The sequence below is a fragment of the Plecotus auritus genome (assembly GCF_963455305.1).
Source record: "Plecotus auritus genome assembly, chromosome: 5".
Classification (NCBI taxonomy): Eukaryota; Metazoa; Chordata; class Mammalia; order Chiroptera; family Vespertilionidae; genus Plecotus; species Plecotus auritus.
This window is the reverse complement of record NC_137776.1, coordinates 119,129,567-119,417,924: the sequence shown is the minus strand read 5'-3', so window position 1 is coordinate 119,417,924 and position 288,358 is coordinate 119,129,567. Positions and strand designations below refer to the sequence as shown.

General features: G+C 41.7%; 1 protein-coding gene across 32 annotated transcripts; it reads right to left on the bottom strand.

Annotated features, from left to right (window-relative positions):
* Nucleotides 1-103,437: 103,437 nt before the first annotated feature.
* Nucleotides 103,438-265,412, bottom strand: ELAVL2 (ELAV like RNA binding protein 2). Of its 32 annotated transcripts, none has more exons than XM_080667471.1 (9): nt 236,110-236,339; nt 233,282-233,355; nt 183,233-183,323; nt 180,190-180,433; nt 146,484-146,587; nt 117,303-117,456; nt 114,214-114,439; nt 106,801-106,839; nt 103,438-106,227 (listed from the first exon to the last, which is right to left on the bottom strand). In XM_080667471.1, exons 3-9 carry the CDS (start codon nt 183,302-183,304, stop codon nt 105,897-105,899), a joined length of 1,170 nt encoding a protein of 389 aa, XP_080523597.1. In that variant the 5' UTR covers nt 183,305-183,323; nt 233,282-233,355; nt 236,110-236,339; the 3' UTR covers nt 103,438-105,896. The 32 variants fall into 32 exon arrangements, with proteins under 32 accessions (XP_080523597.1, XP_080523606.1, XP_080523576.1 ...); XM_080667462.1 differs by lacking the exons at nt 233,282-233,355; nt 236,110-236,339 and adding exons at nt 264,550-264,648; nt 264,930-265,412 and having other exon boundaries at nt 103,444-106,224; nt 180,190-180,430; XM_080667453.1 differs by lacking the exons at nt 233,282-233,355; nt 236,110-236,339 and adding exons at nt 264,550-264,648; nt 264,930-265,124 and having other exon boundaries at nt 103,444-106,224.
* Between the last annotated feature and the right edge of the window lie 22,946 nt (nt 265,413-288,358).

The window sequence follows — 288,358 nt, the reverse complement described above, 5'->3', positions numbered from 1 at the left end:
TGGCCTGGTCTCCCCCAACTGCCCTCCCCTGCAGGCCTTGTCACCCCTAACTGGCTCCCTGCTGGCCTGATTGCCCACAACTGCCCTCCCCTGCAGGCCTGGTCCTCCCCAACTTCCCTCCCCTGCAGGCCTTGTCCCCCCCAACTGCCCTCCCCTGCAGGCCTGGGTTTCCCCCAACTGCTCTCCCTTGCTGGCCTGGTCTCCCCCAACTGCCCTCCCCTGCAGGCCTGGGTCCCCCCAACTGCCCTCCACTGCAGGCTTGGTCCCCCCCCACCCCAACTGCCCTCCTCTGCTGGCCTGGTCACCCATAACTTCCCACAACTGCCCTCCCCTGCAGCCATCTTGTGGCAGCCATCTTGTGTCTTGGTGTGATGGTCAATTTGCATATTACTCTTTTATTAGATAGGATAGTCTCTTGCTTATTTTCCTTTTTTTCAATAGTTGTTTCCCCTGCCTCATGCAATTTTATGTTAATCAATCAGTCAAGCACTCGATGGATATTGTATTTGTAGAGTTCTATTTCCACATAGCTATCTCCTCCATGGCATGTGTCCTATAGTGTTTAGCCTCTTTGTCCTCCATGAATTCTCATTTTTGTCTGAAGGTTCTTTTTGGTTCATATTTTCTGGGGGATATTTGGGTTCCCTTACCCTGAACCATAGTCCAGAATTGACTCTAATGTGAAAGCTGGGACTGTCATGGGGCTCACATCATTATTTTTCTTCCTCTCAATTGTCATAGCCCTGTGAGTGTTTTCCAGTGTCCATAGGCTTTGCTAAATTCAGCATATAAAAATACAGAACAAGTATCTAAATTTGTATTTTAGATGAACAACAAGTACTTATTTAGTCTCAGTAGGTCTCAAACATTGCATGAGACAGATCAACACTAAAACTATCTGAAATTCATATTTAACTTGCTTCCCACATTTTATCTGTCAATCCTGAGAAACAATTATTTCCTGTAATTTTTTTTTTACATTTTCTACTTTTTTACTGTGGGAGAACATTGTTGTAGCAGTTACTCCCTTCATGGGTATAAGCAGAAGTCCTGATATTATTTGTTTATAAGGATTGTATATTATGAATCTCACATTGTTGATTTTCTCAAATTTGTTGTCTTTTAAAGAGTATTGAAATTTATTTTTTTCTGGCATCTAATTAACAATGGCTAAGCTTTATCATTTTGAAGGTTTTGAATGCTTTCTTCTGTTGTTTGTACAGTGGCCTGTAATCTAGGGCTAGTTAGTTCACTATTAAGATGTGACCCCACTGGAATATCTATTGAATGTTTTAGTTTTCAACAATTTTCATTATATTGTCTAGTCAGAGCTCTAATATCTCCAGAACTCTGTGAGCTCTGGGACTTGTTCAGCTAAATCTCTGAAGTGATTGTTCCTTTCCTGCCTCATGGAGCTGTACCTTATATAAGCACAGCACAATATCCCGCCAAAGAGGATCCCTACGCAGCTATCTGGGGCTCTCCCTCTGCATAGCTCCCTCCTCTCTGGTACTTTGCCCTGCAAATTCCAGCCACCTCAGCTTCTCCAAACTCCAATCTGTGTCTCCTTAACTCAGCAAGGCCACAGTGCTCTGCTTGGAATCCCCGCCCTGCGCTGCAGTCAGTAAAGTGCCTCCAGGAATCAAGTCTGGCACAGGGTTCATTTTGTGCCCTTCCCTGCTTCACACTCCTGTGCTATTTCCAGAACCACTTAGTTTATGATGGTGGCCAGAAGTGGAAGTTTGCCTTTTAAATATTTTTATCTGTCAGGCACTTATGGTTCTTTGGTTTCTTTATAAACTCTGCATATGGGGGGAGTTTCTGTCTCATACCTATGTTGTTAACTTCATAGCTACTAGTATTTGGTTTCTCCATTAAAAGTGAAGCCAGGCAGGGGTATGGAAATGGAGTGGACTGACAATTCTCAGGGGAAGGGGGTATGTGGGGGGGTGCGGGAAGATATTGGACAAAGGTCTTATATGCATGTATGTAGTACCTATGGACGCAGACAGTGGGGTGGCGAGGGCCTGGGATCGGGTGAAAACCGGGTGGAGGGGAGCTATGGGGGGAATAAAGAGGGACATCTGTAATAATCTGAACAATAAAGATTTTTTTAAAAAAGTGAAGCCAGGAAGATCACTGGTTTAAAATACATGTTGGCCTCTGGGCTCCATGCCCTGGGCAGGCCAACATTATTTCTTGGTCTCAAGGATCCAGGAACAGAGTAGATGTACAATAAACATTTAATGAAGATAAGAATAAATTAATAAATGGCAAAGCATGGGGATCAGAGCTGGTGGTTGGTTCCTGATTTGCAGACCATGTAGTTTGGACATTGGCCGTAGGCAGTTGAAACCAGTGTAAATGGGCACGAGCTATGCCAATGTGGTACCCTTTAGAAAAGACTCCGAGAGCTACACTAGTGTGACATGTTCAATTTAAGAAAAACAGCATACAGACCAATAAAAGAGGCCCGAGTGGAAAATAATCAACAAATTACACATTTCAATGAAAGATGGGCTTAGGATAGACCAGCGTTCTCTAATCAGGTGAAGCGAATAACAGTCCTATGTGTCCTGTCACAGGCTAATGGGAGCCAAAGCAAGTCTGACAGACCATTTGTCAAGCTATGGAAAGTCTATTAAAATCAGTGAAGACTAGGGCTGTCTAATCTTCAAGATTCCTTCCTTTTCAAAGAGTCCATTCATTCATTCATTCATTCACTCACTCATTTATGATTGAATATGTCCTATGTTCTGCAACTGATTTTGCAATACAAAAAGAGTGAAACTTCCCCCTTGTCTAAAAGGAGAACAACACATTGTTATAGGAAAGTAGACATGTGAATGACTAAGTGCAATAGAAAGTTATTGATCGAAGTCTTTATTTTCCCTTTGAAGATCACTGCTGGGGGTGGCAGGAGAGAGAAGCAATAGCTTAAGTAGGGTTTATGTGATTCTGAATTAAAATTGCATTGTGGTATGTGGATTAGGCTTCCACTGCTGATGTACTGAAGAAACACTTTGAGTCACTCTTAGGAAATCAACAGAAAAAAAGGCAAAATGGAGCTGGAGAATAGTGACCATATATTCTTAACAATTGATATCTGTTCTGTACTTTTGCTACAAAAAAGACATGCCTAGGCCACATTATCATTTACTATTTGGCATTAATTTGTATGAGGATAATTGACATTAAAAAGCTGATTAGTTAATGCTATTATCATGATAATGACTGGAGTCACTTTAAAAATACCTTATTTTTATGTCAAAAAGCCCAAAGTCCCTGCTGTAGACAGTGTCTGAGTGTATATTCCATGGGCATCAGTGGGGTTTGTTCTGCTCATAGAATAGGCAGGACAACAGTTCAGGAAAATGAAAGAGCATTCCTATTTTGTGTGAAGATTATTTCACTGAATTACTAGTTAATCCAGTAAACTTTGCTTCCATTAATGAGAACATTTGAATTTCTTTTACTCTAGAAAGTTTCTTTTCTTTTTTCATTAGATTTATATTTTTCATTAGGAAAGTTAATATTGATTATACAGAGTTTGGGAAACAGAACAGTGAAAAGGATAAATATTAATTGTCTACCATCCCAAATAATTACTGTTAATAACAATACGTATTCTTGCATTTATTTTCTAGTCATATTTATGTATTTTTATTGTCTTATATTGCACAAATAGTTCTATATCTTTTTCCCCCTTATTGTTTTCACATCTATAATGGAACGTATGCATGCCTTTCATATCTCCTATTACTAAATCATTAGGCAGAAGAAGGGAGAGAGAAAACAACTACACTGAATTCTGTACTTTTATGTCATGTGACTCTTTAATTAATTCATTTAATTAACATAACAGCCATGTAAAGAAAATGTTCTACTTTAAGGAAATGAAATCTTAGAGAGGGACTTGCCTGAGTTTACAGAGTAATCTAATAAGGGTACCCTTGAGATATGACCCCAGCACTATAAGACGCCTAAAAATGTTCTCATACATCTCAACAGAAGCAAGAGAGAAGAAGAAGGAAGGAGCCACCCTGGGGGCTGCTCAGTGGCTGGCAGAGGGATTATGAAGTAATAGGTTCATTTCCAAAAAACAAATGTTTCCTCCATTTAACCTTCTTAATCTAAAATTAAGAAAATACACTTGAACAAGGGGAGGAATAGGAGAAAGAAGAAATAGTTCAAATTCTAGTCCCATTAATTTCTTTCTTTTTAGCTAAGCAATCCTATGACCACTTGAGTTATATTTTTACACTATCTTTGGAATCTGATGATTTTAACAAGTGCTGTCCAATTGCTGTGTTATTTAAAAGAAAAGCTTCTTCCATTTCTAATTAGGTTTTATTTTAAAAATATCTGTCATCTTACGGGCCTATGAAGATTTATGTCTCCTACCTGTGAAGATAAAAGGTTTTCTTTCTTTTGGCTGATTTCGCTTAGGTAAAGTCACTGAAGGCAATTTAAATTTTGTGTTTTATTGTTGGATGGTCTGGATGCAGGTTTGAGAATCTGAATTGGTAATAAGCTATTTTGCTCAAAATATAATTGAAAGATTAACCAGTCCACTTGTGTATATCTTAATTTCCAGGAGAATTGGCATGAAGACCATGCATCCTTTTTAGAGAAGTCCTTAGCTTGTATTTCCTTATACAAAAAAGCCTCGCATAGTCGGTCCATCCTTGAGTCAAACTTATCACAAAGAAATATCCAAAAACCCAACTCATGATCACTTTAGCCATAATCATCGGCCTAGCAGTGTTTGCTTTTTAAGAAAATCTCAACAATCCCCTATCTGCCAGTGATAGGGCAACCATAATAATGCCCTAGTAAGGAAACCGAAGAAGGCATTTATCTCTTTCTTTTTTTATTTCATCTATCCAACCACTTGTAAAATGAAATCAATTTTCTTCAAATTCATTCCCAGTTTTATTATTTCCTCTTCAATCCCAGGGGTCATGGTGAGATCATGAAATATATATATATATTTTAAATTTAATTATGGCAATTGCCTCCTAACTTGCCTTCCTGGCTCTCAATTTCCTTTGATTTTCAACATACATAGTGATGCCTAGGTAATAATCTTCTTTAGTCAACACTTTGATCATCTTGTCTATGTGCTGAACGCTCGGTGCTGTCTCTGTGTCACTGACCTGTGAGCTCCCAGAGGGTAGCGTCTAGTCCTTGTCAGTACCTATGACAGAGTCTGGTTCACAGTAGAACATGGATATTCATTTAGTGAATGAAGAGTGGGTGTCCACTAAACTAACGTAAGTAGGGGGTGGGGAACTAGTAGAACTACACAGACATTTTCTGTTGTCTCACATTTTCAGGTAAAACCTCAAAGCTAAGGATGCTGTGAACAAAAGCACCTTCACATTCTAAGGAGAGCACCCAGCTGCAGCTAGTGACCATCCTGCTGGGCAGTGGTTCTCAATGGGTGTGATTTGTCCCATGGGCTATTTGACAATATCTGGAGACATATTTGATTGTCATACCTCAAAGGGAAAAGAAGCTTCTGGCACCTAGTGAATGTAGAGAAGGACGCTGTTAAATATCCTACAATGTGGAGTCCTGTGTTCTCAGACAAACAAAATATATTATCTAGTGTTAATAATGCTGTGGTTGAGAAACCTCTGGGATTCAAGAAGGTCCATTGACTTATTCTCTCACGCACTATTTAATCTATACAGCCAGGGGAAAAATTTGTATGAGTAAGGAGTTACAGGTTTAGGGGTAAAAATATTCTTGTGTTTTTTTTCTCTCCTCTAATTTCAATTCAAGTAAAGTGTCTCTGAGATAATCCCTAAGGATTCAAAGGTGGCTACAAAATGAGAAGATGGCATCCCACCCTCACTGGGTGGCTGCTGAGCTGCAGAGACTAGGGCATGCCTTTATTCTGAGGGAGGAGAAAGGTGATGGGGTGTTCTTAGAAGTGCTTGTCATACATTCTGAGAGTGTATGTCAATGAAGGGACTGGTGCTTGGCTCCTGCCTGGAGATTTCTAAAGATGGGACTGAGTTTGTGGTTGCAGGCTAAGGGAGGAGGTCAGGAAGAAGCTGATGGAGCCTTCAACTTTTGGTTGACAAGAATTCATGAGTTTTCTGTGGGCTAATTGAGCACCTCAAAAGGTAACTGGACTCAAGATATTTTTGGTGGAACCATGCCCATGAAGGTAGCCTGACTTGGCAAGGAGCCCCTAGATGTCTGGACCTACAGGAACGTCTGCTGGTAGCAGGAGATGGTGGCAGTGTGGTGTAGTACCATGTTAGCTGGGTATGGCTTTGCCTGCTTGAAATCATTGGCTAGGCAGGTCACTGCACGGCCTGTGAAAGAGCTAGGAATGGGCTCCACAAGAAAGCCAGCATTTAGTCATTGCCCCCCCACTCCCCACCCGAGGAAACAAATGGTCAGATTGCAACAGCACTTCACCCTGTTTCCCACCCCCAGGCTGCCTCATGAGCACCAATATAATGGAGGAGAAAAGGACCAATAGAGAAAAAGAAGGAACAAATAAAAGGGGAGAGGAAGGAAAAGTGAATGAACAAGGCAGAGTAAAAGCCCATCTTCCCCATAGATGTTTCAAAGCCTGGGACATATGGAAATTGATGTGAGGACAGACTGAACTAGGTTTGAAATTGCGGCTTTGGCTTAGACTAGAAAAGGCTGTGTAATATCTAAAAGTGTATTATCAGTTACCAAAGTGTGATTTTTATTCTCATGAATGAAAGTGACCAGAAAGCTGAAGGAATCACTCAGGGGTTGTGTAGAACCAGAAAAGAGATCCAGTAGGACATCTTTGAAGGAACTGGTGGGAAGAAAAAGTGTTTCTGGCCTGTTTCCCATAGAGTTCAACCTGTTTAAAAAATCAGTTATGTTATTGCACACCTCATATGGATTGGTATCATATTTGCTAAATGTTAACATGCACTAAATCATCTAACCTAATACCCCCCAAATTTTATCTCCATTTAAAGATGAGGAGAAAAATGTTTGTAAAGGTCAGATGACGTTATCATGATGGAATTGGAGTAAATGCTTTCCATGTTCCTGTGTTTTGAATGTTTTCTTCAGTAGGTAATACTTTTGAGAACTAACATTTCTATTAATTTCTGGGACTTTTGCACAATGGAGAATGGGACTTCAGCATTCTTAATAAAAATTTCCTTCTATAAAGAATTAGCAGGGTAGTCTAAGCATAAGAACAATCATGTTTGTTCTGCTTTTGTCTCGTAGCCAGATGTTCCAGAGTGTGCTCCTCAGATTTTACTTTTTCTGGCAGATTTCAAAGTTCTTACTTTACATATTGATATTGCTGTCAGCTAACGCACTACCTTTTATTACTAGAGCTGTCTCCATTCTGAATTATTAAATATGCTGACATTGAGTTGAGTGAGAAATGGGTTTCTCTGAATTGCATTGAAGGCACCGTGTAAAGGTGCAAGAGCTCAGTCAGGCGATGATCCCATCCGTTAGCGTATGCTAGCTGGTGCCCACGTCTCCACCCCCAGGGACACCTGTGAGCAAAGAGGAGCTGAAATGTAGCAAGTTTAGAATAATTTTTATTAGATCCTGCTGTTTGTTTTCACTGTTTTGATCTTAAAACTCCCAGAGAGCTCTGATTCTAGGGGTAAAATGGAACAATTTTGCTACCTTATTTGTCTAACAAATCATACTAAACTGTTCATTAAATAAGCATGTATGCATCCAAAAAAGTAGTAAGCTAGAAGTCAGCACTCATTAGGACAGAGTCTGGAGTCTCAATTGGGCTTCTTTTAAAGCATTAAAGAGGATACTAGTATTTATAACTGTTTGTCTCCCTGGGAAAAAATCCATGCCTATAAAGTATGCAAACCTGTCTGCATTCCTAAATGAAGCTTCATCAGGCCTCAGTACAATTTCTGTTGCAGATTTTATTTTGCTCTGCATTTACCATCTTGAAACTGGGAGACTGACTCCATTTTGAGTGTAAATGTATCACCTTGCTGAAGAGGAAAAAACATCTTTTCACGTGTTCACTGTCTCCCTCGTTCCATGATTTTTCTCTCACCCACTTACCTACTCCTTCATTTAATCATTTATTTACTAATAATAAATGATTCAATGCTGTTTATTCCCTCACATCCATTCTGGAATTCAGTCATTCATTCAATAAACCTGTATTGAATTTATTTAATGAAGATATGTCTATATATGGAGAGACTCAGAAGACACGGGACTATTCAGTTAAGTTAACAACACTAGCTAAAGATTCTTACCTCTTGGTATCAAGAAGTTTGGCATTCCTATAACTTCTCAACTTGCAACTCTCTTTTTGATCCCTTCCCTCTAGATTAGTGCAAAGCAACACCATCTACCGAGCTGTACAGACTGACTTCAAGCTTAATCTCTCCAAATCTGTCAAACCCATTGATTCTTCAAGTTCTCACCTTGAGAATCCAGACACTTTTCTTTCCCATCACTGCTACTGTGCTGGTCCAGACCACCATCTTCTATCATATCTGTTCCTATAAGAACTTCTTACCTGAACTTCTTGACACACCAGTCTTTCCCACTTCTCTCCCACTTTCCAAAGAGTGATATTTAGAAAATAAAAATTTTGTAGTGTTCATCTCTACGAACAACTTTTCAGAAGCTTTTTATTGCCCTGATTACAAAGCTCTAAATCCATGGTACACATCTCAGTCCCTACACACCTTGGCTCTGCTTCCCCTAGGACAGTGGTCAGCAAACCGCGGGTCGCCGCTCTGTTGACTAATGAGTTTGCCGACCACTGGGATAGGGGCTTAATCACAAGGAACAACAACAGCCTGTAATTATTGGAATCGAGAGTCTAGGTCAGTGGTCAGCAAACTCATTAGTTTGTGGCTCGCGAGCCACGCAGTTTGCCGACCACTGCTCTAGAGCATTGAGTCAGACTCACTGTAAAGCAAAGAGGTCATTCTTTTGTTATTCCTTCTGTCTTGAACCTTTCATTTCTGTTTCCTTGCAACACCCCACCCTTCTTTCAGGTTTTATCTGGTTGATTTTCAATCATCTTTAAATTTTGAACTCACACATTACTTTCCACTTGAACTGAGTTGGTTCTCTGGACACATGCTTTTTTCCTAGCCCTGTACCTCCTCTGACACACCGTTTCCTACACACATCAGGGGCTGCACTCTCAGCTCTGAGAGGCACAGACTGTCTACATTTTTTTTGTCACTGAATTCTCAGTGTCTAAATAATATTTGCTAATTTAGAGAATTTCTTTGAACCTAGTATCTTTGTGCATTTCAAGTCTAGATGGAAGAATTGTAGATATTGATAGATAAACGTATACACACACCTTATCACTCCCCAGTTATTGCATTCTATGTAGCATGCTGAGGGAACTTGGGAAGATGTTACACAAGCGTAAGAATAGGGTGGGAGAATAATTCTTCACTTCATCAGGCTGCTAATCCCACATGCCTGTGGTGATAAACCCCAGAAAATCTGGATAATCCCACATAGTAATCATAGAGGGCTGGAAACAGCTATAACCACATATCAAATTGTCAAATACCATTATCATTTACACAACTCTGTGGCCCCTTCCAAATTGTATTAGGCTATGCTTGATTCACAAAATCGTTTTCTCTTTTTTTTTTCCTATTATTCCCCTCACTTTCTGTGTTGTTGTTCGGCCTACCCAACCCTCTCCCATTTCTCCCTTTTTAAAAAAATTTTACACTTTTCCCTTCTGCTGGGATTTTAACCCTAGGAATTGTCATCCTCTCTGACATTGCTCTTCCTTCCTTTTCTCTCATGTCCACCCCTCCTCTCATGGCATGGCATTTTCAGTGATTCTCCTGTCTCTTTCTTTTGCTTACCCTTTACATTCTTTTCTCTATCTTCCTTTTTTCCCCACCCCCTGCTGCTACTGAAGGACTGTGAATACTGAAGTGTGTGTGTGTGTGTGTGTGTGTGTGTGTGTGTGTGTGGCCATGGTAAGCCCCAGTGTTCCCCTGTGCAGCCCTGTTTAGTCTAGATTAGCATCTGTATGACTCACAGGCAGGGAAGTAGCTGAAATTCCATAGATAAGCAAATAATTCTTGGCACTTTCCAAATGAAAGCAACTGCACTGCCAAAAGGCTTCTGTTTACCACACAAAACAAATGTTGTTACTATTTCAATTCCAAGAAAGCATCTTAAAAGCATCCTTTCAGGAGAACATTGTTCTAGCCTTTATGTCTAATTAGATGTAAAGAATGTCTTTTGTTATATTTGTTACACAATTTAGGCTTGGCTAATAGCCAGAGATAAATAATAGTTTACCCCTGCTGGGTTCTGTAGCAACACCCTTCTGAATAAAATAAGTGCACATGTGCAGGACAGCTCCTGGGAAAGGCCTTCATTTTCTACTTTGTTTCTCTTTCATCCTCATCCTGATCCCTTCCACTTCACAGTAACTTAATTTCTTCAGGAGCTTTACAGCATGATTTCCATAAACATTTGAGGGGAAAGAGCCTAATTTTATTTCCCCATTTTATGTTTCCAACTGGAACATGCCCTGAGTCTATTGGCTTCTTTAGTTGTAACTGAGCTATTGCATTGAGACTGGATGAGATAGGGTAGGAAGTAAAGACATCAGAATACAGAGGGGATTGGCCCATGCTCTATTGGCAAGGTAAGTTACACTTGTGTGTTTTTTCTCCATATACACAATCTTTTCCTTTTTTTAAAAAAAAAAAGTTTTTATTGATTTCAGAGAGGAAGGGAGAGGGAGAGTGATAGAAACATCAATGATGAGAGAGAATCATTGATTGGCTGCCTCCTGCATGCCCCACACTGGGGATCAAGCCCACAACCTGGGTGATCTCCTGGTTCATAGGTTGAAGTTCCACCACTGAGCCACACTGGCCTGGCCCATCTTTTTCTTTTTGCTCTTCCTGAAACTAAGGTAAATTGCCCCTGTGTGATTCCTTTCCTCAGTATGCAGTTTGTTCTCTTTTACAGTTTTAATTTATTTTTACACAAGCAACACACTGTATCTGCTCTGAACACAGTGGATATTCTTTGATTTCCTACCTACTTGTCTTTCTTGTCTTTGCTACTGGTCTGATATTCAGATAGGAGGGCTAATTACAGCAAGCTCCCCCAACCAGCCCCCCCCCCCCCCCCGCCCCACAATAGATGCCACCTGGAGCTCAGATAAAGAGTACATCTTGGCACATAGCTCAAAGTCAGCAGACCTGGGCTTTTGTTCTGATTTGACCATAGACCTCCATTTGGCCTTGAGCAAATCTCTCAGCTAATCTAAATAAATTAGGCTTTCCCTAATTTGTGTTCTCATTATGGAGTCAAAGGAGATGTTGCGCCTGACATTTTCTTAATAAAAAATGTAAGTAGTATTTTAACATGACAAGGTTTGTGCTTCTGTAAATTGTTTTTATTATTTGACCAGCAGAATAAGCTGGTTTCCACTTTCTTTTGAGAAAGTGGTGACCTAACAAGGCATGGTATGCCCTGCTCCATGTTGGACCCCAGGCATTGTCTCCGCATTGTCTTGTCAGAGTCCCTCCTTGAAGTAGGATCTGTCCTGCCTATTCTCCGAGGAAGAATAGGGGCTCAGGTGAATGTAGGAATTGGTTCATGAATTCACAACAAGCGGCAGAGCTAGGATTGTACCCCAGGGTTGGGTTGTTCAACTCTAGTGTCAATACTTTGTCTATCACACCATCACCTATATACTCTTTTTTCACTATCTACTTTTTTTTATTTGTGCTGCTGCCCTTAATAAGATTAATCCAGCAACATAATTTTATTCAGCCATAGTCTTTATTTTTCCAATTTCTTCGTTTCCTTTCCTGAGTGCACCAGCAAGGTGTCCTTCAATTAGGGGAAACAGAAATGACATTGCTAGATCAATCATGTTAATTTCATATTTCATAATTATAATTATACCCTATAGTTATGCATTCAGGTAAATATTTATTTACAATATTTATCAACATTTATTCAAGTAAATATTGTCTGAATGTGCTTGGCAATATACTAGTATACCCAAAGAAGTGTAATAGCCATGGCAATTTAGTTGTTTAAGTGAATAATGATTTAAGTAAAGAATTTAATCAAAATTGGATAAATTAAATCTAATTTAGTCTCATTTTATAAGCAGGTACTTGCAACACTGTGCCACGTAGAGGCGGGAATGATGTGTATATGTAATGTTTAGAGTGCGCTGGGTAAAGGCAGAAATAATGTGCAAATTAGAAGGTGTAGCTAAGTCTCTGGCAGCTGTTTATCACTGTTATGCATCATTAGTTCAGGTTTTGTGAAGGATTCCTCAAAGTTAACCTCACTCTAAGTCTGTCATAGGATTATGTCTTTCTTAAACTCATAAGGTTAAATTCCTCCAAATAAATACCTTTGAATTTGATTTTTGTTATTTCCTTATTGTATCACAAGGGGCAGCAATGACAGTTTCCATCCTGGCATGATTTGTGGGGTGAGGATTTTGTTGTGTTTATGATCTGGTTTCTCACTGATTCTAGATGAAGTGCTAGAGTAGCTTGCTAATAGTTATAAAAGGGGATGTTGCAGTAACAGTAACAGCAGCAGCAGCAGCAGCAGGAGTTATAAGAGTAGCAGTCACTGTTGTAATAATAGATGCTAGCAGGCTGCCAGGGCACGGATCTCTCCTGGTGACATCTGTGGACTCCTACTGTTGGCTCATTGACCTAGGGGTGCTAAACAGCCTGAGCCACATTGGAGAAAGGATTTACACCCTCCCCGAATTTAAAACTTGGACTGAACACAACACATGTGGTGTGTGTGTGGGGGGGTGCTGTTATGGCTGATGGTGCTGGACCCCTATGGCTGTGGCCCGAGTGACCCTCATTGCTATGTATCCAAAGCACTGATTCTTCCACCATGAATCATGCTAACACTCTACCCTGCCCTCCCTTTTACTAGTAGATGTAGCTATTTTTCTGACATGCAACCAAAAACTACTACAATCCTATCTAATAAAAGAGTAATATGCAAATTGACCACACCTCTGCTACACCCACAAGCCACGCCCACAAGCCAATCAGGAGCGAGTATACAAAGTAACCCAAGCAAGATGGCTGCGGCCACAGAGTGAGCAGGAGTTTTGGGTTTCCCCGGTGATGGAGGAAGCCAAGCTTCCTGGCCTGCCTTGGCCTCCGCTCAAGGCTACAAAGTTTCAATTATAGAAGATAAATAAATCCCAACAAAAATGGCTGCAGCTACGAAGCAAACAGGAGGCTTGGGTTTCCCTGGCGATGGAGGAATCCAAGCTTCCTGCACACCCTGGCCAGCCCAGGCCTCTAGGCCTCTGCTCAAGGCTACAAAGTTTCAATTATAGAGGATAAATAAATCCCAGATACCAGGGCCTCTGCTTGGGTCGCGGGGGGGTGGGGAGGGTGGGCATGGCTGGTCTGCAAACCACCACAGGCCCCTCGCCCAGGCAGCTCCATGCCCCAAGGGAACCCCCACCCTGATCTAGGACACCCTTCAGGGCAAACCAGCTGGCCCCCACCTGTGCACCAGGCCTCTATCCTATCTAATAAAATAGTAATATGCAAATTGACCATCACTCCAACACACAGATGGCTGCCCCCATGTGAACACAAGATGGCCACCACAAGATGGCCAGCAGGGGAGGGCAGTTGGAAGGGACCAGGTCTGCAAGGGAGGGCAGTTGTGGGTGATCAGGCCAGAAGGGGAGGGCAGTTGGGAGGGAGCAGGCCTGCAAGGAAGATCAGTTGGGGGTGATCAAGCCTGCAGGGGAGGGCAGTTAGGGGTGACCAGGCTGGCAGAGGAGGGAAGTTGGGGACAACCAGGCCTGCAGGGAAGGGCGGTTGGGGGGGACCCAGGCCTGCAGGGAGAGTAGTTGGGGGGGGACCAGGTCTGCAGGGGAGGGCAGTTATGGGTGACCAGGCCTGCAGGGGAGGGAAGTTAGGGATGACCAGGCCTGTAGGGGAGGGCAGTTGGGGAGGACCCAGGCCTGCAGGGGAGAGCAGTTGGGGGTGACCAGGCCTGCAGGGGAGGGCAGTTAGGGGCAAACAGGCTGGCAGGGGAGCAGTTAGGCATCAATCAGGCTGACAGGGGAGTGGTTAGGGGGTCATCAGCTGGCAGGCAGAAGCGGTTAGGTGCAATCAGGAAGGCAGGCAGGCAAGCAGTTGGGAGCCAGCAGTCCTGGATTGAGGGGTCCCAAATTGGAGAGGGTGCAGTCTGGGATGAGGGACACAACCCCCCATGCATGAAGTTTGTGCACTGGGCCTCTAGTCTTATATAATGAAAGGATAATATGCAAATTGACCCTAAGGCGGAATGACCAGAATGACCACTCAACCAGTCACTATGAGGTGCACTGACCACCTCTTGGTTCCTTTCCCCGGCCAGCAGGCTCCAATCGCCTGATGGCAAACTGGAGAACTGGGGTGGATAGCAGCGGGGGACGGGGCTGGTGAGCAGGCGGAATGGCTGACCTCTCAGTCCCTTCCCCCGGCCAGCAGGCTCCGATCTCCCGATGGCGAACGGGGAACCAGAGGTGGGGGGCTGGGGGGGGCGGGGCAAGCTGCGGGCAGCCAGGGAAGATGGCTCTGACCCCAGGCCAGGCTTAGGGACCGTATGACGCATGAATTTCATGCACCGGGCCTCTAGTAATTATAACAGTATTGAGCTTTTAGTGCAAACAAGTAATGGCTTGCCCCATATTCTGTATCTGAATCCTCAGGATAACCTTATGGAGTAGATACTATTATTTGTATTTAGTAGATTAGGAAGTTCAGGGCAGACAGGGATTAAATAATTTAGTTGAGATTATACTGATAATAGACTGAATCAGCTTTCTTATCCTATATTGATGATGTTAGCATGTATGTTGTGCTCACTTAGGCAGGTCGTGCTGGTTAATGCTTGGCAACAGTTGGCATTAGAAATGGGATGGAGAAAAGAAAGGAATTGTGTGTGTTAGAGAAGAATGGCGGTAGGGGAGGGTGGAGAGGAGAGATCTAACAAATCTCTTAGAATGGTAGGAAATAAAAAGTAGAAAATTCATATTAGCTCTTGGGAAAAATTTCTTGACCATAAGGTTTGTAAGCAGGGGAGTAAGTTGCTGAGGGAACAGTAAAATTAAAAGCTCTAATAAAAGATTAAATAACTATTCATATGGAGCAGTTTGTGTAGGCTTTAATGTGAAGGCAGGGAGTTGGAATTGAATTCAGCCTTAAAAAACATTGTGGACTTTTACAAGTGTAAAAAATTTAGTAGCTAATAAAAAATATTTTTATCCCCATAAGGACATGCACAGCTTGTAATGTTGAAAAAAATTCAAAATATGTATTTCACTCTAAGCATGGATGATCAGGAGTAGCAACCAATTATAGAGTCTGGGATTAAATGAAATTTTAAATGCCTTTACATATGTAAATTGACATGGAATCATACTAATTATTACTATTTGGGAAATCATGGAATCCTCCCCAAACTGGAGAGGAATAAATTCTTATTTTTCAGATGAGGCACTATAGACACTTAAAGCTATAGACACATAATTTTGATATCAGTTTTCCTTAATATTTTAAGCTCTGTTGAGAAAATCTAGGAAAATTCTGAGGCAATCCCTAGGGACCAGCATGCATTCACTAAAACACACACACACACACACACACACACACACACACACACACACACACACATTCTCTTCATTCACATTTCCTCTTTGGAGACTTGATAAGTCTGTAGCAGGAGAAGCCTGATGATATGGAGTATCATGATCATAGCAATGAAAGAATCAAATGGGAAATGGGATAATGTGGCCAATATTCTTATAAATATTTGACATTGTGGCTGGAGTATAGTACTAGAGTTCTTCAATTTGGAGAGAAGCCTTCAGTGGGTTTCCACATTAAAGTCTTATTGTTATCATCTCCAGTCCCAAAATATCAAATGATTTGAAATGCTAGTTGTAACACATATTAAATATTCATATACACATGATTTTCTCTCTAAACTCTATTGTTTATTTTAACATAAACATAAACTTTGTAAGTTGCTGTATAACATACATGCAAATAAGCCCACCCATAAAAAGATCTCAATGATATTCATAAAATTAATTCACCTTGCCACCAGCACCCAGATTTAAAAAAAAAAAGAGAGAGAGAACAGAACTCTAGGAGGGGTATCATGTTGCACCTTTCTCATTATCACATTCCCTAAGAGGAATATTGACTTCTAATACATTAGATTAATTTTATCTATTTCTCAAGTTTATATTAGAACCATATAGTCCACATTCTTTTGTGCATGGCTTATTTTGCCCAGCCTTATATTTGTGAGATGCATCAATGTTGTTTCATGTAAAAACAGTTTGTTCTCCTTCATTGTTTTGTATAGAGATTCAATGCATGAACATTTCTACAGTGTTTTTAATCCATTCTACTATTGTTGGACATTTGTGTGGCTTCCATTTTGGAGACATCATGAATACTGCTGATATAAACGTCCTTGCGGCATACAGTATGTGAATCATGTGAACATGCTTACTTGTTTTATAGCATATATGCTGGGAGAATTGCAGGGTCATGGGGTATGCATGTTTTCAGCTTTAGTTGAAATAGCTAGAGAGTTTCCAGTGAGATTGTTTCCATTTATACTTCCACCAGAAGTGTGTGAGAGGGTCAGTCATTACATGTTGTGATCAACTTTTGATAATCAGTATTTTTCATTTTAGTTATTCTGATTGGTATGGCGTGGCATTGATTATGGTTTTATTTTATATTTTTTAAATTGAGATATTCAAATACCATAAAATTTACTCTTTACAACTCAGTACTTTTTAGTATATTCACAGTGTTGTACAACCATCATCCTCCTCTAAATCCAGAACATTTTCATCACCCCAGCAGGAAACCCCAAACCTCTTAGCAGTTACTCCCAATTTCCCTCTATCCCCAGGCCTTGAAAACGCGAATCTGCTTTCCTCTATGTATGGATTTGCCTATTCTAGACATTTTGTGTAAATAGAGTCATACAATTTGTGACCGTTTGTGTCTGGCTTCTTTTACTTAGTATAATATTTTCAAGGTTCTTCCAAGTTATAGTAGGAATCAAAACTTCATCCTTTTTATGAATGAATAATATTTCATTGTATGGATACACCACATTCATTATCCATTCATCAGTTGATGGAAATTTGGTTTGTTTCCTCTTTGGGTTACTATGAACAAACATTCATGTACAAGTTTTTGTGTAGACATGTTTTTAGTTCTCCTGAGTATTTACTTAGGAGTAGAATTGCTGGGTCGTATGGTAACTTTTAACTTTCTGAGAAACTACCAAATGATTTTCCAAAATGGCTGCACTATTTTACATTTTCCCCATCAATATATGAGGCTTCCAACTTCTTAAAACCTCAATAATACTTTTTATTTTCCATTTTTAAATCATAGGCATCCTAGTGGGTGTGAAGTGGGATTGTCTTGTGGTCTTGATTTAATTTTCCTAATGCCTAATGCCATTGAATATCTTTTCATGTAATTATTTCCCATTTGTGTATCTTCTTCAGAGAAATGTCTATATAAATCCTTGGCTCATTTATTAATTGAGTTGTCTTTTTTATTGCTGAGATGTGATTGTTCTTTTTATATTCTGGATATATGATTTGCAAATACGTTCTCCCTTTTTCTGAGTTGTCTTTTAACTTACTTCGTATGGAACCCTTTGATTTGCACGCATTTTTAGTTTTGATGAAGTGTAATTTATCAGACTTTAGTGTGGTTGCTTATGCTGTTGGTGTCACATATAAGAAACCATTGCCTAAACTAAGGTCATGAATATTTGCACCTGTATTTTTGTCTAAGAATTTCATGGTTTTTGCTCTTCCATTTAGGTCTTTGATCCATTTTGAGCTCATTTTTGTAGACAGTGTGAGTTCCAACTTTATTTTGTAGACAGTAGGATTCCAACTTTATTCTTTTACATGTGGATATCCAGTTGTTTCAGCACCATTTATCGAAAAGACCATTCTTTCCCAATGAATTGCTTTGACACCCTTGTGAGAAATCAATTGACCATGAATGTTTGAGCGTTTTGTAGTTTTGTTTTGATTTTCTCATAACAATAATCATATTTACCAGTGTTCATATGCTTGTTGCCATTTAGAGACACTCTGTGAAGTCTTTTGCACATTTCTGGCATGGTCTTAACTGAATAATAGGAACTCGATGCATTTTTGTATGCTAGTCCTTTTTCTGAATGTCTTACCAATATTATCTCCTATTTTGTGGGTGATTTTGATTCTCTTAATGCTGTATTAATAAACAAAACTTCAAAACTTGAATGTACTCCAATTTATCATCTTTCCCTTTATAGTCAGTGCTTTGTGTTCTTATTAACTAGAGGCCTGTTGCAGGGTCCCTCAGCCTGGCCTGTGGGGATGGGGCAGAAACTGGCTTTCCGACATCCCCCAAGGGGTCCTGAATTGCGAGAGGGTGGTTCTCAGTTGACACACCCTGGAAGTGAGCTCCCTCCTCTCTGGTTCCTGGTGCTTCATTTGAGAAACGCAGCTGCCAAGTAACCACAGCTCGGCAGCTCCTGTGTTGAGCACCTGCCCCCTGGTGGTCATTGTGCATCATAGCTATTGGTCAGATGGTTGAACCGTCAGACAGTTGCTTAGGCATATATATATATATATATATATATATATATATATATATATGTGTGTGTGTGTGTGTGTGTGTGTGTGTGTGTGTGTGTGTGTATACATATATATATATTAATCTATGCAAGTTCTTGAAAATATTTTATTTTTCTTTAAAATCTTTATTTTTGTACCTTTCACAGAGCTCCAATCCATCTGGAATTAATATTTGTGTATCATATGAGGGTAGATTTAGTTTTTAGCATATGGATAACCAAGTGATCTAGAACCATCTTTTCTCCACCACACTGTAGCATCACCTATGTTATAAACGATAAACAATAGTTTTATACACACACACACACACACACACAATTTTAACACTGCCTCTTCTAGCTCATGTGTGTTTGTTTCTCATCTCTTTGTTCTGTTCCCCTGGTCTATTTTTATCTCCAGTTATCTAAATTGTTATTGCTTTATAATAAGCCAGGCTATTTGGTTATGTTTCAAAATCATGTTAGCAAGTTTTGCCCCTACATTTTCCATGTAAGTTTTAGGATCAACTTGTCAATGTCTACAAAAAAAAAAAAAAAAAAAAAAATCAGGGATTCTGATTTGGATTGCATTGACTCTACAAATCAATTTGGGGAGAATGGTATCTTTATAATAATGAGCCTTAAAATCCATGGGCAGAATACATTCTTCTACTTATTTAGATTATATTTAATGCCTTTCAATAATATTTTAGATTTTTCACTGAAGAGGACTCCTGAAAATTTTGGATCTAGTGCTATTTATTTGATTTATTTTATGCTACTGAAGATATATTCCTGGTCTACCATTCCTCTTTACCATTGAAAAATGTCTTCTTTTATCTCATTTATTGACTCAACTCTGTTTGTTTGATACTACTATCACTACACAAGGTTATTATTGGTTAACTAGAGGCCCAGTGCACGCCTGCCTGCCTGCCTGCCTGATTGCCCCTAACCACTTCTCCCTGCCAGCCTGATCACCCGCTAATTACTCCCCTGCCAGCCTGATCAACGCCAAACTGCTCCCCTGCCAGTCCAATTGCCCCTAACTGCTCTCCCCTGCTGGCCTGGTTACCCCTAACTGCCCTCCCCTACTGGCCTGGTCCCTCCCAACAGCCCTCCCCTGCTGGCCTGATCACCCACAACTGCCCTCCCCTGCCAGCCATCTTGTGTCCACATGGGGGCAACCATCTTTGACCACATGGGGGCAGCCATCTTGTGTGTTGGAGTGATGGTAAATTTGCATATTACTCTTTTATTAGATAGGATGCTATATCCTTTTATTTTCTACTTTTTGGTATTGGTTTATGTAAGGTGGTTTTCTTATAAGTAGCATGTAATAAGGTTTTACTTTTTTATCCAATCTAATAATAATATACTTTTGCTTGTATTTAGTTTACTTAGTTATGTGTTTATTGTTCCTACCATCTTACTATTTATGTCTAGTTTGCCCACCTATTTTGTTTCCATTTTTGTCTTTTTCCCCTTTCTTTTTTAGTATTTAACTATTTTTTTTATCAATCTCTTTTTCTCTTTGACTGATTTCTAAACAATCCTTCTGGTTTTGCTTTTTTCCCTAATGTTTTTCTGGTTAAAAGCATCTTAGCTTTTTGCATGAAATAATGAAAATAATTACTTTGACTACTTCCTTGATAATATTAGAAACTTGAGCCACTTTAACTTCTTTTACCACCTGCTACCCACAACTTGCATTATGTATTTTAATTATTCATATTAAGTATATTGTGGAACTTGTTTTGAGCCGATATATTTTGATTTATCGCATGTGTTTACCATTTCCAAGGCTTGTTATTTCTTCCCGAATCTTCATGTGTCCCCTGGGGTTCATTTTTCCTCTTTCTGAAGAACTCCTTTTATTGCTTCTGTCCTGCATGTCTGGTGAGGACACATTTTCTCATTTTCTTTTTACTTTGCCCTCATTGTCACTTCAGTGTTAGGATCAGACAATATTACCAATATTCTTTCTCTCCTACTCTCACTTTGGCTTTAGAATCAGCCTACCCAAGGAGATACAGAGATGTAGTATCATTTCCTCATGGTCACAGATGGAGAGGGAATAAAAGAGACCAAAATATGGATGTTTTGGCCTTTCAGTAGATTAAATCCTAGGTACTTGGAAAGGTGGGCCCATCTCTATATTGCACCAAGCAGGTACCTTACTCCTCTGGTGTAAAAGATAAGAAAGAAGTTGGAAAGTGGTCAGATGTATTGTTTCAGTAAGGTGACTCCACATGGAAATTTGAGGAATAGGGACGTGGGTGGGGTGGGGGAACAAGTGACCCTTTCCTGAGTTATTCCTCACATTCTTAGCTCTTGATTCTCTTAACCTATTTGTCTGAAATATGAAGCCTGTGTAAATCCTGCTGCAAGAAGTGTCTCCCCTAATACTAACAATTGTTCCCGAGGATCCTCCTGTAACTGCTGGTTATTGGTGCAAATTTTGTCTCCAGAAATCTCAGAAAAGGCTTAGAACAACATATTGATTAAAGCATATCAAGACCTCACCATATTCAGGATTGAAAATTCACTCCCTCTTCACTTGTCATTGCAAAATTCCCAGACATGTAGTCCAGTATAGGTCAACATAAGTTTTACACTGACTTTAAGACAACATTACGTTAAAATAATAATTTAAGGCCAACAATATAGAGCAGCCTTGGGCAAACTACGGCCCGCGGGCCGGATCCGGCTGTTCTATCCGGTTCTCTTGCTCTCCCCTCCGCTCCTTTACTTTGAATTTATATTAGTTCACACAAACACTCCATCCATGCTTTTGTTCCGGCCCTCCGGTCCAGTTTAAGAACCCATGGTGGCCCTCGAGTCAAAAAGTTTGCCCACCCCTGATATAGAGCTGCCCACAATTTTAATATATATTTTTCCTATAAATTTCCAGAGAGAAATTGAAGCTCAAAAGTAAGTTGCATGTTTATGTCCTTAAAAGTTGCATTCCAAGTCTTTAAAGTTCCAAATCAAATCTTCTTAAAATTTTACATTAAGAGACCAAAGAGATGAAGCTATAAAAGTCATTCTTGCCAATTTACTATTCTACTTTGTCTCAGTAGGAAGGTGTTTGGTGAGTTGAGATGGTGTTCTATATCTGGGTGTGGAACTAACATTTGGAGCTAGGGGTTTATTAGTGCTCTGTGCTACTTATAAAACTCAGTTGCTTTTGCAGTCCTGGCCTCCTTGTCTGCAAATCACGAGACACAAGAAAGTAGTAAAAAGTTGTTCTTTCATTGCTTAAAAAAGCCTGTCTACAAAAAGATTGTTTTCCATATAATTAAACCTGCTCCAGCTATTCCTGCTTACATAAAATCTGTACCTGTGTATTTCAAGGTCAGTTGCTGAGGACCACACATTAATGCCTTATTAGCTTGACTTTTTCAAACAAACCACCCCATTAAAAATGACCTCAGCTTAAAAGTTCTAGCCACAATTAGCTGCTGCGTGGGCTGTCATTCTCAAAACCCCATTGGCCCAAGTGCACCGAAGTCGTCCTTAAGCACTCTCCAAATATAATTAGTTATCTTTTTTTTTCTGAGATACAGTACCAAATCAGAGGGCCAAGTATTAGGATTTTGGGGGTTAATAAATGATGCCCATTTGTTCTTGACTACTAAGTGAGAAAATTTGATGAAAGCCTTAGTTAATTCTGTATGGAGAAAGTGGCTTAGAAAAGGACTGTGAATATGTTACTTCCAGTTTCTCTCTTCTCTCTCTCCCCCACCCCCCTAGTATTTCTCCATTTCCTTCCTCATTGCCAGTCTACTTTTTGGGTAGGTTATCTTAGGAAAAATTTTGGTCTCCCCAAATCATTGTCTTTTCATGGTATTGGGCCGGGGCGGTGGCGGGGGCGGGTGGGGTGGGCAGGGGAGAGATTTAACCCCCATTACTTATAACCTGTTAATAGACTATTGTTATAAAAAGTGCAGTGATGGCTGTCACTTATGAACTTGGCAACTCACATCCTCTGGGGATGCACGAGTAAGGAATGGGCAGGAGGCCAAGAGCACTCATCACACTAGGAAGTCCCACACAGAAACATAAGAAAGATGAAATAGCATTAGCTCTCACAAGTCAGTCAAATCTAAAGATTCACCACTTTATCAAAAAGCTCATGTTTGGAAAGCATATCAATATTAATTATGAAAATGTCCATTATAGCTGATAGTTGTAGGACAAGTATTGTTCATACTTCTTAGGGAGGTGGAATGCTTCCTAACCTGGAGATATTTGTCTGAGGAAGTGGTGAACAGAATAAAGCACAATCAGCCCTAACCGGTTTGGCTCAGTGGATAGAGCATCGTCCTGCGGACTGATGGGTCCCAGGTTCGATTCCGGTCAAGGGCATGTACCTTGGTTGTGGGCACATCCACAGTAGGAGGTGTGCAGGAGGCAGCTGATCGATGTTTCTCTCTCACTGATGTTTCTAACTCTCTATCCCTCTCCCTTCCTCTCTGTAAAAAATCAATAAAATATATTTTTAAAAAAGAATAAAGCACAATCAGAGGAAACTGTGATGGTTTAATGTGAAGAATAGCAGGCTGGGGGGAAAAGTTATAATGATGGTTCTTTTCAAGAGCCCTAAGAACTATCATATGAAAGAGGCACTTAATTTATTGTGTATAACTAGAAAAGACAGAATTAGGGCAACATGATAGAAGATTTGGGAAGTAGATTGAAAGTCACTAAGGAATTTTTCTTTTCAAAATTAGAACTGATAAAAATGGAAAGGGCACACTTGAAAAATACTCATCTTGTATCATTTACTCAGCAGAGGCAGGGTAAATCAGAAAAGCTGGAGCAGTTTGCCAGTCAAGATGGGGGCGTAGGTAAATGCGGTACTGGCATCCTCCCACAACCACATCAAAATTACAACTAAACTACAGAACAGCCATCATTCAGAACCACCTGAAATCTAGCTGAACAGAGATCTTACAACTAAGAAATTAAAGAAGAAGCCACATCAAGACTGATGGGAGGGGGGGGGGCAGAAACATGGAATGGACTGGTCCCACACCCGTGTGTGGCAGATAAAAACTGAAAGGAATATCTTGACTGTATAAACTCCACTCCCTGTGAAGAGCAAGGGGTCACAGCTCCACACCAGGCCCCCACCCCAGGGTTCCAGAGCCAGAAAGAGAAGTCACTACAACTTCTGGCTGTAAAAACAACAACAGGTATTGAGGCTGAGGGAGACAGAGGCTGCTGGAGTCCCAGGAAGTTCCTCTTAAACAGCCGGCACATGGATTTACTCAGACTCACTCCCTCTGAGCTCAGTGCTGAAGCATCATTTCAAAAGGTACCATAAATATATGGGAAAGAACTGAGTTGTCTGGCTTTGGGGCAGGAAATGGAGGGGCAACTTTCTCCCAGACAAAAGTGCTGGCAGAAGCCATGGTCCTTTGGTGAGCCTTGCCCCCACAGAGCTGACAGGCAAGCATTAAATCTGAGTTTCCATCAACCTGGCTAGTACTCTTTGCTCAACCCTGGTGACGCCCTGAGACCCTACCCCACCAAACCTGCAGACCCACCCAATCTGTTTTCAGTGGTTTTTCCATATGAATGGCCTATATTAGCTCATGCTTAAGACTCTCCTAAAAACCTCTCAAACAGGCAGCATCTGGCCTCAGCATGCCCTGCACCTCTGGCTACGTGGCCCCAGGCCAGGCACTAGCAGCAGCCAGCCTTGGTTCCTAGATTGGCCTCCCCTGGGCACCTCTAAACCCTTCACAAGTAGCAGACATCTGGAAATGGCTTTGTAGCACATGCCAGGAAGGCCTGGTCAGAACACGTGTGGCTGCTCACCCTAGCCTGAACTTCCCAGGAGGCCCAAGAGCCAGCATACCCAGTGCGCAGCTTCAGATCACATCAAAGCACCACCCAACCACCTCCATAAGTTACACACTCAAGGGACAGACTCAGGAGGCACCAGAGCTCTGCTAAAGCAAGTCCTGCTCTGTGGGGTGGGCCCCTGCACAGCTGATCCTCCACAGTGATTCCATCCTGTCCTTGCAGTCTATCGGCCTGGGATAAATCCCTCTTAGTGATGTGCCTACAGCAATCAAGGCTCAACTACAACAGGAGGTATACACAGCCCACACAGAGCGAGGCTCAAGAGAATGGGGAGGCTGTGCCACTGGAGCCTACAGTACACCTACTACATTAGAACACTCTATCAAGCCTGAGAGAATAGCAGCTCTACCTAATATATAAAAACAAACACAGGGAAGCAGCCAAAATGAGGAAACAAAGAAACAGGTCCCAAGTGAAAGAACAGGAGAAATCTCCAGAAAAAGAACGAAATGAAATGGAGACAAGAAAATGAATGGATACAGAGTTCAAAACAATAGTTATAAGGATGCTCAAGGAATTTAGTGAGAAATTCAAATGCATAAAAAAGGACATGGAAACCATTAAAAAACAGTCAGAAATGAAGGATACACTAACTGAAATAAAGAATAATTTACAGGGAATCAATAGTAGAGAAGATGAAGCCAAGAATCACATCAGTGATTTGAAATATAAGGATGCAAAAACCACCCAATGAGAACAGCAAAAAGGAAACAGAATTCAAAAAGATGAGAACAGTGTAAGAGTGCTCTGGGACAACTTCAGGCACACCAACGTTTTCATCATGGGGGTGCCAGCAAGAGGAGCAAGACCAAAAAATTAAAAATGATTTGAAAAAATAATGTTGGAAAACTTCCTTAACCTGGTGAGGGAAATAAACATACAAGTCCAGGAAGTGTGGAGAGTCCCAAACAAGATGAACCCAAAGAAGCTCACAGCAAGACACATCATAATTAAAATGCAAAAGGTAAAAGACAAAGAGAGAATCTTAAAAGCGGCAAGGAAAAAGCAGTTACCTACAATGGAGTTGCCATAAGACTGTCAGTTTTTTTTCAACAGAAACTTTGCAGGCCAGAAGGGAGTGGCAAAAAATACTCAAAGTGACGAAAAGCAAGGATCTACAACCAAGATTACTCTAACCAGCAAAGCTATCTTTTAGAATTCAAGGGCAGATAAAGAGCTTCACAGACAAGAAAAAGCTAAAGGAGTTCATCACCACCAAAACAGTATTACATGAAATGTTAAAGGGTCTTCTTTAAGAAGAAAGAGAAAAGAAACATAAATATTAATAATAAAATGGCAATAAACACATATCTATCAACAATGAAATATAAAAAAAAAAAACACAACAAAAGAACAAGCAGAACAGAAACAGACTCATAGATACAGAAAACATTTTGATGCTTGCCACATGGGAGAAGGGTTGGGGGGATTGGTGAAAAAGGTGAGGAAATTAATTGGTAATTACAAAATAGTCATGGGGCTATAAAGTACAGCATAGAGAATATAGTCAATAACTTAATAACTACGTATATTGTAAGATTGGTATGAGATTTATCAGGATGATCACTTAGTAAGTTATATAATGTCTAATCACTAGGGTGTACACCTGAAACTAATATAAAAATGTATGTCAACTGTAATTGAAAAATTAAAAAATGATTTAAAATTAAAAAAAAAAACTAAATTAACTACTCAAACATACACACAAAAGCTAGAGCAGAAGATATGGCATGGGGTGGGCAGTGGGCTGGATCACTCTAGAGTCGTCTGACTTCTGATCATGTTAGGAGGTTGTCATGGTAACAGGAACATTGCACAAGCACTGCTCATGGGATACAATCATAAAGCAATTTATTTGGTCTTCCATAGTTCCTTTACATCTGCTCACTGGGGCAAATGTTGCTGCTGACCCCAAGATGAACATTTGGGCAGGCTTCTCTAATTCACCTTTAGGAAATACAAAGGTGTATAATAACTTTAAGTTGCAGAAAAAATTCCCAATTCCCTAATACAATGTTCTCTCCAATGTTGTAATATAAACCCAAAATGTGATATAAGATTGAGGCTTTCTCTCTTCTCTCCTCTCTTGGGCCTGTTGCAAATGGGACACCCACTACTGGGGAGAGATGCCCATCCTACCCCTATTTACCTATCTTATGAAACAAGATTTCTTTGGGGTGAAAACTGGGAGGGTAATGAGGTAAAGAGAGCTAAAATGTTATTTGACAGCTACAGTTGTGGTGATTTTGTTTTGACACTTTTTGGATTAGGTGTAGCCCACAGGCACATTCTTTATCTTGTGAGAATTCTTGTCGCATTGCCCTTTTGAGAGTGATAAAATCATTTTAGCTTCTTGCTTACTCCTTCTTCATTCTCTTGGAATCTGGGGATACCTTTAACATCCCTCTGTTGACATCTGTTTTTATCATTTACGTACCCTGTGGATAGTATGACAAACTCATCACCAGCTTTCTCTCTGCTATGTATATAGGCCATGTCTATCCCTGAGGAAACTCATGGATGCTTTGCTTCAACAAATTCTGGGAGTATAGTTACTTACACTCTTCTAGTCTGCTATGACTAGATTATTAGGTCAACCTATGAATTAATAGTTCATTGGTCTGAAAAACAGTAGGAGACATATATTAAACTCTCTACCCAAGTGGTAAATCAATACACCCCAACCCACTGGAGGTCAGTGGAGACCAGAGTCCATCCTCTCCAAAAAAGAGCATCTGAATAATTCTTTCATCATTTTCACCCTTGAAGCTTTTATAAAACTACTAGAGGCCCGATGCATGAGATTCGTGCAAGGGGCTCAGCCCTCGCAGCTGCAGCGGCTTGCCTCGGCCCTCACAGCCCAGCTTCGTCTGGGAGGTTGTTCGGCTGTCCGGTCTAATTAGCATATTATGCTTTTATTATTATAGGTCATGGAGGTAAGAAGTCTTTTAAACCAAGAGTTTCATATTTTTCACACACCTATTTTTGAAAGCCTTACAGGAAACTTTGTATTACAAATACCTTTGGTATCTAGTATCTATTGTCATAGGGTGATAGCCCAAACTTCAGTTTATTACTGTGTTATATAATTGACTGGAAAATACTTACTGAAATTGGCTATGGAGTGTTTAGGTTTAGAAGACAGGCAGTACCTACTGATAAAGTAACAGATCACCTAATATTACTGTGAATAAGTGACTTGCAAATGAATGGTTAGGATAATATAGACAATTCATGTCCCCAACCTAAGGGCAAAATTTCCAAATTCCTAATAGTCTTCTTATTGGTGTCCCAAAGATGTCTCACACACAACCTATTCAAAGAATGAGCTCATTTATTCTTACCTACAATACATATATTTCTTTTCTTAGAATCTCTATTTTGGCTAATAGCATCACCGATGACTCTATTTCCTAAGCAAAATAATTTAGTGTGATGGCTTTACATTCTTAGAGATGAGAGGCTATGGAAGAAAATGCATAGTCTCCTAGGAGGTAGCCCTGCGGATGCCCTGGTGGCAATTCCTTGTGTCAATCCTAGACTGAGGACATAGAATGGTACTGCTCCACTGTCTAGTTTCTAGTTGCCAGGTAACCAGTTGTTACATGATTTCAGCATTGTCTTTTTCACAGACCTAAGTCAGCTTCCAGTAGGGGGCAAAATGGTCTCCTTTGTACAAGTTATGGAAATTGTTTATCTCAACATTTCTTCTAAATGTATGACATGCAAATATATGTGTGTCCAATGTGCTGGAGCAAACTACACCAAAAAATTCTATGCAGCTACGTACACATATTCCATCCTATGGAAAATAAAGCAGGAGGACAATGTTATTTTCATTTTTATGAAGCCATGTGTAGGGTCAGTGGATTAATAAATGACTGAATTATTCATCAGTCTGTACGTCATTCAGATCTTTAAAAATCAATGCTGATGTAGTAGAAACATGTGAACTCTCATCAAACCAATAAAATTGTCTCCTTCCAACTCTTTCATTTTTAACCATTTACATTTATTTGAGATTTCAGGATCTGGCTAAATCTCCAGGCATTGCCTCTAACAACTATAACACACATTAATAATTTATGGGCCTAAAGTTAGAGGATGTTTGTGAGGGAGCATTTCACACACAGTATAATCTCACAGAAGTAACCGCAAATTTTCCATTCACTTCAGTTTAGGCAGAGACTAGTTTATGATCCTTGTATATTATTTAACAAAGAGTATCTGTGATTTCTCTGGGATCTATTGGGTAGGACTTTGTGTATACTTTTAGCAAACAGGTTATTTGCTCTCCCTTGATTTAATACAAATCTACATGGAGAAACCATTCTCTCTAAAGGGTGATTTGTTAATTTCTTTCGATTTTCTCCAATGTTTGCCTCTGCCTTCACCCCTATAGATACATTTTCTGTGATCTTCCCTGGACTTTTTGAAATTACCATAATAACTGATCAGTATTTGCTATGCAATTCTCTGTGTTGCATTAACCATACCATATTAAAAAGAATGTTCTTGTCATTGGAAACATTAATCCCTGAGCTAGTGAAGTGTTATTTTCCATGTTAACTCATTTTTTCAAAGCTTACTTTCAGAAATAGTTGTAAAAGACAGACTTCTAACTTAATGAATTATTGAGAATATAAATAGAATAGGGGGGAAATCCCTAATGTTCAAGCACCCACTAACTATATGTAGTGGACTTAGATTAACAATAACTTCTGACATTATGATGAGTACGTACAACATTTAATGAGTACGTACTATGTGTCTGAGTATATACTGCGTCAGGTAGTATTTCACATGTTTTATATCTGTTGTACTTAATTTTCACAACTAATGAGATAAGACCTATGCTTACTCTCATATATGAGGAGTCTGAGGCACCAAGAGGTTAAGTAACCTGCCCAAGTTCACACAGCCGTTAACTGGGGGAAGACAGATTTCAACCTAATCTGCCTGGCTGCAGAGCTTTCGCCAAAAGCTGCTGCCTCTTGACACCTGGGCGGGACAGTGCCCTACGTCACACAATCATGGGGTCATTTCTTTTCCAATTAAATAATGTTAATGTATAGTATATTCTTCAACATGTAAATTGTAATGATTTCCATTAAGCTGTGTTTTCTGTGACTGAGAATAGGTAATATGCACAGGAATGGCATTTGTGTGCAGTCTTCAAAGATTCAAGATCTGTATTCATTGGGAGGGAGCGGTGCCTAGGAATTTATATTTTCCTAAGTTCCCAGGATGTTCTGGTGCAGTAACTCTTCAGATAAGCCGGTGAGCAACTACTTTAAATCAAACCTCTGAAAGAATATGCCCACATCCACACAATAACATAAAAGATCCTGGCAAGGGACCAAATGGCACAGATGTGTGTAGGTGGTAATTAGTTCAACTAGAGCTCCCCTATAAAATGCTTCTTCACACTGTTGGTTCCAAAGCAGAGTGTCTTGTCCCTGGAGGGTAGAAGGGTTGACTGCCAATTTTCTAGTAGCTCAGCTCAGCCACAGGATGGTGTTCTGTTCACAATGGACACTCAATAAATAACATAATGATCATCATAATCACAAAATCAGCACTCACCACAAGCGTGCCAGGTGGTGTCCTAAGCGCTCTACTTGTATTAACTCTCTTAACCCTCTCACCCTTCCTATTCGATTCCTTTCCTTTTCATGCCCATTTTCATCAGGAAACTGAAAACAGACTTGTTAAGAGCCAGCAATAGTTAAATGGCAGAACTGAGATAAGACTGACTATGAGCCCCAAGAAAATGTCTTGGTGATAGTTTGAAGCAAATCACTGCTCATCGTTCCTCTGCCGATCCAAAGACGAGGGTGGAGATTTTGTAGTGTTGTGGTTTTACCACATGTCTGTCCAGATTTAAGAACAACTTCCTGGTAGGCTTCATTCCCCCTCCCTGTCTTCCCTCTCCCCATCTCTTTTCTCCTTACCTCTCTTCTTTCGTCCTTTTTTATAATTAAAATTGCTTATGGAAGCACACATTTAGAGAAATAGATAGGGAAAATAATTCTCATCCGAATACTTTAATTAATAAATATACTTGTAAATATTAATGTAAACATGCCTTAACTACTAGCAAGACATAGATCCATTTATTTGAGCAGCGACATCAGTTTTGCTTGGTGGGTGAGAAAGAAGCGTGATTTTCTGCATTTGGCTGTGTACCTTCTAGGAATATTCAAGATAGGAGCAAGTGTTAGGGCTTGGTAAATATTTCAGCTTGCCTGAAGGCTGTTGGAGGCTATCGCCTCTTGTATACTTAATATTATAAAGGAAATAGTGACTGGCAGGTAAACATTTTTCACTGATTTATAGGGAGAGATGAAAATATTCTCTTGAGGTTCTAATCACCTGGGATTTCTAAAGCAAGCTGGCGCCAAGATCCTGGAGCGATACTGGCTGAGTCCTACACCATGATCACCCCCAGTCTGAGTCCTACACCGTGATCACCCCCAGTCTGAGTCCTACACCGTGATCACCCCCAGTCTGAGTCCTACACCGTGATCACCCCCAGTCTGAGTCCTACACCGTGATCACCCCCAGTCTGAGTCCCACACTGTGATCACCCCCAGTCTGGTGTGTCCGTTCCTCCAGGACAGGGCCATGGCTTTTTCCCTATCCCTCATACTGAAGTCAGTGGCTAATACACACTGGGCAGACAATGACAGATGCTTTCACTGGAAATAAATCAATGAATTTATCCAACTTCCCAAATAATTCCCAACCATTTCCTAACACCTTTCAGTTTGCAGGCCAACGCTCTATCCACTGAGCCAAACCGGTTAGGGCTAAAATCTCTATTTCTAACGCAGGCCAGTGTTTAAATTTCAGTAGTATATATCTCCCCTTTAAGGAAATAAACCAAACAAAACACCTTGTTTGTTTAAAATTATTTTTATCACATGACATAACACTAGGCATAAACTCTTTATCCTTATAATTTGTAATTAAACCTCAAAACAAATTTGAAAGTAAATACAAACCAAACAGTAGCATGCGAGATAACACTTGTCAAAAATTTTTTTTTTCTACTGCTGAAATCAAGGTACCAAAGTTAAATGTACTATCAAGTTCCAAGTTTTATTTATTGGCCACTTAATACTTTTGATTCTAGATGTAATCAGCCATCATTTATATCATTGTCACTATCATTATGATCATTTTAGGAACTTTTTTAACAATGGTATTCTAACCACCAAATAATTATTTTGATGAATCTATCAACTTAATGATGTATAACAGAATTCACTACTATCAAAATGCAATCAAAATCTCTTGTGTATTTACTGATAAACTTCTAAAGGGTACATATGATAGGAATTGTATATTTAATGCTACAGTTCTCTCTCATTTGAGTTTATTATACTTTACCAAGTATTCTCATCACTTCTCATTTGAAAATTCATCATTTAAAAATCTGTCTATTCTTTTATTTGCCCTCAACAATTAAGATAGAATGTAGGTTCTCCCTATTGCCTCATTCTCATGGTACCAAATCTAAGTCTCATTTTATTAAATAACTTAAGAAATTGGAAATTCTATGAAAAAATGTTTTCAACTGAGAATTGGAGCAGCAAGAGAATTTTATGTTAACTGGTAAAAAACAGTATGAATGTCGCTTTGTTCATTTTGACCCTTGTTGCCATTTTGACATTAGAAATATAAATGCAACAAGTGTTCCAAGGCTATATTTGGTCATAATACTGTCCTTCATATGTTCAGAAAACTTTTTATAAAAAGTTTTATTTTCAGATCTCTTAAATCCTTAAGAATTTATCCACCCTTAAGAATTTATCCACTTTTAAATATAGTCAGGTTTGAGCCACTTCGTCTCCTGGCTATGATCCCATTACATCTACTTCTACACTAAGAATTAAATCATTTATATAAAATGTAATCATTCATTGCATTTTTAAAAAATTGTTTCAATTACAGTTGACATGCAATATTATATCAATATATTTTAGATGTGCAATATAATGACTAGACATTTATATACCTAATGAAGTGATCACCCCAGTAAATGTGTACCCATATGATAACATACAAACTATATTCCCTATGCTATACTTTACAATCTTATGACCATTTTTATAACTGGCAATTTGTACTTAATCACCTTTTTCACCCATCCCTGGAACCCACCTCCCATCAATGTTTTTCTCTGGATCTCTAAGTTTGTCTGTTTTATTTGCTCATTTACTTTGCTTTTCAGATTCCACATATAAGTGAAATCATATGGTATTTGTCTCTCTCTGTCTAACTTATTTCACATAGTGTAATACCTACTAGGTCCATCCATGTTGTCACAAAGGATAAGATTTCAGTCTTTCGTATGGCTGAGTAACATTCCATTGTATGTATATACCACCTCTCCCTTATCCATTCACCTATCGATGGAAACTTGGATTGCTTCCTTATCTTGGCCACTGTTAATAATGTTGCATTGAACATAGGGATGCAAATATCTTTCCAAATGACTGCTTTTTATTTCGTCAGCTAAGAAGTAGAACTATTGGGTCTTACAGTAGTTTTAATTTTAATTTTTTGAGAAACATTCATGCTGTTTTCTATAGTGGCTGCTTCGATTTACAATCCTACGAACAATGCACCAGGGTTCCCTTTTCTCCACATCCCCACCAACACCTGTTCGTTGATTTATTGATGATAGCCATTCTGACAGGTGTGAGGTGCTATCTCATTGTGGTTTTAATCATTTATTGCATTATTGCCCTTTTTAAAATTTGTCAATTACTTCATCTTGCCTAAAATGTAAATCCCAAGTTCTTTGCATGACATACATGACTGTGACTTGGCTCCTCCCGTCTTTTAAAACTCGTCATTCACTCCCTTTTGAGGAACCTTCATGCCATGCTTCTTAAATGCACCTTGTTTTTTCATACCTTCATTCCTTTGCATGTTCTGTTCTTTCTGCATTAAGTGTCTTCTGCCTTCTCAAACCTCCCTGTCGTCCTCCACATCTGTAGGAAATTGCCCCTTCAAAATTCTGTTCTGCATTGGCTTCCCCGCGGAAGTCCATCCTTCACTCCCCCAGGCAGCCTGGCCATCTGCCTGCTCCCTACATCACCTGAGCATGCTTTCCCCACTGCGCACAGCAGACTGCATTGCACTGACCCACTGCGCCTTCCTACATCCACAGGGTCACCTTGACTAACTGAAATTCAAATTGTTGTTACCAAATCTCTGGAGAGAAGAATGCCCTTTTCTAATAGCCTGGAACGATTATTAAGGCCAGGCTACTGTTGGAGTGGGTTTTTCTTTGTAGTGAGTAAGAAGTGCAATGCCTGGGTGCTAGATTCTGCAGCGTTCCTTTAAGATCACTAAGGGCTAACTAAATTCCATGCCAAATTAATTTTATTGACATGGCATCTGGTTGGAGATTTGACAGGTTAGGTTCCCCTAGAAGTAAATCTAGAGGTGGACATTAGAATGTAAGTCAGAGGTGGTTCAGGGAAACACCAGTAAACCTGTGAGAAGGAAAAGCGAAGAAAGCTAATAAAGGGTTCATTGTCAACAGGTTACCAGCCGGGGTAGCTGGAGCTTAATCCCACTGAGGAATTCCAGGAAGCAGCATAGAGCACAAGCTTCCCACTCTTCCCACCTGGGCCTGGAAGTGCTGTTTTCATGGGCTTCTGGGTGGAGGAAGTGGCCTGGGTGCCCAGTCCTCCCTGCCGTTGTACCTGCAGCGTGGCTGAGGAGGGCTCCGGCAGCCGGAGCAGGTGCTGACTGAAGTCAGGCCCGTGTCCAGTGACAGACATGGCAAGGCCGAGGGAGTGTGGGTAGGGCAGTAGTTGCAGCTGCTGCTACAAGAACAATAAAAAAGAAGGCAAGTGCGGCCCGAGGTGGACAGCAGCACACTGGAAAACATGGGCTGTGCATGTCCAACAGTAGATACGGACATTGGCTGGTGCTTTCCACCACAACTAGAAAGAAGTTACTTATCTCCTCTGAGCAGCTCCAGCACTGAGTGCCCAGAGGCTCAGGGGTAGGGCAAGCTGGACTGCTCTGCTTCATGCAGTGGAGTGGACCTTCCCTGAGAGAGACAGAGAGGAGATAAACCCAGCTGCCTGGGGCTTGTGTGAAGGTCAAGGGGGAGAAAAACCACAACCACCACCCTTCTGCTCTACACCCCAAGCAGAGCAGCTGTGTAGGAAAGATGGAAGCAAAGAAGTAATGTAATGGAGGATATTTAATACAGTGTGTCTTGTTTTTAATGAGTACATGTACATACAATAAACTCCCTGACCCTCGATTCTTCAAAACCTTTCGTGAAAATGACGCTGTTTGCCAGTGCTGTGAGAGGAGTCGATTCCAGGGACACTCAGAACGTTGATGAGTTCTGCTTCTCTTGGGCAGAGGCTGGCAAGAGGGCAGTTCATATCCATATGGCATCGATGCTCGTAGCACTTTCTCTTTCACCAAAGTTCTAAAGCAAGTGATCGGCAGGCTAATTCAGTCTCAGGTGTAGAAGGTACCCACTCCCAGATTTTTAAAAAATTGGTACCCATACTTTTCTTATGAAAGATTTCACATTAAAATTCCGACTTCTCCTAGAAAAAACAACAACAACAGATGTGATTATACACTGGGATAATCACCTAGCGATGATCAGCAGAATAGTACACATTCAAATGGTCACAATCCCACTACTTCCTATTATTCCCCAAATATCACAGTTGCACTGATTTTTCCTTTCCGAGCAAAAAAAAAAAAAAAAAAATGTGTCTATCAAAAATGGAAAAAGGAGAACTGTCCAGAGTACTGCGTGACTCTAGGAAGAAAAGGGGATGAATACGCCTCTGAGGAAGTGAGGAACAATCCTGTGTTTAATACAGAAGGTGTGCATTAAACATGAGGTTTTAGAGGCCTTAAGGGTGACCTTTGTACTCAGAAAAGGTTAGTCTGATGGTATTTTCATTTTAAATATTAATATTTGACTTATTCAAGTTACAAATGTAAAAGTCTCGTTTTTTCCTTAAGCTTCTCATTTCAGCTTACAAATTTAATTCTATTTATAAGCTAGTAAACTTTAGCAATTGCTTTTAATGAAACTTAGAGGACTATTTAGCTCCATTTATAAATAGTTAATTAAAGCTCTTCAAACATTTTAAAATTCATTTATAAATTTAATGTATTTGATTTCCTTTAAGTACTTCAATTGTCTGACTTAAAACCTTCCTGTGTAATTAAATAAATCTCTTAAATCAAATAAATTAAATTTATAAATATAGTGAATCAAGTTCTTTTAAATATTCCAACATTGTAGATCAATTTAGTAATATTTCAACCTAAAACCACAAGTCTAAATCAATTACTCAATTATGCTTTTTAAATTGAACTTAGGAGACTGATCATGCTACTCTACCAGACCAAATTCTCTTCAGCATTACAAAAACTTCAAATACCAAACAAACACGGATTCTTTTTAACACAAAAGTATTCTGTATTACTTTCATGTCTCTTAAATATTTCTATATTTAATTTAAAACATTGTCTAGATTTAAAAAAAAAAAAAAAGACAATTACTACTTTTCCAGGACACTTACTGTATTCTGTTAGGAAAACTGATGGAACACACGAGTCCTATTTCTAGTCTATGTGAGGGACTTCAAATTAAGGCAGGTGGTCATATAACCTGGGTCCTAAAATTTTAGTCACATCATTACTAAATTTCCAATCAGCGTAGGCATTTTAATTGCCATTCAAGTGGCTATGTCACTTTAATTGGATTATGTATTTGTTTGGGTCTTAGCTCCCCTTTTAACTCTAAAGATCTGTGTGCTAATGGCAGAAAAACTTATTCTTTCCCCATATTTCCTACTTCTGTTCTAATAGTCTTTAACAACATTACAATGATATCCAATGAGTATTGGATATTTCAGGTACGCTTTTATTTTCCCATGTTGTCCAAGACAGTTCCCTGACAGTGCTATGTGGAAGGACTACTCCGGGCCCCTGCTCATCTGTTACTGGTGGGAATTTGTTTTGGCCAATTGTGAGATAGGCCATACTCGAGATTAGAAAGCCAAAGGCTGTTAAAATGGAGTCCAGGCAAGCTGCTAGAGCACTGAAGTTAAAATGATGGAAGAGGAGGGGATGTATTGTTGAATTGTTTTTAACTTTTTAGGAGTCACCAGCCCTTTAGATAATCAGGTAAAAGTTATAGACCTTCTGCATAGATAAACACACAAACCCTTTAGTTTAGAATTTACAAGCTTTCATGTTTCCCCTGGTATTCACCAAGTTAAAAATAAACAAAAAACCTTTGGACTAGATGGATTTTTAAAGTTCTTTCCCAACACCTTCTTGAAAACATAATCTATCAAAGTGACATATTACAGATGAGATATCAGAAATTTGGTTCAGAGGATTGGTTTTCAAAATGAATAAGGAACTCATCAGAGTCAAAGCAGACTAGAGTTCATGGAAATTGGATAAATCTTCCTTTTTACACAAGAAAAAATTTTAGTTTGTCCCAATTTTCAAGATTTAGTACGTTTTTCTTGGTTATTTTTTGTTTATGTGTTTGTTTTGGATGAGTTACTAAAGACAAAATAGAAACAGCTTCTCTGTACGTCACAACCTCCACTGTTCTCATCTGTCTGGGATAATTAAGATACTGATCAGCAAGAGGAAGAGCCACATGTTGTGTGAATGAAGGAATCAAAGACATCTTGCATTCCTTCCAAACACATTCCTTCAGCAGCTGTTTCATCCGTACACACTACAACATGTTAACTAAACAGAAATAATTCTACATCGTATTATTGTATTTTAGATTCTACATTTTACATAGTTGAGATTCTACATTTTACAATTCTGTTGAGTTAAAATTTCGCATTGACAGCACAAGTTTAAAGGAATATTTACAGCTACATAAGACCCTCTTTGCGTCCTCTATGTGTGAAAAGCTCAAAACTTCTAACATGCTTTAACCTTCCAGAGTATTTTTAGAGGTGCAGCGGGTTTCTGAAACTATTTTTCTGTATAACCCCAAGAGCCAGGCTCCTGCGCAGAACACATTTAAGGCTTGGGTTTAGGCTGCCAGGCTTGTCGAGTAACAGGAAACAAAGCTCTGATGCATGAGGCTGTCAACAAGAGCGACATGCTTTCTTTAAGGTTTCAGTTCAATAAATGTTTTTCCTTTCGGAAAAGGTCTTTGCTTTCGGAGACATTTTCACTCAAAAGCTCTCATTTTAAATCATGTTTTCAAATAATATCTTTATTGTTATTGGTAGAGATGGGAATCGCCAAGGTGCCTACAAAATGATGGGGTTGGAGTGAAGTCAAAGGCAGGAGGCTCAAACTCTGCAATCTTGGGGCAAGTTCTTAAACCTCTATGGCAGAGGTAATAAGAATAAAATGTAAAATAGTGAGAGTAGAGGGAGTAGGTATCTTCAGAATTTGGACAGCTACTGTAAATGTCTGGCTCCTGAGGCTTCATGCCCCCTTCAAAATTGGAATTTGTTCATTAGATTCCACGTATGAGTGAGATTATGTGATACTCATCTTTCGCTGACTGACTTATTTCACTTAGCATAATGCTCTCCAGGTCCTTCCATGCTGTTGCAAATGGGAACAAAATAAACTGATGAACAAAATAGATCCAGAGACATAGACCCATGAACAGACTGATGGATTTCGGAGGGAAGGTTGGGGTAAGGATTAACCAGGGAACTTATATACATTTATGCATAGCCCATGGACACAGACAATGGAGGGCTGAATGTGGAGAGGAGAGGGTCAATGGGAAAAACAACAAAGCAGACACCTGTAATACTTTCAACAATAAAGATACACTTTTTAAAAAGCATTGGGATTTGACTTTTTTAAAAATGCAGTAAAAAGATGTCCACAATGGAGATTAAGCCCAGGGATTCGGAGTCTGAGGTGCTTTTGTCCCCTCCTACGGAGCCTCCTGATCTGGGAAGAAGCTGGCAGTTCTCTATGCATCTTCCAGCAGGAAAAGTGGCCTGGAGGTAAGAACAGGCTCCTCAGCACTGGGGTAGCCAAACCTGACAAATTTTAGTAAACACTTCCATTTCATACTCACTTCCTTCGGGGCCAAGTCCCTCTTTTCAACACTGCATGTTTTCCATGGAACACTCCAGTTAGCAATTAGAAAGATAAATGCTTCATGTTCACGTTAAAGTAAAATATACTGTATATTAGAAGCTAAATTTAGGATGTGCAAACCCATAAAATGAAAGTAAAATGAGTGAAGATATATTGTAAGATATATTTTAGTCCAATCATATATAAAATTCAGAAATGATGCTAACTCAGTGATTACTAGAAAATGAATTTATTCATCTATCCAGTCATCTGATTACCCACTTATTCTGTCATTATATACTGAGCTCCTGCTATGTGCTAGGCACGAAGGGTAAAAAGATGAAAGAAACAGACACCCTTTTAAGAAGACATTGCCAGGAATCTGGCAGAAACAAAACACTGGTCATAGACAGTGTATCAGAGGATTAAAGGTGATGTTCTGGGAGGGCATAGAAGCACTAAAAGCCTCTTGAATAAAGAATTTTAAAGGAGGCCCTGGCCGAGTAGCTCAGTTGGTTACAATGTTGTCCATACACCAAGGTTGCGAGTTTGATTTCCAGTCAGGGCGCATACAAGAAGCAACCAATATTAATGCATAAATAAGTGAAACAATAAATCGAAGTTTCTCCCTCCCTAATAACATTTTTAAAAAGAATTTTAAACGATAAGCAGGAGTTAGCTGGGTGAAAAAGAGAATAGCATTTCAAAGTTAACAGTGTTTTTCACAAATAGTAACAAAACTCATTTTCAGTAGGTAAAAGTTTTGCAAGTTTATGATATCCATGTAAATCCCAGATCTGATCTTATGATACCCAATCAATGTATTGCTGTGAGGTTCATGGGAAGTTGGCTTGATTTTCCCTAACACAGGCCCACTGATTCCTCTGATGGCAGTGGATACAGTGCAAACTCTATGGCATCTCAAAGAAATGCAGCGCGGAGAAGACAGCAATCAAAACCAGATCTCTCCAGGCAGGTCCAACGTGGCAGCTCAGGTGGGTGCTGAACTCGCCCCTCCCAAGAACACATGGAATGTACACCTATATTTAGAGCAGTTCCTCCTGAGAGAAAATTGTGAGCCAGTTTCTGAACAACAAGCAAGAGAGCGAGATCACATACAGAACGTTGGGGAACTGAATGAGCTGTCTGGGAGCTGAGGGAACCACCCAGGCCAGGTGAGCACAATTGGTTTCCATTCCTCTGCATGTAGGTAGTGGGCAGGCGGAAGCTCCATTCCTTTTCTCCAGGCTACCTCCAGGGCATTGGAGAGCAACCCCAGCCTCCACACTTCCTCCACAAGCTAGATCCAGCAGTAACTAGAACATCACACAAGGGGCCCCTCCATCTGAAGGCTGATCCAGCCAGTACAGCAGGGTGCTGCTTCGCACACCCACAGGACTGTGTGCACACACGTGGCTCCCATGCCTGGAGAGGGTGCAGAGCTAGAAAAATGCTGCTGTATCTGCCTGCAGGGCTGCCCTGTCCAGTGAAAGTATAGACAGTGGAGCACTACCTCGTGCTCATGTGGGGCTAGCATACGCTATGGTACACACAGGACTGCCCCATCCAGAGCAAGTACAGGGGTAGTGGGGCACTGCTGCATGCAGGGCTGCCTCATCTGAAGAAAGTGCAAAGCTAGCAAACTTTGTGGTACCCACATGCAGGACAATCCTGCGTAGATTGAGTGGGTTGCTGCTGTGCCTGCAGGCCAGGGGGCCCCACTCAGAGAAAGGGCAGAGCAAGTAGGGCACTGGACACAGAGCAGGGTTTGAATGGAGCCGCTCTGTGTGCCTAAGAGCTAACAATTAAAGAAACAGGGCACCCAGGCAGGGCTACACGAAGAGTGCCTGGGGCATGATGGTGCACACAATGCTGCTAATGACCGAGAGTGGGTGAGAATTAGGAAAGTATGGCTGTGTTGGTACACACGGCTGCCCCACCCGGAAAGGGGATGGACCCTCACGGGGTGTTGAGATACAAGCACACAAAGCAGCCTTGCTCAGACCCTACTCTGACAACAGACAATTAAAGCAACAGGGCACACCAAGAGTGCACCAGGCAACCACACCTGTACTAGAAGGGCAAGAAAGCATGCATACACTAGATGCCCCAATCTGGAACCCACTCCTTCAGCTCAGGCAATGCATCAGGAACCACATGCACTCACCTTGCCTACAACTGTCATACTAAAACTACTCTATACACAGTCTCCACAGAGACCACTTTTTCAAGATGGGGAGGGATAGCTATTCCGTCTAACTCATAAGAACAAACACAAAATCAAACAAATTATCGATACAGAAGACTATGCCCCAAATGGAGAGTAAGAAAAAACTCCGGACAAAAACCCTAATGAAACAGAGATAAGTAATTTGACTGATAAAGAATTCAAATAAATGGTGATAAGGATGCTAAACAAACTTGAGAGTAGAATAGAGGAAACAAAGAGATAGAAACAGACTTTCAGTCCAGGAAGCACAGAGTTCCAAACAGGATGAACCGAAAGATACCCACACCAAGACATATTATAATTAAAAATGGCAAAAGTTAAAAATAAAGAGACAATTTAGAAGGCATCAAAAATGAAACAAATCACATACAAGGGAAATCCCATAAGGCTATCAGTTAATTTCTCAAAAGCAACTTTACAGGTCAGAAGGGAGTGGCAGGAAATATTGAAGGTGCTGAAAGAAAGGAATCTACAACCTAGAATACTACATTTAGCAAGGTTATTATTCAGAATTGAGTGAGATGACAATGGCATGAAACTAGAAATCAACTAGAGGAAGAAAACTGGAAAAATACAAATACATAAAGATTAAACTACATGCAACTACATGCATCTAAACAACCAATGGATGAAGGGGGGGGGTGGAAACTACTTTGAGACAAATGAAAACACAACCTTACAAAATTTATGGGATGCAGCAAAGAGGTTATAGGAGGAAAGTTTATAGCTATCTAGGCCTACCTCAAAAAGGAAAAGTCACAAATAAACAATCTAAACTTACACTTAAAGAAATTAGAAAAAGAGGAAGAAACAGAACCCCAAATAAGTAGAAGGATGGAAATAGTAAAGAGTGGAAATACTAGTAAATGAAATAGAAAATAGAAAAAAACAATAGAAAAGATCAATGAAACTAAAAGCTGGTTGCTTGAAGGGATAAATAAAATTGACAAGCCTCTAGCAAGATTCATCAAGGAAAAAAAAGAACACACCAAATAAGTCAGAAATGAAAGAGAAGTGATTACAATGGACACCATAGAAATACAAATGATCATTAAAGATTATTATGAACAATTATATGCCAACAAATTGGACAATGTGGAATTTCTAGAAACATACAACCTTCCAAGACTAAACCAGGAAAAAAACAGCATCTAAACAGACCAACAAATAGCAATGAAATTGAATCAGTAATCAAAAAAATTCCCAACGAAGACTTCACAGGTGAGTTCTACCGAACATCTAAAGAAGAATCAGCACCTATCCCTCTCAAACTATTCCAAAAAATTGAAGCGGAGGGAATGCTTCCACATTCATTCTATGAGGCCAGCATTACGCAGATAGTGAAACCAGACGAAGACTCTCTGAGAAGAGAATTGCAGGCCAATATCCCTGATGGACATAGATGCCAAAACTCTCAACATAATACTAGCAAACCGAATTCAACAATACATTATCAGAATTATATGTCGAGATCAAGTGAAAGTTTTGCCAGTGATGCAAGGGTGGTTCAACACCAACAAAACCAAGGATAAAAACCATATGATCTTGACAGATGCAGGAAAAGCATGACAAAATTCACATTTCATTTGTAATAAAATCTCTCAATGAAGTGGGTAGAGAAGGAACTTACATCAACTTAACAAAGGCTATATATGTCAAGCCCACAGCTAACAACATACTAAATGGTGAAAAGCTGAAAGCTTTCCTCTAAGATCAGGAACAAGAAACGGATGCCCACTCATACCGCTATTATGCAGTACAGTATTGGAAGTCCTAACTGCAGGAACCAGATAAGAAATGAAAGACATCCAAATGGGAAAGGAAGAAGTAAAACTGTCACTACTTGCAGAAGACATGATATTACATATAGAAAACCCTAAAGAAACCATCATAAGTTAATAGAATAAAAGAATTCAGTAAAGTAACAAGATATAAAATTAAGGTACAGAAATCCATTACATTCCTGTACATTAATAATGAACAATCCGAAAGAAAAATAAAACAATTCCATTAACAGCTGCATCAAACAGAATAAAATACTTAGGAATAAATTTAATCAACGAGGTAAAAGACCTATATTCTGAAAACTATAACACATTGAAGAACAAAATGGAAGAGGACACAAATAAATGGAAGGGTAAACTGTACTTATGAATTAGAAGGATTAATGTTATTAAAATGACCAAACTACCCATAGCAATCTACAGATTTAATACAATTCCTATCAAAATACCAATGACATTCTTCTCAGAACTAGAACATATAATCCAAATAATCCTAAAACTTATATGAAACCACAAAGACTCCAATAGCTAAAGCAATTTTGAGAAAGAAGAACAAAGTCGGAGGTACTGCAATCCCTGGTTTAAGCTCTACTACAAAGCTATAGTAATCAAAACAGCCTGGTACTGGCACAAAGACAGACACATAGCTCAATGGACAGAATAGAGCCCAGAAATAAACCCTTGCTTATATGGTCAACGAATTTATGACAAAGGAGGCAAGAACTTACAATGGAGAAATGACAACCTCTTAAAACAGTTGTTTTGGGAAAACTGGACAGGCACATGCAAAGAATGAAACCATCACTCTCTTACAGCATATATAAAAATAAACTCAAAGTGGATTAACAACTTAACTGTAAGGCCTGAAACCATAAAACTCCTAGAAGAAAACATAGGTAGTAAATTATTTAACGTAAGTCTGAGTAATATCTTTCTGGATACGTCCCCTTGAACAAAGGAAACAAGCAAAAATAAAACTAAAAAGCTTTATAAAACGAAAAAGCTTCTGCACAGTAAAGAAAACCTTCAACAAAATAAAAAGACAACATACTGAATGGGAGAATATTTTTGTGAATGATATATCCGATAAGGGGTTGATATTCAAAATAGATAAGGAACTCACATAACTCAATAACAAAAATAGTTAAAAATCCGGTCAAAAATGGGCAGAGGACATGAAAAAACATTTCTCCAAAGAAGACAGAGGGCCAACAGAGAGATGAAAATATGTTTTAACATCACTAATCAGGGAAATGTAAATCAAAACCACAATGAGTACCACCTCACACCAGTCAGAATGGGTTCTATTAAAAATTCAACAAATAACATGTTGGCAAGAATGTGGAGAAAAGGCCTTGTGAACTATTGATGGTATTTGAGACATGATAGACCTAGAGGTTATATATGAAATAAGACAGAGAAAGACAAATAGTATATCGTTTCACTTATATGTGGAATCTGAACAAACAAAACAAGATAAAAATGGACTCATAGAAACAGAGATCAAAGGGATGATTGCCAGAGGGGAGGGAGGTGGCTGGAGGGGTGAGTGAAAAGGTGATGGGGAATCCAGTTGATAATATTGTGATAAGTTTGCACAGTAACAGATGATTATTAGTATTAATGGGGTGATCAAATTATAAGGCATAAAATTGTCAAACCACTATATTGTACACATAAGACTGATACAATATTGCATGAAATATTGTATAGAAAAAAATCCAATCTCTCTTGTGCAGAATGCATGCACAAAACCACACAAATATCTTTACAAAGGGACATGTGTGTCCCTTTCTACCAGCAAACTAAACGGAAAAGATATATGCACCCCTATGTTCACTGGATAACCAGGGAAACTACCAGTAAGTTACAACTACACCTAACAAGGAATACCACATGAGCCAGAGCAGCTGTACCTGCCTCTTTCCCACTTGCTGAAGTCACTTTTGTGTCACCTTACTGTGCTTTTATCAGTACTAATTGGAATGTCCTTCCTGCCAGGGTTTAGCATTTTCAGATTCTTTTGTAGGTGCAGATTGAATGGCACTGACATTAAGATTTCTGTCCACTGGGTCACATAAAAGACAACTAAAATGGGTCGCAAAAGGAGACGAGTGTTGAAAATCAAAAGGTGTGGGAGGGCATAGGAGGACTGTCAGTGTGCTTAGCTCACTGCACAGACATGATGGCCGGTGCTGGCTCTCGCGATTAGCACAGCGTGGTGAAGGCCCTCTGAGAGTTCCCCTGAGCCTCCTCCTGATGGGAAAATGCTCAGGAAGGAGGAGAAGGCTGCAGTCTCCTGTCTCTGATCTAATAGTCACTGAGTCAAATATTCCCATCTTAGAAGAGCCAGTCCCCAAGTCAACTCTGAGCTTTCCAAGGGCTTTGACCCATTTGTCCATCCTGGTGAAACGTGGGCATTTCTATAGAAGGTATATACCCACAGCACTTTGAGAGAACGAGAGCAAAGGTATCAGGTGATGGCCAACCAGGAGTTTCGTTTTTCTAGGCCAGTGGTCGGCAAACTGCGGCTCACGAGCCGCGGTTTGCCGCTCTGTTAACTAATGAGTTTGTCGACCACTGCCTTAGGGAAAAACACTTAAAAAACATTTTAATAATGTACTAATGTCTTTAACCTGAAGTCAAAACTTCTGAGTAAGGATAATGCCTTATAGCAGTGGTCGGCAAACTCATTAGTCAACAGAGCAGCAAACCGTGGCTCGCCAGCAGGATGTGGCTGGCGAGCCGCAGTTTGCCGACCACTGTCTACGCCCACCTTGAAGAAGTTACTGCCTAAATTCTGTGAAAACCAAACAATCAACCGAGGCAAGCAAGTGGGGGCACTCTGGAGAGTGGGGAAGACTGACAACGGAGAATCCAGGACCAGCCAAGGAGAAGCCACTCCTACACTTTAGCCCACTGTGTTGTCATAACAACATGTAGGACCAGGATGGTCAAATCTTCTGATATTTTAAGACAAGTGGAAATACGGTTTAACGTTAAACTCCCCAATTTTGAAATGTTGATGGCAAGTGCAAGATGCATCCAACGTCAAAGAAAAGAGAAACAGTGCCGATGGAGCTAGGACAGCAATGGTTTGCCTCATTGATCAAGCCCAAGGCAGAGCTTGGAGACCCTCTCAGCTGCCCAGAGGACAAAGGAGTGATCAGGCACCTGAACTCTGCCCTCTAACTGAGAAGGGCTAGAGGAGCACACCAGGTATCCTATCTAATAAAAGAGCAATATGCGAATTGATGGTACCTCTGCTACACCCACAAGCCACGCCCACCAGCCAATCAGGAGCGTGTATGCAAATTAACCTCAACCAAGATGGATGTGGCCACAGAGAGAGCAGGAGGGAGGCTTGGGTTTCCCTGGCAATGGAGGAAGCCAAGCTTTCCCTCCACTCAATGCTACAAAGTTTCAATTATAAAAGATAAATAAATCCCAACAAAAATGGCAGCAGCCACAGAGCTGAAGAGAGCAGGAGGCTAGGGTTGCCCCCAGCGATGGAGGAAGCCAAGCTTTCTGCAGCCCTGGCCTGCCTTGGCCTCCGCTTAAGGCTACAAAGTTTCAATTATAGAAGATACATAAATCCCAACAGAAATGGCTGTGGCCACGGAGCAAGCAGAAGGCTTGGCTCTGCTCCAGGCTACAAAGTTTCAATTGTAGAAGATAAATAAATCCCAGATACCAGGGCCTGGGCTTAGGTCGCCGGGGAGCATGGCCAGCCTGCAAACCACCACAGGCCCCTCACCCAGGCTGCCCCACACCCCAAGGGAACCCCCACCCTGATCCGGGACACCCTTCAGGGCAAACCAGCTGGCCCCCACCCATGCACCAGGCCTCTATCCTATATAATAAAAGAGTAATATGCAGATTGACCATCACTCCAACACACAAGATGGCTGCCCCCATGTGGTCAAAGATCCTGCCCCCATGTGGACACAAGATGGCCACCACAAGATGGCCAGCAGGGTAGGGCAGTTGGGAGGGACCAGGCCTACAAGGGAGGGCAGTTGGGGGCGATCAAGCCTGCAGGGGAGGGCAGTTGGGGGGGACCCAGGCCTGCAGGAGAGAGCAGTTAGGGGCAAACAGGCTGGCAGGGAGCAGTTAGGCATCAATCAGGCTGCTGTGGAGTGGTTAGGGTGTGATCAGGAAGGCAGGCAGGCAAGCGGTTGGGAGCCAGCAGTCCTGGATTGTGAGAGGGATGTCCAACTGCCTGTTTAGGCCTGATACTACTGGGATCACGCCTAAACGGGCAGTTGGACATCCCCGAGCGGTCCCAGATTGGAGAGGGTGCAGGCTGGGCTGAGGGACACTCCCCGTGCACGAATTTCGTGCACTGGGCCTCTAGTTAGCATATAAATGCCTTTAATGTTTTCTCTTCTATTCTCAAAAAAAAACTTAATGTTAGGTTCTAGATTGCCAAGGAAGAGTCCTGGCTGGTTTGGCTTGGTGGCTAGAGCGTCAAACTTTGGACTGAAGGGTCCTGGGTTCAATTCTGGCTGGGGGCACATGCCCAGGTTGTGGACCTGGTCCCCAGAGGGGGGCAGCCCGTCACTGATTCTCTCCCATCATTGATGTTTCTATCGCGCTTTCTCCCTCTCCCTCCTCTCTGAAATCAATAAATATATACATGATTTCCAAGGGAGAGACATAAGCAGATACCAAGTTTCGACATTTTGTTTTTCTTTTAAAGGGTCTGTGCAGCATGGGGCACAATCGAGTCTTGCCTTGCTCTCTCCCTCAGCCGTGTTTATGGAAATCAACATGCAGGTTCAGTTTTATGATTCTCAAGATGCCTTCCTTTCACAGATATTAGGACCGAATGATCTGAGTCTCCCGGTTGGTTTCACAGACAAAGCGAGGGGTTTTTATCCTGGCTTTCCTCAGCATTTCAGGGGCTGTGAGAACAATTTCCATAAACAAGGACATCCCAGCTGAATTTCACGGTGGTCAAAAGCAGTCCAGGGCTAGAAATCCTGTCACAGGCCTGACGAGGGCTCCACTGCCACTGACCTGTTTCTGTGAAGTGGGGGGATCAGAAGCACTCAGCCCCGACAGGCAGGGCGGCAGCTTCCATTCTTAGCTTCGCCAGCAATGCAGAGTGCAGGCCAGAGTGGCTTGAAGTCGTGGGTTCATATGTTCCTTCTGTAAGTATTTAACACCTACTGCAAGCCAGGTGTTGTTCTGGGGGCTGGGGATCAGCCAGCAATCCAACAAAATTTCTGCCACCATTTAAATGTATATTATAATGTGCGGCAGTGCCAGGTGCCATGGGAAAGGAATGAGTGAAGTCATAGGATAAAAGGCCGCTTCCCAGCATTTTTCTATGGTCAACAGTGCACTTCTCGGGTACGGAAAAAAGCAGAAAACACTGTCAAACTCCTACACTCACATCTCCCCTCAGGCAGCAACGAGAAAATGCAGTCTGAAACCTAGCCTAACAGTGAAAACTCTTAAACAGACTTAAGACCCCCATGCCTCAGTTTGCTCACCTGTAAAATGGGGATAGTATCAGCCACCCAGCTCAAAGGAGAAAATGTGGATGACACAGGACAAGGAGGCACCCGGGCTGTGCAGAGAGCTCAACTCTGCTCAGCCACGATCTAATCATCCCTGTGCCCAGCAGCGTCCACCCCCAAGCAGTTCCTCAGTTTCCCTTTCCATCTCCCTTAAGTGCGGATGTAAGGGCACATCTGTGTCCAAAGCAGGAATTATTTTGTAGGAGAATGTTTTACTGGAGCTATGCAGGGCTGAGCAGAGCTAGCGACTTTCAGAACCAAGTAAGCACAGTTCCCATTTAGCTCTTGTCTTCCTTTCCACACATATAGTCAAAAAAATGTATACGCTAATAATTAGGAAGCAACTTTTGAAGGCATTTGTTGGGCTGTCTGATTTCTTACAGAAAATTCTCTGTGGTCAAAATGAAAACTTCCTATTGCCATAAATAACACTAAGAAAAATTAACAGTTGTGTTAGATGGAGTCCTTTGAAATGCTTTTGCTATAACAGGACTTCACTTTGATTTATGTAGGTTGATGACTGCCAAAAAGTTGAATGACAAAATTTTCCAATGCAAAAATAACTCATGAAATGAATAAAATTCTTGAAACATACATTTGATGAATAAATTCTAACACTAGTTGAAAACTGACTGCCAGATTTCTCAGAGGTCGTTGAAAATGGGTCCCTTTAGCAATGCAGGTGAAAGAAAAGTTAAGAAATTGATTTCGAATTACATTTGCAACCCTAATCCCACAGCTGCTTACCTACATTTGGCCAAATATGAATTTAATAGATTTTTCCCACCCACCATTAAAAGCGAGTTGTTTGTTCCTTGAAAAATGCCCCTAGGAAATCTATTTGGGAAATAATAAAGAAACAAGCATTAATTTACAAAGAGCAATTAATCTGTAGATGTGCCATACCACGTAATAGCCACCATATTAGTAAATGTATTCCAAATTTTTCCAATTAAATCAGAAGCTGCATAAATCACAATAAATTACAAAAATTAATGATTATCCTAGATCTATCATATCTTCAGAGAAACCAGGCAGTGTCACAGACAGAACAAAAAGATTTTTATATTGGACTTGAAACAATGGCTGTTACCAGCTCTCACTCTCCCTGCCCAGAACTTACAGGTGACTATGCCTGGTAATAAATACATTCTGAAAACGCTTGGATCATACTCAACTTCACAATACCCATTGTAACTTCATGTAAATCTAATCCTTTTGGGCACATTGAGTACACTCCTTACCCAGACACCTATGACCCTTACCTTCGTCTCCTTTTTCATTCACAGCACTTGTCTTACTTCTTCTCTATGTACATTGGTATTTGCATAATATTTATGGCTTCTTCCCAGAGAAGACTGTACAATCCACACAGGTAGGAATCTGTAACTTGCTCAGTGATATGACCCCGGCACCTACACACTGCCTGGCACATAGTCAGCTTTCAATAAACTGTATTGTCCGGGTTAATTAAATGCAGTATGATAGCTTGTTATTTAAAGCAACACAATGTTGGATTTTCTTTTATAATACAACTAGAGGCCTGGTGCACGAAATTCATGCCTGGGGGCGGGGGTGTCCCTCAGCCCAGTCTGCACCCTCTCCAATCTGGGAACCCTCGAGGGATGTCCGACTGCCCATTTAGGCCCAATCCCAGTAGGAATGGGCCTAAACAGGCAGTCGGACATCCCTCTCACAATCCAGGACTGCTGGCTCCCAACTGCTCGCCTGCCTGCCTTCCTGATTGCCCATAACTGCTTCTGCCTGCCAGGCTGATCACCTCCTAACCACTCCCCTGGCAGCCTGATTGATGCCTAACTGCTCCCCTGCCAGCCTGTTTACCCCTAACTGCTCTCCCCTGCAGGCCTGGGTCCCCCCCAACTGCCCTTCCCTGTAGGCCCAGTCGCCCCCAACTTCCCTCCTCTGCCAGCCTGGTCACCCCTAACTGCCCTCTCCTGCAGGCTTGATCACCCCCAACTGCCCTCCCTTGTAGGCCTGGTCCCTCCCAACTGCCCTCCCCTGCTGGCCATCTTGTGGTGGCCATCTTGTGTCCACATGGGGGCAGGATCTTTGACCACATGGGGGCAGCCATCTTGTGTGTTGGAGTGACAGTCAATTTGCATATTACTCTTTTATTAGATAGGAAGTCTTCTCCCATTAAAAAAAAAATTAATTCAGCTGAAACCGGTTTGGCTCAGTGGATAGAGCGTCGGCCTGCGGACTGAAGGGTCCCGGGTTCAATTCCGGTCAAGGGCATGTACCTTGGTTGCGGGCACATCCCCAGTGGGAGGTGTGCAGGAGGCAGCTGATCGATGTTTCTCTCATCATCAATGTTTCTAGCTCTCTATCCCTCTCCCTTCCTCTCTGTGAAATATCAATAAAATATATTTTAAAAAAAATTCATTCATTTCCTAATTATGAGCCCATACTTTTCTGTGCCTGGTGCTCTTCAAGCAAGGATTAACTGCAGTTTATCAAAAGAAAAAAATAAATAAAAGGTCATTTAACTACCCCGTGAGTACAGGGGAAAAAGGGCTGTGGCAATGACAATTGCATCCTCATAAACCAGTGATTCCATATTTAGCAGCTCTAGAGCAACCACTTCAAAATGCCTGCAGCCCTGCACCGTGGCCCTGTCCCCAAATCAAGAGCACACCAGTGGGACCTGCGTGTGACCAGCAGGCTTCCTGCGGGAGACCCCTTCCATGTCAGCAGTCATTCAGCCAGCCACTCATTGCATTATGTTCACTGCACTTTTCTCTTTAAATGCAAAACACTCGAGCTGCATTCAAAGCATGAATATAATTCCAAGGTACAGAGTTCTCCTTCAAATGGCTAGTCAAACTCCTTCTCTCTCATTCTGAGTCAAGCATCAAAGCATCTCTGTGTTTTTTTCCAGTTTTCCTATAAAGAAACATGTACTAAGTCTCATATTAAAAATGACCCTCTAATCTGAGCTCTGTCATTTACCAGCCATATGTCCTCAGGCATTTTCCTCATTTGTTAGGGTCCAGGCTGCCCAGAATTGCCAGGGTTTGGAGGTGTTGGCTGGGAGGTCTTGAACGTGGAGTACTGCAGCACGATTCTGCCCAGATGTAAACAGGCCCTCTCCAGCGGGGCCACACAGGCAGCGGCCCCATCGAAATGGAAAACTCTTCAGGGCAGCCATCACCACGCCCACTTTGTAAGCATCATCTCATTGACTCCCACCACAACCCCTGATACTGACATCCCACTTCTTTCCAATGAACAAAATCAGACGTAAAGGGATTAAATAAGGCCCAGGGGTCCTCAAACTTTTTAAACTGGGGGCCAGTTCACTGTGCCTCAGACTGTTGGAGGGCCGGACTATAGTTTAAAAAAAAAAACTATGAACAAATTCCTATGCGCACTGCAGGCCCGGGACGAGTTGGCTGCTAAGCAGGACAGGCAGCAGCACCCGGCGGGCCGGATAAATGTCCTCGGCGGGCCGTAGTTTGAGGACCCCTGAAGCTGTGGAAGAAACAACTAGTAAATGGCAGAGCTCGGGTGCCCGGGCCCAGGTCCTCCATCTCAATATCACTAGTGTAGCACCCTGGTGTGAGGTATCTGGACTCCTGCTTCTCAGTCAGGCGCATCCAATCCCAGACACCAACCAGCCACCCTACCTTTTGCTTTGTACCACTGCACCCACTGACACTGGAATTACTAAGTCTTCCATCCTGTACCAGTCAGGATCTGGGAGGAAAATACTATAAAAAAAAATGCCCCAAATACCTCACCAGAGAGAATCTGATGCAGGAAATAGTTAAGTCGGTATGGTGGATTTGTGAAACTGAAAACGTGTGCCGGGAATGCTGAGGCAAGGTAGAATAAGAACCGCCAACCTGCAGAGGGATGGGAAGAGGTGGGGTGACTAGGACCTAGAGCAGCCGTGGGCAAACTACGGCCCGCGGGCCGGATCCGGCCCGTTCGGCTGTTCTATCCGGCCCGTGGAGCCAAAAGAGCGGAGGGTTCTCTTGCTCTCCCCTCTGCTCCTTTACTTTGAATTTATATTAGTTCACACAAACACTCCATCCATGCTTTTGTTCCGGCCCTCCGGTCCAGTTTAAGAACCCATTGTGGCCCTCGAGTCAAAAAGTTTGCCCACCCCTGACCTAGAGGCTTGGAGAAGGGCCTCCATGGGCACAGACTTCTGAGAAGTGGGTGCTGCCAGCTGGTACTGGCTGTGCCCAGACAGACACACTGGAGGTTGAAACTAAGGACCCCTGCCAGGTAAGAGCAGAAAAACAAACACACAGGAGGGGAGAACCCTGCTCCCTCGCCCAGCCTTCCTCCAGGGGCCCTGAGGGCAGAATCTAGCTGGGAGCCAGCCTGACGGTCCCCCAGTCCAAACCCCACATCAAGCATATATGGTGGGTCTAGAGCAGCCGTGGGCAAACTACGGCCCACAGGCCGGATCCGGCCCGTTCGGCTGTTCTATCTGGCCCGCGGAGCCGAAAGAGCGGAGGGTTCTCTTGCTCTCCCCTCCGCTCCTTTACTTTGAATTTATATTAGTTCACACAAACACCCTATCCATGCTTTTGTTCCGGCCCTCCGGTCCAGTTTAAGAACCCATTGTGGCCCTCGAGTCAAAAAGTTTGCCCACCCCTGGTCTAGAGTCTGAGACAGAGTTCTCCACCAGGTGCACAGGTACATGGAGGAGACGGGGCAGGCTGCAGGAGCTTGCCACTGCGGATCCCCTCCAGGGGCCTGATTGGGGTGTGACCCATAATGATGCCGATTGAAAAGACTCTTCCCATATGATCTGGCCACCGACTGGCCCATGAATAGAAAAACATCATTCTGCTTTGAAGCCCAAAATGCATAGATATTGTACCAAGACCTTCATCACATGCATCCTAACATTTAATCTTTTAAGATCAGTTCTACAATAACTCAGCAAAGGTGTTCTTAAAAATCACCATCCTATGCAAAACCACAAAACAAAAACCACAGGGCTCATAGGAAAATTGGGAACAACACTCACAACTTATTGTCAGTGAAACCGAGGAACCTAACAGAAACAGTAGCACGTCTGAATTTGTATTAAATGATTAAGAACTACAAAAACACTGTAATAACACTGTTTTACCTTGAAGAAGGCCCCATGTTGGGCTGCAGAAGTGGGCATCGGATGGGCTGCAGCTTGTATTATTAGAAAGTGGTGGAAGGAGGGTTATCTGAACTTGGAGGGACAGCTGTAATACAGGATGTGGTGGGTGTGGCTCCCCCTCCACACGGATGGGGCGGCCGGTAGATTGCTGAGGTGTGGGTCTGGGTTTCCTGTCTTCCTAGGCAGCTCCAGTCAGCTGGACTCGGTTTCACCTAATGTTTCCTGCAGACAAAAATCTTACGTAAATAAATACAAAACCCATGCTATTCAAACTGCTTCCTAATATATTGATCATATTAGAACAAATTCATGGTTTCAAAATAATTACAGCAGAACTGATCACATCCGGTAGGCCAGGTAGTTACCTCCTACTTTACAGATGAGAAAACGGACTCAGAAAGATCAAACTTCTCTCTCTAAAAAAAAAAAAAAAAAGAGGAAAGAAAAAGGCATACCAGCTTCCTTTTTTGGGCCAGCACCAAGGCACATGGGTTGACAGTATGAGGGCAGAGCAGTGGAACCTGAGGGCAGCTTCGGCGCAGTCTTGCCAGTGACCTTTTCCAGGTGGGTGTAAGTGCCCCAGGATGGGACAGCTGAGGATCTCAATCTTCTCCAGGTCAAAGTTTAAAGCAAAGCAGAGCTGCTGAGCAAAGGAATGCATGTCCCTCCCACTTTCCCATACATGCACTCCTAGGCCTGAATCACCATGACCCTCAAAAGATGTTGGGTCATAGTTGAAACCCCTGGGAATAAATGTCCCAGCTGCCAAGGTCAAGAAATAAGATGTGCCATGAGTTTCTGAGTCTGTTCTTCAGACTCTGCCACAGTGACCTTTGTAAAATGCAGAAATCCATAGTCGTTCTCAGAACTAGTCTCAGAACCTGACGATGGTGCTGGTCCCAACTCCTTAGCCTAGAGGACAGGGTCCTCTTAGATGTGGCACCTGCTTCCACACCCAGCTTCACCTCCAGCTAAGCCCCCACCCAGCCCAGGCTGCAGCCAGCAGGGGTATACACTTGCTTTTCCACACCAGGTCACTTTGGAGCCACATAAATCTGTCCACACTGACCCCCCCCCCCACCACTACACACACACACACACACACACACAATGAATGCAGCCCAGCCCATCTCTCCTCACAGCTCCTCTGATAAGACCCCTTCCCCCATGTCTTTACACAGAAGGAACCAGTCCTTTGGCTGGGCCCCCACTGTGCCCTATATTAACTCCTATCATAGCTCCCTGGGAGACTTTTCTTCTTTAACTGCAAGCATCCAGAGGGCATTGGTCCTGTCAGAAAAATCTCTGCATTCCCAGAACCCGACTCACTGCCTGGCAACCAAATGTGTCATAAATGTTTAAGTACTGAATGAATCCAAGGCCATTATTATTACCATGACAGGAAAAGTACAGTAAAGGAGATCAGCCTGAACCTTTTCTTTGCTCCGTCCAGAAAGGACTGGCTGCACTAAGTAAGTTTCTGTGTAGAGGAAAACCCACTGAATTGATTAAGACAGGTATCCTGGGCTGAATGTCTGTGTGCCCCCCAAATCCCTATGTTGAAGCCCTAAGCCCTAATATGATGGTATCTGGAGGTGGGGCCTGTGGGGGATGACATGGTTTAGATGATGAGATTAGTGCGCTTCTAAAGGAAGACAGAGCTCCCTTCTCCACATGCATGCACCAAGGAGAGCGCCTATGGGGAAGGTGGCTGTCCACAAACCAGGAAGCGGTTCTCACCTGCAACCTTGATCTGTGGGGCACCTTGATCTTGGACCTTGAGCCTTCAGAACGGTAATAAATAGTTCTGCTGTTTCAGCCACTCTGGTACTTTGTTACAGCGGCCCAAGCAGATGGAGATTGCAGGCGATTTTCAGATGTATCGAATGGTTTAACCAAAATGAAGATGGCTTGGGGGCACCATCTTCTGTCAAGATGTAAGATTCCTGAGAGCAGGAAGCTCACAGATGCCTCATACTGAAGGCAGACTGACGTAGAGAGAGTACTAAGGAAGTGGCAACCAGGCCACAGAGAGTGCTCACCAGGCTGAACTGCTAAGTGAGGCATCTGCACAAGAAGCTACGGAGGAAGCATATCATTTTGACTGCTGTGGGCAATCAATACTTCCTTACAGAATCTGAGGATTGAAAGAAAACTCCTCCGCTGTCATTTGAGGTTGACCAACTCCCTGTTTAAGTAAAAGCAGCTAGTTTCCAGTTCCACAGTGAGGGCAACGTAAGTCACAACACTGTAAAAACGTTACAGACACCAGATCTAGCGTGTTATAAGCAACATGGGTTGTGCGATGGCTCACCTGGGGTTTCCCTGGACCCGCTGACTTCAAGAGACCTCTTGTACTCAGGGTGGCTCATTCTCCCCGGCAGCAGTGGGGCACATACAAACCACATGATGGTTTACTAGGCATCAGCTGGAAAACGCATATTCTAGAAAACATATCCAAAAGCTCCCTACATTTTTACCTCTATTTTGGTTAGCCATTTCTTATCACTAAGGAAAGGTAAATCCTGAGAACCCATTTTTGACAGCTCAGTATCAAAGATGGATTCAGGCAAAATTAAAGGCAGGAATGTAATGTTTCCTCATATGGGGAAGATGGCCCACGGAAGCTCAGGTTCTGTGTGTCTAAGTGTCTAAGGGAGGCATCCATGTAGGTCTCTGTCTCAAACTCTTTTTGCCCCCAAGACCCTTCACTGGTCTTTTGCCCACAAATGTGCTGACCTGCCCCATCTCCTACAGTGATCACTGGTCTAACTAGTTAGACTCACTAGTTAAAATACTCAAACAGGTCTTTACTCATTATATTTATCTCCCCTGTCACCAAAATCTTGTCGCTTCTTTCTTTAAAATATTAGGGACAGACAAAAACATCTAAACCTTCTCTTGGCCAAGCCTTGGAATCAGAGCACAGATTAGAGTTGCCTGGCTGTTCTCCAAAATTCATACCGCCTGTCTGTGCTGGCATCTTGCTGGGAGGGGAACCGATCCAGTCACCTCTGCTCAGCCAGAGGCCCTGCTTCTCAGCTGGGAGGTGAGCCAGATCCAGTCACCTCTGCCCAGCCAGGGACCCTGCTTCTCAGCTGGGAGGAGAGCCAGATCCAGTCACCTTTGCTCAGTGAGAGGTCTGCTTCTCAGCTGGGAGGAGAGCCAGATCCAGTCACCTTTGCCCAGTGAGAGGTCTGCTTCTCAGCTGGGAGGTGAGCGAGATCTAGTCACCTCTGCCCAGCCAGGGACCCTGCTTCTCAGCTGGGAGGTGAGCCAGATCCAGTCACCTCTGCCCAGCCAGGGGCCCTGCTTCTCAGCTGGGAGGGGACCAGATCTAGTCACCTCTGCCCAGCCAGGGACCCTGCTTCTCAGATGGGAGGAGAGCCAGATCCAGTCACCTTTGCCCAGTGAGAGGTCTGCTTCTCAGCTGGGAGGTGAGCGAGATCCAGTCACCTCTGCCCAGCCAGAGGCCCTGCTGCTCAGCCCGCCTCTTGCATTATGGTGTGGCCACGTGAATTAGCACCAGACCACAGAATGTGAGGAGTGACATGTGCCACTGCCAGGCAGCCCATGGAAAACTCTCCCACAAGGAACCTCGTGCTTCTCCCTTCTCTGCTGGCAGCAATACAATTTGAGGATGGTGGTACCACCAAAGGGAAGAGGCCTGGATTCTCGATCACCACGTGAAGGAAAGTTACCCTCAGCCCGGCAACTGCCCATTTAACTGACACATTAAAACACGTTTTATGGTACTGAGCCACTGAAATACTGCAGTTTCCTTTTTTACAGCAAGAGCACTAGAACCATGTAAAGTTATAAAGTCATCTCTACATGAACAATAATAAGGGCTATGGATTTGCCTTTGATAATATGGCTTGAACCCCTGAAGCATACTATTGCCTTTTGAAAATAATAATTATACTATATATCGTGTTAAAAATAGCCACCATGTACTGGCCTCTATGTGCTAGGCAGGAACCACACTGTCTGTTTTATGTGTTTTGACTTATAAACATCCCATCAGATACTTCTACTCTGCTTCGTTTTATAAATAAGAACTTAGACCTGGGGAAGGTAACAGGTGTAAGCCTGGGTCACACAACCAGAAAACACCACAGCCACCTCCAGCCCACAATGATTTTCTCCAGAGCTCATGTGTTCACTATTTGCTACCCTGACTTTTTTTTTTTAATCCTCACCCAAGGATAGTTTATCCATTGCTTTTCAGAGAGTAGAAAGGAGGGAAGGAGGAGGAGAGAGACATAGCAGAGAGAGAAACATCAATGTGAGAGAGACACATCAATTGATTGCCTTCCACAGTCACAACCGGGGCCAGGGATCGAACCTGCAACCCAAATATGTGTCCTTGACCGGGAATCAAATGAGGTCAACACTCTAACCACTGAGCAATGCTCTCCAGGGCGCTACCCTGACTTACTTAAGAAAAAAGAAAAGCACATTGCCTCAGGACTCTGCATTGTACAATGTGAATGTAATTTTTTTTCTGCCCAAAACAGTAAGCAACCTGGCACATTAGCACACCGCACAGTCACTTAGGTCTAGTTGCAGGGGCCCCAGCCTGTGTAATGCAAAGGGCTTTCCTGCTGCTCATCTCAGCTGTCCCCACCCCAAGGACAGCGCTCCGCCCTCCACCCATGAGTGCCTCGCTCACCTCATTGGGGATACCTCCAGTTACACTTGCACTATCTCTGACCATGTCTTAACTCAACCACCAGCTTTCGAATCCAGATCTCGGACAGATTTCAAAATAGTTGGCCCTCCCTAGAATGCGGGCTGAAGAGCCCTTAAGTACCATTTCATCCGGCCCCCATGTCTGCCTCTTAAAGGAAATCCAGACCACAGGTCGCATGCATCACACCTCCCGACGGTCTTGAGAAATGAATCTGATCCCCAAATAAATCCACCGTGATGAGTTTTTTAAAAGCTAATGATCTTGACATAAACCACCTTGTTTGAGCACTGGATTTCCAAATTACAGGCCGAGGGGACACTCATCAGTCATGGAGTCTTCCTACACAGAGCAACTTCCACGACCCCCTGCGACTGCCAGCCTCTGCCAGCTGACAACAGGAGAGCCAATTTGTGAGGCAGGGAACCAGGGAGGGCAGAGGTCATCTCTCAGGGGGCACCGACCTCCTCACTGGAGAGATGCTGGACAGGTACTTCATGGGCCAACCTTGGCACAAAAATGTAACTTTCTGAGTTAAAATGAAGAGAAAGACAAATTAGGCACTTCCATGAGAATCCTGATTTTTTTCCTATTGCTATGGTAACCACTACTCCATTTTAGGAGAGGGAAAAGGAAGAGTGGGCCTTAAAACTAAGCTATAAAATTCGTCAGGGATGTATCAAAAAGGACTTTAAAAAGATATTCCTTTTAATTAGTTCACGGCTAGGAATCTGTCCAAGGGAAATAGCCTGATAGATGTGCAAACGTGTACATGGAAGAGACTTTCGACAGCGCTTTATTAAACAGTGGAATTGGAAAAACCTGAAGGTCCAACAACTGGAAATGAGTGATGGTGTATTCACAGGGAGGTATGCCAGAGGGTTGGTGTTAGGATGCAGGGGTCTATATACTGGCAGGAGTGCATACTCCCCATGTACCTGCAAGTCAGTATGTAAGTGACAGGAGAGCACCTACTATTTGGCTCCACTAAAAAAGGTTCCCAGAGAAAAATATCTGAAGATGTGTCTATCAAAATATTAACAGCACTAGTTATTTCCAGCGAGAGCAACTTGGAGTGACTGGAAATGTTGGCTGTGTGCTTTTTTCCTGTGATGATTTTTCATTATTTGTGTAATGAAAAATATAGGGGCAAACATACTAGGGCTGATAGTTTTATTTTATTCAAAACTGCTACTCACCTTCCTAGGGGCCCTTCCTGGTGTCTCTATGAGAGGGATACAATTCGTGCCTTCATAGACATCAGGGTCAACTCTCTGATCTTCCTTGGGTAACGAAATAAAGATGAAATAAAACGAGGAAGGGATGACGTGGGAGACTCCACGCACAGATTCTGAGAGCTATCGCGTGCTCACCGAGCTACGTTTCCCCTGGTCTGGATAAGCTGCTGCTTGTGCCTGAGTCAAACCACGGAGAAGACGGGAACAGATCTGGGCTGACGCGTTTAGGAGTGAGAAATGAATCTTGGGTGGCTATAACCACTGGGATTTTGGAGCTGTTCATTACCATGACAAATTCTAGCTAACTGATAGGTGAACCTTTACTACCACCACCCCCTGCAAGACCAAACTAAGAGCCTCCCAGCTAACAATCGGATTCGTTTTCATTGCAGTTAACACTTTAGCAAAAACCTCCGTTAACAGTATGTAAAACGTATACGTGGCAATTTATTGCACCTGCCTTCCGTTTTTCCTTTCTGCCTCTCCTTTAGAGTCATGCAGATTACTTCCCTGTCTCCTGTGACTGTTTCTTAGGTTCCACTATTCTCATTCATGTACAGGCCTTGTTCATTTCATACCTACACATGGTGACCATGATCAAGGACACCACCTTTCAATCCTTGTTATACATTTTGTGAAATGCACCTTCCTTAAACACTGCAACTTACCACCACTAGTTCAACACTCTCTGACCTTTTGCCTGAGAATGCAGGCCTCTGTTTAATGCTTCAAACTCACACCACCCTCCTAACACGAACCCTCCTCATGGGCCAAACTAGCGCATCCTTTATTTCCTGTGTCCACCTCACATATTCCTAGAATTACCTGCCCAAGGTTATAGTGAGGATGTCAGTAGCCGGAAACCTCTGGAGAAAAGTGACACTGGTGGTGGAATGTAGGAATAAATTCACGGGTGACTCTGATATACTGACATACAGGTTGCACGGACTTGAGGTACAGGTGGACAAAGTGGATAGGGCGACCAGACATGGCAATAATCTCCCCATATGGCCAACAATTCCTCCCATCCCTGCACACACAAGACCTATTTCCTTTCCCTTAGGTCCTGTGACGCTTTGACCAACAGAAATGGTAGAAGTGATGTTCTGTGACTTCCAAGACCTTAAGAGACCTGACAGCTCCCACCAGCTCCAGCAAAGTCTCAGCAGAATGCAGCCACTTGGGTGGCCCCAGCCAATAGCATGTGGAGCAGAATAACTGCCCAGTTGAGCCAAATCAATCCAAATACTTGTTGAAATACAACAAACTGGAATGTTCTAGTTTGGCTCAGAGCAACAGATAAGACAACAGGCAGTCTCCTTCCTTGTGCCTGAAAACAATACCACTCCAGCCTCTGAGGGGGCAGTAGTTTATGGAACCTGAGACTCAATATTCTTGGCACAGTGGCGCTAGGATGCCCTCAGGTGATCCACAGGCAGTGAATTTAGACAGTGGGATAAGGGTTGGGGTGCACAGGAAATGGAGAGGACAAGATAAAAGAGCATATGGGAAGTATTGCCAACAGACTGACCTATGAGGATATAACGAGATGAAAACCTAGAAGTGGTGGAAGGTCTCTGTTGAAGTTGGAGATGAGAGCCAGTACAACTGCAGTTAATACTTCTGTGGTTCTCTCCATTCCCAAGGGCTAGTAAGGACGTGAGGAAGGAGGGGTGGCATCAGTAACAACTAATACTCCATTGCTACTCCCACACTCTCCTTGCTCTGGTTATCAGGGGAGAACATGAATCCATCAGAGGCAGCAGCACAGACCTACCAGCACGTGGCAGATGGCCAGCTGGTCACCAAACGCATTTCTTCTTGTTTCTGGCATGCAGTCAGGCCCCGTTCCCCAGTAATGTGACCAAGTTCCAGCTGACAAAATGGAGATAAAAACGATACACCACATCCCAGCATGCCCATTAGCAACCTCCCTGCTCTTGCACTTACATGGTGACCTTGGACGTTGCACACTGACAATGGTGGAGCCTCAAGGACAGACCTTGTGTCTCTGGCCTACTGCTTGGAAGCGAGCCACACCCAAATGGGTGCATCAGTTGAATGACTAAAAAATGTGACACACTGCTAATATGACCTACTTGCACTGGAATGTCCTTCAGTGCAAAGATATCCAGCCAGGAGTCTGCAGATGCTCTGGAAAACTAAGGTAGTAATGAAAATCCTTGGCTATCTCCAATTGTGAAAACGCTTAATGGTTTAGGTTTACAAGCTAATTAAAACATCAAGTGTCTCTGCTTTCCCTAGGCTGATCTCCTGTCAACCAGGAGCTCTGCATGGCTAGTATGGCAAAATATCTATTCCTTTAAAATACAGATTCTTTAATCAACATCTTCCACCACACGAAATAATAAAAGTGATACCTGGTGATTCAAAGACCTGGAAGCACTGCTCTCATACACTTTATACACACAGTTGGTCCTGCATTTTCTTTTCCTTAAGAAAATGGGCATCCCAACAGTGCACTATAAAAGCCGATTCGAAGATTGCTAAGCTACCCGCGGATATTATTTTATCCTTCTGAAAGCATCAAGAATAAATCTCGGCCACACCAAGATTGGATGACTTTGGGCCCATTACTTAACCTTTCCGAACCTTTCTGCAGCAGGAGGCGCCTTCCATTTACCTGCAGTGAGTCTTGAGCTCAGAGGTCATGGGCGCCAGCTGGATGGCTTGTTCGGTCAGCCTGCTGAGTCCCACCCCCGCTGTTTCTCATTCAGCAGGCCTGGGGTGGGACCTGAGAATGTGCGTTTCCAACAAGTGCCCAGGTGTGCTAAAGTTCCCCAGAGAAACAGAATCCATAGTGTGTGTGGCCATAAACCCCACGGGTTTATTTTAAGGAACTGGCTCAGATGATTATGGGCCTGCAAAGTCTAAAGTCTGCGGGAAGGCCAGTGGGAGTCGACATGGCAGTCTTGAAAGGGAACGCAGCCTGGAACAGAGCCCTCCCTCCCCTGGGGAACTCAAACTTTTCTCTAAAGCTCTTCAAGTGATTGGATGAGGCCCACCAGATTATAGAGAGTAATTTATGTCACTCCAAGTCTATTGATTTAAATGGTAATCACATCTAAAAAACACCACCGTGGTGACATCTAGGCTGGTATTTGACCTAACAACTAGCCAACCAGGTCGACACTAACACTCACCATCACACCATGTGGTGCTAAGGTCCTGGGGCTCCTCTCAGCCACCGCCCTGGCAAGGACTGCACAGAAGGGAACTGGGCGGAAGCGACATCAGGTGGTTGCAATTACAATAACCTCTCCCTCCTTACAGGCCTTTCTATTTTTTTTTTTTTAAATACACTTTTACTGATTTCAGAGAGGAAGAGAGAGGGAGAGGTAGAAACATCAAGGATGAGAGAGAATCATTGATTGGCTGCCTCCTGCATGCCTCACACTAGGGATCAAGCTTGCAACCCAGGCATGTGCCCTGACCACCATTGAGCCATGTTGGTCAGGCAGGCCTTTCTATTTTTAATCAACCAGGGAAATCAGATTTTCACTCCCCAAATATTTAAGGGTGTGTCTGTGTAAAGAGAATATGTGTAAAAATGTGCATCAGTGGTTGCTTCTGAAATTCAAATAAGCAATTTCTGGATTAGCTCCTTGAGTATGCTACCCGAGCCCGTTCTCAATTCGTAAGTATAAAAGATGGAAGTTTAGCTCCGGTCCTGAGATTCCCCGCTCACATAGACAGACGTGGACACGAATGCAGGATTATTCCTCAAGCCTTTGTAGATCTAAATTTAGAAATACGAATTTCAAAATTAATGCTGGAATTCTGACCAGGCACTTAATGATTACATGTTACATGAACACATGAATAATTTTGTATGTTGAAAAGTTGTAAAGTGATAATAGAAACAAAATGCTAATTATTCTCTCTTAAGAGAGTTGTTTCCTACTAGGATTAAGTTCTTGCTTTTTTGACACATTTTAAAAATCTGCACTTCACAGCAGTTAGGAAACAGCAGAACTTGGTTCTGATTTAATCAGATGAGAACAAATTCAGCTGGAGGCCAAAATCACACTTGGTGGGAGAGGCTGGGGAGCTTCACACTCCATTTTTTGAAAAAAAAAACATATACATTGCTTTCACTCTTCCCTTGAACTTTCACTCTGCTTGATACTATTCCTAGATTTAATTCCTAATTCCCCAAAGGGTAGTATTATAATGTAAGACACATCTTTAGTAAAGAAGTTTCTACAATACTTGAATCAAATGAGCCACTTTTTAAAAAGTGACTTTGGCAAGGATGACAACAGTAACATTTATATACATAGACACAGATACAGACACACACATACATTAACCAACCAAAGTCCTATCACAGCAAAAATTTTGGCTATCCATTTCATCTAAATTCATTATTACTCTATTTCACAAATTATGCTCCATACAGTTCTCTGAAATAGGTGTTCAGAAAAAAAAAAAATCAAACAGCTGCTGGAGGGGGTGGGGGAGTCTAGGTTAAATAGGCTCTTTTATTTCTATAAAGTCTTTGGTTTTTGTTAAAACGTACATGTACGTGTATGCACACAAAGTACTCACTACTTCCCATATCTATTTGCTTGTGAACAACTTGTGTTCCCCCTTCAAAGCATCTCTCAGGACTGAGGTTCTGCTACAACACGCTAGAAAACAGCTTGATGATGCATTCAGGTTGGACTTATGCTAACCACTCCATTCAAGCAAATGCACACAGACACAGGCTCCCTCTGTCCCCAAATGGCACTCGGTGTCAGCAGACCAGTTCTCCCACCGAGGCAGGCAGGAAGAGGTCTAACTGACAGCTCTGCTTCTTTCATTTCCCGCCTTCCAGAAACACTATTCCCTCCAGTAATACCGATGGTGTTTCAAATCAGTGTGGACAAACAGTATAACAACTGCTAAAACTCCGAGGAGAGTCCTAATGTGATGTGATAAAAGAAACCAAAATATCAATAGTTGTCATTTCCAGGTTGTTAAATTTCAGGAGATTTTTTTCTTCTTCATGCTGTTCTGGGTTTTATAAGTTTCTTAAATAAGCTATCCTTTTCTAATCAGAAAATAAATCTATCATTTTAAAAGGTGGCCTAATGTATTTGCTTCTAGGAGACCTTTTGTAATGTAAATACTTACAATGTCATCATTTTCATCTTCATGCCACTAGAATAGAGACAACATGAAAAAGGACCAAAAAGTGCTAAACTTGCCCTTGTTTTCTCTGTCAAGGTATGTGAGCTGCACCTCATTTACAAAGGAGAACCTTTACTTTCACAAGAAATACACAGCATACCATCAGGAAGTTGTATTTCTGCCTAACTAGAACTCAGATTAAAAAAAAAAAGTCAGCACTATAGTCAGTAAGTCACTTCCAGAACAGTCACTTCTAGAATGGCTTATATGCCTGAGGTAGGCTGAACAATGCCCCCACCTCCAAAAAGGATATCCATGTCCTAATCTGTAGAGCCTGTAAATATCACCCTAGGACTCAGTGGTCGGCAAACTCATTAGTCCACAGAGCCAAATATCAACAGTACAACGATTGAAATTTCTTTTGAGATCCAAATTTTTTAAACTTAAACTTCTTCTAACACCTCTTCTTCAAAATAGACTCGCCCAGGCTGTGGTATTTTGTGGAAGATCCACACTCAAGGGGCCAAAGAACCGCAGTTTGCCGACCACGGCCCTATGTCATTAAAAAAACCACGGTTTTTCAGAAGTGAATCATTTAAGATCTTGAGATGGGAGGTTATCCTGAATTATCTGGGGGGGGGGGGGGGGGCTAAATGCAATGCCCTATGTCCTCATAAGGGGGAAGGAGAGGGAGGTGTGACACAGAAGAGGAGGCCTGTAGCCACAGAGACAGAGGGAACTTGTGATGCCACCACAAGCCAAGGATGCCAGGAGCCACCAATGCTGGGAAAGGCGAGGAATGGATGCTCCCCAAGAGCTCCCAGAAGTGCAGGTCTGCCATGCCTTGATTCTGGCCCTGATTACACACCTCTGCGAGAGAATACACTTCAGCTGTTTTAAACTATCAAGTTTGTGGTCATTTGTCACAGCAGTCCTAGCAAACTAATACAATGCTCTCAGTCTGAAGGAGGCAAGTGCTCTCGATTTACACTGGCTGAGCAATTCCTGAAGCCAATCCCCACTTTGGGTGACTGTCTCTCGGGCCTGGTGCAGGGGTAACCGGGACACTGGCTTGCAAGGTCTGAGCACACCTTTGAGTCACACACTGTTAAAGTGTGTGAAGTCTAGGAGACATGAGCCCAGTCATGTGAAAACTATCTGGGGTAATGGGCATTTAAACACATTATTTCTTGAGATTTTTGATGTATGTCTAAAATCACATCTCTGACCAGGAAAATCCTTGAAACGCGTACCTGACACAATTATATACACACCTATATTCCCAATGTCAACCAAAAAGCCCTGCAAAACTAGAACCAGAGAGTGTTTTAAATAGAAAACAGGTGAGAAAGAAACATTTCACTTACCTTAGTTATTGACTAAACTTTGAAAGAATAAAACACACACTGTGGGAAAATCAGCAATTGAAGAGAGAATTGTTGCACTTGTAAATCAAATTCCACCCACTTAGGAGCTCCATTATCTCCCAGTAGCACCAAAATTGAAAAGAGGTTATTGCTTCTAAAGGTTTAATTTAAATGTAGGCCCTTCAACACCACGTTCAATGATTTATCACGCTGACTGAATTTTAATTCTCTTCCTCTGTTGCATTCCAGAGAGCCTTTCCTCCCAACATCAGTACAACTGAGACACATCCCCACTTACAGGAACTCCTCATCCTCCCCAAACTAAAGTAATTCACAGGACATTTAATTGAATGGCACAGTGTTGCTGTCAGAGAGATGAAGGTAGTGGCACCATCCAAGCACAGGTATGAAGAGGCCTGGCACATTTTTTCCTCCTGGTCTTCTAGAATACCTGCCTTCACAAAATGACACAGTGTTGACAGCTCAATGAATCCTAAATATAGACTGATCTGTCACTACCAGAGCACAGAGATCACCACCTGAACTCACCTGCCTCCGGAGGGGCTTAATCTCCCTTCCTACTCCTCACCCCACACCCCTCTATTTAAAAGTGGCTGACTGCAGCTCAACGGAAAGTACAGCAGACCCACAGGTCTCAAACTTAATTCATTCCAGAAGGCTGTTTGAGAAGCAATTTGTTCAAAACCTGAAACATTTTTTCCCACTAGAAATAATGTAAATGGAATTAATCCCAAATGATTCCCTGCTTTAGCCTTTCTTATGTATAGTCCATGTCTAATGTAATGTTTATAAATAATCACTTTAAGAAAACAAAAAGAACATGAAATGTAAGTGAAAATTTAACCAAAATGAAATAAAATGTACAGTAAAAATGAAAATGTATGTATGCACGAGAACTTACCTTTACTGTTGAGAGCTAGAGAGGACTGAAGATGGAGGAGGGAGGGATGGATGGAAAGATGTTATTGTTGGGAAGGGGAGTCCGTTTCCATAAAAACGTCAGGTCGCTGGTTCCTGTCCCTTCCTTCCTTTCGTCTCTTTGCTCCACTAGAACTTGCTTCAGGCTGCCTGGGCCTCTGTCTCACTGAAAACCTACCCAGCGATGTTTGTTTTTGCCTGCATTTTAACACTTGCCTGGAGTGAAACACTGCATTGCCATTGAACAAGTTGATGGCACGGTTTGCTGCTTCTTTGTCAGGGTGATATTTCTCAAGAAAACTTTGCGGTTTCTCCCCATTTGCAAGCGTTCCCTTGATTAGTGAAGTAGGAATCACCTCCCTTCCCTCCTCCTCCTCTGAAGTGCACTCCTCAGCTGCCGTCTGTGGCTGCTCCCTCGGAAGGTCCTGGAGCCCCTCAGTGGTCAGTTTGTTCCCCAACAAGTGTTCAGTGGCGTTGAGACAGGCCTCTTCTGGAATAAAATGTACCTCTCCTCCTCCTCATCACCCACCTCCAAGCTCATGGACTTGCCCAGACACAATATCCTCCAGAACAGACACCGGCTCATCCTCACAGCCCTCAAAGTCTCCTTCAGCAACAGACTCCAGCCACAGGTTCCTCCAGGCTGATAGCCTGGTCTGGGAAGACACTTCCCCGCATGCTTCAACTACGAGCCTCAAGCCAGTGAGGGCATTAAAATGTTCCTTTCAGAACTCCCTGAGGGTTAAATTACTTTCACCTCTCAGTGCCTCTGTGTAGAGTTTTTTTAAAATTTTTAATTAGAAATGACCTGCTGTTCCCTGGGCTGGATGGGAGGCGTTGTGTTCCGGGGCAGGAACCTCACCGTGGTGAAGCTGTGCCCCTCCACCAGCCTGGCCTCTAAGCCTGCAGGGTGGGCAGGAGCCTTGGGCATTACAAGAAGTGCCCTGGGTGGGTGGGAACTGTTTCTCCCAGAGGTATTTCCTCACACTTGGGGCAAACACTTCATGAATCCACTCCCATCAAAGATTGCCTGATTACCCACGGGTTGCTATTAGCCCTCCACATCACGTTCAACTTTTCTTTTTTTCCCCCTAACTTGTTTTTCATGACATTATCTTCAAAACTCACAGGTTTTCAGCATGGTAGACAAATAGAGGCTTCCATTGAGAGCCCCCTCTCCCATTCCCACACAACAATAAGGTCAGGCTATCCTTCGTTGCCTTGCGTCCTGGCAATGACTTCTCCTCCTATGTGATGCAGGTGCTCTCTGGCATTTTCCTCCACAAGAGGCCTGTCTCACCACCACTGAACACTTGTTGGGGAACAAATCCCCCGCCTCTATGTATTTTGTCACGAAATTGTTAGCAGCTACTTTGTTAGAACTGGCAGCCTCGCCATACCTCGCTGCACTAGGAATACAATGTTTCTTAAATTCACCGAACCACCCCCTACCACCCTTAAGCGAATCACTCAGTACTCGTTCCAGGGGTCTCTTTCAGGAGGTCAGCACAAAGCATCTTCGCCTTTTCACGTATCATTGCCTCCGAAATGCTGTCATTGGCTAACTACTTTTAGTTTATCCACATCAACAATTTTCCTACCTCTTCAATTGCCTGTGATTGTTGTTTCCTGAGCACTTCCACACCCTTAGCAACATCAGCACTGCTGATGGCCTCTTTATGCTTTAAAACTGTGCTGATCGTCAATTTGGCCACGCCATACTCAGTAGCCAGATCAAACACGTGAACTCGGAGATTATTCCTTTTTAAAGCTCTCTTATTGTTCTCACTTTCCTTTTCACTTTGCTGCTATCACGAACCTACTTACTGTATTTAGTAATAATAACCAGCAACAAAAGCAAAAAAAAAAAAAAAAAAAAAAAAAAAACCGCACAAAAATATTCACAGCACAATTCCCTGAGATGTTAACAATGCAAGGTTTAGTGATAAACTGACTCATACTCCAGCATTCTCTTCTGAGAAGTGCGTGACTGATCATGCAGGTTATCAGCATGAAAAGGTTGTGCAAAAACCTAGTTTTGTTCTTCAACCGAGACATTTTTCCATGAACAACTTGGTCGAGACGGTTGAGAACTGAGGTTTGACTGTAATGAGAATTCAGATCTGAACGTGGATCTATTCTAAATAAATCTTATGGCAGAGATTTGCTAGCTATTCACAAATCCTGTCCATCCTCCTCATGGAAGTCCACCTGGAATAGATTTCCCAGCCTCTCTGGCAGTTAGGGTGGGACCAGGACATGGGTCTGGCCAGTCAAATGCAGGGACGGGGATGTGCATGACTTCCAGGCGTGGCCCATAAGTCCCCAAGGAGACCACCCCCCTATCCTTCTACACCAACCCTTAGAGCCACGTGCTGTTAAAAAAGCCCAGCAGAGCCGAGGGAAGGAGCCTGGAGGAATCAACTATGTCACTTCTTTCTTGAAGCAGTTACTATCAGCTTAACTAACAGGCTGCTATTGCTTGATTTGTTAATTTATATGTTGACTCAGTTAAAACAAAAATACACTGGCTGCTCCAGGAAATGAGGAAACAAATGACTCAACCCAGAAAACTCACCATTCAAGGAGACAACACAAGGAAGAGCTAAAAGTTCACACCCCATCCTCTGATCTGTATAATTCGTGTGACTGTTCATATTTTAATACACACAACACATTTGAATTAATCATAGAGCAGGTGCTGGCAAAGTCGAGTGTGCAGTGAAAATCTGGCTATTATTATTATAAAGTTTTATTGGAACACAAGCATGCCTTGTTGATGTACTGCCTGCGGCTGTGGCACTACAGCAGTGGAACTGGGTAGCTGTACCCGAGACCACATAGCTTGTAAAGTTTCAAGGGTTTACTACCTGGCTCTGTACAAAGACAAAGTTTGCTGACCCCGATCTAGAAAATAGGTTTAGTCATCCAACAGTCTTTTTGTTGTCTTTGGGAAATTTCAAGTTTTAAAGAACACTTCTACTATCTTTATTTAAAAGACTCTATCTGACCATTAATGTCAATATGCTCGTCCACCCAGAAACTGATAAAGGCACTTGCTTTGAGGAACACTTCACTGTATTCCTTCTGTGCATTTTAATTATTTGATCGAAAGCACACATTAACCTCAATTTCTATGTATACAATTAACTATGTATAGTAGTAAATTAAAAATGGTTCTAGCAACCAAATTTGTGGATTAGACGTTTTATTATGGTTCACTTTATTTAACTCTGCAATTATAACAGTAAAAAAGTCATCTTAAAAATTATGAACTGCATGTTGATAGAATGAAAAATAAAAGTGAAACACAGAAACCACTTACCTATCCAGTTTTCAAAGAAATGGCCATGAAAGAGGTGTGGGTTATAAAAATTGTGGTATATCCGCTCAATAGAATTCCACAGTGCCTTTACAACAGTGAATTAGATGTAAATTTCCATTTATGCACATGGAAATATGTTCACAACCTGGTATTGAGTGAGCAAAGCTAGAAAAAGTACAATATGAATCTTGTGATCCCATTTTAGTTTGACAAAAGCATTTATGTGCACATATAGGCACTGAAAGGACTGAAAGAAAATACATAAAAAAACATTAAGAGTATAATTTATTCCTTTTGCTTCTCTGTCCTTTTAGTAATACAAACATGATTCCTTTTCATTACTGAAAAGAAAGAAAATTTTTAAAGACTATTATAGAGTAGAAGGGAGCACAGGGGAACTTCTGGAATGCTGCTCTTGATTTGGTCCAAAGTGTGAACACCACCAAACTGTGTACTGACGTGTACTCATTAGGATTTTCAGGGGTGGACAAAAGTAGGTTTCTAATTGTGAGTAGGTGAGACATAGAGTTTATTCTTGCATAATTATTATGCTACTTCCCTATGAACAACTGAAAACCTACTTTTGCCCATGCCTGTATATATTAGATGTCAATAAAACATTTTTGAAATACATTATAGGGCTCAAAAAGGAAGAGAAAAGATGTATATACCATCCCTTATAGAATTTCATTCATTCGGTCAGCATTTATCAACTACCTCCCACAGACTGAACCCCATGCTAAGCACTAAAATCATACTAAAATATACGCAGCATGTACATTTAGAGCTTGGTGGAGTACCAGGCAATATAAAGTCACACAAATAACTACAAACTTAAATGTCCATCAGTTGTAGGATTCAATCACAAGTTCATAAACATTTAACTAAACTAGCTCAAGCAGAAGCCTACAGTGCACATGATAGCCCCTCTCCCCCAAACAAAGAATAATTTGGTCCAAAACGTCCATAGTGCCAAGGTAGAGAAACCCAGGCTTGTGTTACTGTGAGTGGTTTGTTGAGCCAAAGCAGGTGAGAGTTCAGAATCTTGATCCCAGCCCAGATTATTTAAATCAGAACCTACCCAAGGTCCCAGGTGTCTCAAGGTGTGAGCAGCACTATCCTCAGCTTTTGCAACACTGGAGCCAAGAACTGACTCTGTGGGCAAGTCTCTTCCCGCGACAGCAGTTCCACCTCACACAGGAGTCCTGGCGACTGTGGGTTCCTGAGGCTCACACCTCACACCTCAGTCCCTGGGAGAGGCCGACTCTCTTCGTCAGGTGCTGGGCTTACCAAGTAACAGACGGCCCTTCTAGCCACAAGGAAAACAATGAGTCACCAGACACCACTGAGACCTATCTGGATGTGGGAGCACCCACACTGAACATTTAACTGATTTCTGAAAAAATAAGGATGCTTAGGGAGACCAGGCACTTGTTCTGTTGCAGCTGCTGCCCTGGCCCTGGGAATGCACCCACGAAAAGGACAAAGTCCTGGCCCTGCCCCTGAGGAAGAAGAGCTTACATGCTCCTGTAGACCAACAGGGGAGCAGAGGGACACCAGAAGACAACTGCTGATTGTGATGAAAGCCAAGAGGCGGAGGGAAGGAAAGAATCTGAAAGTAAATGATGATGTGGCAATGCCTAGGACACAAGGTCAAGTATTTTAAGAAGGATTCTAACATCTTGAAGGAACTGAGACTTGAAGGATAAAGAGTCAGCCAAGCACCCAGGGCAGGACCTTTTATAAGGAGAGGTCAGCCCTTAGGAGGAAGATAGCCTGGTCGGTGAATGGTGAGGGCAGGGTTGAGGGAAGGAAGGGGGTGGAGGCCACAGGAAAGAGGGACGAAGCTGAGGGTGCAGAATGAGGGACACATGGGCCAGGTAGTTACATGAATTATACTGACTGACCTTCAAGGAGGGAAAGGGGGGTACACATCGAAGTAGGATCCAGGCTCTTGCTGACTCGGTGTGAGTCTGGGGTCCACCAAGGGTTGGCAGTGTGACCACCTCCAGGGTCGTGAAGATTACAAGGAATATGTAAAGGCTTCTTAGAATGGGCCCACTGCCTGTTTTCATATGGCCTAGGACCTAAGAATGTTTTCTTTGTACATTCTCAAATAGTTACATTTTAAGGGATAAGTCCCTAAATTATACCCTTGGTCCACAAAGCCTAAAAATATTCACTGTATGGCCCTTTGCAATACATGTTTGCCATTGAACCAGGTCTGCATGCGGTGGGCACTCAGGAGGTGAGAGCCATCAGTACCCTCTGCCACCACATGAAGCAGGGGGACCCCCGCGGCAGGACCTGAGGCCCTTCATGCAGCATCTCCCAAAATAACCACTCGCCTACTTTACAGGTAAAATGCAGGCAAGTAAATTTCCAAGAGCATACATTTACCTCTAATCCTTAAACCAAATCCAGAATCGCTGTCTTTAAAACCCATGGTCTTTCAGTCTATCACGCCACCTTCACACAATCACGTCTCCTATTAATCTGTTCTCCGAGCCAGATGTTTTGTTCCCTGTGTATGTGACACACAAAAACAGTTAAGATGGGACTAAGTGAACTTCTAGCATGGTGCTCCTGTACAACCAAAAGAAAAACAACAACAAACAAACAAACAAAACAAAAAACAGGTGGGGGAATAAGAAGAGGAGGTAGTTATTTTTAAGGATTATACTTAAACCACTTTATTGTCCCTCATTTTTACTTTTCTTCTTTCCCCAATTTTCTAAAATAAGTGTTACTTTTGTAAGAAGGGAAAAATATTTATTTTTTTAAATAAAGAAAGCAGATATAACCAGCCATACCCAGACTAACTCATTGTACTTTTTAAAGACAGCACTATTTTGACAGCCCCAAAAAAGGCATTTAGGAATACAATATTATAAATTCAAGATCATGTCTATGAACTTGGCTTGAAAAAAAAATCCTCCGCAAATATACAACCTACCATCTGTGCAATGTATTCAAAAGTGATTAGCACAGTATGAAAAAAATGCTGGGACAGATTTTTTTTTTTTTTTTTTAAGAATGCTTCCTGTTCAGTATTCTTTTCTGAGTTCTCCAAAGGTGTAAGCTAAGGCGAAATGGAACTTCAGGTCACGAAGAAAAGAAAGAGGAAGTCAACAGCGGTGGAAAGAAACATCCACTCCTCCTTACTGAAGTGCTGGCGCTGCTGGAGGAACACTGTCAGCGGGCACCCATGTGGCCAGCTGCCAGGGGAACCTCCCGTCCCACTTCAAAGGTGAAGCCTGAGCCCTGCGTGCACTAGCTCAGCCATCAGAGCTGTTCTGCCATTGCTCTGCCAGCAGGACTCTCTTCCCATGTCACTGAAAGTGACTCAGCAGAGCTTGCAGACACGAAGCCCTCTCCATGACTGCAGAGAGCAAAGGTCACTGCGAGCACACTGCTGTGTTTAGGGTGCGGCCTCCTCACCGACCAGGGGGCCGGGCTGCACAACTCCGTCCCCCCCTACCCGCCTCCCTGCACCACAAGCCTCCATACAGTGAAGGTGGTAGGCTGAGACCCTCCACCAGTAAGCCACTCTAGGCTTCTGTGACCTTGAATCATGATGTCGCATTCACATTTATGTGAATAAACACAATCTAATCAAGTGAATTTCAAACAACATCCGTTTTAGGAAATTGTGTCCAAACAATAAATGTTCAGATGTGTTCCCCAAACGAGCAAACTGTACAGGTGTCCAATTTGTTCCTATTGGAGGATATTTACCACACAGAAGCTGTCCCCCGGGGGCTCTGAGGCTCACTGTTGGGGTGACCAAGAGAAAGCCCCACGCCTGTGTGGAGGCAGGAGCTCCAGGCCCCACACAGAACCCCACCTCTCAGGGCCGGAACTGCTGAATGAAGGCAGGAGACCATCTCTGGAGCATTTAAACTTAAATAAGAAAAGAGCTTTGAGCTGCTGTCGCAGCGCCTTTGCCCCTCGCCTCTGACACTTTGCTCCTCTGTGCTTGGGGCAGCCTACAACCTCTAGCTGGGCTCCTGACACTGCCCAGCTGGCCCTCCCAGGACAAACCTGTGGAGGCCCACACAGAAGGCTTCTTTAACGCTGGCTTTCTTCAGGCTGGGCAGAGAAACCCACACCTGTGACAATAGGAAACAGGATTCTTCCATGGAGTCGCAAGGAACCCATTCAGGACCCACGCACGGGAGGACGGGGAATTCTGGTAAGGCTCATTGGAGCGGAAACGAAAGGACTGCCCAGGTGCCTGATGTCCCATCCAGGCGCTCCTTCTGGCTGCAGGACTAGTCCAGGCTCCGGGGCCACAGCTTGCACGTGTCCTCACAAAGCCCAGGAGGACCAGGGCCCAGAGATGCCGTGCCGTGACCTGGGCATCCAGAGCGAGCAGTGCAGCCCAATGCCACCAGCTGTGCTGTACGAGGCCTGCAAGGCTACCACAGAGAGAGCACCAACCAACAGAATGAACCCCCGGCTTTTGTTCGACTCGGACTGTATCTCCTTGGGGTTTGGGAAGCAGTAAGCTTTCTTCCAAGCTAACCAAACTCTTTCCTGGCTCTAAGTGGGCTTGTGCTGGGCCCTCCCCCTATCCAATCCCTTTCCTGGATCTCCTGGGGTTTCATGCCCTTATCCTATCCGATCCTTTCCCTAGATTAAGACTCCTCCCCTTTATGTCACCATTTTAGCCCCTATTGGGCATGCCTCAGCAGAGGAGTTTCCCCTACTGTTTTATTCCTCCACTCCCCACATCTCCCCCGACAGCCCCATAGTCCAGTCGAAGCGCAGTTTACCCAATCCCTGGGAGACTGGAAAGCCATCTTCCTGCCTGCTCAGGGATTCAGTCCCTTTGGCTGTCCCCTGGAGTGTCTGAAGCTGTAACTTCCAGGCTTAACCAGGCTTAGGCTTAGCCAGTTTTGTTGCCTTCTCTTTTGTTAATATCTCACTAGCTGACCGCCTACTCTAACAGCTCTGCCAAGAGGCACCTATGGGTTAGATGAGATGAACTATGACAGCCTACACGGTTTTGCAGAGACCGCGGAATAAACTAGCACAGATGCTGGCAAACTTTCTGTAACAGGCCAGATGATAAATACTTTAGGTTTTGCAGGCCACAGAGTCTCGGTTGCAACTAATAGACTCCACTGTTCTAGCACAAACGCATCTACAGACACAATGTAAACAAATGAGCCATGAGCGTGGCTGTATTCCCATAAAACTGTGGGCCCTGAAATCTGAACTTCGTATAATTTTTACAGGCCACAAAATACTGATTTTTTTGAACCATTAAAAACATAAAGAGCATTCTTACGGGATATGCTACACCAGGGGGCTACGGATTGCTGATTCCAAATGAGGGAATGAGACAATATCAAGTGCAGCAGCCTACCACAGAGGAGGCACAGCTCTGAGCCCCCTTCATAGGCTTAGTCATACCAGAGCCACGCTGTTCCCGCCCCCCCCCTCCCCCCCGCAAGCCTCCAAAATACTCCTGCAGAGTCTACTTGTCTCCACCTCCCTCGTCTGTTCTCCCATCACCCTTCACTGCTCTCTGGCCAGCACCAACAGCGATGGGCTTCCAGAGGAAGAGGGGTGCTAGGCAGCCAGAATGAGCTCCAAACACCTTACCAGGCCTCACAGGTCCTGCCTCTCTCCCCTACCTCATCTGTGCTCCTCTCTTATCTCTGACCTTATGTGATAATTAATTTTATATCAGCTTGACTGGGCCACAGGGTGCCCAGACATCTGGCCAAACATTCTTCTCTTGTGTCTGTGAGGATGTTTTTGGATGAGATTAACATTTGAATCAGTAGACTGAGTAAAGCAGATTGTTCTCTGTATAACTCAGGGTTCTCCAGAGAAACAGAATAAATTATATATGTCACTTTGTTACATATATAAAATGAGATTTATTATAAGGAATTGGCTAGTGGGAATATGAAGGCTGTGAAGTCACAAGATCTAAGTCCCAGTCCAAGGGCAGGAAAAGGCCGATGCATCAGTGAGGCAGAGAGAAAGAATTCGACCTTCCTCTACTTTTTTGTTCTATTTGAGCCCTCAGTGAGCTGTTGCCCACACTGGGAATAGCGAGTTACGTTATTCAAGCCACCAATCCAAATGCTCATCTCTTCTGGAAATGCCAACACTGACACACCCAGGAAGAATGTTTAGCCAGATATCTGAGCATCCTGTGGTCCAGTCAAGGTTCACACATAAAATGAACCATCACTCCCTCCCTAATGAGGGTGGGCCTCATCCAATCAGTCGAAAGCCTCGAGAGAACAAGAATGCTGACCCTCAGGTGAGTAGGAGGAAGCTTCTGTCTGCGTGGAGCTGAAACATAGACTCGTCAGGGTCTCAAGCCTGCCAGCCTTCAACTTAAACTACCCCGGCCACTCTTCCTGGGTTTCCAGCTTGCCAACTCATCCTGCAGACCCTGGGGTATGCCCACCTCCATCACTGCAGAACCAACTCTTTATAAAATAAACAAACACACACGTACTGGTTGTTTCTCTGGAGAACCCTAGTATAACAATAAATGGTCACACTTTTTCTCTCACTTTCACTTCAACAAACACAAGAATGCTTTGCTTGTTTCCTTTTTCTGGAATATTCTTTTTCACACTCTTTTACAACTTCCTTCTTACACGAGTCTCAGCTTAAATGTCTCCTTGTCTGATAACCTTTGAAAACGGCTTCCTCTCACCCTCTGCCAATGATTCTCCATCTCAGTCTCTTGTTCCCTTCAAAAATGTTACCACAACCAATAAGTGAGTGATTATTCTGATTATTTACTTATACATACCCTATTCATTAGGGGGACACCATATCTGTGCTCTTCAGTACCCTTGGACCCTAGGGTAGGTCTGGGCATAAGTTTTTCATCAAAATTGTGGAATAAATTAATAACGCAGAGTGTGTGTTCCTTTGCTCTCTTCCTTGGATCTTCTATCTGCTTTATTAGAAAACAATCGTGTATGAACTAAAGGATCTTGGTGATGATAAAGGTCACCCCATAAGATGGTGCTTGTTCCCCATCCCACGGTAAAATCCTCGGCCAGCTTTATGCTGTTCTTGTTCTCTGAGCCCATCACCAAAACGGAGACTTGCTCTCACAAGGGGCCATGTCTTCCTAGTTGACTGGTATTCACACTGATGATCTGTGTTAACAGGTAAGTCACCAACCCACGCAATCCATGGTAGGGACTGTCTACCATCAGGCTGCATGCACAGCTGGAGGTCCTGCGGACCTCCAGTTCCCAGCACACAGCAGGTACTTAAAGGTTTGCTGAATGAAATCAACTTATCTACCATCTTCCTCATTCAGCCTGTGGCTTCTCCTGAGTCAGCAAGACCCGGAGGTAATAGTGTGGACCCGCGGCAGGGGAGAGAATTAACGGGCACAAGCTTTAATGATAGTCTTTGCTTAGAAAAGCAGGATCTGAGAGCTCATCAGCTTGATGTCATCTTCTACTAGCAATTGTTTTTTGCCCTGTCACTTCCTGCTACCTTTGGCAGGTTCCCCACCCCCAGTCAGGGCTTGCTTTCTAGTCCTCACACTGGCCGCCAAGAGAGCCAGACCTCCCCAGGACAGAGTGCAAAGTGGAAGCAGGACGGACATTCACTGACTCGTCTGTGGTTGGTTAGTGTGGAGCAGACCAGCTTCTCGCTCCTGTGGTCCAACTCCTGCTTCACAAGCTGCAACAGAGAGAACATCTTTAATTTAGGCAGAACAATGTGATCGCAGGGTACACTACAACTTAATTGGAGATAAAATAACCTGTCAGGGCCAGTTAGTGAGTTATCTCCCTACACCCAAACAAGGCCAGACACAGCCTGAAACCTGCCAGCAAGTCCAGGAACTGGGCCTTGGGAAATCTTCCTTTGCTAGAACCGCTCTATCACCCGGAAAATCAGACCCTCCCAGATCTCGGCTCCTGCGTAGGCCTGGGAAAGAATCTGCTCACCTAGTTCTTTAACGCAGAATGTGTGCCTGGAGCATGAAATGTGTTCATCTCCTGCGCAATTTTTTTTTTCCAAGAAAGGAGAACACCCCTGCCTGCTCGGCTGAGAGGCTTAATCCTTTCACATTTCCAGTGTGAATTTCATGCCACAAGGGGCTGTGTTTTGGAAAAACAAGGCAGTTATTTTCATACCCGTCTCTCTAACTTCCTGCTCACAAACTATGGGAGTATCAGTGGCGATGCCTCCCCAGGATATCTGGAAAAGATCCTCGATTTAACCGTGACTGACATCTGGGCATTTCCCCATTTGAATTTAATTTTCTTCACAGAGCAGCACCTTGAGGTGCAAACTTCAGAACAGCAACCAGAGCGAAACTGCAGGCACAGTTCCTCCCTAGCTAGCTCCAGACCCCAAGACGCAGGCTGTTTTTCCTCTCTCTGAGGTACCACTGGGTGGGGTCACAGCACAGATCGGAAGCCAGGGATGTGGGTGACTCTCTAAGTGATGAAGTGCTGGCCACAAAGCGGGAGCTGCCTCTGATTCGCCAGAAGTGTGCTTTGCAGCCCTGCATTTTCACAGGGCGCTGCTGTGCAGTTTGCATTGTAATTCTTTAAATACAATAGTTTTTTCTTTGCCTAGCAATTGTTTTTGCCCTGTCACTTCCCCCTACCTTTGGCAGGTACCTACGACTTGTGAGCTACTGGTAAAAGTCACACAGGAAGGAGGGCAGTCATCGATCATTCATCTCCTAAAGCTTTATTTCCACAATCCACAGGAAGGGCTAGAGATGGAGACAGGTCTCAATTTGTAAACCTCCGACATGACTTTCTAATAATAGGGAAGACTACGGGGTCAAAGCACTCCTCAGCATCCGGCAGCAAAGCCTTCCCCAGCAGCTAAGATAAGGCTTCTAGCAGGACTTGCCCCTCTCTCGTCAAGCCTGCGCGAGAAACGCAGCCATGTCAGTTTTGATTCCAATGATACATCATTCCCTAACCTTACACTTTGTCTTAGGATAGGGAAGTTTAAAGCCGATGACAACAGTAACAGTAATGAGTGTCACGGATATTCTTACTGAGCACCTGCTGCATCTTGACCTTGCTTCCACAAAGAAGGTCCCACGGGTCTTTCCAAGAGTTCAAGGCCACGAAAGCCCCATCGATGTAACAAGAAATGTGTGTCCTAACAGTCAGAACAGGTCAGCACATCCAACAGTGTAATTCATGACATGGAGGGCTAGATGCTTTCTCTGATCAGGAGGTTCAGAGTGAAACAAGAGTTAAAAATGGACACTTTCCTGCAGAATTCCTCTGGGACTTTAATACTCTCACATGTGTTCTGAATCCCTTAAAACTTACCACTGAATTCTTTTTCATAAAGTGCAGCATGCTGTGTAGGGCCAGTGTTGCGTGGAATAAACTTTTGGAATCTCTGGGATAGGCCACTTGAAAGTGTCAGAGACATTTTCCTTCTTTCACTGTTTCCTACGTTTCCATCAGAAGCAGGCTTTGCATAGTACAGTGTACAACACAGTATTACAACACAGAAAGGACACAGGACAATGAACACATTTCAGAATGCTCGTGGCATTATGATGCATATTTCGTACTTGCTGGGACTTGGGGCAGTTTGGTAAGGGCCTTTTCTCAAAGCCCACGGCGATGTCGGGGGGAAGGGGGGCATGAATGAGCAAAGCGAGGGGTGCACAGAAGTGCGGCTGCCACATCTGTTAGCAGGACATTCAGTAAGCCTCCCCGTCACTATATACATTCAGGAATAATGACAAAGAAATGAAGTTCCTCCAGGCAAACGAAATGGAGGAGCAAATTAGAATCACACCTCCAGTCTCATTTTGGTATCACTTCTTGTCTGGATAAACAACACTAACTCTCACTTCCCTACTCATGGCAAGTGGCCACTGTTAACACTTGCATTAGGGATCAGTCACAACAGATTACAGTTAAGTTTCACAGGGCCCTGCAGGAGGCCGCCGGGCCCCAGGGGAGCACTGAGGTCCGCGAGGCCCGTTTCCAATTTTGAGATAATAACTAGCACTGGGGCGGGACGGCCCCTGTGCCTCAGCCACACGAAGTGGTTAAAATTCTAACAGTCTAAGTGGTATATTAATATTTCTGTGTATGGCAGTGTATTATTCTCTGCAGAGAGCACCAGTGGGTAACTGCTTGCAGAAAGGGTGATTTTAATCACCAATCATTTTCAAGAACACAAGAGATCAGTAGTACTCAACTGTGAAAGCTCTATTAGCATGGGAAACTGCCTGTGTGGATTAAGAACACAAACAGATTCCGCTTCAAGTTAATTGTGTTAGATGTTAAACTTTTGGGGTGCATGAGGCACACACACACAACCACAGGGAAGATGAGGAAAATACAGGCTAAAGACTCTGCTCCATGAATCTGCCCCATCTGATGAGGGGAGAGAAAAAAAGGAGGGGGGTGGGTTGTAACCTGGATCCTACAAGGACCAGTTTGTTAGTTACCCAAGTAGGGCAGAGTCCACTTCTTCTAGTGAAACATGTATGTGAATCCTGAGAAAAAGGGCGATAGAATCCAAAGTCTTAAGAAACCTTTAAGCATTAGCACAGCCATGTGTAAGTATGAGGAATAAGGACTGTGAAACAACCTTTCAACAGATTCGAATGGACTCAGGCACCATCAGATTTGCTACGTTTTAAGGCGTATCACTGATCCAGGGCACCTCTAAGACGTTTCCTGTGTGATCCTGACATGGCGAGACGCGAGATGCACTGAGATGCTTTGTAATCTGGAACCTGATTATTTTCCCACATCTGGGGACAGGGTTCATTCTGTAATTCAGTAGATTAAAAAGGGGGTTCATATGCTTCAGTCCCGAGGAAAACATGGGTGGGTTTACGATGGCTGCAGGTCTCCTCTCCATCAGGCTCCTACGGTCAGTTTCAGGCGTCTGCCAGCTCTCCTCCAAGTGGAGGGAAATCGTTAGAATCCACCATTCAGACGTCCCCTCATGCAAACACCTTGCACATCCATGACTGCAGGTGTCCTCCCTTATTCACAGGAAATCCCTGTGAAAAGCACCCACATAACCAATATTCCCAAACTACCAGTAGTAGCGCCCCTGATGTCACGCACCAAATGCGGTGCTGAGTTCTGGGTATGCGTGATCCAACTCACCCCTCGCAGAAACCTAGATTTTATTGTGCTTATTTTCCAAATGAGGAAGGGGAGTTTCAAAGGGGCGAAATGAGTTGCTCCAGGGAACAGAGCTAGTAAGTGACAGTGTACAAACTCAGTCCTGCCTGTTGACGCCAATAAGCCGGTGCAGATCTTTCCCAAAAAACTACTGAGTATAGTGGAGGGAAAGAAAACATGACTACGTCAAGACGTGCCATCAATGCTGTAACCATTAGGCTCACCACAGATTTCAGGCCAAGGGGGCAGGATGCCGAGGGTGAGGCTTGGGAAGGGAGGAAAGCCCCCTTTTCTTGTTGAATCCTCCTCTCCTTTCCAGACTCATCAGGGTTTGATAAGAGAAACAAGAGCATGTAAGACAAAGGGGAAATGTAGGGGAAAACACAAAACACTGAAGCTCACATGTTCCTAAAACAACAAACTATCCAGGTTGGCTGAGATATAATACGAGATGGGAAGTGTAAGTAAGGCTGGGAAGGTAGGATTGGGCTGTTGTACAAAAGAGAGATGCTTTGGCATAGTACTGGATTCTTCCACATCACCGCCAATACCTCTTCCATCGATAGCCCTCCCTGCACTTTCTTGCAAATCTCTTCCTTCCATTTCCACAGGCAGTTTCTCTTCCTCTCGCCTGGCCTAAGGCAAAAGCCACTTTCAGTCTTCTAGTCCCTGTCCATCTCTTGAGTTCTCCTTCAAATAGGGCCCAGATGCTGTCACCAGTCCTCATCTGCAAACCTGGCCTCGCGCAGAGCATTCACAGACCACCCTAACTGGGTCCCTTGCTCCACCTCTGGACACACTTTCTGCATCTGTCAATTTAGGCCTCTTCCCAGATAGCTGTGACGGCTGTGATAACATACAATTAACTCATCTCCTCCCTGCAACCCTATGTCTCCCCACTGCTCCCCATCTCTGGATATGAGCAATTGAATGTATGTCAAAACCAAGTTCAAAATCTCACACTCATCCAAACTCCTACCTTTCCTTTGCTCTGATTTTGAATATAAGTTTTAAAAAGTTTCTACAGCCACTAATTTCTAATTATACAGATTTCAGAATTGAATCCCATCATCTCTCTTTGCTTTATAGCAAGATCTAGCGGATCTCCTTGCTTCCCATCTTTACTGCCTCCCAATCCTTCATCCCTATTTTCTAAACTGATCAAATTTAACTGTATCACTCCCCTGCTTAACACTCTTCAAGGGATCCCACTGGCTCTGGATAAAACACCCACTCTTTTTAACATAGTGTTTTAAAATGAGGCCCATGTTCACACCTGCAAGACTTTGCTTCTCACTTCTCTCCCCCTTGTCCCAATGCTCTAGTTAAAAAGAGCTCCCGGGAAGTTCTCAAACTCACATCCATTTGTTCTCATGTCTGGAGAGGCAGGCCAGGCTCTGCACATGGCATGCCTCTCCCCACTTCACACTCATGCCCAGCTAGTTCCCCCGCATCTCGGCTTCTCTGTGACTTCTGCCAGGAAGACATCGGTCTCTTCCGGGCTAAGTTAGAAGCCCCTCCTGCGCCTCCACAGCACCTGGTACACCTCCCTCACTATTCCGTATTACGATGGCCTTTTGGTCTTTCCATCGTCTTAAGCTGTGGAGGATCTCATCATTAAATCCCTGCAATCTCAGGCAACTATTTTCCATGATAAGCCGATCCCACTGTACTTACTCATATTTGCTCATTTTCCACAACTCTTACCCCGACACTGAAGAAAATACTAAAGAAAATAAACAGTATTTACATAATTTCCTCCACTCTCCTCCTCCTACCTACTCTCAGATAGCAACCTCAGCTGGTCCTCTGAGAGCTGGACAGACATCTGTCAGCGTGCGAATGCAACACTGCGTTTACACAGCACACAGAGGAGAGTACAACAGCGATGACACCGTGTACCATTTTTCATGAGAGCACTGTATAAACTCTATTAACATCAATGAATGGTGCCTGAAAGCTGGAAATAAGATGGGAGAAAATACGCCAATATTCATCCCTCTACTCACTACAGTTCCTTCCTTTCTTCATTTCTCACCCATTCTTCCCTGTTATGTGACAGTGAACTCTCCCAGTAAAAACAAGCTATGTGCACTTAAGGTGTCCATGTATCTCTAACAATGAGATGTGTATTTTACGTGGGACACAAGCAGTTGCCCAATTGTTTGACTCATCCGATCAAAGAAAAGTACATCTTAAAAGCAATGCATAAATATGTATGCTGCCTTTCAGTCACTTAGCAAAAAGGTAACTCTCCATACCACATATTCCTGATCACAAATAAACAGGCCAACACTTGCAACATGTCTAATAAATCACTGTCTCTTTAAATCGGGCAGTAAAAGGAGACGACTTTCAGATGGACACAATTATAACCCCTCCCCAGAGAGAAGGAAGAGAGGGGAAATGATGCAAAATAATGCTGATATATTTCACTGGTATTCACATTCTAGCTTGTAAACAATTTCTAATTCACTTGCCTAGACAGTTAGCCATCAGTCTGGATGTGAAACATTTAAGCCCAAACCAGGAAACAGGAAGTGTTAGTTCTGTCACAAATATGTTTATTTTGGTGGCTCACATCTGCAGCCTTTTTCTTCAATGTATCCTTTCAGAGCCAAGAGGGGGAAGGGAACCAAGTTACTGGACCTAAATCCATCACAGTGATTGCAATAAGCTGAACCACCCACAGCATCCTTAGAAGGAAGTCATTAGTTTCGTGATGAAGAACTCCAACTCCTGTGGAGGCAAAGTTGAGAAGTAATTGTCTGTTCCACATACCTGACTTCAGTCAGCACTCCAAGGATGTCCAGACTAAGCTAGACACTCAGTTTAGAAGCAGAACATCTAAGTGGATGTGCTGAGACTGACTTCAAAGACTTCTGGTATTCTTCTGGAGTTTTGTGTTAATGATGAAATTACTTCCAAATAACCAGAATGGTGTATAACAGTGAACATCATGAAGGTGGAGGGCAAAACTACCGTTAAAAATGTAAGAATCCAAGAGTATAAACTTCACAACATCAGCCTTGACAACCGCACCGCATGAATCCAAATTCTTTGAAGAATTATCTCCTACACTGAATTCTTGTGGTCTAGAATAGGGTCAACACACCATAACCTGCAGCCCAAATCTTGCCAGCCACCTCTTTTAGTCAATAAAATTTTGTTGGGACATAGTCATGACCACTCATTTACATATTATCCTTGGCTGCTTTTGTGTTACAATGGAAGACTTGAATAGTTGTGACAGAGATCACATGGCCTGCAGTTGTGATAGAGATCACATGGCCTGCAAGGACATTGTTATCTGGCTCTTTATAGAAAAAGTTTGCTGATCCCTGATCTGGGGTGATGATTCATTCACCAATCTTTGCTCTACAAAACCAGGCTCTGGATCAAAATTATTATGTCTTGATTCTATAATTCTTCACTGAAGACCCAGTATTTAAGGCTTTGGGTTGGCCCAAAGACAGCACAACCCTCCACTTGGCAACTCTATAGGAACGGGTCCAGGTGGCAACCCTGCAGATCTGAACAGATGCCTATTTTTCTTCTGCCCATGAGACAGATGGTCCTGAGAGAGGGGAGAAGAATTAGTCCGTGAGAGAGAATTCTCTGTGCAGCACTAATTTTGGAAATGTAGCCCTGCTCCATCTGGCCAAAAAGGATTCCTTAGGAGAACCTTTGCCATTTGAATTTGCTCAACATTCAGGAGGGGAATCCTAAGTACCAAGGCACGAACCTCAGGTATTCACTCTCTGTCCACATGTCAGTCAAGCATTCCGATTCTTCCTAGAGACAAGAAATCTCAAATAATTAAAAGGACAGAAGATAATTATAAGGATGAAGACCAGAATAGCTAACTACTCCGTTAGAGACTCCATTTCAAAGAACTTACTCACTGCTCTGACAGTCAGCCTCTCAGGTGAGAAAAGCAACACCCCGACCTTTGTGCCACATGCAGAAGGCAGGAGGAGCAATGGTTACCACCTCACCTGCTAGCAGCAGCCTCCGCTGGACACAGGGATGCTTCGCCAGCTCTTTAACCACTCTCACTCAGCTTTGGTATTCTCACCTTGTTGTCCTAAAGCGTTTTTCTCCCTGAGAACAAACCATGTATCTGCCAACTTAATGAACTTAGATCTGATGATTCCCCCCATTTCATTCCTAATTTAGCTCCACAGAGTGTAAGGTGCACACTAGGTCTGTTCAGTCAATAGATAAAGAGTAGGCAAAATTAAGAACTGACAAAGAAGAAAATTTAGTAAACTTAGAAACAGGGGCATGAAGGACTCTTTTCATTCAGCCTCAGCTGGCAGCTTTGAAGTCCAATGGACTTGGGTTCAAGTCCCAGTTCTATGATATATATTATCTGAATAATCTCACAGTCTTCATCTGTTAAACTATATCATAACCAAGTTACCTGTGGAGTTATTGTAAGAATTGAATGAAAATACACCTAGATCACTCAACAGCCCCTAAGTCACAGTAGGTCCTTAAGGTGTACTTATCAGCCATTCCTGAGCCACATTCCTCCAAAGAACACAGTTGCTGTTAGAATAAGAAACACAGGGGGGCTGGAAGCAGTCATGAGGGAAAGATTTCTTCCTTGACTTTCTTCTCAGTCATCTACTTGGAGACAAGGAAAATTCTTAGTGGAAAAATGTTATTAAATTCTATATCCATTGTTCCTATCATTAAGAATACTACAACACTCCCACTCGCAGAATACCTTTGGTCCCAAACAAGCTGTGGGGTAACCTTCAGGGCCATCCAACACTGCCTCGCCCAAGCTGTAGCATCCAGGGAGGAGATGCTGCCTCAAATAACAGAGGTCTCTGCACATGATGCTCTGCCACATCAATTAATCAAGAGATAACTTCCAGCCAGCATTATTTAGGCACCAAGTAGGTTGTTCAGAATTCAAGGTGAGACCAACAATAAGAGTTCAAGTAGCTTAGCTGAGGAAAGCAAAGAAAAGCCTTATATGATTTCATGTCACTGTTGAAAGGCCCAACACAATCACACCAGAGGTCAGAAGGAAAGGACTTTCTTCTACAGGGAAGGTAAAAGTGCTGCAACGTTAGGAAGTGGTGTCACTGACCCGTTGTCATCAAGCGCTTACCTTCAATTCAGCCTTACAATATGTTCTTATGAACACACTAGTTCTTAGTTTATAAAATCTAACTCAATGTTTTTCCCAAATTGGAACACCTTCCACATGTGATCCCCAGATACATGTACAAAACACAGGGACAGAGACAATGAACTAAAAATAAACCAAGGAGTGAGAGCCAATGTTCAAGAAAACTAGGCTCGGGACAAAAATGACAAAGGGTTTTGTAAGTGAACTCAATACTCAAAGTGTATCTGGCCGTGCCCGGGTAGCCAGGACAGACTACAGAATACACTGCAGGGGTCGAAGTGGCTGGGAGCCGCTGCTAATCTCTGAGCTCACCCCCGAGGCAGCTCCCTAAAGCACAGCAAGGTCATCCCACACCCTCAGCAGATGCCTCTCCTCCAAGCCCCAAGGCACTCCCTTACATCTGATCTGTTTTATCCTGTTGTGAGCTAATTACAAAGGATCCAGAAGTGTGGGAATGAACTGGGAATACTGTGGGCTGCTTGCACAAACCTTAGCACCATCTGCTGAAATAGTAAGATGCTTGTTTAAAAAGTTGGCTGCCAGAGAAGGAGGTCACAGCACTAACAGTGGGAAGTTCTCCTCAATAATTATTTTACTTCTCTTTCCTGCACACAAGCAGGGCACTTAGCCAAACGTGAACAGTCCAGAGATAAACAACCTGTCTGTTCACCTTCTTGACCTGGTCCACACACCAGCAGGAGAGAACCTAGAGCCTGCTCACCAACGGAAACGAGATATGGTCAGTTTGCATACTTCAGTGATCAACCATGGTTATCTGGGAAAATATTGAAGAACATTATTAAAATACCTTTCTTTTTTATAATTGGTTGCAGAGAGACATTTAAAGTGCCTATGTACTTAAGGAAGACAACTCCCTCAGTAGTCTGAAGCTCATGGGATGTGGGGGCTCCCTTTGTATGCTGTTTCTCAAAGAGGAGCAGTCGAAAACAGCCTCAGGTTTATAGACAAAGATCAGGCCAACAGTCAGAGTTCAAGGGGTTTAGCTAAGGAAAGAAAAACCTTGTATGATTTAATGTCACTGGTTAAAGGCCCAACACAATCGTAGTAGAGGTCAAGATCTGAACAATGATGGCCCTGGGACTTCCTACTTTCTCAGCATAGGGGGAAAGTATATTCATTAGTTTCCTTTGAGTGATGATAATAAAAATAGTAATAGCAATAGCAGCATCTAATTCTTTTTTGAGCATATACTATGTACCAGGCACTATGCAAAGGGCCTCATCTGTTATGTATTAACACTCTGAGGCAGGTATTGTTATCATTTTATAGGGGAAGAAAACTGATGCTTACAGAGGGCAAGGACCCCACCCCAAAACTCATCAACTAGGAAAGGGCAGATGGCTTTAAAGCCAAGCCTTCAGACTCACGCACATTGGCTGTGCTCCAGTACCATGGACAGCACCTCGAGTGGGCCAGCTTAAACAAGTGTCATCATAGCATGTGAATAATAATGAGGAAGATAGGGGTCATACAGGGGTTAGGCAGCCCAAGTTCAAGAGTCTTCATTCATATGCCATGACAGCTGGGACTCAGCTACTCTGCCCACCTGCTTTTCTACCCTCTACCAACTTGCTTCCATGCTGTAGCTTTCCCTGACTAGCCCACTGACAGACCATCTGAATCGGGTACCAATGGTGCAAAAGCCTGGGCCACAAGGGTTGCAGACGCCACGGCCTCAGCATGAGTCATGGGAGGCAGACAACCTTGAAGGGCTGTGAGCAGGGAGGGCCTCATGCTGCTCATACAGTACAGAATGCGACTCTGCATCTGTATTGGGTGATCCAGCCTCACAGTCTCAGCTTTTAGAGAGGTTATTTATATCCAAAGGGCACAGAGGATTAGTGCTCAGTCCCAACAGTCCATGCGTATTGTCTATACAGATGAACCAGTATGTACATGAGGAATTTTGCTACTAGTAAGTACAGAAAGTACCAAAAAAGACAGGTTGGTAACTTATGAAAGGATTTCCTCTCCTTCTTCACTCCGTGTTTGTTTCAATGCCCTGTTTCTCAGACTTTAAAAGTGCATGGCCTCTGATTTCCACTTACCGAAGGCTGGTCATTTTTCATCGTGATGTAGAGAGGTGGCTCTGAGTTTAGCTCAACCATCTGTCGTCCCTCCCCCAGCCTGAGGAACTCACGGCAGGACCGGAGAGTCTGCCAGCCCTTTCCAGCAGGCTCTCGGGGCAGGGTCACAAGTCACTCCCCGAGCCTGGGGGACCAGACAGGAAGCACACACCCACACACATGACTAGGCAGAGCCAGACACTCGGGTCTGATGGGTCATGATGAAAGCAAAGTCACCCTCCAGGGAGAAAACCCCCACCCCTGAGAGATTCACCATCAAAGACAGTGTTCACACTGGACTCTACCTTCAAACTCTCAAGGTCTCTCCAGCAAAGAGGCTAAAATGTTCTATGGTAAGTAAGGGCTCTTTTTTATGTACACACAAAAAAAATTAAAGATTTAGCAAACATTAACTGCAACATAAGAGAAAAGATCAACAAACTTTTACAGTAATCATGATCAATCCACTGGAAAGAAAACTTAACTTTAAAAAGGGGAGGGCAACTCCACCAGTGTTGCTCAGTGGTTGAGCATCAACCTATGAACCAGGAGGTCACAGCTGGATTCCCAGTTGGGGCATGGGTTGCGGGCTCTGTCTCTGGGGGTGAGGCGGGGCGGGGGGGTGGCATGCAGGAGGCAGCCAATCAATGATTCTCTCTCATCACTGATGTTTCTACCTCTCTCTCCCTCTCTGAAATCAATAAAAATATATATTAAAAATAATAAATATCAAAAGGGGAGCACATTTAAAAACCTTTTCCCAGAAAAATTAAGCTCTGAAGACAATGGCATTAAATAGTATTAGATCAGGCCCCAAGTCTTTACACATATCACCAGGTGGTCCTCCCCAGCACACAGCTTCCTGCCAGAGATGGTTTATAAAGGATGGGGGTTTGGGGGAGTAAAGGTATATTTCACAAGCCTTTTTATAAACTGCCACAAAATCCTGAGATATTTTGCTTAACAATGTGTCCAGCCTCTTTTATATACACTTCTAGCAAACAGGTAGGGCAGGCCTGAGAAAGCATGCCAGGTTCGGAGTCCACAGGAGTGCTTGGCCTAACCTTGTTAAATTCAGCAAGTCCTGGCATCTCCAAGTTTCAGATTCTTACCTACCCACCTACTCCACCTGCAAATCAGTATGTTAGCACTTGCCCTGTCCACTTCACAAGATTATGTGGATCCAATTAAATTACACATTTAAAAATTTAAAATCCTGAGGTAGGCATTAGGCATTTTCACTTTTCATGGCTGCCACAGATTCAAATCTCTTTTATGTAGCTCTCAACAAAATAAGGCTCAATATTCAGTATGTTGGCAGTGTTGAGAATGGGTTCTGGGCTCTACGTTCAAACCCAAATTTCAATCTCTGCTCTGCAAAGAAATCTCGGGAACTGATATAAGCCTATTTCCTCAGCTGTCAGAGTGGAAGGGACAACTCGTCACAGAACTGTCAGATGCCCGCAAGTGCTAGGCTAACCCTGGGTGCTCCATGAAACACTGGATTTCTTCCTCAAAACCTATGGTCTCTTCCAAATAAAACGTCTGCAATTATCTGACAGCTCTATGATACCATAACATCTTGTCAAATAGTAAGTAATACACATGCCATGCCCAAAATGAACAATAAAATGAACAACTTTTTTCCTAGGACATATTTTCCAGAAAATATCCTTACAAAATGTTTTAACCTTTATTTTGTTCCAAAAGCAAAACAAACAAAAATTGGAACAAAAAAAATTTACAGAAAGTGCAGCTTTTAAACTTCTGACATCATAAGGAATTTCCTCCCTTAATGGTTAATACACACACACACACACACACACACACACACACACACACACACACACTCTAGAGGCCCAGTGCACGAAATTTGTGCACGAGGAGGGGGGTGTCCCCTCAGCCCGGCCTGCACCCTCTCCAATCTGGGACCCCTTGGGGGATGTCCGACTGCCAGTTTAGGTCCGATCCCAGGGATCAGGCCTAAACTGGCAGTCGGACATCCCTCTCACAATCCTGGGCCTCTGGCTCCTAATCGCTCACCTGCCATCCTGCCTGGTCACCACCCAGGGATCACAGGACACTTCCTGTGATTTAGCAGTCTAACTGCCCCCCCCCCCCCCGCCAGCCTAATCGTCCCAACTGTCCCCCCCGCCCCCTGCCATCCTGGTTGCCCCTAACTGCCCCCCTGCCGGCCTGGTCACCCCACGCAGCCTGCTGCTCAGTCATTTGGTCGTCCCTCACTAATCCCCTGTTGGCCTGGTCATAGGCAGCCATCTTGTGAGGGCGTGAGGATTAAATTGCATATTGCCTCATTATTATATAGGATATGTGTATATGAATAAGTTTGTGTAAACAAGTTAGTTGAAAACTAAGGGCAAATGAGTAATAACGCCACTTACACAAGCTTCATTTGCAAACTTCAAAAAGCAATTTGCTGAGTATCACACCCACCAAATTTGTTGTTTTTTTATTAGGGCATCAAATACTTAAACTTTATAGGGGTAAAATCCTCTGGGAAAAATTACTTTGGGCATGTGTGCATTTTCCAGTGCCACTGCTGTTTTTAAATTTCATGATACAAACCAGAATACGCTTAAACTCAAATAGTTTTCCTTTTGACACAAAGGCACACATACTTACTGAAACCCATCCATATCCACAACCCTGCAGATTTAGCAGTCTTACCCAGTGGGTTCAGTACTTCCTGACCACACACATCAGCAGGATTGTTTGCAAGCCTCAAAGGCACACTATCCACTCAATAGATAAACACAAAAATACACCTTGAGGCTAAATAGTATGTGCTCCCCCACCTTTTTTTTATGGATAAAAAGTGCAATGCTTCACCTGGTCAACCTGTTAAATGGTGCATTGGAAACTGCGTTGGACGTGGCTCTCCTGTTCTATTTATCTAGTAGTATACACAGTTCATCCCTTCTCCTAGTGACCACAGAACAGTTTTCCATCCACCTTTGTCCTTTCCAGAGTAACTTTGCAATAGATAAAAGTGGAACACTTGTGGACTCCCTCTCGAGCCCTTAGTTAAAGGCCCCAGAGGTGGTTGCACAGGACTTTAACCTCATTGAGTTCAACCATTCAAATGATGCCCAGAGTATCCCAGCACCAGCGGCCATCCAACCAATGCTACAGGGGGGGTCCAGCGACAGGGAAACTCCCAACCCACGTACCCCAGACCCATCAAGTCAATCTCTGGGCCATCACTCTGTGCTTAACAAGCTCTTCACGTCACTCTCCAGCACGTTCAAGTTTGAGAAACATGCCTTAAGAGTCCTTCTCTCCAGTGTGGGCGTGCATATGGATCAGTCGGGGAATTCTGCTAAAATACAGAGTGTGGTTCAGTAGGTTGGCGGTGGGAGACAGTCTGCATTTCTAATAAGTTCCCAGGTGCATCAATGCTGCTGAGCCACAGACCACACCTAGAATAGCAAGACCCTCGAGAACAGAGTCCTACACTCCCATTCTGTGCACTGTAATAACTTATTAGCAATCTAATTAGGAAGCCAAGATTATGTAAGACTGAAGGGAAGAGGTTGTGATGGTGTAAATGGACCCCTGCCTGAAACACTGTGCATTTTGTTTTAGAAAAACCCATACCTCCCAGTTTTATGCACTTCAATTTAGACTGTGACTGCTGCTGCGAAATGTAATTCCAGGTATCATTGCACACGATACCGCTCAGTTTCTAAATCACAGCCTGGCACCTGGAGGTCTGCGGTTCTAATCACATAGTAAGTACTCACCACTGGTCAATTCAATTGCTTCTCCCTTCCCTGATTTCTTCACCTGCCATACAAAAGCATTTCTACCAACTAATCCACAGGCTTATATCCTCTGTACAGGCACAATAACATGCACAACCAATAGGAAACAGTAAACACAGAAATAGCCACAACTGCTACAGAGTAAGAATTTTCTATCCACAAAAAGCAGTAAGATAATGGAGCATCTTACCACCAAAAGAACACACGCCCTCCTGTCTATGAAGGCAGAAACATTAAGATACTAATTTGAACACGGTTCCATTAAAGTTTGCAAGACTTCTGATCTCGTGGAGGTGCATGTACTACAAGACACAAGGAATCATCTGAGTTCCGGTCCCAAAGATAGTTACCGAATACAGTAGTACCCTCCCCCTTATCCACAAGGGATACGTCCAAGATCCCCAGTGGATCTATGTATATACCTATAATAAAGTTTAATTTGTAAGTTAGGCACAATAAGAGATTAACAACAGCAATAATAAAATAAAGCAATTGTGACAATATTTTTAATTAAAGTTATGCAAAATATGGTCTCTCTTACTTTCAAAATATCTTATTGCTCACCTAAGGGAGGCACTTTATAGTTTCCAAATTGCCAGCATCACCACTCTTGTGCTTTAGGGTCCTTAGTAAGTAAAATAAGGGTGACTTACACAAGCATTGTCATACCATGACAGCTAATCTGATGGATGACCACGATACTACTAAGTGACGAGTGGGTGAGGAGTGTCTAGTGTGGAGAGGCTACCAGGCGTCCTCAAACTACGGCCCGCAGGCCACATGAGGCCCGCCGAGGACATTTATCTGGCCCGCCGGGTGCTGCTGCCTGTCCTGCTTAGCAGCTGACTCGTCCCGGGCCCGCAGTGCGCATAAGAATTTGTTCATAGTTTTTTTTTAAACTATAGTCCGGCCCTCCAACGGTCTGAGGGACAGTGAACTGGCCCCCTGTTTAAAAAGTTTGAGGACCCCTGGCAAAGGGACGATTCACATCCTGGGTGGGATAGCATGGGATGGCATCACGCTCCCCAGAACGGCAGGTGATTTAAAAGTTATGAATTGTTTACTTCTGGAATTTTTCCTTTAATATTTTTTTAACCTCAACTCACCATGGATAACTAACTAAAATTATGGAAAGTGAAACTATGCACATCCTTATCGCTTACCTACCTGGAGATGGAGAACTCTCCTTTATGTGTTAGTTAGCAGTGACGAAAGAAGCTAAGGCATTTTTATTCCATCAGGTTTCATGGTCTCCCCAAACCTCAGGTTTTCTCATCTGTAAAACAGGGGTAATAGCATGACCTTTCAGAATTACCATGAAACCTGCAATAACCCAGGTGAAATGCCCCGCCTTGTGATGGAGTCATGGTTGACATTCAACGGAAGAAAGCCGTTAAGACAAGACAGTTTTATGGGATGATTCTGATAGTGAGTTAAAGATATCTGTCCAAATACACCCTACACTTCCACACTGTATGTCACTGACTGAATGTTTCTGCCCCCCAAAAATATTCACAGGTTGAAATCTAATCCCCAGTGTGATGGTATTGGGAGGCGGAGCCACTGGGAGGTGGTTAGGTCATGAGGGTAGACTCTCATGAATGGGGTGTGACTTTATCCAAAGAAGCCAGAGAGAGCAGGCTGCTACTTTTCACGATGTGAGGTCATAAGGTGAAGCCTACAGCCGGCAGCCTGGAGAGGGGCCTCACCAGAACCCCGCCTGCTGGACCCTGACCTCGGAACTCAGCCCCCACACTAGGAGATAAATTTCTACTGTTTATAAGCCTACCAATCTACGGTACTCTGTTCTAGCAGCCTGAACTAAGAAACTATACTTAACATCCTGATATTCTTATATGACTCCCATAGGACTTGGATTTGGTCAAGAAATCCCATTAGTCAAGCTATAAATTCTAAGCAGGAACTATTCTGTTACACAGAGCAAATTCAAAGAGGCCAGGTTTGTTTTCAGGCTATTAACACCATAATACACACATAAAAATGGGAAAAGCTGTGAAATCTTATATGGATAAATGTACACCAAATACCAGGTCACCTGGGATCCCGGAGACACAGAACCAAAGATTTCAATTTCTCTTTACAGTTCTGCCTCACACACCATTCAGACATGGGACCAGCTCACACACTGTCCAAGAGAAAAAAAAAATCAACTGTTCATGTCCCTATAGTCACACTTTGCAGACCTTCTTATCCAGGGGGAATAAAAGCAGAACATGTGGCAAAAAGGCCCTGGAGTATCGATTGGCACTTTCTCCTGGAGCACAGTAATTCCTTTTCCACACTTTTCTTCGCATCATCCTTTTACAATTTAGGTATGATTTCCAACCCTGACTCACCCTCAAAACAAAGCAAGCGAACCGGAAATTTCTGCGAAACACCGATATTAGAAACACTAATTTCCGGACAGAGAACATAAATGTAAGAATAAACTATGTCTCACAACAACCCTAATGTTGAGCAAGCAGCAGCTCCTCGAACTTCCTGCTTCCCTTTTATGTGAACAAGGATTCTGAGCACTTACGATATGTATAAGGCACCATGGTGGGCACAGAGGGAAAGAAAACTGAGCTCAGCCACAGAAAGACCCTACCCTAAGGGATTTCCCAGTCTAGAATGCGAGCTAACACATTAAATGGCGTATCTACATATTGTAGACGTCACAAAAACAAACAGAAAGTACCAGCTGGACTCTTTCCCAAAAGGAGATGTATCTGCAGCAATAAAACCAAACTGCCTCATTTTGGGGTAAAATCTACTATTTCCAACATGGCAGCCCGCTGGTAACCATTCCGGTTGTTGGTCAGGAGGATGGCAGGCCCTAAAGTCAGATGGTGCACAGCAGTCTGGCCGCTCAACCATTTGCTGCCTGTAGTCCTTGGACAAGCTTCTTAACCTCTTTAAGTCTCATTTACTCCTTGGTAAAATAGAGATCATTAGGGTACCTCTCTTTGATGTTAAATCTGACATGCTCCATATAAACTTTTTAACATGTTCAAAATATGCAAACAAATGTAAGTTTTTTAGGTGAAAACTAAGGTAGGAATAGACAACCACAGGCTTCTCAGGACCTGAAGAGAACAAGAGAGAATAAAGGGAAAATAGACGGAGTAGGAACACCTTGCATTCCTATATTCTCAACAGCTCATTCCAACCGCTAGACCAGGAGGAGCCTATTCCGGAGCCCGTCTGGGACTCGCTCTAGCGGCAGTGAACCAGAATCTAGGGGTGAGCCTCAAGCATCTATATCAGTAAGATTCAAAAGGGAGTATCATGCACACCTACATTGGAGAACCTTTGTGGAGAGCAGCACATTCGATAAGTAATGCAAGATCTACTTTAGACATGATTCTGCTCAGATATGATGCTTTACTTTGAGGCTAATATCACTGCCCAGTCTTCAAAACCTCAGGATCTCTGTTAAAATTCCATCCAGAAGTCTCCTTAACGGGGTGCTCCCCTCAGCTGCCGTCTGCAGCGATGAAAAGGATAGCGTCACATGGAGGTGCCCTAGCTCCTCTGTTCCAATATTCTGGCCAATCTACGTGAACTACTTTACCTCAGAGTACACTGCCACATTGCTTTCAAAGGTATTTATAATCAAATCTGAGTATTAAAAACTTTGTCTAATAGACACACTTCAATTCTAGTATATGTGGTACCCTAGTGCAGTGGTCGGCAAACTCATTAGTCAACAGAGCCAAATATCAACAGTGCAAAGATTGAAATTTTTTTGAGAGCCGAAAACCAACTTCTGCGCATGGGCCACGAAGTTTCAATCGCACTGTATGTGCGCACCCGCACGTGGTATTTTGTGGAAGAGCCACACTCAAGGGGCCAAAGAGCCGCATGTGGCTCGCGAGCCACAGTTTGCCGACCACTGCCCTAGTGTATACTGGTTAGGTTTCCAAAAGGTTTAAAAACGTAAGACGTTGTCTCACAGAGTTTGAAAAATCAAGAAAGCCATCCACCAGTCATATTATTACACATATTTAACCTTCAGAAGGGAGGAAGGAACAAATTCTTGCACTCTGCTGAATTTTTTGTGTGTTCAATTCAAGTTATGATACTTTTAGAAGACTATGCTATTGCTTAAAAATAAAGTCACCAAAAAGAGAAAGATTTCACAGAAAATTTTCATTCCAATTACTAAATTAACATTTATTTAACTCACCGGTGTTCTCCTCCATTTATACGAACATTTTATTGGAAGGGGGTGTGACTAAAGAACTGCTCCACTTGACTAAGCAATAGATCTAAGCTGGCTGAACAAGCAGGTTGCCATCTAGTCAACCAACTGCCATGTGAAAGACTGCTTTAAATATATATTCATAGAAGTGTCTAAATCTAATCAAAACATAATGACTTCTAATAACTTATGCTAGCTAGCAGGAAACAACTTGCACTGTACATTCCGGATCCCAAAACTCTCTAAGATTCCCAAGTTATTCCTTCAAATATAGACAGAGTTCACTCTACTGAGCGAGCCAGACCCCACTCTACCGAGGACCCACGATAAACGGGTCTTGTGCCTTAGAGCTAGTTCCGGCAGCCTTTAAAACCAAGCCAAGTTCATCAGCCTGTTTCAGCTCAATACGCCAGCAGTAAAATACACCAAATACGTACTGTCTTATTTACCAAAGTAACTGGCTACAGCACAGAAAAGTTAAGCAGGTGGCTGGCTACTTGCCAACTCTGAGACTATCTATTCTTCTGTAATATAAGGACAAGTCCCTGCCTCACAAGGTTACTGTGACATCCAAACAAGAAAATATACAAAAAAAGCATATTGTGAATTCCGAGCAGTATGATTTTTAAATATGTGCACACCCATTCTTTTCTTTTCTATCAAACCTATTTCCAAAGGCAAAAGTGCAGACCTACAAAAACAGCGAAACAATCCCTTGATTTCATCGCTCTTTCTGGAGTGGCAGGCATCGTACTGGAGCCACTGTAGGAAGACCCTCTCTCCTAAACATGTACTAGTAAGTCAGCAGGAACAGCCTGTGTCTGTGGGTCTCCTTCTCACACTTACACATGCAGATGAGCCCACAAAAGCCCCAAGAAGTCAAGAGCCATACACACAAAAAGGACAAATTGCAGAGAGAAAAAAGGGGTAGTGTTTCGGGATGAGCCATATCCAGGTTAGCATGGGGAGGATTCAGAGAGACAGGGCTGGTACATGTTCTATCTGCACTAAGTGGCCACAGCCATGGGCTTCTACAAAGCAAGGTGTGTGAGCACCTCTGATGGAGGCAAGCATGCTGACGATCCCATCGAGCACTTGATCTGGCTCCGGACCACCCAAATGAACTGGCTAACACAGAAGATTCCAGAAGCAGCACATGAAGAACCATCCCCATACAGATTCTAAATGCGCGGGAGGCCTTTTGCAATCTCCGCTGGAGCGTACAGTATCTAACAGCTGCAACTGTGACTGTTCTAGCTAATTGCTCTCAGCAACCAAAATAAACAATCGCTCCAGGAAGGAGACTGTACCCGCCAAATATTAATAAATTTTTCAACAGTCGGATAGCTCAAATCTTGGTTGGAAAGCCTTGCTTCTGGTAAAGAAGTCTGAGAGAACAAACAGGGTTGAGGAAGCCAGAAGGAAAGTCCTCATTTTACCATTAATGCCCTCATCCCATTCTGCTACCCACACCCTCACCTCCAAAAAGAATAAAAGGAAAAAGGAAAGTGCCTTGTGTCTGGGAGAATTTAAGCAATCTGAGATATTTTAACTCATGTATAACTTTTTAACATATGGGGAAAAAGAGTTGCATTGATTGGAGCTATTTTTAAAGTGCAGCTCTACCGTAAAAATAGACATTTACTCATACGGATGCCTACATAGAGAACAGGCCCAATCTACGTCTCATTGTTAAGAAAGGGGCGAAAGGCTGTCTGCTTCCCGGAGCGCTGTTTATGGGCCGCCTGTGATGTCATGGCAGGATCCAGGTGCACTCTAACGAGCATCTTTCAGCTCCCTCAATCCTTTTTAAAATGCTCATCTACCATCAACGACTTCTCTGAGCCCATGCACTAAGGAGCCAGCATTTACCCAGACCCCGTCAAGACACATCACTGCAATCAGAGACCCGTGGAAAAGAGGGAAAATTACTCACCCACAATTGGGCTGGTCATCCTCCCCTCCTTGTCTCTGTCCAGGAAGGGAGCCTTTCCTTTTGCTAAAGAGAGGAAGGAGAGAAGTTGACTTATCAGTACTCTGGGTATCTATGTGTCCTCTGTCTCCAAGGAGGACTCAGAGCTTCCTACTTCTCCTCCCCCCAGCCAGGCTCCTGCTCCTTAGTTGAAACTTGCAAACCAAATTGCCCACCTTGAGAGTGGCCAGTAAGCATGTAGGCACCTCCCCAAACTGCGATTTGAAGACATCACCCCTAGGTTCTGGACATCCATCTGTCTTCAGCCTTTATAAAAGCCTGGAGGATGGAGTGGTAATGGAAAACCAATCAGGGTTTCTGATTTTGATGCCTCCCTGACAAAATGTCAGCAGCAATCCATGCAATAAAAACCAGACAATAGCTTGCTTGGACCATGTCTTAAACCAAAATTAGAAATGCATTATTTTATGTCTGTTTAAAAAAATCTTTCCCATACACTCATGTAAATAAATCAAAAAGAGGGAAAACATCCTTCTCGAGGGGAAAAAAACCCCCACAAATTTGAATGTCTTATCTTTATGAAAAAACGATTAGATATGTAACCACAAACTTAAAACAGAAAGCATCAGAGAAAATAGGTATCTTTTTCAGGGGAGGACTGGATAACTTTCCACTTGTACTTGTTGTACTTAATAAATTTTCTCCAGTGACTACATTATTATTGACTGAAATTATCCACAAGGATGTAAATTATATAGAATGTGTCAAATAAAAGGCTACATGTACTTACCTCTAGTCAATTTCTAGATGCCTTACATATCCTGCAAGATTCAAGAATTCTGATCCCACAAAAGGGCACAGTTAATGTACATTAATTCAGCGTTTATTTTAGTACTTTAATGACAACAAAGAACAGCGTTCCAAGAGTTGCGAGAGCTGGGGTCAAGCGCCAGGTCTCAAGTTAGCAAAAGAACCTTGGAGAACCTTAACTTCTCCGGGCCTGACACCTCTGGAAAACAAGGTGCTGAACAAGACCCTTGGGGTGTCTTCCAACTCAAAGCCTGAGTAAAAACAGAAACGAAGTCTTCAGCCCTGAAAGACAGCACAGCAACTGGCATAGAGCAGGTGCTCAATGTACAGTCAGAGAATTACCAAAAGGGACGTTTTTAAAAAGACCAAGTACTGGAAACAGAGCTTCCCAACCTGAGTGCCACGGTGTGCCGCACCTTTGTCCCATCTGCAGTGCAATCCAAGGATGGAGCTACCTTGCCAACTGTGTGCTTCAATCCAGAGGGTGGGTTCCCCCTGAAGTGGCTGCCGCTTCCATCCTGTGTCCCAGGAGGTGCACGGAGAGGCTGGTTGCTTCTGAAACTGGGCAGGGAGGCTTCTCGGAAGGAGTGCACAGCGACAATCAAGGTTACCCCTCAGAGTAAAAAAAACAAAGCAGCCAGCCCTTTCCCTAAAGAGCTATCTAAACCGGCTGCTTTCTTTCCTGCATTTCTCCTAACCTGTGTTGCTTCTAAACCAAAGATAAAAAGCTATGAAACCGAAACCTCATCTTAGAAATATCCCAGAAACATTTGGATTTTATAATTTTCTCCTTACCTTCTATGAAGGTGACACTTGAGTGATATGGGTAAGAAAAAATATAAAATATATATCAAAACTTAAGAGTAAACCAGGCATTACGGCACTAGAAATACTATAAATACTAAAAAAGGCTTTTATCATCTCAAATCATTGCATTTAAAAGGTATATACTCTAGGAAATACACTGGTCCAGTACGGTATTATTGGGAGATTTTGTTTTTGTTTGGCCTTTTTGAGTACTCTGAACCACGTGCTCTAAATAAATGTCTCCACTCCAAAAATCACATATAGCTTGCCCTGGCAGATATTTTTAGATGTTTAGATATTTTGTAATTAATTATGGACTTAAATGTATGACTACTCTGAGATTTAACTAGTCCTGGACACAACATTTAATGAACTCAGGTCTATATTAAATGTTGACCTGGGCTGACGAAGGCTTACCCTAGGTAACATGTCTTTGACCAGTGTTCTCTTCTTGAATTCTCTCTCTCAATCTCTTCAATCCCACCTATTCTTAATGGCCCAGTCCAACTGCTCTCATTCCTGTGCCATCTCCCACTCCCACCCAAGAAATTACTCTCCCCACCGACACACACACACACACACACACACACACACACACACACTCACTCACACACTTTGTACACAGCACCCTTGACTTTGACTTGTACGGTTAACTGTGGGTGTGGCCAGAGGAGGAGCACAAGAGCAGCTGAGCGAGAACAGAGTTACTCTCCCCACCGACACACACACACACACACACACACACACACACACACACACACTCACACACTTTGTACACAGCACCCTTGACTTTGACTTGTATGGTTAACTGTGGGCGTGGCCAGAGGAGGAGCACAAGAGCAGCTGAGCGAGAACAGAGGCACATGCCTTCCACGCACTTATGTCTGCTCTTTTTAAGACACCGTACACGGCAGGGGTTCATGCCTGGTGGCTATCAGGTATTTGTAAACATAGGAGCCATGAGTATTTCTGGGGGTTAGTATCAACCTCTACATCTTTAACCTACATGAGTATCAACCTCTGCATCTTTAACCTACATGGTTAGTTAAACTCAAAGGAATGTTAATATTGAATGTGAGACCCAACACTGTGACATGTGTTAATTCAAAGCAGAATAAAGTCAGTCAGCATACTTTTAATATTTCAGGGTACTGTACCATATTAGTACTTTGCAAATTATTACTCCATATATTATATGTTTAGAGAAAGCAAGAACATCCAAATGCCTCCATCAACCCAACTATCCAGGTAGTGTCTTAAGGTATGTAACTTTTGTCTCAGAAAGGATTTAGACAACTGAATGAATATAAGAGCATCTTTAGATTTGCCAAGCTGAAGGATACTGATGTCAGACTGAAACGTATACAAATGAGCTAATCATCAATCCAAATAAGGAAAAGCAGCTTCTGTAAGAAGGGCAGAGCAGGCTCAGTTTTGCAAGTTGTAACTGGGTTTATTTCTAAAAAAAAAAAAAACCAACAAACTACAGCACGTTAGCCTGATGCCTGCTCCTGGGCTTTCCCAGCACAAGGACAGTACAGCCTGGCCTGGTGGCTTGTCTATCCTCCCTCCAGGGTGACCGTTTCCAAGAAGATTAAGAGCCACATTTTGCTCATCTTCCTAGACCTAGGGCACAGCACAGTACAAGAATAACCAGTAGGCCTGTGCTGCACAACCAAAAAATACCTTTTTCCAGAATTCTGGCTTATTTCTATGAATTCTATTTCCAGAATTCTGGAAAGCTTAATACAGGCTTCCTGTGTTAATGATGTAGATGTTTTAATCCTTCCAATTTGAAGGGCATTGAGCCAACTTTGGTGAATTTTCAGAGAAACAGTACAAAGAATAGTAAAAAATAAACCATTTGTTGCAATAACTGAAGCTATAAATGTTCTTTAAACAATAATAAATTCTGTCACAATTTTAGTGATATTTCTGTCTTCTTCACTGTTTGAGGTTCTGAAATGGAGGCACGGGCATAAAGAATCAAAACCACTGCCTCTTTTTTTTGTATCTTCTACACAATAAAAGATATATGCATGTTGTTCTACAAGGCTATTAAAATTTCAACATACTTAAAATACATGCATTTTCTTATTTCTGGGTAATGCTTTGAACAGAAAATTACAAGTTTCCACTACATTTTTTGATCCTCATTATAAAATAATGGTAGGATTCTTGCAATCTGTTTATCTAAAAAACAAAAACGCACAAAAAACACAGGAATGTTAAATTGCTAACACTTTTTCTAAAATAATATTAAAATAATATCAAATGATGTTAAGATTAAAATACTTACACTGGCTATTCCAACACTGAATGATGATACTCTAGATGATTTATTTCCAAGCATTAGGTGAGAAAGGATTCTAAGGAAAACACATTTCTCAAGTCAAGCAGTTTCACCAACCACCTTTCTTTGGGATGTTTCCACTATCTGCTCAAATACGAGCACTGCTGGCATGCAAGCGAGTCAAAATACTGATAAGCATGTCAGAGGAGAGAGGTGAGGGAGGACGTTCTAACACCCCAAAGTTAGAGTACAGATTCATATAATAAAAAAGGGAGTGTGGAGATCTGTGATTAATTGCACGTTGGAAGAAAAGGAATCGTCTTGTCACTCAGATACGCTCTTGACTACTAAGTTGTGAATTCAGGACAATTACTTTTAGAATGGCTTTTTACCAAAAAAGCTGACAGATACAAGTAAATGAAAGGAAGCTATTTAGTATACTTCGTAAAAAAAAAAAAAAAAAAGAAAAAGAAAAAAGAACATCAATATTTTATATTAAATTTTCTGAAGTTCTATACAAGTAGAATCTTTGCATAAAAGATCGGCAAGAAATATTATTCTCCCTCCACAGATGTGCTAGGGATGTTACAAGAATGAAATATGTATGTGAAACACAGGATGGGTACAGCTCATGCTTTGTACCCATGCACTACTCACATCGACCCTAACTTAATGAAAACCAGGTTTCTGATTTTAGAGAAGAGGCTCCTGGACAACAAATACAAACTTCATACACCAACCGTTAGTTCTACGGATGAGTCAAATCTCGCCAGGGAAAGCAGAATAAGTTACCTTCCTTCCATTTGGTTTTTCTTTTGCTCAAAGAAATGTGTGAGAACCACTCCCATTTGTAACAAAAAAAAACACAAAGGTGATGGTTATTAATCAAAGCTATAGAATGATGTCAGCATCCAATTACCCAAACTTTGCAACTAGCCGATGAAAGCACGTATTCCTATAAAAATTATTCACCAAGTGATATGTGAAAGCTACCAAATCAGAAGGTGTCATTCAAAAAAATTTTTTGCACATTCTACTTTAATTAACATGCCTTTAGGAATTCTTACCTTCGACAACTCCGCTTTCAACTAACGCTTGGAGGGAACCTCTTTTAATTCGATAGAGCAAGTGGATTAGACAGAGCACAGAGCCCCCAAAATGTGTTTAAAGACCTACTCACCACACTGTTCTTTCCCTTCAACTTTGTTTATTGATGTACTGAACATGAAAAAGTACAAAGAATCCAAACACAAAAGAAAACATGTACAGCCTCTTAAATACTCAACAGAATATATTTTCTATTCCAACAGATGTGAATTAAGTCATACTGTACAACTTCAAATAAATACCAGCCTTACATTTTATTAAGTGCTCTGATAAACACTGTAAAGTGAAGCACAATTTGCATGCCCTCTCATCAATGCCTCTGTTTGCTACAGTAGTATAGGAAAGAAGCATGTAGATGCTGTTTTCCCGCCAGGGAAACCTTATTTTTTTTTTAAGTATATACATGTATTTTGTTTTTTAGTTTTTTAGCTTTTTTTTTTTAAACGCAGAAGGTTAACTCTGACAATCTAAATGCACCTAAGGATATGAGAAAGTGCTAAGCCAATTGATCTCGGAATAGCATTGAGTGGGTCAGCATGAAAACTCGCTTATTCACTTTAGCACGCGCCTCACAGTATATGTACTGTACTATACTGAAAATTTTTATAACTACAATTTTAAATAATAAAAAATTAAACTCAACGCAACCGCAAAGATAATGTACAACTATGTTATGCATAGCACATTGCCTGTTCTAAGGGGAAGCATGTGAGCATCTCAGTTTATACAAAAAGCAGGACGTAACTATATAGTTCTCAGTGCATCCTGATGAAGGCAATTTCTGCCTTCAGCTTTTTTGAAAATTTATTATAAGCTAGATGCTAATCAGAAAATATTTTGTATTTGTTAAAATTTCTTTCATACATGGTAAAGACTTATTTTATTATTTTCCCCAAATAGTGGTTTAAGCATCATACAAAGTTAAATTTCAATAGCATACAGATATTTATGATTTTTGTATGAAAAATGTAAGGAAATTTGTTCAAAACCTATGGTTATACTCATTTTCTTTTTACCACAAACATATTTATAAATGAAAAGGTAGCATCACCATAAACAGCTGAAGCTAGACTATCTACAGACAAAATTAGCAACAAATCTGATGCACTGTAAATTCAAGTCCTCAGGACAACAAAAGTGATTAAGCAAGACCTCAAGTAACAATGTTAATGCCATTTACAAAGGAAAAAACGGATACAAAAACATTCAAAACCTGAACATCACTTGGCATGTAAGGGGAAAAAGAAAATCAAATTAGCTGAAAGGGTCATAAACACAAGGTCTTATTTACATTACACAAAGCTCAGGTGTTAGCCTTGAACAGAACTTTCAAAATACCTTCAAATATATCCAACTCAGATCACTTTTGCCGATTTGCTGCAGTACAAATCATGTGCAACATCTTTTTCCTTAAGACAAAACAATTCTTCAAACAATACTGCAAGTACATCACTAAACACCATGAGCTCTATCTGAAGGGATTTCTTTAGGAAGAACAGATTTTTTCCCCCATCTCTTGGTAATTTAAATTTCTTGCCTGCTCTTATATATTCTTTTGTAAATTTTTTTTTATTTGTTTCAAAATCACAAATCAATGTGAGCCACCTATCACATAATAACCAGGATGACCAGACACTCCACTGGTGATTACAAAAACGAAACCAGCAGCCTTTGTTTCCCCCCATTGATTCTACTCCTTTCATACAAAGATCTCAAAAGTATTTTTCTACATCATAAATCTTTCTAAATTTTCCAACCACTGCAAATTTCCTGGTAAATTTTAAAAGCTCACTAGGTGTCATATGAAGAGATTTCTCAAAGTATTCAAGTCAAAATATTTGTTCCAGGACCAGTAAAAAGTTTCTCCAAATTTTCTTTTTTATAAAAATAGATGCTTTTTTTAAACCCACATCAAAGAGGCTCTTATCTCTTTGGCAAGGTACTGCTTTACGAAAAGTTCTCCAGTATTCTTACAATAAGCGTTTATAATGTAGCCCCCCCTGCCCCAACCCAAATCATAATTATAAAATAAATACTGTTTGTAACTTCATAAATAAAAATGTAAACTTCAAAATACTTTTCTTAGACATAACAGCGATGCTTCAAATGTAAACAAAACACAAAGCTAATCAGAAAAAGAAAAAAAGGGGGGTGGGGGGGAAGACACAACCAACTGAGGAATTACAACACAAAGCCTCAAGGTTTACTCACAGGTTCAAGGCAGTTATGTAAAAAGAAAAGAAATGTCATCCCTTAGCTGAAACACTTTAAAAGGTCCACCTTCTTCAAAGAAGGCAATAGAATGCAATGTGACAGGTAAAAACCCTGTACCTCTTGTCCATATTCAAACATAAAAGATATTTAAGAAGTTTTAATTCAAATACTAGCAATAAAAAATCTCACATATTTCTTAGGATGCTAAGTAGTCGTTTTTATCCCCATCTCAACACTGACTTACAAAGACATTTACTAATGTAGAAAGTTTCTCTTAACTTGCCTTTGTTGGGTAGTTTTCATATAGAAATGGACTGCGGACAAGAGCGCATTAGGCTTTGTGCGTTTTGTTGGTCTTAAAGGAGACCTGCAGTACTCTGTCCCCCAGACGGTATCCATTGAGGCTCGCTATGGCCATGGCGGCCTCGTCATAGTTTGTCATAGTCACAAATCCAAAACCTTTGCATTTATTGGTGTTAAAGTCACGGATGACCTTCACGTTGGTGACAGCTCCGAAAGGCCCAAACATTTGCCACAGGATACTCTCATCTGCGTCAGGAGCCAGGTTGTACACAAAAATACACCACCCTGTTCCTGGGTGCCCAGGGATATTAATTCCAGCCAAACTGGTCATTCCGTCAATGGTCATTGGAGAAAACCTACTAAACAAAATAGGAAACACGAACACACACACACACACAAACACACACACAACAGAAACAGGCTGTTACAGCAATGGACTTCCTTCCTTCCCCTTTCCCATCCCAGAGCTTTAGTAACTCCCCTCTCCCCACAGAAGCATACAACTATTTGATGTTTCAACCAAAGTCTGTGTGTGGCTTGCAACGACATGCTATACTATCAAGGTATGAATAAGTTATGAAATGGCCATTATATGCTGTATTGAATAGTATTGTCCACAATAGCAAAAAAATATATATTGAGAACAGGCTTCAGGAATTTAAGCAGGGTTGGGGGAGGGGCGCAACACATATGTAAACATGCTATAACGTCGCAATGCAATATAAAATGAATAATGGGTTTTTAAAGACCGGGTGGCATCCAGTGATACAAAGATATCCCTTGAGTCAACCGTGCTTCAAAAGGCAGCTTTTCATTAGGTACTTACATGCAAAAGAAAACCCAACACAAACTTATAAGAGAGTCACTCCCCAAATCAAAGAAACTAATCACTCAGGGAAGGGATTATGAGCGTCATGAACCTCTATCATTACCTCTTCACTCCATAAGCCATATTGAGCAGATTGTCCAACCTGCAAAACACACATTTAGCAAATTTCAGTTTTTAATTGTTCCCCTTGATGTCCAAGAAAGCTGGGCTTGTTACTGCCATCTTCCAAGGGGATATTTACATACTAATTAGATGGGACATCAAAAATTGGGGCTTTTCCCAGAGAATGGGTTCCCACTGCCACAAGACACTAGCTCTTCTGATGGATATAGTGTATCTCTACGAGGGCCAGTGCGACACAGAGAAAACACTGGTGGTCACTGAGGATGCCCTTCAGAGAGGAAGTGTGAAGGTCCTGGAGTAGTTAACACTTGGGTTCTCATCTTCTGCCAGGAGGTTCTAAGTACTCCACATACACCTACATGTACTTAATACTGCTTTCAATTCTCACAATTCTATTGTGCATGCTGAGACGCACATACAAGCTTAAGTGACTTGCCCAGGAGCACAGGACTAGTCAGGGGCGGCACCGATAGTCAAACTCTGCAGTTTGCAGGTGTCCATAAACTTCCCTGCAACCTCCCAACTTTGAAGGACTTTCATTTCTTAGAATCAAAGTGTGTTATAACAGGCAGAAAGAACCTTCCTTATACACAACCTCCGCTAAACCTCCCATTTCTCCCTGTGCTCAGCGAAGAACCAGAGAAAGAAAGACGAGAGACTCCCCACTCCAGGGAGCTGTGCAGGCAGGAGTTCAGGCCTCGAGCCTGAGGCTTATTTTGCTACAAGAAGTGTAACCCTGCTCAAGGTGTAAGAAGCCAGGTACAAACCAACCAATCATCCTGAACTTCTCTTAAATGTTTTAAAAAGCAAGTATTTGGGGTGAGTTGGTACTCTAATTTAAAACTCTCCACATCCGTTTCCTACTTCAGAAGTTAAATGGATTGTAGAGAACTTGACTTAGCAGTTGCAAATAGTTCCAAATGTCCACAATGCATACCAATTAATTACATGTGTTTAGGGGACATGGGCACAACTTATTGCACTGCCCATATAACCACCCTTAACGGCTACAATGCTGGACACTCTCCACATAAGACCTGGGTCCGGGGAATCATTTGACACTCTTTTAATCCCTATGTGAAAGGTAAGTTTGAAATTAAATGTTTCACCCTTATGGTCTAACAACCTTCAGCCTCAAGTGAAGCTCAAACTCACTTGAGAAAACTCCTTCTAGTGTTATAAAAGCCAAAAAAAAAACAAACAAAAAAAAAACACCTCTCTTTCTGGTCTTTCAGAATTAGAAAAAGAATCTCACACATTCCTCTTCCCTATCACCCCTGGGCAATTGTGTGCTTTGTTAAAATGCAAATAAAGAAATGGAATGATGTAATGCCAAGTGTAAGGAGACAGAACAAATCAGAGAGACCAAGGATCCTCATCTATGTGTGTGTGTCTTGTCCCACCACCCTCTCAGGACCAGGGACAGTTCATCCTCACTGTATCACTGATCCGGGAGCATGGAGCAGGATCCTGCAGGTTTAACTGAATAAAAACGATGAGGTTACCAACATTATCCTTAATACTTAATCCAGAATAAAAGCAATCCGGAGAGCTGGCTGGGGAGCCTGTGTGACACGCACGGGAAAAAGCACGTGTGTAGAGAGACTGCACAGGCCGGAGGGCTTTGTTTCTGCAGAGGTGATGACTATAGTCAAAGACGCCATGTCTTTATACTCCAAAATAAAGGCCACAAATACCAGAAATAAAGATGCACACAAATCCCATCACCAGCCATAAAGTAATAAGATACAGCTAATTTCATAAAATTGCTGGAATGACCAACAGAGAATGCAGCTGGCGTGTGATACCTGTAGAACAGAATGGCATACTGAGATACCGAGGTCTCCTTCCAAAGTGTGAAAGGTCCAGAGGCAGAAGTAACCTTATTAATTCACTCAAACTAGTTATAGCATCTGTTCCCATTAACTGGGCCCAGGCAGGAACTGTTACACTCTGCCACCAGCAGCTTAGACACCAACCAAAGTACAGGGATAGATTCTCCTAAGCAAGCTTCCACTATTTTTAAGCCAGGGTGGAAACCGAAGTGAATTATATGGGTCAAGGGAAAGAGAATTCATTCCCCACTCTCCACCCCAGGAATCTCCAGGGAGGAGGGAGGCCTAGGGCTTTTAGCCTATGATCTCTGAGGACCCTCTCAATGGGTCTCACAATTGTCTGACCTGTGAAATCCTTTGTGATACCAGGACCCTCACTGATTTTTCTTTTTTTATCCTCACCCGAGGATATTTTTCCATTGATTTTTAGAGAGAGTGGAATAAAGGGAGGGAGACAGAGAGACAAACATGGATGTAAGAGAGATCCATCAATTGGTTGCCTCCAGCACATGCCCTGACCAGGGCCGGGGATGGAGCCTGCAATCCAGGTACATTGCCCTTGACTGGAATCGAACCCAGGACCCTTCAATCTGTGGGCTGATGCTCTATCCACTGAGCCAAACTGGCTAGGGCTCTCACTGATTTCTTTACTCAGTGCTCATTTTAGGAGAAATTTAGTTCTTTGATACTTAAACCAATTTATCTGCCTCTACCTCTCCTTCTCCCCTCCCCTCTCCCACATCAACAAGGTGTGCAGGGAGGAGCACTGGACTTAAGAAACAAGACCTAGGTGATGCTGAGAACTCCCACCTGGGAGCAGGTGGGCCTAGCAGGTCTCTCTTCTCTTCTCTCTCAGTAACAAACACCCAGGTTTCTCATGAGAACTGGGAGAAGGCACGAGGGTTCCACATGGGTACCACACACCCCAAGTCCTGCAGCAGCCAGCAAACTATAAACTAGACAGTTATAAGTGATCATGGCACTCGCCACATCATGTTCTCTTGTAATGGCCTTGTTTACAGTTAGCTGAGACACAAGGACCACCCCCCCCCCCTCACTCTCCAGATTATACATCTTCTCTGGGAGGTCATTTAAAAATGGAAGCCAATGTTTAGTGGAGACCAAGTTAGTAAGTAGCCTCTAGAATGATCCAGGGGGTCTGTGGGATGATGTAGTACAGTGTGGCAAGCGTCTATCAAGTATGTATTTTTAAACTTTAAAAATGTATTCTTCACTCATATTTAATCAGTGCAGTACACCCAGTACCCTCACTTACTGCCCGTGCATCACAGATTCTCCTGAGGGAAGATGGAGCAGTCCACAGAGGGACAGGGCCACTCTCTCTCACCTAGCCTTCAGACTGGATACAGTTCACTTTACAAATAACTCACTAAGTGGATTTGGAGGATTAGGTAAGTAAACCTAGCTTTAATGAAACTAATCCTCAAAGAATAGGTAGCTTCAAAAAGATTCCTGCGAAAACCACCACCATCATCATGATCCGAGTGAGGGTGACAACAGTAAGGGTCACCCATGTCATAAGGAAGGAAAGGGAGGACTGGCTATGTCTTCTACTCTGAGTGCCAACTGCATCAGGGGGTCAGACACAAGACAATCCATGTCGCACCTGAAGTCAGACCAGAAGTTCCAAATTATGAAGATAATTTTGTGACTCTTGCTTTAAAAAGGTATATATTATCCATTAAGATATTGGTAAATGAAACATAAAGCCAGTCAGCATAATTAGCAAGACCTCTGATATGTTTATTTCAGCTTCAGCCTATCTTAATATTCTATGTCTGATCAGGGTTTCTAAGTGATTGAATGGCAATAGCACAAGACCAGGTGCCTATAGTTTATGGAAAAATATATACTGTGGATACAAGTACAAACACTTTTCTATTAGTAAGAATACAACTCAGCCTATAACTAGGTAATACTTTGAATAGAACCAAATATTAGGGAGAGCATTCCCATTTCCAAGCTAGGTGTTGATAAGTAAAGAATAAAATGAAGGAACCTGCCTAGTTTCCAATACATTTAGCTAACACACTATGGGAGTAAACACTAGGGCACACTATGACCCAAAGACAAGTAAAAGAAAATTCAAAGTTGACTCAAGTCAAATAAAAATATAAAGAGAGATTACTTCCAAAGGAGAAGAAAATAAAACTCTGGACCCTAAAAGTATCAGTTCTCAAAAATGCTCCAAAGCACTGACCAAGATCTGCTTTGAGGTTAAACCATAAGATCACCAACTTACCCCCTTATCCAATTAGGTAGTATCATCTGTTCTCTAAGAGAGAAAATAATCGTTCAGGACAATTGATACTAGTTTCTCCCAAAAGGAAATTCTGATAGTGCTACCAGCAAATGCCTTAAATGCAACTCCAGGGCTGATTTGAAAGGCTCCCTGAAAAATGCATAAAGGCTTATCGAAGCCGGCGCACAGGCCATTAGACTAGATCACATTCAATAAAATTAAAGCTGCTCCACATGGAGAGAGAGGAAAAAAAAAACCTGGCTGAAAGTTTAATTTAGACACCATGTCCCAAGAATATACTTAAGGGGCTTAAATTACACTACCCATCCAAATAAATAAGAATGGTTTTATTTTGAAAACTGTAGTCAATTAAATAAGCAATTTATATCAGCAGTACTCATGTTAATTCTCTTTCTAATGATTCACGTGGGTTGAGTGAGTCATAAACTTCACAAGCCCACTTTTTTAAAAAAATATTTTTTATTGATTTTTTTAGAGAGAGAGGAAGGGAAAGGAATAGAGAGAAACATTGATGACAGCGAAACTTCATCAATCGTCTGCCTCCTGCACGCCCCCTACTGGGGATCAAACCGCAACCCAGGCATGTGTCCTGACCAGGAATCAATGGAAAAAATATCCTCTGGTGATAATTAACAACAACAACAAAACAATCAAACACACATCAGGTTAAACCTGAACTCTAGGAATAAAGGCTCCCATTTCTCCTAAAACTCCATCTAGACACATACTTTCGTTGAGTTCAAAGACTAGTTCAGAACTTACCATCTGGACAGAGGTTTGGGGAGGAATGGGAAGTGGAGTGATGGGAGACAAGAGTTAGGAATATGAAATGACAATAAGATTCTGCCCTATTTTCTGAAACCAAATTTCCCTTACAGCAGACAACTCATTCCCTCACCAACTCACCCCTGCAACAAATGTTTATAGGAGTTAAGGAAAGAAAGAATTTCCAAGTTAATAACATATGGAGCTAAAAGAGCATAATGGGCACAAGGTATTTTAGAAGGTATTAAATTTGACCATGGGAACATCCTGTAAAATGTTACCCAACTGCAAATAAAAAGCAGAGAGCTTGCAGGCACAGGGACTTGATCAAGGTGAGAGCAGATACAGTGGTTATCAACAGCCTCATATTTGAGTCACCAACATGCCTTGCCATTTCAATAATCAGGGACTCTCCTGAAGATCCTGTCACTTCAGTCCTTTTGCCCAGTCTTCCTCAGGATTCAATCTTGATTCTAAAAACTCAGTTTTACTAAGTAATGACCGTAAAACAAAAACCAGAGTTTAAATTGGAAACACCAAAAATAACAATTTAAACGAATACAATTTCCTACTAACGTCAAACATTTTATACTCTCACAGCTTTTAAATCAACAAGTTCCAAAGAACTTTCCTCTCCCTGTCTAAGCCCCAAGGAGCTCTGACGTTAACTAGTTGGCCTGCCTAGGAAACACCTTCAGAATTCCTGCAAGCTCGTCTGTGCTAAATTTACAGAAAGCTATTCTTCACTTAAGATGCCACAGAGGAATCCTACAGGCATAGCTAAAAAAAGAAAGAAAGAACGGAAGGCTTTGTAGGATCTCTTTCTCCCCAAGGGCAGCATCAAGCAGCACCATGCAGCCTCCCTCCAGCCCATCACCATACCACCCACCTCAGCCAGAGGGGGCAGTGTTTCCTTTCTACCAACGTTTTTTTTTTTTTTGTTTTTGTTTTTTTTTTAACCTCACAAAGTTAAAGTGCAAAGTGAACACAAGGCTCAATCTACTGGTACCCATTCATCAGGTTCCTAACAGAGCCTTTTCAATGTATCACCTCTTCTCCCGAGCAAAGCCACCCTCAGTAGGAAATGAACATAGTGTTTATAGCAATTTCTTTCTCAGACCTCAGATGACATAACTGTTATTTTTAAAGGGAGATATTTGACTGATTTTTATCCCCACTTTCTTTACAGCACTTTAAATACCTCAGTGAAAAAATGCATGTGATTAAGCTTAAAAATACATAACTCCTTATTAAGTTACATTTGTGACTATATCTTTGATAATTAACTATTCTACCCCAGCAAGGAAAGGAAGAAAATTGATTTAAAATTGCACTTGTGATTAAAAAAAAAAAAAAAAAATAGCACGGGGTTAGATGGCATTGTGGCTGCAGTACACGATATGGCCACAAAGGAATTTAAAAAATGTTCTGGAAAATAAAAACCGAGTGATTGTGCCTTGTGCGCTCTGTTTAACATCTTAAAGTTACTGTTCTTCGCACATGCAAACTTAGGGAGGTTTTTTTAAATGACTCATGGTTTGGTTGTTACCTCAGGATTAGAACAGAACTTCAAAAATTGTAATATTTCTACTTATCTATAAGACAGAGTATCTTCTCTGCGAAAGATGCATGAGCATTCGATGGACTTATACAGGGGTCTATAAAGTACCACCCACAGACCAAGTCCAGACTCAGTCTGTTTCAGGGGAGTCCAGGAGGCAAATACAGCTTTTACATTTTTAAAGAGTTGTGTTTTGTTTTGTTGTTTGAAGACATACATGAAACAGAGACCCTGACCCACATAGTCTAAAATATTTACTACGTGGCCCTTTACAGTGAAGGTTCGCCAACCCCTATACAAATTTAGAGGGGAGAGGGACCCATTTGTAGAAACTTAATGTAGTCAAATAGGTTATATATCCTTAGAGGTAGACCTATTATAAACCAAGGTAACTGAAATATCTTGACCTAAAAACAGAAACAGGGGAAAAATATGTTATCAAGAAGAAGAAGAAAAAAAACTAAAAAAGGGAAATCAAAAGCACTGGAAACAGTTAAGAAGAACCCAGTATGGTGTAGGTCAGGGTTCCTCAATGATGGCACTGCTGATATCGGCAGCTGGGATAATCTGTGGTGTTGGGGGCTGTGTGTACATTATGAGATGTTCAGCTACATCCCTGGTCTCTACCCACTAGATGCCAGTAGCACCCTCCACCCAAGTTTCGCCAACCCTGCCAAGTGTCCCCCGATAGGCAAAGTTACACCACCCACCCTCCTGTCCCCTGACACGCTGAGGTTTGCTGCTGTAGGTTACTGTCCCTTTGTCCCCGCTTGCAATACTAGCAAAAGACACTATTCCCCAAGTAGGTTTTCTCTGTGCCCTAAGGGAAAGAAGGAAAGTAGCAATAACAATAGTAGCAAACCAGAGATCCTGTTAATACAAGTATTGGACAGTGAACCTGAGCGTTCGGAGTTGAGTAGTCTGGCATAAGAACCAGACCAGACTTACCTAAAACGCTGTGCCTGCTGAGCTAACGGTCCCGGGTACCTTCTGTTTGGAGACTGGTACAGCTGGGAAAGGATGGCCTGATTGGTTTTTTGGCTTGGATTATTAGCAAACTTTACAGTGATTGGCTCTGTGGCACCAGGAGGTTTCTGGCCGTTTAGGCCTTTGATAGCTTCTTCTGCCTCAATCCGCTTGTCAAATCGGATAAACCCTACACCCCTTGATATGCCTATGGTAGATTTGGGTAAGGATTTGGGAAAGAGAGTGGAAAGAGAGAGGAGGAAAAGAAAAAAGGATAAATTAATTTTTCCTTTTCAAGAATATGTTTTCACCCCCACGTTACATCTGCCACAAAATCACAGGAGGAGACTTTTACCTTAACTTAGTAGTAATTGAGTCTAGAATCACAAATTTGTGTATTTTAATGCATGAAGCTACCTATACAATTTGAATACCCATCATCACAGACCTCCCGATACACTAACAAGAAGAGGGAACACACTGTACGTCCCCATGTTTTCTCTCCCTCCAATACACTCTCTTTAATAATGTCAGCTGCATGCCTGAGTTTCATTTTCCCAAATATGCTGCTGGACACACAGTAATGACAGGCACAGTGGCTCCATTTCTTGTAACAAGGAGAACAGAACCAGGCATTCGCTGAAAATGCTTAAAAGCTATGCTAAAAATACATGTACAGTACTTCGGCTAAATTTTTAAATGTAATTCAACTTAATAATATAATACAAGGATACCGGTCCTTTAAGGAAAATGTCTGAAGAGGTTTTCCGGGTTCCCTGAGGCTTCTCCACTGCTTTAGCCAAGCTGTGCTTTATATTAAAGAGGTGAAAGAGGTTTTAAAAATAAATAAAACAGAAGGGAAGCCTCAAAGCGCCTGGCTTTAGCAGCATTACTCCCGAGCACGGAACGCCGTTCCCTGCCTCCTGCTGTTCCCACGTGGAGAGATGAGAATGGGAAAGCGGAAGGATGACCTAATACCTGCCCAGCTTCTGAGAAATGGTAGGGGGAAGCCCAACTCATTCCATTTAATTAGCTAAACAGGCCAGTGGGGGTAGCCGTGGCTGGCCGTCCTGAGATGAGCAGTTGCAGGGAAAGGAAACACTTTCTTGGCGAGCGAATCGGTACCAGCAGTACCAGCTTGGGACTAGTAGCTAGAAATGTCTGATTCAGAGAATGTCATCAAAGAAAAGAATGAGAGGTTACTGAGAAAGATGGGCTGAGAAAATTCAATAGATCATCCTGATTTATGGAAACTTTGAAAACGCATGCAGGTCTCCTTGCTTTATGGTCAATGGCTTAGAATTTTATTCTAAGGTAAAGAAGGGTTTTTTCCCAATATGCTTACCTCAGACAGCCCCTGTCACTTTACCTTCCCTATTTTAGGTATATCTGTTGCACGTTATTACCACCTGATGGGTGAGTAACAAAACTACAGGGTTTTTCCTGTCAGGTAAAATGAATAGTTTTTGCCTTGAAAGCCATATGTATAAAGATGAAATGGTGAAATGACAGGGAATATATTCTTTTAGTTATCTACTTGTTCCTATTAGGAATTAGTAACCCCTAGGGCTTAACCATTCCATGAAGAAAACATCAGATTAGCATTGAAATGGCCTCTACACAGCCTGTCATCTAACCAAGGAGTCCTCACACCTGAGCAGGCACCAAGCCTACCCTCACAGTTTTATGCATTAGGTTTTGGGTGGGGCTGCCAGGACTTCGTGTTCCTAACAATATCCCAGGAGGATGCGGATGCTGCAGGTGCAGGACCACGCGTGAGAATCACCGCCTAAACCAGGTGGCAGGGTAGGTCCACCTGTGAGCCTGAGTACTCAGGACGGACTTGCAGGTCAGACAAGGCCCTTCTGTAACACAGGTGACACCTCCTCACAATTCACTGCAAAACCTATGGGTCATCCTCCCAAGCATGTATGTGATGGGAGCGACTGCTCTACACACAGAGCTCTTACGTGTGGTGCTTAGCCTCCTGTGAGTCTAATGAACAGCACAGGGGAGCATAACATGGGTGGCTCCTGATCAAATTCAGATCAACTAATTGGTCTTCCCTTGGAGAATTAAACACTTGGCCTGATTTAATTCTGTGGTTAATTCGCTTCTTTTAAAAAACAAAATATGATACTCTGGTACACAATGCATCTCTAGTGGTACTGTCATTATAAGAAAAGGAGAGAGAGAGAGATAAGGAAAAGGGGAGAAAAAAAGAAGAGGGAGAATGAAAGAGGGGAGAGAGAACAAAGAAACACAAAGAAAAGAGGAAAGCCTACTGTTTTCATTTTAAAAACCCACAAAATCTTAATGTGAGTGCTTGAGTCTATGGCACTAAATGTGATCCCCCCCCCCCTTTTCTCTATTTTCAATATGTTTTAAATAAAGTACTGCGCTTGTAATAGGAAAGCATACCTGTACTTTATTTTTAAAATCCATAATCAAATCTATATTGCTAGGTTTCAACTAAAAGCTTTCCAGAAGAACTCCCTGGCATACAAAAGTTTTAATAAACATACTAGTCTTCTCATTTCAATCTGGTTAAAAGTTAACATCAGGCATAAAATAAATGCTTAACATTCAAAAATTCAAAGTCTTACACTTGCCTACACAACACAGCACGGGCCTGGAAATCAGCCTGAACAGCAATTGCCAGCGTTGCTGTAGTATGACCTGCCCTTGGAGAACTGGCTGCATGTTGCTGCACTGAACTACGTGTTTCACAAAAATAAAATTGCTTATTAGTACTTTATAAGGAGGATGGGGGCTTCTCTCACGCAGCAGCGTGGAAATGAAGATTACAGCATCTGTAAATTTATTACGGGCCATGAAACAGGCTTCAAACCTGCTTCAGGGTGGCAATGACTCAAGCTCACTCACTCCATTCCACAACCTATTTTTATCCATGCATATTTATGAACAATTCCAGCAGAAAATTGCATTTTCTGGCCCACATATACCTTTGATGTGTTCCAGAGGCAAGATTGCTGTATGGGAAGGCAGCACATTTCACAATCTGCCAGGCAGGAAGTGTGAAAGATTCCCCGGGGCGGCTGCCTACTTACCAGTGACCTGGTCAACTAGGATGCGAGAAGTAATAATGCGTCCGTATTGTGAAAAAAGCTGTTCCAACTCCTTCTGAGTCATCGTCTTCGGGAGTCCACTGACATACAAATTTGCATCTCTGATAGAAGCTGAACTTGGGCGAGCATAGGAAACCTGGAAAGGGGAACAAAATCAGACATACATGCAAACTCAAGTACCTCCCTGCAGAACCTCAAAGGCAGCCTCAAGTGAGTGGTTTGTCTGTAAGGATCGTACAACAAACACTGACATTAAAGCAAGCCCAGCATTGACTGTTTTACTCAGTGCTGGAGAAATTCTAAACAAATGGGAAATGCCATCCCCCTGGGTGGAGAGACTATTTTCCCCTAGATTTGTAAGTGTGAAAACAGACCAGTGATGCACACAGCACATGGCTACTTGTGCTTAACAGATTGTCCTCAACTAGGGATTTAGGCTCAATCCAATGATTAAGCTTAAGGGCTTTATAGGGTCATCTGATATTATTGTAACCCGTTTTCAATTCTCCCATCTCCGGGGGAGATGGTGCCACATTTCTAAAAAAATTTACCCTGTTATCATTAAATATGCCCTTTGATTACTCCAAAATAACTATTTATCACCTCTAAATTCCCAGATTTAAATATGTGATTGAGCTGTATCACCTATCATCCTGTCTATTGTTATCTTGCCCACAAGTCTTTTTAATCCTGATTTCAAAAGATCTTAAATCTGTTTATTGACTTTACCTGCAATTTTATGTAACCTGTCATAAAGCTTCCCATCTTTGACATATAGTACCCCAAATCCTACTAGGATAGAAGAGAAAATAAGTCCAAGTTATTTATAATCAACATTCTTAAGTTCATGCAGGGATGAACTACAGCTAACTCTCTTATCTCTTATCATTGTATCCTCAATCTCTTGGCACTTGGTAGATGCTAAAATATTTGCTGAGTAAAGTCGATGTAATACCCCATTGATCCGATGGGTCCACAGCAGCTTACTGGACCACAGCATTTAAGGGACAGTTCATCAAGTTATCTAGACCTTGCCCAAATTATAATTGATTGTTCTCTGCCTGTAAGCTATCCCTGCCAAGTTTTAGATAGCTAAGTCTATCTAACTGATAAAAACTTCACATTATATCTCCTCTTCCAGATTATTCATGACAAAGGCAAATGGGTCTAATTCTAGGACTGACTTATGGGGTACTGTGTTATGGTAACTTCTGCCTGCTTTCATCCATTAGTAGCCACTTTTAATCTACTTTATTGCTTATTTAAAAAAAATTTTTTTTCACCCTAACTGGTTTGGCTCAGTGAATAGAGCGTCGGCCTGCGGACTGAAGGGTCCCAGGTTCGATTCTGGTCAAGGGCATGTACCTTGGTTGCGGCCACATCCCCAGTAGGGGCTGTGCAGGAGGCAGCTGATAGATGTTTCTCTCTCATAGATGTTTCTAACTCTCTATCCCTCTCCCTTCCTCTCTGTAAAAAATCAATAAAATACATTTTTTAAAAAAACTTTTTGATTTAAACAGTCTTTGATATGAAATATTTTCTCCATGGTTATTATGCTCATAGCTCTTTGTTACTTTTTTTTTTTTAATTTCCCAGGGGGTTTCAAAAGCAGGACAGGTTTAATACTACTTTATAAAAGGTCTTGCTATATTTTATACCTGCCCTAATAGTGTGAATACTTTATCCTTCATTCAAAGTTTGCTTATTAACAAACGAAAATACATCCGTTGTCCCAAAGGCTATATTAGCACTGTCCTGACCTACAGGCAAAAGGAGAAGATAAATAACTACTCATATGCTACTCTTTTTTCTGCCTACACCCTTAAGAATGATGAACTTAAGGAACATGGATTTGGAGAACTATAATCTAAGTGAAAAATAAGAAATGAAGGAAAATTCCAAGTGATCAACAAAGCAACGGAAATGGACTCTAGTCTTGGAACAGTGATAAACAGATATAAACATAAAGCCAATGTATTCTTATGCAGTCAGTGAGGAAAGAACAATTCCCAATTCTCTGGGTTAAGCTAAAATCCCACTGCTTGGACTCCCCTGGTATCTAACGGTCTCCAGGGCTTTATTTCAGGGGCAGGGAGCTCTCAGCAAGTCAGCTGTCAGTCTGCTCCAGATCACGTGAAAGAAGTGTTCCTTTTAGGAAGAGCCACTTCCCATGGGCAACAGTGTCAAGCATCTTCTCAAAGTCAGGCGGCTAACGTGCAATGGCTGATGAAGCAGGCAGCAGAGGCAGGCAGGCTCTCCATGAGCTCAAACATGGCATGAAAAGTGTAACATAGTGGGTGTCAAGGTAACAGCTCTCTAAGCATTGTGCCTGGCCTCAAAACTAGGCTCCCTTCATGATGGACAAATTCTTTAAGTCCATTACCACATAATTGTACTGGCTTTATATGGTTATTAGGAATAATTAAATAAATAATCTCTAAAGCACATAAAATGCTGAGCACAGAGCCTAAAACAATTCCCAATCCTCTGGGTAAGTTAGGTGACTATATTATAAGTATTATTTACCTCTACATGCACCTGAAAATGAAGGTAAGGACCCAGACTACTAGACTTGGGAGTAACCTGAGCCCATTACTGTGCTCCAGAAAATTTACTCACGCAGTGACATTTACTGCTTTGTGCATTTCAGAGGAGTGTGGGTGGAGTGTTTTAAAAGTTATCCTAAAATATATTTAGGAAAACGGGTTTATATTTAGTGCTTATATAAAAGCTTTGAAAACATACTTGGGTCAGTTATGTTATCTGCTTTTATTTTTCCTTCAGTTCACATTGCTTCTTTAATTCCCAGCCTGTGTTGACTATATTGTCTTATTTTCTGTATTCTTGATACATGGAGGGCCTTGATCCTGAAGGGCCTGCCCCTTCCTAGAGATAGTAGATGACTCCCCTGGTGAGCACAACTTTGATATACAAACCAACCAATCCAGAGCCCACACTATCTCCTTGATCTAACTCACCAAACCAGTATTTCCCCTGCTCTAAATCACTGCAGGGCCAGGTACTAGACAACTAGGAACCAGCCTGTAGCCCAGAGCGCTCCGAAATTATTCCAACTATCGAATGCTAACTTTACTCAGCTTACTCTACCCTGCCTCACCCTTTCCTTCCACAAGAACCCCAATGAAGGCTCAGGGAGGCTCTGCCCTCTCCCCTCTGACACCTGACTGACCCTGGTGCTTCCCCACATGGCCCTACACAGCATGTTGTGTCGGTTTCTAGACATTTGTAAGTATAAACTTCTTCCTTTATAACAATCATTTCTGCATCTGCAGGTCTTAGCATACCTGATTAACACAAATCCTGGGTAAACTTTTAGCACACAACCATATTGTAAAGGCCCCAGGAACTAATAACCAATCTCAAAACAGTATTTTTTAGTAACTTTGTCAATGAACTGGTTCCAATCACCACAGGCAGGACAGGGGTACAAAATTGTATGTAAACTCGTGGAGGACACAAACACTAATCCCATTTCCCTTACACTTAGGGGCTTCTGAGGCTTCATTTGCAAAGCATTTTCAAATACAGTGTTTTATTTGTGCCTCACAACAACCCTGTGAGGTAGGTAGGGCATACATTAGTATTTTAATCCTGGGGAAATAGGTATCGACAAGGTAAATAACATGCCTAAGGTTACACATACGAGTTGAACTCTTGATTCAAATTCCGATCTTCTGACCCCATGTTCTTGTCTACTTGTCTGGTTTCTCTGCCACAATACCACACGATAGTAACTAGCTTGGTACACTTGTTCTGAGAGTTGAGAAAAATTAAATGCCTCTTAGTTATTTCTTAAATACTTACAGAGTGAAAGTGAGCAGAGCAGAAAATAAGATGGTACAGAAATTATAATTAAGTCAAAAGTTATTTTATTTCATTTTCCATTAATATTTTTTAAAAGTCATTTTTTCCAAGAAAAGGATGAGTGGCCACCAATTGCAATGAACTAGAGAAACTGCACATCGTTATCAGAATTTTGGAATTCGTTTTATTACTTTCTTATTTTTAGGATGTAATTAAATGAGTACTGCACCACCCCCACTCCACTCCTGCCCACTTCCCGAAATTTTGTAAGGGCAACTGTCCCCCTCCCATGCCACTATGCTGTGTCTCATGCCTGAAACTTTATTGTTTCTGGGATCAAAGCCGCTCCTTTTCCCTCCCTCTAGCAAGGACAGCACTATAACCCACACCCTCCCTTCCAGGAAAATATGTCTTCTTCTCTTTCTTCCACCGTGAAGGATTATAAACAGAAACTATACTGAGACCAAAGGAGAAAGAAGGCTGGCAGTAGGATAAAAACTTGCACCTTTGAAGATCCAAATAAGTTTCCAGATCAAATTTTGCATCTGGCAATTGTCAGCTACCTTCCTTATTCTGACATTTTCTGTGGATCTGGAGTATGTACTGGTGCCTTGCTTTAATACCCATTGAGAGAACCACTCTTGGGCTATCTTAAACCTCAAAATGTTGTCTATCTTTGTGGTTCTTCAAGACTAAAATCCCTTGGAGAAGACCCAAGAGATGGTTTTGTTTTGTGGCGAGTTCTGTATGAGAAATACGTTAGTAGGATGAACCTCCAGCTTCTGTCCCAGCGGGGTCAAAAAAGCTACTCCTTCACCAAGTGCAAGCTGTTCTCCAAACAACATTCTCTGGATTAATAGATGGGTTTGGGCTTTAAATTTTCACTGCTATTTAAACAGGTGAATATTTAATGCCTGAGAAGCAAGGTTACAAAATGTCAAAACTACTAAGTGAAGGATCTAATTTAAGAGGCAGCTAGAGAGTCTGCAATTTAAATATTTAAAGATAACACAGGGAGTAGTACACTGAACAGCAATCTACTCCAATGACAGCAATTTAAAACTCAGGTTGATCCAGGAATTTCCCACAACCTTCCAAGTGATATAATAAACAAAGACAAGCAATACTGAGATTACTTGAGGGAAGAGAGAAGGAGGCAGTTGCAAGTACCAGGCAAATAAATACTCTGGCCAATTGTTTCTCCATTTGTTCTTCACAAATGAGGTCAGATTGGACAAAATAGAGATAAAAATAGATGTATCAAAGTAATTAGGTCTCAAAAATGGAATAGTTTAAAACACAGTATATTTCTTATAATTAAAAACTCATTTCTTCATCAGCAACTGAAACTAATTATACATTAAACATTCAAGGAAGCATATGAAGAATGAGCTATCAAAACCAAGATCACCTTGGCTGGGTGGTTCAGTTGGTTGGAGCGTCATTACATACGCCAAAAGGTTGCAGGTACGATCCCAGTCGAGGTGGGTACAGGAGGCAACAGATTGATGTTTCTCTATCTCCCTTCCTTCCCCTCTCTCTAAAAACCAGTAAAAACATATCATCAAGGTGAGGATTAAAAAAAAAGGACACAATTACAATATACAGAATTAAAAGGAATGGAAATATGGATAATAACTGTGCATAGTAAAGTTTAAAATCCCTGAACATTACTTTCAATACAAGTCCATTTAAATGCTTTTGTCCAAAAACACAACTGCCTCCGGTTCTCTGATTCATCAAGGAAAAGATCAGTGACAATGGACATTAATGCAAGAGATTAAGATGATAAGGTCTATAAATGAACAAAGCAATTCCTTCTTCATTAAACGAAGGGCATTTGAAAAATCTCCCACTGGTGAGATCACCATTGAACAACTTCTATCACTTGTCAATTACTGACCTAGGACTACAAACATCCTGAAAATTAGACACCTGTCACTTCTGAAGCTCCATTCAATCTCTCCCGCGGAAGGGAGTGCACACGGTTGGTCATCGCTGTGCCTATTTAAATGGAGAGTTAATTGCTATTCTTATAAAAAATGGAGTCTCGATGGGACTGTCTGAAAAAATGACACTATCACTAAATGAAAGTCAGCTGTGACTCTGGTGCACAGTAACAAAGGTCTTGTGGCAACAGCAAGGCTTTACAGACAAGTGACTACACTGGACCCTCCAAAAGAGCTCAGAAGTAAAATACACAGAAGAATGTGATCTCTAACCTCAATTCAGGCCACAGACCTCAAAATTCACCCAAAAGAAGGACGTGTACTTAGATCTTCTAAATGCAAAATCCTAGCAGGAACAGGATTCAAACACACATTGAGGCATATACAGGTATCTTAGGCCAAGATTAGGTTTTACATAAAACAGACATGTTTCACAAAGGGTCGCGAATGAGTAAGCCTGAGAGAATAGAGCATCAGAAATAGATCCATCAGAAACTAAAGAATAGCTCTAGCAAAGGTGTTAGAGCTAAAAGGAATAATCATACCTAGCAGGAAGGCTTAGTGAAGGTATTATACATTGGGGTAGTCACCTTTAATAGGTATTTCAAGACACAGAATTTAGAAAAACTACATCAATGGAAAATACAGATGGAACCTCAAATGTTATTGAGACTGGATTTGTTGAATTCTTTAAGTCTACACAAAGATTGTGTTCATTCAAGCAAGTAGCTCAGAGGTACTGAGGAATACATCTGATCATGTTATGCTCTGCTTCAATTCCCTCAGGGGCTCCCTAATGCTCTAAGATTAATTTCAAGTGTCTCAGTCCTTTATGCTCAGGACACTAAGTACGTCTTCTATATAAAAACACACAACGGTCAATGTTTCCCCAAGCTTTCTGCTCTCTCACTTCCCTGATTGTGTCCAAAGACACCAAACAAAACCTTGGATGGGGGAGTCAAGGACCTTAACCCTTTGTCAAGGGGTTTTCCTTTAAACCATTGGCTGCAACAGTCTGAAACCACACAAGTTTCTGGCAAAGTGAGTTACTGGGAAGATGACCAGACATTTATAAGGAAATACCAGAAGAGATATTCAAGAAGGTAACAACCTTAGCTTTGCTAAATATCTTCTTATATACATCTGAAATAAATCAAAATGAGTCATCCCATTACGACAGTTACTGTATTTCTTCTAGTAATTCCTGAGAATTATTTACATATTTGAGAAAATCTAATATTGGTGGGATGTGGGGAGGAGGATTGAAGAGAGAAAAATCAAACTACAAATCCTAAAACTAGTGTTTTACACCAATTAAATTAAAAAGTACCTAGAATAGTCAGAATCTCTTAGGTATCAAACATGCCTGCTTTTTTTAAACTGGATGCCATTTAATGGCAAGTGAAAACAGCAAGTGGTTGTTTACAGAAGAGAGACTGTCCAACTTCACATCATGTTAGAGCTTTAGTGCAACATATGAAACTTCCACGCAGCTGATTCTTACATCCAAGTTACAGACAAAGCTAAAACTAAATAATGTCATAAGTGATTATAGATGGCATTGTTAAAAGCAACACAAAGCCTACTGAATAGCCACAGAAAAACAAAAGTATTCTGGTTGAAAGATCTGTACTAAGCAACGAATCATAAACTGAAGACTTGGCAAATTAGATTTCCTTTTTCACACACCTTCAACTCAGCCTCTGAAAACCTAGGCTGAGCAGAATTTATTAAATGCTACCAAACACCGTTTCATCCATGTGTATCAACTAAATGAGGGTCCAAAGAGGCTGTCTTTGACAGACATCTTCATTTTTTGGCAGATCCTATCTGTCCTTTTATTGTTGCTTCTGCTTGGCTGCTGTACTCACTTGGTTCAAAAAGGGGTTCTCATGCTGATAAAGGCCAACAGGGAGTCCACGGTAGAGATATTCTTGAAATGCAACTCAGGGAAGCCACAAATGCCTTCCAAATTCCTAAAGACCTCTGCATGTAAGAATTCAACAAAGAATAAAACACAAGCAGAGCAATGGTATGAATATGGCATCTGAGGAAGGAGTGGTGGCAGTTAAATGAAATTCACTACCGCAGTGGTGGTGGATTAGTCATGCCAAGGTCTAAGCAGGAATCTATCAATCAAAATATTCCATATTCCATTTCCAAACCCAAAGCCATCACTTAGCCCATTAAAATTTGAGGAAGCGATTACATGAAAATGGCATACACACAAAATAGATGGGAGTTCCAGCTGTAACCAGCAAAGTCCATTCCTACCCGCTCTGCCTTAGGAAGTGTCAGTAGTGGTTAAGAAAGCAGACTCCTTTACTTTTAAAAATGAGACATGAGCCCAGCCAGTGTAGCTCAGTGGGTGAGCATTGACCCATGAACCAAGAGGTCACCAGTTCAATTCCGATCAGGACACATGCCTGGGTTGCAGGTTCCAGCAAGAGGCAGCTGATAGAGAGTTTCTAACTCTCTATCCCTCTCCCGTCCTCTCTCTCTCTAAAACCATTAAAAAACCCCACAACTATTAAAAATAAGTAAAAATGAGATTTATATGGGCACATAATCTTTAAAAATTTTAAACATGAATAGGAGGTGGAAGAAAATGCATTATTACTGGTGAGGCTCTGGCTACAACAGAGTGTAATATGAAGTAGTGGCCAGAAATTAATGCTTGCACCACAGCAAAGTCAAGGAGTAAAAGCATACAGCATGGAGTCGCACAGAGCTAGGTCCAGATCTGGACTCTGTTGCTTGCTTGCCAGTTACATAACTCTGGAATAATTCCCTTGGGTACTTTGAAACCTTCATTTCTTTATTTGTAATTTGATGTTTAATACTCCTTACCTCACAGGGACCTCATAAGGATTAAATAGAGTAATAGAACTATTAACACAGAGCTAAAGAACCATAGTAATGTTTTAATTATAATGTAATGATTTCACGTGTATAATCTCGTAACAACATAGCTAATGACAGCCCCTGACATGTATTAAGTTTTTCCCATGTGCCAGGCACTAGTCTGAGTATGATACATATACTAACTCAACTGATCCTCACAAGTGTATGAACTAAGTATTATTTTCAGCATCCCAGTTTATGAAAGAAAAAACTCAAATATACCACCGTCTCACAGAGAGGGAGAACTTGACACAAGGAAGAGGCATCACTTTAACAGAAAAGCAGTTCAAAGATGAAATAACTAAGGTGTTTTCCAAATCCATGGAGTTAAAAAAATGAATGTATATTAATTATTACATTACAATACAACTTGTAATACAAATTTGTAATTATGACTTATAATTATGATATTATAAAATATTGCTTGTATTTTGTAAGGCAATGGCAGATGGGAGTGTGTGAGAGCCTGAAGCCTGGATGAAGCATGAGGCTGGTACAAAAGGCCAACTTAATTTTATTTCTCTAATCAAAACCCTCCCACTCCCTCCTTCTCTCTTGTAGAGATCTGCTAGATCCTCAAGAGGTGCAGGATGAAACACAGAGGATACTGCTTGGGGAGACAGTGGTAGAAACAATGAAGGGATTTCAAGCTGCGCCTGATTTCAGGCTAGGGCTACACGTATGTTTCTGCATGTGGAATGGGCTACAAGGCTCTGCGATCAGTGCCTAAAGCAACATGACTGCACAGAGAATAAACCAACACTAAGAAGGCTACACTAGTAGGTAGCACTCACTCCAGACACTTCCATTAAATACCCTCTGAGAACATAAGAGACCGGAGGAAGAAAGGAAGGCTCAGGACTCAGTATCCCAGGTGTTCGGGCTTCTACGCGGCCAGACAGCAGGCTGCCTCAGTGCCTCCTCCCGGGGTAGCAATGCTGTTATAATATCAGGCGTTGAGCTCCTACAGGGTTGTAACTAACTCTTATATATATGTCTCACATACCCCACGTAGGCACTCCAATACCTGCCGAGTAAATATTTTCCAGGGCATCCTGCAGGGGCTACTTCTGAAGTACCTCTCAGGCAAGATGATTAGAAGGTGCGGTACTTGCCCAAACAACCTGGCTTTTTATGCCTCTTGGAAACAATACAAAAGTTAAATTGGCTTATACTGGGAGAAAAACAGACATACTCATCCACTTCTTCGAAAGCCGTTCTCCAGTAACAGCTTCTTAAGGGTCCTTTCAACACACTACCTGGTGAAAGTAGAGTGGAGCTATTTAAGAAAAACCACCATGGCCTGGTGGCTCGGTTGGAGCATCATCCCATACACCAAAAGGTTGTGGGTTTGATTCCTGGTCAGGGCACGTACAGGAAGTGACCAATCGATGATTCTCACATTGATATCTGTCTGTCTGTCTCTCTCTCTCTCTCCTTTCCTCTCTTTCTAAAAGTCACCAAAAACATATCCTCATGGAAGGATTAAAATAAAGAATAAAAGCCAACTAGTACTGGTTAGCAATGTATGAGGAAAACGGTTTTCAACAAGCCAATGTCGGTGGGTACACATCCTAGGGGCTTTCACAAACTCCTTCATCTACGGTTTGACAGAGAGAAAATATATGAGAGAGAGAGAGACTGATAGACAAAGACAAGGGCAGAAGACATTACATAGAAAATCTTCCATAAAGGGATAACAATAGTTAAATCTTCATTTATTGCAGAAAAAAGGAAAAAAGAGCAGGCAAGTCCTTCACACATCCTTCATTTGACTGTATCTTCAATGAGTAGTAATGCCTACCAAGAAGTGAGAGGTGCACTTTTAATTTCACTGAAATTGTGAATATTTCTCTCTTTGAGAATTCAGAGCAGGTCTCTACTATTTCTTATAAACAATACAGAGGAATTTCCTCATTCAGGATTTATTACTAGGAGCCTAAGTTTTCTGTGAGGTGCTCTGAAGACAAAGATGCCTGCCCTCAGAGAGCAAACCACAATCAGGAGAGAAAAGTCATGTGCAGTGAAAACTAAGTCCTTTTAAGCGCCAAATAAAACTTGGTAAACAATGACAATGGTATAGGCCGAGGGAAGACTCAGATTCTGCATATTTAAGGATGAAGAGCCCAGCTGAGATAAAAATTCTGTAGGACAATGAAAGCACACTGAATAGGGAGAGTTGGGGCAGATTCTGGAGCTCTTCAATGTCAGGTGAAGCTTTTCTGAGTAAGGCAGTGACAGTCTACAGAAATGTGCATGTCATATACCTGTACAATATGCACACAGGTTTGCCATCAGAAGCCAGGTGAGGAGAATAGTCAAAACCAGTGTGGCAATAAAAAGCTAATTTAAATACCATCTGCAATAAGTCTTCTTTTGTCCTATAGCTAGAAGAAAAACTGCTTGGCTACAAAGTTCATTCAGCTATCCAAGTCTTCTTTGACCGACTTACACACACAGTAATGAAAATATAATGATCCTTTCTCTGTGTGGACACTAAATACTCCATAAAAATGTCCACTGTGTTGCCATTTGTAAATACCGAGACTCGCAGGTCACCAGGGATCTTTGCAGAACGAGGCAGATGTGCCCACAAACAAATGAATTCATCTGCCCAAAATTCATCCCTGTAGCTCTTATAAATTAGGCCGCCACTTAAGAAGTATACATGTAAAACATGGGGCCAGTTTTAATCAAATTTTGCTACCAACCATTTTTTGGTAGTAGGTTATTACTTGGTAAAATAAGCACACTTTATCGTTTTCAGGTGGAAGTTTTTTCCAAAAAGAACATGTTACTTAAAGGCCTGTCTGCGCCTTTGGATGAGACATTCCTTCATGTGTTACCTTTCTTCTTCCTCTGTGACTTATCCATCCACTGCGCTCTCATTCACTTACACATTCAGATGATGGCCACATGAGTCAGGACTGTGCCCCCTGCTGCACAATGACATCAAGGAACAGGCCACATCTTGTCATATTTTAGCACCGCTGCCTGGTGCATCCTAGGCACTTAAAATGCTTGATGAATCAAGTACTTACTTAATTACTCACAGATATCCCCCACCCAAGATGGTATAACCATGATTGTACAGACTTAGAAAACAATTTGCAATTAAATGTTTTGAACATTATCTTTAATTTTTTTGTCCTTAATTTGGAGAGAGGGGGAGAGAAGGGGATGAACATTAATAACTTTTAGAGCACATGACATTCCCCGAAAACTTAGCGACTAACCATTGCTCTTGTTATGGTTCCATATACAGGCAGTCCTCAGGTTACGTTGGACTCGATGTACGTCATTTCGTGGTTACGTTGCCATCTCCCATTTATTTATTTAAAAAAAAAGTTCCATATTTTGACATATGTACATATGTGCTTTATGTTTATTATTATTTATTTACCACAAGTAAAGGTCAGGAATTATCTTTCTTTTAAACTTTTCTTACTGTGTCACTTCATTACTGCTGTGCATGTGCTCCATGTGAGTGACGTAGGTGCTTATGTAGGTGGGTTCCGACTTACGGTGAGAATCGCATTACGTTGCGCCGTAGGTACACATCTCCAACATAACCTGAGGACTGCCTCTAATATAATAAGGCCCTAATGGGATGGGACTCTTTATTTTAATATATTTTTATTGATTTCAGAGAGGAAGGGAGAGGGAGAGAGCGATAGAAACATCAATGATGAGAGAGAATCATTGATCGGCTGCCTCCTGCATGTCCCCTACTGGGGATTGAGCCTGCAACCCAGGCATGTGCCCTTGACCAGAATCGAACCCGGGACCTTTCAGTCCTCAGGCTGATGCTCTATCCACTGAGCCAAACGGACTAGGGCTGGGATGGGACTCTTGAAGATGATAATGAATTTCACTAAACATTTAATGTATAAGTAAAATAGTATTCAAACTTTCAAAGGAAAACCTCTAACAATCTTTCTCTTAAAACAAAGGACGTTTTATTTGTATAATCCCCCTCTAAACACCTGTTGTAAATGTTAAACAGTCTTCAACCCATGCTTATACAAGCAGACCTCATACTTGTACAGGCAGACCTCATTCTTACTAGTACACAGGCAGACCTCATGCTTATACAGGCAGACCTCGTGCTTGTACAACAGGCAGACCTCGTGCTTGTACAACAGGCAGACCTCCTGCTTGCACAACAGGCAGACCTCGTGCTTGTACAACAGGCAGACCTTCTGCTTGTATAACGGGCAGACCTCCTGCTTGTACAACGGGCAGACCTCCTGCTTGTACAACAGGCAGACCTCCTGCTTGCACAATGGGCAGACCTCCTGCTTGCACAATGGGCAGACCTCCTGCTTGTACAACGGGCAGACCTCCTGCTTGTACAACAGGCAGACCTCCTGCTTGTACAACAGGTAGACCTCCTGCTTGTACAATGGGCAGACCTCCTGCTTGTACAACAAGTAGACCTCCTGCTTGTACAACAGGCAGACCTCCTGCTTGTACAACAGGCAGACCTCCTGCTTGTACAACAGGCAGACCTCCTGCTTGTACAATGGGCAGACCTCCTGCTTGTACAACAAGTAGACCTCCTGCTTGTACAACAGGCAGACCTCCTGCTTGTACAATGGGCAGACCTCCTGCTTGTACAACGGGTAGACCTCCTGCTTGTACAACGGGCAGACCTCCTGCTTGTACAACAGGTAGACCTCCTGCTTGTACAACGGGCAGACCTCCTGCTTGTACAACGGGCAGACCTCCTGCTTGTACAACGGGTAGACCTCCTGCTTGTACAACGGGCAGACCTCCTGCTTGTACAACAGGTAGACCTCCTGCTTGTACAACAGGTAGACCTCCTGCTTGTACAATGGGCAGACCTCCTGCTTGTACAACAAGTAGACCTCCTGCTTGTACAACAGGCAGACCTCCTGCTTGTACAATGGGCAGACCTCCTGCTTGTACAACGGGCAGACCTCCTGCTTGTACAACAGGCAGACCTCCTGCTTGTACAACAGGCAGACTTCAGGTTTTAGTGTGCTTCACAGATGTTGTGTTTTTTTTTACAAATTGAAGGCAAGACCCTCCACTAGCAAAAAGATTACTACCAATTATTTTGTGGTAGTCTGGACTCAAACCCACATCTCTGGGGTATGCTGGCATCACAAGTAAACTGTTATAACCAAGACTTAGAGTTTTGACCCAACTGTCAAGTATCTAGTGTGTGCATATGTGTATGTGTACACACACACAAGCACAAAAAAATTTTAGGAAACCAACTCACTTTCTTTCAAGGGTAGCCTGTCCTTAGTAAGCCTGACTGGTATAAACCATATACCATTAAAAAGAAACAGGGCAGCCTGGCCACAGTGGCTCAGTGGTTGAGTGTCGACCTATGAACCAGGAGGTCACAGTTTGATTCCTGGTCAGGGCACATGCCTGGGTTGCAGGCTCGATCCCCAGTGGGGGCCGTGCAGGAGGCAGCCAATCAATGATTCTCTCTCATCATTGATGTTTCTATCTCTCTCTCCTTTCCCCTTCCTCTCTGAAATCAATTAAAAATATTTTTTAAAAAAACAGGGCAGTTACAGGAAATACTTTGGATTGTCGATGGCATGTCCCATCTCTCAAATAGGCCTGCATGAAAATTTGTGAGAGATATGAGATGTATATATGTGTGTGTAATGTATGAAAAGAAATGTATATTATATGATAAAAAAATAGAAAAAAGGATAATGAAAATGTTATCACAAGCCTTCCCAGAGCCAAAGAACGTTTTACCTATACATATTTTATAAATATGGCATAAGTTATAAAACTATAAAAAGTTTATTCAATAGATAATTTAAAAGGAATAGCCCCTGAAATATTACTAGTACATTACTGGCCCCTACAACATTACTAAACGTTTGTAACTTCAAACCTCCAAGATATTTTTCTCTCAACATGATTAGACATTAGAGGATAATCACAGGGAACACTTTTCTAAATGAACTGATTTGCAGGACTAATAGTCTCATTTGAGACAATCCCTCATCCTCCAAATACCTCTTAGACACCTGAGCTGTATATTCCCCCAAACAGTTTTAACATAAAGTAATTAGTGTATTCCTAAAGCCTTCTATATGGCAGTTGTCACAATTTTACAAAAACGAGTGTTTTTAAGGAAAGCGCTTACCAACAACCTTCACTGGACATAATCAGGAGATGGTATCATTCACTCATTGTCATTCATAGAACTCCTCCAGAAACTTAAAGAGGCAGTACCTTGGCTGCTCCCCTGCTCCAGGCATGTGGGAGCACCTCGCTTTACCTTCAGAAGGCGGTCCTGCGGTATATTTAATTGCACTGCTGGGAGCGCCAAATGGTCAGGCACCATGTCCTTTCCCTGGGTTGCTGAGTGACAGCATCAATAACATTCACTGGCTGTAATTAAACAGCCAAAGAGAAGACCCGTTGCCACTTGGTAAATCAATGTTCTTTAAAACTCAGAGAACAAAGCACAGAGGTGAGAGGGGGTGTTTTCAGCCCTCACCTTCACAGTTCATTTGACTTTGTGCGCCAGAGTAGTTTGCAGACAATGCATATTTCACAATTCCCCCAAGACACTGGTTAATGAAGAAGAACCAAGAAAATCCTGCAAGTTGGTGACGATGACTTATTAACCCATTTTTGCAAATCTGAGCAGAACAGAGGCATGCTAAGCCACCTGGCAATACTATACACGGCTTTCATATAAATCTGGGACTAAATTCAGCTTATAAGTCAAAAGGTTTATAAATTAAGGCAGCATACACTAATTTTTCCCTTTAAATACTTATAATATGTTCTGCAGGGATGGTCTTATGATAATAGAGCAAATTCTGATTTGTTCAAACCTGACTAGAAAGTTCAAATGGGGAGGACTGGGAGAAGAGTGCAGTTAGGAGCCTATAAATGAGTCAAATTTTAATTGCATTGTAAAAGCAACTTCCATGATCTAAGGATTCACAACCACCCTGGATCATATAACTCAACTCCCCATCTTTATACTACAAAACACACATTTTAAATAAATGGGTGCCAGAAGAACTATACTGTAATTCCCCAATGTCAGAATCAAATACTAAATGATGTTTATGTACTTGTAATGCTGAAAGTATTTAACGTCATTCAAATGCTCCGAAAATGAGCAAATTGTGTGTGTGTGTGTGTGTGTGTGTGATGAGAGAGGAGAGAGAGAGAGAGAGAGAGAGAGAGAGAGAGAGAGAGAGAGAGAGAGAAAATAAGTGTATATTTTTAAAGTAATTCCAGTATTATATTTATTAAAAGTATATGTTAATCCTAAATAACCCAGATAGTTTATGATAGAATCCACAAGCAAACATCTTATTTACATACAGATTTCTTTTGAAACCCAGACCTATGCAAGCACAAATCATTAAGGTCCACTATGGTTCTCCCATCAGACCACCACCTGGTAAGACTCACCTGTGGTGGCATCAAAATAAAACTCCCTTGGCCTCATTCTGCAGATAAACAGATACAACTATTGTTGATTGGGGTCCAGAAACTTGAACTTTATCAACTGCCCTACTTCAGTGATCCTCAGGAACACTCATGTTTTGGCAGTCCCTTATGTAGAGGAACTTAATATAGGTAATCCTCAAACTCTGGGGTGAATCCGGGTTCCCTGGAGAACTCTCCTCCTCACCACCCACCAATGTTAAGTTCCTGGTTTCTGAATAAGGCAATTTCCCAGGTATCTTGAAAGTAAAGTACATATGAACATAAATTACCCACAAATACAGAAATGTAAAAGTAAAACAAAGCCCATAAAAATCAATCCAAAGGTATTTCCAGAAAACAGACTGGTTGGGTGTGGCTCAGCTGGATTAGGCAGCCCATCAGCTTGTCCAATCTCTGCAAAGGGCTGCTGTGCTTGATTGATTTTGAGGTCAGAGCTTTCTAGGCATAAGAACAGGGTCGTCTGGGTAAAGCAAGTGGCAACCTTTGGGTTCCTAGAGTCATTTATAACAAAATTTGTGGAAACTGAAGCTTTTTCTGAATTGTCTGTTTCCAGGACCAGGCAGGTGCTCTGCTTTTCCTTGCCCTCCCTGCTGCTCACCTGAAGGTCGCTTCAAGACTCATTAGCAACCCTGGGAACCTAAGCAGGAAGGATTGAACTTCTCATTCCTGTGGGAGAAGGTAACCTTCCACTAATGACCACAAAACAGATCGCATTACCACGATGTATTGATTTTTTCAAAATCCATCTCTCTGTAACACCACATAACTACTGTAATTTTTAAAATATCCAACTAAATAGTGTGACTTTCTTCAGAGTAAAAGTAGTTTTTCATTCCTCCCCAACAAGGTTTCTAAAATATGACTTACTGAGAGAAACCAAGATAGCGGCATAGGTAAACACCTAAACTGCTGCCTCACACAACAATATCAAAACTACAACTAAAAGACAAAACGGACATCATCCAGAACCACAGGAAAGCTGGCTGAGGGGAAATTCTACAACTAGAAGGAAAGAGGAAAGCACATTGAGACTCAGAGGAGCTGCAAAAGGGTGAGGTACGGAGACGCGCGCATGCGTGGAGAGGACAGGCGCTGTGTGCGTGGCTGGCTTTCCCAAGCGGGAGGGAGACGGAAGCTCCCGACTGCACTGAACTCCAGTCCCGGGCGAGACTCTGGGAATCCAGACTCATTCGGGGGGAATCTGGACTGTCAGGAAAAGAGAAAGTACACTGAGACTCAGGAGAGCTGCGAAGGCAGAGGTCCAGAGGTGCGCATGAGCAGAGAGGACTGACTGCTGAGTGCACAGGCGGCTGAGTACGCGCTGGCTTTCTAAAGCGGGAGGGAGACGAAAGCTCCCGACTGCGCTGAACTCCAGTTCCAGGTGAGTTTCTGGGAACCCAGTCTCATTCGGGGAAAAACTGTCTGGCAGCAGGCAAAACTCGAGGGCGGCTTTCTCTCAGAGGTGCCTGCAGCGATTGCCAAGGGACACTGAGACCCAGGGGCCTCATAGGGCAGGGCTGACGGGAAGCCAAGGCTGTCTGCTCCACTCTGAGACTCTGCCCCATCCAAGCTGAGCACAGAGGCTTATGCAATTTTGCAAGTCTTGTCTCATAAGGGTGTCTCCAGCACAGAAGTTCTCCTGGCGTAGACACAGCTGATCCTCACAGCCAATTGGCATGGAGGCCAATTCCTCCCAATGATACCAACAACAATCAAGACTTAACTACAACAAGGCTGTGCACACAGTTCACAAAGGGGTGCACCAAAAGTGTCCACCTCAGGCAACTGGGGGAGGCTGAGCTACTGGGCCCTATAGGACACGTACCACACAAAGCAACTCTACCAACTCAGGGAAGCAGCAAAAATGTGGAGACAAAGAAACAGATCACAAGTGAAAGAAGTGGAGGAAAGCAAACGACTGGATATAGAGTTCAAAACCATGGTTACAAGGTTTTTCAAGAATTTCCTAGAAAAAGCCGATAAATTTAGCGAGACCCATGAGGATATAAAAAAGGACCAACTAGAAATTAAACATACACTGACTGAAATAAAAATTATACAGAGACCTAACAGCAGACTAGAAGACCACAAGAATCAAGTCAAAGATTTGAAATACAAAGAAGCAAAAAACACTCAACCGAAAAAGCAAAAAGAATCCAAAAACTTGAAGATAGTGTAAGGAGCCTCTGGGACAACCTCAAGCGTACCAACATTCAAATTATGGGGGTGCCAGAAGAAGAGAGAGAGCAAGATACTAAAAACCTATTTGAAGAAATAATGACCAAAAACTTCCCCCACCTGGTGAAAGAAATAGACTTACAAGTCCAGGAAGTGCACAGAACCCCAAACAAAAGGAATCCAAAGAGGACCACACCAAGACACATCATAATTAAAATGCCAAGAGCAAAAGACAAAGAGAGAACATTAAAAGCAGCAAGAGAAAAACAGTTAATTACCTACAAGGAAGCATCCATACGATTGTCAGCTGATTTCTCAACAGAAACTATGCAGGCCAGATGGGAATGGCAAGAAATATTCAAAGTGATGAATAGCAAGAACCTGCAACCAAGATTACTCTACCCAGCAAAGCTATTATTCAGAATTGAAGGTCAGATAAAGAGCTTCACAGATAAGAAGAAGCTAAAGGAGTTCATCACCGCCAAACCAGTATTATATGAAATGCTGAAAGGTATTCTTTAAGAAGAGGAAGAAGAAGAAAAAGGTAAAGATAAAAATTATGAACAACAAATACATATCTATCAACAAGTGAATCTAAAAATCAAGTGAATAAAAAAATCTGATGAACAGAATAAACTGGTGAATATAAAAGAATCAGGGGCATAGAAAGGGAGTGGACTGACAATTCTCGGGGGGAAAGGAGTGTGGGGGGTGCGGGAAGAGACTGGACAAAAATTGTACACCTATGGATGAAGACAGTGAGGGGTTGGTAAGGGCAGAGGGTGGGGTGGGAACTGGGTGGAGGGGAGCTATGGGGGGAAAAGAGGAACAATTGTAATAATCTGAACAATAAAGATTTATTAAATTAAAAAAATAATAATAATAAAAATAAAATACGACTTACTATGGAAAAGGAAGATGGGAAAACCACGCAATAATCTCTGTCTTCTCTCTCTGAAAGTAAGAGGTCAGCACAAGTACTTCCTACCTCCAGATGTCTAGCAAAATGTTTCACAATAACTGTGTAGCCTGGTACCACTGCCCTCATTTCATAAATGAGAAAACTACACTGACAGAACAAAAGCAGAGCTCAAATCCAGGACTTGCGACTCCAAGTCCTGAGGATTCAAAGGATTCTTCACAGGAGGGGTCGGGAGGGTGCCCAGACCAGTAGAAGATTCCTGCATTGTTTTAAAAAAATGTAAAGCCCCCTCTCTCGCTTGCCCATAAACAGTGTGTCCAGAAACTTCCCGAAGTAAAAACTCCACAAATAATTCTGCTGCAGCACTTGGGGCTGAGAGCTCATGCTCAAGGTGATGACTGGAAAATCTGGCAGGGGCGGGAGGGTAAGAGAAAATGGACACAGGTGCTTTTTTACAGAGACCACACTAATTAGAGACAGACACACTTTGCTGCATTTTTTAAACTAGCATCTATGACCTGCAAGAACCTACCAGAAAAAAAATGGTTAAAGAATGGGTAGCATCCTATAAAACAGAGATTCAGAAAGTCACTCTAATAACTCCTTTACTGTCCAATACCAGTGAAATATTGAAATCGATGTTAACTCACCGAGCTGCTTAATATGAACCCCAAATATGTTTTCTTCTCAAACTGGAGGTCTGGCTGTCTGAGTGCTCAGCCTGGAAGACAGCAGCGGTTTCCCGCCACTAGGCACAGCCCCACATCCTCGCACCTACAGAGATCTGATTCGGAAAATCTCGGGACACTAAATGCCCCAAATTCAGGTCCCCAAGAAAACATCCACTTTGTTTACAGCGGAATCTACAACCTGGTTCTAAGGAAAACACTTGAATATCAATAATGTGAGATGGAAACTAACAATAAAAGCTACAGGTATCAGCCATCATTATATTCTGGTCGCAGTAACAAGTACTGTTAGCCATATTGTTTTTTTGAACAAGTCTCTTAACTTGAGCTTCATTTCACTGATCAAAGGGAGTATTTGCCTATCTACAAGAGATGGTTGTTTTTGAATCCAGACAAGTAAAAGGTTAAAAGCCCTAAGAAAACACTACAAAAAGCAGGTGCAACAATGAATTAAGGGACCCTTCTTCAGAAGTTAGCACGCCTACTTAACCTCTCAAACTAGCGTGGTAAGACAGACTACAGCCACCAAACTGACTACTCCTGGGCCATAAATGAAAGGCAAGCCCTAGCCTGTCCTACCCTTAAAGGGCAAGAGGAAAACCAAGCAGACAGGCGGTAACAGCGCTGGCAGAAATGTCTCTGCTGAAGCACTTTTATGAAACAGGCAGGAATGGCGAAGGCATGCTCAGGTAAGAAAAGGATCTATAAACCCCCTCCTGAAAAGAAGATGATTCAGTCAACGGCAGAGACCCTCTCCACCACCACCCTCCATGGCTTCCCAGCAGGCATGGGCAGGAAACAGGCTTGGAGGGGAACCCTCCACCTCAGCCTTCTCTCTGTAGGGGCGCAGGCTCTGCCCCAACAACTGTGGGAAAATATCTACAGAAGAGCCACTCAGGGAATGCCCAGTCACTGCCCTCTGGGAAATTTCAAATGTCTAATTCCTACTTTGGTGAGAGCATGGAAGGAGCAGGAGTAAGACAACAGGCCTGACGTCAACACCACCACGTTGTGGACCTGCGAGGCCACCCACCCACACTCTCTAGATCAGCGGTCGCCACCTTTCAGACCTCACGGACCACCGGGGTTGGTGACGGCTGCTCTAGATCACCCTGTACAAGTAACAACCTCAGCGGCTATTGTGTTTTAAAAAAATCACAGAAGAGATCAACCAATGAACTTGTATGCATATATGCATAAGCCATGGACACAGACAATAGTGTGGTGAAGGCCTGGGGTGGGGGACGGGGACGGGTTAGAAGAGGTCATTGGGGGGGGAGGAAGGAGGGCATATGTAATACTTTCAACAATAAAGAATTAAAATTACTTTTCATGGATTAAAAAATAACATTTCCTTTCTAAATAAATATAAATAAAAAGGAAGTGTGTAAAAAAATTACAGCTGACAATGGAGCAGCCTACAGACACATGCTGGGCATTACACAGATAGCACACTCAACTACCTGTTATTCCTCATTTCAAACAGGACTGTGTAAACTGGACTCAAAACCGGTAAGAATTTGTTTAAATGCACTGAAGAGTTTCTGATAATCAGATGTAGGTATATACTGTTAAAACCTGGCACTTGGCTCTAGAAAGTTCCAGACCCTGGGCTAAAACTAAGTTAGAAAAATATGCCCTCAGTCTGTATTTTTAAAAAGGCAAATAAATTGCTTACTCAGTTTCTACTTTTGCCTCCACTCCCGATATGTACCTTTTATCCCTTTTTTGTCCCTCCACAAACAGAACTCTGACCAGCTAAACAATTTAGGCTACCATTTCAAAAGCTGTCGTTAATTTAAGGCCTATCCTTCAGACTATTACTTCCAAATTTTCCAGCTCTGGTCAAGGTAAAAGGGTCATTAATGACCTATACATGCCAGTTTTGAAATAAGGGGTACTTTATAGGAGATGCCTTATAAGCATGCAAAGCCCACACTTTTTCAACAAGTCTTTGTACCTTCACGGAAAATCACATCAACTACATAAGCCAAAGGAACACAAGGGTGGCTTGAGATGCTCCAAGAGATAGGGAACTCAAATCCAAAGCAGACCTTCCCCTCCTAATAAATACTCAAGTCCAATACCATCACTGCTCTGCTCGAACTCTGGTGGTTCTCTCTCACCTACCATACAAAACTATGACTCCTGGGCATGGTACTCCTACCTTCTATGATCCCTATCTGCTCTGTGGCTCATGGCCACCTTACTCCCCAATCCTTGCTCTCTGCTCTAGCACATGTGGTTTCCTTAACATCTGTTTTCAAACTTCCCTAGAAAAGCATGAACTCTCGGCATCAGTGCTACTTTATAAGCCCATTTATAGCAAACGCCCCAGAATAGTGAGTGCTGCAGGAATTTGGCAGAGCATCTACCAGGTGGCAAGGTCGGAGTCTGGCCTCACTTGCATTCCCCGTCATGCCCTTCCTTTCCTTCTCCACAGTGGGCAGTCGAATTAGGCAGCATCTACAGGCTAGTTACCAATAAGTAAATACCAACCCTATCCCTGATGAGCCTGTACCAAAAAGAAGGTGGAGCTAGAAAAGTGTTTTCCAGCACTCATTTTACTGTGGCTGCTGTCAACAATGGAAGGAAACAGTTAAAATTATGTCCTCAGTGCTGTATTTCATCACTAAGTCACTCTATATGATAAGCAAGAGCTCATCAAAAATAGTTACTTAATATGCACTTTGGCAGACCATGAAAACTTTTAAAAGAAGAGGTAAGAACTATTTTAAACGATAAACAAACTCATTCATTTTATAGATGTAAATGGAAACTTTAAAAGACCAAGATTTTGTCCAAGATCACAGAACCAGTTACATTATGTTAGCACTGTCCAGGAGGGGAAGATTTCAAAACAGTAGTTCTATATTCCTCCCATATTAAAGATAAAGTCCAAGCGAAAGACAAAAGAAAAAAAAAAAAGTCTGTGAATATGACATTTACTAACTGAGAAAAGGAGAGACTAATTAGGAAAAAGTATAAATTTAACAAAAAAATAAATAAAAGCAATACAGTAGCTTAGAATAAATGTTTATTAGCTTTCTTTACTCTCTAATAAACCAAACACATTAAGGAATAGATATTATTATTTGTAATTAATATCCCAAATTTCTTACAACAGAATTTCTCCTTATGTGCTTAAATAGTGGTTTAATTCTTTTTAAGAAATTTCACATTATTGTACACCAATTTTTATTACATTTATTGGGGTAACACTGGTTAATAATATTCTATAATATTCAGGTGGACAAGATTATAATGGGGTATCTGTGCACTCTATTGGGTGCTCACCACCTGAAGTCTAGTTTCCTTCTGTTACTATATATTTGACCCCTTTACTCACTTGGCCCTCCCACCACCTTCTTCCCACGCTGGTAATCACCCTTCTGTTGTCTGTATCTATGAGTTTGTTTCTGTTCATTTTATTAGTTTGTTACTTTCTGTTCCATATTCCACATATGAGTAGAATCATACAATTTTCTCCTTTCCTATCTGACTTACTTCACTTAATGTGATAATCTCAAGAGTATCAATTAATTTTTAAGCAAAGGTAAAATTTAGCCTGGTCTATGTCTGAATGATTAAGAAAAAGACTCATTTAATTAAAACCAAACTGAGGTACTTTTCCTATTCTGGGAGTACTTTCAGACAGGATTTTTTTCTTTGGGGGTAGGGAATAGATGGATTACTGGAGGTAGTAGCTATCAATAATAATGAAAAGTTCTATTCCTTGAGATCACGGCTATTTTCCAGATAAAATAAGCTCATTTCAGGAATAATTACACTTCTAGGCCTGTAGCAGAAGAGGGAGGAATCAGGAGAGAAGCCTCAGAGTCCAGGCATCCACTTCACTGTGTGCGTGATCATCACCGAGTCACAGTACTTGATGGAGAAAAAGCCTCTTAAGTGTTTTTAGAAATGCATGACTTTAATCATGCATTTACATTGATACTATGAACCCAGGCAAAAGGTTAAAAGTATTGGCTTTAAGCCATAAATGTTTCACGAGTCTTTAGATTTTATCAATGCTGTCCTTAACCCCCTTTAAAACCAAAATGAGTAGAGAAATCACACAAAGACTGAACAAAGCAGTCACAACCACTGGTGCCAGAATAGTCCACAAAATGACGGGTTCCTACAGGGGACAGAGGACTCAGAGGAGAACCCTGGCCCCTCACCCAACCCCAGCATACGATATTTAACATGGCCCTAAGATTTTTCTTGCCCCCTGCACATCTGATTTGTACATGTGCTACCTTTTCACTGCCCTCTCTAATAGCAGAAGTTAAAAATATTGTAATATTACATGTCAGTTACCATCTCAATGTCAGGGACAGGCTTTACTTGTCTTGCCTGCCTCCCAGACAATTCAGAGATGGTGTCATGTCACCAGCAAGGTAAACTGCTGGGACATCATCCCAACCTGAGAAAGAAGTGATCTTAGGAGAAGGAAATAACCATCTTGAGACTTTAACTTATGAATGCTATTACTTAAAATGAATACCTTTCTAAATTAGATGGATAATTAAGGTTTTCTCATTTCTAAGCCTCACTTTTTAAAAAGTGGAAACAGTATGGACTACTTTCTGCTCTGAATGCTAAGCTATCATTCAGCATGCTCAAGAGAAAGCATGGGCAATACTGCGGTTAAAAGAATTATCTACAAGAGGATTACAAAGGTAAAAGCTAAAGACAGACTGAACTTTGCATGCAAAATTATTGAATATTTAGGAAATCTATTCAAAAAAGGGTATGTTTTGGAGGTTCAAGTGCTAGGTCTTAGACCTGCCTTCACGCGTTACCTGGGAAGCACTTGAAGAGAGCCCGCGTTTCACCTCTGAACACTGACCTAATCGGTCTGAAGTGGCTCCCGGAACCTGTATTACTAACTCCCTCACCTTGTGATTCTGATGCAACCAGGTTTGGAAGTGCCTGAGGGGCTCCACTTCATGCACTGCAGAAATACTGAATAGTTGTCATTTGTTCAACACAAGATCCATCTGCACAAAACCCTACTGGGCTAATGCTGTTAGGAAGCCCAGAGAGAAACTGCTAAATAAACCACCGTTCACATCACTTGATGCACTGTTTCAATATTCCAATAACCAGGCATTTTACCAAATGCATACTCTACATGCTAGGTGGCTTGGAAAACAATAGAAACCTGCACTCAAGGAGTACACAAACTCGTGTATACCTGTATATACCATGTATGTTCATTAATCTGCTGCAGCACTCTACAGCAAGCATGTCAAACTCGCAGCCCACAATGAATATTTTTGCGGCCCAGCCAATATAACGGTATGTAAGAGATGTTTTAATAAAAATTTCATAACTTAATTTTTACAATATCCTGTTATACATCATTATTAATAACTACAATGTTCGCTAATGACTGATTACTATAATCATGTTGCATTCATTTCCCTTGTGCGCCTTACATACAGGCACACCATTTCTCGCCACTAATACTAGCAGCAAATATTTTAGCAGCCGATTGCCACATCATTAGTCTTGGACTGACTTGTTTGTTGTGCGCAGTAGGAAATATTTCACTTTCGGAGAACAAGAAAAATAGGTTTATTTGCGTTACACTTATTAATCTGTGCAGTTATTCAGTGTCTGGTAAGTTAATGTTCAAGAAAAGATAAATTTTTATTAAAATGTTCTATTATTTTATGTTAACAATTACTCATTTATTTCAGCCCTTTGTATTCAGCATGTCTCTATTGAAATAAACCTACGCTTCCATGAAAATTGAAGCTTTTGTTTTTTTGCAGCCCACATAAACTTAAACCTTGTTTATTTGGCCCGTGTTAGCCTTTGAGTTTGACATGCCTGCTCTACAGGAAAGAGGTATCAGAAGACAAGGATTTGAGTCCCAGCTCTATCTTTTAACTCCCTGATCTTAGCTAAACTACTAGTCTCAACTTTTTCATTGGGGGGCAGAGGGTAATGCTTAAGTCTAAATTATATATGGGTGCTTTCAACCCCAAAGATTCCGTGGTTTCTCAAGGGTAAACAGATTTCAAAGAAGGGGAAACCCAATCCAGGCTGCAACAACCCAGCAAGGCATCAACTGAAGGGAAGGCATCAACTGAAGGGAAGGCTTCAGATGGGCTCCGAAAGATGGGGATGGCCACTATTAAGCTAAAATGCGTGGGAAAGGGGATGCCAGGAAGTGGGAGCTACATGAGATAGGTGCAGAGGCGAGGAATAAGATCAGCTTGCAAGCGAAGAGCCCGTCTGACTACCGTGGAGGATGGTAATAACATAATATCAATGGAGGCTCCCAAGTTACGCCACCGTGCCCTCCCTGGGGCACACCCACTGCAATCTCCTTTCCAGGGAATTTTCTTTCTCCTGAACTCTAAGGGTCCCCACCAGACTTGCAAGCAGGGGAGGGCAGTGGGCAGTGGCAGCTTGTCCTGGGCTAGCAACACCCTGAACCTGTCTCCAAGGCCCCATTTTCTCTGACTTCCCAGTGAGCTAACGGCAGCCCCACCTCGGCTCACTTCTTTCCCATAACCTTCCTAAGGAGCCAAAGCCTGGGCTCTCCCTGTTGCTTCTTGCTTCCTAGGCCCTCCTTGCTAAGCCAGATGAAATGGTGAAACAGCAGGGAAATACTCGAGAATTCTGAAAAGTAACATGAGGAAACTGTGTTTTTCTAAGATTATCCTGACACCTTCCTCCAGGGTGGACTGAAGGAAGGAAAAAGAAAGTAATTTATAGAACAGTATCCAGGGAACGAAAGGGGCTTAAACGCAGCTTCCAAAAGGTAACTTTGAACACCAGAAAAGAACTGGCTCAAGATGTTGGATAAGAACACAAAACACATCTAATTGAAAAAAAAAATACACAGAAAGAACAAACAGACCAAAAAATGGTACTATGTATGTAGTTTTGGAAAATGGTCTGCTTTGCCTCTCGAGAAATCTGGGCCAAACTGAGGAGACCAGCTGTTACCTGATATTTCTGAAGGAACCGAATGGGGGTGGGGAAGGAAGGCGCCTGCTGCTTACCCACCACCCCCACCCCCATTTCAGAAAATCAGAAGAGAAGTAGCAGATGTCACAGAGGAAAAGCCACAAGGCATGACTGTCCTATCTCCCATGTACTCCGCCCAGGCCAGCTGGGCCCTGCAGAGAAGGCCAGCGATGGACAGTGAGGAAGCAGCTGCTGTCAAAGGGTTTTCTTGCAGGCGATTGGAATCTATTCTATGGCGACCTGTTTCCCCTGCATTTCTGCTTTCTTGTGGACAATGTGACAAAGAACTGACTTGGAGCAAAATAACTAACTCACTAGAATAAAATAAGGGTGGTTATTTCTGGAGCAGAGAAAAAGGTATATCCTGAAATGAGCCATCCCAACCATCTATCCCAATTTCTTAACCACAACCCAGAACTTCAAAATTATGATCACTTAGCAGCAATCCTGGCAATAAATTAAGTTTGGAGGCCCGTGAAAATGTGCAACAGGATAAAGAACACACAAACCAATCCAAAGATAATCAGATATCCAATATCTTTTTTAATAAGAGCATTTGCTTAATTAATAGTGCTTTTAAAAGGATCATCTCTGTCATACAAACCAAAAGTATGCAGAGTAGGAAGAACAATTAGAAAAAGCAGTCCAGACTGGAAAACCAAGGTCAAAGCAAACTTAAATCTTGGTGAGCAGAGACTGTATTAGAGATCTAATTTCCCCCCTCAAATTCTGATAATAGTAACCAAATTCATTTTCTGACTCAAGGGTGAACCTTTTCATACATAGGACATTTTCTTGATCAAGAAACATGTAGAACTATTGAACATCTTACATCCAAGTACATTTGGGGGCCAACACATGTACTTCTCCTTTGGATGAGTCAGGAGCTGGGAGGCATTTTTTCTATGGGCCAATAAATATAAAGAATGAGGTGACAAAACCACCCAGGGCTAATGAAGTACTTTAACTGACAATTCTAAGAGAAGCCACTTATAAGCACAAAGATGACACTGCGTTTTCCAGATGCCTGAAGAAATGAGCAGAAATCTCCTAGACAAGTCTCTAAGCAAGATGAATGCCACAGTCAGCCTTGACTAACTTCCCCTCACCACTTCAGGCTATAATCTGAGCACACTTCTTAAATCAAGGGTGGAAAACAGGTTCCAACTCGAGTCAATTGATTGAGGTTGTCTGGAACACTATTTTGAAAAATATTTGGGAGCCACATCCAAACTCAGGGAGAAAGACTGCAGTGATTGATTGGCAATGTCTGCACCAAGCAGGAGAGGGAAAATCGATGGCTCCTGTACTAAGAGTTTGCCAGAGGCAACATCCCTTTTATTTTCTAAAGGGAAAAAAATCTATACCGCCAATTGGATTAACTTCTTATCAGAGAGAATCCACATAAGAACTTCAAAAATACACACACACACACACACACACACACACACACACAGAGAGAGAGAGAGAAAAAAAAAAACAACACAGAAAAATAGTCACAAAATTATTTACCATGTGTCTTAAAAAGAAAAATATAACAGGAGGAATAACCTGTGTGGCATGTGAGCGCTCAATCTCCTCAAAGCCAAGTTGAACCTGCTAGATAAGACCAAACCTCCAGTCTAAGGACTGCAGCCGGTGTGCACCGTCTTTCTATAGACCATGGACTATAGAAGAAAGGTTTTATTTTTAAATGATTGCGGTAAAATAAAAAGACTATTTTGCAACACACGAACATTACACGAAATTTACCTGTTGGGGTCCCTAAATAAAGTTTTACAGGATCACAGACACACCTATGAGTTCATGTAGTAGCCACAAGAGCAGAGCTGAGAAGCTGTGACAGACGCTGTGGCCCATAAACCTTACCATATTTGCCTCTTGGCCCTTTACAGAACAAGTATGCCATTACTATAAGAACTGGCCTAAGGATTCCTCGAATTACATGGCAGGGAATTAGCTATCAAGAAAGGAGATTTCATTCACTAGGCTTCATAAGGTACTTGTTTTAAAAAGTTGCTGCTGTCCCTTTGTTAATACAGGAGTGATTACATGAAGTACTCCCAAATAAACTTTCCCCATCATGTAACAAAACAAAAAATTCCACTAAACCCCCAGAGAAGTATGTATGTGGACACAAAAATGAATAAAGGAAAGAACTACAGGTAGACCTTAATCTTTTTAAATCTCTGTTCTGCAAATAGATATTTTTAAAAAATCAACATACTTTTATTGTTTTGGTTTGAAGTCTCAATCCATTGAGGGTGTTGATCGCTTTCTCTGCATCCTTAGGGTCAATGTAGTTCACAAAGCCATATCCCAAGCTCTGTCCTAATGAAAAGAAAGGAAAAAGGCATACATCAGTTCTACATGCTGATGACAGAGATCCCTTTTCATTCCAGCATATGGTCTTGCCATTAACACCAGCATATTTTCTCCATAGTAAAAAGAAGTCCCCCCCTTTAATTCCTTTAGAAAGAAAGACGGGATCTTTTTCATCTCCTTTCCACTACGTTTGCACGTTTAAACATCAGTAAAAACTCAGCAAGTTGTGCCACTTAAAAAAACACCTATCCCCAGAGCTGCAGCACACAGGCCGCGCACAGCAAGGCAACACTCAGCTTTGGAAACCAGATTTTTCTTTTGTATCTACATGGAGTGGGCTCCACAGGCACGACTTTCTCGCTTCAGTTTCCTACCCATAAAATGGGAAGGCAGGAAGCACCACCCAAAAACCTGTCGGTGTTCTGTACATTGCACCCTGACAAACAGCCTTTACCAAGTATAATTATTTCACAGTCTAAAATGGTGAAAAATCCAATGTATGTGTGTGTGTGTGTGTGTTATGTATGTGTAGGCATTGGCAAGAGAAGGTTTACAGTTGTAATACAAACAAATAATTAGTAAATAATACAAGAATCAACTCTGTTTTGTGTACTCACAACTGTAAACCTACTTTTGCCCACTGCTGTATGTATGCAGACATTTATTTCAGAGGAAAGCTTCTTCAGATAAACTGAGCCAAATTTTCTAAAAGGGGTTTGATGGTCTAGGTGAGGAATACAGGGAAATACGAACACAAAGATTTGCACTAAGGATGCCCAAGCGCATGAGAACATGTGGGAAGGAAAAAAAAATAGCACAAAGATAACAAAACAGGATGTTTGGAGTAAGAGTTGCTTCAAATAAGTATTTTTTTTAAATATAGTTTATTGATTTTTTACAGAGAGGAAGAGAGAGGGATAGAAAGTTAGAAACATCGATGAAAGAGAGACATCGATCAGCTGCCTCCTGCACGCCCCCCACTGGGGATGTGCCCGCAACCCAGGTACATGCCCTTGACCGGAATCGAACCTAGGACCCTTCAGTCCACAGGCCGACGCTCTATCCACTGAGCCAAACCAGTTAGGGCTCAAATAAGTATTTTGATGGCTGCTTTTCCCTGTCATATGAGCCCTCTCACCCCTGGCTCAATCATGCCCCAACTCTAAAACAACAGGAAATAACAAGGGGTTGGAATCAATGAAATGCACCTTTAGGGAAGCCAATCCTAAAGGCCTCGATTTTTCAACAAGGGGAAGGTTTCTCGGTCTGAAAAGGTGAGAAGGACTACAAAACCGACATAAATAGAGGTATGGTCCACGGAAAGGAAAGCCAACCTTAATGTAGGTTTTCCTGGAAGATGCCTAGTAAGGTTCAAATGCTTTGCATTAAATACCATCTTTGGCCCTGGCCAGTGTGGCTTGGCTGAGCATCATTTTGTGCACCAGAAGGTCAATGTGTGTCTCTCTCTCTCCCGCTCCCTTCCTCTCTCTCTAGAATCAATAAAAACTTATTTTAAAAATAAACACCATCTTTGTATCAATTTCATAAAGAGATGAGGGATTTTTTTTCTTTCTTTTAAGGCAGGGGTGGGGAACATCCAGCCCTCTAAGGCCCACAAAATCATCTGGTCTGGCCCTGCCAAGGCATTAGGGGTGACTTAATTAAATGCTTGACCAAATACAGCAGGCTAATTTTTAAGTTGATAATTTCGTATGGCCTGGGAATGATGTTATAAATACCCAAATGGTCCTTGGGAGAGAAAGATTCCCCACTCCTGTTTTAAGGGATACCTTAGTGGTTATGAATACTGGAATTTCGGATAGCCACTCTGGTTACCCTAATGTGGTTCTACACAGAAAACAAGACAGACAAGGAGGGGGAGGGGAGAGGAGGAAAGGAGGGAGTGGGGGATGGAGGTGGAGGTGGGGGAAGGTATGGAGACAGGCTAAACACAGTACCTAATAATCATGAAAACTTGGATAATACTTTGGAGACCACTATCCTTATTTGGCCTAATCATTGCTAATGTATGCCCTCTTATCAAATTGTATTTTTTTCTTGTTTTGTTTTTTTAAAGGGGGGGGACAGCTAAAGTTAACTCAGTTCACCCTTTTCTCTCATACTAATCATAGAGACTGTGTTTTACTCACGGTTCTATTTTTCTAAACGTTGCAGGTGAAACCACTGTAATTTTAAGCACTCAGTTTTATACTAATTCGATAAACACTACGTGTGCACTGCATGTGTAGTGAGTGCCTTCTTAGGAAATGTACCTCAGCTCTACTGTTGCTGAGAAGGATTCAAATTGGCTGAACATAAAAATATCTGCTCAAGGAAGCAGTTTATGATGAAAAGAATACGGGCTTTGGAGAAAGACACAAGGGCTTGCAATCCTGGCTGTGCCACTTACCAGCTGTGTGACTCCGGAGAAGCTACTTCGCCTCCCTGAGTCACCACTTCCTTATTTCTAAAACGAGAAGGAAAATCCCTACCCAATGAGGTTGCTGCAACAGTGATGCGAACATCTGCTGTGATGGAAGATTATTCTGGCTGAAAGATAAAGGGAGGAGCCCTGGCCGGTATGCTCAATGGTTAGAGAGTATCAGCCCATGCACTGAATCCGGTTCGATTCCCAGACAAGGGTGCATACCTGGGTTGCAGGTTTAATTCCCTGGCCCCATTTGGGGCACATGCGGGAGGCAACCAATTGATGTGTCTATCTCACACTGATGTCCCCCACCCTCCTTCTCTCCCCCACTTCCCTCCCATGCTCTCTACAAATCAATGGAAAAAATACCCTGGGGTGAGGACTGACCAAAAAAAAAAAAAAAAGGAAGAAAGAAAGAAAAACATAAAGTGAGGATAAAGTACGTATTTCTACTATAGGCTAAGGTGTTTAATACAACTTATATGCGTACATGCGTAATGCATGGACACAGAAAATACTCTGGTGAAAGCCTGGAGGGCTGCAGGGTGGAGGGGGTCCATGGGGAGAAAACGGAATATCTGTATGACTTTCAACAATAAAGACAAATTCACAAATAAATTAATAATTACATTAAATCAGAAAGATGGGAAATAGAAAGGCAAGCCAAACATTGTGTCCTCTGGTCACACTGCTATTCTATGACAAAATCAAATCATCAATTGTACCAGCATTAGGAATCCATTTCTCCTAGCTTCTGGCACTACCCTCACACCTGCATTTCAGCAGCTTCTAATCACAGTGCTTTCTCAATCTTGGTTGCACAATAAAATAATCCTCAAAGCTTTAAAAAAATACCAAAAAAAAACCCAAACTGATGTCTGAGACCCAGTCCCAAAGATTTTTATTTTAATGGTCTATTACAAAGCACTGGTACTAGATTTTATATATCCTGGTGACCAACGCTGAGAGTCACAGTGTTCATGGTGAAAGATAATTAAGGGCTACAAATGAGGCTTCTGGGAGCCTGAGGAGGGCCGGGTGCTGTGGTCTGGACATGTGAAGTGACTCTGCAGGGAAGGGTGCCTTTCACAGATGCGTTTTTAATAAATAAGTGGATGTCCTTCTTCTAAAATCATCAGGTTATGCATCACTTCAGAGAAACAGTTCATTGGCCGGCTGAGGTCACTCTGAGCACAGCAGTGCCTGCGGCGCTGGATCACTGGGTGAAGTGAAAAGCCTGTCCTGCCAGTCCCTGCTTAGCTGTCCCCCCAGGCTGGCCTCTGAGCTCTCACGCCCAGCACAATGGGCACTCGAAAGCTTGCTAAGTGAATAAACGAGAAGCATTATGGTGTTGTGTATTTAACCAAAGGTATTATCAACATCACCATCACATGGCCCATCCATTTAATGGATCTTTGACCTGACCCGCTGGAGCAATCATGGCTAGCTATAATAACGATGAGTCAGCCCAGTTGCTATTACTATTAGCACAAGCAAAATAATCTGAAAGGGTCTATCTGCTGCTAAAAGGCTGCATTCCTAAATACACTCTCCTAGATGCATTAAAATGTTGGCAATGGAACACAAAGGAGTTAGGAACCTCACAGATTTTCTTTTTAAAGTGAGTTAGCCAAGTCAGCCAATATTTATTAGATGTTTAAAATAAATAAAAGTATCACAGATGACACCAAGATAGGCAAGACTCTCCCATTCTCACCTTTCAGCTATATACACTGAGTGGCCAGATTATTATGATCTCTGAATGCATAACAATCTGGCCACTCAGTGTCTATCCTATATAATAAAAGGCTAATATGCAAATTGTCCCCTCCACCAGGAGTTTGACCAGCAGGCAGGCCGGCCAACCGCCTATGTCCCCTCCCCCTGGCCAGGCTGGCCGGACCCCACCCATGCACAAATTCATGCACCGGGCCTCTAATATATATATCTCTCTCTCCACACACACACACACAAACACATACACTCACTGAGTGGCCAGATTATTATGCGTTCAGAGATCATAATAATCTGGCCACTCAGTGTAATGTTTTACTATTTAAATTTAGCCTCACATTAATCATGTCAGATATTCATTCTTCCCCTGCAGGGAGAAATGATATCTGAAGGTAGGAAAGGTCAATCAAGCTTCTTCAGACTAAAAAAACAGGTAGGAAGCTGTGTCAGGACTTGAATCCATGACCCTCAAATGCTATATTCTTACTCAATTCAAACTAGTTTATATCTGAGCCCAGAACATCTTTAATATGCCTGAAGTATCATGTAACAGGCAGGCATTTTCTAACAGGGCTGGTAGCAAAAGGAAAAAAAATTGTTTTGCGACAGTGGCCCACTGTTTTTCAAGTTCCTGTATTTCTTATACAAATATCAGTATCCCTATATATGAATTACTCTGCTGTTATTAATTCCTATGACAAAGTAGATTGTATCTTATATAGTGCCTATTTCAGGTTATTGTGAGTGCAGGTTTTTTAAAAATAAAACTATGTCAAGTCAAACATCAATAAAAAATATATAGCCTGGATCTACTTTTCTCCGCTCTTATAGTCATCAGCTAGTAACAGTCATAAACCACCAGGGAAGGCTTGCAAGCCAAGCCTCGTTTATCCATATCACCCAAATCTACTTTTCAAATCATTCTGAATTTAGAATGTGCATATTGACAATCCCAAAACCAAGAATCATTTCTTTAAAAAATTTATGAAGCTCTACATTTAAATTCCAAATATAGCCATTATGGAAATCAATATGATTAAAAGAAAATTTTGAACAAAATGACAAAACTAAGGCATTCTCTCTCTCTCTCTCTCTCTCTCTCTCTCTCTCTCTCTCTCTCTCTCTCTCTCTGTCTCTCACACACACACACACACACACGTAAAAAAAAATATATATCCTGGCTTTAGAAACCAAAAAACAATGCCTTCTGGAAACTGAACATCAAGAATGAGGTCAGCACTACTTGTCCCCACAAACTACTTATAGTCGCAGACTATTAGGAATTTTGGAACCATTAAACCAAGCCTTGGCCCTGACAGCCATGGCAGGGACTTCGCTATGGAGCAAGCTATGTGAAGAGTCATACAGCCTACAACCTTCACACAGTACTGAGAACTCCAGGTCAACATGCACTTCAGCACATGTTTTACGTACACTGTGTGCGTGAGTGCCTTTGTTTTGCATCCTCTTTTTTAATCTAACACATTTGCCACAATAAAGGATCTCTTCTTCCCAAGAGACGAAACTCGCTTATAAACTATGCTTGGCAAAAAGAAAATGGTTACAGACAGGCTGCTTAGAACCAAGGTCAAGTAATCTAAAGCACAGAGCAGAGACTCTCACAGGCCTCTGAATGGGACCAAGGCCTGGTGAGAGCCACGTGGGGGTCAGAGCAGGAAGGGCAAAACAGGAAGAGGATCCATGTAGTGACAAAGTGCTAGTGGCAGACACAGTAAACTCCAATTTATGCCAAACTGCATAATTCAAACCAGCAGCATTCCCTTGCCACCCACACTGCTTTTAATGGCACACTTTAATTAAAATTTTAATTGCATATTTTAATTAAAAATACACAATCTTCTGGACCCATTTAATTCAAAGGTCACTTTATTTAGTCTTTTCTACTTCAAATTACTACCAATGTACAGAATTGTCCCCTCAGGTTTAAAGGTAAAGGCAATAGACCGCCATAATTCTTGATTATAAACCTGGCACATTAATTTAATTTTATCCAACCAATACTAAGCGAGAACCTTCTCAACATGGAATTGTAAAAAGTAAAATTCTATATTTAAAAAAAGGTCGTACTACATTATTTCTCAGCAACATTTAGTATTCATTTGCTCAACAATTATAGAAAGTCTACATTTTGGTAGTCCCTGAGTTTACAGCAAAGAAACAAAAAATTTCTCTTCATAAAACTTATATCCTGGTAGAAGGGACAAAAGAAATACCTACCATGAAGAAAATAAGAGCTAATGAAGGAAAAGGAATCGGAGAGGTGAGAGTGTGGGGAGTGGGGGTTGAGGGGTCAGGGCTGCTATTTAAACACAGTGGTCAGAGTGGGTCTCATCCTAACGGTTTCATTTAATCTAAGACTTGAAGGAAATAGATTCAAGTCTAATAGGGAAGCTGTATAAGCAGACTTATTTCAGGGCCAGTTCTACCACACAGGTATCACCTCCTGCCCGGTCTACCAGCTCCATCTGCCCCTCCTCCCTCCCCTCTGCCTCAGCACAGGTCCTCATGTCTTATTTGGATTACTGCTACAATGCCCTATCCCCTGCATGCCTTCCCCAGATTCCTGTTAACTTCAAAACCAGTCATCCTCCATCGAGATGTTGTCTGGTGATCTCTCTAAAAGAGGAATCTGACTGTGCTCCAGTCTCCAAGGTCATCATCGACTTCTTGCTTATGTTCACCACTCTGACACATATTCCCTAAAGTGCACATTCCATTGTCCTGTGCCTGGAACAGGACCTCTCAAACTGCCAACTCCCGTACATCCTTTGAGACTTTCTCTGAGACCATTACCTACTCCGATTTGTCCCACTCTAATACACAGTGTTCCATGTTCCTTCTCGTCCTTCCACAGTCCTTATATTATCCTTTCATCTTAGTGCATATATGGGTATTGGGTCCATCTGGATGCCTCCCCTTCAGACTACTGAGCAACGGCTCAGAAGACCCTATACAGATTATTAACTACATGGTCACTGAATGGAAAAAAATGAACGAATGAACAAGCGAGCTAATGAACAAGGAACAAACGAAGAAACAGCCATCTGCCTTCCAGGAGCTTATGGTGAAGAAGAGAGATGCCCTTATAAACATGCTCCCCATGTCCCTACATTGTACCAGATGGATGACAGAACAAAGGAAGACAAGATGCTCAAATGTTACCGTATTCTGACTTTGTAAGGGAGTGATGTGAGAGATATTTTTAAATAGTTCCTGTAAAATTTTTCATATGAAAAATTTCTACAAATACCATTTAAATCAAGTCCCAGTTTAAAAAAATAATGTCACCTCAAGTAATTTGATAGATTTACATAAATCTGTTTCACAAATCTGTAAGTATGAATTATGGCATGTCAGCATATAATTTTGTTGAAAGTGCTTTCTCGCTAATATAATTAAGTCTGCCGAGACTATTCAAGTACAAGTCAAATAAAATGCAGAGTGAATTCTGTAAAAACTGGGTAGTTGAATCAACATTTAAAGGTGACTACACTGATTGATGTGTATCTATTATTTCATTTAGAGCAGTAGTAATGTATTATGAAATAAAAAAGAACAAAGAGCAGCATGAATCTTTTTTAAATCCCACAGTTAGCAGGAACAGGTCACTATGGTATGGTCCTCTCTGACAAGCAAGAGTATTTGCAACTGAAGGACTAATAATGTAACACTTGGGGGGCCGGGGTCGGGGGGAGGCTGGAAAGACAAATTTAAACTATCTTGAGAAACAGCCCTATATAAAACTACATCCCTTAACATTAATTTTTTTTTAAGTAAGCAAATAACTTGATATGGAAAAGCAACTTTTCCCTCCAAGGTGTGTGTGTGGGGGGGGAGGGGCAATATTGGTTTTTAAGGACACACCCACTGCTTTTCCTCATTTTAATACTCTTCCTTCTTCCTCCTCAAACATACAACAAAGCTGCAAATGTGCTGTATTTTTTCAGATGGACTTTCCGTTCTTGGGCACTCATTACGTGTGTCTGTTCAGACAGGCTGTGCACTGCAACTCTGGCACCAAAGCAACGTACACCAGACTTGACAAAGGAGCTTTTAAATATCTTATATCTGATATGTAACAAAACCATGCAGGTACCGCATAGTAGGGGAAAGGTTTGAGAGAATCTTAGAACAACAGAGAGGCGCAGTCTTCTCTAGTCACATTCCTCTCCGAATGTTAATTCCTGACTCAGCCCGAGTCCCCTCCCATGCAGCAGGTCCTCCCAGTTAAACAGTCATGCACGCAGGTCAAACGAAAGGAGTCCTCCTGGCCACCCTCTAATGAGAGAGGTCAAATGGTGAGGTGGGAGACCAGAGGGATGGCTGTTACTGCAGACCAAGCCAGCCTCCCTGAAAGCTTGGAGCACTTCGACCAGCTCCCCAAAGAGCATCACCAGGGATTAGCACAAGGCTGGAGAATTCAACCTAGACACTGGCAAATACAGAACAGATGGCTCCCTCCAAAGCCTTTTCCACCCAAATGCTGATCAAGCTGGCCCCTGACTAAACTGCCCCAAGATTTTAAAGCGGTTTTCAGGACTTCACAGAGCAGTGGTCGGCAAACTCATTAGTCAACAGAGTGGCAAACCGCGGCTCGCGAGCCGCAGTTTGCTGACCACTGTCACAGAGACTTGGAGATGTAACCTAGAAATGTTTCGATTGGAACTTGTCTGCTAAAATCAAAGTTGTAAATAGTGATCATTTGGTAAATATTCCCTAAATGGACTAATTCTAGAGGGAGCAGGTAATGACCTGGACACCAAGGCATTTTCTTTTCTAGTTCATTTTAATGGCCATATCGCTCCTCAGATTATGTAACTGGTAGAGGTCTATTTTCCTATAGCTCCAGTCCCAGTAATTATGAATCTGCTGGCAATGCGGCGTGACCTTGCTTAAGCTGGTGAAACTGTGGGCTCTTAATACATCACAATTTCAGGAAACATTAAGAACTCCCACACAATTCAGTCTTAGGCTGTGGAGCACAGCAACAGCATATTCAACCCTCTAAGTCCTCCATCCTGCACCTGGGTGCTAAGACCTCTTGTATCCAAGACCAAGAAGATTGGGGGAAATGCTCTTTATCTAAAGTGGGAAAATAAACCAATTCACCTGGAATGCACATCCTGGGATAAGACTTAAACTTAGCAGGCTCTCTAGCTTGAGAGACAAGTGAGTGACTTATTGTAGCATCTTAACACCACTGTTAAGACAAAAGCCAGTTCTCATTACTTAGTGATTTAGGTAGTTGCTCTAAAAGAAAAATCAGCACTTCTACCTTCAAACACTGGAGCTGCCCCCGTGATAAGAGCAAAAGCCAAAAAACTGTCAGTTTGGCCAGAAAGTCAGACTCTACAGTTCAAAAAAAGTTACAACATTAACAACTCTGAGCTAAGGCAAAATGTACTCTCAGTGAGAGATCTAAGTCTGCTGCAATATTCTCATTCCTTTTTAATTATAATTAACTCTGCCAGTATACAGATTCCACACCACACACTCCCTCCCCTCACCACAAAGGGAGGAGGAGTTTGCATGACTTGCTTTATCTTGTGCTTACTTAAAAGGCGATGGAGTTGTTCAAGTAAATATCATCTGAGATGAGGGCAAACGAACTATATCCCGCAAAGATTATTGTGGTAAAGAAGGAAACCAGTTAAAAAGTGCAGTAGTAAAAAGGGCATCTGCTGTTGCTTACCCTGCCAGCTGGTGCCAATCTAGACACACACACACACACACACACACACACACGCAAACACACACACGGAAACCAGTAAGCCGTCCATCAAAAAGCAGTATGGCTTCTTAATGTGTTTTTCTCTCTGTGTAACAGATCATTTTTCCTCAGATATTGCAAGAAAAAAACACTAAAGACCCTCGGCTCTATAATGAGCTCAGTGCCCTTTCTGAAACCCTGTCAGTCCTGCAACCACTATGGATGGGGAACTCCCTGTTTTGACCAGACAATGGGGAAACATTGGTCAGACTACAAAAATCCCACCAGGTCCACATGATAAAAAAAATTCTTGTTAGACATGATTACTTTTCTTCTTGAATACAGAATGTTGTGGTGTTCTTTAAAAATGATATCTCTCTCATTCAAAAGTTAAAAGGTTCACCAGCCAAAACCTTCCAATCTGAAAAGCCCCCTATGTCTGGGAAAAGTCTGTTCCTATAAATGCTTATATCTAGCTTTCTGGAAGCATACATTATTGCTGCTTAGTTATAAACCACTACTAAGCAACTTAAGAGCTTTATATGACATACAGTTATCACATTTAATTCTCACAACACTTTGTGTAGATAACATCTCTACCCATTTTACAGATATAAATATGGAGGTCTAGATACTGATTAACTTGCTCAAAGGCACAGAACTAGCTGGTAAGAGGTAGGTAGGTTTTAAAATCACAATTAACCTTTCCCACTTTGGTCTTTCTGGCATACACTTCACTGCCTTTGGCCAAGTTTGGGAGATTATGTTGAGGCAGACACCCGTGCACCCAAAATTCATAACTTTGCAACCAGTATATTCATCATAAATTCCAACGACACCTGCATTTTTTCTGGTTACTTGTCATGTGATCTATTGACTAGAAATTCAACATTCTTTCTCAATCCATCAAGATACTATGTATAAAAGAAAAAGAGTAGCATCCTGCAGGTACACAATAAACCCTCAAAACAACTCTATCATTACAAAACAGATAGATTAGAGATTTCCACATTATAAAAAGATTCATTTAAAATAGGATTTGATTTACATACTCCTTTTCCAGAAACTCAGAAAGCAATTCTTATGGCTAAAGCCAAACATGTCTGCCACTGCCAAAATCGTCTCCCACACAAGACACTTCTCTCGTCAGCAGATTGCACTAAAATGCTTTCCTAGGCAGAGGGTGGCTCCATAGCTGTAGAAAAGCAGGTGGGATCGGTACCACATGGTTTCTGCCCTCTAAGATCTGAAGCTCAGAAATTTAAAGCATGACAGTAAATAAGGAAGATGTGGGCCATCTAATGAACATGAAAGACCTATGATTAAGCAGTGGGCGTCACACGTAACCAGAACAAACTTGAAAAGAGAAGTCTTCAGTTGGTTGAAACAGGGATAAAATGCAGGGGTTTCTTGACAGCCTAATTAAGGAAGTAGGTTTCTGGAGAAGAGCTAATCTGTAGGGAAGTATAGAGATGGTCACTCCAAAGACTCACTTTCTCTTTGTAAGTGGTCTGAGCAGACGTGAAGGAGCAGATGCTCACCCTGAAAACGGGGTGTCCTCCGGGAAGGTAAGTGGTGGTCATACCACAGGATGCATCACGCAGGGAGACGCAATGAGGAAAGACCTAGGGAAGATGCTGTGGTGGCCTGGGCCACTGAGGAAATGTAGGTCTAGGATCAAGGAGGCCATTCAGCAAGAAGCTGTGCTGGCCCAGGAAGAAGACTTGACCCAAATCCTTCCAATCAAGTCCCCAGGAGCTCTGCAAACAAAACTTAAGGATGAAATCCACAATCTCTTTCACAAATCCCTACAACTGCCCCAATCCTAAATGGCTAACCTCTCATCTGGCAAATCCCAGCCCAAATCTTCTATCCAAGGCACACAAAACCTTTTTGCTCATGCTGTTCTCTGAGCCTGTGCCAAATTCACTCTTAGCTTAGAATAAGAATTAACTCAATCCAAGTTCCCTTTCCCCCAAAAATGAACTTCTGGGACCAGTACTTTTTCCCCTTCAGTGAGCCTTCCAGAATCAGAGCCAGGATTGGCATCAAAGGCAACCCTCAATGCCCCAGAATCTGCGGTTTCTTGGCGTGATAACCTCTCACCTTTGTAAGAGAAATAAGAGGGCAAGGAACCTTTTGAACCTTAGGTTAATACCCAGAGATTAATAGAGCACCAACCCAACAGTCTCTCAAATATGTATTCACTATGCATCTAACAGGTATGGATGATAACCCCAGCCACCAAGAAGGTAAAACCCAAGACAACTGCCCGGGAAAAGCTTTTATATAGCTGCAAAAACATGTGTACCAGAATCCTTTTATTCCCATGGTTAAGCTGCTATTATGAGTGGACAGAAAATGTTAATAATTACCATAAGTTGGCCCAAATGTTAACAAACCTTATTTTGACATTTTGTGCAGCAATCACAAGATTACATAGGACTTCTGGGTGTACACACATACCTAAGTCCTTCACATATAATATGCAATACCAAGTCAAAACAGAAAAAGAGAGAGTGAGAGAGGAAGACTAGGTCATTCACAAAAGGGCAAGTGGAGAGCATCGTATCATCAGAACAAAGAAAAAAAGTTTCAAATAAAGTAAAAGCAGATGGATATTTTCACCTTCCTATCTGTATCACTGATAAAGCATCCTTCATATACGTTATAAGGCTCCCATCTGGCACAACTCTCCACTGTAGTTCATTTTATTTCAAAAAGAAAGACCATAATTAACATTAGTGATATTTTTAGCAAAGACAAAGGTGGTAAAATTCCAGAGGACATCCATTGTCCCCAGCCGACACAAAGAATCAGGTATAAATAACATGTGATTTTCCTTCTTTGTACAGAACATTGTGTTTGGTTTATATTTAATAAAGAAAGGCAGTTACATTTTCAAGAGAGTATAAGGAACATGTTTTTCCCTCTACCCTCTCAATTTAAAATAGGCACACAAAAGCAGTGATTTTTATTCTTAGGAGAAATCCCCAAACAGACCCATTGTGTTTGGGCAGGTTAGGGTATAAATGCTGACTATAAAAGAAACCTATTTAAATATTGCAGACACAGCTTCCAGGGCCTCAAGGAAGCCTTCTCTGAAGCAGTAAAAGGGAAAGGATCCCAAAGGGACACCATCTATAGAGGAAGCGGAGCTGCACACGGTAAAAGTTTAAAGGCTGTGGGTCAGATGGGAACCATGGTTACAAATTAAGTCAAAGAGGTACCCTGACAGAAATAAACATCCGTTCTGTTTTTATAAAGGGACAGCTATGTGACAGCAAGCCACTCTGAGACCACAGGGCAATTTGCCCACCAATTAACAGATGGCTTCGAAAGAGAAATGCAAAATGGTCTAGCTCTTATGATTGCCACATTCATATCACACAGGAGCATTTCGTGCAAAGTCACCTAGTTTAAAAGTTGGAAAGAGTAGCTTTTGAAATCCTCCCAATTTGAAATCCACATAAACACTTTGATTAAGAAGCAGCAAATGCTTAAAAAATTCTGCCTAGACAATGACTCATGAGCATACAAAAGTGATGAGACACCATCCACATCAGCATCACGGTAAATGCACCATCACATCCACCCAGAGAAGTGCTGGGACTTCTCTCTCACTGACTGAAGAGTATGTTATTAAAAATGAAATGTTCAAATCATGTACTCCACAACCTAGTGCAGCGGACCACTAATGTGACCTCTAGACACATTTACCCCCATGAAACGGGAAAAATCTAAACATAAAAACAATCTTTTTAATTTATTACCATTTTATCACCTCAAGTACCCATGAGCTTATAACAACAACAGGGTGGAACAAAAAGAATCATAGTTGAGAAAGAGCTCCACATCTTAAGAACCTTTTTAAAGATGCTCTTTTGTGACTGAAGTTACTTGATTACTTACTTGCTTAGTCACATATCTGAGGCTCACTACTCTTGGGGAAGCGTCTGTGTTTTCACAGCATCAGATTAAATAATTAATTATAAGTAGTATCTGATGTGGGAAGTAACTTCTATAGACAGAGCTTCTCAGCTCTTGGGCCCATATTACATGGCAACTCTGCAAAGACATTTCAGGATCTGGGGAAAGAGAGGTGGCAAAAGGTGTTTCATTTGGAAGAATCTATCTTTTGGCCACAAAGTGTCTCCTAAAGAAAAGGAGATGACTATGTGTTTAAGGCTTCTGCTAGCCAGCCTTATGTACGATCTGTTAAATGATGTTATAAAAAGAGGTGGGCTAAAGGTGCTCTGTCTCCGCCCACCTCTCCACCATCTCCCTTGTTTCATAAATAAAGTCAGAACTAGAGCTTGCTATGCTGTAAAAAGCTATACAAAATGCTAGGCACTCAATTACCAGTACACCACACAAATGAAGATCTCACTAAACATTAGTCTTTCAGCTCATTCCAATATCCAACAGCCTTTAGTGTCAAGGAGTGTTCCTATTTTATTGCTGACAATTTCTTCCTTGCTATTTATAAAGTAGCAGGGAACTAAAGAGTTATATACTGCAAACTAATCTGCTTTATTTGGGGAAAACTTGAAAAATCTTATGCTTTAGGTCACTCACTAGCTAAGCCCTATTCCCAAATATAACAACTACAACCTATGAAGTTGGTGCTAATTCTAGTTCTCCTAATATACACCATCATCATTAAGGTATTCCATTTATACCTAGATCACCAATCTAGTTTTCCTCAAGCAAGGTATTTCCTAGCAAGAAAACACACACACATATATATCCTATATAATAAAACCCTAACATGCAAATACTGAGCAGTGGAACCGGTCATGCCATGCGCGGACCACCAGGGGGCAGACGCTCAACCCAGGAGCTGGCTCCTTGTGGTCAGTGCGCTCCCACAGGGAGAGCACCACTCAGCCAGAGGCCAGGCTCACGACTGGCAAGCCCAGCAGTGGTGGCGGGAGCCTCTCCTACCTCCGCTGCAGGTGGGCGGTAAGGAGCAAGGGGTCCTAGACTGTGAGAGGGTGCCGGCCGGGCTGAGGGGACCCCCCCCCCCCACCAGTGCACAAATGTTGTGTACCGGGTCCCCCCCTCTATACACACACATACACACACAAACACACACACGCCCACACATATACACACACACACTGTGACCAGGAGCTAAATTAGATTAATTAGATTTTTACAATCTCCATAGGAATGTTGTTCTCCCAATGCAGAATCTGCAGTCTAATTAAGATGTTGTTCCAAGATTTTCTGTATCATCTCCTAAAACCTGGTGATATCCTTGCCAGGCCATCCCTCTCCCCACCCCTATGCCATGTTTTTACTTGAAGCTACTTGACCAGATAGCCCATTCTAATCCTTTAAGCTTACCTAAGTAGCTAAACAGGGTGCAAGGTAAGCACATAAAATTGACTGGATATTCTTACAATTACAGTTATGATTCTGCCTCAATGACTAGTTAGAAACAAAAAGACTATCAAGATAAAATCAGAATTTGATCTTTACAAAGAGAACTAAAGACTACCCCTCCCCCCGCCCTAGCCAGTTTTGCTCAGTGGATAGAGCGTCGGCCTGCGGACTCAAGGTTCCCAGGTTCGATTCCGGTCAAGGGCATGTACCTTGGTTGCGGGCACATCCCCGGTGGGGGGTGTGCAGGAGGCAGCTGATTGATGTTTCTCTCTCATCGATGTTTCTAACTCTCTCTCCCTCTCCCTTCCTCTCTGTAAAAAATCTATAAAATATTAAAAAAAAAGACTGCCCCCACAAAAAAAAATAAACTGATGCTAATGATGTATTCACTGACTCCATAAGACACAGAAATTTAACGCCTCCAAGCATACCTATGACCCCATGTGACTAGACACCTTAATTAAATGATGACTAAGTAGCAGAAGAAATAAATGTGGGTCATTCACAGGAAGCCTGTCTTTCTGCAAGATATATATGGCTCTCATACGCTGCTACACATGCAGGAGTCACAATATTACTGACCTCTGAAGATTAAACACCCAGAAGGGTATCACAGAAGATGCCACTGCTGCTAGTCTTCTCAGACATTCTCCAGGCTGTTCTTGGTCATACTCAATGGAAGTGGCGACAGTAAAACATAATTAAATGGGGGAGCTGTCATAAGATGTTGCTTGGGAGGGAAAATCAATATTCCTCACTGTTCCTCATTTTTTTTGCATAATTATATCAGAACTTTTATTACCCCTAATACCTACAATGTGAATCAAATGAATCAACTATTTGAAAGACAAGTGACTTTAGTTTCAAAATACACACCTCTCAAAGCATAGACAAACGCCTTTACCAATAGCTTTTGTTTTCCTCAAAGTTAAAACTCTGGGGGTACCAGAGGGAAAGGGAGTGAGCGGAGGTACAAGAGGGTACAGGGGAGATAAATGGTGATGGAAGGAGGCTTGATTTTGGGTGGTAAACACACAATACAACCTACAGATTATGTATTATAGAATTGTACACCTGAAACCTATATAATTTTGTCATCCAACTAGAGGCCTGGTGCACGGATTCCTGCACTGGTGAGGTCCCTCAGGGATCGGGCTGAAACCAGCATCCTACATCCCCGAGGAATATAGTTGTAGTGCACAAAGCAGCAGGTGGCTGGGGAGGAGCCGCTCCTGCTCATCGCAGCCCTGCTCATCCAGGTCAGCTGAGTGTCTGCCCCCCTCTTCCACCACCGTCTCTCGCATCTCCTGTTCTGCTGCACCCAGCTATGGAGAAGTGGGTTCCTAGGGCAAAGCTCACGTGGCCTCGCTAGGGGTGCAAACTTAGGCTTGGAGAAGTGGGGTGAGTGCCCAAGGGCCCCCCCTGGGTCAGACTGGGAAGTCGTGGTAGCTGTATGGTGAGGCTGCCCACTTCACGCATCATCCTGCAAGTCCTGGGGTGGCTCCGATCTGGCAGGAGGAGATGGGCACTAGGGAAGGAGTTCCTGGTCTCTTTTTTCCCTCCCTCCATCCCTTGGTCCTAGCTACCCGGAAGGACATGGCCGGAGGGGTTGTGGGGTCAGGGGCACCATGCCTCTGGACCAGTGCCTGGGGAGTGGTGGATTTGGGCCAATGGCCCAGCCTCCCAATGCAAACTGCAGCTCAGCCCCATATGCTTGAGATCTTTCATAGATTAAATCACCTGTTTCTCTTTTTGTCTGTCCAAGTTGACTTCCCCCTGGTGGTCAGTGCATGTCATAGCAACTGGTTGCTTAGGCTTTTATATGTATACTAGAGGCCTGGTGCACAAGATTCGTGTACTGGAGGGGGGGCGTCCCTCAGCCCGGCCTGCGCCCTCTCGCAGACTGGGAGCCCTCGGGGGATGTCCAACTGATGGCTTAGGACTGCTCCCCACGGGGAGGGGCCCTAAGCCAGCAGTTGGACATCCTTAGTGGTGCTACAGAGGCAAGAGAGGCTCCCGCCACCACTGCTACACTCGCCAGCCATGAGCCCAGCTCAGGGCTTCTGGCTGAGCGGCTTTCCCCCTGTGGGAGGGCACGGACCACCAGGGGTCAGCTCCTGCATTGAGTGTCTGCCCCTGGTGGTCAGTGCATGTCATAGTGACCGGTCGTTCCATTTGCATATTAGCCTTTTATTATATAGGACTAGTAGAAGATGTCACCCCAATAAATTCAATGAAAAAGAAAAAAAGAACTATAATCCAACTCAATAAAGAAAACATAGTCCCACAAAGAAAAAGGTCTGGGGGCAAGTAGGTAGTGTGCTTCGGCAGTTCATCCATCACAGCTATGACAAATAGGTTCAAAGGGAGAAAACTGGGACCCTGCAGACGTTGGGGAAAAGGTCAGGATGCCAACTTTAGAGGGCTCTGGCAATGAAGGATACTCTACAAAAGGTGTGACTATTTTGTTAGAAGTGAAAGATAGTTTGTAAACAACAGCCCTCAAACTCTGTCAGCAGAGGTAAAAACCATTCCAGACAAAAGAATAAAAACTAGGCCTTTTTTCCCTATTCAACAATACATCTAAATAGCTGACTCTGGAAAGCAATCCAAGTTCTTCCACATCATAGCTGCTTTAGAGAACCTAGTTGAGCGTGCAAGGTACTTTAAAGACTAAAAGTTCAGGTTAGGATGATGCAGGTGTGAAAGGTATTCAACTAACTGGGCATGTCTTATGACCTGAACCAGAAAAGGACTCAGTCTCCCACTTGGATTCAAAGAACTTCCTAATGGAAAACTCTGTTTTAATCAAGATGTGGGCGGCTCCACTGCTGACTTTCTTAGGCATCCAGAAGATGATGCCTGAAACCCCACTTCCTTTGACAAGCCTGTATGGCAAGGTGGCAAGTCCAAAGCAGGGACTTCAGAGCAATTATAAAAGTTACCCTCTAAAGGCTCGAAAATATCAACAACAAAAATCAATAAGCTTACTTTTGGATGTGTTGAAAAGTGAATTCTGACATAAAGAGATAAAAATGTGAATAACACATATTGTTTCTGTGGACTTCTAAATTATAATACAAATAGATTCTAGCTAACTAGCTGAAGGGGATTATGGTAGAGGCACAGAGGTTTTCAGAATTAATTGGGGCTGGGAAGCACCTGGCTCCACAGAGCTAAGAAGTACAAAGAACCACCACCATCTCAGAACCAGAACACAGACAGACTCTGATGAGATGGCTCACTGTCACTATCTCATCCCTCTGTCACTTCCAGAGTCCAGATCCTGGCAGAAAATACCTAATTGACTTAACTTGGGTCCCATACTGGCCTCTTGCCTACACTAAGGCAGGGACAGAGAGGACCTTCCTCATTGGCTTCTGGAATTATCCTCCCACAAGCCATCTACTAGCAAAGAGAATTCCCCAATATGGAATAGTCCTAATTAAAGAGGGAGACAATCTTCCCTTAGATCCATAAAGGGCCTTACAAATTTCTCCATACCAAAAAAAAAAAAAAAAAAAAAATGCATCTCCCACTTGTGTTTAAATAAAAGACTGCATCAAAGATGAACCAGCAAAGAGGATAATCAACAAATCATTCACAGACCATCTATGCATATATGAAACACTGCTTCTAAATTTGGTTCAAAAATAAAGTCTTTTTAGCACGTTCTGCATCTCCTTCCCAAGTGTGGCCAGGGAGGAGGTCCCTCCACCTCTGTTTCACCTCAATAATGAAGTGCCACCATAAGAAGTTAATATCAGTGTTTTAGAACTCAGGATCTCATCAACAGACAGAACCTACCTTGAAACCAAGTGTCCCAACACGGGCTGACATTCTTTAGCATGCCCACGATTCTTAGACAAGCTTGCCAAACGAAGGGCTGAGCTTGCATCACCTTCACCACTGTTCCCAGGCAAGACCACACCCCCCGAGGCAGATCTTCCTTATTCCCAGTAAGAGGCCTAGGGAAGCTCCCCGCTAATCAGGCAATGGAGAGAAGAAAAGTCTAGATGAAGTTTGAATTAAGACTTTAAACCATAATAAGTATTATCTTTATTATGTTAAACTCACACAACCTGGGGGAGGCTTTCTGCTAAGTCTCAATTCATGGAATTGCTCTTCAGTTGTCAATAGCCAACGTTTGAAAATAAATACAGTCACTAAGTGTGAAATGATGTTCCTGCAGCCAGCAGGCATTTGGCTGATGCCAACAGAGAAGGCAGGAGGCCAAGCTATGAGACCTGAAATTTTAAAGGAAGACTGCTCTACTCAGTAACACGGAATCTGAAATAATGTAAAGGCAGAAATAGGCCACAGGCCACCTGCCTCTAAATTCAACCCACATCAGCATCTGTCTCCCAACGTTGCTTCAGGAAAACGCTGAAGGCTTCCTCCACTACAGTGGCTGGTCCTATGGGCTAAAAAAGGAATGCCTCTGCTCTGTAAGGCTTGGTTTGTTTGGTTGGCTAGTTAGTTGGGGGGCGGGGGGAGGCTGTGTGTGTGTGTGTGTGTGTGTGTGTGTGTGTGTGTGTGTGTGTGTGTGTGTGTGTGTGTGTGTGTGTTGTTTTGGGAGGCGGTTGGGGAGGGGAAAATGAAAGGAAAAGCTAAAACTATTGAAGAGAATGTCTACTTCTCCCTCTTTGGCACCTTCTACTGAGGAATTGTTTTCTGCCAAGATTTCCATCGGGTTCTCAACAGAAGACAAGGATGCGAGGTAGGGAAGGAAATCAGAGCTGCTGCTCTGTGTCCCAGGACCCCCCTCAGATGTTCTTCCCTGGCTGCTGTTAACTCTGAGAGAAGAAAAAGCAGGAAAGCATGAAGGCAGGGACTACTGGGGAGCAAGCCTGCTTGGTTCTCTCCTTTCTGAATCTACCATATGCCACTGCCTCTTCCTCCAGGTGGCCTGCCATCTCGCTGAAGGAAATTGGAGGCAACTTCCAGGAAGAAGAAAACAAGGTTGAACCAGGCTGAGCAACTGCGGAGGGGCAAGCAATCAGCAATGTGGTGGAGGCTACACAAATTCCCGATTTCACAACTGGATATTCCTTTTATGGGGAAAGTGGCAAGAACTAAGTTTGAAGATAAATAAGCTATTTCAGGGTGGAGAGTGGTTGGCTTACAGCCCAAGAAAGAAACCCAGCATCTCCTGAAACAATCACTATAATTTACTTTTTAAATGCTTTGGTATGACATATAGCTTTCACTTTTTATTTACATGAGGTACCCAGAACAGGCAAATTCAGAGAGACAGAAAGTAGAATGGTGGTTTCCAGGGGCTGAGGGTGGAAGTTACTGTTTATTGGGTACCGAGTTTCTGTTTGGGATGAGAAACAATTCTAGAAAAGGATGGTGGCAATGGTTGCACAGCACTATGAATGTACTTAATGTCACTTAGCTGCACACTTAAAATGGTCAACTTTATGTTATGTATATTTTATCACACACTAAAGTTATTCTTTTAATTTGGTTTGAATCAGTGTAAATTTACCTGTACACCCAGCGTTTCAGCCTTAATTCTAGGGCTGGTCATCTAACACACTATCATGAATGTAGTCCAGGAGTCATTAAGTAGCAAAATACAAAGGCGACTACTACATGCCTATCTACTCTCTATAGCTAAATCAACAACCAATTCTCTGCTCATGAGCATAATGGACTTTTGTTCCTCAAGCTAGTTACTTGTTAATAAGTGTAATGGGAGTTAGAAACGGGGTCTCGTTTGTAAAATTAAAGGTATTCAAGGGTATGTAGATGGGCTGAATTAGAGACACTAGCCACTATTGTATAAACAGGACACTTGTATCCTTATGGACAGAACCCCTAAATGTGAAATGGTCCAGCCTCTGTTTAGAAGGGTTTCTTTTTGCATGATGCAAACAGGGGCACAGATCCCTGCCTCTGGAATGGTGTCAGCTCAAAGTGAATAATTCCTGTAGGTGTTATCCAAGCACCTTCACAAGAACAGGGAACTGGGACTTCCTCAAGCAAAGCAGTTCTGTCAATCACTTGGGCTTCCTTGCTAAATGTCTGCACACGTGGCAGAATTGGGTCTTGAAAAGAGGTTGTTTCACTCCTCCCTCTTTGGTGCCCACTTGTACCTACCCAAAATGACCTACGAGCTGTATACACTAAACTAGCATAGGTCCATTTGCAATAATCTCACCCCTAAAATAAAGGGGGGGGACTCTTAAAAAGTCCACCATCCTGCTCTAGAAGCCAGCAAAGAATATCAGATGCCCTCTCTACATTGATGCCTATGCCCACATGTGTTGCTTTCCATAAACACTCAAGAGAACTAAAATGTCAAATAAGAGCAAGAAAGCAAAGCCCCAAAGATTCCACACAGCACTTCTATATAGCATATTAGGTCCTATTTTTAATGTTCTAGATTATGGAATTTGGGGATATAATACATCCAGTGGTATGGTATTGAGCCTTTTTGCAAAGGCTTCTAATTTTCAAAACTTACAATAATAAATGTATTGATATAAAACACAGTCACAAATCATTACTGACAATTCTGTATTTTAATCCTATTATAACAGGAATGATGGTACTTACCCCTGAAATAAAGGGCCAGAAATACTCAGAATATAAGGGTCTTTAAAAAAACTGGTTTAATTAATATCTTGAGGTTAAAATGTTAGATCCCAAACTAATGTGCTGTTGGCACCTTACATCAAATCCTTTGGCACTATGTTTAAGAAGAGATAACTTAGCAGTTATGGTCACAAAAGAGAAAAAAAATCACAGAATTCTAGAGCTAGATAATGATAAGAGAAAACTATAATTTATTTCAAAGCTCTCAGGACTAGAATCAGAGTCGCAGAAGGATTCAGAAAACACTGCCTTGGTGTTACTGATGCAGTGACTCCTTAAGCCTGAATTTAAAGATGAGGAAAGCAAGTTGTTCCCTCAGGCTCCAGTGACCTTGAATCCAATGAAATGATTCTGGTTTACCTGTTTACATGCATCTATAACTCCTTCAAACCTCACTTTAAAATGAGAATTTGAGCCCAGCTGGCATGGCTCAGAGGTTGAGCCATCGACCTATGAACCAGGAGGTCATGGTTTGATTCCCGGTCAAGGCACATGCCAGGTTGGGGGCTTGATCAGGAGGCAGCCAATCAATGATTCTCTCATCATTGATGTTTGTATCTTTCTCTCTCTTTCCCTTCCTCTTTGAAATCAATAAAAATATGTAAAAAAAATTAAATTAAAAGGAGAATTGGACGTTCTCAGGATAAAGCCTGAAAGTCAGACAGGTGGTGAAGAATCAGGGCATTTACACATCTACTCTACAAGGAAATAAGTAACCAGATCTATCACCTCAAATGCAAAAATGCAAATTTTAGTTGAGCTGGAGGGTGGGATTACAAGACTTGCAAGCCATATACACTCCCCCTTCAAAATCAAAGCATCATGCAGAAAACAGTGTTCCAACAAAAAGTACAATGATGAGAAAAGAACTCATTAACAGCTAAAAATAAACTCTAATTCACAATATGCATAAGGATTTAACAAAAAATAAAAAAGGAAAACAAGATGTAAAACTGCATCTGCTAAGTTAACCATGGCCTCATGGAACTCACCAGCCCCCTTCCACAAACTGAAATCTGTAAAGTCTTGATGACTGAAGAAAGCAAGGCTTTAAATGTTTTCAATGAATATTTCAACAGAAAGAAAACAAAGGGAAAGCAATCTTTTTTCTATGTGCTCTGATCTGCTAACACAACAGGAATATCGGGCTTCTCAACAACCAAATACGCAGGCCCCTGCATTCCCCTAGTTCAGTGTTCAGCAAACTTATTAGTCAACAGAGCCAAATATCAACAGTACAACGATTGAAATTTCTTTTGAGAGCCAAATTTTTTAAACTTAAACTTCTTCTAACGCCACTTCTTCAAAATAGACTCGCCCAGGCCGTGGTATTTTGTGAAAGAGCCACACTCAAGGGGCCAAAGAGCCGCATGGGGCTCACGAGCCGCAGTTTGCTGACCATGGCCCTAGTTGAACATCTTATTTTATGAAATCAGAATATTTAGTAATAGGATTTACAATTTATGTTAAAGGGGTATTAATCTTAAGGGAAAAGATGTCGTAAAAGTGAAAGCAAGCCCTCCAAGTTAGTTTTTATAAGCAATACCTCATGGCTCAATTTAACAACTTGCTGACCTTCCTGGACAATGACAGTCCCATGGGGAAGCTGGGCTGAGAGTACCTTCATATTTTAAGTCAAGCTCGTTCATTCTGAATAACATTCGCACAACACCACACAGAGCAATATCTCCACACTCCAGAGCTCTAATTCATAGGGGTTAGTGTAATAGCATTAATCATCCTCTGGGCTCCCAAATCCTGACGTGTACTTACTTCCTATTCCCACTTTGCAATCGCCCCTAGAAAAAAAAATTGCATTGGTCTAATCACCTAGATAGCAAAGGATAGAAAATTAACTTTGCATTCTTCCCACTTTATGAGAAACTGTAAGAATGCTAAGACAACAGATCTATAGTGTTCCCCCGAAAAAGTATACACACACTTTGAATAATTACAAAGTCTGTGTTTATTAAAATACATTTCATTTTCAAAACTGAGCTATCAGCTATTAAAGCATATGTATACATTTTTGGGGACACCCTATCCTTGGAGATTTTATCAAAAATGAGTTTTCCCACGCTGGCTGGTGGCTCAGATGGTTAGAGCATCATTCCATAGGCCAACAAGTTGCCAGTTTAAATTCCCAGTCAGGGCACATACCTAGGTTGCAGGTTCGAGCCCCTGTCGGCGCATGTACAGGAGGCAACCAACCAATGTTTCTCTCTCCCTCTCTCAAATCAATAAGCATATCCTCAGACGAGGATGGGTGGGGGGGGGAACACAGTTTAACCGAAGAAAATGGTCTGAAATTGTCAAGTAGCTGATTATTAACAGGTAAGAAGGGAATAGCAGAGAGACAGCACCGCTGTGTGCCAGGCACTTCGGGGAAGAAACTCAAGCTCAGAGTCAAATAACTCATACAAGGCTACATTACAAGTAGCTAGGCTAGGATTTGAACCCAAGTGTAACATGTTCTTTCTGGGCTAAAACCTCTAAAATTAGTACAATTGTAAGCCACCTCCCTAGCAGGAGAGAAGGTAGCAGGTGTTTTGTTTCAATGTTAATCCCGAGAACTGGATCCCAAGCTAAGCAAATAATAATACAGGGCTTTGGAAAATCCTATTACCACTGCATTCAGGTCCATTGCACATGGGAAGATGTAAAAGAATGCTTATAAACAGTTTAAAAATTAAACACTGCCATCTTGCATTTTTTTTTCCTTGAAGGAGGCATGCAGAGTGAGAATTTTTGTACTAATTTAGAACAATGCAGAATGATTGTTGGGAGAGATTACTGAATAGTTAGAACACAAAAAGGTAGTTTTCACTGAGGATCTGTATATGCACCGAAACTTGGAAGAGCTGCAATACGGCTTTACAGCTGAGCTGAGAGCTCCTCAAAAAATATCTGATGACAGGTACCGTTACCAATAGAAAAGACATCCAATGGTGTCAAAACACTGGACCTAAAGCTTTAATAAGCTGAACCAAACATGCTAAATGAGCCACCACATAGGCCTGACAAATCAAATGACACAACTTAAATGCCAAAAATAAATTTTTTAAGTTGACCTTTTTAGCTGGAAAGGCACACTTTCCACAGCTCTCAAAATTCAGTAGCAGCAGTGTACTCCACTGAAAGGCAATTAACTTAGAACATGTGCAAAAGAAATTCCAAGTTCTGATAGTATTTTGTTCAGGAGATATTTAAATGGAAATGTTCCAATAGGTGCAAAATAAAAATGCTTTGCTCTAGTCATAATTTAGAAAGTTACAAAACTAAGGCTGGTGTGCTCAGGTAATATAATACTAGATAAGGGAGTAAGAGAGAATAAAAATCACCCAAAGAAAAGCAGGTTTAATTGGGGGGAGGGTTAGGAGGGGGTGGGAGAGGCAGGCAGGGCGGATTAAGTCAATTTCATACCTGAGGAGAAACAGGATTTTAACATTCTACAGATTACAAAAGGAAGAAGAAATCCTGTATCAGAATTTAGTTGCTCTTTTTCTTCTCCCATTAATTCCCGATTTTTTTCTCATCCACATTTTTCCACCGTTACCAAGACAGCCAATAACTAATAAATTGAACATGGTTTCTATATAGTACCAGCAATCTCCCAATGCAAAGGTAAACAGAAACTAGAAAAAAAAAAAACACTAGAGAAAAAAAAAAAACCAGCGTGGAAGGTCTGGAATAGCAAATAGCACACAAGCGGTCCTACTTTGCTAAATTTTAAGGGGGAAATCCTTAGAGAGGAACTTCAACTGTATTTTATTTTCTATGGATTATGCATTACTGAAGTTTGTGTTTCGTATCAAACTAATAAAGGAAAGTCAAAGATGCTCAACAGTTGTTCCTAGTCAACTGGCAAGACAGGCACGGTCATTCTAAAAATCCTACTAACAAGGCCAAGAATGCACAGAATCCAAACTCTTAAACCTCACTTACCCAATAGGTTCAACCTGTATTTCCCAGCAAATAGTCTTAAAAAAAAACTCTTGGCATATGAGTATCTAGTTCTTGGGAGTTGTGATACTTATTTCCTCTGGTAGAATAAAATATAAAGTAACACAGACATAAGCATCAAGAAATCAGAGAAACAAAAAATCCAAATGATTTACAAATTAACCAGAAATGGTTGTTTCAAACATGTCTACATTCTCACAATAGATGTTTTTTCTTCCCAGCAACTAGCCATTTAAGGTTTCATTACCATAGGATATGCAAAAAAGAAACTTTTCTGTTTAGTTTTGCTTACTGAGAGACAATTTGTTTCATGGTAAAGGGCTCCAGAATGTACCACCCCAAATATGCCACTCTGGCATAAGGATTATTTTTAGCTGAAGGCAATTAAGAAGCAACAGAGGCAGGAAGGAAGGGTGCTCTGCCCTCTCTTTTCCCACCTAAAAGCAGGTCATAAATTTCCAGTGAATGAAGGAATCCCCTTTCCTGTACCAGGGAGAGCAGCTCTCACCACCCACGGTGGAGAGCCAATACCAAGACCCATACACAATCCTTGCTAAAATAGCCTGATATCCTCCATGACTTTCCACCATATATGTCCTGATCACTTCCCCACAATTTACTGAGCTTCGGAGTCCAGACCCTCACTCCCTCATAAAAATGGAATATAAGCCACTCTGAATTTCAACTATTTTCTGTGAACTCCAGTACACTTAAAATATTAATGAAAATTATGTGCCTCTTCTCCTTTTAAACTATTCCCCTTAGATTTACTGAAATAAAACCAACATATAACATTGTATTATCTGTCTTGTTAGGTTCAGTGACTGAGGGCCTGTGAATAAAGAGGGTAGAAAAAAAGTTTTTCAGCCTTAACAATGGTAAAAAACAACACCAAAAACAAAACCAAAAAAAAAACTGTATTTGATTTCTTAAATTTTATAAATTTCAAATTTCATTGTCCTGAAATTTTTTTGTCTAAGTTAATCAACACTGACACTGAAAATTGTTCTCTAAAACACCCCAGTTCAAGGTTTGAGTAACAATTTTTAAAGTTTATGAAATGTTTCTATAGTGATAACATCAAATTTTTTAAATGACTGATTAGTAATTACCTTTGAAAAAGACAAAGGTACAATGTAAAAATTAATAAGTTTTTAAAAAAATACAAATTTCATTATTTACAAATGTAGTCACTAAACTCTAAAGATAGCCGAACTCAAATGTACTCATCCCACAGTTAACACACCAGGGCCCTCCGAAGCATTTATCCACGGAGCCATTATCTTATTTCCTGAAAACCTGGCCACACACCACCCTTTCTGGCAAATTTCTGACTAAATAGCACCCCAGGTCTGCAAAGTGAGGTGTTTATTAGGCTACCACTGCCCCCAACCCACTCACCCTACTTTTTTCAACTACTGTTCTTCAAGAATCAAGATTCTTGACCTCTTGATACCATCTATGGACGTCTAACAGTTGACATTAAGACTGTAACTGACACACACAACCACCTTTTCAAATTGATGTTCATCAGAACACCCAAGCTCAGTATGATTGACTGATTGCATCATAGTAAATAAATGCTACTGAATTTGAAGTTATGTATTAGTCTGATAAAATACCACTTATCTGTTTCAATCCCAAGGAGCTATGATTGTATGTTAAAGAGAAAGGGAGGATACCATGCCATTAAAATGAAGTTTAAAACCACATTATTCTGATAAAATAAACCAGGATCAAAAAAAGTAACTTTAAAGTTGTCAAGAAGCAATACAGATATAACTTAAACCTAGCTGGGAACATATTATATATATACACACACACACACACACACACACACACACACACACACACACATATATACACATATACACACACACACACACACACTGAGTAGCCAGATTATTATGATCTCTGAACGCATAATAATCTGGCCACTGAGAGAGAGAGAGAGAGAGAGAGAGAGAGAGAGAGAGAGAGAGAGAGAGAGAGAGAGAATTAGAGGCCTGGTGCATGAATTCGTGCATGGGTAGGGTCCAATCAGCCTGGCCAGGGGGAGGGGACATGGGCAGTTGGCTGGCCTGCCTGCTGGTCGAACTCCTGGTCGAGGGGACAATTTGCATATTAGCCTTTTATTAATAGGATATACACTGAGTGGCCAGATTATTATGCGTTCAGAGATCATAATAATCTGTCCGCTCAGTGTATACTAGAGGCCCGATGCACAAAGATTCGTGCAAGAATGTGCCTTCCTTCCCCTGGCTGCCAGCACCACCGTGGCTCCGGCCGGAGCCGCCTTTTCGCTCCAGCCCAGAGCTGCCTTTCCGCCTTCCCACACCTTCCATCTTTGTTGGGTTAATTTGCATACTCACTCCTGATTGGCTGGTGGGTGTTACGAATGTATGGTCAATTTGCATCTTCCTCTTTTATTAGTGTAGATACGATTTTCTAAGGGGGAAAAAAGGGAGGCCAGTATAACATCCATGGTACTGCCAGTTCAGACATAATCCACCTTGGCAAGGTGCCTCCTCGGGCCTCTTGTACTTCGTAGTTGGTTGGTTGTTTTGGTCTTTGTTTTTTCCTTTGGTGTGAAAGCTTCTAGTTGGCAGCTGATGGGGTCAGCATAGGACCCACCTCAAACAATTCCTAGAGTAAGAGTGAAGCCATCACACCAAGATTTAAAAGAAAAGAGCCACACTCATTCCCTGGGGTCTTCAACAGACCATATTTCTCTAGCTCTTCTTTTAGAAGAAAGGGAAAGTAACAACAGAATAAGCTATCCTGGAGTTTTGAAAACTAATTACACAAACACACATGCACACATACACAAACAAACGCTTTCAGTGAAAGGTATGAGGTTCAATAAAGACACAGCCTCATGACTTTTAAATGCAGATCTCTAGTCCTGAACCCCAGGAATGAACTCATCGGTGACCACTGATGTGGAGGGGCAGCACCTGAAACGTAGTTTGCCATAGAATGAGGCACTGCAGTTATAACACCTGTCTCCCACCTCCAGGCAGAATTCAGGTAAATCTGGAAGTCCATCTATGGTTGTATCTCTCTGAAAAATGGTTAGGAAAAAAAGTGGCTAACTCCCAGGTACCTGGAACATTCTAGGCTCTACCTACAGAGATTCTGATTCAGTAGGTTGGGGCAAGGCCCAGGAACATGAATTTCTGGCAGTCATCCCATTGATTCTAATACAGGTACAACCCACAGACCATACTTGAAAAAACTAAGTCCCCAAAGGGTTTGCTTGCCCATCATAATCACCTGGGGAGCTTTCTGACAAGATTCCCAAAGCCTCCGGAATCTTTATTTTTAAAGGTCAGAATGCAGCCAGATTTGGAACAACTGGACTAGAATATCCAAATTTACAACCATAGATTATAAAGTTTCTAGAGAGGCAAGGGTAATCCTCATTTTATGGATCCCTCAGTCCTCAACTCTCAAAAATCTCCCATATGCCTTCCAAAGGAGCCACACTCCCCACAAGGTGCTCCCCTCCTGTACAAGTTCTGTGTCTCATTATACATTCATCAGTTGCTCTTGCACTTCATTATTCAAGACTCTGGCCTCCAAAGAGGCAAGGAGGAAACATTCCAGGAAAGAACAAGAAAACCAGAATTCTGGTTCCTGCTCTACCACTTCATTGCCACGTGGCCTTGGACTAGTCATTTCAACAAGCCTGAGCCTTTCATCACCTGTCAAGTGAGAGAGTTGGCTACGGTCACCTCAAGGGCTTTTCTGACTCAAAGGCTCTATTATTCATTCCTTGCATCATAAAATCCATTTCACTCCTCTAGAATGCAGCATCAGCAGGTGTCAAGGACTCTGAAGTGCATTTAACAACTCAAAGGGATGAACCCACATCAGCTAAGCTGCACAAGCGGCAGCAGCTTCTCGTGATGAATGCCTATAGATGGGAAACAGAAGCAAGCATAAGGCTGGGGACGAACCCAAAGAGAGGGCCTGGAGAACAACATAATAGAATGTAGGCTGGAGAGAAGACTGTTGTATTTGCTACTGAAGACGTGTCTTAATGTATTTCCCTAATCCTCGTTCTATCAAAATAGTGACATTAATTTGCTAACACCAACACAATTTGAAAATTACATACTTTCTTTTAGGACTCAAGAAAGAGGCCTACACTTTCCTAAGTAGTTATTTTTATGCCTGAGGTTGTTTCCTAATTCAGCATTCTTTAAGAAAAGATTTAAGAAAAGTGAAAAGGAGGGATTTAAATTTTCTTTCCAAAGAGTTATCTCAGAGTTTTCTGATGACCCAGACAATTAATGCTCACCTCCTACAAAATCAGAATACCAAGAGCTGGCCCAACAGCTCCCCAGGAAGAAGGGTAAATTGGATAATTACAGCGAGATCAAGGAACTCTGACCTGTCCCTAAACGTGTAAACTGAGGGACTGCACCAGCTGGCTAATGCCAAACACTACAGGGCAGGGTCCAAATCCCCACAAATTCGTTCAAACACTTCTAGAGAAATGGTAATAATAGCTTCTTAGGAAGATATGCCCACTTTGCAAAGTGCAACCATTAAAACCAGGTTTTAGAAATCTATAATTTCATAGACTATTTTGTTCAATACACATAATTTACAGAAACTCAGAATTAAAAAAACTAAGGTAATTTATGCTCGAAACTAAGTAAGTCAGACCATTCTGAACACTATTTTAACCTATCCAAAGGATAAGATGTCAATGGGCCTAATCAAAACAGGATTACTAGAAGAAGAGATCCTTTGTATTCAGATTTACTACCCAACTTTAACTTATAGTTCATTATCATGGACTTGCATTTTATGAAACATGCTCATATTTTATTGATGTGAAAAGGTCACAGAATAATTGTCTGATAACCAGTTAATAAATGACTCCAAAAGCTTTTATAGCAACATGTCCAATGGGAATATAGTGTGTGGGGGGATCCACAGAATGAGTTCCATGGTCAAATAAGGCTGGGAAACTGTAAGTCACACCAGTTTCTCTTTACAGCAGGGTTTTAACAGTTTTAATGTGCTAATGATCTGCAGTGTGGATCTTCAATAGGAAACTGTGGGAGAGCAGAATTTCTCAAATTTGTCTGTCAATGTAAGACTTATTCCAAGAAATATGGGAAGAAATATTAGAAAACATCCTTTGACCCTCATGCTCACTGTCAGTTTCCTTGGGTATTCCACTTGTTTACCAGAGATGTTAAACAGAAATGTTACCATGGAGGGAAACGCTATTAGCTCCCTTTCAGTGAAAAGACAAGGGCAGTGGTGGGAGTCGCGTGGGGGTGGGGTGAAAGAAATGGACAACAAATATTAATGTAGTCTGCCAGTATTAATTCAAGTATCAATTTTTTTTTAATGGTAGGGATAGTTACCAAGCCGTCAAACCAGAAAACACACATTTATAACACAGCTTTCACACCATTTACCGCACAGCCATTTATGTCAAAGAGGTTGCAAAATTCATATATAAAGGATATTGTTTTGCTAAAAATAATAAAATAATAGTATCATAAAAGACACAGCTATAATAATAAAAGCATAATATGCAAAGTGACCAAACGACTGAACAGCAGAATGACCGTCCGGACAACCTTCCGGATGACCACGCTATGACACGCACTGGCGCCAGGCCAGCCAAGTCGGGTGCGATGCCATTGGTCAGGGGGCCCCGCTATCACCCCATGATCACCCCACAGAGGGAGGCCTGAGCCACCCTCTGTGGGGCTATCGATGGGGGGCACTCCTTGATCAATCACCCCAAAGAGGGAGGCCCAGGCCACACTCTGTACAGCGATCAATCATGGAGCCCCATCGGGGAGGCAGGGCCTCCCTCTACACTGTGATCAATCACAGAGCCCCACGATTGATCACCTCAAAGAGGGAGGGCCAGGCTACCCAGCAGGCAGCCCTGCAGTGGGTGGGCGGGGCCTCCCTCTGCAGATCCATCGATCTCGGAGCCCTGCGATCGATCGCCCCATAGAGGGAGCCCCAGGCCACCCTGCCAGTGGCCACAGAGGGAGGCCCAGGCCATCTGGCCAGTGGCCACAGAGGGAAGCCCACGCCATCGCCATCCGGCTGGTGGCGCTGAGGTGGGTGAGCAAGTGTGTGGGGGCAGCCAGTGATCACCCCGCAGAGCCAAGCAATTAAGAAAAGATCGCCAGGCCAGCCAAGCAATTGCACCCCATGCCTGTCGCCCGCAGAGGGATGCAACAGGTGGGGGGGGTGGGAAACAGTGCTGCACAGATGGCAAGCAGTGGCAACAGCGGGGGCTGGGCCAGCTGCCGGCAGCAGGGGGAAGGAAAGCCCAATAGGCCCTGTTTGCCAGCCAGGCCTAGGGACCCTACCTGAGGAGTCCTGAATTGCGAGAGGGCGCAGGCCGGGCTGAGCAACAGCCCTCTCTCCCCGCAGGTGATAGCTCTAAGAACTCACTTATCTTAGAGAGAATAAGTCCTATCTTTTTAAATATATATATATATTTATTGATTTCAGAGACGAAGGGAGAGCGGGAGAGAAAGAAACATGAGTGATGAGAGAGAATCATCTATTGGCTGCCTCCTGCACACTCCCCCCAACTGGGGATCGAGCCCGCAACCTGGGCATGTGCCCCGACTGGGAATCGAAGGTTAACCTCCTGGTTCATAGGTCGATGCTCACCCACCCACACCGGCTGGGCAAGCCCTGCTATCTTGATAGAAGAACAGTTAAAGCCATTTCAGGTCACAACTGACCTCAGAAATTACCTAGTATGACCTTGTCCCCTGCCTCTACCTCATTTTACCAGGGGAAACCTGAAGCCAAGAGTTGACATGTCCAGGGTAATTGAGTAAAGTTCAGACTCCAGGTCTGACTTGTCACGCTGTCTTTAAGTATCTTTTAATCACTTGTAATATTTAGTTTTATTTTTTTATAAGCCAGGTAAACCAATTTGACAGACATCATTACTCACATTTAACACCACCATGAAAAAGCTACAGAGTCTGTCTACACTTAACTTCATATAGCCTCAGTGTTTGAAAAGAACTCCTGCAGGAACACTAACCCTTCTATCCCAAGAGCATGCTCTGAATTGGATTCTGGCTTATTCTAAAAATTTAGTCAAATCTTACAAAATACCAACGAGATTTTCTACTACCTAATATTCAAAATGTAGCATCCATCATTAAAGGCCAAATTACCCATCCTTTCATTCTTATCTTTATAAGAGGAGCAATCCTTTCCTTGTCAAGGAACAAAATTTAAGATCTTGCTACACTCAAATGGTATCAGTGCAAATATTTATACACTGACAATGTGAATATTACCACTTACTCTGTTCATATATGTTATACGCAGAAGGACTATACAGACTTAAGGGAAAGGACATTTAAAGAGGGTTTTTTCCCCCCTTTCCCAACACACTACTATCCTTAATTATCTCACTGCTGAAATGCTAAGTCATGTAAGCTCAGGAAGCTAAAAACCAACGATTAACGTGATATTTGCTGTCCCAGACACATGCACGTTTAAAACATTTTTCAAAGATGTTATTATACAGTTCAGAGTATATGAAAGTCTAGTTATAATAGATACTGCCCATAAAACAATTTTATGCTTTAAAAAAGGGAAATAAAATTCTTAAAACTAAGTTTCACACAGGAAATAACTAGATGTGTAAAATGCAGGACAAGTAGTAAACTTATTTTCTCACACCTTGGAACACAGACCTTTAAAGATGAATAAATATATAAAACTGCATACCTGTTATTTTGTCTCTTACAAGCTTACAAGACTCTATCTCTCCAATGCTTCCAAAAAGACTCTTGAGCTCCTCCTGTGTCATGTTCTGAGGAAGGTAGTTGACTATTAGGTTGGTCTTGCTGTCCTCCGTGTTCCCAGAGTCCACTGGTGACGAGCAGTTGTTGTTTATGGTGGTTGGACCATTGGCTGTGTTATTACAAGTTGGCCCATTAGACAGTTGTGTTTCCATGGCAGCAATCACCTGCTAAATACAGAGACAATAAGAAATGTCAAAATTCTGTCAGAATTCATATTTCACAAACTATTAAAAATTCCACCCAAAAATTTAAACACAGTCGTTCTGCTGAAATAACAATAAAGTTTCAACAAAAAGTGCAACGCCTATGCTGATTTTTACTTCATATTAAGCTATTCAATTAAGATCACAGTGATACTTACACATACATATTCCATACATGCACATAAGCACAATTTAAATCTTAAACATTCTCTAGAACCACCTTCTGAGTCTACTCACATACCCTTACTCACCTGCAGTGTCCACAGACTTCAGAAAATTTAGCACCAAAAGGCAAAGAATTGAACCCTGACTAAAAAACAAACTAAAAAATAAAAGGCTTAACATGCTACCAAAAACAAACCAAAAAAAAAAATGTTCTACCTAACTTTGAAGAGATTTTCAGTTAGCCTAGGAATTTCAATCTTCTAAAAACTGACAGACATCCATTGATTAAAACGAAGAAGCAAAAGTACTTAAAAAATATAAATTTGTCAACATGTACTGTTTTGGTTACATATTGAAAATGGTTTTGATTGACAGTATCTTAGACCCCTTCTGTTGGTAAGAAATAAGAAAATATCAGATATTATATGCTAGGGTGTGAAAAGGATTTGTAGGATATCTTGGGAAAGAAGCTATGAGTACTTATAGTGTACCTTATAGAATCTAACTAGCCATTTTTGTCAACCTTGACAGCTAAAGATCACCAACAAGGCAACTGATCTAAAGCATCAAAATGAAATCCCCAAACAATTCAACATGGATATTGTGCCTTAAGTCTGACATTTAAAAAAAATAAAACTATCCAGTCCACTAAAACAGCAGTGTAATAAATACATCAACTTTTGCAAACAGACCAGCCCAAGGAATTTTCAATTGAGCACATAGCCTGTTGAAAATGCATCTATAAACTCCAAATGCAGCATCAACAGCAGAGTTAGGGAAATAGCCTCAAATTTTTCAGGCTACTCTAAAAATCACTTAAGGAAATTTGGATCTAATTCCCTAAAAATCAATCATATGCTCCTTGAGCATCAGAGTCATTCATAACCACAGCCCCAAGTTTTCTAAAACCATCTTTCAACAGCTATCTACCCAGGATAGCCAAGATTGTGGGGGAATCCAAAAACCAAAGCATCGCTGAAAGGATCACCATTCCTCGTACATCCAATACACCACTCATCTTACCAAAAAACCACTTCTCAAAAGTGACAATTCTGAATGGATTGGATACTAGTTTTGGGGAAGTTTTAACATATAAAAAAGCAAAGAATCTGAGACAAAATTTAAAAAGCAAAGTAGAGGAAAAGGGTGTTACAGGAAAAGAGGGAAAAAAGTATTTTAAAAAACCATATTGCCTAGGAAAAACAAAAGGACATAACAGTGCATAAGCAAACAGGAAGAAATCTCTGCTGCAAGAGATGTTTAAAAAAGAAGGCAGCAGAGAACAGATTGAGACTGACCAGAATGAGGCCTGCCGCACGGGACAAGAATCAGTGCTATCATGATAAAAAAAATAGGAGACAAAGCCAGAGAACCTAGGAAACTTCGAACAGCCCATAGCCCCTCCAGGACTTCATTTCCTTTTCAAAGAAATGGGTCTTTATTCTACAAGCTGCAAGCTACATCTATAGGACAAGTATTCTCAGGGAGTTGCTTAAAGGAATAAAGAAACCTTTGGGAACCTGACTGGAAACAAAAAAGTCTGACACAATTCAAGATGTGCATTTTATTGTAATTAACAAATTTACCTGAAATTGAGAAAGGAGGTTTCAGATCTCCTAATAAAGCATAACTGTTCCAATTTGTAGAATACTAGCTGTGGGTCACTTCCCACAGCAAAATTTTTGTGGGATTAACTTTTGCCCAGCAGTTATGAAAACAATGAGCTGCAAGATGAGAGAGGCCAAGGCCAATTAAAACAACTCGCTATTCAAAAGTTAGGGTTATGCACGTGTAGAAACTGGATGAGCCTCAACTATGAGATTTGGACTGAAGCTCACTGGGATGGCATCTGAAACATGAAAGTGTTCACTGACTGAAATTAGCAGGATTTAGTAAGGACAACAAACACTCCTCACTTAATTGCACATTTATTTCTATGTTCAGGTGGCAAGAATGAGCTCCTAAGCCAACATTCAAGTGAACAGCTGCAGTAGGCTGTGTGCACTGAAAATTACAGCATCTCTCAGCTATAGGACCATCTGCTCAGAATAAAATGATACTAATGTGCTATATTTTACAAATAATGCATATTTCATTGATAGGCTCAACACAACTGTTCACAGAATGCAAACTCTTTCAACAGTTACTGGGCAAATAATTTCCAGCCAGATTTACCATTTCAACAACTTTTGGGGAGCGTCAGGAATTGTGAATAACTTCTAAAATTTAGTAACCAAAAAAATACATAGTAAACAGAATGTAAAGAATTACGGTAACTTAGTATTCAGACCATACCAAAACTTTTTTGTATTTGTATTTTTTTTTTAAAGAAAGCTTGTCACTCTTTTGAGTCTGCACTAAATCCTAATTTAGAATAGAAAAAGTCAGAGACAAGAGCATGGTTCTGATGCTGCATATACCACCGTGGTTAAAATTGCCATGGGCTTTAAGTCCTAATGATGGCCATACCGTCATCGGCTGAATGTAAGAGTAATTCGTATGCCAAATGAAAAGTTCAAGTGTTTGGTATGGCCTCAGCACTTCCTGCAACATGCTTGAAAAAAGCAGCCTACAGAATTTAAGAAAAATCCCACAGACCCCAGTCCAAGGCTCTGCTGCCCACGAACCACTTCTAAGCAGAGAAGCCACATCACACAGTCTGACTGCCATGTTAGTTTGGAGTTGCCGTCTGCAATATGGACACAAAAAGTACCGTATGTTAGATGAGCAAGATAATGCAACAGATCAGTTTGTACAAAATTTACAGTGATTGCATTAATATTCCCAGCACGTCCATGCAGTGTGGCGTAATTGAATTTGAGGCAATTCCAATCTAATCTTTCCAAATTCATTTTAACATGTCGTTTTCTTGCACAAATTAAGCATTTTAAATTAAGAGCCTGATTTCAAAACAGTATTAACTAGTTACCTTGGCATCTATCCTAAAGAACTATCTTAAAAAATATATTTTAAATTGTAAAATGAAGAAAAACACGGCATGCTGTCCTAACTCTTATGGATGTGGGAGAAGGGAGGAAATGTGAATGAAATTTTATAGTGAGAAAGGCAGTCATGCAATTCATAAGTGAATGCTTTGCATAAAAGCACTCTTTCCTCAAAATATCAGAAGGGCATTAAGAGAAGCTATATTTGCCCACAATGTTACATTATACTTTAAATGATCCTTAATCCTGGGACTGAAAATTAAAAGTGAATCGGAACCCTGTGAGGTTATTCTGCCACAGTTTCACTGAGAATTGTTCACATATACTAAGAGGCAGTAAACCAGCATCCTTCAATTGAAATAATTGGACCAATAAATAGGATTGTTTGGAGTAATGCTTATATAGGATGTCAACTTTGTCCCTGAACGAAATCAAGTGAACATTTTTAATATGTAAATTGTAAACCCAGCACGATTTGAAATTAGTGCTGCTATGAGGCCTCCAATATAGTTAATGGGCCATTCACGACTTATTACAACTTGCCCGAATACTAAACAAAGCCACCAGTATTGGCAGGAAAGCCAAAGTTTACATTTAGCCATATATGCAGATGATTTACAAGGTCAACGTAATATTCAGAAAACAAACAAAAACAAAAAACTTGGTCTCTAAAATGAACAATGAGCAACAAAGGGGGGCCAAAAACAGCTTTCACTTGCATATTTATGATGATAAAAACTTTATCCTCAGAGTTAAATCTGGCTGTGATTTACTCTTCATGCAAGTGATGACATTAATAACATGTAACAATGGATTCCATGTTCTGGCATCTACCATCTTTACAGGATGCCATGAAAATGTTTCATCTTCTTCCCTTCTCCCACTGTTATCAGAGAATTCAGTCTGATTTCTATGTTCTTTATTTAAAAAAAAAACACACAACAACTTATAGTTGAACTGAACCTGTGAAAAAATAAAGTGCTTTTAAACCCATGAAATATTTTTACAATAACCTAATTATGGTTAGCCTACATGGGTAAAATAGGTGGAGGATCTCACCCAACAGGTCAAACCAAGCTTGTTATATCCTGAGTGCCCTTGGGAGTTCATATCTAAACATTTTCACTACATAAAACCATAGATTCCAACTTAATGGCCTCAGTCCCTTTTATTCCATAGCAGGGGACACTAATGAACTAATCTATTGACACCCCCGTTTCTGAAAGCCCCAGAGATGCCAACAATCACTTTACTGCACCAACTAGCTGTGTATGGAAAATGATTCTGCTGCACTTTTACATTTCAAGCACCCCAGACAGTTTCTCTGCTTGAGGCAGACACATACCTTTATGGGAAGTTATAAATAAGTTGCTCACATGGCCCTTACCTTTATGCTGGCCAACAATTCAGTTACTAAAAATGTAAAGCTACTTCCCCTTCACTTAAGGACAGGCGAGTCTGCTCTACTCAATCTACCACAGACAACCAGGCTGGCACTATTTATAGATTCTACTGGCTCTGAAACTCTTCGGGAAGAGGAAAAAAGGCCGTATTTTAATGACACAAAACCATTAATTTTAAGGCTTAAAAAAATGTTTCAATGTATGTTCACGTCTCAATTTTGACATCAATTGTGCCAACTGAGACTGCTTTTCCTCCTGTTGTTCGCCAAGCAGTAATTTATGAAAAGGCACTTTCGCATAGATCAGTCTAGAATATTCTAAAGGTTCCCTGGATTCCAAGAGAAAATGATGAGGTGTTAGTTTTGGTGTGGCATGATTTTATTGGAGGGGGGAGTGACGTCTATGTTATCCCACTCACAGTTTACTTCCCATATATCTATACAAACGTTTAAAATTGAATTGTTTTCCCTTTTACTTCAATGGCCCTCTGTGTACTTTAATTTCAAAAGTTAATCACAATAGTACATTTTTTAATATATTTTATTGATATTTCACAGAGAGGAAGGGAGAGGGATAGAGAGCTAGAAACATCGATGAGAGAGAAACATCGATCAGCTGCCTCCTGCACACCTTCCACTGAGGATGTGCCCACAACCAAGGTACATGCCCTTGACCGGAATCGAACCCGGGACCTTTCAGTCCGCAGGCCGACGCTCTATCCACTGAGCCAAACCGGTTTCGGCACAATAGTACATTTTAGGAAACCAATGCTATTGCTTGATTTCTCATATCTGGGATCAACAGTTTTCTGGTCACGTGAGAGAAAAGGAAAAGTTCCTATTTTCCAATCTTCCCAATAAAAAAAAAATCTGAAAACCTCTTTGCTATTTCAAACCTCTGGGAGACAGCCACCAAACAAAACAGATTGCTAATCAAAAGCATCCTAAATATACTCTGAGAATTCTCTTTGAGTACCTTATCTGCAGTGGAGGTTTCTAAGTCCTAAATCCACATGACTTGGGGACCAGACCTGTGCAGGTGAATGTCATCGCAGGACTGCTGCAAGGGCCGCTGCACACGCCCTGTCTGTTTGCACCGTCTCTTCAATGCTATGGTTACCGTTCTGATCTGGGCCCTCACCTCTCATCTGGACCACTGCATTCCAGCCTCCCAAAAGGTCCCCTCATCATTCTGATCCACACTAACACTGTTCCCAGACGGACTTTCCTAAACCCTCAATAGCCACCCCCCACTCCTGCCTATCAAATGAAGTACAAAGTACTCTGTACAAACATTATAAATATCGGAGAGCCTCTACAAGCCCACTTATTCAAGTGACGAAAAATCTGAAACACTTGGTGTTGCTTAAACAGTTGCAGTACAAAGACATACATTCTCTGGCTTTGCTCATGAGGTTCCATCTCTGTGAAAGGCCTCCAGCCAAACCCACCCCACATCCATGTCAGGGGGTGTAGAGACTAAGCATTCGAAAACATAAGGACGAGAACAGTTCCTGTAAAAAACAAAAACAAAAAACTGGAGCAGGAATGGGCAATCACCTCCCTAACTGCATGCAAACTTGGTAGCTTGTTTTCCTATTCCATCTCAAGTATTTCAAACCAGAGAGATTTATGAAAACCTGTTTTCAATTTTTGGCACACTTCATCAGTCATCCTTACTAACTAAAATCCAAATTCTTAAATGGCCTAACAAAGGAAATTACTTTTGACCACTTGTGTACTTTAAAAAAAAAATTCTTTTTTCACTGATTTTAGAGAAAGGGAGGAAGGAAGGAAGGGGGAGAGAGAACTATGTATGTGAGAGAGATACATTGATCGGTTGCCTCCCGCACAATCCATGACTGGGGATCAAACCCAAAACCTAGGAATATGCCCTGACCAGGAATTGAACCCAAGACCTTCCGGTTTTCGGGAGGACTACAATCAACTGAGCCATACCAGCCAGGAGCCACCTAAGTACTTTTTCCCCAAGAACTTAACATGCCAACTTGCCAACTACAAAAAAGCTAGAAGCCAAGACAAATCCAAAAACATGACACAAATGTGCTCCAAACCTCTGGCCAGCAGGGCTTATGGAGCAGTGGCATCTGGAATCTGCATCTCACTTGAGAAAAATGGCAGAAGCAAAGGTATGTGTGAAAAAAATGAACAGATTTTAACACAAAGGTGTTTAAAAACACATCATAATTAAGTTACGAATTTCAAACAGGTTTAATTCAACACAAACTAGAAAGTTTAACCAAACATACAAGACAACAGCTCTAAAAAGAATTAGGGCTAAGGTCAAGGGCAAGCATCTCTCACACTAGAAAGGTCCAGCTTGGGTCAAATGACCTTGGTCTGTACACTTATTTGCAGCAAGAGGGTTCTTTGAGTAGCAAGATACCAGGGCAGAATCAGTACCAGGGCATACCTTTCCTCTGACCACATAGAAACCATTTGTCTCTCAAGTTTAAGAGCAGAACCTGCGTAAAGACAGCAACATTGGCCAAAACACATCTAAGCACCTCGAAATAATCAGTGAAGAGATGCGAGCTTACAGGTGAAAACTGGATAAGCAGCAAATGGGGTCATCTGTCTAGCAGACACCATCCCTACAGAACAATGTTTTATCTTTCCCACCAAAATGGCATTTTGGGGATACATTTCAGCTTCACAGAATTAAGCAATAGAAGAGTCAACCAAGCCCCGAATCCATGGGGCTGATGTGTCAGCTACAGGAATGAGCCATTCGTTTGTTTTCTTTAACGCTCTTCAATTTGTGCTTCCTAAAATTATAAAGGTTTGTGGCTTGACACTTCACGGGATTTCCTCAATCCCAGAATCCCTGTCAAGTCCCCGCCCCATCCCCACACCATTTTAGCTGCCTCGCCTGCTCTATGGATTGCTCAGCCCTATCAAACTAGCTTTTGGGCTTTGGGGCTAGCTAACAAGGGCAACAGCTGCATGAGACAGAGGGGAATGTTCTTCGGCTGTGAATGCTGGCATTTCTCTGTCTCTTGGTCCATTGTGGCTCCTCCAGAGAAACTAGTCTTTCCAAGAGCAGTCCTTCTGAGGCCAGACCACACGTGGTCTTGGAGGCATAGTGGGGAGGAACACGTTTTCTTCAAAAATCCTAAGGCCTCTGGCTGGGTCTGAAAACTAAACTGACAAAGACAGACTAACAAGAGAAAAGCATACAATCTTTATTGAATTTTTACATCTACATGGGAGCCTTCACAAGAAAACTGAAGACCCAAAGATGTGACCTGAGTAGAAAGCTTTTAATGTTTGTATGCTTAGACAAACACTAAATTTCTGAAGAATTGACACATTAAAAGGGTCCAGGCTAGGGATAGTTAAGTGATTAAGAACTAGCAAGTTTAATGAAGTTTGTACAGAATTCTTGGCCCTGAATCCCCTTCTCTGGTGATAAGAATGTCTTCCTTCCTCCTGGTACAAGGAGGGAACCTTTCACCTGCGAGTTTTGGGACCTGTTTCAGGGAGGAAGGGGGAGGGCGGGGGAGGTCAAAGTGGACTTTCTGCTCCTGCTGCTTTCTCAATCTCCTTCAGCTCAAGACAGTCAATATGCCAAGGTGCCATATTTTGGGGTAGTGTCCTAAACTCCATCAGAGGCCAGTGTCAGAAAGGAAATCACAGGGAGGTTTTAAGCCAAAGAGTCACTATTGTGAAAGTAAATCACTGTGTGATTGTGTGGGAGGACTCAGCTACTTTGGAAGCAGGAAGACCAGTGAAAAAAACAACTGTGGTAATCAAGGTGTCTGATGAGGGTGATTCCAACCAGGAATGGATCAGAGGGGAGGGAAGAGGGTATACCCAGAAGGAAACCTGTTACTAACATGCTACTTTAATTACCTCAGGGAGCTGTTTAAATCCATTATCAAGATATCAGTTTAGATTTCAATTGCTCACATTCAAACAAACCACCAATGCATTTATTAATTTCCAGGCACTAAAAATACAAGGTAAGTAAGCAAAGAAATAGCTTGCCTGTCAAAGAAAAAAAAAAAAAAGGTCTTTTGAAAGAAACCCAACATATGAAAACCTGAATTTATATTAAACCAAGAAGTCAGCAAGTGATTCATTTAATAGCAAATGTAAATTTTTAAAAAAAACCAGAGTAATTTAAAAGATGCAACTACTAAACAGAGTACTATTCAGAAACTGATTTGTAACTTATGAAACCCCGTTAAAGCTGTCAAAAATGCAAAATAAGAAAATATCTCCCAGTTCCCCCCCCCCCCGCCCCCTAAACGTTTGAAACAAATCAGATGAGAATAAGTTACATTTTGTGAAATGGAAGCAAACTTTAAAATCTGTATTCTTCAACTGGGCTATTTATACACCTCCACAGTAGTTAGTGACGGTTAAGCCAGGAGTTAACTCAGTCTTGGTTACAGGCCTGCATACACTTGCTACCTTCTAGAGATGAATCATTCCAACCTCAGTGGGCCTAATTAACGTCCGTCCATGTCATTATTTGGCTACAGAACCTAAAGAGGGATATGAGTATAACATGAAAATGTGAAGACATTCTTCTACAAAAGTCACAGCTAAAGGGAACCACCTCAGGGTAGTACAACTTTGTGAAAGACTGATTGGAAATCCTCTAATCCATGGAGTTGGGCGTTTTCATTCGGTAGGTGAAAAACATAGCTCCTAAGTACTGTCATACTCAAGTTCCAAAACAGAAAGTATGCCCAGTCTTTTTTCTTTTTTAAAAATATATTTATTAATTTCAGAGAGAGGCAGGGAGAGGGAAAGAGAGACTGAAACATCAATGATGAGAGAGAATCATTAATTAGCTGCCTCCTGCATGCCCCACATGGGGATTAAGCCCGTAACCCAGGTACATGCCCTTGACCGGAATCAAACCTGGGACCCTTCAGTCTGCAGGCCGACACTCCATCCATCGAGCCAAACCGGCAGTTTTCCCAGTCTTGCCAGGAATAGAAAACACAAGGAAGTTTTATGGTCACCAGTATCATTTTTAACTCACCAATGTAATAAAGGACCACAGTACTCCGTGTGGCCCTTAAGAGTTATTTCACTTGTCAGTCACTGTCATTTGCAGGCCTCACAGACAGAAAACCAAGAGTATAGTTAACTTCTATTAGCTTACACCAAAATAAAGTCAATAAAGTAAAATGTAAGAAAAACAAGGTCTATTTCCTTTATAATGTTGGGAGGCTACAAACATTTCTGCTGAACTTCAGAAAAACTGAAAATGATGAGAGGCAGCCCTGGGACATATAAAATCTTATAATTAATTGATACACCGGGGAGAGGGGAAAAGGTCTCCCCCGGACACCGCAGGAGTGTAAACCTGATCAACACAGGTGCCAGCTCCTTCCTCTTGCAATGTCAGTGTCTCCAATAGATACTTCACCTACTTCCACTAGGAAATGTATTTTTCTTTTCAGTTGATACTTAAAGTCCTGCGAGTCCCAAGAGAAACATCCTTTTGATTTAGAAACATGACTAGGAATTATTTAGAATGGAAAGCTGGAACATTTTAAAAAACAAGGATCACACTAAGAAAGAGACTTTATTTCCTTTGGTCTTGCTCTTTTCCTTCTTCCTCCAAAGACAACTTTCTTTAAACTTCATCCCAGCTAGGAAAAAACACCTGAAGTACCACTGTGTCTTCCTATGGTAATTAAGCTCCTGGTTATTTACTACAATTTCAAGAGGGAAGAGGGCAGGGAGAATTGGAATTCAATTAAAGTGTTATTTTTAGTCACAGTGATTCCAACTAGGGGAGGTGGATGAGGGAGAGGATGAAGAAGAAATTTCTGGGTAATCTGCAGCCTAAGAATGTGAAGAGTTAAAGCTGGAAAGGAGAAAGGGAGTTCATTCTTTAGACTACAGATCAGGAAAAGTCTTCGTCAGCCTCCAACCTTTGCTTGTTATATCCATAGCAGGCACACACACCCCTAGCGTCAGATCTTGGCTACCTAATAGAGAAAGGAGTCAAAATGTTTAGGTTCCCCGACAAGGAATGTCACTGCAACTTCTGTCCGACTTCTCTCTTCGAATATTATCTTAATATCGCTGAGGTAAAGCACATTTTAACTAAATGCTTAAGAAATCTCAAAGTATATTGGGGCAAGGCCTACTCTGCATATGAACAATAAAGCAAGGGTTTGATTGAATGAACATATATATCTCTTATTTATGTATGTACACACATTAATTTCTAAGAGTTGATAAGAAGCAATATCCATTTCCTGTAGTTGAAGTTAGGAAAAAGGGCACATATTCATAAGAGGATGCATCTTAACATGGGAAAAATTTTCTTAAGACTCAAACGGCAGAAGCATCTAGGTTTTGAAATATTTCCACGTTGATAAGAGGGAGAGGGGATAGAGGAGTCTGTGTTCTTCAAAAAGCTTTGATTAAATATGTACAATTTAGTCAACTAATATGTGAAAGCACTTTACACACTGTGAAGTGCCAAGTGAATATTAGAAGCTATTATAATTATTGTTGGACAAAGGAAGATGCCCCTTTTAGAATGTTACCATAGAGAATCTGCTTATCTGGCTTTGAGGTCATGGATTAGCCTTTTTTTTTTCCTTCCATGTCTAAATGGACAACAAGGTTGCAGAGCTGTGCTGGGAGCTTCTTGACGTGAAGGAGAACACCGTGGATGGAAAGTGCAGTAGGCAGACTTCTCCATCATGACCGCCAGCTCCTGTGTTGGGCTCTGAAGCAGATGCTACGCTAACCTACATTTAGCACAGTCACAAATGGTGATGAAGGAGGATAAGAATTTTTACTTAAAGTGCTGCAATTTTTAATCCCAGACCTCCAAGGACTATTGAAATATATAGGATACCAATAGCCTAAGTGTTTCACATCACAATTTCAACCTTGTCTATTTTAGTATACCTTACTTTAAAAAGTACACCACTGCTGCCCCCCACACCCGCCCCCCGCACACACACACACACACACAAGTGCACATGTGTTCCATCCTCTCCAACTCAGTCTGCTCATGCTCAGCTGCTCAGCCACTTGGGATTCTAACATTTAAGATTAGAAATTGCTACCTCTCTGTTCCTTTTGCTAAGAATGCCAAGGATGATATAAGCATCTTCCACTTATATTTAGATTTATTATTTACAACAGAGAGAGTGTAGAAGTCTCATCCATGATTGTCCTCTAAAATCTAGGTTGATAACATGCAGATTGAGACGTATCATGTGGTGTCACAGCTTCTACAATTCACACATAAGGGAAATGACCTCACAGACAACTAAACAGTCTCCTCCCATTTTTCTCCTACTGCAATTTTCAAAATGATCTGAATTTAAACATATTTCTTCTAAGCATGCACTTCAGTTTTAAGATCATGTTTAATTAAAAGAAAATAAAAATAAATATGGCATCCTCCTGAATTCTCTGAACCAAATCATAGGATTTGGCTATCTTTTGCTGCAGAAAAGAGATTCAGATTATTTGACTGCCTCTTGTAGAATTTAATGAATCCTAACTACTGAAAGAGGGTAGGGAACAGCCTTTATTGATTCCTCATTCCAGACAAGTTCTCAAGTTAGATATTTTACAAACAAAATCCCACTTAATCCTCTCATGTACTAGGAGCTCTGTACAGTAGCTTCAATTTACAAATGAGAATCTCAGAACTTCAAGAGTCCATAGAGCTATTAAGTAGAGAAACGAGGATTTTTAAACCAGTGCTAAAACTTGATCTAAAGCCTCCTATCTGCTTCCAGTCTTGTTCCTCCAACCATTCTTCGTTCCAGTGCTACAGTGATCTACCTAACAAGGGGTCAGCAGCCCACAACCATTCCTCTTTTTAAGGCCTTCACTGACTCCACACTGCCTACAGAGCAACAGCTCCGCAGTGAGGAACCCAACCTGACCTTGTTCCCACCCACCTCCCAGGCTCATGTCCACCACTCCCGGCTGCACAGAGGCCCTAACCAACACCAGTGGTTCCTCCCAGGCCCGGAATGCTTCTACACTGTTACTCATGCTCTTTTCTGGGCCTGCAGCTGCCTCATTACCATTCTTCTTTTGGCAATGGAAACACCCTAAGCTCTCAAAAGGAGGCACAATGCCTCCAGGAAGCCTTCTGTGACTGCTTAGTCTCCCTGCTCCTGTTAGCTCAGACCAGTGGTCGGCAAACTCATTAGTCAACAGAGCCAAATATCAACAGTACAACGATTGACATTTTAAACTTAAACTTCTTCTAACGCTACTTCTTCAAAATAGACTCGCACAGGCTGTGGTATTTTGTGGAAGAGCCACACTCAAGGGGCCAAAGAGCCGCATGTGGCTCACGAGCCGCAGTTTGCCGACCACGGGCCCAGACACTCACCTTTGTCACTTCAGCAAGAAATGTGCAGAGATCCATAGAGAGAAAGAGCATCATTGCCATGAGATGCACACAGCAAGTAAAAATAATTCCCACTTGCTTGTGGGATTTTTCATGGGGTTTACATTCCATGCCAAGTGGGAAACCTTCCATTGCAACTCTCTGTACCTGGAGGAGCCAACATCTCCACAGATTATTAATAAAGGGGAAGGTAGCCTTGTCGTAGGCTGTCATTCCCCCACCACTGACACACACACACACATTCCCTTCCAGATACACCTACTAATGCTTATATTATCTGCTCAAGCTTCAAGTTGAATCAGCATGCCAAAAAAAAAAAAGAAAAAATCCTAACTAGAAGCCTTTGTTAAAACAACAAAAGCCTCAGGAAGGAAGGGTGAGGAAAAGACAGGAGTGGTCCATCGCCATCAAATCATAGTTAAAAATAAGCAAAACTCACTACCAATGTGAAAAACCAACACCGCCCCAGATGTTCACCCCACTGTCTCTGCCAGCCCAGCCAAGATCTCCAGAAGCTGGGAAGAAACTGCCTGGGGCCAGGAAAGCAACATCTCTGACTCCGTGGACATGACAGGAGCACCGTGCTAGACGCGAGGAAAACAAGGATACCCCCAACACACTCGTATTCCACCCCTCAAGGAGCGCCTCCAGAACACACCTGCACCCCGAGAAGTCAAAGGCTTGCTAGGCAGTCTTTAAGAACCTACAGTCAGAAATAACATTCTCTCTGGGTGACCTATGCTAAAAATTGTACTATCTAAGAAAAATATAAAAGGGCAAAGTCATTGCTGCTATGGAAACTACCACATCTAACTTACACATCTGAGCCTGGGCATATATTTAAGAAGACATGAAGCACTTTGCTTCTGAATGTTTAAAGTGCCAGAGAATAATAGGAGCTTGTGCAGAGCCTTCGCATTTAAACATTAAACTGGATTTCTGCCTCATTATAAAAATTTGAAACTACAAAGGAGCAAAGGTTGAAGTTTTTCTGATTTTGGACTGCTAAGAGTTGCTTGGTATCCATGTCCTGCTATGCCATAAAAAGAACAAGCTTCTTTAGAAGAACTCCTCAATAGAGTAGATTTAACACATCAATTGTTTGGCAGTAGGAACACAGTATTTTACCACTGGCAGGACTTTCAGAAAGTACCTACTATGTAACAGGCAATATATACTAGTCTACAGCAGGAATGACTGCAATCTCTTTCGGATCAGCCTAAAATAAACTTTTACCACCATGTACTACTTTTATCTCAAATGCATTTGGGCAAAAAAATAAAGGATCCTCAAGCCATTTTTGAGGCTACCAAACCCAAATTTTTCACTCTTTTTCCTATAAAGAGAGCAGAGATCTACAAAAGTATAGTTTCTTAGACATATTTTACAGAGTTCCTTGACATGATCTTCATTCTCTGGTTGAGAAACATCGCATAACAAATGCAGAATGGTAACCTGAGCCTCCCTCTCTCCCTCCCCCCAACCCCCCAACCAACCATGCTTTTGTGAAATGTATCTTTTGTCAGGAAGAGAACCCAGGATTCACAACAAAGATCTAGGGAGTGCAGGACTCAGAACTGAGTTGAGGAAATGGGATACTATTTTTCATTCTCTAATTGGAGGAGAGCAAGAGCCCGATGGGGGAAGGGAATCATCAAGGTAGAAGCAGGAATAGTAAAATCAGACCAGAGAACACTTCTGCTGCATTGGAACACTCCCTAGAGTGAGTTTCACAGCTACTGCTATCAGATCAAGAAGGAACAATCACTATGCATCACTGGCCAAGACACAGCAGTATTTCGCCAAAGTAACTTCTGTTCTAACTGCAAATGCCCCATCTTCTTGACTTGCTGAGACTAAAGACAGCTGACCTCCCATACTGAGAACTGACCAAAATGCAAACAAATGAATCCTCTTATTTATCTGTCCAGGTTGGCTACACATTAACAAATACCTAAAAGGACCACAGCCATGTGGCCACTTGCAGCATTCTTCCTGGTACAAAGTTCATCACATACCTAATGGCATGGTGAACAGAGCAGTGGCTCTGACCAGCAGGAAGAAAAGTTCGGGAGAGAGGGAGCATAAGGTGGGAGGAAGTCAAAAGTCTTCCTAAGTTATTACACATTCAAATCAATGGCTGAGTCTGATAACCACAGTTAGTACAACCAAAAATAAAAGTAAAAGGTGGCAATGGACTCTGCTTAAATCCATGCATGAAGTCAAAAAGAGGCTACAGGATCACATTTGAAAGGAGGAAGAAGGAAAGGTCCCAAAACAAAGTCATCAGTAACAACCTATGATCATGCCCATGGCTCTTGGAGGAAAAGCAAGAGATAGAAGCAAGCAGCCTGGCAATGAACGGCCAGGATCTCTGCCCAGAGCCATACTGGAAGCCAGGAGGTGGAGTTAGTCAACATCTGGGTTATCTGGTCTAGCCAATGTCTTTTTATAAAACTAGTAGTGCTCAACCTTTAAAACTTTACCAATTTAGCAATTTCACATTTATTAAAAAACATGATTAGCTTCTCTTTAAAAAAGTAAAATAAATCAGTAAAAAGCAGATAAGACTGGCAACAAAGGCCACATTCCCACAGAGCTGGTAGCCAGCAGGCTGCCCTTTAAATGGAGCACTTTCTCTGCAGTTCTCCGAAGACCAGCTTTACGCCTTTGCCTGAACGCCCTGGTTCCTGCCAGGGCTGGATCTCACATCGAACATCAGAGCCTAAAGGTCAAACGTGCTGAAGGGTGTATGGCTTTTCTATCACGATGGTTAAGGATTTCGGAAGATGGGAGTACTGACGTGTGAGTGGAGGGGTAGAAACGAGAACTCCTAGTGCAAAATGCTTGAAAATGTCACTGTTGAGACAGCACAGAGGTACAACTAATGACAGGCTGGGGTGGGGTGAATTAATCTTAACTCCTTTTGACATATCATATTCATCTAAACTCGGGATCTTTAATTTTAGACCTAATAATCTATTAAATGTTCCAAAGGGTAACCATAACAAAGAATGAAGCAAAATAGCATACATTCTGTGTTCCATACGTCTTAATATGATGGCCACATACGTTCAATGCACTATGAAATGAGAACCATTTTGGCATCCTGTGCTCCCCGATTGGGACTAGAAAGCCATCTTGTCCACAAAGAATTAAGTAGACCCTGCCCCTTCTTGAGTTAACTCAGTCCTAAGTAAATATTTTCATACCAGAAAGAAGGGGAGGGGTCTATTAAGTGCTTATATCCAGGATTGCAAGGATGGGGGGCGGGAAAGGGGACAAGCACACACAAAAGATAAAGATCACCTTGCATTATACCAGAAGCCCTGATTGAATATAAACAACCTTTAAGTTCAAAGTCTGTAAAAACTGTCTCTCATGGCCAACAGAAATTACATTTGAGGTAGGACAGAGTGTAAGTAGGGACAAAAGTGTATAAAAAAGAGGTCTTACTCCACACTCTTCCAGCTGCTTCAGCTTCACCAAAAAGATCCCCATCAAACCCTGCTTGGGACCAACAGAGCGGGCAGGCGGTGGTGGACAAAGGCGACCAGTCCCTGGGCCTGAGGGAAACCGGCCTGACCACTGGCTGCTTCACCAGCCTGTGGGAGCTCCAGTTGGGAGGTGGCTGGATGAAATGAGTCCTGAAGCTGCTATTTTGTTTCAGGTGTAAGTTTTCCAAGTACTGCCAAACTGCCCATGGGTCCATTTGGCAATATCAGGGCAATTACAACTTGGTTAAAATCCTGAGGCAATTAACTCACCATTCTTTGCAAATCTCTGGAAACAAGAGGTCTGTCTGAGCCAAGAGCAGGCAACACCACCAACCCATGCCTAACAAGGGTCTCCCCAGAATCTTAGTCTACTGGAAGTTGCAGTGATTTCAGGCAGAGACTAAGAGAAAATGATACTAGTCACCTCTTCTCATTAAGCCAAAAGCCACAGCTAAAAATAAAAAGCCGGAAGAACTTCAAAATTGAGGGTTTTATAGAACCTGTTAAATTATTTCTCTGTCAGCTACAAATCTTTAAAGCTGCCAAGAATTGATTTTTGTGTTTTTTTTTTTGTTTTTCAGAACTCCTGATAATTTTCCTTTAAAAACTTCATGAACTTCCAATCCCTATTATGAGGAAGGAGGTAAGGGGTCCTAAACATGGGGAACATACTGCCCATCCTGCAAAACCTCAGATGTAATTTAGGGAGATCCTCTCTTCTTCCAGGGCTGTATTATAATATGTGAACCGGGAACAGACCAACATTTGGCATTACATAGCAGTACGTTATGACAATAATTTCGTATTTTACTAATCTAGTGTATGAGATTCCAAAACTAAGTAGTCAAACAGAATTTACTAAAAAGAATCTGACATCTTACATTTTATTTAAATACTAGAGGCCCGATGCATGAAATTCACGCACTTGGGGGAGTCCCTCATCCTGACCTGTGCCCCTCGCTCCTTACCACCCTCCTGCAGCGGAGGTGGGAGAGGTTCCCGCCACCACCACTGCACTCGCCAGCCATGAGCCCAGCTTCTAACCCCTGGTGGTCAGCGCGTGTCATAGTGACTGGTTGTTCCACTGGTTATTTTGCTGTTTGGTCAATTTTTGCATGTTAGGGTTTTATTATATAGGAGATAAACACTGACAAGAATTTAAGTTCTCCCCTCAATACCTGATTACAATTAACCCTTCAGGTGAAATTTCAGCCTAACAAATTTAGGAAAAAAGCTTTCTACATAACTAATACCCCTAAATCTGATAAAAGTTTGCAAGTATTAAGTCCTTATGCATCTCTGTATTATCACTTTCTCATATTTTTGGTCCATCTATTATACCCTTATAAAGTTAAAGTCTAGAATACATGAATACCAGATAAAAATTACAGTTCTTAGTTCACATCATTAATTATGTTGGCCTGCACCAAGATTCTTACTATATCCCTCATTAAGGGCCAAGGTAACAGAAATGAGTGCTCGAATCAAAATGATCAAATGTAACACAGCAGCTCCCCAGCACAGCTAGTATTTCCCATATTTAAAATATCGGAATGAAATGCATCCATTTGTAGTAAAAAGAAGGCTTCAGTTCAGGTCTTCAGAAGAGTTAAGAGATGGCAGGTAAACAACCATGGTGGAAAAAAACAGGTCTCAATACTTGGTAGCATGCAAGGGAAATGTAGGAGTGTAAGCTTTCAACATCAACCCATGTCAAGGCCAGGAACTGACCTCAGGGGGTAAATATCTCCTTCCAGATCCTAGTCTAACAGACAACTAATGAGGATATGGAAACAGAATCAAAGTTCTCCCATTTGAGAACTTAGCTGGGTTCCCAAATATCCCAAGATACTACCTGGTAATTATTTGGCTAGAGAGCAACAGCCCATCTCATGTTCTATGGATCCAACAAACTCACACCTCAAAAGAGCAGAAACTACCTGGAAACGTATTCCAATACTTGTGAAAGGCAGCCAACCTCAATGCTCTGGAAGACAGCATCCTCACCCTCCCTGATAATCCACTGGGCAGAACTATCCTTACCACATCTGTTACCCTTTACTGCTCAAATAAAAATAGACAACATGAACATAAAAAAAAAAAAATGCTCCAAGTGCCAAGGATGGAAGAAAACACTTATCTCAGCTTATAAAGCAGGAGTGACTACAAGCAAAACCAAAGAAGTTAAAGAAACACGTAACTTAAGACAAGACAAACCTGCACAATAATGGACAACTACTAAGGGGCCATTCACCAACCTGAAAAAAATGAAGTTCGTTACTGAATAAAAGGCATCACGAATCCTTTCAGATGAAGCTTTCAAATGAGGCATAAGTCACAAGTAAAAGGACATGGGGAAAAATAGATGTGCCTCAACTATCAACACACATAAAGGGCAAAGATACTCACATTCATCCTAATATGCATATCCCCTAACATGCACTGTGCTGGATACTCACAATAACTCAGATAAGGAGTTACCGCTTGGTGTCTAGCAAAAGACTGAACACATGCAGAACCACAACACAGGACACAACCTGGTAAATGTGCGCAGGAGGGATTATATCTGGATGACAGAACAAACATCAAAGGTTCAGAGGACAGAGAAAGGGCATACACACTAGGCTATCCATTGTCATAGGTTCAAATAAGGGATGAGCCACATTAATACCAATTAATACATGCCTGCCCACTAGGACAGTCTACAAGATAGGCACCAGGAGAGAGGGAAAATGAAGGAGAAGGAGGAGGAGGAGGAGGAGAAGAAGAAGGAAGAGAAGAAAACTAAGTATTTTTAAAAATTTAAAAATGAAAACTGGGAATTAAATGGGTAAGGTGATACAAAAGGCCTCACTAAAGAAGGGCCATTTAAACTGAGACCTAAAGGAACGTGTTTAGATATAGGTAATAAGTGGTCTTTGGAGGGAGGGGATGGTGCCATGCAACAAGCTGGGTGTTGTAGGAGTGAGGGAGATGATGAGGAAGATACAGCCTGTGCCCTGAAGGATGGAAACAGGCACACACACCATGTGGAAGCCCAGGAAGCAGAACTTCACTATTATGGAACCTTAAGAACCTAGAGAAATCCTGAAACCCATCCAGATTAACCATTCCTTTTTTTTCCAATGAAGGAAAGGAAGCCCAGAGATTGGCTCTGAGTCAGTAAACTAGGTAGGGTCAAAGGTGAAGCCCCAGCCTATTAGCTCCATTAGTCACTCCACACTGCCCACTGGGCTTTTCAATCAGAGAATTCATTTGGAAAATCAGAGCTCAGTAAATTAGCAATGTACAAGGAACACGTATCTGTAGAGAAAATAAGCTGATTCGGGCTTAAAGTGCCAAGCACCTCACTAGTCGTAGAATAATCTTTCCCACTACAAAAATGAGAAAACGTAGTGAGTTTTTCATAAAGTGAAACATATTTGATTTCACTTCTGAAATTATGAACATCCTACTTTTGTGTGTCTAAGCATCCAGGAAATGACAGTGATAATAGAGATTCTGTCGGATGTTTTTAAATACCTTCCCCTTGGCGATTCAGAGTTGGCAAAACTCTCAGCCCTTCCTCCCCCATAAACACTTTTACTTTTTATTGTACTTGCCCGAGAAATACAAACATCGAGGAACAACTACTACAGAGAGAATGGGGGAGAACATGGGGAACCATTAAGAGGAAGTCATAACAGGATTGTTCATTAAAGCATAAAAAAGAAAAAAACTCCAGTCCTTATCAAGGAAGATCACCAGGAAGACACAAAGACAGTCAGTGAGACATTCCCACAACTGAATACTATTCAGCAGCAAAATAAGAGGGCCCATGTACAGATCAAAGTATATTATAAACTGAGAATTTTCATGAATGCAATTGTGTCCTGTAAGATAAAAAAAAAAAAAGGACTTTCAATCTTTGAAGTTATTACAGCTGCCCTTATAAGTCAATTATAGTCCAAAAGCAACATTTTAATTACGTATTTTCCAATTCTTACGTTATACATTTTTACAAATAGTGTGGGAACAAATATAACGGGGGTGGGGGGGATGTCCTTCAAATTGGAGCTACTATAATTCATCCCTCACTGTCTCATGTCTGGGTAACCCAAACCTCCCACTGCCGGCACTCAGCTATAACAGAAACCTGGACCTATTCTGCCCATTAGCAGCTGCTCAAGGTCCAGGTCAACCTGTAAACAGACATTTCTATAGCATATGACCAGGTTCAGCCCACGAAGAATAATAGGTTAAAACTGGAGCAGGAATATAATGCGGAAAACCAGTTAACCAGTTGATGGAATTCTGCACAGAAGCGGCGCAACACTGGGTCCCACGTGAAGGAGACTTATCTCAGCCTTTCCACATAGTTTACAGTCCCAGAAAAGAAACAGTAACTAAGAATCCCAGACCCTTTTGCCCTGAAAGTCACCGGATGGGGTCACCCTGAACAGGAATTCTCCCAGAATGCTGATCTACTGCAAGAACAGCCTAGCTGGTCTTCACTGATGCTACGCTCTATTTTGGACACTAACTGTCTCAGGCTCGCTGAACTTGAGAGATTTCTAAATCTTTCCAAGGACATCAGAAACATTTGTGTCTGTACCAGAGCATTTATCTCTGTTACTAAAGAAAAGTCACCTTCCAGAAGAATTGCTGTGAAAACCCACATCGTGTGCACTAAAAGTAACAGAGAGAAAGAAAAGCCGTTTAAAAGCACATATACTGGGAAAGTCAAGGTGAACTCCAAGAAAATTAAAACCTTAACACTAAATTTTATCAAAATGATGCCAGCAATAGAGATCTAATTTATATTGAGATGAACTATATATATAGCTCAGACTGTGCCAGGCAAGGAACTCAGGCAGGCTTATTTCATAACAAGACTTGTAAGACATGAATGATTTAGAAACATACTGAAGCCTGAATTGCTAAAATGATGACAATCCAAAGGTGATTACTGACTTATCAGAAGACTGACTTAACAATGGGAGCTTTGAGGAAGAGAGAGTCTCTTTTTATCCTCTCTTCATCCCAGAAAAATGCAGTTCAATAAAAACCCATCTCTAAAAAAAAAGTTACTCCTGGTGTTGATTTGCCCTTTATTGCTGGAGACAGACTGTATCACTCAGAAAGTTATCCTTAAGACATAAGCATCTGGGGGAGGGGGGATATGGGGGGGGGGAAATAAACTTCAGGTAAAGATAGGACTAGAAACATAGTAAGGCATAAAACTTAAGACCTTGCCCTGGCCAGTGCAGCTCTGTGGTTAGAGCATCAGCTGCCCATCAAAGGGTCTTGGGTTTGATTCCTAGTCAAGGGCAGGTACCTGTGTTGGGATTCGTTACTGGCCCAGTTTAGGTACTTGCAGGAGGCACCCAATCCATGTCTCTCTCACATCGATGTCTCTGTCTCTCTCTCTCTCTCTCTCTCTCTCTCTCTCTCTCTCTCTCTCTCCATTTCCCTCCCTTCCACTCTCTCTAAAAATCAATGGAAAAAATATCCTCTGGTGAGGATTAACAACAACAACAAAACCTAAGACCTCATGTTCCTAACGTATATTAGCAGGAATCTTGCAGTGGTTTCAGTAATACAGTCTTTTAGTGACAAGGAAAAAAAGAAAGCCTTTAAAAATTTAAGCCTCTAAAATTTTAAAATGACACACACATGACCCAGTTTACTTTTCTACTCAAAGAATTTTTATGCTACATGTCTATTTTTCCTTGTAGGCTTTTTATGTCTAATATATTTTAAAAGGTCTGATTTTACTTAAGCACACAATGGAATAAAACATCATTAAGGATCCTGGCCCTATAAACAAATTCTAATGGGAAAGACATAAATTCAAACAAGGGGGAAAAGGCAATATACTAGTATAAATGGCGAATTTGAGAAAGAATATGGACATTTGGGAAGGAAGACATTCTTGGATGGGGTGAGAAAGACAGTAGCTATAAGTTTAATTTAGGGTGTGCCAGGCAAAACAATTCCCATGTGATCCTAACAACCTAAAGAAATGGATCATTTTATCTCTATTTTTCAGAGGAAGAAATGGGCTTCAAAATATTAACTTGCCCAAAACTATAAAACTTGTAAATCCAGGTCTACTCAGACTGCAAAGCACATGCTCTTTGTAACACATCAGTAAAGCAATTAGCACGCCCAATGCCTGGCTTCTCCCCAGACCTGGTAAGTAAGAATCTCTCCTGAGGGCCCAGACACTGCTATTTTTTGAAGCACCCCGTTTGTCTCTAATGTGCAGCCAGGGTTGAGCGCCATTGCAAAGACCTTCATAACACAAGTGGAATATCAGGTGGGTGGTACAGACAGGCAAGAGTCAAGCAGTCAAAGACAGGAACACACCCCAGCTTCTAGGGAGAGAAGGACTGCGGCCATCAGTGGAGGTGTGAAGGCAGAGCCGGCAAGAGCATGCCCAGGGCAAGTGTCACCAGAGCAGTGACTGAAATAACAGAGAAAAGGTGAGAGCACAAAGCACAGGCCAGGAAATTAGCATTTTTTAAAAACTCCTCATCCAAGGATATGTTTATTGATTTGAGTGATGGAGGGAAGGAGGAGGGAGGGGGGAGAGAAGGGGGAGAAGGGAACTAAGGGAGAGATGGATGGATCATGGAACCCGAAACCTAGGTATGTGCCCTGACCAGGAATCAAACCCGAAACATTTTTGGTGTACAGGACAGCACTCCAACCAACTGAGCCACCCAGCCGGGGCAGGAAACTTGTACTTTTAATACTGTAGGGCCTGGCCAGCATGGCTCAGCGGCTGAGCATTGACCTCTGAACCAGGAGGTCACGGTCCGATTCCAAGTCAGGGTACATGCCCGGGTTGTGGGCTCAATTCCCCAGTATGGGGCGTGCAGGAGGCAGCTGATCAATGATTTTCATCATTGATGTTTCTGTCTATCTCTCCCTCTCCTTTCTTCTCTGAAATCAATAAAAATAGGTATTTTTAAAAAGACTGTAGGTAAGAAGGGGGGAAGTAATTTTTAAAACTAAGGTGACAAAAGGGATATAAATTTTAGAAAGATAAGGAAGAAATAACCATTGGCTAACCTAAAGCTAATGGCAGAGCTACAAAAGGACAGATAATGAGCAGAACTTGCTGAACAATCAGAGGTGTTTACAACCATAAACTCTATGGTGACCCTTTCTAAGAATTCACCATGCTAAGCCTCCTTTGGAAAATGGAGAAAATAATCACATCATCTTGCTCACTTATTGGTAGGAACAAATGAGATAATCCAAACAAAACAGATTCAGAGCTTCTGTCTTCTAATACAGAATAGTATGAGAAACCAGTATCCCAGTTTTCCCCTTCTTACCATTTCACCTTTAAATGGCCTTGATAGTTTTTAAGGTTCAGTAAATGCACCTGTCTATACAACTTCTATTTTCAATCACAATACTCTCTCCATCAGTCCAAGCCAGTACGCTTGATGCAGCCGTGAAAAAAATTAAAATTTTTCTAAATGGTAAGGTGGAACACACACCCTGTGAAATGACTGTTATTTCACAAATGGCTGGTAAATTTATATAAGTGATACATTAAATGTACATAATTTGTATATAAACGTATATGCAAAATTATATATTGGTGATACTCTGTATGTCCTTGAGTGAATTCTTGGGGCCAAGTATTATTCAGGAAACAAATCTAGTAACAGGATTGGTTAAACTTTCAACTATGGTTTACAATAACCCACACAACTTAAAATCTGACACCTGCTAGATGATAAAGCTTGGTAGTAGTCTGTGAGATTTCCTATTGAACATTCATCTTCACTTACCTTATTTTTATGATGACTTCCCACACACTTAGTAGCTAATCTTTTAGCTAAGTGATCTTTAAACTCACACTCTAAATGGCAAGAAATATCTTCCTGAATAACTTACGCAAACTATCATGTCCAGGCACTATGATGGAAAACTGAGTTGCTGCGTAAGGGTATCTTTCCTTCCCCCAAAAAATAAGCATTCTTACAGAGAGGGGAAGGGAGGCCAACATGGAAAAAATAGAGTACAGTTGTAAAAAGTATTAGCTTCTCATATCTTTCAAGCCTTTCCCAAGTGTAGTTTACAAATGAGAAAAAGATGTTGACGTTGCTTTTTAAAGAGCTGTGTTCATTTAACCCTCTCTCAGACTTAAGGGGGCACATTTCTAATTCCTGAAACCAGTTTTCCAAGGGAAAGATGATAATGCTTGGATAACCCATCAGACACATGGAATGACAGTTGTTGCAAAGAAGGGGGAAAAAGCCTTGCAGTAAATGAGAAATTTTCTCTGAAATCATTCTTTGTCTAGAGAACCACTCTAAAAGAACTGCTGGTCTCTTGTGTGCTGGAAACAAAATAGATCTAACAGTTATACTGAAGGGAGAGGTCAGAGAGGGAATCTAAAATGGAAAACCTAAAATGGTGAAAAGGGTTAGGAGAGACAGGGCACCAAAATACACGGAAATGCCTGCTTGATGAAAAGATGGGATAATGTCACCACACCGTTTGAGTCCACATTCTCTTTCCCGGTTCTGTGCCTGCACAGGTACAGTGAAAATACAGGTTTGCTTTTGGAGTGGATTTTCTAGCTAGGATTAATTACCAGCATATCAGCTGCCCTGGGAGAACTTCAAACAAAATGAGGCTCCACTTAAAGCCTGACTGAAGAAAATGGGATGATACCCAACTCAGGCTCCAGGCCATTCTCACAACTCAATCCACAAACACCTATCACACCTCAGCCTAGAGAAAATCCCCCTGCACTCCCCCAGAGGAGACAGTAAGGCAGGGGTCCTCAAACTTTTTAAACAGGGGCCAGTTCACTGTCCCTCAGACCGTTGGAGGGCTGGACTATAGTTTAAAAAAAAAAAAACTATGAACAAATTCCTATGCGCACTGCGGGCCCGGGACGAGTCGGCTGCTAAGCAGGACAGGCAGTGGCACCCGGCGGGCCGGATAAATGTTTTCAGCGGGCCGCATGTGGCCCGCGGGCCGTAGTTTGAGGACCCCTGCAGTAAGGGCTTGAATCTCATAGTTACCCTGAAGAGACCGGGAGATAGTTAAGTTAGGGCAGCACCAGTAACTATAGACTTGACCTGCTAATACAGTCACTGCTAGCCATTTATGTACAACCTTTGGTTTTGTGTTTTATACATTACTAGAGGCCCGGTGCACAGATTAGTGCACCAGTGGGGTCCCTTGGCCTGGCCTGCAGTGATCGGACCGAAACCGGCTCTCCGACATCCCCTGAAGGGTCCCGGATTACAAGAGGGCGGTTCTCGGATGACGCACCCCAGAATCGGGCTCCCTCCTCTCTGGTTCTAGGTGGGTCACCAGAGAACCGCAGCTGCCAAGTCATCGCAGCTCAGCAGCTCTTGCATTGCGTGTCTGCCCCCTGGTGGTCAGTGCACGTTGTAGCAACTGGCCGAATGGTTGGCTAGTTGGCTGGTCATTAGGCTTTTATACATATAGATGGTTCCACTGCGAATTTTCTAAGTTTGAAAACCAAGTCCTCATTAAGAAGTCGTGACTTACCAAGGTGGGCCCTGGGCAACTACACAAAGCAAAATAAACAAAACATGTCCCTAACCTCACATCTCAGCATTTCCAACATAAATATCACAGGTTCCAGGATGAACGCTTGGCCTCCTGATGCTCAAGCCCAGGGGGCCCAGAAGGTCTCAGAGCAGCACAGACAGGTGAGGTGTGCGGGGAGAACACTGTGAGATCCTCATGGCACCTGTGGCAAAGCATCCTGTCTTCCAACTATGTTCTGTTTAAGTGGCTTTTAAAGCATTGGCACCTGGCACTGTGCCTTTAAAAGCAATTGTAACAAGAGGTCAGACTATAGAAGTGAAGAGATGAGAAGAAATCAATTGTATATCAATTGTCAAACGCAACTTTAAAAGGCAGAGCTGATCAGAAGCTGTTGTACAGGGTAGAAAGGGCGGGGGAAGAGGGGAGAGGGATGGGGAATCTCCACATTGGAAATGCCTGATCCCTGGGGTGGGAGCAAGGACCCTTTGACTAGTTGTTGAGATCAGAAAATATTTCTTATCCACACTGAACAAGAAAAGCTGTGGATGGAAAAATCAAAGGAAAGAGACGAGTTTCCCTTAATTCCCAGAGGAATCAAATACCTTCAAGTCCTGTTCTGAACTGAATGTGTCCCAAAATTCACTTGTTGAAGTCCTTATGCCAATGTCATTGTATTTGGGGATAGGGTCTTTCAGGAGGTAATTAATATTAACAAGGTCACAAGGGTGCATCCCTAATCCAATATGGCACCATATAAGGAGAGGAAGAGACACCAGGAGAAAGGCCATGTGAGAAAGCAGCCATCTACAAGCCAGGAAGAGAGGCCTCACCACAAACCAACCCTGCCACCAGCACTTTGATCTGGGACTTTCAGCCTCCGGAACTGAGAGAGAGCAGCTTGCTTTTGTTTAAACAACCCAGTCTGTATTTGGTTCTGGCAGCCTGAGCAGACTGATACAACCCCCAAAACCACTCTTTCTCTCAGTTATAGTTTGCTTTCTAATGCCGTCAGCCAACCTTGCAGACTCCTGGGCGGTGAACATCTGAACCACATCTCAGCACGTTTGAATCCACAACTGTTCATTTTTGCTTCACTACCACCAACATCCACCCTTCCTTCTCCTAATTTCCATGACACCAGGGCAAGCCCATGTTACCATATATAATTCGTCCTATCTCTCCCCCCGCACCACCTACCCTTAATTCCAACCTGCCTAGCTTCCACTTCCCAAGAGCACTGCATGCTATATCATCTGCTCAAATACCATCAATTGCATTCATACACACCTAACCATCTGCCAACCCTAACGTTTTCTCACAACCTCTCATAAAAAAAAAAAAAAAGTCCCTGCACAAGGTCAAAATGACTCACATAATGAATATCTCTTGCATTTTTCTATTTCCTTGCTTTTATTCACGTTGTTGCAACAATTTATAATGTCCGTTCTGCTCTATTTCCTCTTTAAAATGGTGCCTGGAAGAGAGAAGTTATGAAGAACACTGTCCCATCACAAGGAGCTGCGAAAAAACAAACAAAAAAATAAAACAAAATAAAAACTCTAAAATGCTGCTCTGCCATAAAATGTGTTCCATTCAAATAGGCTGCTAGCCCCACCAAGGCGTCATGCACAAGATCTGAAAGACAGAACCATCTAGTAAAAGAAAAACAAGAGAGCAAAATCACAAATTTCATAACATGCCCATGCATTCCATAACACATCCCAACTATTTCTGGTTCGAGAGTAGGAAGGAGAAAAACCATGAGGCGGCTACCGGCCCTTGAAAACAGACTACATGCTCTACTTAGAGTCAGTGATGTTTAACTTTCACAACACAGAACAATTTCCTCTCCGTATAAATAGGAAGTGGGGACTATCATACGTAATTTCATACATAATTGAAATTCAGAAAGTTCCAGACTCTCATCTTCGCCGAAATGTGATCATCCTAAGTTTCACATAAGGTACGGAGACCACGAGGCACCCAGAGACTGACCTTGAAATTCAAGTATGTCTCCTCTCAAACCTCCTGTTTTATTTCCAAACCCACCACCACCTCTATCCCAGAAATAAAACTTGTAATGGAATTGTTCAGATTTTTCCCAATTTTCAATGATCCCCTCCCTATGAGTTCTCCAGAGAATTTCACAAGCCTGCTCCACCCTCTTTTTGTGAAGACATAACTGAGCGTCAACACGCCAGATCCCTACTGATTTTCTTTTTTCTTTTAAATATATTTTTATTGATTTCAAAAGGAAGGGAGAAGGAGAGAGAGATAGAAACATCAATGATGAGAGAGAATCATCATTGATCGGCTGCCTGCTGCAGGACCCCTACTGGGGATCAAGCCCGCAACCCTAGCATGTGCCCCTGACCGGAATGGAACCCGGGACCCTTCAGTCTGCAGGCTGACGCTCCATCCACTGAGCTAAAGCAGCTAGGGCCCCTATTGATTTTCATCATGTAGTTGACAAATTAAAAAAAACAAACAACAGTAATATATCAAGATTTCTACAAATTGAATGTCTGGCTCTTAATTTTATATGCTCCCAAAAGAACCTCCGTCCCACTCACTGGCCTTTCCACCTCCATACTTTTACATCTGCCATTCTCTCTCCACCTGGCATCTTCCCTCCCCTATTCCAATTCAGACATGTGCTCATCACTATGAAAACTTCACTCACCTTCAAGTCCCTCCTTCCCTTTTAAAACAGTCCTCCAAGAGCTTTTTCCTGGTCACTTAGCTTGCACTGTATCCTATACTTTTAAGACCCCACCGATAATGACTCCACCTGTAAGTGGTAGTTTCTAAGGAGAGACCTAACTAGCACGGAGACCTAAACTGAAAGAGCCTTAGCTCTATGGCTCCAAATCAGAGAACCCTGTAGTCAACAGCAACCAGACACTCCAATGCCACGAACTAGCCACCAAGAGCACTCAAACCGCTGGATATGCTGCTTTCCCACTCTGACTCAGCCGTGAAAGTACAGAGAAATGACACCAAGTGGATCCACAAGCAGGGTCCAGAATCAGAAGCAAACTGATAGTATAACAGGCAGACACTTCACATTTCTCTTTTCCTAGAACACCAAGTGCCCAAGAGGGCTGGGCAATCAGCTTCCCATCAAAAAGGGGAAAGAACCACCCACTTTCTAAGACAGATTGACTGTTCAACACATGTACAGCAGGCCTCTCGCAGGAGAAAAGGCAAGCTGTCCTACCAGAGTTCTTAAAAGCTTCTGAGGACAATTTTTTAAGAGGTGAAAGATATGTTCTAATCCTTACTGGTTAGAGAGCCCCTTTCTCAATGCAAGGCTGAATAAGAAACCTTTCCATTTTAAAAATTCCTAGAATTTGAGAATTCCAAAATATCAACACTTTTCAGATCAAATAATTACATTAGTCAAACCAGACTATTAAAATTACACAAAGCTTGTACAATCAAGTCCTAGTGTTTAAGAGAAATCATTCTAAAATGTATGTGGTTAAATGCAACTTAATCTTTTCAGAGCCAGCACACAAAACCACTTGGCATCTCTCAAATCTGGTAAGATTTCCTGTCCAATGGGATAAAATTAAAATATGGCAAAGTATGCATTAATATTTCTGCCTTTTATCATTAGAGTAATAAGCAAAGGCTCAGGACTATACATGGTAGTTACATGTAGCTCCCAGAAAAATAAAAATTAACAAAAGCTAAAAGGATTAACATTTCTCTTTAAGCAAACACACAAATCAAAAGACACCTGTATACATACCCTACAAATCAACAACTATCAAAATAAACCACAGGAGTAAAATAACATTATTGCTCATTAGATATTAAAACACATTTCTAAGCAGTATTTTCTAAGCCAACAACCCTGAAAAACAAATTAAGCCCCTGTCTTTATACACCATAAGAGTAATAGGCTCATGATTAAGCAAGTAATTTATTTTATTTATATTTTATAAAAAGATTCTGAGAGTTCAAGATCCTACCAGTGACTATTAAGACACTAACAAGACTCCATTTTAAGTACTGAATAATAATAGGTTCATAGTCACTAATCTATATATATAAAAGCCTAAGCGACCATTACGACCGAACGACTAGTCAACCAGTCACTATGACGCGCACTGACCACCAGGGGGCAGACGCTCAACGCAGGAGCTGCCCCTGGAGGTTAGTGCATTCCCACAGCCAACTTCCTACGGCTGGCCAACCTCCCACGGTCCCTCCCCCTGGCTGGCCAACTTCCCGCAGTCCCTCCCACCAGCCGGCCAGGCCCGATGGTCCCAATCCAGCTGGCCAGTAGGAGGAGGGGCCGTGGGAGGTTGGCCTCTGGCCCCAATCAGGACTAGGCCAGATGGCCCCAATCGGCCCCAATCTCTGGCCAGGCTGATGAACCCCACCCATGCATGAATTTGTGCACTGGGCCTCTAATAGTAGATAAAATGACCTCAAAGAGAGTAGGACTCATAAATATCTTACAATGGAATTTAAAATCTCAAGATTTCACATATTTAAGAAAGAACATTCCTTTTTTCATTACGAAGCTGACACAAAAACAAGACATTTAATGGCAATGTGTCTCCTCTGTAAAAGCGGATGTATTGCTATTTATCCTTTCCAGGAAAGTATTTCCAAGAGCTAAGCAATCATTTTTAATACTTACTCCTCTTCACAACCTGCTCTGTGGCACCACCACCTTCTTACAGATTGGGGAAAACACTTAAATGAATGACTTACTTGATCTCACTATTTTTTCCCCACCAGGTTGTGGAATATCACACAGACCAAGTGTACTCATTTTGTCCTTGGAGTTTTCAATGAGTCTTAATTTTACAGGAAACAGACCTATGAAGAGGACAATATTTCCACAATCAAAAAAAAAAATGAGGAACTTTCTAGGTCCCACTACGGAAGGAGTGCCTACAATAAAACACTGTACTAGAAGGGTAATAAAGGTAAAAGCATAGTTCTGGTTCAAGCCTTGGTCTCGGTGCTTTCACTGGGTTATTGAGGTTCCCGGTATTTACAAATGTAGAAGGTCATTACATATAAAAGCTCTTAGTTCCAATAAGCTCTGGGTAACTTGCTATCTCCATTCTAAAAGCCTCTTCTTCACAATTACCCTCCATTTGAAGAGTGATTTGACCCATACTCTGTCCTTTGAGACTTTGCATAAAAGGACTCACCTACTCGAAAATCAATCTTTTCAATTAGATGAAAACTTAATGAAAGCTGAGATCATCTTGATGAAAGCAACATACTGCCAAAAGGCAAAAACAGCTTTACACTCTAACAGTAAACCCACAAAGTTGCCAGATTATAATTCTGCTATATAATCATTAAGGTCCAAGATCTGTGAGTTATCTCACTAGGTATGATTTTTGATAAGTAAGGTATTCAAGGTTTACCATCCTTAGAGGGCCTTTACATTGTCCTTGTCAAAATCTATGTACAGATTTGATTGTCTGAACAAGAAGGCATTTAACCTTAGTTCTATAAATAAGTCTCTTCAAAACACAGTATCCCCAATACATGAAAGGTATTTTGAGAAAAACTGCACTTGTCTATGTCCTTTGTATAGGTAGCCCTACTGGGCCAATATCATGATCATTTAGTACAACAGAGGAAGGAATTTAGGTTTAATTATCCACTCACTTCATCCCCCTTCTGTTTATGGCCAACAGGAAGGATGCATGTGATAGATGAGGGATGCATATAGGATGAGGAATGGGATGATGGAAAGCAAAGCTGGTTAATGTAGAGTCCATCCCATAGGCAAGACATGGTAGTTAGTCAATTTAGCTAAGTGGACACAGGTTGAATTAACCTGACCTTTATGCTTCAATGTCCTGATTTATACAATGGATACAATCTGCCCAGCTCTGTTCCAGGCTGCTAACAATAGGATTTGAACAGCTTAAGTTTTGAGGGGAAAAATGAGCCAAAATCTAGCATAAATCCTATTTTTTGTTTAAAACCAGGTGAACATCCATCCACTCTGTTAAATACAACAAACCATAAGCATGTTTAAAAAAATGCAAACAACAAAAGCACTTCAAAAAAGGTATCTTTTCTAAAAATAATTAAATCTTAAAACAGAGCCCTAAGTAAATGCATGATCCCTAAGTCTGTAATACATCACAGGATCGGTGTAAATATAAATAATACTAAGTGAAGAAATGTGTGAGTCATCTTCATGATATAAGGTTAATCTCATGTAATACACACTTAAATGAGCCCTGAATGCCAGGCATTGGGAAATGAAAATTGAAAGTTGGGTTCTGGTTGTAGGGGGAGGAGGAGATAATGACAGAACAAATAAAAGATAGGGGATAAGTGCAGGTGAAAAAGGATCTTGTGTAGGATTTAGGATTGCTATGAGATATGTGAATGAATAAAAAGTATGGGTTAAGAATCCATTGACCACGTTCAAGTAAAAAATATTATTTGGCTAAGCTCATAAGGTAAACATGGCACTTGGGAAAGAATGGAGAACTTTGAATGCCTGAAAGTTTTTGAAATCTGGCCTATAGGGAGCCAGTGAAGGCTTCAGGCAGGAGTGGCAGAGCCAGAGCTGTCCTTCATCTGTCTCCTACATATAAGGTTCTAAACTCAATGTGCCTAAATTCTACAAGGTTATTTTTACCCAAGGAGATGGTTCATAAAAATCAATGCTAAAAAAGTTACAAAAGCCAAATAGTACTCCAACTGGCCCACAATGTTAGGTCTAAAACCTGGACACCTAACTCCAGTACCGTAGGAGCCAGACTGCATGAGTTCTAATTCTAGCTCTGCCAATAGCTGTGCCTGGGCTTACATTAACCTCTCTGTGCTGCAGTTTCTGTAAAGAGCTCTGAGAACTTGAGATCAGTGCCTGGCACAAAGAAAAAGTTTCCTTCCAAGTGAAGCTAACACAACCACTCCTATGCCATACATATCCTTTTGACATCTGACTGATATTACAACATCCTATCCTCTATAATAAAAGCCTAATATGCTAAGTGCCCGGTTGTCCTGTCATCCACTCAACCAATCAAAGCGTAATATGCTAATGTATGCTAAGGCCACTCAACTGCTCGCTATGACGTGCACTGACCACTAGGGGGCAGACAGTCAACCAGTGGACTAGTCACTATGACATGCATTGACCACCAGGGGGCAGATGCTCTGACCAGTGGGTTAGATTGCTGCTGGGGTCCGGCCAATCGGAACTGAGCAAGGACAGGCTGGACATGCCCTAGACCCCTCCTGCGGTCCCTCCCTGGTTGGCCAACCTCCTGCATCCCTCCCCAGCCCTGATTGTGCACCAGTGGGGTCCCTTGGCCTAGCATGCACCCTCTTGCAATCCAGGACCCCTTGGGGGATGTCAGAGAGCCGGTTTTGGCCCGATCCTGCAGGCCAAGCCAAGGGATTCCACTGGTGCACGAATTCATGCACCAGGCCTCTAGTTTCATATAAAATATAGGAATACAGACTGATTCAGTAGCCTGGTGGGGGGGGAGAGGAGACAAAAGGGGTCAGTTTTTTCTGTTCCTGTCCTCTCAAAACCACGTGCTAAAAGCTATATATCTAGGTAAACACTTTTCCTTTTCAATATGTCTTGTCCATTTTCCCCTCAATGGCCTAAAATGGTTCCCAAGCACACATACACAATTAAAACTCATTATCTTAAAAAACTGCTTTAGAAAACCCAGCAATCAAATCTGCTATCATCCTTTTATATGGGTAGACATAATTACAATCTAATAGGTATCATTTAATTAAGACTTAACAGTTAAGTTCTTAAAGCCAAAACTTGATCATTTTCTTCCTTGATGGTTCACAAAATTTCCTCACAGGTGATGGTCATGTGAAGTGGAGGGCAGAAGAACTATTAAAAACTTGATCATAATAGCCTTCTAAAGTGCTAATTATTATCCAATTATGACAGACAATCTGAGAGTAGAGACGCTCTCTGAGCAGCTTTTTAAATTTTTTCACCTCCATCTCCAAACAACTGTCCACATAATGCCCAAAATAAAAGGTAAACTCTTTAAATCTCACCTACTACTTCTACACAGGAAAACAAAGTCACTCATAACAGCATGGAACCCTTCCCCTGGTTTTGACATCAGCAAATCAGATATCTAAAGGAGAAAAGCAATCCTACATTTGGCTCCCAGGCACACAGATAGAAGAAAACCGGGAGAATGAAGGATGTGCTCTCCTAAGACACTCAAGGTCAAAGCAAGGCTGGAACCCAGGTCTCTTCCATTACAAAACTCTTCCCTCCACCCCAACCACTGGGTGGGAGAAACAGAAATAATCTAAAGGGCCTACTTTTCAAGTCTGATCACTGTGCTTCTCACATTTAATTACAATCTCTACCCCCACTTCCAGCTAAATAAGATTAATTCTTAGTCACTGGTGCTTAATAGTAACTCCTGTTACTCCAGGCAGCCGACACCCCAGTTCGAAAGGGATGTGGATCACTAATTAGTGCCTCATCTATTGAGAGCCTGTAATTGCCTTACCACACCCAGGTCCCTTCTGGCTAGACTAAGCTTCTTCAGGGACCTGATACACCAAACAAGAGACACACAGTTGGGCAAGAAATCTATTAAGAATTAGAAAACCCCGAAAGGGCTCTATTTATCACTGAAGAGAGAAATCTAAGCTCTTTAGTTTTGCATTCTCTTCACTTTCCCAAAAGCAGTGAGAGGTCCTCCAGACCTAAGCCAAGCCTTTGCCTTTCACCTTAGCTATCCAAGGGGTCTCTGGTACATAGAACAGATCTGATACTTCATGCAAAATTCAAAGGATTCTAAATATTGTAGAAATAAAGCCCTAAAGTCAAATAATTCCTCATAAAATGATCTCATTAACATTAGCAAGTATCTCCAATTTTCCAAAGAATTCGGATTCAGGAACGAGAAAAGAAAACAGCTACTGTTTCTGAGAGCTTTACTACGGCATCCTACTCAACCTTTCACCACCGGTGTCATCATTATTCCCATCTGTCGGTCAGTGAGAAGCTGGAAAGCTTGGCGAGTCTGGGTGACTTGAATAAGGACCCTGAATTCTTAACCTCGGGCGTAACAATGAAGTTCTAAAACAGAAGAGTTCCTATTCCTTCCTCCCAGCTCACCTAACACCAGCAAGTGTCACTACTTTGTCAGCTCATGGAAGGGCCACTTCACAGCCCCAGATGGTACTGCCCAAGAGCAGCTCAGCTACACAGGGATAAGCAAATGTCAGCGTGCTTCAATGGGAACCTGCTACCTTGAGCACAGGTTCTCCCCCAGCCCTCTCCTCCCGTTCAAGGGCAACCTAAAATGACATTTGCCTTCTTAAAACACGACCGAAGTTTTAGAAAGGCTTTCAAAGGCTCTAGGACTAGGTCATCATCCTCATCCTTACTGACGTAACTTGTAACCTAGGTAGCGTGAGAACAGAAAGCGACTTCTGATTACTTGGAATCCCTTTCAGCAAATGAGCTTAATAATTAGAAAAACTCAACTACTCAAAATAAGTTTCACGAAGGCTTAAAACTAAACTTCAACTTTAGTTTGGGGAAGCACATAATGTATGAAATTCTTATTCAAACACTAATTAAGGTCTATCTTCATTTGATAATGGGTACCTTCAAGGGCAGGAAATGCTTTTTAAATCTCCTCAGAGGATCTCATTTATCAAACAGAAGCCACAGAAAAGCTGGCATAAACACCTCTTCCTGTTCTTGCAAAGCAAGCGCACCTTTCTTGTGCTTTTCAGATCCGAGGTCCATTATGTATCAATAAACCTTACAGTTGGACCCAGTTTTAAGCCTCAATATGGTGAATGGCAGAGCAACCCATCCTCCCTTCCGTTTTTGCTTTTCATTTCTATTTGGATTAGGTAACAGATGCACTGCCCTCCAGACGTTATTTCTCAAAACAGCCCATTACCTTTAGAGATACCCTTACCCGGAAACACTTGAAAGTATCCTATATAATAAAAGGCTAATATGCAAATTGACCGAACGACAGAGTGACAGGTCACTATGATGCGCACTGACCACCACAGGCAGACACTCAATGCAGGAGCTGCCCCCTGGTGGTCAGTGCACTCCCACAGGGGGAGGCACAGCTCAGCCAGAAGCCGGGCTCACAGCTGGTGAGCATAGTGGCAGTGGCAGGAGCCTCTTCCACCTCCACAGCAGCGCTAAGGATGTCTGACTGCTGGTTTGGACATACCCCAGGGGCTGCCAGACTGTGAGAGGGTGCAGGCCGGGTTGAGGGAACCCTCCCCTGCCAAGTGCACAAATTTCATGCACCGGGCCTCTAGTGAAATATAAAAACAAACACAAAAGCACCACTACTAGTGATCACTTCAAATTTTATACATGTATGTATATATAAATAGATATAAAGATATATAGATCAAAAGGTGTATAGATAGATAAACTGCTGCCTTCTTTTAAGTGAGGCAGAATTTTCTCAGTTTGAAGATTTCATTTTTATAGCTACAGGGATTTCCAAAATTAAAAAAGTGATGATTGCTTATATTGAATCTTTTCTTTGAAAGGAATAAAAGTTTTACTATCATTCACTCAATAAATATCAAGCTATGGTGTACAAAGAACTATCACAATATAAAAGTGTCCAGTGTGGCTCAGTGGTTGAGCACCGACCTATGAACTGGAGGTCATGGTTTGATTACCAGTAAGGGCAGATGCCAGAGTTGCAGGCTTGATCCCCAGTAGGGGGCATGCAGGAGGCAGCCAATCAATGATTCTCTCTTATCACTAATGTTTGTATCTCTCTCTCCCTCTCCCTTCCTCTCTGAAATCAGTAAAAAAAAAAAAAAGACACTTTCTTTAAAAATGTGTCTCTTTGCCCTCAAGGACTTTAGAATTTTCAGAGAAATAAGTTTCTTGCAACGTGAAATCCAAAATATCAATGATCCTCACCCATCCACCACAGGTAGCCTAGCAAAGAACTTTACTTTTAAATAGAAATCAGTATCTTTAAGAATAAGTATGTTTCATTCAGATCAGGGTATATAAATGTCTGAATACTTGAAAAGATAATGCTCAGGAATTTGTTATCCAAATATAATGCAGAAAATGTCTAAATGAGCAAATCTGAAATTTGAAAGAAATTAATTCTACCAGAATATTAAATGTGGAATCATAGAAAAATAACTGGGTATCCACTCACCACCACCAACCCCAATTTGCATTATAAAGGAAGAAGGGACTACTGTGGCAATTCCTTCTCCCAACTACCAAAGCAACCTGGAACAGACAAGAGGAGCCCGCCTGACCGTGGTGGTTTGGGTGATTTCTCACCTTCCTCCGTCTTACCCACCTAATCCTATGACTAATTAGGGGAGGAAATAAATGCATTGGAAAGTTGTTTTTTTTAAGTGCAGATGTGTTCAACAGCTGACAAAAGAGGTTAAGATTCTATATACACCCACAGTACTATTTAGTCCATTTCTATTTAAGAAACAAACTAGGACAATGAAAGCAATGTAGGAAAAAAGAAAATGCTTAGGTGAACTACTCCAAGGTGCATTTTTAGCTCATGTGACCTTCCAAAGTACTCCAAATGCGTGTACGTAGATGTGCGGGCATGTGTGTATTTATAGAAAGTGAAGTGTTGAGAGCACTATAAAAAATACATGAATAAATCATAGAACGCTAGTGCTACAAGAAACTTCTGAGAGCTAGTGCACAGCCCCAAAGACAGACCTAAGACTCGGGCCAAGGTAAAACTTGCTAGTGACAGCGCCTGGTCACAGCACTCATTGATGTCCCTCTCTAGAGATCAGTGGGAACGTGTTTTTTTTAATGCTAGGAAGGCCCATCTGGCGTGGCTCAGTGGTTGAGCATCGACCTCTGAACCAGGAGGTCACAGTTCAATTCCCAGTCAGGGCACATGCCCAAGTTGCGGGCTTGATCCCCATGGGTCGGGGCGGTCGGGGGGGCGGGGGGGGATGCAGGAGGCAGCCAATTGATGATTCTCTCTCATCACTGATGTTTCTCTCTCTCCCTTCTTCTCTGAAATCAATAAAAATATATTTTTTTTAAATGCTAGGAAGGACATCATGCTGAATTCCCCTCCTTTTCTCCTAGAGAAAAAAAGTCTCCCTCCACTTACATAAAGCCTCCCAACAGTCCCATGCTTATTTGCCTGGTTTCATGAACCCTTTCCCAACTATGCAGCAGCTCCTACCGAACCCCATAATCAACTCATCCCATTTCCTGCCTATGGGCTGCCAGCTAGACTTAGGGAGAGCATCCATATCGTACTGCTTCCATACTCCCAAAGACATGGCATAAAGCTCGGCTCAACACAGGCACTGAACACTAATAAACAGTTTAGATGTAGAGAATATTGAGGATCTATTAAAATGCTCTGAAAAATAGAAGGGGTTATCTTTTGAAGTAATTATGTGTTAATATTTTTGAAAATTAAAAATATAATATGTGATGCAAAAAAAAATAACTGTTGACCCTTACAAAATGAGAGACTGAAATCTAATTCTTCCAACACACCCCAGAGGTTAAAAGATTCATTAACAATTTTAACATTTTCAAAGGCAACACAAAAGTGGACAAGCACAGATGAGGAAAACAAATACATAGGGACAGATCTTTCTATAATGCTCTTTGCTCTTGGTTTTTACATTTAAATATCAGCACACAGAGAAATCTTTCCTTTAGATGACTATTTGATAGATATGCCCAAATTAATTGAACCAAACCGCTACTAATAAACACTTAAGGTTTCAGTATTTCAAAATATGCTTACAATAAATACCTTTCACAAGAGAGTAAAAACATAAATTTAAAGTTAGAAATTGCTGGTCTGCAGTCTATTTGCCTTTTTAAATATGCTAGTTGCTGCCAAAAAACCCTCTAAAAACTTAGCAATTTACAATCCCACCAAGGCATTGCCTGCATTTTAAAAATTAAATAACACAGCAGTGTAGAGGAGAGGGCATTGAGGGAAGAAAAGGCATGGCAGGAACCAGCCACAGGTCTGGAGTGACCAACCGCTATGAGGCAACACATCTTTAGCATCAGTTCCTCCACATGCATGAAATGAGGGTGTTGGTCAACACTGCACATTCTCTGATGTCCTTGAATTTGCTATATTTAAGAAATGCACATTAAATATAAACACAAAGTATTTATTTTTTTGGGGGGGAGCTGTCCAGAAATAACAAATTGTTGAAAAGTCAAATTGCTGACTCAGGAAAGTAAGTTCTCTGATGAAACCCCCGCTAGGAAATGTTGAAATGGAAGTGGAGTCCGGAGGAAATGGCCACCTAAGAGGACAGCTACAAAACTGTTCCAAAAATAAACACACAAAGGATTATTTTAATCATTTGGGGGTTTTCCTAGTTGAAGACGAGCTGTATCTCAGCAGAATAAATATACCAAAGCGGCCATCACAAGCGCCCTGATGGCTACTAATTAATAAAAAGTCACAAACATCCCTTTCAAGTTCACCATGTACAGAGTGGATGTTAACAGGAGATATGATTTGCTAAGCTAAATAAAAAGCTTTCATTAACAAGAAGTGGCAGGATCACAACCCTGCTGTTGATAAACTGCCAACACACCCAAGGCCTTCCATGAAGGGCTGCCCATTTAACATACTGCAGCTTTAAAATGATTTGCTTTAGAACAAACAGTGCTATGTCACGGCAGGCCTAGCACATACCAGATGGAGCTGCTGATATACCCTGGATTGTGTGTATGTGTGTAGGGACCAGGCGCAAACCATGGGTGTAGCTAGCCCAATAACCCTTCTTCAGGTTCGCCTTCTGTGATCAGAACATCCACCTTAGCTCCCAACTTGTCTACGGGCTTCAAAAACAACTCTGTGTTGAGCAGAAAGCAGCCATTCGTTGGACAGCCAGAAATGGTTTCATGCTGCTATTAAATGACTGGCTGGCGGTCATCCCTGGAGCCTGCCTCTTTAATCCTGGCAAACACAGCCACTTCATTCCGGTCCTGAAGCAACAATATTTTTTTAAATATAGCATGCTCTGAAGCTGTATAAAACGGATCATAAATACGTATATAAAAGCAGAGTCTCCATCTAAGCAAAGTGGTTACAGAAGTATCATGCCATATCTTCTCCTGTGTGGTCCAAGTAAATTGTTAAACTCACCAGGTAGGAGACTGCAAATAGATATGGTCAAGTATTAATTATTCACAGGGATGGATGAAGAAAAACAGCACTCTTAATGCAAAAGATATTTTAAAACAAATTAATTACTATCAGCAACTAATGATTGTATAGTAATAATCAATGTCCATTAAAAAAAACATCAAAATGCTCAATTTATACATTATGAATTGTGATTAGCACTGGGCCGGCATAGCTCAGTGTTTGAGTGTTGACCTATGAACCAGGAGGTCAAGGTTTGATTCCCGGTCAGGGCATATGCCCAGGTTGTGGGTTCAATCCCCAGTCTGGGGCATGCAGGAGGCAGCCGATCAATGATTACCTCTCATCATTGATGCTTCTCTCTCTCCCTCTCCCCTCTGAAATTAATAAAAATATATTTTTAAAAAGAATAGTGATTAGCTCCAACTGGTTAAATGTGCGTATTATACATGGCAATTTCACAGCAGCCAGAGTTCTGAGACTGAGTACACCACTAAAGAAGAAGAGAAGGGCCCTAACCAGTGGTCGGCAAACTGCGGCTCCCAGGCCACATGCGGCTCACGAGCCGTGGTTTGCCAGTCTGTTGACTAATGAGTTTGCCGACCACTGCTCTAACCGGTTTGGCTCAGTGGATAGAGCGTCGGCCTGCGGACTGAAGTGTCCCAGGTTCGATTCCGGTCAAGGGCATGTACCTTGGTTGCGGGCACATCCCCAGTAGGGAGTGTGCAGGAGGCAGCTGAATTGATGCTTCTCTTCTCATCGATGTTTCTAACTCTCTATCCCTCTCCCTTCCTCTCTGTAAAAAATCAATAAAATATATTTTTTAAAAAAAAGAAGAAGAGAAGGAAAGGGAAAGAGGGAAAGAGAGAGAGAGAGGGAGGGAGGGGGAGAGAGAGAGAAAGACCTTATATGCAATATTTACCTTTGGCATATGTAATTTTATAACATTCATCTTTATTTTAAAGAAACAGGCCCTAAGTTCAAGGAATAAAGCTGTACGACAGGATCACTGATATCAAGGAGCTTCCAAAGTACTTGAAAACATGGAAGAGGTGTCCTAAAGATGCAAACTAATTTACAGAACCAATAAGAAGAGGCCAGACACACAAGTCAACGGGAAGTTAGTACCAAGTCCCAGTTCCCACACCAGCCCTTAACTCTCATCCCTGTGGTCCAGCAATGAAGGAAGCAGCACTAGAATTCTCTCCTGAACTGAAACATGCTTTAAGCTCTCCGAGCTCCCCCTTTTCCAGGGTGGAGGCTGTCGTGCATATTTTCCATGGCTTCCTTCAGCACCTTTGGAAAAAGGAAGTGAGAACTAAAAACTGTGAGGAAATAAGATCCAATTAGAAAAATGCTACATCCAAGTGAAACAATTCTAGATGATTAAACTAACAGGGATTCAAAGTTTTGATTACCACATAATATTAAAAACAAGAGAAGACAACTGTTCTAGCCACCAGAATCCACCTCTCTGAAGATACTAATGAATTAAGTAGGCCCTAGCTGGTTTGGCTCAGTGGATAGAGCATCAGCCTGCGGACTGAAGGATCCTGGGTTCGATTCTGGTCAAGGGCAAATGCCCAAGTTGGCGTGCAGGGGGCAGCCAATCAATGATTCTCTCATCATTGATGTTTCTCTCTCTCTCTCTCTCTCTCTCTCTCTCTCCTTTCCTCTCTGAAATCAATAAAAAAAATATATTAAAAAAAAAAAGAATTCAGGGTGGGGCAAAAGCAGCTTTACAGTTATGAGCATGCAAAACACATTGTTTATTCCTGTATTATTATTTATTAACTAGAGGCCCATTGTACAAAATTCATGCATGGGTAAGGTCCCTAGGCCTGGCCAGCTGATCTGTGGGGCGACTGGCAGGGTGATGGGGGGGGGGCCCCCCCACCCCGCTCGCACCCACCTTGGCTGGCCTGACCATGCTGGCTTGAGGCCCCGCCCCTCACTGCTGCTGGTCAGGGCCTGTGGGCTGGGAGCCACAGCATCTGCGCTCCTCCATAAGCCCGGCTTCTGGCTGAGCAGTGCTCCCCCTGTGGGAGTGCACTGACCACCAGGGGGCAGCTGCTGCATTGAGCGTCTGCCTCCTGGTGGTCAGTGTGCATCATAGCAACCAGTCAATCTGCTGGTCGTTCTGCCATTTGGTTGATTTGCATATTAGGGTTTTATTATATAGGATTATTGCATTATTTTCCATTCAAACAACTCTAAACCTACTTTTGCCCCACCCTGTGATTCTAGTAAGTGGAATGATCAAATAATAAGCAGTAAAGATAGTAATGTTATAAATTCACGGTATATTTAATTCCAATGAGCTGTGTGGATGAGGGAACAAGCCACATGGAGAATTCACTTCCTCCTCCTTTCTTTTTTTCTTCCTTGTTTTTGTCTGATTATTTAGAGCAATTTCCCAGACTCTATCAATCTCTTACAAACATAAAAAACCCTTTAGGATTAAGGGGCTGCCCAAAAGCCATTCAGGTCCTTTTAAGAAAAAATTATTTTTCAATAAATAAATGTCTCCCAAGGTTTCTACAAAAAAAACTTCCTATGCTTCTCCCATCCCAACAATGTTTTAAAAACTGTCCCAAATTAATACAGTATTAGTGATTAGTTTAAATTTAAACGAATACTGGGGAAAACACAGTACTGTGAAGAAATGGAAAAGGTTGTCAAGATCTGTCAGAGAGGGTCTATAAAAAGCTATTCATAAACTAACTAGATAAATCAATCAAATGACAAACTACAATTCTGGGTGAGTTGGTAAAGTCCTTTAAACTAGGCCAGTGGTCGGCAAACTCATTAGTCAACAGAGCTAAATATCAACAGTACAACCATTGAAATTTCTTTTGAGAGCCAAATTTTTTAAACTTAAACTTCTTCTAACGCCACTTCTTCAAAATAGACTGGCCCAGGCCGTGGTATTTTGTGAAAGAGCCACACTCAAGGGGCCAAAGAGCCGCATGTGGCTCGCGAGCCGCGGTTTGCTGACCACTGAACTAGGCAAAAGGCTTAATAGACACTCCTCTGTAGTGCTTACACCTCAATCAATACACTGGAAAAATGCTTTCAAAAATGCTAATAAATTATACTTCAAAATCAGAAAAGGACAGCATACTTCAAAGCCCCAAGAGAAGAGAATACAAGCTCTAGACTATGCAGATATCTGGGCTGGATCACCTATCCACAGGGTTAACCTACGGATGCAAATAAAACTTCCTCAGTTGAGAATAAGTTTCAAGCACTATTATCTTACTTTTTCTCTACATTATTTTTATTCCAAACTTTGAATTCAAGTGAATTAAACAAATATTTCCTGACTTTCTAATACAAACAAGTAGTATATTAATGCAAGAAATAAAAATAATAAACAAGGCAGATGTCCCCTTTCTAGGGAAGAATGAAAAGATTACCATGAATCTGTTTTCTTCCCCACCTACCCTCCACCCAATTCGTATGATAGCTAAGTTGGAGAAATAAGATAAATCAGTAACAATCTTTTACTGGGTGGATATTTTATTGATTTGAGTTTGGATATCATACATCCTATATTCAGCACCTGACCTGATATTTTTCTTCCCCCATAACAGTATGTTTCTTAAAGCCCACCAGGTTTGGAACATATTAGTTTCAGAAACTTAACAAGTTTTAGGAATAGCCCTTACAGATTCTCTACTACAATGAGCAGGGGTTATCTAAATGCCACTTTCACCAGGAATAGAACATACAGTATTTTGATCTTTTTTTTCTTGGTTTTAATAGCATCCTAAAATAAGTCTGAACACGGTGTCTCATTCTCTCACTTATAGAAATAACCAATCCATACTTCATACAGTTCCAAAAAGTAATCTTCCAAGTCAAGACTGCCAGCTGGCAACAGGAAGACACCAGCCTGTGATGGGATTCTTCTAGAAGTCACCTTGTCACAGGCCTAAAATAAAGTCAGAATCCTGGCCCTGGGGAAAGAGGTGGTGGGCATCCTACCGGGGTGGCTACAGTAGGTAAAGCTTTCAACATAAAAATCTGTTTATACAACAGCCTCACCACTGAGGAGCCAAGATATAGGCTTGGAGTCGAGATACAGTTGCTGGGCTGCCTCTTGGATATGTCTCTGGCCTCAGCCACCTCACACTACAATCAACAGAACTACCAGAGGTGGTAAGAATATGATTCTGGGGTCACAGACCTAGGTCCTACTTCCCCACTCAGGAGGTTGAATCTTTGGGCGAATCACCTGACCCCTGAGCCTCACTTTCCTTATAAATTTATTACCCCAAGGAGCCTTGGGAAGACCCCGGGAGAACAGAAACACTGGGTGTCACCACTGTCACTACAAGAAATGCTGCTTGTCTCCTGGCTCCATCATGGCAGGTGCTGCACCACCTTCAATTACGGATTCCACCTGGTTTTCTGTCCTAATAGCCAGGTTTGTCAGCAACTAAAAACAGGAGACTGGCCCCCTAGCTGCTTTGGCTCAGTGGATAGAGCGTCGGCCTGCGAACCGAAAGGTCCCAGGTTCGATTCCAGTCAAGGTTACATGCCCGGGTTGTGGGCTTGACCCCCAGTTGGGGGCTTGTAGGAGGCAGCCAATCAATGATTCTCTCTCAACATTGCTGTTTCTATCTCTCTCTCCCTCTTCCTTCCTCTCTGAAATCAATAAAAATTATTTAAAAATTAAAAAAAAAATAAAAATTAAAACAGGAGGCTGCTGGGGCCCCCCTTCCAATGCCAACCTGACTGTCCCATTCAAAATCTCTTCCTCTAATTGCAGTCTTAAGAGGCAGTCCTTCAGAAGTTACTTCAGAAGTTGCACAAAAGAAAAAAGTTCTCTTTCTTTGTCTTCCCTGGATCACAAATCTACGTTGTTCACCATGAAATCAAACTTTGCCCCCTACTGTCCATAAAACAATACTGGTAGATGAGCCAAGCTTTGATAAAGTCCTAGGATACCCATTAGTCCCAGTGGGCCAGCTCCAGCAACCCAAGGAGATACAGCGGGCATATGGGATGGTCAATCACCTTGCAGAAGGAAGGGGGAAAGTAATGTAAATGCTAATGCACAAAAGCAACTGCCAGACCTAAGGGCACCAAGAACTGGCATGAGAACGTTACAATCAGCAGCGGCCTTGAGAACCCACGCTCCTGATGGCTGTGGCCTTGGGCATGAGGAAGACTCGAAGGGAAGGTGCAGATCAGTGCTCTTAAAAGCACCCCAGCTTCCGACAGTTCCTTCCTTCCAGCCACTGGAACTGTGCTAAAAGGGAGGACGCCCAAGAAACGTTATCATCTTTAGAATTTTTTTCTAGGTGTCTTGAAAAATGTGATCCCTACAGGAGATTCCTGGCTCATCACGCTGCCAAGAGAATACAATGATGGGGAAAGTTTGGGGAGCATCATGTAGTTCCACACACCTGCCTGGGATCCGCTCTTCCTAGAACAGCAGCAAAATTAAGACCATCGCGGTGGCGTTTCTCTCCAGCCGCAACTTAAAACTTGGCAGTTTCTGTGTTGCATAAATATTCTCCACCTGTGACTAGGCTGGCAAACCAGGAAAATAGTTACTCAGACCAGAAGAGAGAGAATCAAAAGGAACAAAAGATGTGAGGGGAAGGGTGGACGAGACAGATACAAAAAGCTAAGCAAATAAATAAATATACACACAAAACTACCACGAGAATCTACACAGGCCTGTCCCGGAAGCAATATGCAGTGACCTATCTAGGTGATAGATGCGATCCTGGGTTGGAATGCATAAGCAACCGATCAATGTTTCTCTCTCTTTTCCCCCAACCCTTCTCTTCTCGGAAATCAATTAAAAAAAAAAAAATGTCCTCAGATGAGGATTCCAAAAAAAAAGTTCAAAATATACCTATAATTTTTTAATATACACAGTTAATTCAAAATATTTTTTAAATAAGCATACACTTTTACTCACACCTCAAATATAAAAAATAAACTTAGCTGGGCTGGCGGCTGCGACAATTTTTAAAACTGCCAGCATTAATCTCCTATTATGCTGAAGGGTTTTGCGAAGATGTTCAATGTGGGGACACATTCTAATTTCCTCGTTATGATGGGCCCAGCACAGGTGGCTACCAGGAGAGCAGGGCCTTCGCCGCATGGTTCCCTCCTCAAAAGCTACATCAGGGCTGGGTCGATAAAACAGATCTTCCTGTTTGCCAGGCGGAACAAAAACTTAACTGGAAACGTAAGCGCTGTGCGTAAGTTACCGAAGGGGAGGCCCTACACTGGCATTTTCTACCTACTTAGCATTCATCTGTATTCGTCCACCTAGCCGTTCACACACACCAAAGTTGCTCTCTGCTATTCAAATTGTGCTATTATGCTCAGGAGTCGATGGGTAATATCCACCTTCCTTATTGTAAAATAAAATTACAGCATTGGTCCAAACACGCCACGTGGAGCCGCTTTCTGCTTCTGGCGCCGCCGCTCGCTCTAACGCACAGGTGTGAGAAAGCTTTGCTGAAGGTGCCCTGCTGTTTCCAGAGAGGAGAAAGGCTGAAGACTGAAAAAAAGAAGGGGGAAGAGAGAAAACACGTAGAAGCCTCACACCTGGGAACCTCTCATATCAGCTCTTTTTTTACAGCAACCTGAGGGGGAATGTCTTTTCCAAGCTGACACCATCAGCAATGAGGGTAGCAGGAGGTCCATGGGCCTCTTTCAAACAGTTCATCATATCCTGTTAGTTTTCACAGCACTAAGCAACTTCTGCTGACCCCAAAGCATCTGAACAAATACAAGCTAGCAAGCAATGAGCAGGAAGAAATCCCTGCTTCCAGTGGGGCAAGGTCTGACATCCTGGGGTAAGGGGAAGAAAAGATAAACTGAAGGAAGCTCATCTCCTGTAGGAAGGAGAAATCGCCTTGCAAGCAGGGGTTAAGGTAGGAGAGCTCTAAGACAAGACTTCTCTAACTGAAGTAAAGGAGATAAAGATCTAAATGTGTAAGGAGCAACCTAACGTTACTCAAACATTATTTGCAAACACCAAGAAAATCAAATGAATGTGATGACTTTAGAACGTTCGTCTTTATATCGAAGTAAACTTCAGGAATATAGCAGGAGAATCACAAACTCGAATACCCACCAAGGCCAGGCAGTCATTTATCCTAATGTGAGACACACTACGCTCCAGAGAAAGGGTGCAGTGGATGCATGTGGGCCCAGTGTTGCTCTTCCCTTCCAACTTCTCAAGAGACATAAAATATGGCTCTGGATCTTTACATCGTATTTCCCAACACCTAAATCAACAATTCACAACAGTTCAGGCCAGAGAAAACAGTTACAGACAAGACCCCTGGGCCACTCTTTGGGGTCTACGGCGGAAACTTACACCTGTTGTCCACTTACACCCTTTTCTCTGCTTCGTCTTCTAATGGCAGCAATTCACTTGGTCACAAAAAAAAAACAGTCGTTCCCCTTTATACACAGGGGATACGTTCCAAGACCCTCCCCCCACCCAGTGGATGCCTAAAACCACAGATAGTTCAGGACCCTATAAATGCTGTCTTTCCTATACAGACACACCTGTGATAAAGATTAACTCACAAATTAGGCACAGTAAGGTTTTTAACAACAATAATGAAACAGAGCAATTACAACAATGTACTGTTAATAAAAGTTATGTGAATGTGGTCTCTTACTCTTTCTATCAAAATGCCTTTCCATGCTGTACTCACCCTTCTGATGATGATGATGTGAGACAATAAAATGCCTTATTAAGTCAAGAACTTCCACCTTTTCATTTAAAGGAAGCTCTTTGTGACGACTCTTTGGCATATCCAAACTGCCAGCATCACTATGCTTATGCTAGGGGGTCATCGGTATGTAAAATAAGGGTTATCTGAACACAAGTACTGCCCTACCAAGACAGCAGATCTGACCACCAGATTGCTACGTAAGTACTGACTCCCGGGCAGGAAGTATACACAGTGTATACAGCGTGGAGACACTGGGATGATTCACGTTCCAAGCGGGATGGCAGGAGATTTCATCATGCTAACTCAGAACAGCGTGCAATTTAAAACTCATGAACTGTTTACTTCTGGAATTTTCCATTTAATATTTTCAGGCCACGAGTAAGAATAAAACCTCAGAAAGCGAAGCGGGTAAGGATACTGTATCCTTCCATGAGTAAAATGTAACACAGTGCCTCAGAGCCAATGCAAAAGTGCAAGCCGAGGAAGAACATAAAAGGACAAGTAGGCTGCACATGACCCAGAAGGGCCGGCTCGAAGTGGGACTAGCACAGGGCTCAGAAGCAGGGACAGGTGACGACAGGACAGGGGCTAGCACGGAGAAGGCAGGAAGGCTGGGTAGTTCCAGTCTCTTGCAGAGGCAAAGGCAGGGAAAGGATGAAAGTCAAAAGCACCGATGACCTGGTATTTGGAAAAAGTCCGTGAGTCATTCACAGCCATAGGCCAGAATGGACCCCAAGGGTTTAAATAAAGTGAGCCATCAACCAGGAAGTAAGCAGCTAGGGGAGAGAACACGGTGTTGAGTAAACTCTTACAGAAATAGGCCTGACCTGGGAACAGGTTATAAAAACTTGCTCACTCTATAATAAACTTTGTATATTTAAAATGTTCCGGAGAGCTCTGCTATCAAGGTGGGTGGTCCTCACGTCAACAGAGGTACCTCCAACCGAGAAGCAGCATCAGTGAGAGAGAAAAATCTCACTTTTGAAAAGGAGCTCGGAGGAACGGATGATCAAGGACAATCAGTTCCAGGAATATTTTTCCCATCTTACCCAATTCACTAAGTTTATTTTCAAATGCACTATGACTTATTTATTTGCTTTGAGAAATGCCACTAGTAGTTGTGATAGGCACAAATGATGCCTCGTGGATAAAGAAGTGTTTAAACATCCTTTAAAAACTAAACAAGTGAGCAATTTCCAATAACTTACTGACAGGGCATCCATCATTGACTTTCACTTGGGGTGGTGAGAAGGTATTGAAGCAAGCAAGAAAAATAAAGTACTTCTGTGTAAACTCCCTATTGCGATGTATAGGAATAAATCCTTGATAAGAGAGTAAGCATCGTTCAAATCAGGATAATACAGACCGAGTATTTTAATGCAAATACTTAGATTTAAATTTTTGATTTGTCATTGGAGGAAAAAAAAGATGGAAAATTTAAATTAAGAAATTTATATTCCTGAAATGTTAGCTGGCTAAATTCTCATACTTGCACAGGTACCTTTTAGCATTATTTGTGTTTTCAAGGGGAAAAAAAATGCATTTTAAGCCTCCATTCCAAATTCCACCATCATGGATATATTTGTGTCTATTTCCATAATGAAATGTGCAAAGTCACAATTCTCCCAAAATCTTGCTACAGTTTGGGAACTGCCTCTTTCCTCCTGGCAGAGATATACATTATATGATGATATGTTATAAAGAATCACTAAAAACAACAGTTCATAAAACACACTGAAGTCCAAATATATAAAACCTAATCTATTTGGGCCACCTATTACCACCCCCAATTCAGTAAACATTGTCATTCCACTGCCAAAAATTTCAACATACACTCATCTTCACCAGTCCTTGAGACGTGGAGGGTGCTGTTTTGTACTAAAGAAAGGTTAAGGAACCAAGGACATGGGCAACCGAGCCAAAACCAGATGACGGAAACTTCAGACTCCCAGCCTAGTCTTTTCCACCTGGCTCTGCTAAATTAAGAACTTCAACCTAAATGACAAAACCTACTGAGGCAAGACAACTCAGTAGCCGAAATGGCAGCACTGGACTCACAAGAAGACCTTACATGTGTAATATTTGTTTACAAAATCAGAATGGATTTTCAAACAAACTGCAAGGAGACAAGGAATCTTAGAGTCTGTCTTGGATGAATGCTGAAGGCCCATCACCAACAATTCAGTAGGCAAGAGCTCATCTAAATGACTTTGCCCGGCTGTCACCAGTGTAGGAAAATGACTCCAATTTTCAAATTCCTATTACCCCCCGTAAAACGTCATTTTAACACTCTTTACTGCAGAGGGCAAGATGGCAAAAACTGTAAAAAAAAAAAAAAAAAGTCTGTATACATTCTCTCCTTTTTCCAAGGGAGAAAAGGCCCACAGCTTTCTTCAGATGCTCAGAGATTCAGAGCTCCTCAATATTAACAAGCAATTTTACAGTAACTCCATAATAAGGAAGCGAACAATTCTAAAACAACTATTGCCCCTATTCTCATAAGGAAAGGAAATTAGTCAAGAAAATGTCTACTGAAGCTTGAAATGAGTTTGACCATGGCAAACTATAAAAGCAAAATGAAATAAAATCCCATCCTGAAAGAAGTTCATCTGCTTGACATTTATGAAAAGAGGAACTTTTGTGATATTCCATTAATATGGTCGTTAAAGTTGCTGAAATAATCAGTGGTGGACAATTCACAACAACAAAAATTCTGCAAGAAATAAAACGCTAGTCGTGTAGCATATAAATGTCCTTTTTATGAGACAGACTCATTTTTTTAAGTCAAAGGGAAAGTCTCACACGAATCTATCACTGTTCGATTAGACAAGAGACAAATATACACAGCTATCGCAACCTAGGAGTTCAAAATTTATCTCATCTAAAGCAAAACCATCAACATGTTTTTTTAACTATCATCTTACTCTACCTCACGGATAAACAAGTCTATTGAGAAAAGTGATCCAGTTTTTGAAAGAATGAGAGAGAGTCCGAAAAACCAGGACTACAGGCTTTATTAGAGGAGAAGGGCCCTGCCGGGCTGTCTCGCAAGGGGAGAACAGGCACACGTGCAGAGGTGAACACGCCTTTTGAGGGGAGGAATGGGAAGGGATGGGGCTTAGGGTACTCGGCACACGCTGATTGGTGGTTTCATATAAGGCACATGATTAGGCACTTAGGTACTTAGGAATCAAGAGCTCTAAGCCTTAGGGTATTTGGCAGGTGCTGATGGGTGGTTCAATGTATAGTCCATATAAGGTGCTTGGTTAGGTACTCAGGAATGTCCAGGCCGCAGGTGCAGGTTACGTCATACTCTGTCCATCAGTTGGGAGAAGGGAGGATCTATCAGTTTTATTTCAAATAAAGAATTTCTAAAAGTGGGAAAAGGAATCTTGCCTGTCAAACCTTATTTGTTATTCATCATATGTCTGAAAAGGACACAATGGAAATCAGCAACAAGGACAAGTACAAGGAGAGAGCAAATTTAACAACGAGAAGAGCACGGTTACTTACAATTAATAAGACAGCCTTCAAACTGGTTTGGTTTTAATCCCATGGCCACCTAGTCCTATGACTTTCTTGGTTATTTGACCTCTTCCACTCCTTCCCAAAGCACCTGTCCCTTCTCTGCATGGAGATTTCTTACAAGAAAAGCAGTACCTGTCATCAGACAAAACTCTTCAGCAAGATTCCGAAACAAGAAACATAGGAGGATCAATGCAACTGATGCAAAGCCGAACAGCACAAAAGCGCTGAGAAAACAGATAGGAACGCCTTTACCAAAAACAGGTATTTTCACAGAGACCAACCTCTGAAAACTTGGCATTGGTGTTAAAGGGGAGGGTGTTTATAGGAAGGCACCTGGCTCACAGCTTCTCAGAGAAGAGTCACCTTTTGTTTTGTTTTATACAATGGAGTTACCAGGCTAGTGACATAGTCATCTTCCCTTAAAAAGAAAAAAAATTCTCCCGTGACCTTACTAAAATTAAAGTCATGATATACATCATACATGCTGAAAGGCAAATCTGTTTCTTGTTAGTGAAAAATTTCCTAAGTACGCCATAAAACCTCTATAAAATTTTACTATACTAGTTCCTATTTTTAGTTCAGATTCCAAGTTACCAAGCCTATTTAAAGCATAATATAACACACATCTTTTAATATGCAAAAGCCTTAAAATAAAATATTGCTTTGCAAGTTAAGTGCCTTTCTACTTAGCAAATTTATATTACTTAAAACCAAGAAAGAAAAAGCAACTAGTGTTGCAAACACTAGTAACCTGAATCAAATAAACAGAGGGCAAATGTTCTGCCCAATGAGCAACATGTAAAACAGTGAGTTTGGCAAGCAAGTACCCAACATGTGGGTTCTGTGAGTAACCAGAACCAGTGAAGGCCTCCACATCTGTCAAATGAAACTGGACAAGGCAAGGGAACATCCCATGCATCTAATGTCCTCCATCGTGTTAATTCAGGAGTTGGGTGTGGCATCACCAGTGCATCAAGCCTTCGATTTCAAACTGCTTTATAATGCATCAGCATAGAGCAGCAACACTGGCAGCTGAAGATTAACAATTGAGAAAGCCTCTGATCAGGATAGGCAAAAATCAAAGTACAGGGTCCTCTTGTTCAAAAAGTTAAGAATTTCAAGGAGGAGGAGTTATGTGACCGGCTTCCAACCAAACACCATGCTACTAAAACAAAACAACAACAAAGCCCACCTAATATGTGGTTTAGTATATTTGGTCTGTCCAACTGAGTATCCAAAGAATCAGGAAGAGCTGGGAGGGAGGGGGCGGGACTCCTATGGGCAGCGCAGGATCCACCACCCCCCCCCCTGCCCCCATGCCCCCATATGCTATCAAAAAAATAACCTGACAGGGCTAAGTCCTGCGGATCTCTAGCCTCCCTTACTTATAAGTCAACATTATTGGTGACAAGGGTAGCAATAAGAATGTGATGACGTAGGAGATTTAATATGACTCCAGATGAAAGTAAAAGAACTAACCCTACCATGCAGACCAAGAGATCGAAACGGCAAATGGTAAAGGCAGTCTTGATCAGACGCTCTCTTGGAGTATCCAGTCCTTTGGGGGAAAAGAACAAGAAGAATGGTAACTTGCCACTGTGGCGCTCTTGTACCAAGCTAACACCAGAAAGGGCAACTAAAAGTGGTGCAGGGTTGTTTTGTTTTTGTTTTTCTGTTTTAATTTTCTCCCATCAGAAAGAGGAAAGGTTGACCCCAGCTGAGAAATCAGGATATTCTTCTGGATGGCTTTGCTGTGTCCTTAAAGAGAACTTGAGACTTGTTTCTAAAAGAGAAGGAGGGGGGCAGTATTTTTCAAAATCATAACCATGTTAGCAAGAAAAGCACTTGAAGGCTGGAATGGCTGAAAAAGACAACAAGGATTCAGCCAGGAACATCCATCTGCGTACAAAGAGCCAAAATGCTGGATTAAGGAATGGGGTGGTAGAAATGCCTCCTAGAGCCTTGTTCTTCACCGCCCACTGAGAGCTAGGTCTTCATTAAAAGCACCAAAACCCAAACAGAGAAGGAACGTGAGTGTCTGGTGAAGAATCATGACCCAGACCAAATCAACAACAACAACAAAACTAGAAAAGAAATTCTAGTAACGCACCCTGAGCCTAGAAAATAAAAGAAGATGTGATAGTAAATAGCGGATGTGCTTGGCTGTCACTGACCAATTCTGGGCACCCGTGCATTTCCGAAAACTAAAATTCTCTTGAACCATGAAGTAAGAGTGTATGCAGCTGAAAACAGCTGACCTAACATGAATCCTAAGGACAAACACTGGTAAAAATGCCTAAAGAGGGGGATGATGCGGGTGGGGGGGGGGGGCTTAAATGCTTAAGGATCTGTCTTTGAAGGGGAAAACAAAAAACCTCATTCCCTGAAAGGTTGCAGATGTTACCCAAAAAGGACCTAAGGGACCAGAATTGATCACATAAACACAAAAATATTCTCTCAAGAAGGAAAAGAAAAAAAGCAGAGGAATCCTAGGAAAATGGATGTAAATGTGTTTCTTCATAACCTAACTTTTCCTACCCCACCCCAGCCATTATCTGTCCAGATGTTTTTTTCATGCCCCCCTTCCCCTCTCCTCCCCCATTTCCAGGGGCACTGTCTCTTAGTATGCACTCCCGCACCCGAGCAGTGTTAACTCAGCATTTCCACAAACCTCTTACAAAGAAAAGACCCAAGACAAATGCAGTGACATGCCAGTCCACCCAACAAAACAGTCTCCATTTCTGGACCCAAAGATCCAGAGGAGAAAGTAGATCCAGTCAAGCTTTTTCCCACCCGCTCACCAAAATGAAGATCCAGGTCAGCTTCCGCAGGAAAAAGCTACTACCTTAGCTCAAGGAAAAATTCAGACGACTCTAGGAAAATGATTCTTGAGAAAACTGTCTTCAAGGGCAACTAAACAGTATTTCAAAGAAATCATCTTTTCGTAAGACCATGGGGGAAATTACACCCAACTGGTATTAGAGGGGTTTAAATGGACTCATTTGCTGTAAGTTTGGGGGTTGAGCTACGTTTTTGAAAAGATGGGATTGTTATGGGTACGTCCACCAAAAACTTAAGTTTTTAAAAAGGTTTTTGTCCTTGCCGAAGGCATTTGGCCTTGTTAAGCACCGTTCTGTGGGGAGGGAATCAAGGAGGGTAGACAGCCGGTAACCAATCCTCCTTTCCTCACATTTTCAGAAAAGATGAAAATTTTATCATGAAGATGATCTTTTAAAATGCTATTTTACATGACCATCTGGACAGTACACTCATAGCTCACATCCAGGTTCCAGCTCCACGATAGCAAGTAGGCTTTTAAAGAAACGCCTTGGAAAGGCTGTTTGCTGGTCACTATCACGACCACTGGAGGAGCACCTGCTGGTGAAACGACGCTGGTCCTCCAGAGACTCCACCAATGTCACCGGCGCACACACTTCGTCGGTGCGCGGGCCGCAGCTGGCCGGTCCTCCCGGGCGGAGGAGCAGCTGCAGCCACCCCTCCGAGAGCGAACCAAAGCCCCAGAGCCTGCCTCGCCTGTGGCCAGAGTGCTCCGCTTCGCGTTGCCTACCCAGCGCACTACTGGTGCGCAATCTGGGAAGCGAGCTAGGCAATTGACCTCGGGCTGGGACCTCGCGGGACTGCCCCTGGCCTCACCTAACACCGTCCAAGCAAAGGGGAGAGAAGCTCGGAGGATCCTCTTTGCTCTGCCACCGTCCCATGCCACCTCCTCACTCTGTGTGGCCGCTCAAAGTCCCAAGACGCCCTGGGAGCTCCAAGGAGCGCGCGCGAGGAGGCGCTGTACCAAGTGGGCACGCCACCAGGCACCACCTGGCTGGAGTGCACACAGCCTCCCACAAAGCGAGGTTGCCCGTCCCCCATAGGATCCCTGCCCTTATTCTAGAAAAGCCCCCTTCCCCTTCCCCTCCAATACACTCACCTGCGTCTGGGCGCAGTTCTCGCGCTACACGCGGCCGTTTCGCGCACGTCCGCGCCCGTGCACGCTCCCCGCCGCAACCAGCCCCGCGGCTCCCGCCGCCCCCAACCAGCCTGTACCCACAGGAGGGGCGGCGCCACCTCCCGAGGCGCCCAGTTCCCAGTACTCCCACCGCCAGGGGCCGAGCACTAGGAACTTCGGGTGCACAGCCTCCGCAGCCCTCGCCAGCGTTCCCGCCCAGCGCCCTGACTCCCAGGCAATGCTGAGCCTGCACAGCCCTAAGCCTCGGCGTCTAAACAGACCTGGGACGCGGCGCGTGCCCTCCCTTACAGCCCGCACCTCCCCCCCCCCGCCTTTTCCCACTTCCCCCTCACTTGCCTGCTACGACTGGGAGCAGCAGCTGCAATGGCCCGTGTCGAGGGTCCTCAGCACAGCCTCGGAGGAGTCACTGTGCGGGCTCCGCAGAGAGGCGAAGGCGGTGTCCCTGTTCCCTAGTCCTGTGGTGGCGGGAAGGCAGACTGGAACCCGGAGGAACGCCCGCCCCACCCGCGCCGCACCGCGCAGGCGACCGACCGGCTTCCTGGCCCGCCGGCAGCTGCCTCCGAGACGCCCGGTGCCGCGTCCCGCTGTTTGTAGCGGGGCGGGGAGGGGCTTGCTTGGAAGCCGGCCAGGAGGCGGGGCCGGCGGTGAGTTCGTGGCGCCACCGGCGCGTGCCCTGCCCAGCCGCCCCACGAGTCAGTCCTTGGGAGAGAACCCCCGGCAGCGGTAGCTCTTCTCAGTCCCTCTTGGTTCCCGATTTTCAGCCAACTCCCAGACCAGGCTCTGTCGGCAGCAGCCGAGAGCGTCTGCACCCAGTGGCGGCAGATTTCCGGATTCAAGTTTCTAAACCCCGTGGCTCCGGGTGCTCAAGGAGAGCCAGAGCGATTATGGGGGCGTTACATTGATTGATATGTATATATCAAATATATATACATACATACCTACATATATGCACGTTTATTCCAAGCAGTGTTTAAAGCTATTTTTTCCCACTACTTTACAGCTGAAGGATCCTGGCCCTTGGCTAAAGCCCCGCTGCCCATCTCTGCCTCTTAAGATGTAATCTGATGTTCAAATAAGCCCAGAATACCTGTGTGGGGTGCTATACTCTGCTTCAAACGCAAAACAGGAAATCCTGCACACGACTATATGCCTGCCTGCCTGCCGTTCATTGCACCTTCCATCACCCCCCCACCCCCGCCCCGCCGCCACGAAATCCCAGAAATGGCCAACTCTTCACCGAGGGGGCGTCCACCTTGCCTTGGCCTGCCCCCACGCCTGGGTCAATCGCTTTTCGCAAGAAAAACCTGTGCGTGTCCTCAGACTCAGCCCCATGACTAGGAGTTAAAACTGACCCCCCCCCCCCCGCCTCCCAACCGCGAGGAGGGAGCACGTTTTTACACCTGCTCAACCGCTTAATTACTAGAGCACCTGTCGTGTTGGGTGGCTTGGTTTGGATTCTTTGTTTTTATTGCAAAGGCTTCTGTCTTAACCCTTCCCCCTTAAAAAAAACAAAACACTCAAAAAACTACATTTAAAAATATCACCTGTCATACCTACCTGAAATCGCAGAAGGTAAGAGAGGAACTGAGCAGTGGGCCACTGAGTCGCTGCAAGAATGTGACCGAGGTTACAGCTTCAAGGGCATGATGCGGGTTTGATGCAGCAAGGTCCGCTAAGGGCGCCCAGCGCTCCCCGCCCCCACGCGACGGGCGGAGCTGGGGAAGAAGGGGGGGGGCCTCCTCTAACCCAGGGTGGGGGGCCAGGGAGGCTAACTTGCCTGCTTCTCAAATCACGCATAGTAAACTAGGAGGCTCAACCACCCACCATATGAAAACCGACTATTCCGCAATTTGGGGGACCGAGACTGGGGACATCAAAAGTAGTTGATTCTATCTAAGCATAAGGTCATTTAATTGCAAATCTGATTTGCAATTAAATGACCTTAATTGACTTTGTAGGGGTTCCTGGGAAAAGTGCTCAAAGCGCCTGCACCTCTTTGACCTCTCTCTAAAAAGTTAATTATAATGTTCTCATATCAGGTAGGCAGGATTGCTAAAAATGCATGTTTCCAAACATGAGGCAAAAAAATGGGCCTACAAATTTGCCAATCCAAGCCTAAACCTCTTAGAATGCCCTACGCCCTACTTCCTAAAGCTGACTTCTTGAGTTATAGGAAACCTCTCTCTTCAGTTTTACAAGTCTTCCAAAATACTTCTGCCTGCAAACTGCGTTCTAGTGGAGAACTCCAGAACAGGATAGCTTTACAAAGTGGGGTGCCCACACACTTGGTTAAAGGAGAGAAAGGGGATCAAGAAGTGCCAGGTGTAAGACAGACTCAGGGAATGACAGCAATAACGAAGAGAGATGGTTAAATTTTTTAAAAATCCCCCAAAAGGCAACTTTTAAACACTCAACCTTTTCGGGTTTTGCGCACTTATTTGTTCAGATGCTGAGAAATGTGTTAGATGCCCCATCTAAGAAGCCATTTTACCAAGGAAGCCTTATGAGACCAAACAGATTCCCAACCCTTCCATCCCCCCAAACAGGCACACCATTTCCCTGACCTTTAAAAGCAGATTTCCAATTAGGAAAATTCCTTTGGTTACTATTGTCTGCTTTGTCCCCTCCCCCACTCTAAGCCTACATTTTTTAGATTGCAGTGTAGGCCTAAAAAATTAAGCACCTCCATCTCCCTCCCACTCCCAACATCGAGAGAGGAGTATAAGAAATAGGAGTGGGGAAGGGCTGAAGGGTTAGAATCTTAACCAACAGTTTTTGTACATGAGTAGGGGAGGGGAGAGAGAACCCGTGCATTTTGGGGAGAAAGTACAGAGACATCCATCCTGGTGCAGCAGTGTTAAGAGTAAACACTAAATGATTGACTATTTCTCTCACTCTCGCCACAATACAGCCAGCTGGTAATTACCAGAAAAAATACCCAGTCTCCACATCAGTTTCGCTAACCAGCACTTGAAAATGGAAAACGGGGAACATATCCAACCTCCAATTTGCCACAGTTGTATAGCTCTCATGTTAATTCTTTACAGACGTGAAATAGGTGGGTACGTAGCAACGTGCTGGGCATAAATTAAGCAACAATGGCCACTCGAGGTCCGGTTCGCCGCGGAGCTCCATGGTGGGCACTGCCACCTTGACATCCCCAGCCCCCACGGCCCCGGAGGTGGCAGAGTGGAGTCTAGAGTAGGCTGGCCGCGCGTTGGCTTTTCGACCCTGGAGGGGTGGGTGGGGTAGAGCAGCACACACAAAAAAATAATAATAACCCCAGCCGGCTTTGTACCTTTCCCCCAGCCTCTTCCTCTCAAGCACCACACGGGCGCTCTCACGCACACGCTTCCCCACACTCCCTCGTGCCAATTATTTAAACTTCGCTCAGGCAAAGGCAGCACCTCGCTCGCTGCCACCACCGTCCCCTCCGCCCTCCCCGCCCTGCAAGCATCCTCCCCCTTGCCCACCTCTACCCCGGATTCTCTGTTTCCTAGTAGAAAGCCAGCTGGTTTCTCCTAAACCCTGGGAAATCACGGAAGTTAAAATGAAGCATGTGTCTTTTCCTAGCGTCTCATCCCCAACCATCTTTCTCCCGGCGTCAGTTTAACAATAGCTCTTCGAGAAAGGGCGGGGGTGAGTGGTAAGGAAGGAGAGGAGAGCTACCTACCTAGCTGAGCTGGCTCCTGGGGTGGCTGCGAAGCCTCTCGGCTCGAAGGGGTTCCCCCTCGCCCCAAAGGCGAAGTCAACCGCGTAGGACCAAGGACAGGGCTTGCAATACACTTCCCCGCGCCCACCACTGCGAGGCTCCCCGGCAGCCGCCACTCCACAGACACAGCTCCAAGGATCTTATTTACTCTTTTCTGAACAAAGGGAATCTCATATCCGGCACAGGCTTAAGAATTCGGCCCCAAATGAGCTATCTTCTTCTACGACCGAATCACGGTCATTGGCGCCCATGCATTCGAGCCCGCACACCTAGCAATGACGAGTTTTGACAGCTTCTACCCACCCCAGCCCCAGCCCTAAGGCGGCATGTACTTTTTCAGTCAACTACAACTCGCTGCCTGGTACGGCATCTAAATTCCATCCGGTAATCCCATCTCCCCGGCACACGCTATCTGGTTAATGCAATTAAGTCTGGGGTTTTCGCTGGTCTAATCTGCAAGTCCAGGCTTCTAATGATCCTTAACGGCACTTAAGCCTCTCCAGTCCTCCGGTTGCTTTGCGAAAGTAGAGGCATGCATCCCCCATAACCCAAGTGATCCCTGTCTTCCCAAGAAATGAACTTCCAACCTCAATCCCCAGGCTCACTCCACATCTAGACTTCCATTGTAGCCCCCTGCTCGACCCCGGCCACATTTACCACTTAAATTTCTGCCACTGGCATTTGCAAATATTCAGTACGTCAAGCATGCGTCCACCTTCTTTTGAGTCTAGCTCTCTAGAATTAAAAAGCAGAGCACTCGCTTTGAAATGAGACAAACATGTGCAATTAACTTCATATTCTGTATTCCGCTCACTTACAGGTTTTCTGGGTTTGCCAGCGCATCGCTGCAACTAATGATTAAAGAAACCAAACCGAAACTTACCTTTCTCCCTTAAGGTTTTTGTGTATGTGTGTTTTTAAAGTAACGGTGCAGTTCTCCCAATAAGGATGAGCAAGAAGCTGCTGGATAGTTCTCTTAAGACAGCACGAGACCTAAACTGTGCTCGGCTTAAAAGAAGCAAATCAAAAGAAATGCTTTCGACCCCAAAGTCCAACGCTAAAAGAAATGGCGAAGAAGAAGAAAAAAAATGTATGGAAGGGGAGGGGAAACTTAAAAAGAGAGTTTAAAAAGACGGAGAGACTACCCTCCTATTGCCGCTCAACTAAACAAAAAGGGGCAAGAAAAACAAACGAAGGAACAAAGAAAAGAGACGAAAGAACGTTTTTTCAAAAAGACGATGTCTTTCTCCTGGCTGCTTTTTAGTAGGTCGCTACAGGAGTAAGCTGCTGCATCTCTAACTGAGAACAGAAATCGCGGGGGAGGACGTCTTAAAAGGGAGGTGGACTGGACCACAGATTTATAGCACCGTATCACCAACCCCTGCTCTGCCTCCGCACTGCCGGCTGTGCAGCTGCTCGGCCAGGCTCCTATCCCGGGCGGCACGCGCGGAAGTATACGCCGACTCGCGCCACAACGCAACTTGCTCATCTCTCCGGGGTTCTGATTGGTCTAGACGCTTCCAGGGAGGCGGCCCAGGCGAAGCCCCGGAATGGGATTGGTTAGGACCTTGTGTCATTCTCCAGAGCTCAATGGAGTCCCGTTTCAAGGTAAGTTGTGCGGGGCGGTACACACTTAACGCTGGCGGCGAAGGGAAATGCAAGAAGCAAAAAGAGAGATGGAGAGAGAGCAGTGTGGGAGTGTTGGAACTGTACTATCAGAGTTTTCGATATGGCACGATCTCCTTTCCTCCTCAATCTTTCTGCTTCCGAAAGACTCGTTTCTTTTGCCTCATCTGTGGCACGTTTCTTTATAGCATTAAACTCTGTCCGGTATGTATGAGTCATTGAGAGCTCCCTCTCTTTGATCTGAGTGAAAGGGATGAAAGTACATCCATTCCTTGCCCGCATGCTTTTTTTTTCTATTTGTGTTCCAGTATTCTGTATTAGATATTAGTTAATTTTATGTCTTTCTCTATTTTAAGATATGCATATTACAGCTCTCGTGTTTAGTGTATTTTTTAAAGCATCCTTTAAGGATAAGGATGGAGTCAGAAATGCTTTTAAATAAAGCTGCACGACTTGGATTAGCTTTCACTTCATATTAGAATAGAAAAGTGTAGGATAAGCATCCAGTGCAGGAAAAGAGGTACTGAGCTAAGGTCCTTCACTTTGAAGTGTATGATGACTCTCAAAAAGAGCAGCTGAATATAAAATTAGAACAAGGCTTGCCTCTTCATTTGTTGGTGGTACACTTCTTGGACCACACATGTATTGCTGACAGTAAAGATACTCACTCCTTTATCTAGGTTCTTCCTCTGAGGATTAAAAAGTTAACCAGAAGACCCAATGCTTTCAACACTTCTGCTTTATAGATGAAGACTACTTTATTAGACCCCATATTTTAATATTTTGGAAGCTGAAAGACAACTTTTTTTCCATGGCATTTATTTCTTCCTCCAAGTGAAAGTGTGATCCTCAGGATCGACTTGATGTATAGTAAAGACACTATTCACTTGACCTGGGTTCTTTTCCAGCTTGAATTTCTCCTTTCAATCTTGAAGGATAGCTCCAACTTCCTAGAAAGAACTTATATTACTTATGCAATGTAGTAACATATCATCTCTAGGAGCTCAAGCCTTTCTAAAAGGAATTCTTTTACCTGTTTATTTACTAATAGTCACTATCTTTGAAAATGCCGGAAAGAGGAGTCACAGGTAAGAGAGATTGCAGGAGGGTGGAGTGGGACGGAGGGAAGAGGGACAGATAGTCACAAAGCAAAATGACTAGAAAGGGAGGGGTGAAGTAACCAGAGTTTCTTGAGAGTGTCCTTGAGTATTGGTAAATGATTAATGGTAAAGAACAGAAGACCTGCTTCTCTCCCAAAGAGGCTGTATAGTAGGTCTGAGTTGTATTACTTTGCATGATAATAACTGGAGGTTGGAAAAGAAGGCCTGAATCTGTGTTTTCTTATAATTAGCATTTATTATCGGGCTTTAATCCCTGCCCCCACTTTTTATATAACAGCAGGCTTGTGTTCCTAATTTCAACTTAAAACTATTCTCTAGACCTGGGTAAAACTCATGAGAAGAAGAAAAGCAGTTTAAAGAAATGGAGTCAGTAGGCTGAGGGAAGCACAAATGAAGGGAGAGGAAAAGCTTCACCTTGCCTAGAATAATCACTGTGTGAATACACAGTTGGAAGATTGGGTTGTCATCCTCTTTCAACCCATCCCCTCACTTCAGCTCAATACAGAGAAATACAATTTGGGTAAACAAATAGCACTGTTCAATCAGACTTATCTATGAAGTGACTTGCCTTTTCTCCTTGTTAACATGCTCTTAAATTAATATTGAAAAAAAATGTTGAATTAGTTGGTTTTCATGCAATATTCTTAGCACTTTGAAGAAAATATTTACCATTAACTTACAATTACATAACTGTGTTCTAACTGGGTTGAAACTAATACTTAGTTTTAATTTTTTAGTGCATGTTTGTAGCCACAAGAAAGATTTTGTAAATTGCAATGATATGTTTCCAAAAGGATTGGGGGAGGTGGATATGAAAAGCTGGGTGTGGTGTGGGGTGATGAAAATCTAGTATGCGTGTTATATAGTTAATTAAATTACATGGGAAGTAGTAAACTTGTCCATTCAAATGCACAAAACAAAATGCATAAAAACAGAAGTTTTTAAATACAAAATGCTAAATACTGCAGATTCATTGTCTATGCTTTTATCACTTTGGGCAGAAGAGCAAATATTTTTCAAAATATTGTGATTTTCAGTGTGTTTTTTTTCTCTGTAGAAAAAAAATAGAATTAATTATTTAAGATATTGAAAATATCTTAAAATACTAACTTCCTCAAAAAAATAAAAATGTTTAAGTTTAAAAACTTTTAAATTGATAGATATACCATAAGTAACATGTGTGTGTTTTTTTCCATCTTTTAACAATAAAAACTGAGCACAGCCATTTTAATACAAATGCTATCTGGGTGTAGATTTCACTTTGAATTCATGTTGTCATAGCCTGAAATATTAACATTCTATTTTGCAATAAAAACATAAAAACGATGTGTACACATCACACCCCACATTAATCCATTGTAATCAAACCCTCTTCATTCATACTTTGCATTAGAAAAGCACTTAAAAGACATTTCAGTTATGATTGTCATGTTAGCTCTGATATCTTTTCAAAGTCCTTGGGGGTAATTTTAAACTGTAGCAGAGAAGGGCAAGATCTAGAGAGCCACTGAGAGCTTGGAGAAAAAGTTTGCTGTGAAGAAAGTTGCCAAAAGAATGGTCTCAAAGCTGAAAATGTATAAATTCAATAATTTTACAAAGTTTCTTTATAAAGAAAAAGTCAATGACAGATATACTCATAAAGTATTGTGGGTAATGTCTTTTAAGATAAATGACCTCCTTATATTAGTGTGTGTGTGTGTGTGTGGGGGGGTAATTTTAGCATTTTATGATAAAGGGCACTGTAAACCACTATTGTAACTTTTTAAAATAAACCAGAGAAGCTATTTAAATGACTTTACAATGTTTGGCTTAGGGCAATAATTCCAAACATTATGCCCTTTCAGGCTAATAAAAATACTGAGTGTTATTCTGTTGGGCTGTTTGTTGGGGTCTGTGGCTCATGATGTTGGAAATGTGGCAGTTTTATGCCTGTGTGAGAAATATAGATATTATATAGCTTGATGATTACGATTTTATTTATCATTCTTAAAGAAGTATGCCAAGTTTCCTTCCACAGTTTAGATAACAGAAAAAGTTATGGAGAAAATTGACAGCAGTATGAGTTTAAATAGAACGTGGCAACCGGGCCAGAGAATAAAGCAGGAATTAGCACCATGGACAGAGACTAGCAGATCCTGAACAGAGGTTGGCAAAGTCTGATAGTGTTTTCTGCCCCTCCCTGGAGACGCGGAAACTGAAATTCTTGGGAAGGATTCACTCCACAGACTTTCAGACAAGACTGTCCTACTCAGCGGACACACGTTTGTTTTGAATGGGGCTGGCTTTTGTTAGGACCCGGCCATCGTGACAAACCGCCAGGAGGGTAAGAGCCCAGAACTCGCTGCACACCCTCCACTGTCCCCTTGTCATACACCCCCTTGCCCTGCTGAGTCTGCCGGTCATCACAGCGGTCGGGCAAAATAAATGCAAATCCAGGTAGTCATCCAAAAGTCTGCTGAAGTCCTCAAAATTCCCAGCGAGCATCGCAACAGAAACGCCTCCCCTCTCACCCTTGCTCCCCTCCCCCCACTCTTCTCCCGGCTAACCACCGCCTCCTGGCAAAGGAGCCAAGCCTTTTATCCGAAGGTGAGTGACCTCCCAGACTATTTTGTGAAAGACCCTTTATACTGCAAACACTTTCCATTAGGGACAGTGCCAGGGGCGGCAGTGAGCAGGATCACACACATAACTACTTTCTCTTTACATTTTCTCTTTAAACTCCTGTTTGAGAGAAAAGACTCAAAAGAGCCGACTCAGGGAGAATTCCCCCTACATCCTGAGGTTACTGTTTACACGTAAAGACACGTGAATTGTTTATTTAAATGTTTTTAAAAATGCAATCTAGTGACGCGGTAAATCTTTGCCACCAGATTATATTGTCCCCCACCCCCAACCCCCACACACCTTTTTTTTTTTTTTTTTTTTCGGGGCAAAATGTGTATAAGGTTCATTCTCCTGTAGGTGATTTGCCTGCAGAGACTCAGACTAAGATCTGTTGCACGTGCCCCAGTGTGTCTCAGAAAACATATTTTCAGCTTCGGATCGACGATCATTTTATGTACAAAAGCTCCTAAAGAAACGTCCTCAGATTTCTTTTCCTCCCCTCTTTTACTCCGCAGTAACTTTTAGCCGGGTAAACTCGCGTCTTTCCTGAGCTTCAAAGGGCGGTGCAGGCGACCAGGTGAGGCAAGACAAGCTGGAGGCGAGAAAGGACAAATCAGGGCTTTGTGTCCGTTGCTTTCAGGGATGCTAACAGCCTTCCCCGAGCTTCCTCCTGGAGCCCATACATCTCATGTAAAATTAATACACGTAATTAAAAATAGCCGTTTCCAAAGTTAAAGGAAACCATCTGTCTCAGCTGGTGGCAGTCATTTCGCTGCCCCTTTCCCCGGACCTGGGAAGAAACGGTTTTTCTGCTTCCGATGCTCCTCGAGGCTCTGACTTATATTGAAGATTTATGTTTCCACTTGTGTGCGATGCACGTCTAATTTGAAATAATAAAGCCGGGCTGAGCAACCAGTCAATCAGAGCTATCAACTGCGCTCGCCAGGCGGCCCTGCCCCCACCCCCTCGGCTCTCTAACCTTTCCCTCCTCCCCCTCTTCTTTCCTCCCTCCTCGGCTCTCACACACTCACACTTACTCCCTCCCCCCACGTGTGTTTAGATCAAACCCTTGCCCCACAGAGCAAGTGTCCGCACGGGGGCACGGGGACAAAGGCGGAGTTTGTATCAGAAGAAGACTGAGGCCCGGGGAGACACAGCGGCTAGAGAAACCGCTGTCTTATCAGCCCGCTGCAGAGATGGAGATGGCTCGAGAGGTCCTCAACAGATAATCACTTGAATAGGTTTGCAATGCGCCAAACTTCACGCTTGATAAGGCCAACCCAATGTAGAGAGCAGCCCAGATCCTGCTCCATTCTGTTTTATCTGGGCTGTAAATTAAGAAATTGAAATTCAGGTGGCAGAGGCAGCAGTCTGCTCACAGACCGCTAAAGTAAACTGTCATTAAAATGCTTTTGGCAGGCAGAAGAGGGGGCACCTGGAATGGGATACTTTTTTTTTAAATGGGGGCGTGGAGCAGTGAGAGAAAAAGCCCACCGGTTTTAAAAATTACTTGGGGATGGGAAGCTGTAAGGAGTAGCAAAGGGACATATCATTTTGGTCATGATTCCAAGTCATAGCTGTGATGCATAAAAAAAAAATTGATAAGGATAAAGTTGTGTGAAGTTTGGGGTAATAGAGATTAAGGGACAATTTAAACCAATTTGCTAGAACACAGAATTCTGTCTTTTTTAGAGCATGGGCCACAGGAAACTCTCTACTGCAGTATTAGAGATTCCGAATGGACTCTCAAGTTTTCCTTTTGTGGTAAGAAAGTCAGACCAATCAAATACAGAGGAGTTACCAACAACTAGAGGTTAACTTGACCTTGTTTGTTGAAGTGATAGAACCACCAGAGTGACTTCAGGGTGATTTTAGAATAACCTAAGAAGTTGTTAACCACAGAAAAGAATCTGTTCAGCTACTTACGGGAATAAGTCCTGTATCACCCCTCCCCCTTTACCCAGCTAATTACTATGGGCTAATTCAGGAAATAACAAATTCCAGGTGTGTATTTTGACACCACCTGGTTGTTGCGGCACACTTTTTATTACACTCTGGTCTGCTTTTATGAATATGAGGCATGAAATTCTATGCATTATTTGAATAAATATTTCACAAAAAGTTTTAAATGTACAATGATCAGAATATAGCCAGTGACCTTGATTCACTAATGACTTGGTACTGTACCTTGTTCTGTCCATAGTTGAGTAGATTGTAAATTCACTGGTGTATGATTATGAGAGTGCATAAGTATGAGAGGATGCATTCCATTTTTCCACAACAGCATTTATATTTTAAATTTCAGCAACATTTCTAAAAAGGTACCTTCTGATGATAACACATAGTTAATGCAGCTTTAGAAAATCAATGTTTTTACTTTGTTTAACCCCAAAACTTTGATCGATGTCAGAGTGCACTTAATTGACAATATAAAGGCTGCTCAAATCACAGTGGGATGAGAAAGAATTAGAAATGAGTTTGCCAGGAAAAGTGATGAGGAAAAATTTAAGATGCTAGTCTTCGTTCCAGTAGTTATTAAACTATAGAGATCTATTACAAAACAATTCATTTAAATTTTGAGGTTGTCATCTGATTATTCATAGGGATGTAAACAAATATAAGTCATGACATCTCAAACACACTTATGTTGAATACTTTATGCAAAAATCCTTCATATCCTGTAATACAGAACTGTTGTGTTTGTTTTTTTAATTCAAGTGTATGGATGAATGAGTGCTATATGTATTCTTTAACAAGAGATTTATTTTTATGTAAGTTAACTTTTCCCTTTCATACCACCACTTTCCATAATTTTTTTCATATTGGTTTAAATCATGGCTACTATACAAGCATTGAAGTATTACTTTTGTGAATTGTAGCCTTTTAGGTGTTATTATACTATTATCTTCAGATAATCAGATATTTTTCTACCTGTTACAAATACTCAAACAATTTTGAACTGCCAGTTTAATGAGTCTCTCAAGCTATGATTTTTATTTTTGTTTTCCTTAATTGAAAATCTGCATTCAATGGACAGTTTAGATTATTCTTTATCAAAATAGGTAGGACTTTTATAAAATAAGAATTTGCATAAGGGTTAAAAGATGAACTCTCACTAGGTTTGAAATCTGAAAAGAATTTTATAAATTGAAATTATAATATTTCAAAACTAAAAGATAATTTTAAAAATAAAAATTTTATTATTGGACAGGAAAAAAATTTTACCATGATTTTATTCTAAAAAATCACTCCTATCTAATTTTTATCACAAGGACATATTTGATTTCTAAAGGCATAGCAATCCATTATGAGTGATGAAAAATAAAAAATCCAAAAATGCAAATTTTATTTTTAAAAGGATTTTCCATTATTTATTCTTTAGAAATGAGCTAACAGATTTCTAAGGCAAACAGTCTCTCTATAACGTATAATGGCAAAAATGTTGGAAGCTTTGGAAATATCTAAAAGTTATAATAGTTTTGTTTAAAACTGATTATAATTCTATTACCAAAAGAAAAATCAGGCTACTCATTATGTCTTTTCAGATATAACACTTATCTTCAGGTGAGGGTCAAGTGAAGGATACATAATCAGGTCCTATTTCTAAATATTTATTTCTGATCTTTGACAGAAGATCTATTTCAGTTTGACTCAAGCATCTTTTGAGTGCCTATCAGGTGCCAGAATAATACAATTAGATTAGAGACTAAATGCCTAAAGGAAATCAGATTACTTTTTTTTAGGAAATCCTAGTAAAAGGAAAATGTCGGCAGTTCAACTCAAATTAACATGTTGTATAAAACATCTTCACAATGTGTCTAGATTTTGTTATTTATCTTTCTAATGTTTTGTACAATATCTCTTTATAAGTTTTTTAATAGTTTAGCTTGTCAAAAATTAGTCCTTTAAACAGAAACTATAGAATGACTCTACTAGGAGCTACAGTTTTGCAAATTGTTAGGAGCTTAGGTCTTTACTCCAGATTTGAACCTGACTCCATCACTGTGGGGCCTTAGACAAATTATCTCTTATAAGTCTTGATTTCCTGATCTATAAAATGGTGATAATGATTAATTTAAAATCACTATAAGGTTAAATGTAATGTGAGTATAAAATAATCAAACTTCCTGGCATAGAGGATGCAGTAGATACATGGTAACTATGATAATGAGAACAAAAATGATGACTTAGCACATTTATTTGATGAAGCCAATTTCTGACTTCATGTGTTGTCTCTTAAATGTTATTTGCCCTTGTTAACATCCTACCTGATAAATATCTTTTCACATTTCTAATTGTAACCAAGTTTTAAAGGTCCCAAACAGCATAAAATTTTCTGTCTACCCTGTTATGTGGCTTCAATATATTTCCCAATTTCATGAGTCACCCATAAAGAGTTGTGGGTCTTCAAAAAGCAACTTAGACTGAGATCCCATTTGATTGATATGATAATAAAAACACTTTCGAAAAGCTCAATGCACTTTTACATATCATTTAAACCCAGGAGATAAGGAAGGACATAAATGATTTCTCATTTTCAGGAGCATAACAGTGGCATTAGGAATTAAGGTAACATTTGTAAGATTAATAGGATTAGAGAACATCTAATATCAGTCTTCCTGCAATATGTTACTTTCTTTGGCATTAATTATAGCCATTGTTACTTTAGCTAGTCTCAAAATTTTAGTGTTTGGCATTAAGTATAGGTTTTAATTCAGTTAATTATTTGCTGAAATCAAGTTGAGTCAAATATATACCATCAGTGTCTAATCAAATTAAAACATCTTGACTTTATGCCAAAAGAAACTTTTATTATTCAATTTTATATATATCTATACATTCTTATTTACAATTGTGTATTAACTCTAAGGCAAGATATTTTAAATTACTCTTTCTTTATGGCCTTAAAAGAAATCCATTTCAATCTCCTTATCACTCACCTCACCCCAGGCTCATTCCCTAACTCCACCTATATTGTTATAGGCTATTACATTTACTCCATTTACATAGGCTAACAGTACTTTCTGCTCCAGTTTTCTATTTCTGTGGTTGTCTGTGCCTGAAAAATCTATCAAAATAAATATCCAGAGGAATATAGAAGTAGACTGTATAAAAGGGCACAGGAGAATACAATTTTTATAACAGTTTTTTGTTTATTTTGAAACAAAATGGAGTCATAATGTCCACTTGATTTTGTAAAACACACAATATCAAAAGAATACTAATGGATTAACATAGCTGCAGCTACAGATGTGGACTGGAAAAAAAAGAAAACTGATAAAAGAGTGAACCTTTTGGATGCCTAAATTCATAGGTTACAATGGAAAAACAGGCTTAATGTTTTTATTTTAAAATTCAGTAGGCATCTCTCTGTATCCTAAATGTATCTTGTAATTGATAAGATTGACCCACCCAAAGTCAAGCGCAGTCATCTGACTGCCAGACTTGTATGAGGAAGTGTAAGTAGCACCAAGAAGAAACACACATACATCACCCAGAAGAGCCAGAGCTGTTCTTGATTGCCATTTCACCCCAAGCCCTTTAACCCTTCATGTCCATGTGACCAAACAGAAAATCTCTTTCTCTGAATGAGTATAGTTATGTGCATTTTAAGGCTGAGAATAATGTCTAATAGAAATAATGTTCTGTTCCTTTGGCCACTGTTATTCTGGTATGAAATATTAGAGGATATGGTAGTTTGAAATGTCAGTTTTTGTAAACATGGGTTGGAAGATGTAATATAAATGAATGGTGTTACAGACTGTTTAAGCTGTTTGAGTAACAAATAGACATTTCCTTGAATTATTTTGACACAATTTACTGTGAAGTTCCTTTTTTTCTCTTGCTGATATTTCTAGATTCTTTGTGCAGACAATAAAAAGAAAAGCCTTTCTTTTCTGTCAGTGCTCATTATTTAACTCATGGAGCACTGATGTTTTCTAGAATACTAATATTCCCTAGATGTAAAATGAATACTAAAAGGGAGGTGGGTCTCCATCTTAATCATATCAAAAGGATACATGAAAATTTGAGCCTCTTTACAAGGTTTTTATAAAAGAAGAAAATATTAATGTATATTATGATGGTCTAGTTCTTAGCTTTAAAATAAGTATTGTGTGTGTGTGTGTGTGTGTGTGTGTGTGTGTGTGTGTATGTGTGTGTTCAGAGCAAATGAAATGAGGTTCAGAGATGAAAACTGCAAAACTTTGGGGAGACCAGGCCCACTGTAATGGAGGAAAGTCCTAGAAAGCCATAGGCTATCAGGTTGGGTAGGTATAGTAGAGTCTCATCACGGAGGGCTTTGAAAGCCAGCAGAGAAAAGTGCTCGCATAAAACTACTGCGTGAGGATATATCTATTGACAAGTGTAAATTTTGGACATGCCCAGCAGGGAAAGACTCGGAGATAGGAATCAGAATCAAGACAGAAGGAGGGTTAAGGGGCTTTCTGTCTAAAACACTGAGACCCCTTAGAATGAGGTGGCAAGGTCAGAGGATAAATAGAGATGGAGACAGACTGACAGGTATAGAAGCGGGGTTCACACTGACACTAATGAAAGCGTTTTATGGCCAAAAAGTATCAGAGTTCTGAACAAATAACACTCCGGAGCCAAAAAGCCCCCTAAGCTCTGAGGAAGTGAAACCAGGAACCAGAGCTGATCAGGCTGCATTTAGCTTAGCTGTGGATGAATCTAAAACCCTTCTGTGCCTAAGGTGGTAGTCAGGGGGCTTTAAAACACTGCGAGCAAAGGATACATTATGGCACTGAGCTAAGGTTCCTAGGCCTGGAGAAAGGAGATATGAGTCCTAGTATTATTTCTCCCACAAATCATCTGATTCTCTTCAGCAAGTCACTGTGACTAAACCTCATGATTCCCCAGGAGAAGACTGGATTAGTCATAATAATGATAATGGGTAACAAGTATTGAATATACTAGGTACTCGGCAGCATTTTAGTGCTTTACATGCATTAAATCATTTAACCCTCACAACAATGCTATCGTTTTAAAAATGAGGAAACCGAGGAAGTTAAGTAATTTACCCAAGATCATACAACTAGAAATGGACAGAGTGGGAGCTTGACCCCAAGTAGTCCATTTCTAGGGCCCAAATCCTTAACCACTATTTATTAGATGACCTCTAAAGTACTTTCTAGATGTAAAATTCTAAAGAAACTCAAGATGACCTAAGACTTGCAAGAGAAATAAAGCACAAACAAAATAGGTATTATAATTAACAAGCTTTTTTAATCCTCACCAGAGGATATTTTTTCCATTGATTTTTTTAGAGATAGTGGAAAGGAGGGAGAAAGGGAGAGAGGGAGGAAGAAAGGGAGAGAGGGAGGAAGAAAGAGAGAGAGGGAGGGAGAGAGAAACATTTATGTGAGAGAGAGAGACATGGATTGCTTGCCTCCTGGGCCGGGGATTGAACCAGCAACCAAAGTATGTGCCCTTAACAGGGAATCAAACCTGAGATCCTGCAGTCTGCAGGCCGATGCTCTAACCACTGAGAAAACTGGCCAGAGCAACAAACTATATATTTTTTATAATGCAAGTAATCATACTCGTGTCTTGCCATGCTCTTTCTTGTTGACAAATGGAAGAGAGAGAAAAATGATTGTTAAATGATTTGCTTCTTTAAAAAATGATCAGTTCAAATACAGTAGGATTTTGAGAAATATATAAGATGTCCTAGGAGATCCTAGCCTCCACATAATATTATTTGGGGTCTGAGGAAATTTAATTATTTAGCTTTTGTAAATTTTAATTTTCAGACGTCTTCTCCATAACCATATAGTGAAGTGTTAAAACAGGTAGAATATATTTACACTTTAATGGCATAAAGATTTCCATGAAATGTTGTTGATAGTATTAAACATCCTGCAATGGATCTTAACTAGAACATTATGCAGCAGCTATTAAAGTGTAATGACAGTTGGACTTACGGTTACTTTTTTTTATTTGTGCTTTCTGCATTATTCAGTTTGTAAAAATTCTGAACACGCATTCTGTTTTATAAATCAGAAAACCAGGCAGTTTTGTGTTGGGGGAGAAAAACCTTTATAGCTCATGAGCTCAAGCTGCAGCCGTGTAGCCACCAGGTAGGTGAGGACCAGTGACCTCTTAAAAGACAACTTAGATTTAGAGAGAGGGCAGATTAGTAGCCCTGGAGCTTTACAGTTTATAAAGAAAACAGTAAGTATTCACTTACAAAAACAAATCTTAAGCTTTAATACATAGGAAAAATAAATGTAACCGAGCAAAATGAGAAAAATTTCAGAAATTGCTTTACCAGTTTCTTAGAATTAAATATCGGATGTAACTCTCCTATGCGATTAGAATTGCCCAATATTAGTTAAACATAAGAGCATCAACAATGTCCTTTACTTACTGCCTATCTATATTATAGCCAAGGGACATTATTTATTTCATTTAACTAATCATTTTCCCCCCTATTATACTCTTTCCCACAGTTTCTGGAGAATCTCATATAATGAACCTTTATTCCCAACTAGCAAGGTTCTTTTAAGTGATCTGCTTATATTTCTATGTCATATAAATTAATGAAAACAATAATACAGTAAATAATTGTAATGAGATTAAACAAAACCTGGCTTCCTGACAGGTACCATTTAGTGAATTGCTATTTCAATGCCCTAAACAGTCACCTGAGTTAATCAATTTTCATATTGTTTAATTTTTGTCTTTAAAATCACTCTTCAGAGAATGAGAAACTGGCTCACTGTTTCAACTTTATAGGATCATACAGTCTGAACATCCTCACTTATTTAATTTTGCCATTTAAAAATATTCTAATATTATGGCCAAGAATCTAACAAGAGCTACATGCAGGTATTATGTTTATATTATTGCAAAATAATTTCATATTCTCAAATGAAGTTATTGTAAAATAAATATATAAATTAATAATATATTAATATAGCAAATTTATGTTATAATATAGGAATATTATGATGAAATATGTAGTACTGGTAGAGCTGGGAAAGAAGGTACTAAGAGTACCAAAATAAAGGAAATTTATTTTTAAACATGTGTTTTAACTGGGTTCTGTTACTACCTTTCAAGTTTTATAAATTGTGAACATATATTAACTTTTAGATAGGAGTTATGATCATTTTGCAAAAAGTTATTTGTCATAAACAGAGGACATAAAGCGCCGCTGCCCTCGCGCATGCACTCATTTGACTCATGGCGCAGTCTTCAATAATTTTAAACCAAACATGACTGAGGCAATCAATTTTCATCCAATTTATTGGGCATGAGTTAAAGCCAATTAAAAAACCATTTTTGGTGCAATTCAAGGGGAAAGATGTATAAACCCATGAAAAACAGATTTCAGGCCTAGACATGAGTCATCACTATTCTAAATAATGGTGTCAGCCCTAAATCAGAAAGAACAAATCCTAAAATTGCACATTCCACACTGGAAACTGCATTTACCAGCAATGATTTTGTACAATAATAAATACTTCTTAATAAGAAATCGCCCTGGAATGACAAGCATGATCTTCTAACATTGTCTCATTTCTGAATATTTTTTAGCCATGAAATTAAAAGGTAGTTTATGGCAGCTCCTGAGTTTCTGAATTAAGAACTAAGTTAGAAAGTCATCTGTGAACTTTATACAAAGAAAGCAAAACATTTTACCTATAATTTTAAAGTATCTTTTACCTATTAGACCGTGTCTCCTTTCACATGAATATAGTGGCTTTCTTTTAAGGCCATAAAATTAAACAATCCTTGATATGCCAGCTAATCCTAGGCTAATCAAAGCAGCAAAATGGAAGCTTCTTGGTTAGAAATTACAGCTATAAAGTACAGGCATACATTTTCAATCTGTATCTTAAAAAGGCCTTCTTAAGTTCAGGGCTATAGCAGTTCAATGTATTCGTCGGAGGGTGCTTGGCACAGAGTGAATCTTCCATGAATGCCAGAACTAGTGAGATGAAATCTCAGTGGTTTTCATGCATACCTGTGCTTCAATGCCAAAACCCACCTGTGGTTTTTCCCTTCAAAGGACGAAGGCCTGGGCTCTACCCCCAGAGGTTACTTAGTAATTCTGATGTAAGATCTAAGCATATCCTATATAATAAAACCCTAATATGCAAATCGACCAAACAGTGGAATGACTGGTTGCTATGATGCGCACTGGCCACCAGGGGGCAGACACTCAATGCAGAAGCTGCCCCCTGGTGGTCAGTGTGCTACCATAGGGGGAGCGCTGCTCAGCCAGAAGCCAGGCTCATGGCTGGCAAGTGCAGTGGTGGTGGCAGGAGCATCTAAGACTGCAGTCGGACATCCCCCAAGGGGTCCTGGACTGCGAGAGCATGCAGACTGGGCTGAGGGACCCCCTCCTCCCAGTGCACAAATGTCGTGCACCCGGCCTCTAGTGTGTTTTTAAAATCCTGCATGGATGATTCTGATGAACCACTGACTTAAAGCAAAAAACAGTACAGATTTTCCTGTTGCTCAGTTAACAAGGAGTTAAAGTAAACTCTGGCTTGAATTATTTTGGTTTGGCTCTCTGTTGAGCAGATTAATTGGAATAATTGTTAAATTTGTACTTTGTGTTATGCTGAAAGAGATTTAACTAGGAGACTTTTAAAAGCTTTTATTTATATTTATCTACCTATGAGGTCACAGAGTGAGTGTGCTTTCCCACAATTTCCTGTTATTACAATAAAAGAAGAGACATGTGAGATAAACCTGGGACATTACAGAGTCATCCAGTGGCATGGATATATTTTAGTGTTTACTGTATCTTGTAGCTTTTACTTCTCTTTAATAAACATAGGCTGATAAGCCAATACTACCAAATCAATTTTTTTAAATTATATTTTCCTGTTGAATTGGTTCATTTCTAACTGTCCTATTTCAAGATAAGTAAACAGTCTCTTCCATGATAGAGATCAAGGAGTGCCACACAGGAAAGGAAGGAAGGAAGGAAGGAAGGAAGGAAGGAAGGAAGGAAGGAAGGAAGGAAGGAAGGGAAGCAGCTATCAAAAAAAGACATACTTTGGCCTGACATGACCACCCTACAAGTCACTCACCATGATTGTTTAACAAAAATGACAGCATTTTCTCTGGGAGCGACTTTTAAACATTAAATGAAACCACTACACTCCTTAATATCTTCCCCTGTAGTACAAGTCCGGCAGTCATATGACTTTGAGTGGGTCAGTCTTATAAAATTATAAGATACATTTAGGATACTGGATACTGCCACACCACCAGAGTTTTTCATTTAGAGTTTTAGAGAACAGGCCATTGATAGATAATACCCTTTCCCTGGGTCTAAGAATGCAAATTGTACAGATTACCTAAGAACCCACTGGGAAAATACTTACTTTCTGGGAACATTCTACCCTTTGGGGTTTAGAAATGACTCTGTGGTCTAGATATAGCTCAACATCATGTATGGCAAGCTATTGATAGATCAAGATGTTGATCAAGGAGTTGATAGTCCCAGATTCTAGTTTCTGAACCTTTATGTTAAAATATATATGAAATAAAATGGTAGTGTCTATTTTTCTTACTTCCAGGGGTTACTGTGAAGCCAAAATAAAATTACATACAGTATATGCAACTGGGAAAAATCATTGTGGCATAGGAATTGAGATGAAAGTAATTATTTTTTAATGTACACAACTTTCTAGTAAATTGCCCAAAAGCTTTGCAGGAACCTATTTCCTTTTCTTATTAATTTTTTTTTCCTTTTTCAATATGATTCCCCAAAAGTTTCAACATCAGGTTGTAAAAGAACAACTCCATGCTAAAACTTCAAAAAATAAAAATAAAGTTGCCTGACATTTGCTGAACTGTCATAGAACATGAAAATCGGTAGAAAAAGTGAAACCTTTCATCTTATTTGTTTATAAATGTAATATTTTATGTAGGTCTGGGGATTGAGCCCACAACCTGGACCACAATGTGTCCTTGACCAGAATCAAACCCGGGACCTTTCAGTCCACAGGCCCCTGCTCTGTCCACTGAGCCAGACCAGCTAGGGCTAGGTCTAGTCTTAGACAACTGGTTTCTAAGACGTGGCTCTTTGAGATGTTAGAAGAGAGAGCCCTTTCAGAATGTTCAATTTAAGCAGAGGATTGATTGTTTTCTCACAGCTGGAAGTTGATCAGCTGTTGACTCTGTACTTTTCTAAACCCTTGGGTGCGAGTTCAAGGACCCTCATTGTGCCATCAGGAAGACAGCCAGCAATGTAGGTGCTCAGAAACATGTTCCAGTGCAACCCAATTCCAAGGCCTCCCTCCACCTCAGTGGTTGGCAAACTCATTAGTCAACAGAGCAGCAAACCGCGGCTCCTCGTGAGCCGCAGTTTGCCAACCACTGGACTAGGGAACAGATAACAGAGCTCCTGTGTCACCTGAATGAGGGAGGGATTCTCTCAGTTAAAAAAAAAAAAAACAACCTTCATAAGAATGTGCTTCCTACGCATGGTCAGACTACAAAGGCTCACATGATCATCAGGATTCCCTAAAGGACTTCTGATGTCAGTCTCAGGATTTGTAATCTTTTTAGAATTTATTAATATCCCCCTCCCCCGCTTTTTTACATTATATAGGAAATTTCCCTTTCATTTAGGAAGCATTTCTGAGTCTCTTAGTGAATACTAAATAGTGATTTCCTTTTTGAATTTACAGGAAGAAGAACAAGCAAAAAGAGTATTTCAGAATAGCTGCCATTGCAGTACTATTTATTGTATCCACTAGAGGACTCCGCTGTGAATGGCTCAAAATATCTCTCCTCCAGTCCCTGTGGCCTCTGGCATTTGAAGCTCAACTAACTCTCCAGAGTTGGGCCACTGGCTACATATCAGTGTTAGAATGAAAACATTCCCTCTACTTTAACACCTCCTGCTAGTTCAATAAAGTGATGTTTAAATAACTGAACTGGCTTCAGTGATCTGTACTTGCCATTTTTCCCTGCTTCTTAGCTAGATAAAATGGAGATAATTATGAAGTGGTTGAGCAGGTTTAATGAAAGCCAGTTTCTTTTGGTATACTCCTGAAGCAGCAATCATCATCTGTTTGGCTTTTGAAGAGCAACAATTATAATCACTTAAACCCCCAAGGGGAACAAAAATAGAATTTACATTAGCATATAAAATATACAGCTGGATTGGGCAAGCCTATAAAATTCTGGGAGAATCATTCTAATCTGAATGCTATTCAAACTCCCAAGTAAAATGAGTTCAAGGGTATTTTACATGCTTCCTTCTGATAAAATAATACATATAACAATGTTGAGAGGATTTTCCTAAAAATGAACACAAGGAAAGAAAAAACTGTTGCCAGGAGAGAATCCCAGCGGGAATGGGCTAAACTGTATTGTCAAGATATCAGAGAGCAAAATGCATAATGCTATTCACAGGAAGTATTAATCACTCTGAAGTGAAGATTTTTCATGCATTTGGGAGTTTAATAAAGAAAATAGGATGGTTTTAGTCTGGTCAATGATGAAACTTAATCATAACTAAGTCAAATTTCAGATTAATAGTACTTTCCTCCTCCATTGTAAATGTGAAAGCAATACAAAGGAAAGTGAAATCATTCAAGTTGATACCCTATTGTTATGAAACAGAACTCTTTTTCCTGTTTTAAAACATGTCCATATCATTTCCTCTCAAGTAAACTCTTACACCTCCCATTCTAATTCAAGCCCAGATCATAGGCAATCTCCCTGACCACTTATGTTACTTAATTAGTGTTGCTTTTGTATGCCTTTCCCGGTTTGCAAGATACTTTTTATTTTTTTATTTTTTGGTAGAGCACAGAATAAAAATGGAGCCTTTGCTTTATCCATTATGCTACTAGCAACAAAACACTAACATAATCAATACTATTAAAGGCTTTCCCGGCTGTACACATTTGTCAAAGACAGTGTATCTGAGAAATTACACTAATGAATCTTGGAAAAATGCAGCATCCTACACCGGAAGCTTGGTCTTCCTCATCATAAGTACATATCAATATGTAAAAAAGCAGGAAAGATACATACTTCATCTTTCTTTATAATATTTGAAGGTCCACTATTACATTTTTTAATGGAAAAAAAAGTCAGTAGTATGTAAAACTTTACCTCCACTGAGAAGCACTTTCTGCATACCCACCCTAAAACCCACTGCAGGCACGTGGATGACAGCTTCCTCTGTGTAAAAGCACTCAGTATGGACATGCCTCTGACAGCAACGATCTCACTGCTTTAGAACCAGTTGCTGACATGTCTATCTCTTACAGCCTGTGCATAGCTTGACAGCAAAGCCAACTTTCCAAGGGGGTATTTCCAGGCTCTTAGTACTGAGCCTAGAGCCTACTAAGCATGCAGTTTGTTGCGTGACATATATCATGAATTTGTATTCCAAGACACATCAAAATGTTAGGTTTATGATGAGATTCAAAATATACTCAATACCAACTCTGCCATAATATCAAACTCCATGGTGATAAATTAAGCACTGAGAAATCAGAAATTCAAGTCTAGATTTCTATAGAATTCTTTACTTTCATGATCCTTAACAAAGGAGAGTGCTAATAGTTTAGATTTATTAAATATTTATCATGTGTCTTATGGTTATTTTTACTGGAAACACTCAAAAACTGTGTTCTCAGTTCTTGATGATTATGATCTAAGGTTTCATTAGCCATATCTTTATCTACATATATATATTTAATTAAAACCATTAACACTGCCTTCTTAGCCTTTGTCAACATCTGCCAGGTGTGGTGGTTATCTAGCTTGTATCATTCTGCCCTTTCTCATAACCCTTCATGCTCAGATGGACTTTGAAAGCCCATAACATAGAACTCATATAACTTTACTTTAAACACAAAATACACTGATTTCATGTTTTAAATAATTTAAAGGCAGATGTATAGCATGAAGGATTCCAGGACCTATGGAAGAACTATCATAAAGTCCTTTTATTCTTTTCTTAATCTAAATGTAGTCTACATTTCCCTCCCAATTTTTTAAGAGAAATGATCCTTCTGTATGAAGTTATGGGAAAACAATAGTAGAGAGGTAGAAGAAAATAGATGCCACAGACCTAACCTAAAATACTCTTAGGTTTTTAGTTAATAAGTATAGTTAATATTCTTGTCATTAGGTAAAATTCAATTTTATGGCATTATTTATCCCATAAGTTTATAATGAAAAAACTGCTGTAATTTTCTTTTTTGCTTCATACTAATATAACCATAATGTTTTGTATATGTATATTTACATATATGTATTATTTATATATACAGACATTTACATTTTGATGACTTTGAAATGAGAAAAAATAGTCTAGATATAGTCCTAGGTTTTTAGTACATAATAATATAATACAAATGCCTAAATCATTGATAAAGTAGAAAATTAAATATTTAATTAACTATGATAAAACTGAGCCTGAGTTTTATTTAAAATGAGGGAAGTAACTAGAATTAGGTTCTGGGGGTTAAAAATCCAAGGGTCTTTCAAAGCATGGCCTCCAAGGTCAAGGTGGAGTATGTGACTGCTATAATATTGTGGGGTTGAAATGCTCAAGCCTCTCAATTCTTCCCTTTATAACATGGTTCTCAAAGGTCCAAATTATCAGACTTTTAAAAAAGCTATCAGCACTGTCATAGTAATGGGGTTTAAACATGATAGAGCTGGATGATTTCACTTTATAAAAATCTGAAACTTATGAAATGGATTAATCAATTTTTTTTAAAAGTTCTTCACTTAACCGGAGCGTTGATTCAAATGTTCTTTTATTGTGTGAGCTCTCTGCATTTTTTTAAAAAAGTAACCCAATTAAAAAAAAAAAAGGTTTACGCAGAACAACTCAGAAGCCCGTGTACTGTATGAAGTGCAGATAGCAGACAGAGGTATCCTGAGTGCTTTTGTTTCTTAGCTGAAATGAAAAGTTGAGCAGTTTTCTGTTGAATGGAAATGATGACTTTAAACAATTTTTTTTTATTGATACTTAGGGGGACTTGATGAAATCTTAACATCTCCACTTTTGCAAATCCAAGTTAATAAACAAACCCGAGCAGATGCAACATCTATGTCCCAACCTCTCAGGTTTAAAGATTTTATACATAAAAAAGAGCAAAATTAGAGCTTTTCAATGGCAAATAATGTGTTTTTTTCCAGTATTCGAGAGTCTATCAGCTTTATTATTTAAAAAGGAATCATATAATGGGGCCTCATTTGAAACTTTTTTATTTTCTCTATTACTTTTTATCTTTATGTCTCTTTAATTCACTAAATGAGAGCAGTTTTAAAAATGGAGGGCTCCAAGTCACTGAATAATTAAGGTAGAAGGTAACTGATTGTAAGTATATCAAGATAAACCTTAACTTAGAAAAAATATATATGGCCAAAAAACATCAACTGATTTGCTATCTATAAAAACATATAACCCTTTATTACTTTAGCAAGTGTTATTATAAGTGAATTTTTAAAGTATTTAAAATAAAAATTAAATTCTATTTAAGTGATAAAATGAAAAAAACACACAAACACACATACACACACATACACACACACAAAAAAAAAAACAACCCAGTGCTTAATTGATTTTTAAATCGCTTTTTAAGGAAAACTGGGTTTCCAGTTAGGTTTTCCTTTTATTAAGTAGCATTTTTGTGCTTATTTGAAAATATTACTGTCATTATTGACTTAGTCTTCCTCTGTTTTTGTTACTTTGGAGGAGGGATAGGATGGAGAAGGCAATAAATTCTTCATAACTATTGCTCCCAAAGAGAAACAACCAGCCAAACCTGCCTAAAGTATCCAAACCCAATTTGGGGATATAGTTAGGAATATTTCCATATGATTTTTCTTCAAAAATGTTTTATATAGGAAAGTGCCTAGAGTAAGAGTAATCATTCTTATCTTTAGAATTTGTGGAGATCATGTGGGTTTTGTGTGGAGGGTCTCCTTAAATTTAGTAAATTATCTCATATTTTCTATTGGTTGATTCTCATTTTGTTTGATTTTTAGACCCAAGTTTAGAGTCAGATTTTGATTCAAATCATCACTTCATGGTTTATTCTCTTTCTAGGTATAGGAAAACCTACCACCTCAGTGTTATGAATATTAATTAGGGAAATATATGTAAAGCACTTGCATATATGACTGGGTTCATGGCTGGATCATAGCAGGTAGACAACTCATGTTAACTATTAAAGTTAACTTCTTAGCTGTTTTAGGTTGACTATTTGATATGATACACAGTAAGTTTAATAATAATTAGAAATAACAAATGAAGGTTACTTTTGATTTTTTTAAAGTATAGTATCACTTCAACCATTCCTGTTTTGCTTTTTTGCTTCAAGCACATTACATGGTCTAGACATGGTACAAGGGGTAAAACCTGCAATGCAGGTGGTAAAACCTACATTAGGGGATCCTGACGACCACCCACCCCACTCCCTAGAACTCATCCATTTTTCTCCTTTATGTAACTATTCACTTAAAGTGAGTCAGTATTATGGGAAGAAGTGAATATTTCTAGAAGAGTACTGCTTAGTTGAAAACACTTAGAATTTTGTTCATGTAAACATTATAAACTTTCTGTTATTTGTAAAATTTATTCTAACGGACTGAGGTTTTGGGAAAATATCAAAACACGACCACTGGAGGAGGAATAGGATGGAGAAGGCAATATTTCTAATGTGACAAGGGCATATAAGTAGAAGACTGAAGAAAGGAATGGATTATTACATTCTGATATAAGGAAATTTCAGTCTAAGTACTTTTATAGGAAATGAAATACTTGCACTATTATTAATTGTCATTTAGAAGACAACTTTCAATTATCCAACTTAGTTTAAATAATTTTTATAAATGTCTTGAACCAAAACAGTATTTTCAATCTGTAGGTCAGCTACAGTAAAGTTGAGGGTTTGTCTGACTCTATGTAAGCTAACTCTAAAGGGTTTTTTGTCAATTCAAGTATCAAAGTAATCTAATTTTTATAGGTACAGATCATAGATTTAAATTAAACACCAATGATAGTTGAGTAGTATGACCCAAAATAAATTATATAGTTAAAAACATTGTTAGTTGATTACTCTAATATCAGTAGATAAGAAAGCAAACTTCCCAATTGAAAAATTCTTACTCCTAAAATATATATAAAGTATTAAATTTTAATCTAAAGATTTCTGAAATTTTTCTTCAAAGTTTCACTGAATTGATTTCTCTTGGACCAACAGATTAGTAGTTCAGTTAGCCATTTTGTTTAAGTTCTCAAACTGAAAACTGTTTTAAGGGAACTGCATATAGCAAGACTAAAAACAATATTAACGACTTTGGAAGCCAACTGCATACGGTGTCATTTTCCTGTGACAGTTGCTGGTAAATTATAGTAACTTCATGTGGAATGGACAACAAATAAGCCAGTTGTTAAAGTAAGTTATTAAAGTACATTTCCAATAAAATACTTTAATATTTCTTTCCCTATTAATCAGTTAAAATGTTATTTTCTGTGATTCATATGATCAGAGGAAGTTTATAATAATTCACGAACTATTTCAGAATAGATTTTGAAAAATATAAGCACATGCAATTATATCTGCACACATATAAGTGAAAGTTAAGAATGGTTTCAACAAACCTTGAAACCAATTCCTTTCAGGGAGGGTCTTTTCTGTTTCCACCCCATCCTTCAAATGAGAAAACTTAGATGGCCTTGCCTATCAGAGAATGTGCAGGTCCATTCCAATACGGGGCATCCCAGTCATCTCCATGGCAACAGCCTTTGACAAGCTAAAAGGCAACTCGATTCACAAACAGAAAAAAATTAAGACTACTGAGCACTGTTATTTATTTTTAAGTGCAGAGCTGGCCAAACAGTTTAGAATTTTCCAGAGGAAAGGTTGGGCCCTTTACTAAACTTGGAATTGTGACTTGACCACAAATATTAAGTTGGATACCTGTTCTCAGAAAGTGAATGAGATAAAGGGACAAAACTCAGAAGTTCTTCCTTGGAACATGTCTCCCATTGAAAACCAAAAGAAAGGGATTAGGAGAGGAGGTGAAGGAAGGACCTTTAAATGAATATGTATACTTTAGGGTAAAAAGCGGGCTTGGAGGAGGCAAGAAGAGAGAAGTGGGAAAGAGGGATGTAAGCAGTGCCTTTCTCCAGCCTCAAACCTTTCAAGACCACAACTTTCCAAAGCTATTATGTGATCATCACTTAGCATTTAAAGTTTGTCTGAGAAGGATGGCTTCTAACGTTGCTACCTGGGGAAGTGTGAGGAAGAGAAGGTCTAAAAGTGCAGGTGAGGGCACAGAGATAGTTGTCGTGACTCCGGATGACCCCGTAGTTCCTTTTCTCCTTAAGGATTTTGATCAGGAATGACCCCGCCACTGTGCTGAGTTCAGGAAGGCAGAGCACCGGTCTTTGAAACCACACAATCACCTCGTTCCCTAGCCCTGCACCTCCACCCTGGAGACTGCCAACTCTCCCCACTTTACATCAAGCCTGTTACCTTTCCAAGAGTATCAAACGGATAAACACAGAACATGTCTACTGACCATAGTAAAGACAAAAACAAAATCAGAACGACTGTGTTTGCTGGTTTGCTTCACCGCCCCCTCCTCCCAGCCCTTTGTGTGTGATGATTCCCCTTGGAACCACCCAATCGATGAGCATACAAGAAAAAATGGTAATTTTTGGTTTAAAAGTTCACTTACCAAGGCAACCTCAGATTGCTTTGTCATGCTTTTTTGCACTTAATTTTTCAAAACTGCTTGTTCAGGGCGCAGAACTGGGAAGGCAGGACTAAAGTCTCTCTAGTAATCACAACAAAAAGGAGAGAACAGTCACCCATCAGAATTATATTTAAAATGCACAAGCCCCCGAGCCAGACGCGAAGGCTCAGAAGGTATCCGGGGAGGGGGTGGGGTGGAAAAAGCCAAGCTAACAAAACAAAAGGTAAAGGGGCGAGTTGAGTGGTTGGAGGGGAAATTGATCCAAGCCGCCTTTTGACCGAGGACTGGCTTAAAACCACCACCACCATCATCAACACCCCCGCCCCCAGCGCCCCCACGGTTACCCGAGTGCTTGCACTTGCCTCCAGCCCGCTCCGCCGCAGGAGAGGAATGCCCCGTCTAAGTTCACCAGCCCCGCCGCAGTCTTCCTCCTCCTGATGGGCTCCTGCAGGGAAACACTTCCAGAGGCGTCCGTCCCCCGGAGGTCCGGGCTCGGCGGAGGCTGCAGGGCTGCCGTGAGCAGCTGCTAAGATCGTCGCCTTCTCGCTTCGGCCTCCTTCGCGGCGCACAATAGCCCCGGCTGGGTGCACCTCATTAAGCCAGCCCGGGAGCCCCGGGAGCCCCGCGAGCAGGGCAGGCCGTGTGACAGCGCTGCCCCTTTGTAATGACTGTGATGGATGCAACCGGAGGGTGGGGTCTAGGTGGGTCAAAACTGTTAATGACAGTATGTATCATTCTGTCTGTCCTCCGAGGGAGAGAAGCCCCCCTGCCCTCCCCCTAAGTCCTAAGTCTCTCTCTCTCTCTCTCTCTCTCTCTCTCTCTCTCTCTCTCTCTCTCTTTCTCTCTCTCTCACACACACACAAGCACGCACACTTTCCTTTCCCTTTCCCTTTCCCTTTCCCTTTCCCTTTCCCTTTCCCTTTCCCGACTATGGCATTTTATGCAGTCAGCCTTCAACAAAAGTATGAAAACCATCAGGTCATTATTTTCTGAACAGATGATGGCTAGCGAATTCACCTAAGGAAAAATATCCTGAAATCGAAAATACAGGTGTCAGAGGGAAGGAGGAGCAGGCGGTGAGGGTGTGGGAGCGAGCAGGACGTTCCACCGCCAAGAGTTTACAACAAAGTGTCCAGCAACTCGCACCTCCAACTCCGCACGGTGGGAGAGGCGCCCCCCGCGCTCCCCCGCACCGCCTTCCTCCGAGAGCCCGGGGCCACCGGGGCCACCGGCGAGGGGGGCGGGGTGGGGGCGAGCAGCAGGGTGATGAGGGAGAATAAAACCAACCCGCGAAGCCGGGCCCGGGAGGAAAATGCAGGAGGGGCCCCTGCACCCGGACCGAAAGCCGGACCTAAAGGGGAGGGGCTGCCAGGGTGCTGGGGTGAATGCCAGGGTCCAAGACTGCCCGGTCTGGTCGGGGAGGGGTTCTGTCCTTGGCTGCTGGGCACACCTCGGGCCACCGGCTCCCGTCCCTCCGGGTAGCTCTGGCTGCGCCCTCGCCGCGGAGCGCCGCCCCCGCAGGTGTGCAGCGCAGTCACCACCCTCCGGACTGGACCCCCGCCTCTTCCTCTCGCCTCTCTACGGGCTGGACCTTCTGTCGCCCCCACCTCGCCCGGCCCCGGCTGTCCGTGGAAGGCAGACCGCACAGAAAAGCCCTTCTCCTTTCGTCCCAGTTGTGGGAAGTCTTGGATCCTGGCTTCCCTGCCTCCCCATTGCCCCGTTGAAAACATCCGCGAATACTTTTTATTTTCCCTTCAATTTTGTTAATGGTCGGAAGAACCGAGTTCACAGGCACTTGATTTCTCAAGCAGGGGAAAGCCTTCCAGGATGCTTTATTTCCCTACGTGGACAAATAGGCTGTTATTTTACACTCAACTTTCCATTTCCAACTTACTGCGATGCTGCGCACTCTTGATGTGGCTGCAAAGCACCTGCTCCAACATCCTGAGCGTTTCTCCAGAGCCGCGTGGGAGAGATTGGTTTGTTTTATTAGAGTTTATGGAGCACCACTTCCCCGACACTATGTAATCGACTTCTGTGTTCTCATCATTGATGCCTTATAGCAGCTAAGAGAAAGCAAGAAGCAGAGCGAAAACAGAACATTTATATCTAATGAAGCATCTCTCTCTTTTATGTCAGCTATTTATTTATAACTTAAAACTGGTGTATACGTTGTGCAGCCTGTTCTAGGAGGCGAGAGAGCACTAAGATTTTTGTCCCGCCCCCTCAAAGAGCTTCTGATCCACGGGGAAGGTAAAAGACCTGGAAGCTCTTCATTGGTTCTAACAAGAAGCCACTGCTAGTAGATGGAAAGATCTTGTCAGAAGACTTTCAGGGGAGGAAAAGGCTGTGGTGATGACTTCATGAAGTTCTTTATAAACCATCAAGGGCACAGAAGCTTTCCTCTTTTTTTTTTAACCAATTACTTATCACAACTTTTCACAATTTATGATTTGGAAATAGTCCCAGACTTAGGTTCATATCTCTCCTACAATTAAATAAAGGGGAGGGGGGAGTTGGTGAGGAGAAAGACCAGTTGGAATTAGTGAGAAATCTGAATTAATGAAATAATTAATTTATTGACTCACAGTAACACCAACTTAAAAAGCGAGCTTAGAAGAAAGCCTTAGAGATATATACCTTAATGAGTAAGAATAAGAATTTTATATAATTAACAAAATACTTGTTTCTATGTAAATAACTTGTAAGAATATGGAAAACTGTTTTTTAAAAAAAACATTTTCTCTTACATTGCTTTACTGACAATTTGTATAATGTAAAAGGGTTACTTCATACAACAGTTGTGAGTGGATACAGAGCCAAATGTTTTTGTAGTATGTTAATTTAAGTGTAATAGTAAACAATAAACGTTTATATTGTTATTAAAGCTCTCCATTTCTTCAAGACCTAGATAGGCAAGATACTAAATACTTTTCTCTGAACGTATTCTCCTGGTTGAAAACTACTAGGACATTTTTAAAAGAATAGCCTGTTAGCTGGCTGGATAAGTCACTCCCCACCCCAACCCCATGAACTTTTCAGGAGTTTTGAAGACATTTAGAAAATATACACTTTGTCAGGTTCACCCTTTATGCTCTTCCAATCTAATGCTACAACTATTAAGAGAGGAAATATGGAAGGAATTGGAATGCTAACTAGTGGAATAAAGGTGTTTATCTTGACACTTCAATAAACAGACTAAAAAATAAACATTTGGAAATTGGGTCTTTAACAAATGAAAATTTTTAGATGTGATAAAAACAGCTCCAGTAAGTGTATGCATTAAATGTATTAACCTTGTGAAACATAAGATTGCACCTGGGAGAAGTTAACACAGTTGGAGATTATTAAGACACATCAACTCACTCAGCATTAATGCGGAGAACTTGAGCCTGGTGTGGAACACAGTTGTACTGAATTAGCAAGAATTATATACCTATATGTAAATTGAAATTTTTCTAGTAGGAAAGGATACATCAAGCCTGAAGAAAAATTGTGGATATGTTTCTTAAAGATCCATCCTCCTGCAAAAGTGTTTATCCTACCAAAATTTCCTAGCCCATTCCACAATAACCTATATGACAGAGTTGGTGCACTTTGAAAAGAGGGTGTTTACTACCTGAAGAAGGTAATATATTCTACTTTCTATTTTTATTAATATAATGATAGGCCTAATTTATTTCAGGCCCTGCTCTATGTGGCAGGGAAAAATAATAAAAGCAAACCAAGTCTGGAAAATATATAAAGTAGGTATTAAATAAGCCATTTGCCATCTGGAAATCTCCCATCAGTAAGTGACCTTTGAGAACCATGCTAAGGTTTCAATGATTAATGAAGCACATGGTTAATCCCAGGTGACCGTGGCTCTCTCCTTTTAGGAACAAATTTTGTTAAAAGTGAGAACAAGACCATTGTGTGAGAATCCAGTGGATTCGTTTTTGATTGCCTTTTAAGAGAAGCTCAATTCTTTTTTTTTTTAATTTCTTTATTGATTAAGGTATTACATATGTGTCCTTATTCCCCCATTACTCCCCACCCCCCATTTATGCCCCCACCCCCCTGTTGTCTGTGTCCATTGATTAGGCTTATATGCATGCATATAAGTCCTTTGGTTGATCTCTTCCCTTTACCCCCACCCTCCCCTACCTTCCCTGAGGTTTGATGTTCTGATTGATATTTCTCTGTCTCTGATCTGTTTTTGTTCATCAGTTTATGTTGTTCATTATATTCCACAAATGAGTGAGATCATGTGATATTTATCTTTCTCTGCCTGGCTTATTTCACTTAGCATAATGCTCTCCATCTCCATCCATGTTATTGCAAATGGTAAGAACTCCTTCTTTTTTACCGCAGCTTAGAATTCCGTTGTGTAGATATACCACAGTTTTTTAATCCACTCATCGGTTGATGGGCACTTAGGCTGTTTCCAAATCTTAGCTATGCTAAATTGTGCTGCTATGAACATAAGGGTGCATATATCCTTTCTGATTCGTGTTTCTAGTTTCTTGGGATATATTCCTAGAAGTGGGATCACTGGGTCAAATGGGAGTTCCATTTTTAGTTTTTTGAAAAAACTCCATACTGTTCTCCACAGTGGGAGAAGCTCAATTCTTGGTCTTTGGGAAAGCATGGTTTTCTTGATGTTATGATTTCTTTGCCCATGTTAAATAGCAGGGTTTCTGGTGTCAACTAGAAATTGATTCCAGTGCTTATAAGCTTGATGACTTGTACAATTTTCTTTACCACTCTAGACCAAGCCCTCTTTCATAAAATTGAAAGAACAAGAACCAGCTCTGGCCAGGTAGCTCAGTTAGTTAGAGTATCGTCCCAATAAGCAATTAAGTCAAAGACCAATCCTTGAAAGATGGAGGAGAAGATGGGCTCCTGCTGCCATATTTGAGCTGCTCAATTAGTCCTGGACTGCCTACCTTTGAACTTCGTGTTTTATTTGCAAAAATAAAGTCTTCTCTATTTAAGTTATATTAATTAAGCTGAATATTCTGTAACTTGAAGCTTTCCTACCAGACTTGTCTGCTATTGTGTAGTTCTCTGCATGTAAATGAAATGTGCCTTGATTATTTATATGACCCTAGATGTTAGCTATTTTAAAGAATTCCAGATAAAAGATTTCTCTGAAACTCTACCCATAACCAGGTCACTGGTACTGGTATGTGGGGGGCGTTATTTGCTCAAATTATTGAACAGGAGTGGGTATGTAAGGCCCATTTATTTGAGGAAGTCTCACAACTGAAAATTCTTTTAAAGGAATGCCAATAATTGTTTTATAATAGGTTGCCCCTAATTGTCTTATAATAGGTTGAACCTAAAGTTTATTTAGTCCAAATATCTTCCTCCTTTCCTTTTATAATAAAATTACTCTTCTGTTTTCACAATATGTAGGCTTGGTCACCTTGGAATGTATTTACATTGAAATATTTAGAATATTCACCTTGGAAAATTATAAACTTATTTAATTGATGACTCTAGTTTCCTGGCATAGCCAAAACATTTTTAGATGCTATTTTTAGGAATTATGTTCAGAATCTGAATTACAATTTTAGGAAATGCAGCAATGTCAATGAACATGTTCTCTGAAGATTGGATTTGATTTTGGAAAATATCCAAAAAGTTGTTCAGAGTCAAATCTAGTAAATTAAATAAGCAATCACTGATAAATTGAACAATACATATTTTTGTTGCTGTTATTATTAAGGAACAATTAGATCTGTACACAAAATAATCAGTCTAAAAACTTGCTGTATAAATGATAGCATTGTTCAAATAAACATGTCTTTCTCAGGTGACTGCTTTAGAGGTGCATACATTTGGTCATATATGTTAGCTAAATGCATCAGTCTCATAGCTATGTTCACTTGCATTTTTTAAAATAAACCAGATGTTTTCTTTTCCCCTGTCCCCTTTCATTCTGCCAGAAATGACTTATTCTGAAATAGGCTCAGTGTTCAATCGATTCAAAGCTATTCTTGTAGTACTATCATTTTACTTGATTTTTAAAAATGTACAAGTAGCAAGACAAAATAGTGTCACTGATAAGACAGTAAGATTTGGAATCAAACAAATAATCATCTATCCCTATTTTAATCTGTGAACTACAGATAAAAACAGTACCTGTCTTAGAGAATTGTTGTAAATATTAAATAAGGTAGTAAATATGGGCATATAGTAAGTGAACAATAAGCATCACTTAGGATAATACCATGTTAGGCAAATAGTAAAGTATTTGAAATACTTAAGATGTAAATAATGTGAGAGCATCTGTAGATTTGCTAGCAAGAACTGCAGCTCCATAACTCTACTTTTGAACAATTTTGAAAGCATTATGGAAAATAAACATTTTACTAAGTTCACTTTTCCCCTACCTCCCTTTCTGCTTTCTCCCACTTATACCCACATCTATTAGGAGAGGAAAAACGGAAGGAATGGGTATGGTAACGAATGGAATGAAGGTGTTTTTCTTGACACTTAAAATCAGACTAAATAAATGAGCAAAAAGTTTATTATGAGTTAATTATGAGTTCATCATGGATAATTATCATGGACTAATCTGAATATTTATAATTTGTTTGATGCAATGGAAAGAAATTTGATGCAGTGAAAACAAACCAGTCCTGGTTCCAATTTATGATTACAGATAAATGTCTGAACCTACCTAAGTCTCATTTTCCTCAGTATAATGTAGCTAATTCCTGTCTTTCCAGGAAAATGTTCTGAAAAATTAGGTAAGAATTTGGTAATTACTTATTTTCCTCTTGTTAATAAAGAATAGAAAACCGAGTGCATTTTCTAAGAAGGAGGAAGTCACAATTAACTTAGAGTTTACAAAAGATCTCCATAGGTATTTCATTGTTTGAAGAATTCAGATGAAGGTAGAGGACTGTTGATTTAGATCATGTGTATTTATGATATATCAAGTAGGGGTAATTAAACCGAAATCAGTGTTTGGGTGCAAGTTACTCAACTCCTCTGAACCTGTTCCTTCAACTATTAAGTGAGAAAGTGCAATATGAATATACTTTATTCATATTTGTTTAATTATTGGTTATTCAATTATTTTTCTTATTAATTTAACAAAATACAATTTTCTCATTTGACTCAATAAGACCTTCCCCTCAGTGACCTAATTGTATTTGGCATGAAGGGGGAAGGAATGTAGAAGGGGTAGGAAGAGACAAGGGGAGAGATGAAATAAAAAGTTTCAATGGTTTTTGATTGAATGGAGTTTATGATGTGTTTAGAGTATCATCACAAAACAAAATTTATATTTTTCAAAAAAAGAGGGAAAATCAAAGTCCTCTAAAAATACTCAGATTTTTAAATTTTCTTATTTTACTATAAGAGAAACATATCATAAATAATCTATGTTACTCAATACAGGAAATAGTTTATTTAGGAATAAAATTACATATTTATTTTTTTCATAGAGAAGATTCCACTGCTCTGCTGTAGACCAATGGATCTCCAAATGTGATCTGCAGACAGCAGCAGCATCACTTGGGAAATTGTTAGAAATCAAAATTACTGGGCCTTATCCCAGACTTACTGAATCAAAAACTCAGGTGGACCTAGTAGTCTATGTTTTAACAAGCCTTACAGGAGATTGATGCATGCCAAAACCTAAGAACTACTGGTGTCAGTTTAAGCAAAGGAATATGTCCTTTATAATGTGACTTTGCAGTTTCTGCTATCAAGAGAAGGAGTCTCTATGCACATCCTTGGAATCTGGGCTGGATTTGTGAAGTGAATGTGGCAATATTGACAGTGTACCAGTTCTGGACCTTCGGCTCAAGAATCTTATACTTTTTCTCTGGCACTGACACATCCTCAATGTGTAGTACACAGTCTACTCCTCTCCCTCCTTGAAGAAGCTTTACAATGCTAACATTTATTTATTTTTTGTTTTTTGAGAGAGAGAGAAATGTGAGAGAAACATCGATTGGTTGCCTCCTGCATTTGCCGGGATAGGGGATCAAACCCACAACCCAGGTATGTGCCCTGACTGGGAATCGAACCTGAGACCTTTCAGTGTACAGGATGACATTCCAACCAACTGAGCCACCTGGCCAGAGCAATGCTAACATTTTAATGAGGTAAAGATATCAAGTTATTTTTGAGGTGATAACACTTGCTTTAAAAAGATAATTTTAAGGATTGCCAAGCAATTTAAATACACTATTGCTAATTCTTACAAGAAACCTGCAAAAATGGATATTCTTATTAAACTTGTTTCACAGATGAAGAAATTGAAAGTAAAATAGGTTGAATAATTCACTCAATGTCACACAGGAAGTGGTGGCGTTGGTATTGGAATCCATGTCTTTTAGCTCCAAGGACTATCTTTCACTCTGCCGCACTGTAGGAATTTTAAGTACTATAACTACCTTTCAGCCAAACCTCTTATTTTTCAGGTAAAGAAATCAAAGAAGTGCAATAACTTGGCTAAAGTGATTCACAGGATAAATGTTTCTTTCTTTATAATGCCATATACTCACCTCTGATTGCAAAAAATGGAGACCGTGAACAACCACCTCAGAGTTGCAGAGGAATCTTCATTTTTAAATGAGCATCATAAGTAATCCAGCTGCAGGTGGGCCATGAAATATCTGAGAAAGGTTGAGAAAAACCAGTCATGGAGCCGGGATTCAAATCCTGATCTGTTGTCTGATTCCCAGCGAGGTCCGCTTTAAACTCCACAGTGATTTTCAACCAGAGAAAGATTCCCTCTGGGGGTGCAGTGTGGGCAGGAGTTGGTAGGCAACAGAATCATACTAAGGTCTGATTTTTCAGACTCATTCAAGGTCTGACAAACCCTCCCCCCATTCTCCCCAAATGGGAACCCTTGCTGTAATAAAGTACTGTTACTGATGGGTTTTTGTTATCTTCTCTGGCTCCCAGGTGTATAGGGGTTAACAACAACAACAACAATGGTTGAGAAGTACTATTGTACTTCATTATGCTCCCACAATTATTTTATCTGGTTAAATTTACTCTCACACAGTGAACTCTAATGAATAAAGGTTTCAGTGAGAATGAGACTCAGGTTATGCTTTGGACACAGTAAGTATATCATGATGAGCTTGGGCCCTGCTCATTTAGCTTTATACCATTCCCTGATGGGGCATTGAATCCCCACCTCACATTTAGACGACACCTACCTCAGGATAGAAGCAATATATGGATCTCTAGGTTTGAAGTGTTAGCTTAGTATTGATTCAGTCTAAAGGTTTTTCTACTTTGGCCATAATTTTTCTAATAAGACATCTCCTGCTTTGTGCTCCATTTTCTTTGCTGATGGGTATTAGCAGATCTGCTGGTAAGCATACCAATTAACGAATTGGTATGCTCAGGAGCAGAGTTTAATTCATCACTTATCCTAGGGCTCCATACCTGCCTTTCAACTTCCCTGATATTAAATAACTACCTGGGTATCTGCTCTTTTTTTATTTTATTTTTTGCTACAGGATTGACTTGCCTGGGTATCTGCTCTTTTTTTATTTTATTTTTTGCTACAGGATTGACTTGCCAAATGTGTTGTGTCCTATCTGCTCCACTCCCAAGAAGAAAAATGATGAAAAACTTTCCTCAGAATGCCCATCTTTTGGATAATGAACCTCTTGCCTTGTTTCTATGTTCTGACACCCCATCTTTTTGCACTACAGGTTCCCTCATGATAGTTGTCTCACCTACCACCCAGGTCTTCGAATGAACGTTACGGGGATGAAAGTGACTGAAACACGAGTCACTGGCCTGGTCCTGGAAGGCTGGTGTGGTACAGGTATCCAGAGAACAGTGTCTTCTCCTCTTAATGCTGTGGTTTCTAGAAGACAAAGTTATTCGGAAAGAGCAGTGAGATGCTGACAGGGAATAAGTTGCCCAAGACAGCTGCCTCACCTTGTGCCTAAGGCCTGCCCTGTGTGCACAGACACTCAGAAGCGTGGTCCCAGGAGGAACTGTGCCATGTTTTCACCTTTTGTTTACTGTATTAGTTGTCTGTTGCTGGTGTAACAAATTACCACAAACGTAGTGGCTTAAAACAGCACAATAAAGCAACACAAACTTTGCAGGTCACAAGTTCACAGTGGCTCTCACTGGACTAAAATCAGTGTCCAGAGGGCTGCGTTTCTTGTGGCAGCTCTAGGGAAGAGTCTGTTTCTGTCTTTTCCAGCTTCCAGGGGCTGCTCATCTTCCTTGGCTGGTGGCCACTTTTCATCTGCAAAGCCAAGGATAGTGGGGGCGGGGGACGGCGGGGGGAGAAGGGAGTCTTTTTCAGGTTACGTCACTCTGGCACGGACTCTCCTGTCTTCCTCTTTTATGTCTAAATTCTGCTATGATTACATTGGGCCCACGTGGATAATCCAGGCTCCCATCTCAAGGTCATCTGATTAGCAAACTGAATTCCCTTTTGCCATATATTACATTTGTAAATTACAGGGTTTAGGACATGGACATCTTGGGGTGGGGCATTGTTCTGCCTATCATATCTATGTAGTGAGGAAACAAGTTACTCATAGTTAACAAGTATCTGTAACAACATCTATTGTCTAGAATTCACAAAGACAAAATACAAATAAGAATATGACAGGCTCTTTGACTTAAGAAATTCATGTAATGTACTGATATTGCTAAGGAGATTGAGAAGGAAATTGTTACGAAGTGTTCGGTATGAATGTATCTTTTAAAAAGCATACATGCTTCTATAGTTCATGTTCTGTACTGTTTTTACTAGTAATCAGAAAGCATCACACCTATGTACCTTGCGAAAGCATTTGTAAAAACCAGCTTCCCTCCAAAAGAAATGGGGATCAGTTAAACCGAAATGGGCACAGTATAAGCAGAATGAACAGAAAGATGGTTTTGTAAAAGTAGAAGCAGTTTTTTGCTTTCTTATTGTAATATAATAATTCCAGTTTCAAAACATTATTTCCTCTGGCCCCACCCAACCCTGGGTCCCATCTATGCTGTTGATTTAGTAGCCAAGTCATTAATTTAGGTGCTAGGACTTATCCTGCTCTTGTCTGAGGAGACCTCGGAGTAGGGGGCCAGGCAGTGACCTCATTTCCTGACGATGGAGCCCAACAGAACTTGGAACCTGGTCTCCAGACAGCCATATTCTAAAACAACCCCTACCCAGCTCATCTGACTAGAGACTTTTCAACCTACAACATGGTCTGCTGTTGAGTGCCTGTGTCCCGAGGCCATGACCACCAAAGAGCCAGCAGTAACAACTTGTTCTGTTGTGGCCACCGCTGGCGTCGGACTCAGCTCAGACACCTATGGCCCTTTCCAAGGTGGGACCCAGAGGTACACAGGGAGGCCCAGGGCGGGATTGTTCTGGTCAGGCCACCACTCTCTTTTTTTTTTTTTTTTTAAATATATTTTATTGATATTTCACAGAGAGGAAGGGAGAGGGATAGAGAGCTAGAAACATTGATGAGAGAGAAACATCGATCAGCTGCCTCCTGCACACCTCCCACTGGGGATGTGCCCGCAACCAAGGTACATGCCCTTGACCGGAATCGAACCCGGGACCCCCCAGTCCGCAGGCCAACGCTCTATCCACTGAGCCAAACCGGTTTCGGCAAGGCCACCACTCTCATCCCACCTGAACAGCCCCATGTCCCCTCCCCGTGTGTGTGTGTGTGTGTGTGTGTGTGTGTGTGTGTGTGTAAGTGGATTCACATGGGGAGGGCCTGCCCCAACAGGGAGAGGCTGATGGGAGGAAGTTAGAAGCCTGATGGGCCTGTCAGGTTCACACCCCACATCAAGGCTGTGTGTGGGGGGGGTGGGACATGGAGCATGGGTGGCATCCTCTGCCCGAGGTCTATCCTAAGCCCTGGAGGAGAATCACATTTCCCCTGGGTGGAGGTCTGTGCAGACACAGGGCTGGGCCTGATCTGGGAGCAGAAGGTCTAGGGGGCAGAAGCAGCAGCAACTGGGTCCTGGCACGGCATGAGGTATCTCCAACAGGCTATCGGTCACTGTGATGGCAAAACTCAAGCCAGGAGGAGCAGCAGATGGTCGACAAAGACCCCCACCCTATGTCCACCAGTGAGGGGCTGGTGAGCCACACCACTGAGCACCAGAGCAGGTCCAGAGTGAGTGTGGCCACCTGGCGTCTGGGGAACCTGGGCCCCTGGTTGGCTGGACAAAGAGTCCTCCCCCAAAGCCGCCCAGGCTCCACAGGCAGCTCACAATGTCCAACTCCATCCTGGAGCACCATGCCCAAGCTCTACAAACCCGGCCGGAGGACCTGGAGCTCAAGGAGGCAGAGCCCAAGGGGAGAAGGTGGGGAGGTGGGGTGGGATGTGGGGTGGAGGTGAATGCAAGCTTATGGGGAGGGGTCTGTGCCGGACACACACGGAGCACCCCCAGAGGCTGGCCAGGGGCAGGACCTGCCTCAGACCATCCATCTGCTGGACTGCCGGCAGGGAGGACATCCTGTGGTGGGTCCTGGGCTGAGGCTGTGTCCTGTGTTTGGGGCAGGGTCGGGGAGAGGAGCACATGGAAATGCAGGCATGTGGGTGGGTGATCTTTTCTCCTCTTGAAACTCCAGCACCAGCCCAGGAGGCAGAGCCTGCTCCTGGTGCAGATCCTGAGCAGCCCCATGCAGGCACAGACCTGGTCACCGCTCCAGACCTGGCAGGATGTCCACCTCCAGCAGTCGTGCCATCACCAGCAGCAGCTCCAGCTGCAGCCCTGGACAGGGGCCAGCCTGTACAGCCTCTCACCCAACTGAGGCCCCAGCACCCCTGCCTGAAGGTCCCTCCCCCGAACGTGCCCTGGTTCCTGACACAGAGGACTGGCTGGAAGAGGCATCCTGGGCAGACACAGAGCTGCTTTTGGAATCTGAGTTCTCTATGCCACCCGAAGAGTTTGTTTTACCCCCACTCTTTCACCATTTTCTCTAATTGTTACCCATTTTCTAGCTGTATGATGGTTAGAACTTTATCCCTTGGAATCTCAGTTGCTTCATGGTGTGATGCAGCCATCTTTCCTGGGCAGCCTGGGCCGCTGGTGCAGGTGTTCTTGGAAGGGTTGTGAGGGGGTTTGGGCTGACTCAGGGGGTGTCAGAGATGCACCGGGAGAGGCTGAGTTGCGTGGCTCTTAGTCTAGGACGAGGCCCGTGTTTTCCTCGCACACCTGACACACCACCACACCTCCATCCCTGTAGCCAAATCCAAATCTGTTTTAGCCCGATGAACTCCACTGGCCTCACCCTAAGGCCTCCCCGAGACCCCGTTCCATTGATCCACCACAAAGGTCCGCAGGCCCCTGGTGGGTGGCGGCTGCCCTTGATGTACCCCGAGAGTTTTGCTGAGTGGCTCGGGCCCAGCACTTGTGCTGTTTGAATATGTGAGCACCATTGGTGACACCACTCGCCCCTACCTGGTGACTCACTGAGAACCTACTCACAGGACTCCCCTACTGCCAGAGGCTCTCAGTGACTGAGCCTAACAGGCAGCCGGCAGGTGGAGGCAGACCTCAGGTGCCTTCCACCTTTTACTGATACTTGGAATAGCTTTTTAGCTGAATCTCTTGGGTTTTCCAGGTAAACAATTTTACTATCTACTAATAATGGTCATTTATTTCCTCCACTCCAATTTTTATTCCTCCCACTTTGCTATCCACTTGCCTAGACTGATGCCTCAACAATGATTTCCTTCCACGTATCCTCGTCATTTGCTCTCTCATTTCCTCAAGTTTCTGCTCAAGTGTCATCTGAACAGAGAATGAGTGAATGAATATTCAACAATAATGGTGGTAAAGAATGTTTTTACTTATCTCTGATTTAATGGGAATGCTTTTATTATTTCCTAGTAAGCCCAATGCTGGGTAGTTTGTATTTTAAAATTATTTCAAATCTGTCTTGTTTATGTCAATAAAAAGCATTGTTTAAATTGACCTTTTAAATTTTTTAACTTAATCATTTAATTTTTTTAATTAAATAAAAAAATTTTGGGCAGTTAGGCCCATCCTGATGCAATAATATTAGTATTTGATTCTTAATAATTATATGAGTGAAGTTTAGTGCTTAGCTTTATGTCTTGTCACTATCTCATTGCTTTTTTCCTTACCCAAAACTTTTTGTTTTGCTCCACTTTGAATATAACACCAAATTAGAAAAATGTACAAAATACAAATGTTTAGCTCAATGACTTAACACAAAGAATAACCCATGAAAGCACTATACAGGTAAAAAAATATGACATCAACCAAACTCCAGAAGTATGGATTGCGTCCCTTCCCAATAACTATTTCTTCTGTCCACTATCCAACTGCTAACTCTCTATGTTAGTTGTATTTAACTTTATGTAAATGAAATCATACAATATGCATTCTTTTGCCTGTCTTCTTGTGTTCAACATTACTTATTCATCTGTGTTGTTATTTATAGATGCTATTTGTTCATTTTAATGGTTGTTTTATAATATTTCATTGTGAGAATATATGACCTCTTCCACAATTTCCAATCCCCTTTCCCTCTACCCCAAATAGGAATAATTGTAATATGCTGTTTGTTCCTTTTTTCCTTCCCCATAGAGTTTTCTGGCTCCTTTCCCATAATTATTGCCTCTTACTTTTTTTTTATTCTTGACTTTTCGAGGTCTCAATTTTTCTGCAGCCTTTCTGCTCTTAATCACCCTGTCCTTCTTCCATTTTTTTCTTTCCTTCATGAACCCAGTATCCCTCCCTAACCCAACATCCAATCTATAATAATAAAAGGGGAATATGCAAATTGACTGTCACTTCATGACGCTCACCAGCCAATCACACGTGAGTATGCAAATTAACCTGCCAAAGATGTTGGTGGCCCCTCCCCCCAGCCGCTCCGGGCCTCTGGGCAGCACGCATGCAGGTGCAAAGCAGCTGGGCGGGGTGGGATGCCTGCTATGAGGGGAAGGGCTGGGGGCGAAGGGAGCTATAGAAGCAACGCTCTGGCTGGAGCAAAGACTGAAGGCGGTGGCCAGAGTGAAGGCCTGGGTTCTAGGTGCTGGAGGCAAATCGGTGCTGGCAGCCAGGGGAAGGAAGGCCTATTGCACGAAACTCGTGCAATGGACCTCCAGTACAGAATATTATGGCAAAGGAGAAAGTACAGTAATCACAAGCTAAAGCACTAGCTAAAGAACTGTGCATTTTCATTTTTTAAGTTTTTTAAGTTTTGTTGAAAATATCTGTTCACAGAAATATCTTAGATTTGGAATGATTTTTTCAAATGACTTTATGTCTAAAAGACATTGGTTAGTTTTTTTGGGTTTTTTTAGTGTAATACTTCAAACTTGTAAATGTGTCCAGTAAAGTATTTAATAAAACTTATTTTTGATGATGTAGGAGAATTACAGCAATTTAGAAAACCAATGTATCATATTTACATAAATATAATTAGATATTAAAGACATGATTTGCATAAGTTGAATTATTCCTTTAGGGAACATCTTACATTATCTTTTCATTAAAACTTAAACTGAAAATAAATAGCTCAAAATATTTTTGTTTTCATTTGACTGGAATTAACCACAAATAGTCTCTCAAATTTTGTGATAAATTTTGATATTGTGGAAGAAACCAAGATGGCAGCATAGGTAAGCACCTAAACTGCTGCCTCGCACAACAGTTTCAAAACTACAACTAAAAGACAGAACAGACATTATCCAGAACCACAGGAAGGCTGGCTGAGTGGAAATTCTACAACTAGAAGGAAAGAGGAAAGCTCACGGAGAATCAGAGGAGCGGCAAAGGGTATGGAGACATGCGCACAGAGAGGAAGGGCAGCTGAGTGCCTGGCTGACTTTCTCCGGCAGGAGGGGGAAGGAAGCCCCCGACTGCACTGAACGCCAGTTCCGACTGCACTGAACCCCAGTTCTGGGCGAAACCCCATGGGCCCAGGCTCATACAGGGGGAGTCTGGACTGTCAGGTAGAGAGAAAGGCACCCGGAGACTTGGAGATCCGGGGGAGCCATGGCGGGCAGGGGTCTGGAGGCGCGCGCGAGTGCTTGCAGAGAAGACTGAATGTGGAGGTTGCCACAGGCATTCCCTAGCGGAAGGTAGTCGGAAGCTCCTGACTGCACTGAACCCTAGTTCCGATTGCACTGAACCCCAGTTCCGGGTGAGCCCCTGGGGACCCATGCTCTTACGGGGGGAATCTGGACTGTCAGGTGGAAACTCAGGGGAGCCACAGAAGGCAGAGGTCTGGAGGCGCACACACAAGGGCAGGGCTGACGGGAAGCCAAGACTGTCTGCTCCTCCCTGAGACTCTGCCCCATCCACGCTGAGCACAGAGGCTTTTGCAATTTGGCAAGTCTAATCCTATAAGGCTGTCTCCAGCACCGAACTTCTCCCAGCGTAGACACAGCTGATCCTCACAGCCAACTGGTCTGGAGGTCAATTCCTCCCAGTGATACCAACAACAATCAAGACTTAACTACAACAAGGCTGTACACACAGTCCACAAAGGGGTGCACCAAGAGTGTCTACCTCCGGTTAACTGGGGAGGCCGACCCACTGTGCCATATAGGAAACCTAGCACACAAAGCTACCCTACCAACTCAGAGAAGCAGCAAAAATGCGGAGACAAAGAAACAGATCACAAACGAAAGAAATGGAGGAAAACAAATGACTGGATATAGAATTCAAAACCACGGTTATAAGGCTTTTCAAGAATATCCTAGAAAAGGCCGATAAATTTAGCGAGACACTCGAAGATATGAAAAAGGACCAACTAGAAATTAAACATACACTGACTGAAATAAAAAATATTATACAGAGACCCAACAGCAGACTAGAAGAACGCAAGAATCAAGTCAAAGATTTGAAATACAAAGAAGCAAAAAACACTCAAGTGGAAAAGCAAAAAGAAAAAAGAATCCAAAAAGTTGAAGATAGTGTAAGAAGCCCCTGGGACATCTTTAAGTGTACAAACATCAGAATTATGGGGGTGCCAGAACAAGAGAGAGAGCAAGATACTGAAAACCTATTTGAAGAAATAATGACAGAAAACTTCCCTAACCTGGTGCAAGAAATAGACTTACAAGTCCAGGAAGCGCACAGAACCCCAAACAAAAGGAATCCAAAGAGGACCACACCAAGACACATCATAATTAAAATGCCAAGAGCAAAAGACAAAAAGAGAATATTAAAAGCAGCAAGAGAAAAACAGTTAATTACCTACAAGGGAGCACCCATATGATGGTCAGCTGATTTCTCAACAGAAACTATGCAGGCCAGACAGGAATGGCAAGAAATATTCAAACTGATGAATAGCAAGAACCTACAACCAAGATTACTCTATGCAGCAAAGTTATCATTCAGAATGGAAGATCAGATAAAGAACTTCACAGATAAGAAAAAGCTGAAGGAGTTCATTACCACCAAACCAGTATGATATGAAATGCTGAAAGGTATACTTTAAGAAGAGGAAGAAGAAAAAAGTAAAGATAAAAATTATGAACAACAAATACTATCTATCAACAAGTGAACCTAAAAATCAAGTGAATTAAAAATCTGATGAACAGAATAAACTGGTGAATATAATAGAATCAGGGGCATAGAAAGGGAGTGGACTGATAATTCTCAGGGGGAAAGGGGTATGGGGGTTGCAGGAAGAAACTGGACAAAAATCATACACCTATGGAAGAGGACAGTGGCGGGGAGGTAAGGGCAGAGGGTGGGGTGGGAACCGGGTGGTGGAGAGCTGGGGGGGGGGGGAAGGAGAAACAATTGTAATAATCTGAATAATAAATATTTATTAAATTTTTTTAAAAAAAGAGAGAGCCGAGGATACTTGGTATGTTCTTTTTTTTTTTTTTTTTTTGGTCCCAGGACAATAATCTCCATGTAGTTTTGACAGGAAAAAAAAAATTGATATTGCTATCTTTTAACAGCAGGAATAATTTGAAGTGTTAATCTTTATATAAATATTAAGATATTGCCCAGAACAAAAGTCTTAACCATATATATTTGATTTCAGAGAGGAAGGGAGAGAGATAGACAGATAGAGACATCCATGATGAGAGAGAATCACTGATCAGCTGCCTCCTGCATGTCCCCTACTCGGGGGGATCCAGCCTGCAGCCCAGGCATGTGCCCTTGGCCCGAATCAAACATGGGACCCTTTAGTCTGCAGGCCAATGCTCTACCAACTAGGGCTTAACCTTCTGATTTTACTAAACATTGCTCAGTTTTGCTCTAAAAATGACAATTCTGCTGCCTGATGAAAATTTGTTGGAACCATTTTCTATAGTAAATGGATGGGAAACAGCTAGTCCTGTTTCGTTGGCTCCAGGTTTGAAATAATTAACTGGACTTGCTCTCCAGTTTAACCTGTAAACAGTCTGTAATCAAGATGCTTGAATACCTCAAATGAACAAAGACACAAAAATCAGTTCTTGTGCCCTAGCCCAGTGGTCGGCAAACTGTGGCTCGCGAGCCACATGCGGCTCGCGAGCCACGGTTTGCCGCTCTGTTGACTAATGAGTTTGCCCACCACTGGAATAGGGGCTTAATCACAAGGAACAACAACAGCCTGTAATTATTGGAATCAAGAGTCTAGGTCAGTGGTCAGCAAACTCATTAGTCAACAGAGTGGCAAACCGCAGCTCGCGAGCCGCAGTTTGCCGACCACTGCCCTAGCCAGTTTTGCTCAGTGGATAGAGCCTCAGCCTGCGGACTGAAGAGTCCTGGGTTCCATTCTGGTCAAGGGCACATGCCCGGGTTGCAGCCTCAATCTCCAGTAGGGGGCATGCAGGAGCCAGCCAATCAATGATTTTCATCATTGATGTTTCTATTTCTCTCTCCCTCTCATGTTCTCTCTGAAATCAATAAACATATTTAAAAGAAAAACAGTTCTTGAATATATAATGGGTTTAGCAATAGCATAAACATTCATCTACAACTTAAGAGTTTTGAACTGCGTTTTCAAAACCAAACAAAAACAAATTTACTCACCATCCTTACATCTGCAGAATATTCAGAAGTAAATAACAAAGCAATCATTTATTATTGTAATAGTAAATTTTGAAACAAGAAAAACTGCTTTCCAGGAAGAAATGTTGGTCTTTCAGATGTCACTGCTATTGGTTGATTTATCCAAGATTATAACACAGGTAAAATGACTTTTTCTAATTTCTTTCTTATTGAGCCATGATATGAACTTATAAATGAAATTAATTCATGTTAAATATACATATGATTTATATTAATTTAAACATTATAAGTGGAGAGTTATTTTTCTTCTAATTACTCATTCCCATAAAAAAATCTTCACTCTCAGTAAACTGAAGTGTTATAATTGTACTAGAGACCCGGTGCATGAAATTTGTGCATGGGGGAGTGTGTCCCTTAGCCCAACCTGCACCCTCTCTAATCTGGGACCCCTCGAGTGATGTCCAACTGCTCGTTTAGGCCTGATCCCGGTATGACCGGGCCTAAACGGGCAGTCAGACATTCCTCTCAATATCCAGGACTGCTGGCTCCCAACTGCTCGCCTGCCTGCCTTCCTGATTGCCCCTAACCGCTTCTGCCTGCCAGCCTGATCACCCCCTAACCACTCCCCTGCCAGCCTGATTGATGCCTAACTGCTCCCCTGCCAGCCTGTTTTCCCCTAACTGCCCTCCCCTGCAGGCCTGGTCACCCCCAACTGCCCTCCCCTGCAGGCCTGGGTCCCTCCCAACTGCCTTTCCCTGCAGGCCTGGTCCCTCCCAACTGCCCTCCCTTGCTGGCCATCTTGTGGCGGTCATCTTGTGTCCACATGGGGGCAGGATCTTTGACCACATGGGGCAGCCATCTTGTGTGTTGGAGTGATGGTCAATCTGCATATTACTCTTTTATTAGATAGGATAGAGGCCTGGTGCACAGGTGGGGGCCAGCTGGTTTGCCCTGAAGGGTGTCTGGATCAGGGTGGGGGTTTCCTTGGGGCGTGGGGCAGCCTGGGTGAGGGGCCTGTGGTGGTTTGCAGGCCGGCCACGCCCCCTGGTGACCGAAGTGGAGGCCCTGGTATCTGGGGTTTATTTATCTTCTACAATTGAAACTTTGTAGCCTGGAGTGGAGCCAAGCCTTCTGCTTGCTCCGTGGCAGCAGCCATTTCTGTTTGGGTTTATGTATCTTCTATCATTGAAACTTTGTAGCCTTGAGTGGAGGCCTAGGCCGGCAAGGGCAGGCGGGGAAACCCAAGCCTCCCTCCTGCTCTCTGTGGCCATAGCCATCTTGGTTGGGTTTATTTGCATATTCGCTCCTGATTGGCTTGTGGGCGTGGCTCATGGGCATGGCTTGTGGGTGTAGCGGAGTGATGGTTAATTTTCATATTACTCTTTTATTAGATAGGATGTGTAAACTATGCTCATATGCAAATATATTTTATGTAAATTTGAGGATTTTATAAGGAAACTAGTTGTGAAATATTTAATGTGCAAAAGTTATACACCATATGCATTCCAGTTAAAACTTCTAAAAGTGGGTAAACCACAGAGATCTTTCCTGAGACATGTATAGATGTGAAATATTTTGAAGAGCTTCCTCATATATATGCCCAATGAAAAAATATATTTTTTTGTGGTTCCTCCTGAAATTGCATTAAAACTACATCCAAGGAATTGGAGACATAAATTCATTAATGCTTCAATTGTTATTCTGAGCATTTATTTTAAATTCTAGCTACCTAACTTAGACTGGGGAGCAAGTTTTATTTTTGCAAGAACCCAAGTCATTACAACTATCTGAAAAATGGAATAAACTTCGTAAGATAGTATCTCATTATTGATGGACAGTTAAGCAGAGATGGCATCTCCAACAATGGTAATAGTATTGGAAGTATTGAAACTTCTGCTGGGAGTGTGTCTTTGTGTATGTGTTTTATGAAGAGTGGATTGGAGCTGGGGGTGGTGTGGCAGAAGGCGACCAGATGATTCCTGCTGGCTTTTACCCAACAGAATGTTATTAAAAATTGTAAATCTCCTTCCTTATCTACAAACTTATTATATTTCTACATTATTATTTTTTAAAATCTGTACTATCATCTTTATGATATAAACTAATAAATTTAACATTTCAAGCATCTACTAATTTTTATTATTTTACCTCTTAAAGAAACAAGTTGATGATTGCTTAAAATAAAATAACTCATTTATTTATGAATAACTTGTACTGGTGCTTGAATTGTGTTGGAGTTAGTGCCGAAGCTTTTAGTTTACCAGCAAATGCTGGGGCTGTAGTTTTAGAGAAAAATAGAAGGCATAAAATAAGGAAAAAACCCAAGACATTATTTTAAAAAGTTAGTTAGAAAGTTGGCTAAGATGATTTTCTGTTTAGAGTCAAATATATTTAGTTTGAATTCCGAGTTTACCATTTTCTAACTGTATGATGGTTAGAACTTTGTTTATCCCTTGGAATCTCAGTTTCTTTACCTGTGAGTGGAAGAAATAAAAACAGGGAAATGGAATCTAATCTACTCTGAGTATTTAATGAGATTAAGCATGTGAGGGATTTAAACATTGCCTTGCAAATGCTTAATAATTGTTGGCTATTAATGATAGGATAATGTTAACAGTGTAGATTGTTACCCCCATACATAACAGGTTAACTGATGATAGCTCCTCTGATATACCAGGGTAAGTTCTTGAGCTAAGACTAGTCTGGAAAATCTCACTTGATAGACTTTCAATGGAACTCTATAATAGTGTGTGGATAACAGTCAATTTCTAACTTTTCCTCCTATATGGAGATCAACATATATAGATAAGAATCACTATTCTGACATTGTCCTAGAAGACCTAGAAAAGAGGCTGCATCTGTGCAGAAAATCCGGTCTCCTATATTCATTTGGTCCTATAAGTAGCTCTTGTTAGGTTCCACCGCTGTGTGAGGGTTCAGCTGGCATAACAAAATACTAAAGTGTTTTAAATGTATGAGCCTCGCATTCCTGTGTGACTAAATGCATTGTTTACTAATGACATTAAGTGTAGGGTGGCTCATTTAAAAATTCAGTCTATTGTATAAAATGAGCCTGCTTTAAAATAAGACCACGTATTTTATTTAATCCAAAAATTAATGTTCCTGAAGAAAATGCGAACCTATTTTAATGGTTACCATGCTACTCTAATAAAAAATATCTGGCAAAAATGATCAGCAATTACTTACTGTTAAGCCTATTTTATTTGTACTGAATGGAGGGAGGTTTTTAAATTTTTTAACTTAAGGAACATATAATAGTAGGACCCCAGAATCATAGTGTTCACAGAGAATAATGGTTTATTAAGTACAATTCATATGCCCTGTGACTAGGTGTGAATTCCTTTAGAGCTTTAACATAACAAAGCAACAAGTAGGGCTAGTGTGCTCAAAAAGAAACTGACTTCTGTAACTGACTGCTCTAAAACCTTTTTAAAGTAGGAATAGTCTAGCAAATAGTAACAAAATGTAAAACAAATCAATCAATACTTAGCATTGTCCATTTCCAGCCTCACCTCAGACATCATGTTTTCGGATTACACAATATAATGTAAAAAGCACATTCACAAAAGTAAAACAAAGGCGGATGGCAAGTCAGTGATTTCTTCATCCATTATGAGAATACCTTTGGAGACTTGCAACGCTTAACTAATAACACACTCAGAAAGCGCACTCTTCGTAGCAGGTATAAAAATGGCCTAATTTGAAAGACAAAGTGTTGGCCATGCATACACAGTAGGTTCTACTCAGCAAACTCTTGAGGCTTCATGTTAACATAATGAAATATTGTGCTATTCCTTATAGGCTAAATTTTTCTTTACCTGCTTAAATCAATAGCCTAACGATATTTTATCCAACTCTGACTGCATCTAAATTTGAAGTGGCTTTGCTGAGAATTATAAGCAGACTTCTCTCAAAATACTCACCATCACTTTTTACTTCCCACCCCATCCCAATCTTTTAGAACTAGTCTTCAGAATACACACAAAAAAACATTAAAAAGAATCACTTAGGCATAGGTATTTTGTTCAGCTATCAGGGAAGATGTCCATATTTTTTACAATAATGGCAATGTTCTATTACTTCAGGCCCTTTAATACAGAAATGTGGGAGTCCAATGTGATTTTTCTTGCATTATCCAGGTAATTTCTCCTGGATGGGTGACTCAATTATGTATAAAGGGGAAGGGCATTTGGGCAGAATCTTAATTATTTTCCACAAAATTCAATGCACTATGTGTTTATGAACCCACATCTTAATTCTTCTTCAATCTATATCTCTGAAGTGTTCATAAGTTTTAAGTTTAGGTTCCCACCCAATGATATTGTATTTTTAAGATTACATTAAATTTTTTGAATATGAAAGTTTCCAGATACAAAAGTAGAGAAGTAAAATGAATCCTGTATACCCATCAACCAAATTCTAGTTATCAAGACTTTACTGTGATAGCATCATATTTTTTTTATTTTTTAAATAAATCTTTATTCAGATTATTACAGATGTTCCTTCCCCCCCCCATAGCTCCCCTCCACCTGATCCCCCCCCCCCCATGCCCTTACCCCCTGCCACTGTCCTCATCCATAGGTATAAGATTTTTGTCCAATCTCTTCCTGCACCCCTCACGCCCCCTTCCCCCTGAGAATTGTCAGTCCACTCCCTTTCTATGCCCCTGCTTCTATTATATTCACCAGTTTATTCTGTTCATTAGATTTTTTATTGACTTGATTTTTAGATTCACTTGTTGATAGATATGTATTTGTTGTCACTTTGTTGTTCATAATTTTTATCTTTACCTTTTTCTTCTTCTTCCTCTTCTTAAAAATACCCTTCAGCA

What these genes read in the sequence shown, in the direction of transcription:
- ELAVL2 (XM_080667480.1), bottom strand. Translation starts at nt 183,304, where the DNA reads ATGGCAGTCAGACTGTGTGATGTGGCTTCTCTGCTTAGAAGTGGTTCG. An exon ending in CAGCAGAGCCTTGGACTGGG is followed by an intron (nt 180,434 to 183,232) that starts GTCTGTGGGATT and finishes CTCTGTATTTAG; the next exon opens with CAGGTGATTGCTGCCATGGA. An exon ending in TGTAAGAGACAAAATAACAG is followed by an intron (nt 146,588 to 180,189) that starts GTATGCAGTTTT and finishes TCTTTTCATTAG; the next exon opens with GACAGAGCTTGGGATATGGC.